A 288,358-nucleotide genomic window follows, 5' to 3' on the forward strand; every position below is an offset into this window, starting at 1 on the left:
GATATCATTTCTCTTACAAAGTCTGCCGGATCTCCCGCACAGTTCTCTAGTAAAATTCGACAGTCGGCCCGATTCGTACATAGACGGTAAGATTCCGTTGCGAAACGTCCTTGAAACAATAAACGAGGTCACATGCTGGTTAGGATTCGACGCTGAAGTGCCGCTTTCACTCCATGACGGGACTTTTGGCGAGAGGAGGGAGGAATGGGGGAAGAAGGTGGGGATGGAATGGCTTCGAACCAGCAGGTTACATTAACAGAAGCGTCTGCGTAACTCTTACAGTTTCAGTTTATTAATCTGACTTGGGGGGGGGGGGGACCTGTGTTTTCCATCGGCACAGTAAAAAACATGGTTGCGCCAATTTGTACAGACAGAGCTAAAAGTCGCCAAGATGAGAGAAAATGTAAGAATGCAGGACGCAAAATGTGAAGGCGTTCTCCCAGCACTATTGATTGTGTATTGTCTTGAGAAATGATACCTAAAAAGGGAAAGAAGTGAAGGAACACATTGCAAATTTAATGTTACAAACGTTAGGGCAATGGTAACAGGAACACGCCCATACAAACTTCAAATCTAATGACTGCTGTACATCACATGTCAGTAACTTACCGTGTTAATTACTACGACTGGAAAGAAAGATTCCAAGCTATTTATTCCGTGATACGAAAGACTCTGTTACTACAGAGAAGCGCAAAAATGAACTATGGAAAGCATTCTAAACGACGTCCTTAAACTTTTACTGTGTTGCTGAAATATTATAACTATGCGTTCGTTTGGCCAGTAATCAATAAATTTACCTTGTAGGTCAGTACTATGTTAAATGGAATTATCTGTTATTGATCGTTCCTATTCATATTTGATGTTGGCACTGTCTGGTTATTCTTTCAGAAGTTTGCCCGTCTCATGATTGATGGTTCTTGTGTGATTTAATTGGCGTTTTACCACTGGCTTATCTTCAAACAACGGCGTTCGCCTTGACCTCCTTCTCGCGCGGCCACCGCTCTACGGCTACGGCCACACGAAGAATATTTCCCGCGCTGCGGCTGGCCCATATTGCACGCAATACGCCCGACGCTGTCAGTGGTGGGGAGGGGAGAAATCGAAGCACAAGTGAGTCGGTGCAGGTGCAAGCTGTGGCAACATTTACTGTGCGTAGTTACTATCAACCAAAAACTCAAACGGAAACAACACTCAGCGGATTAGGGTGCGTTCACAGCGGTACCGACAACGGGCGCCAGACGAAGTCGGCAGAGGTCACATACGCAATAAAATGAAACACTTACAGTCGTCATTTTGATTTCTTTTAATTATGTTGCAACCAGTTGCTGTGACTCGTATCATCTTCTAACCTTAACTGACGCTGAGGGGGTGAACTCCAGTCGTATACATGATCCCATCAGTGACCAACATTTATGAAATGGCTTCCGCAGACTACTGTAAAAGCGATGTCGTGTCTGCAGTAGTAGGACTTCCAGGGTTGCAATTTAGGCATAGAATGAAGTCACTGGAAGACAATGGACGAACTGCATTGGCATACATGGACTATGTGAAAATTAAATGTAGTCACAAAAAAAAGAAGAAGAAAGAAAATGAGGGAGAGAGTGAGAAAGAAAGGAAGGAAGGGAAACCCTCACTGCCAAGCCGAGAACTTCCAGCTTGACATAAGTGAAGTCATGTCCCACTAACATGCATAGAACTTTTTAGTGGAGTAAATACTGATGTGTGTCTTGGCTTGAATGGCGGATTGGTAAATATATTCAGTTATTCCCGTTACCTCTTTTATTGTATTCTAGAAGTCCTTTGCCAGTACTATTCGCAGTGAACACACACAATGAACACTCAGTGAAAGAATGGAAGTAGAGTGTTCCGCTGTAATGTGTTCGAAACAGCGATAGCTGAACATCCTGGCAGACAAACTAAGGACAACTTCCGGACGACACACGTTGATAACAAGGTAACTAAATTACCACTGAAGATATTTCATAAATAAAAAGAAGCGAAACGCGTGTGACGCAAAACAACTTTTGATTTAGTCGTATAGATGCACCGCATCTCTAGTAACGAGAACCAACTAAGGAAGCACGGAAAGCACAAAAGATGAAACAGTTTCCCAGTTGCTGTTTGCCTTACCTACATTTACATCTGCATAGATACTATTCAAGCCACCATACGGTGCATGACGCGGGATAAATTGTACTACTGGCAGTCATTCTCTTTCCTGTTCCACTCACAAATGGAGCGAGGGAAAAACGACAGCCAGTATGCTTCCGCAGAACCACTGATTTCTCTTATCTTCACGGTCCTTACGCGAAATGTACATTGGTTGGAAATAGGACTGTTGTACAGTTGTCGCATATTCCGCTTTTCTAAACTTTCACAACGTTTCGCTTGAAGAATATCTTTTTCCCTCCAGGGATTCCCATGTGATTTCACGGATCGTTCCTGCAATACTCGCATGTTGATCGAACCTAACGCTAACAAATCCAGCAGCACGCCTCTGAATTGCGTGGATGTCTTTCTTTAATCCGACCTGGTTCGGGATTCCAAACACTCGAGCAGCACTGAAGAATGGACTGTACAAGTGTTCTGTATATCGTCTCCTTTATAGATGAGCTACACTTTCCTACAGCTATCCTCACGTACCGAAGTCAACCATTTGCATTCTCTACAGCCGACCCATTTTATGTAGCTTTGCAACATTACGCCTCGATATTTAACTGATATGACTGTGTCAAGTAGCACGCCACACGCTGTATTCGAACACTAAAGGATTGTTATCCCTACTCATATACATTAAGATACATTTTCTCACAACTACAACCAACTGCCATTCATCCCACTAAATAGAATTTCTCTTAAAGTCATCCCGTATCCATCTACAAACGTTCAAAGCCGACAGTTTCCCGCACGCCACAAAGCCTTTAGCAAAGAGTCGCAGGTTGATGCAGTGTCAGATATCACATATATCAAGAGTGCACCTGTCGCACTTTACTGAAACTCTCCTGACGATAGCTTTGCCTTCGATGAACACTTGCCGCCCGTAACAACGCGCTGTGTTCGATTACCTAAACAGGCTTCGGGGCTCTCACATATCTGAACCTCCACTGAGGTGACAAAAGGGATAATTCTTAACATCGTATTGGACCTCCTTTTGCCCGGAGTGGTGCGAAGTTCCCAGAAATCCTGAACCGTGTTGTCTCTATCTTTCGCTTACGCCTAAGTCCCGCAGCAACAGCAGGGTCGGCGTGGTTACAACGGATTTGGCAATATTAGTTTTAGGGGTGGCCGGATGCTCATCCTGCCGCCATCCCATACCTCCCGGCGAACGTGTTCCAAATGTCTGCGACTCGCGTAACCGAGGCGGGACGTGGGGACCAGCCCGTTATTCACCCAGGGGGATGTGGAAAACACCATGCTCCCTCTACAGCCGTCCATAATTGTGGAAGTGTTGCCGGTACAGGATTTTGTGCACGAACTGACCTCTCGATTATGTCTCATAAATGTTCGATGGGGTTCAGGTCGGGCGATCTGGGTGGTCAAACCATTTCCTCGAATTTTCCAGGATGTTCTTCTAATCAAACAATTGTGGCCTGGTGACATGGTGCATTGTCATCCATAAAAGGTCGATCATTGTTTGGAAACTCGAAGTAGCTGAACACAATCATTTCCAGTCAATGATCGGCTCAATTGGACCAGAGGATTAGACCAGTGGATCCAGTCCATTCCACTACACGGAATACAACATAGTGGAGCCACCATCAGCTTGCACAGTGTCTTGCTATAACTTGGGTCCCTGGCTTCTTGGGATCTGAACTTCACTCTTACCATACCATCAGCTCGTACCAACTCAAAATGGGACTCACCCGACCAGGCCACGTTTTCCCAGCCGTCAGGGGTCCAACCGATATCGCCACGAGCGCAGGAGAGGAGCTGCAGGCGATGTCGTGCTGTTAGCAAAGGCACTCACGTTGCTCGTCCGCTGACGTAACCCATTAACGCCAAATTTCGCCTCACCTTCGTAACGGATACGTTCGTCGTACGTCCCACTTCGATTTCTGCGGTTATTTCACGCAATGTCGCTTGTCTGTCAGCACTGACCGTTGCTCTCGATCGTCACTGCGTTGTTCCTGGTGAGAGGAAGGCCTGAAATTTGGTATTCTCGGCGCACTCCTGACACTGTGGATCGCAGTATTGAATTCCCTAACGATTTCCGAGATGGAGCGTCCCATGCTCTAGCACCAACTATCATTCTGCATTCGAAGTCTGTCAATTCCTGTCGTGCGGCCATAATCTCGTCGGAAACCTTTTCCACATGTATCACCTGAGTACAAGTGACAGCTCCACCAGTGCGCTGTCCTTTTATATCTTGTGTACTCGATTCTACCGCCATCTGTATATGTGCATATCGCTATCCCGCGACTTTCATCACTTCAATGTATTCCCTTTGCGCTCTGAACTTCGTTAGCAGCCTGCAGTGTGATAATGTGTCAAGTGCTTTCCGGAAATGGTTCAAGGGATATCGTGTGAGAACAGGGCAATGAGAGTTTCACACGAGCGGTGCTTTTTAAATCAGCGTTGATTTCTCGATTAAGGAATTTTATTATGTACGAACTTGGAATGTGTTAATGAATTCTGCAGCTAACCGACGTTAAGGGCATTGGTCTATAATTTTGGGGGTATTTTGCTTTATCGCTTTTATAGATGGGAATCAACTGCTCTTTTTTCCAGTCACTTGGAACTTTGCGTTGGACGAGAGATTCGCAATAAATACACGGCAAGAAATGACTAATGTAAAGGAGTTCAAATGGTTCAAATGGCTCTGAGCACTATGGGACTTAACTTCTAAGGTCATCAGTCCCCTAGAACTTAGATCTACTTAAACCTAACTAACCTAAGGACATCACACACATCCATATCCAAGGCAGGATTCGAACCTGCGACCGTAGCGGTCGCGTGGTTCCAGACTGCATCGCCTAGAACCGCTCGGCCACCTCGGCCGGCTGCAAAGGAGTACTTTCTTTGAAACCGAATTTGGGTTCCGTCCTGACCCGCTACTTACTTATTTTCAGCACTTTCAGTTGCTTCTCAAAGCCAGGATACCTGTTTCCATGCCCATACGGAGTCCGCGCAACGGTCAAACGATTTAACGCCTGTGCGATCATCCTGCGTGAATGAGTTTTTAAACGCGACATTTATAACTTCAGCTTTCTTTTGCTCTCTTCTGCTGCCACACCAGACTGGTCGACGACTGACTGACTAGAAATCTTCAACTTTATTAGCGGTTTTATATAGGATCAAAATTTTGTTCAGTTTTCAGCAAGGTCTTTCGCTTATGTACGACGGTGGAAGCTGTATGCTTCGCGCAAGTTCTTTCGTTAACATAATATGATTGGTGGAAGTTGTTGTATACTGTTTCCATCAATCTTTTTGTACACCCATCAACTGCTAATAACGTTTGCCTTTCGACATTTCTGTGTTCTTTTTTTATAAGCGAGAGTGCAAGAGTTTATGTTTCCTCAGCATTTTATGAATCTTGTTACTAAACAGTGACGAGTCTTCTCTGTCCTTCATCCACTTACTCGGCACAAACTTCTTCAGAGTTCCATTTACAATAAGGTCAAACTTTTGCCACAATTCCTCTGCGTCCATGATAATGAAGCTGAATGAGGTCCAGTCATTGTTGATGTAGGTTGCTAACAATCTGCACATCCCAGCATAAAAATTATCCTATCCTTCTTGATGCATTTATTAACTTGGGTAACCATCGTCGCTATGACGACGTTATGGTCACTAATCTCTACATTGCAGTGCCGATAAGGTCAGGGCTGTTTGCAGCTACAAGATCTGAAATATTTCCATTTCATGTGGGTTGCCGAACTAGCTGCTCAAGATAGATTTCGGAAAGTGTGTTCAGCACTGCCTCCTAAGACTGTCTGCCCGTACGACCTGCAGTGAATCCATAGACGTCTCAGTCCACACTCGGTAGGTTAAACTCGCATCGAACTAATACTGCATGATCAGCGTACTCCCGCGTTACTGGGTATAGAATTACACTGAATGACTGTACAGCTGTTACAGTGAAGTCCAGTGGCCAGTAAAAGCATACGTTGGTTAACTTCAGTTCACCTAGGTCGGTTAATTACGTCCAGATAACTTAGCAGTCAGTCTCGTTTGAACTTCAATAGAATACTGTTTTGGTCGCTTGCAGAGAACACTACGTCTCGTATGTCGCCTGTCTTCTCTACATATGTTCCACCCCTCGTTAAACATTTCGCAGATTTATGTTTCATGCGCCGCGCGGGATCAACCGAGCGGTCTTAAGCGCTGCAGTCATGGACTGTGCGGCTGATCCCGGCGGAGGTTCGAGTCCTCCCTCGGGGATGGGTGTGTGTGTTTGTCCTTAGGATAATTTAGGTTAAGTAGTGTGTAAGCTTAGGGACTGATGACCTTAGCAGCTAAGTCCCATAAGATTTCATACACATTTGAACATTTTTGTGTTTCACGCAGCTCTCGGTTCCGCTTATAATTTGACCAAAACAGTTTACATGTACTGGGTATGATGTTAAATTCAGTGACTTTGTTATGAATGCTTTGGCAATTTATCGTTAAAGTTTTGACCTCCGAAGTGTGTACTCCGTATGCGAACTGGTTTTGCTCTCTGCGTCTTGATTGGCAAGGGTTTTTCATTGTTCCACTTTGTACAAGTAAGCATTGTTCCAGCAGCAGTATCGTGTGATATTAGAGTCTCGAGTTGCGGTCCATTAACCGATTACATCAATGAAGCATCAAGGTTCTCTACATTTAGTGTCTGTTACATGTCTCTGAAACTGATTGATATCTTGTCTAGATGCATCTTACGTTGCTACGACTTTTATCGAATAACTCCTTCTCAAAGGTAAACGCGTCCATGAGACGTCAGAGGTTACAAGTAGCATTGCCCACAAAGTTGTTAACACGTACTAGCTCTGTTCACTTCCATTCAGTGCACCTGAAATGTCTAAATGGGTCTGAGCACTATGGGACTTAACATCTGTGGTCATCAGTCCCCTAGACTTAGAACTACTTAAACCTAACTAATCTAAGGACATCGCACACATCCATGCCCGAGGCAGGATTCGAACCTGCGACCGTAGCGGTCACGCGGTTCCAGACTGAAGCGCCTAGAACCGCACGGCCACACCGGCCGGCTCCTGAAATGTCTGTCGTTGGGTGTCCGTCTGGGATAACTTGCTGCATCTGATAAATTTACATAACTTTCGATATAGAAAGTAATGACTTGAAAGTTACGCATTTGGAAGATGAGACGTGATTCTTATATGATGGTTAAGAGTGTGAAGATCACGTGAAGCTCATGTTGAGTAACAGGTAGTGCTGACGGGTTGTGCTTGACATCCAATTCGCTGTGTTTTATGTCGCGCTTTTCCTCTCGACGGTATCCCGCTCTTTTTATTTCAGATACAACACGCGGCGACGCCTGGGCATGATTTATTGAGCCCGATGATAAATCAGAGGTCGCACCAGCTGCTGGTGTGTGCGGTCTGGTGTACTGGCCCGGTCTGGAGGGGGAGGGGCAGGGGAGGCATAACACTTGCTGCACACCATGCCTGCTCTTTACAGGGAGAAATTCTGCTGTTCAACAAACTCGTTCTTTGAGGTGACAGTGAACATGAGGAAATTATTGCAACAAATCACTGACGAAAACAGCTTCTTATCTCGACAACTAACAGCTTCACATTGTAGAAAAAGAAAAGAAAAACTGCATTCTACTGTGATATCTCAACAATAATAGCGGGATACATCTACCCAAGAATACATACGAAACTCTTCAGATGCAAAGTGTTTGTGGAGGCAGTGACCGTGATTAAGAAACTGTTAATATAACAAAACACCTCAAAACATGGCTAAATGTTATAAAATAACAAACATATAATAACGTAGAATTCACAGTAAGAATAGACTGCTTTAACAAGACTCACTGCATAATATAGTTTTAACTGATGCAGGGGAAAACAGTGTTGTAATTATAACAGAAGATCGATTGTCCTTCAGTTCATTGTTCTTGATATATTGTAACTTTAAAAGTTGCACGGAACACCTATTAACAGCTTTGAAATCAATCATTGTAAGCTGTAAATATATTAGTTCCGATGCAGAGCTCACCAAAATAATATGTAGGGCACATGGCAGAAAACGGTGTATTTATGCAACAGGTCTTAAAAAGCTGCCAATTTATGTTATGTTCGTATTGTTGTTGTATCTCACTTATCTGGAAGGGAATTAATTATTTTAGAACGTCTAAACGTTTCGTATTGATGGGTCTATCCTCAATCAATAGAATCCAATATTCCCAACGGTAGTTTTAATGAAGGTTTGAAAAGTACCGTGAAAATAATTAAAAGGTTTAACAAGTATTACTGGTTAATTCTGATTCTTCAGTAGCATTATTTTTCAATTTTTTATGTAAATGTGTACACAGTCAGGCACGAATATTGATGCTGTTATAGACTTCACTCCGAAGACTGGTTTACTGCAGCTCTCCCTGATAGTCTATCCTGTTCAAGCCGCTTCAACTCTGTGTAACTACTGCAACTTACATTCAACTGAACTTGCCTACTGTAGTCAAACCACTGTCTTAGCCTACAATTTTTCCCCTCCATACTCCACTCCGTTACCAAATTCATAATTTCTTGATTTATCAGGATGTGTCCTATCACAAGTTGTCTTCATTTAGTCGAGGTGTACCAGAAATTTCCGTTATCCTCGATTCAGTACAGAACTTATCTAATCGTCGGTGTTCTCCCATCCCACCATATATCAAAAGCTTCTATTTTTTATTACTTGTATTGCCTGAAGCGCCAAAGTAACTGGTATAGGTATGCGTATGCAAATACAGAGATACGTAAATAGGCAGATTATGGGACTACGGTCGGCAACGCCTATATAAGACGACAAGTGTCTAGCGCGGTTGTTAGATCGGTTACTGCTGCTACAATGACAAGTTATCAAGATTTGAACGTGGTATTATAGTCGGCGCACGAGCGATGGAGCACAGCATGTCGGAGGTAGCGATGAAGTGGTGATTTTACCGTGCTATAATTTCTCGAGTGTACCGTGAATATCAGGAATCCGGTAAAACATCAAATCTCCGACATCGCTGCGGCCGGAAAAACATCCTGCAAAAACGGGACCAACGACGACTGAATAGAATCGTTCAACGTGACAGAAGTGCAACCCTTCCACAAATTGCTGCAGATTTCAGTGCTGGGCCATCAGTGTCAGCGTGCGAAGCATTCAACGAAACATCATCGATATGGGCTTTCGAAGCCGAAGGCCCACTCGTGTATCCTTGATGACTGCACAACAAGAAACTTTACGTCTCGCCTGGGCCCGTCATCACCAACATTTGATTGTTGATGACTGGAAACATGTTACCTGGTCAGACGAGTCTCGTTTCAAACTGCATCGAGTGGATGGACGTGTACGGATATGAAGACAACCTCATGAATCCATGGATCTCGCATGTCAGCAGGGGACTGTTCAAGCTGGTGGAAGCTCTGTAATGGTGTTGGGCGTGTGGAGTTGAAGTGATATGGAACCCCTGATACGTCTAGATACGTCTCTTGACAGGTGACACGTACGTAAGCATCCTGTCTGATCACGTGCATCTATTCATGTCCATTGTGCATTACGACGGACTTGGGAAATTCCAGCAGAGCAATGCGAGACCCCACACGTCCAGAATTCCTACAGAGTGGCTCCATGAACACTCTTCTGAGTTTAAAAACTTACGCTGGCCACCAAACTCCCCAGACATGAACATTATTGAGCATATCTGAAATGCCTTGCAACTTGCTGTTCAGAAGAGATCTCCACCCCCTCGTAACCTTATGGATTTATGGACACCCCTGCAGGATTCATGGTGTCAGTTCCCTCCAGCACTACTTCAGACATTAGTCGAATCCATGCCACGTCGTGTTGCGGAACTTCTGCGTGCTCGTGGGGTCCCTACACGATATTAGGCAGGTCTACCAGTTTCTTTGGCTCTTCAGTGTATATTGGTCACGTTCAACTAGCAGATAAATACACTCTAAGACAAAAAAAAGATAAGCAGTTTTTCGGCTGGGCTTTGAGTGATATAGTTATAGGATGTCCTCCTGAAGGATAACGTACCAAATTATGTCCAATTGGTGAGTTAGTTCGTCAAAATCTCCAGCTGGTTGTAGGCCCCTGTCTTCATTCTCCAAACGTTCCCAACTGGAGAGAATTCTGGCAACCTTGCTGGTCAAGGTAGGGTATGACAATCACGGAAACGAACAGTAGGAAAAAAATGGCTCAAATGGCTCTGAGCACTATGGGACTCAACTGCAGTGGTCATCAGTCCCCTAGAACTTAGAACGACTTATACCTAACTAACCTAAGGACATCACACACATCCATGCCCGAGGCAGGATCGAACCTGCGACCGTAGCAGCAGCGCGGCTCCGGACTGGAGCGCCTACAACCGCACGGCCACCGCGGCCGGCAGACAAAGGAGCAGAGATGATTTATTACACGCCCTTCCTCATCTCAATCCCCCACAGGTACGCACACAGACAGTAGGTTTTGACTAGCACACACATCTGCAACTGGCACTATTACTCCAGGATGATTTATAATTACAGGATACAATATGGGGGTGTGGGGAACGAGATGTCTAGCGCACCAGTGGAATGTTCAGGACGATTTGTTGTTATCACAGGCTGTTTTTGAACAATGTCTCTGACATACAAAGGATGGCAGAACTACTGCACATGTACTAAGTTAAAAGTGACAGGAAATTCAAAAAAATTGAGGTGTCTTACTTTTTCTAATTTTTCTAATTTTAAGAAATTAAATAAAACTAGATAGTCCACAGGTTCTAAGTTTTAAAAACTATGGCAGCTACATTTTATCATTACAAACAGTTTTCACCATCCCCACCACCACTGCCAGCCACTAACACCTTAAAGCACAGTTGATTTGTATTTTCCCTCCCACCACCATTCCAAGCCTCAAGAGAGGGGATTGTTCTATGTAAGCCTATATATGAGTACTGGGGCAAGGGGAGCATGAACACAGTCTGTTAGGGCAGGTTGCCTACATTCAAGGGGCAAGCATACGTTTGGGGGCAAGCTTATTGTCCACTTTTGATTGACAGGTCCTTAACCTATTGTTCTAAGAGGATTATGATCCCCTGAGGGGATTCCATCTTTAAGCTGTCGTTCAGTTAAGTGGTTTTCCATATCATCCCCACCCAACCCCCCTCCCACTCCTCCTCCCAACCTCTGAGGAAACCTCCAACCCTCCCCCATCCCCCTTGCTGATACAGGTACAATTTCAGGTCTGAGTTATTTGAGTAGTCCTTCCCATTCTATCAATGTGATTAATTAATTAATTAAATTGACAAATTAATTAACTCCTCCCCCATGGTAAATCAACCAGCCCTCCTCTCCCCCACTCTCCTTCCTCCATATCCAACTGGAAATTGGTGACTCTGCTGGAGAATAGGGATCACACAATAGGAAATTCAAGTACATATCAGGGGCTATATTGCTCATTTATAAAAAATGCAATTTGCAGGATTTGCATATTTCTTGCTGTTATTGTCTGCTGTTTGGGAAGATGCAGGTCTTGTAAAATACATCAAGAGAAGTAATTAAATCGATTGCTCTCTTTATTGTATTTGTGCAAGGGATACCAGTATGAAATATGCAATTCAAGTAATTACACTGTTAAAAATCTTTGGCAACTCTTTGATATTTGATACCCGTGAAATTCCTGTCGAAACACTTGCTCTCTCTCTCTCTCTCTCTCTCTCTCTCTCTCTCTCTCCTCCCTCTCTCCACCCTCTATAGCGTTCCACTGCAGGTCGGATCGAACGAACTGCAAACAAACCAGCATTTATGTAGTAAATTTCCAGCTACTATTTAATTAAATCGATATCCTTTAGGTGGGACAATTTGTTCTTGATTCCTATTGGTGGATACTCAGATTGGAATTATTGGCGCGATTTGATCCTGCAACGACCTGGTTTCCAAACCCTACTGGATTTTCCCCCCATTCCCTCCTATTGGTGGATACTGGCACAGATAGGCTACTCAGTAGGAAGTCCGTCACGTTGGAGGTAGCCGAAAATTTCAGATTTCAGGTCAGTGGTATGGAATGTCCTTAAACGATTTGCAGGAGGGGCTTTACAGATGGGTGCTCGCAATACAACTATCAGAAACAATAAATTGATCGGTCGGGAATCCGACGTTGTGATTGGGTTTTTGAAGCACTATAGAATAGTACTCCGCTACATTTGGAGGTAGGATGAATAGTAACAAAAACAGCAAATACAAGACAGAGTCCTCTGCGATATAGTGAGAACCACTAGACATGATACAGTTAAAACATGATCCAGTCTGTAGCAGTCGTTGTCTTGGCTACATGTCAGAGATCGCTATCGGTCAGGAATTTGACGTTGCTGTTGGGTTTTTAAAGTGCTGTAGAATTCCCAAGTTGGTTTTCTCCGCTACAAATGGTTCAAATGGCTCTGAGCACTATGGGAAGTAACATCTGAGGTCATCAGCCCCCTAGAACTGAGGACTACTTAAACCTGACTAACCTAGGGACAGCACTTACATCCATGCCCGAGGCAGGATTCGAACCAGCGACCGTAGCGGTCGCGCGGTTCCAGACTGAAGCGCCTACAGCCGCTCGACCACAACGGCCGGCTCCACCAGTTTACCCAATCAGAGACCACGATGTTGTTTATACACGTCGAATTTCTCACGTGAAATGTAGAGTTGGGGGTGTTTGCGGGAGGAGACCAGAAAGTGTGGTCAACTTGTCATCAGATTAGGGAAGAATGGGGAAGTCTGTCGGCCGTGCCCTTCAAAGGAACCATCCCGGCATTTCCCTGGAGCCCTTTAGGGAATTCACGGAAATCCTGAATCAGGATGGCCGGACGCGGGATTGAAGCGTCGTCCTCCTGAATGCGAGTCCAGTGCCACTGCGCCACCTCGCTCGGTGAAATGTAGATTTCCTGCTTTTACACAAGTCATCTTTGAAGACAGATTTACAAGCTTTTTCACTTCCATGGATGGTGTGAGTAAGATTGGTGCAGAATGTAGCTCGCTCTTGTCCTTCAGGAGATGTGGAATGTAGCGGTCTACTTAAGGTCAGCTGCAAATTAAATTGCTGTCATTGTTGGAGGGGGGGGGGGGTTGGTCAAAGACAAATAAGGGAGGAGATATTTCAATCTCTAACTTTATCCTATGATTGCGAGAATGCTCTGTGAGTCCCATCCATATAGGGAAAGAGGGGCAGTCATAATCGTAGATTAAGCACTATGATCAAAGTGCTAGAGATATGTAGATCAGTAGAGGATGCTGTCTGGCATATGTGTTTGAAAATTAACAATGAATGGACGTACTGCACAGTCAACTATCTACATTCGCAACCTAGACTTTGGTACTCGCAGAGTAGTGGAAGGGTGGTAATGATGATACAGAAATTGGGAATCATGATGACACGTCATTGAGTGGTGTTGCAGCACAGAGAAACATAAAATTGCTAAAATTGATCGTACTATCAACTGTGGTGCTTGTTACAGTTAATCGATGGTGTTTCCTCCATCCCATCCGTCCACTGGTTCCCTGGTTCCACATAATGATTGACTGGCATAACTCGTTTGAGATGGAGTCTTAGAGGGAGCAACACCCTAAGAGGATGGCCTGCACTGAAACAGTGATCGTGTGAAAGGCTGCAATCTGACTGATCGACCGAAATGGAATACCTAATTATCTGCTACCACATCAGTGTAGAAGATGATTTTAAAAGTCGAGGTCATCAATGACCTTTGGACAGCTGTTTGGAAAAGTACCGCAATGCCACAAAACTCTTCCAGTTTCCATGTAGTGTAATATCTTCTGCATGTTTTTGTCAATGAAAAAATACCGCTTCGGTCTTTTATTTCAATCACCCTGTCTGTTATGGAAGCGGCAGCAGTGTAATTTACACTGTGCAGTGAAAAGGTTTTCTGTGAGAGCCATTGGATTGAGACATGTTAATGGCCGTTTAGAACCTGACACAGAACTCGAAGCAGTGGTGGAAAAAAGAAAATGTATGGTGGTATACGTAGCTGTTCTTATACTCTGCTTAGATGTGTTATAGCAGAAAAAAAACAGTGTATCAAACAAAAAAACATGGACCCTCTCTTGTGAATGACAGTGGGATATGGTTCTCCTACAGCACGAGTGACGAAACTTTGCACTGATCTGTGCAGGTGACTAAGATTATAAGCCACCTGCTCCAATGGATCAAAACCTGTTTGTTTAATAGGATCACCACATATACTCAATGCCAACATGCAGACTGTATTTGTTTTTGCTATGTCGGAAGACAGGGACGTGATCATATCTTATCGAGTTCTCTGTCAGATGACGTTAGCGGATTTTTTATAGTCTGTAGTTTTTTCCTCTGTTGGATAGTACAAAAAATGAGGAGGGAGAGAATGTTCGGGTGATAGCCATGAATGCACCCTGAGAGGTGGATCTCCTTTGGACTGCAGTATCTGTATGTAGTTTGGAGACGCATCACATGCAATAGCAAAATGCTCGTCCTTCTTGCAGTTCCCGTAACTGCTCGTATGTCTTTCCTACCAGCTCATGTTACAAGAAGGAGAAAGCTTCGTTTGGTGCTGACCTTACACGTTGTACACATTTGGCGGAGCTACGACAACATGCTCGCATTTTCACTGAGTCATCAAAACATGGTCACGTCGCATTAACTCAGTTCTCCCTGTTTCCCCAGAGGATGCAGAAGATCTTAGATACAGCGCTCTCTGACATCCATTCAGTTCCCACTTAAACTGGGACGGTCATATGGACAAAGCTGCAGAGACTGAGGAGCAGTTATAAGATGCATAGGACTGTTTAAAAAACCGCACTAGAGTTTTTGCTGTAACAGGTATGTTTGATAAAGGTGACTCATCTCGAGATATGAGAGTAGTGTGAACATTATTCACCAGTGGCTGTAATCATTAAAAGACATGTCCATAGGATCCAATGCAAGTATGTGGTAGAACTGATAGACTTGATTCCAAATAACAGACAGCATTTCTACCAGAAAGCATAAAGCTATTGACGACTCTTGTGTGTGCATATGGAACCGAGACCGCTTTTTATGCACGATGACGGTAACACAGTCGTTGTGGTCATGTTTTTAATAGCGCGGTCCTTACGCGAAATGTGTGTTGCTGGTGTTAGAATCCTTCTGTGGTCAGCTTCAAATGTGGGTTCTCAACAGTGTTACTCAAAAAGAACATCATTATCCCTCCAGGGATACCCATTTGAATTACCTGGTGTGTGTAATCTGACTACTGAGAAAGGAAGATCAATCGCCTTGGAAAGTGACTCTCATGATCAATTTAATTAATTATCCTATCAATTAGTTATGAGTGACATGCTGCCTGAAGGGTAGAAGCGATGGCTGGGGCACCACAGAAATTAATCTTGACATGGAACGGTAACTAGGCGTTTTTTCTTAGCAGCGACATCTTTTAATGATATTGTAATCTTCCATCTACACAGGAAGAGACAAACATCTTAATAAAGTCAGTTGTACTCCCGAACTTATAAAGTGATGAGTAGTATAAACCTTATATTTGCAATTTCTCCGTGCTCTTACCTTAAGAGACTTTGTAAGTTGTGAGATATTTGGTTACGTTAAGAGAGAGCTCGAAAGTAAGGAGGTGTTCTGTGACAGTGGTAGATCTTAGCACACCATCATGAGCCAATATTTTAGTCCTGTGATGCATGACATAACAGATAATAAAAGATTTTTTCCTGCCTAACAAGACAATACTTAGAGGAAAAGTAGCCTATGCCATAGTGTTGCAGGATTTTCACAACAAGTAACAACACTTTAGCGATGTGAAAAATCGTGTATGCGTAGATTTCTTCTGTCTTCAAAAATGACTTGTATAAAAAGCGGATATCTAAATTTCACATGAGAGATTCGGGATGTATGGTCAACAAACTCGCCATCTAGAATTGGGTAAAGTGGATTTTTTAAACGGGTGGGTCTATGATGGGGTGGAATCGCTTAGAACTATTGTATACATCGAAGCTGCAGGTGGTTGTTTCCCAGTGCACTCTGGCTGGCTGCAATGGGGGTCTCGAGGAGTCAGCAAGCGGAAGTAGCAGATTAGCTCAGTCTGTCGCGGGTATAAAGTGTACCGGTGTAACGACAAGCGCTGGCATGAAGATCAAGAACGAAACAGCAGAGAGGCCTGTGAGACGCCGTCAGCCAATAGCAAGCTGACTAGGATGTCACCGCGACAGAAGCAGCCGCTACACAAAAAGAATAAAAGCAACACGTCACCTAGACTCAGGCGCACTAGAAGAGCCGCACTGGAAATGTCGCACTGGAAGGCGAGCCACGACTTGTGAACAGTATCATTTACTTGCATGGAAACTGTATACATTGAAGGACAGATAATTTGCAAGTCGCCAATTGCTTGCGACCAATCTTTGTAAAGACGCCAAGTTAAGTATTGTCAGTCAACTTCATTTTAATAAAAACTATTAATGTGATTAGCTTGAATTGTTGTTTAGCTGTCTGAGAAAGCAGCATCCCAGGCACCCTATATTATACGATTGGGCAGGATACCACATTGGCGACGAGGATCTACAAACAAACCCCGCGCCTCGTGACCATGGAACATTTTTTTTGTTTTGCTGGTGCCTCAATTCTCTCTTTCCGTTTCTTTGCAGGGGCATTTGCTTGCTTTAACAGTCGTTTTTGCTAACCAGTGTTTTCAGACGGGCATTGCACAAATTTTCTTTGCTTTTGTACTTATTTTTCTTCCTTGTCTTGTCTGTTTCTTGCATTTGTCTGTTCCAAAATACCCACCCTACCTATCCCGCACCCTTCTCAGGCGCCACAGCCACCAATGTTACATGCAACATAGCTATGCGGATGTTTCAGTTCCAGACTCAGCAAATATCTGAACTGCTCAACAGGGTGCAGCAGCTACTGGCCAACGCTGTGCGCCCCACAGAACAGGCACCACCTACAGCAACACCTACAGCTGCCATACCACACCAGTTTGAGGAACAAGAAGACGAATGGCTCGAGGGGTTACAACAATTTGAAGCACACGGAATCGCTCACAATGTACCAGGTACTGTGAAACTTCCCTGTATAGTATCCATCGTAGGAAGCGCAGTGTTCCGATTAACTCAGAAACTATTTTCTAACGCTACTCCGAGTGAACTTTCGTATGAACAGGCAGTGGATTCGCTAACTATTATGACCAAAAAGTGAATGCGGTAGTAGCTAAGGTACCAATTCTTTAATTGCAGAAAACGGTCAGAACAAACTTATCATGAGTGGGTAAAAGATTTGCAGGGCATGGCGAGGAACTGCAAATTCAGATGTCCTGTGATGCTTTATATTCAGTTGCTATGTTGCGTGATGCGATCGTTTACAATGTATCTCCTGTCCAACTCCCAGAGAACAGATTTTGAAACAGGCTGATCCATCATTTCAGCAGGTGGTGCAAATACTAGATCAGTACGATTCAGATGCTCTGTCTGCCGATAAATCTGAGCAACCAGCAATTTGTCACGTTGAGTCCCTTGTTTGTGACTGGTCCATTCAGTGGCAGTTTGTGCTCTTCACGCCGAGTGAACACTCTCCATGTCGCATAAGCAGCTTGCTAAACAGGCAGCTACAGAGGCGAACAGAATTAAGTCTTGTTCTCAATGTTATTCACAGCACAAACGCCAAGACTGCCCCTCTCGACAAGCTCAGTGTTACGATTGTGGCAGCAAAGGACATGTACAATCCGTATGTTTGCAATGGAGCCAGAAATCGGCCCACTCACAAAAATCTAGTCACATGGAGCAGTAGATTCAAAGACTGTAACAAATATTAGCGAAACTAGCAAGCGAGCAGTTTCTTCAGTGATACGCCAGTCCAACAAACGTTTTGTTCATTTGCTTCTTTGTGGGAAACGTGAGAAATTTCAGTTGGACATGAGTGCCTGGGAAACGTGGAAAATTTCAGTTGGACATGAGTGCCTCTGTCACATTGTTAAATCGTCACACATATGAACTGTTAGGCTCCCCATACCTGTCTAAAACTAGCACGCAACTGACAGTTTATAATGGACAAGACATTCCTGTTCTCGGAAAATGTACTTTGCCTGCCATGTACCGCTCGCGTACATGAACAGTGACTTTTACGGTGCTACAATCACGTGATTGTGAGAACATATTTGGTGTTGAATCACTTGATTTGTTTGGCCTTAACATTCAGAACGATGCGTTGTCAGTGTCTGCATTCCATGCAAGAGATACTTGCTAAAAGAATTCCCGGAGCTCTTTTCTGAAGGTTTAGGCAAAGCTAACAATTTTGTTGCACATATTACTCTGAAAGACAATGCTCAGCCGAACTTTTGCCGGGGCAGAACTGTTCCCTTTGCATTACGGGACAAAGTCACTGCTGAACTTAAAGAACTGCAAGATAGCGGAGCTATTGTGCCCATACAAGCTAGTCAATGGGCAAGTCCACTGGTTTTGCTCCCCAAACCTTCAAGTCGGTTTCACCTCGGTGTTGTCTTTAAGTCTACAGACAAGCCACAAACTGTGATTGATACTTATCCATTGCCACACCTAGAGGATATCATGGACAGATTAGGCACTGGACGCTATTTTCCAAAAACTGATTTGCGCGACTCTTATCTTCAAATAACGCAAGATGAAGCATCTCAAAAAGTGTGTGTAGCGAATACTCATTTAGACTTCTTTAAATATTTGCATTTGCCTTTTGGCGGTGCTTCCACACCCGCCATTTTCCAATGGTATTTGGAACAGCTGACTGCACAAGTGCCAAACTGTTCAAACTATTTGGACGGTATTGTCGTAGCAGGTCGTACACCAGAAGAGCACGTTGCAAATTTGCGTGCTTTGTTTTGTGTGTTACCTGACGCAGGACTAAAGTATAGATTGGACAAGTGCGATTTTTTAAAACCTGAGCTGCAGTATCCTGGTCATGTCATAAACAGTCAAGGTGTACATCTTCTTCAGTCGCAGTTAGCCATACGAGATCTGCCAGTTCCTCGCAATGTCACAGAATTGCAGTCAGCCTTAGGGAAAATGAAATACTGTATTCGGTTCATACCAAATGCTGCACAAATCGCAGCTCCATTGCATCGCTTGCGTCGCAAGAATGTCCCCTTTGTTTGGACAAACGAGTGCCAAGAAGCTTTTAAAAAACTTAGAGATGCCCTTAAGTTCATTTTGATCCCGACAAACCAGTTGTATTCAAAGTTGACGCATCCTCCTACGGAATCGGTGCGGTGCTTTCGCACAGAATTAGTGATAAGGACAGGCCTATTGCTTTCGCATCAAGTGTTATCCAAAACTCAGTTTCAATAGTCCCAAATTGAAAAAGGAGCTTTGGCTATTGTGTATGGTGTCACCAAATTCAACCGCTATTTATATGGCAGAAAATTCTATTTAGTAACGGATCACAAGCCTTTTCTGTCCTTGTTTCATCTGACGAAACCGGTTCATTTACGAACTGTCAAAAATTGTAAAGGTGGTCTTTGTTATATTCTCAATACTAGTACGAGATTGTGTATCGTCCGACTGTTCAACACGGTAATGCGGACGCACTTTCACGTCTTCCGATTGGCCCTGATACAGACTTTGACGCTTCTGCTGCATCTTGTTGTCACATCGATGCTCAGGATTCTGAATAGCTTCAGTCTTTTCCGCTGAACTATAAGAAAATTGCACAGGCCACGGAAGCTGATCCAGATTTGAACATTTTGCTCCAGTCCATTCGCACATCTTGGCCTCGTTCCTTGCATAGCATAAAGAACTCGGTAGTGCGCCGATACTTTGCACGTAGGCGTAGCCTCACTATACGGAAAGAAGTGATTCTTGTTCAAAATGACAGTGGAAAGTCACGTGTGTTGAGCCCTGAAGCTTTGCAAACAGAAATGTTGCAGTTACTTCACCTAGGAGACTGAGGGATTGTTCATACGAAACAGTTTGCTCGTCGACACTGTATTTGGCAAGGTATGAACACCCAAATAGAACAGATGACGTCACAGTGTCACGCATGTGAGGAAAATCAGTCCGCTCCGTCACAAAACTTCTCTGCTTGGCCTAAGTTGCAATCACGATGGCAACGTCTTGACATAGAATTTGCAGGACCTTTTTGGAACATTCGTTGGGTGATTGTCGTTGGCTCGTATAACAAGTTTCTTGCTGTTACAATGAACTCGACAACGTCACGTAGCACAATTCAGGTGTTGTCCTCTATTTTTTGCCTCGAGGGTTTACCTGAAGCTATAGAGTCAGCCAACGGGTCTCAGTTCATGTCAAATGAATTCGAAACACTCTGTGAACGCAATGGGATACAGCATCTAAATGGTGCACCGTTCCATCCACAGTCAAACGGCGAAGAGGAACGTTTTGTCAGAACCTTCAAGCAGCAGATGGCCAAACTTCACTCCGGACACACCAGGGATAAAGCTTTGCAACTGTTTCTCGCCTCCTGTCGTTCGCTCCCACGAGATGGACCATCGCCGGCGGAATTGCTTGACGGCCACCGCCATCGGACACTGCTCCACCTGCTCCACACACCTCAGCATCTGGCGCCAAAGAAAGACCCCAAGTATCCCATTGCGCCGCATGATATTGTCTTTTGTAGGGTTTTTCGACTAGACTAGACTAGACTTGACTAGAAGAAGGGATCGGTTGGTAGGACATGTTCTGAGACATCGAGGGATCACCAATTTAGTATTGGAGGGCAGCGTGGAGGGTAAAAATCGTAGAGGGATACCAAGAGATGAATACACTAAGCAGATTCAGAAGGATGTAGGCTGCAGTAGGTATTGGGAGATGAAGAAGCTTGCACAGGATAGAGTAGCATGGAGAGCTGCATCGAACCAGTCTCAGGACTAAAGACCACAACAACAACAGGGTTTTTAGCGGCAGCAGACGGTGGGCGCTTGCATGTATCTTATTTCAGGTCCAGATGGCCTGCAGCGTCGACATGAAAAAAAAAACTTCGCCACTGCCATGTGCACTGTGACCCCTCTGTGTCCCTTCCCCGAGATTCACGGATCCAGAGGGCAGCGCGGCTACAGCAGCTGCCAGGAGGTATCATCACGACACCCCCTCGAGACGGAACCTTCGCCTCCTCCGCCTCCTCTCGTCCTACCGATGGAGCTGCACCCGCCGACACTGCAGCAGTCGCCACCTGCTTCATCTGGTTCATGGCATCAGGAGGTGGACGCATACCCTTCTGGGCGTTTTCCGAGGGACGTTTCCGCCACAGCGAAGTCCGGATGGCGGGGTACGACCGGAAGCTTGACGTCCCCTGCAGCCACAGATTCCCGTCCAGCGTTGCGCCCACACTCTTGCCTCCTTCACCATTGTAACGCTACATACACGACAACGTTCCGTCGCTTTGGGCGGAGGGAGGGGGGAGGAATATTCCGGCGTAACGACAAGCGCCGGCACGAAGATGAAGAACGTAAGAGCAGAGGGGGCCGTGAGACGACGTCAGCGAATAGCACGCTGCTAGGACGTGACCACGACAGGAGAGGCCCCTACATGAAGAGAATAAAAGCGAAGCGCCGCTAGCCTCGGACGCACTAGGAGAGCCGCACTGTACTTGTGAACAGTATCATTTACTTGCATGGAAATTGCATACATTGAAAGACACTGGTTATTTGCATGTCGCCAATTGCTTGCGACCAGTCTTTACAAAGACGCCAAGTACTGTCAATTTACTTTATTGTAATAGAAGCAATTAATGTGATTTGCTCGAATTGTTGTTTAGCTTCCCGAGAAAGCAGCATCCTATGCACCCAATACTACACGAATGGGCAGGATACCATACAACGAATGCGCCGACATCTCTGATATTGCCCACAGCAGCGAGATCCAACCTGCTGGTTGAGCACGAGAGAAGTGGACGTGTATCTGTTACGTGAGAGAGGATTCAAAATGATGTTCTTTTTTTTGCGCTGAAAGTATTGATAACATACGAATTCCTACTACTCCAATGATCTCTGGATGCTCTCCGTGGCTGGCGGTGGCGCACTCTGGGACACACGTGCATACATGATTGTGGCTTTGGCCACGACGGCAGTGTCCAATTACATCTGAACGTCGACACAGGTGCTGTACAAGCGGACGAGCGCACTGCATGTGGACATCTGAGACGTGAGTGCGTGGGATGTGGACTGTTTTCAGCGATCTCTGACATTTAGCAATGACAACTACTGCTACGGACTGGATGGTACGTGGAGTGTGTCATGTTTAGTGCTTCTCAGTACATCGCAGTGGACTCTGTATTGCAGTGGTGTTTTCTGTTGTCTCTATCATATCATGCAATAAATCCTTCCTCCTCCTCCTTCCATATATAACGGAGAGAAACAATTAGGGAATTCTACAGTGCTTTAAAAACACAATTGCAATGCCTAGCACATCTCGTAAATTGTTTAAGGACATTGCATGTAACTGAACCTAAATTTGAAATTTTCAGCTATTTTTGATGTGATGGGCTAACTGTGCCGGAATCCACTGATAGGAGCCAAGGGGAAAAATCCAGTAGGGTTTGGAAACCGGGTCGTTGCAGGATAGAATCCCACCAAATATTCCAATCCTAGTATCCACCACGAGGAAGCAAGGAAAAGTTGTCCCACATAAATAATATCAATTTACTTAATTAATCAATCAATGTGATACAGTGAGAGAATATTTTCAGTACATACACAGCTAGCTGCTTTGTTTGTGGTTCCTTCTGACCTGCAGTGGCACGCTACAGGGCGACAGAGAGAGAGAGAGAGAGAGAGAGAGAGAGAGAGAGAAGGTGTTTGCATCGGAATTTCTCAAGTATCAAATATTAAAGAGTTGCTGTCACCTGACGCTTTTGTTGGGGAGTTAGCGTGACATTCGGTCTGTCAGTCGTGGAGCCTAAGCGATCGCCTTTTGGGCACCTGCGCGTGACGCGACCGCTGCTGGACGCGGGAGAGGGCTATTCGTATAATTCATCCCTGAAATTGTACCTGTATCAGCGAGGGGAAGGGGGAGGGTTGGAGGTTTCCTGAGGGGTTGAGAGGAAGAGAGGGAGGGAGAGGGGTGGGGGTGGCATGGAAAAACACTTAACTGAACGACAGGTTAAAGATGGATTATCCCCAGAAGATTATAATCCTCTTAGCAGAAGAGTAAGTTAAGCACCTTTGAATCAAAAGAGATCAACAAGTTTGCCCCTGTCTGTATCCTTGCCCCTGAATGTAGGCAGCCTGTATTAAATTTACCTCATGCCCCCTTGTCCCCCTGCTTATAAGTATTATGAATTTTAACGACTTGTACTGCCTAGAAGGTATACATCAGGTTGTGGCTCCATAAACTTTGCCAGATAGCATATGAAGACATTCATGTCAGGTCTCCAGCCGGAAAGTAACGTCATCTTGACACAAGATTTCGACGGTCCACTTGGTCGCCATCTTTAGGTGAGTAAGCCGTCGCGCTAACTCGCCGAAACTGAAATCAAACATGCCGCGGCGGCGTGCGCGAACGTTTCTGCCCTCTAGCGTAAGGCACAACAGCGCACTGGTGGTGAAAACTCGCAGAAGCGATAAATCGATATCAAACACTATTGATAGCTTTTGATGATAACAAAGGCCGTTGTTTTTTGATGTCAAAGAAAACAGGGTTCAACTCTTACTTCAAGGATACCCCTTGTCTCTGTTTATAATATTGTCCGATAGCCGGATTTCAAGAGCTTCTTTCACTAACACCATCCAAATAACGTGACGCAGGGGAACCACTTGTGTCTCATCGTACAACATTTTGTGTCCTTCAGTTAGACATTGTTCCGCAACTGCGGATTTTTTCTTGCTGAAATAAACTCGTGTGGAGATGGTGCTCCACGCACCGCTCCTGGACCGTATGAATCGTTTGTCCAATATACGCTTTCCCGCAATGACAGGGGATTTTGTAGACACTAGGTTTCCTCAAATCCAAATCATCCTTCACTAAGCCCAGCAGAGCTCTAGTCTTAGCTGGCGGACAGAATATCAAATCTCTATCGGCACCGTGGTCCAGGGTTGGCATGGTAGTTCAGCGTGTTCGGTCAGAGGGTTCGCTGCCCTCTGTAACAAAAAACTGAGTGAACGGATCACCGTTAATCTTGGACAGGTGTCATGGGACGTCCACCCCGGACAAATGCTACGAACGTTAACGAACAAAATGAGATGAGAAAAAAAAGTGGCGTACCGTCTTTGATTCATTCTCAAAACGTCTTCGGTTCCGGGTCCGAATCCAGCAGCTGCTTAAATTTTCATTAATAATCAGCATTGGAAGACTTCCGGAATAAGAAGTCACCCCTCATACTGCCAATGGCCTTGTCAAAGAGGGCGGAGGAACGGACACAGGTGGGAAACTGCCCCTAAAGGCGGAAGAATCACCAATGAACATCGGCATGAGGATGCAGAAGGCAATGGAAACCACAGCATTACAGACACATAACGTGTATACACAGGACATGTGGTCTGTAATTGAATAAGTGTCATGATGATCTCTCCATTGGAAAAATATTTCGGAATAGTCCCGATTTCGGATCTCTGGGAGAGGACTGCCAAGGGGGAGGTTATCATGAGAAAAAAGATTGAATAATCAATGGAAGGATAACGTTCTGCTATTCTGGGCTTGGCATGTCAAAAGCTTGAACGTGGTAGGGAAACAAAAAAATCTGAAAAGGGAAATGCAAAGGCTAAATCTAGATATAGTAGGACTCAGTGAAGTGGAAAGAATACAAGGATTTCTGGTCAGATGAGTAAAGGGTAATATCAGCAACAGCAGAATATGGTACAACGGGAGAAGGATTCGTTATGAATAGGAAGGTAGGGCAGAGAGTGTTTTACTGTGACAGTTCGGTGATAGGGTTGTTCTTATCAGAATCGACAGCAAACCAACACCAACAACGATAGTTCAGGTATACATGCCGACGTTGCAAGCTGAAGATGAAGAGATAGAGAGAGTGTAGGAGGATATTAAAAGGGTAATGAGAATCTAATAGTCATGGGAGACTGAAATGCAGTTGTAGGGGAAGGAGTAGAAGAAAAGGTTACAGGAGAATATGGGCTTGGGACAAGGAGTGAGAGAGGAGATTGATTAATTGAGTTCTGTAATAAACTTCATCTAGTAATAGCGAATACTCTGTTCAGGAATAACAAGAGGAGAAGGTATAGTTGGAAAAGGTCGGGTGATACGAGAAGATTTCAGTTAGATTAGATCATGGTCTGACAGAGATTCCGAAATTAGATACTGGATTGTAAGGCGTATCCAGGAGCAGACATACTCAGATCACAATATAGTAGTAAAGAACAGTAGACTGAAGTTTAAGAAGTTAATCAGGAAGAATCAATACGCAAAGAAGTGGGATACGGAAGCACTAAGGAATGACGAGATACGCTTGAAGTTCTCTAAGGCTATAGATACAGCAATAAGGAATAGCTCAGTAGGCAGTACAGTTGAAGAGGAATGGACATTTCTAAAAAGGCCCATCACGGAAGTTGAGAAGGAAATCATAGATACAAAGAAGATAAATATGAAGAAATCATGGGTAACAGAAGAAATACATCAATTGATCGATGGAAGGAGAGTGTACAAAAATGTTCCGGGACACTCAGGAATAGAGAAATAATGAGGAATGAAATAAATAGGAAGTGCAGGGCAGCTAAGGCGAAATAACTCCAGGAAAAATGTGAAGACATTGAAAAAGAAATAGTCGAAAGGACGGACTCAGCATACAGGAAAGTCAAAACAACCTTCGGTGACATTAAAAACAAGGGTGATAACATTGAGTGTGCAACGGGAATTCCACTGTTAAATGCAGAGGAGAGAGCGGATAGGTGGAAAGAATACGTTGAAAGCCTCTATGTGGGGGAAGATTTGTCTGATGTCATAGAAGAAGAAACGGGAGTCGATTTAGAAGAGATAGGGGTTCCAGTTTTAGAATCAGAATTTATAAGAGCTTTGGAGGACTTAAGATCAAATAAGGCTGCGGGGATGGATAACATTCCATCATAATCTCTAAACTCGTTGGGGAAAGTGGTAACAGAATCACTGTTCACGTTGGTGTGTAGAATGCACGAATCTGGCGACATACTATCTGACTTTCGGAAAAGCATCATACACACAATTCCGAAGACGGCAAGAGCTTACAAGTGCGAGAATTACCGCACAATCAGCGTTAAACAGCTCATGCATCGAAGTTGCTAACAAGAATAATATACCGAAGAATGGAAAATAAAACAGAGGATACGCTAGATGACGATCAGTTTGGCTTTAGGAAAGGTAAATGCACGAGAGAGCCAACTCTGCCGTTGCGGTTAATAATGGAAGCAAGAGTAAAGAAAAATCAAGACACGTTCATAGGATTTGTCGACTTGAAAAAAGGGTTCGACAATGTAAAATGGTGCAAGATGTTCGAAATTCTGAGAAAAGTAGGGGGTAAGCTATAGGGAGAGACGAATCATATACAATATGTACAACAGCCAAGAGGGAATAATAAGAGTGGACGACCAAGATTGACGTGTGCGTATTAAAAATGATGTAAGACAAGAATGTAGCCTTTCGCCCCTACTGTCCAATCTGTACATCACGAAAGCAATGATGGAAATAAAAGAAAGGCTCAGGAGTGGAATTAAAATTCAAGGTGAAGTGATATCAGTGATACGATCCGCTGATGCCATTGCTATCCTGAGTGAAAGTGAAAAAGAATTACATGATCTGCTGAACGGAATGAACAGTCTAAAGAGTACAGAGTATGGATTGAGAGTAAATCGAAGAAAGACGAAGGTAATGAGAAGTAGTAGAAATGAGAACATCAGGATTGGTGGTCATGAAGTAGATGAAGTTAAGGAATTCTGCTACCTAGGCAGTAAAATAACCAATGACGGACGCAACAAGGTGGACATCAAAAGCAGACTAGCAATGGCAAAAAAGGCATTTCTGGCCAAGAAAAATCTACTAACATTAAATATCGGCCTTAATTTGAGGAAGAAATTTCTGAGAATGTACGTCTGGAGTACAGCATTGTATGGTAGTGAAACGTGGATTGTGGGAAAACCGGAACAGATGAGAATCGAAGCATTTGAGATGTGGTGCTATAGACGAATGTTGAAAATTAGGTGGACTGATAAGGTAAGGAATGAGGAGATTCTGCGCAGAATCGGAGAGGAAAGGAATATATGGAAAACACTGATAAGCAGAAAGGACAGGATGGTAGGACATTTGTTAAGAAATCGGGGAATGACTTCCATGGTACTAGAGGGAGTTGTAGAGGGCAAAAACTGTAGAGGAAGACAGAGAATGGAATAACTGAGGACGTACGTTGCAAGTGCTACTCTGAGATGAAGAGGCTGGCACAGGAGAGGAATTTGTGGCGGGCCGCATCAAACCAGTCGGAAGACTGATGACAAAAAAAAAATCTTGCAATTTGTGAAGTTATGCTTCCCACTAAATATTGCTACCGATGTGCTTGTATCTTCTGTTGGTTGCCGCAAAGGTCCAATCTGTAGAGCACAATGGAGCTAATTGTCTGTATAACCATTCAGTTTGAACACAGCGTTTAGGTGATCCAGTTCTTATGTCAAACTATCAGCATCTAAGATGACATAAAGTCTTTTATGTTCGTAAGACCCCATTGCGTTGGTACGATGGATGAAAACTTGATGCGTGAATATATCGGTCCGTATGCATCGGCTTACGATAAACCCTGTGTCGTAATGTCCCATCATCCCTCCCGTAAACCAAGACATCTAATAACTGAAGTTTTCCATCCTTTTCAACTTCCATCGTGAACTTAGTATTGGAATGCAGACAATTAAACTGATCTAGGAAACGATCCAGAGCATCCCTCTCATGTGGGCGTACCATAAAGGTATCGTTGACGTACCTCCAAAAGCAAGCTGGTTTTAAGAGTGCCATCTTCAGTTCCGAATCCTCAAAGTCTTCCATACACAAATTGGTGACTGTGGAGGGTAATGGACTCCCCATAGCCACTCCGTCAGTTTGTTCAAAGTATCTGTCATTAAATAAAAAATACGTCAACATCAGCACTTAGTTGTTTCTTCGTCCAATTTTTCACCAATTAACTGCAAAAAAATCTTCAAAAGGAACTCCTGTAAAAAGAGACAACATCAAAACAAACGAGAAAATCCGTGGGACTGTGACACAGACTTCAAACGCTGAATAAAAACCTTGAGACTCGGAAGCATGACGTTCTCATTTTCCAGAATGGGGACTGAGAATGGATGCTAAATATTTGACCAATTATATGAGCGCCCAACTTGCTAACAATAGGCCGAAGAGGAACCCCTTACTTGTGTGCCTTAGGCAAACCATATAATCTCGACGGGACTGCAGCATCATGTCGAACTTTTTTAAGAATATCGTCAGATAATGAACTATTATTCAAAAGTGAATGAGCCTTGAGTTTTATAGGTTCAGTTGGATCGTTCTGTAATCCTCGGTATGGTGAGCCTGCAAGTAAAAGATGAATTTTAATCAAGTAATCTTCTCGTGAAAGAAGAAAAGTTGCATTGCCTTTGTCCGCTGGTAGAATTACTAAATCCTGGTCTTCGCTGATAGATCGGATCGCGGCTCTTTCAAGGGAGGAGATGTTACTTCGCGGGGGTGGCACCCGACACAAATGTGTGAATATGATGTTATGTTGCGGCTGGAGACCCGACATGAATATCATACACCTCAGGCTCATAAGCGTGTGTTTGAATTAAGTAACTTTAGCTATTCCAAATATGAATATGAAACGTGCATTCATCCCCCCAGTGGGATTGTTGATGTGGATCGCTAGTTAACTATATAATTTCATGCCAACCCTACGAGCTGTCGAGTGGTGGTGTAGATCCAATAGCAAGATGTCGGTTTCCTCGCTCTGAGAACAACAAGATATATATAGAGACATTAATAATGAAATGAGTCATAGGTTCTCAGGTAATGCTATTTGAGAAAATAGACATTGATGGGAAGTGTCACTGCAGCCGCTGCCAGAATGTACACTGAGCTGACAAACGTCATGGGATACCTCCTAACAACGTGTCGATCCTCCTTTCGGCTGTCGTAGTGCAGCAACTCGACGCGGCATGGACTCAATAAGTCGTTGGAAGTCTCCTCCATAAATATTGAGCCACGCGGCCTTTGTAGCCGCCCATTACTGCGGAAGTGTTTCCGCTGCAGGATTTTGTGCACAGAGTGACCTCACGATTATGTCCCATAAATGTTCGATGGGATTCATTTTGGGCGATCTGGGTGGCCAAACTATTCGCTTGAAGTGTCCAACATGTCCTACAAACCAGTTACGAACAATTGTGGCCCCTGACATGGCTCACTGTTATTCCCAAAAATTCCATCGTTGTTTGGGAACATGACGTCCATGAATAGCTGCTAATGGTCTACAAGTAGCCGAACATAGCATTTTCAGTCACTGACTGGTTCCGTTAGAACAGAGGACACAGTCAATTCCCGAACGATTTCCACACCATTATCGGACCGCCAACAGCTTGCACAGTGCCTTGTTGACACTTTCGGTCCATGGCTTCGTGAGGTCTTCTTCACACTCGAAATCTACCATTAGGTCTTGCCAACTGAAATCGGGACTCATCTGACCAGGCTACGATTCTCTAAATTTCCATGTCCAACCAATGTGCTCACAAGCGAAAGAGAGGCGCTGCAGGTGATGTGCTGTTAGCGAAGACACTCGTGTCGGTCGTCTGCTGCCATCGCCCATTAACACCACATTTCTCTGCACTATCCTAACAGATACGTTCATCGAACGTCCCTCATTGATTTCTGCGGTTTTTTCACGCATTACATCTGCGAGCGTGTGGGTGCTACTCTGTCGTTTGCGCCACGGATTAATCTGAGATGTGCCCTTTACCCTGTGGCTCCTGCAAGATGCAATTTTCACCCCCACACTACTACAGAAGTCAGACAGACGCTCCGAACGTTCTAAAGAGAAATGCCTGAAAAACTTTCAGCAATAAATATCTTCTGGAGTCGTCCGCTGTAAGGAAATGACACAAAAATTCACCAAATTTCTTACGTAACTAGTGGGATACTTGGGTACTGGAGTAGTGCTAATTAGTGTAAGAAAAACATGAAACTAACGAAAATTTTTATTTATTTTGCAAAAATTCTTAGGAATCACAATGGCACTTTTAGTTATGAACTGAACAAGTTATTTCCGGGTTCTTTTCGGAATGTGAAGTCATCTGTTAAGGATAGGATTCGCTGATGAAATTTCTATGCAAAGTTTAAGATTGTTATTGAGTTGGCAGAATAGCCGAGAGCCGCGCCTACTCAACTTGAATAATTTTCCGTTAGAATCAAAATATCCACGGGTATGCTGCCGGTCTATAGTGTCCAACGGGCACAATATTTCGGCGATCAAAGATGTCGCCATCATCAGGTGAACTGACGGACTGAGCTCCTGTGAACGTGCCGGCACGGAGATCCGTACGCTATGGCTGCTCAGAGGGAACTGGGTTCGGTCGCGGCGGCGGCCGATTTAAATACCCTCCGCCCGCTGCGCGCTCCCTCCGCCGTCCACGCCGCGACCGAACCCAGTTCCCTCTGAGCAGCCATAGCGTACGGATCTCCGTGCCGGCACGTTCACAGGAGCTCAGTCTGTCAGTTCACCTGATGATGGCGACATGTTTGATCGCCGAAATATTGTGCCCGTTGGACACTACAGACCGGCAGCATACCCGTGGATATTTTTATTATCAAATACGCCTGGAGAAACTCAAGAATCACATCCGTTAGAATGTTGCTAGGTATGGTCGAGGCTGTCACGTGTGAAATGCAGTATAGTGTACTGTTGTGGAGGAAATATGGGGCTCGAAAGAGCTGTAGTGCAGAATACTGTAAGCTGCGACGACTGCTGCCTGCGCCGCTCGCTGCTGACAAATAAGATAACTCTCGTTCTATCTGGATTGACCTTCGTCAATCAAACTCTCCCTACGCCTTGATGAAGTCAAGGAATCCTATTCGCCCCTAGTCTAACTATTGGCGTGGTACACCGGTCAGATAACCACTCCACCGCGATGCCACTCAAGAATACGCTCACAGGTGTTTAACTATAACTCTGTCCGTTCACACTGCACAATAAGTGTGGTGGCCAACAATGCTTAATTGCAAGGACTCATTGTAGAGTCGCACTCCGATTCACTCTCGACAGAGGTGCTCTCCCAGTGAAGTACTGAGAAGAGACTTGTTCCTTGCTCTTTGAGTACATGTATGAGTGCACACACTCTCGTTACGTGTTCTTGATCCGAGAGCGGCAACAGATCGGCCCCTCTCCACGCCGGATGTGAAGGGGTCTCTTCCATTACTCCTTCAGCTCAAGGCATCAGGAATATCGTCTGCCAATCAGCATTGCTCTTCTAAAACGGTATAATGACATTTCGTTTAAGGCAACCAATCCGGAAATCTGTAGCATCGGCATTTGGCATTTGCTGTCTCCCTGTAAGTACCTCTGAAACTGCGTGCTATGTTTGTAAAGAATTTGTAGGCTGGGCACTCCCACGCAATGTAGCAGAATTTTCTTTTAAGCTGAACACGGGGTCGTTCTTCCTTTCACTTGGGCAAACGCTGTCTGCTCTACGGGCGGTCGCCGGCCGACGTACATAGGTTGACTCATCCTCTGAAGGGACTGGCACCCCAGCATGCGGTTTGCCTCTCCCAAACTAAAAGCCCCTGTGACTGTTGTGTCTTGAATGTGTGTGTGTACGCCAGCCTCGAGTATTTCAATCTCGGTGCACACTTGTGATTTACTAGTTATTTGCATATCGTTTACATGAATTCATACAACATTGACTTTATCTTATCGAGTTTGGGTTCGAATGAAGTGTCTTGATGTGCGGAATATGATTGTGAGGACGGAATATGCAAGCAATGAAGGTCAGGAGACCATGATGTCTTACACTGCTTGTATGTTAGCATTGACAATTCTATGCAGAAGTCGCTGTACTCAGTTGTTAAGAGAAGGCCGTCGGCCACTGTGTTGTCCATAATGAGAGGTAATGCCTGAAATGTTGTTTTCTCGGCACACTGTTGACACTGTATACCTCGAAATATTGAGTTCCCTAACGATTTCCGAATTGGAATGTCCCAAGTGTCTAGCTCCAACTCTCTGTCTGAGACACACACACACACACACACACACACACACACACACACACACACAGTAAACACTAGCGTGCCACTACACAACCAATGATACTGACTACAGAATTTACTCGTAGTAGATAGCAACAACCAGCAGGTTAGGTGGCATTAATTCTGTCCTTTTTTCCTTTTTTTCGATGAGGGAGGGATCAGGAAACTATGCATAATTTAAGTAAAAACTTCCATCTCTATTTGCAAGGCCACTTGCTAATTTTAGACCTTCCTTAATAACACTATACCAGTAGATGCCGTTTTGTTACACTCCGTAGAATGACTGGTGCCAAGGCAATGTTCTGCAACAGCAGATTTATTCCGCCATTGTAAGCGAATGTGACGCTCAGTACGCCAGTCCTGGAATACGATGTATACTCGTAATGCACTAATCAAGATCTTCTTTTATGAATCCTGAAGGGCCCTGATCTTAGATGGTTGTCTAAAAACGCATTTCACACTATATTTCAGCAAAATATGACCAGTCATAGTGGAACTGATTGAGTATAAAGTACCTCTTAATCCTGAGTCTCATGGTGACAGCTATCAGCCTACAGATATAAGACAGTGTGAGTTGGCTTCTTGCAAACGGCATGTTACAATACACCATCATCCTTCCACTTGACCAACACATAAAGGTAGGAAAGGCAGACATCCTTTTCTACCTGCACTGCAAAACGAATATTTGGGTGGATTGATTTTAGATGTTTTGAAAAGCCGTTTAATTTCCCACTTCCAAGAGGCCAAACAACAAAAGTATCGACGTGCATCTCCATATTTTCACGGCATAACGACTGCTCCATTAAATCACAGGCATGTAGAAGAAGTGGGATTTATATAGTTGTGCACTGGAAATTTAATGGAGCAACAAAAGTATCGTCTGCATATCTGGGAAAACACGCAGGTTACAATACTGCCGACTCCAAGGCCCATTCCTCAAAGATTTCCATAAACAAATTGGCAATTGTAGGTGACAACGGACTTCCCATTGCAACTGCATCTGACTGTTCATAGAACTGGTCACTGAATACATAGTAAGTGGAATGCAGTACTTGTCGAAATAGGTTCTTTAATCTAACACCAAACCTAATCTCAGTTCAAAAACATGATTCAAATGGCTCTGAGCACTATGGGACTTAACATCTATGGTCATCAGTCCCCTAGAACTTAGAACTACTTAAACCTAACAAACCTAAGGACATCACACAACACCCAGTCTAACCTCAGTTAACAGTGACAAATCAGACAAAGGAACACAAGTGAAGAGAGAGACCACACCAAAACTTACTGAATTATCAGAGCCATTCAAATACAGTCCCATTTATCGAAGTAAGAAATCTGCTGAGTTCTTAGAGTGATGTTCGCGCCGGTCTACTAGTGAGCTCAACAGAGTGCCGAAGTGTTTTGCTGCACGGTATATCTGAGCACCGATGTTACTGACAATAAGCCTAAGCGGAACACATTCCTTGAGGATGACTGCAAGGCCATATAATCTACGAGGGACAGCAGAATAAGAACTGAGGCTCTTGACAGTTTCCTGTGACAAGGAACTTCTCTTCCGGAGGTTGTTAGTTTTCCTCTCAACACTTTTTGTCAGGTCAGCACTGATCCTGCAATATTCTGAATTAGTAAATTATGAATCTTTTGAAAATAATACAGTTTTTCCAACACATTTATTGCTTTGCATTTATCCATGGGTAAAGTAACAACATCCAGTTCCACTCTGTGTGAAAGTAAAGGAACCCTCTGTTTCTGTAGTATTACTCTTGGGTGAAAGTGCGCCGTTCAGTACACTATGTGCTTCCGTCCTAACCTCCTCTGCAACTCCTTAGAAACAGCCTCTTGAATAGAACTTATAAAATCGACTACTGGTAACTGCTAGTACGTAGGTGCAGCATTCACACCTTCTCCTAGGACAGATAGAGCTGCTTTATCATAGGCTTTCAACTTGAGAATGATCACAGAACGCCAGGATATGGTATTAGAAACTGAGTCACAGAAAACTCCAAATTTTGCCGAATATGCAGGGAGTGAAAGTCCCAAATGGAATGTGAACAGGAAGCACCGTCCATCCATTCTCAAGAAAATGCTAAACTTTCTGAAGTGTTCATTAAATAATACTTTGGAAACGAACTCCAACTGTGGGCGGGTATAGTGGATCCTTTCACAAACAAGAACTTTGCTTGATGTGGTCAGCAGCAGGATAATTAATGTGGTGAACAAGATTGACAAACATTGGAGCAACAGTTTGATCTCGACGCTTTAATAAAAAAGACAATGGACATTGCATTCTCACTCTGGTACTGTGGAGTTGGATACACAAGCAGTGATACATTTCCTGCATGTAGAGGTAAACAATTTGAAACTTTAATTGCTCCTGGTCTATAAAATGTTAACAAACTTGCGTGAATGAGAGGGTGTGGCTGAGGTCCAGAGAAAGAATTGTTTGGTCCTGTATAGAGGGGGAACATACCTGCTCAATTCTGACTGCAGTATTGCAGCCAGCTCCCCCGCACAATGCTGCTGTGTTCAGATGGAAAACGTTTTTGCGCTGTTTATCTTGGTGGTTTCGTATTACTGGCTTTCATACAGAAACCTAGGTGATTGGGGTATCGATGTTGCGAATTCCTTTACTTAAGAAATCGTTATAAGTACTAAACAGGTAGTAAGTTTTTCGCGACGATGTCGCAGTTTATGGAAGTAAGTATTCTTTACATAGTCTTGTATTAAATAATTTTTGCGTCACTTTTTCAGTCTCTTAACGAAAACTGTCACAGAAGAGGAAGAAACATCACAATCTATTGACAGTATTGGGACAAGGGCGGTACGAGCACACTCTTCATTGTTGCCAGATGTATCCAGGCTTGCGGCGATGACGTCATCCAAGATGGCGGCGTGTACACTTGGAAACAGCGCATGATGTCATCCAAGATGGCGGATTTTGGCGGGAAATTTGAATTTTGGCAGGAAAATAGGTCACTTGGACTACCTCCACTAACCTAAGACATCTGACCGCCACCTCATCGTAACGATTTGTGGGAAGTTAAAATTCCATCAGGATAATGCAATCCATGACGGTTATCTCTACCAACCTAAGAAAAGGAGGGAAAATAGATCAACTGGGCTATCTCCACTAACCTAAGTCACCCGACAGCCATATCCTCCTGTGAAATGGCGGGAAGTTTGAATTTTGGCTGGAAGATAGGTCAATTTCCATATCTCTACTAACCTACGAAAATGGTGCAAAAGAAAGGGCACTTGCACTACCTACACTAACCCAAGTCACCTAACTGCCACCACATCCTAGGAAATGGCATGGGGGAGGACTCGACCTGTGCTGGACACCTGACCTAGTACACAGTACCACAGCCAGAGAGCACTCTCATCTGTGATGTAATTCAAGATGGCCACCGTAACGTCAGCTGATGATGCAAGTACTGTTATCCAAGATGGTGGCAAACAGTGTGTCCATCACGAGGTCCAGGTCTAGTACATAGTACCACCACCAGAGAGCACTGTCGTCTGTTCCATGACGTAATCCAAGATGAAGGTCAGGAGTGGGAAAACGCCTCAAAAATGACTGCACTGGGCTGCTGGAGAGAGTAAGGAAGGAGCGTACTTCATTTATTTTGGTACAGTTTATTTAGGGATGGATTTTGAAAGAGTATATTTATGACATTGACACATAACACACACTCTGACATGCTTGGTGTCACGCCACACAGCCCACAGACATGTAAACTACTCCTAAATAACGCTCTGCCAACATGCAAACAACTCCTAAATCACCAAAATAATTTCAGTACAGACATGCAAACTCCTCCTAAATAATACAGTACACTGATGTGTAGAGATGTTCAGTACTCGTAATTTGCCCAAATAATGCATAGCACAGCCTACACACCTGCTCACAAAACAATGCAACAGACACATGCAGGCACTGCCTGCTGCCCCCTGTCCATGGGGTCACACAGAAGGCTACCGTACATGCTCCCAGAAATCAAGATGCACCAGTGGCTGTCAAACTACGCACAGGTGCCCACGAGCATGAGGTGTTGACATCCTTTTCATACATGACACCTGAGAAATTCCTCTCGAAATACATGATCACCTAGGCACCGCTGTTGATGTGACCAGATAGGAGCAAAGACCTATTTGCAGAACGCGCCGACGCTACTGCAAGCCACTGCCGGATGACAGCCAGCGCAAGTCTTCACTCTCATACCGCTGCTGCCTGCAGCAAGCAGATGAAAATTGTTTCTATTTTTGGGTATGCAGTTAGACTTCTTCAAGTGCTATATGGACATCACAGAACTCAACGCGTGCTCACGCTTGTCCCATATGTGAGACACCTCTGAGCAGCATGTATATTTTGCCATTGCTGATGCGATACCTGAGGATACTGATATCACCGAATAGCACAGGGTACATTGTTCCTAGTGCGACATGTGAGATGTGCCTAACCATGGCACACTGCCCAGTGTGACTGACGTAACACTGTGAAGTGCGCACAGGTAGCTACAAACTATCGCAAGTGAATCTAACAAGGTCTCAGCTTGTATGTACAGAAATTCTTGGGCTAACAGAAACTGCTTACGAAAATAGTGCAGAACAACATTGAATTCAGTCTTCCTCACGGTCCCAACATGCTACCCTGTCCATCATGTGACTAATAGGTTGGAAACGCAAGCTATTTATCATTATAGTTCATTTTAAGTGCAGCAAGTTGTAGCCTTAGCAGAGTGTGTGTTTGTTCTCTCATACCAATACCTTCCAAGTCCTGATCCTAGACTCTAGAACAATACTTTAGAGTTGATAACTCGGTTGATTTACATAAAAATGCGTCAAACTCCATCCATCTGGGGCTCCATCGTGCATAAAAATCATCCGTTTCTTGTTCTTCTTAACCATCTGCTATTACATCATGACAGTCTCAAATCTGTTACTACACATTGATAAGGAGTGCTAACCTCCTCGACATGGGCGCATCTCGAGAAATCTTGTGCACTTTGATGGGTGAGGACTTGGTAAGCTCCATTCATTCACAAGATGTGGATTGTAGTGGCCTGCTTCCGGTCAGTTGCTGATTAAATCGGTAATGGTGCTGCATGATAGGTTGGTCAATAACAGTGTGAGGAGGGTGTTTCACTCTCTAATTTTACCCTAAGACTGCGAGAATGCTCTGTGACTCCCATACACAGAGAGATAGATTGTAAATTAAGAGCTATGCTCAAGGTGTTATAAATATGTAAAGCACTGTCTTATATACTTTTATGGTGTATGTGTTCGAGATTTAACAATGAATGGACGTACTGCACAGTCATCTATCCACATTTGCAATGATACTCGCAAAGTGGAGAAGGGGTGGATTAGCTATGATACTGAAATTGGGAAAGATGCTGTCGCATCATTGGTCAGTGTTGAAATTACTGTAAAATTGCTAAAATTGTTCACATTATCAACTGTGATGCTTATTATTAGGGTACATCTATGGTATCTTTTCCATCCCATCCATCCACTGGCATACTGTTGGTTACCACACAATGACTGACTGGCATCGCTTGTTTGAGTTGGAGAAAGAGTTTTATGGATGGACAACATCTGTGGTGGATAGCACCCAATCAGTGATCGCATACATGGCTTCAATATGATGAATCAGTCGAAATGGAACGTAGAATCATCAGCTGTTCCATGACTACGACAGATGAATTTAAATGTAGAGCTCATTAATCACTTTCAGGCTGTAGTTAGGAAACCATCACAGCGCCACAAAACTCCCCCAATTTGATTATGTTGTAACTCTCTTTTATTTAAAATCGTCCAGAGTTTGTGGCATGTTATGGTAGCCACAGTAACAATGTGATTTTCATTGTGCGACGTCTAGTTAAGTCTGCAAGAGGCTGTGGATCAGAATGTCTTAAAGTCAGTTTAGAACCTAACACAGACCTCGAAGTCGTGGCAGAAAAACCAAATGTATGGTGGTGTGCAAAGTGTGTTACAGCAGAAAAAAATGTTTCAAACAACGAGACAGGGCCACAGGGAGCATCTTTTGCGATGTACAGTATAGTCTGCGGGATACGATCATCCTCCTACAGTACAGGTGATGAATCTTTAAAGTGGCTTCTGCAGTGGATCAAAAGCTGTATATTTAATAGGATCGTACCCCACTGCAGCAGCAGCAGTTTGACAGGTAAATTCAGAGACGGATGGGGTGACCTGTTGCGACCGCAATTCTGGGAAGCATCATAACAACTCTCTCTCTGCGCCGCACCCACATCACAGCTATGTGTCACTGTGTCACCAATGGCGCCTAGGTCAGTTCTATATTGAATGAAGTTAGTGGAGCTTTTATAGTTCATAATCTTTCTCTGTTGGATGGTACAGAATAACGATGATAGCATGTTGGGGAGATGGAGGTGAATGGACATGGATCTGTAGTTATTGTATGTAGTTAGAGGGCACACCAAAATTCGTCCATTTCCACCGAATGGTCAAAACACGATTCTGTCACACTAACTCAGGTCGCTCTCTTTCTATACAGGTTGCAGAAAGTGGTGGATATGGCTTTCTTCGACTTCTGCTCAATTCTGACTCAAATTGGAACGATAACATGTACAATCTGTATAAATGGCAGCAGTTGCAAGATGCATAGAGGGTGACTAAAACCATGTTGGAATTTTACTGTAGCAGCTAGGCTTGGGAGAGGTGACTCGTTTCGAGATATCAGAGTGCCAGAAATATGATTTAGTAGTGGTTGTAATCATTAAAGGACTTGTCAGTAGGATCCAGTGCATGTATGTGCTTGAATGGAGGGACTTGATTCCAAATCACAGACATTTCTAGCAGATAGCATAACATTAGAGATCTGAAAAGCTAATGCACATTTCTTTCAACCTCAATCAGCACACTATCTACTACTGTTTGTGAACCTTCTCAGTCATTGCCTGTAACTCAGTGGACATATCACAGAACTTCTGACATGGTATCAAGACAGAATACGTTACACATACTGGAGAAATGTCTAGCGACAGTGGCATGAGGGGTTGTAAATACCAGTTTCATACCACACTCCATAGCCGAATCACTTTCAAAATTAGGTAATTTTATTACGAGGGTGAACCATCGGTGACGTGTAACCGCACTGCTGGTGAGATAATATATACTCCGGCAATCACCATCTCGGTATTTGTCTGAGAAAACCATTTCATTCAGAGGTAATGCCACACATGGACTTATAATGCCGATATAGCTTTTAACATGGATACGTGTGTGCACATGTAGAACCAAGACTGCTTGTGACAGTAACATACAGTAGTTGTTGGGGTGGAATTTTTTTAACATCTGGCGGTTTGTAAGACGATTAAACCTCTCTTTCTAAGACATGGTGGTAGCACTCGCAAGAAATACTTTTGAGATATGCCCACCCACTGCTGATTTTGTCTCAGTATTATTTTGTATCGTCTGGAATCATTTACTGGCCAAGTATTATACTTAGTAGTAGTAGGGGATGCATGATATGTTCACCTAGCATCAGGCTTATAAAGTATGGGTTTGTCTTCCGACATGTGCAAAGGAGATGATGGTGGAATACTGTGATAGCAGGGGGAAGAGTATGTCAAGTCGTAAGAATGGTAGAGATATTTCTATTTCCAGAGCCACGGCCATCATCTGGGTGTATTTCCGATACTTTGCTCATTGTCGAATGTCGTTCAATTGAGGCTGCAATCGTAATAGTTAATTGTAGGTACAATGATAAAACACACATGTGACCTAGGACGAGGTGGCGGTCGGGTGACTAGGGTTAGTGGAGGTAGTGCAAGTGCCCTTTCCTTCATGCCATTTTCTTATGTTAGTAGAGATACCCCAATTGACCTATCTTCTGACCAAAATTCAAACTTCCCACCACCTCATAGGAGGAGGTGGCGGTCGGGTGACTTAGGTAAGTGGAGGTAGTCCAAGTGACCTATCTTCCCGTCATTTTCTTAGATTAGTAGAGGTAACTGTGGTGTACTACATTATCCTGATGGAATTTGAACTTCCTGCCATTTTCAGGGGGAGGGTATTAGGTTAGTGGAGGTAGCCCAATTGACATATCTTCCCTCCAAAATTCAAACTTCCCACCAAAATCCGCCATCTTGGATGACGTCATGCAGAGGTGGCAAGTCTGCACGCCGCCATCTTGGATGACATCATCGCCACCATCTTGGATACATCTGGCAACAACACAGAGTGCACTCATACTGCCCTTGTCCAGTACTATTGTCATGCAAAAGAACATATCATGCTGTTAAAGAAATGTTGCATATACGGACTTCACCAGTCACTCGTCTGCTAATCAGGATTTTCTGTTCATTGCTCGTGTTTCGCATACAATAACACCCAAAGAAATATATTCACAAAAGGCATTTGGAGGTTGGTACTGGAAAATGTTCTGAGTGTCAGATCTGAGATTAGTCAGGAGAATGAGAAAACAGTGTATCTCTGTTTGTACATACCTGATCTGTATCCAAAATCTTGGGAAGGCATTCTGATATGGCAAAATTAAGCTGTTCGCTACGACGATACAAAAAATTATGAGAAAAATTAGAAAATAAACGCTTTGTTACTAATATTGTAAGTATGATACCAGGACATTAACTGCTTATAAGTGTGAATAAGAACTTTTTTACAAATTGATCACAACAAAGAAGGAAAAGCAACCAGCTATTGTTAATACTACTATGTATGCGCACCAATAGCGCCATTACCGGTTTCGAACCCACAAGTTAATCTTCAGACAGATTTTTTACGTTTATAGTGAATTCTGTTGTCGTTTACATTAGGTCTTGGCTGTTTTTCCGCCAACTAATGTAAACAACAATAAATCCATACATATTGTAAGTATATATGTATGTGTGTGTATATGTATATTCCACATCTTCTCATAAGCTACTGGAACAATTTCAGTCAAAATTAGTACACATATCCGTCACCGTCAGGCAACAATAGCTGTAGTATGAACCACCTACCTATCATAGTTTAGGCCGTCATGGCAGCATCGCTGGGGAGGGTGTTCTCAGGAGAGCGCATCTATGGAAATTTTCTTTGTGGTAAGTTCGTATTGGACCAAACTGCTGAGGTAATCGGTCTCTAGGCTTACGCACGACTTTAGCTGACTTAAACTAACTTACGCTAAGGACAACACACACACCCATGCCCGAGGGAGGACTTTAACCTCCTGCGGAGGAGCCGTGCAATACGAGGCAAGACACCTGAGACCGCTCGGCTACCCCGCGCGGCGCGCATCTACGCATCGCGCTGTTGAAGCATCTACGATTTGTATTCATTGCTACAAAAAATTAGGTTCCACTACCTATTTCACCTTCTTAGAGATCTTTGTGCTCTAATTTATTTTATTTTTATTTCTTTTCTTTCTAAACTAGCCTACGTTCTTTCTCAGAGTTAAAGCTATCTGCACACCAAATTTCATCTAAGTCGGTTCAGCAGTTTAATCATGAACATGTAACAAACGGAACTACTTCCTCATGTATAGTATTAGTGTGAAAGTGGATAAAACACGTTGAGGATTATACAAGCATTGTGTTTATCACGTTGAATCGTATAACGTATGACATATCAACCAATAAAAGCATTTCCACAAATAAGAAAAAGTTCAAAAATAAAAGCTTTTTCAGAGAGTAAATTTTTCTCCCAATACGTTTTACATTCTTCAATTCTTCAAACCAATAAATATCTTGTAGCATGCACTTTATAATGTAGTCTGTGTTGTTACTCAGTGTTTGAGCTATCTCCACGCTATATTTCCTCAAAATCACTTCAGCAATTTAGTCGTAAAAAGATAACACACACACTTTCACATTCACAATATTAGTATAAAACAGACGTGTATAAAAACCCACCAATAACCATCCTCACCTGACGATGGGAACTGCCAATCACTTCTATGCGTCTGATTATGAGAATTCAGTTGGGTTTGTAGCCATACAATACCAGAAGTAATTGGTCCTTGGTCAGTCCGAAGCTTAAAATCCATAATATATTACATTACTGTGAACACAAGAAATGAGAAATTAAGTGTAAGATGTCTGACTTTACGAGGAAAAGGCGTTTATTCAGCTGTTTTCATGTTATTGGGAACTGCAACATTAATAGCCAAAATGGATGAAGCTCTATAAAAAGAAATCCAGCTGCCTATGTGTAACAGGGGTCTGGGAAGAATAGCAGAAACTGATTACTGTTTTGTGTGAACGAGAGGAAGTCGTTTTCTTTGCTGTAGTTATAGATTGTGTTTTCAATGTATAATGCAGACTATGAATTATAACATTCTTTCTGTCACGGATTACCGTCTCGCAAAGTAACCTTCAAAATTACTACATGCAAAAGGAGGAAATAGTGTGTTTGCTGAGTGTATGATTTTTACCCAACAGCGCGCATTATGAACGTAGTGTACGTGTACATATAAATAATTCTCATTATAAACTATTATATCAGAATATAATACTGCGAAAGATACAAAAACAGAACAGTGAAGAGACAGATTTAGCAAGCTGACTGCTATCAGCGCACAGCGTATGCTGTGAGATTATGATAAAAACGTGATTTTTTTTTGGTATAAACTAATATATCACAAAGTAATTGAAATGTTAAAATTTTTAGACTGTGGATTAGCGTGTTTGCCACTTGCACTATTTTTGATACATCTCGTGGACTGTGAATTATAAATATACAGAAGTGCTTCACACCATAAAGTAGTATCTGAGAAGGTGATAAAAACTATAATGCGCAAACAGTGGTGGGAAATAGGTAACAAACGTATTGACGAAGTAAACGTGTTTTTTTTCCGTGGGTGAAGCTCGTGCGGCTTACATTAAAGGCAACAGACACTTCAAACGAAGATAAGTTGACTGTAAAAACTGCACTTTCTATTGCATATGTATATAACCGAACATTTTCAAGAGGAAAATCACAATGGCGCTTCTTAATAATAATTACAGTAATATGGTTTATAGGCTGCAAAGGTGGGTTGCTGAAACATCATTTCACACAGCTAACTATTTATTTACTGTGTTTGTGAGTACTATTCCTTTCTTTTTGCACGTTTATCAATGTGGTATATTGAGTCAAGTGTTGTTAAATTCAATGTGCTAGTAAAAATGAGCGCGTCGAGAATAATAAATCAAACATACAACATTCTGTGTAGATTACATGAACTAGGAGGGAATGCTAGAATCTGAAAAATATCAAGAGCTAAAACTAAAGCTACGTGTTTCTATACAAAGCACCTAGTTCGATCAAAAATTGTTACTGAACGTAGTGTATTGGAACTCGTTTCCAGTTTTCGTTATCAATTTGAATAACGATAATATGAGAGAAATCCGTCAGTCCCTCAGACATATCTTTCTGCCATTTTTAAGCTGTTTATTTGATTTCCCATTCGCTACCTGTTTGAAAAGGTAGCGAAGCTTCTCCGAAGGAAGTGAGCCATTATATTGTTTAGGTTTTCATGAACAATAAATAATAACACGATCCCGCACAACTTTCCCAAGCAGGCTAACATGGCAATTCTTAACATAGGAAGATGCTGGCGTGTCTCTTTGAGTGAGCATCCATTTTGCTGTGAGGAAAAGTCGTTTAAGATTAATTGTCGTCAGTTATTTCAACGTAAGCGTAAGCAGGTCTCACTTGCAGCAGAAGTAACTGCACTCAGCCTAATAGCTAGGTCCTTTTTCTACCGTTTATGTGTAAGTAGATGCTTCTCTAACATGGCAAAGAATAAGTACGTCAAATTTTATTAAAATAACAGTATTTTCCCTGTGGTGTAGTCTTAACATGATAGGGTTCTCTATTGAGTTCCGTGGTTCTTGGAACATCATCCTGTTTGTTCCTCAGACGCCTCTTCCACGTAACATACAGAGTGTTTATTCCAACATGAGACAACTAAATATCTCGAGAACAATGCATCGCACGGAAAGAAAGTTATATGTGGAAAGCCGCGCGGGTTAGCTGTGCGCGGTCTGGGGCTTGTTGCCACGGCTCGCGCCGCTTCCCCCGCTCCCTTGGAAGTTCGAGTCCTCTCTCGGGCATGGGTGTGTGTATTGTTCTTAGCGCAAGTTAGTTTAAGTTCGTTCGTTAAGTAGTGTGTAAGCCTAGGGACCGATGACCTCAGCAGTTTGGTCCCATAGGAAGTTACCACAAATTTCCAAGTTTTTCTATGTGGAAAGTTAGTATCAGCAAAGGGAACATCTGTCTGTGCAACACTGGCTACCTTCTAGCCATCCCTCTTGCGTGGGAGGAGTCAATTTTATATTTTCTAATGGGACCCTCCCACTCCCCATTTTTATTGCATATTCGGTGTCCCCTTGCCTCTCGCCTTTGGGGTGCTTGATTTCGGTGTGTATCCATGACAGCTGCTCCTGTCGCTATCACTTCATAGACATTTTACCTTATTACAACGGATTATTAAAATGACTGGGTTCGAGGGCGCCCTCAGAAATGATGCATTCCAATGGTTTAGGGCTCACCACAATCAGCGCCATAGGGAACAGAGAACTACGTTACCATACAAGTAGCTTATTTGCGAGAAATGTCAATACCTAGTCATTTTATCTGTGTTGCACACTCACACTCCAGCACTCAAGCAACGTTTGAACATCAGTATCAACCATTTTACATTTACACTGCAAATTAAATCAACAATTAAATGCGTCGGTTCTCAATAGCAAAACAGGCACACTTGATATTTGTCAATAACAGCGTCAGCTACCACGAATGAGAAACAATGGTTTCAGTAAACCGTAAGTATTTTTGGCGTGAAATCCGAATGTGGATAAAATAGGAGATTTCGCCCACGCACGCAACTGCGAATATGAAGCATCATCGGCTGTATTTTGGAAAGACAATGAAAATTTTGCTGCCCGAGGACTGGAACCAGGATTTCCCGCTTTGTGGGAGCGGTTGTCTTAACCACTTCAGCTATCTGTGCAAGAATCAAGACTCAAAATTCCATATGTTCGCGTCCATGTGTCACAATTTGCACTCGTAAGTTATGAATATTGCTGTCCAGAAAGGACGTATTTATTGAGAGTCGAGGGCCTGGTATTGGTGAATAAATACGAAACAGCAGTGCCTGTGTAGCCGGCCGGGGTGGCTGAGCGGTTCTAAACGCTTCAGTCCGGAACCGCGCTACCGCTACGGTCGCAGGTTCGAATCCTGCCTCGGGAATGGATGTGTGTGATGTCCTTAGGTTAGTTAGGTTTAAGTAGTTCTAAGTTCTAGGGGACTGATGACCTCAGATGTTAAGTCCCATAGTGCTCAGAGCCATTTGAACAATTTAGTGCCTGTGTTGTTACGAAGTACGATGCGTATCCATGTCCAAAGAAACATCGCAGAAGTGTTACATGTCAGATGCTAAGTGCAGGTATTTGCCCAGCAGCACTCGAGCAAGACATACCCACAATGTTACAATTCAGCCAGTACTCAAAAGTATCCGAACAATCTGAATTATTTATCAATCATGACCTATAGAGTTCCACATCTCTTAGGCAATTTGCTGTCCATCCTAGGTCTGTGCTCAATAGTGAAAGGAGTAGGGTGTGGGTGTTTGGTATAAGAAATTCGCTGTAAGTATGAGATCGAAACCATTGCTATGAGGAAACATCTTGCACCACTTTATGTGCGTATCCACATTAAATATGGGACTCAAGTCGAATTTCTGCAAGTCTCAGCCTGTCCCTACACACACACACACACACACACACACACACACACACATTCCTACTGGATTGGTGATCGCAAAAAATATTGACTAGCAACTTTTGCAAGCCGTAGCTTATGGGGGCTTTCATCTGCTGGTCAGATTGGATCTTAGATCTTAAGAAAAAGAGCTGGTCAAACGGAAACTGTTACGTATCTGTGTATAGTTTTCATTGTTAATGAGGAATTCGAGACACCGTTGTCCCATATCTTTCGGCATATGGTCGATCTATTATGAGTGATAAGCTTCGATTTACAATTGCAGTAATTACCCTACACATACGAGGTAGAAAATATTGTACGACTGCACTGCTAGTGCACCGAAAAAAAAATGATGTTAGCATATCAGATGCACACTTGTGAAATGTGACAGCTATAAAAAGTGATGGAATAGATCAAGATGCAGGTTTAAAAAAGGTTGGTTGACTTTGCTGTCTGGCTAAAGATAATACATCCCTTTTGAGTAATTACGTGGCTCCCATGAACACTATTAGCGCCACTGCCTCCAGTATAAAGAAAGAAAATTTTACTGACCAGCAAACAGTCAATGCATTGTTTGTAAGCAATCAAAGCATGACCATCACCAGCCTTTTATATCTTCGCATAATAAAGCAATACTTAAAGCGAAAAAGAACTTTCATATATCTGAAAAGTGATTCGCTTTGTCACACGATGCATCCACCAAACACATAAGAATTGTCTGCGAAAACTGCCAGCTGAGCTACCCACTGTAGATGGATCCCAGATGGGTAAGAAAAACATTTTTTTTCCTGTTCCCCCTTCTCTCACAATATTAGAATAACGAGCGAACTGCTCGACCTATGTGTCAGTATCACTTCTTGACGCACACCTACAGCTAACAAAGAGAGAGACACTGTATACCACCAGGGCGTGACGCATCTGGCCAGCTCTATACTGAGTGCATTTCGCGTCCCCCACCTGTCTCTTAGTTCGCCATCCGCGCTGCATGCACACAGAGATCTCACTAGCCTTGACAATCGGTGTCAGATACCACTTGTGGCTGGCATGTGACGCAGTGCATTTCCGTTCCAATTCAGCAATATGAGAATCACATAAACTGTAAGTATAAGGACATTTATATGAGAACTAAATCTATTGCTCGTATCGGAAAGCGTTGAATAAAGTTGGTTCAAATGGCTCTGAGCACTCTGGGACTTAACATCTATGGTCATCAGTCCCCGTTGGATAAGCACACGATGTGCAGAGAGCAGATTGTAGTATGCTTTTGTGGTGGCGCCGCCTCAGAATCCACTTTAACCACGAAGAATCTGCGACATGTGAGCAGAGTTTCATTCTGATTATTGTTCAGATATATGTGTATGTAAACACTGGGCTGGTTTACCATCGTCACAGTAAAATAAGTTTCCATCATATTTTCTCGTGACAGTTACACCTCACATCCATTAAACCAATCTAGTGAGTGCCCCAGGCTGACGAATAAATCCCGTATTTTACATATAACACACCGCAGAAATCAATCAGTTGTGCAGGTGACAAATAATTATAGATTCGATCGAATCTGACTTGTAATCACGCGTATTTTTTACAGATGCATATTAACATTAACGTAACCGGTGGAACTGTAGCGCATTTACTGCAGGTACTGCAGCTTAGAGTGACTCACTTGGATCGACTGAGGAATGGATATGTAAGAATGGAGATGGATGCCGTGGAAACAATCACAAACAGGATTAATGCCCGAGCACTGAAACGGTATGGACTTGTCCGACGGATGGAGGATCAACGTGGGCCGCAGTGTTTGCTGAACTGTTCTCTGCCAGAGGGAAGGGGCCGAGGTAGGACGCAGGCAACGTGTTGGGGAGGTGTAGCCAAAGTCACGGAAAGTGGAGTCCATAGAAAGGAGACTGGCAGGATAGGAGTCTGTGGCATCCGAGAACAGGCAGCTGTCGATAAGTGTAAACGACTGCTAAAGTAAAAAGTGAGTACCAATGTGAACAGCGAGTACCCTGAGTCAATGGAAGGAGTTTGTTTCCAAAGAAGACACGCAACCCATACCTTCCACATTTGCACTGTTGTGCACATATTTTCAATGCAGTATCGGTACAAGTGGTAAGATCAAACGGAATGTAATTATTCTATAATGAGATACCGCTAACCACGGTTCCTTTATACCATACTACTCAGAAAATGTCCCTGAACAGTCTCCGAAATTTTGTCGGTGGAGTTCTGGTTCAAAGATGTATATTGCCCTTCGGAAACAACCAAAGGAGAAACGAACTGCCCATTACCGGGAATAGAGAGATATTTTATTTTCTTTGCAATGTCACAATATTTTCTTACTATGCACCCCCAAAAGCATGATACTGTTTCATTAATTTATCTAATTTTTTCACTGATCTTGTAACCGATGCTATTACTGCCATATCTTCATTCTTCCTGTACTTACTCCAATTCTTCCAATCCAGTTAGCCACTTATAATTTTAGCAACCTTAAAAGTTGGTACATTTTGCTGTTCAATAAATGGGTTGGTCATGTCTAGTGCAATTTTAGTCCTTTCGATCAGATTCTTAATTACGCTACCCTGGAGTCTCCTCGACACTTTCCAATGCAGCCTCTTTTATATCAGTTTGCCGTATCATATACAAATAGGAGGGAATATCCATTAGCGTTCAATTACGCTAGTCGCAATAAATCTCCAGAAACGGTAATAAGCCGAGAACATCTAGGAGTAACCTTGTGGCGCTGTCTGAACTCGACTGGAGACATAAAACTAGTTCTGGGAAAAGGTAGATGCCAGGCTGAGATTCGTTACAGTTATCATAAATTTATGTAACTCATCCACGAAAAACGTAACTTGCAAAACGCTCGTTCGACCGATTCTTGGTTACTGATCGTGAGTCTGGCGCCTTTAGAAGATCGGCATATTTGGTCACGGGCTCGTTTAGTACGGCTGATAGCGTTGGGGAGTGGATGGAAATTCTAATGTAGTTGATAGACATGTTGTGTATCAGTTGGATGCGCACGGCTCATACGGGCGCTAAAGGACCGCCACTGTTACGATTCTCCATTTGCGAATGGAACAAGATGGTAAATTGGTGATGGTGCCAGGTATACTCTCCACCAAATACCTTAAAGCTGCCGTGGAATCTATGTGTAGATATAGATAATTTTTTTTGAAAAGGCTCCATCGATTTCATCCCTGTTCCTTGTCCTGTCAGAGATTTAGTTCATTTTGTAAAAACATAGTTGTTGAGTGAAGTTAAACTCTAATCCCTTTCCTCCCTCCATTATATTTAGGAAATATGCTCTCATATCTCGAATGTTCTTAAGTGTTAAACAGTAGTGTAGATATATACCTAAATGGACAGCATTCCTCAATTAGGTTTAACAGTTAGCTGGAAGCATTTCTTTCTCCCAGTCTTAACTGGACCAGCGAGCTGTATTACGTCAGAGCAACATTTCGTATCACGTTACGGCATTTACTTAACACTTTGGCGCAGGTGCTACTTGGCTATTTGCATAGCAGTAGAGACGGTAATGGCGGGTCATCATCAATATTTACAGGTTCTATGAAAGTAGCCCTCCATTACTGCGGGAGCATTGGCCAAACACGACTACGTCGCTCTCAGAGGTAATGGAAACTGCTGCATCAGCAATGGCGTGCTTCCTGCTTCTAAAATGCCTTGTGCGACCGTTCCCTGCAGATCAATGTCTTTCAAGCGACATGAATTGCTGAATAGTCTGTGTCGTGGAAAGCGCAGAGAATCTTCCTAATATTGAAATTTATCTGCCGTGGTAGATTTTCTTCCGAAACATGAATTTGAAAAACCCAACAAATGCAACAGGTCTTCGTAGGCTGGAGCATAGAACTATGCAGAAAGTCTGAACGTAATGAGAACATACTAAAATCCCGTTGGGTTTGTTCGTGCTTACTTAAGCATGATACCTGGTTTTGATGGCGTTTACAATAGCGTACTAAAGATTTGTGTTCACATAATAAGCCCTGTCTTACCTTAAATGTGTAATGCATCACTATCGCAAGGAATTTTACCAGAGAGACCGAAATTTGCTATTGTCAAACCCCTCCATAAGGAACGTGATAGGAGAGATGTCAATGACTATCGGCGTGTTTCACTGCTAACATTATTATCCAAAATTTCTGAGAAATTGATGTATTCTAGAATACTATTTCACCTGAGCAACAATAATATTCTAGGCAAATCACAGTTTTGATTTCAGAAGAGTTCTGCTACTGAGAATGCCGATACATGCTCACTCACCGAATTTTAGAATCATTAAATAATAAAATAGCGCCAGTTGGTATTTTTTGTGACCTGGCTAAGGTATTTGACTGTGTGAATCACAGAACGTTTTTAAATAAATTTTAGTTTTATGGGATTAATGGTATACCCAAGCAGTGGAATATGTCACATCTAATCAGAACAATGCATAACTTTGTACTTAGTACGATCAATGTTGTCCAGGGACATTATTCTGACTGGTGAGAAATCACGTTTGAGGTTCCCAAAGGCTCAAACTTAGATTCACTATTGTCCCTCATACATGTAATGATCTTCCGTCTAATATACAACAAGTAGAATTAGTTCTTTTGATGATGATAGTGCTATTGTAATTAGTTCAAGCATACACACAAAAACAGAAGAAATAGCAAATAGTATTGTTAAAAGTGGACAGATCAAAATCAGTATCAGTGAATACTACGATGAGAATCTGTAACACAGTGATAAGCCCAGCACTCGCGTACAGTTCAGAAACCCGGACATGACAAAACGCGAAAGTAAGAACTATTAATATTTTAAACAAGGCTAATGAGGAAGATCTTAGAGGAAGGAGTAGGAGGAGGAAAGAGGAAATCCACCTCTTAATGCAACAAACAACAATACTACAGATGCTGAAGAGCAAATGAACCCAGCGGGCAGGCCATGTAGCCCGTATGCCAGAAGACAGACAGGCGAAGAAAGCATTTGAGGGAAAACCAAACACGAGACGCCCCATAGGATGACCAAGGCGGCGCTGGATGGACGACCTATCGAAGGACCTCGCAGCCCTGGAGATTGAAGACGCCTGGATGAAACGAGCACAAAGCAGAAAGAAATGGAAGCAGTTTGTGTTAGCAGCGCATGGTCTGCAGGGCCTGTGACAACTGGATATGTATGTATGTATGCTCTTAAAAGCATTGTTGACTGGGTTTCTGGGAATGGTCTCACCCTCACTTTTAAAACGACACAGCATACTCAGCTCTGCATATCGAGGGGTACTACACCAATGATAAGTGTTACACATAGCGAGGAAATAATAAGTAGGGTGGAAACTTCAAAACATTGCAGAGAATTTCAAGTGGAAAAAGCAAGTTCTGGGACACCTAAAAAAATTTAGGTCAGCTATATTTGAACTTAGAATCATTACAAATGTTGGGGGAGGATAAATCAGTAAGCTGGCAAATTTTGTTTATTTTCATTCAATATTGTTATATGGAATAATGTTCTGGTGTTACTCATCTTTAAGAAAGAAAGTCTTCATTTCTCAAAACCGTATTGTAGGAATAATAGGTGGTGCACAACCGCAACCATCTTGCAGGCATCTGCTCAAAGAGTTGGGCATTCTGACTACTGCTTCACAGTATATTTGTTCCCCCATGAAGTTTGTTGGAAATAATCCACTCCAGTTCAAAAGGGAGAATGACGTACAAAATTACAACACCAGGAGAAAAAAATGACATTCAGTGCTTCACATTAAGGTTGTCTTTAGCACAAAAAGGAGTGTACAATGCTGCAACAAAAATATTTTATAAATGTTCAGCATGTAGCCGTATTCAAAACTGAAGTTGTGATGAGTATGTAAAATGACTCGTTCCACATCATCACGATTTATCGGGGTGCGTAGTAGACTATCCTCCACGTGATGCACCCCGGGCAACGCGATTATATCGCGGCTAAATAGTCTACAAACTCGGCTACCAGACTATCCTTTGGGATCTCCTGGTAATTCAAACATGCAACGAAGTGACCAAACGAACGATTCCTTTGGGAACCATCCGACTAGAAGATTGGGACCATCAGTCCGGATCTGCCAGCTAAATATTGAGGGAATTAGTCGATCCAAATCTGAATATCTTTCAAAGTTTCTATTGGACAATAGCATCGATGTGGTACTCCTTCAGGAAACACATACCGACTCGCAGGAAAACTTACAAAGAAGAGGACGTATTCAAGGCTTCCAACAAATAGCCGCAACATATCATCACGCCTATGGCACCGCCACGATATTGAACATGCACACCTGCTGTCCACAAGCACAGAAAACAACATCCATGTTGTTGATATAAAAGTAGACAACATAAGACTTATAAATGTCTACAAACCACCAAACCAAATCTGGCCAAGTATTGTACTACCCGTACATGAACACCCAACGATATATGCCGGTGATTTTAATAGCAATCATGAAATGTGGCGATACACCCAAAATAATGAACATGGAGAAGCGCTGGTGGAATGGGCCGACGAGAACAATCTACATCTTATATTCGATGCCAAGGAGAAGGGCACATTCCACTCGGCCGCCTGGCGCAGGAACTACAATCCGGACCTCTGCTTTGTAACTACCGATAACGAGGGAAAACCAGTGCCTATACATAGAAGGGTTGCCACAGATTTCCCACACAGCCAGCATAGGCCTGTTATTTTAGACATCGGTGTCACTATACCCTGATACGGTCCTTCCCTCGACCTAGATGGAATTTCCAAAAAGCTGACTGGGAGAAGTATTCAGCGGACCTTGATAAATGCATCCGGTTTATACCGTCACTACCTAAATACTACGATCGTTTCAGGAAAGCTATAATTATTACAGCTAAAAAACACATCCCTCGGGGGTTTCGAAAAGAATACATCCCAGGATGGGATGCAAAATGCCATCGGCTATATGAGGATTTTACTAGTAGTGGTGACCAAGAAATAGCTGATGACCTCCTCCACAATCTAGATTCCGCAAGAAGACAACGATGGACTGAAGCAACTGAAAGAATGAATTTCACTCACTCAAGTAGGAAGGCATGGAGTTTGTTACGTAAACTCGGAGGTACGACAAGACCAGCCCAGAAAAATCCAACCATAACACCAGAGAAAATTGCAAATAACATTGTCGAAATGTCAAGAGCTCCGAGAGACAAACCACATACCAGGATGATTAAGCGTGAACTCAGAACACTAAAAAAGAATACTCCAAATATATCAGAGCTTTCCAGACCATTCACTGAGGATGATGTCATTACTGCCCTCAAGGATATGAAACCGGGCAAAGCCCCAGGTTTTGACAACATACATCCAGAATTTCTAACCTACGCTGGAAAGAACGTAGTCAAATGGCTGGCAAATTTCTTTTCGAACATTTTGACTACAAACCATCTCCCTAGAGAATTCAAAAAGGCAAGAATAATAGCTTTGCTGAAACCAGGGAAACCAGTAGACCAACCGCTAAGCTACAGACCAATAGCACTTCTTAGCTGTACATACAAACTTCTCGAACGACTTGTCCATAATCGAATTAGCGGCATTATTATGGAGAACTTACCTATAGAACAGGCAGGCTTCAGACCTGGCCGTAGTTGCTGTGACCAAGTTCTGGCATTAACATCCTACATAGAGGCTGGCTTTCAACAGAAATTGAAAACAAGTGCTGTATTTCTAGACTTAACATCTGCATATGATACTGTTTGGAGAGATGGGATAGTTTACAAACTCTTAAGAGCGATTCCTTGCCAGATTCTAACATCCTTAATACATAATATGCTGAGTAACAGAACCTTCCAGGTCACCCTAAACGGAAAGACAAGCAAAACAAAACTTATTAACAACAGGCTTCCGCAAGGCTCTGTATTGGCCCCTCTTCTGTTTAACCTCTATATAGCAGATCTCCCAAACACAAAGTCAAGAAAATTTTCCTATGCGGATGACATAGCACTGGCTACCAGAGACAAGTATCTCTTGAATGCAGAGGAAGTCCTTAATAATGACGTTGAAATACTATACAATTATTTCAAGAAATGGAGACTCAAGCCAAACCCTAACAAAACTGAAGTATCTACATTCCATCTTAATAACAAAACGACAAATGAAATTATTAACACAAAACTCGGAAACACCATCCTCAAACATAATAAGTTTCCAAAGTACTTAGGTATAACATTGGATCGCACTCTTTCTTACCGAAAACATCTGGAGAACACCACTGCAAAAATTGGAACACGGAATAACATCATCCAAAAACTTAGCGGTACTACTTGGGGAGCTAACGCAAAAACATTACGCACCTCATCTATCGCCTTAGTGTTCTCTGTGGCTGAGTACTGCGCTCCAGTCTGGATTAATAGCTGTCACACCAAACGTATTGACAGGAAATTAAATAACACAATGAGGTTGATTTCTGGAACCGTTAAATCAACGACCACGTACTGGTTACCGGTGCTATGTAATATCCTGCCCCCGGACCTGCGTAGAAAAGCGGCCCTACTGCACGCATTCAGAAAGATTGAGACAAAACCAGAACTACCAATTAAAGAAGAATTCTCACAACTGCGACACACTCGATTGAAATCAAGAAAGCCACCCATACGCACAGCTGAGCAGCTTCAAAATAATAACTATGACCACATGAAACAATGGAGACTAGATTGGAACCAAAAGACAAATGACCAACTACAGACCTGGTTTGAGAGCTATAAATGCAACATCTCTGGAATGGAACTAACACGGAAAACATGGTCCGCATTAAATCGAATACGTACTGGACATGGCAGGTGTGCGGATTCACTACACAAATGGGGAAGAGCGATGTCACCAGAATGCGACTGCGGTGCCCCTAGACAGACGATCCAACACATCCATGGTGAATGCTCCTTGCGAGCATATGCAGGGAACTGGTCCGACTTCCTGGAGGCATCCCCATCGGGGCTAGAATGGATCTCAAACCTCGATATAACCTTTTAACTGACCAATATAAACGTAAATTATATTTATGATTGTTATAAGATTTTAACGTCTAACACTTGATGTATTAATGTTGCATGTATAGCCATACGCTAAATAAATCACGATTTATCGTGCAAACAATCCGTGGTACATGCAACTAACTAACTAACTAGCTAACTGTACTTTTCTTTATCCTATGGCCCTCGTGAAATCGTAATTGCTTCAGCTACAGTCGTATAGGGGTGTTGGAAATGTCCGTTTCCGCTTTATGAAGTAAGTGTCCAACAGACGTTAAGAATACTTTATCCTCTGACCCAAACGCACTTCCTGACTACATATATTTATGAATGACGATTTGTGAATTTGTTTAGCGCTTCGCAATAGTTTATTTAGCGCAAAAGGCGATATTAATAAATTAGTGACAAGATACAAGCTACTGAGTTCACCGCTGATGTAATGACTACTGTAATGCAAATTCCATCGCATTTGACGAATATGGAACACCGATAAGTGTACAAATTCTGCGTGTGAATGTCGAAGGACTATGTTATAAAAAGTGAATAACTTCATCTACTTCATCCACACTCAGTTCATTGTACATTCATATGAAATATGATTGCTGGACCAGTACCAGTCTCACGTAGTTTAATGGAAACACGAGTAAATCCTCCTGAATCAGGTATTCTGTGATTAGAAAAAAATCATCTACAGTGTTTTATACAAGCAGTGGTAGTGTTTCCAATACAGAACTTTGTGGAAATACCATATCGTCATACTCAGCGTTTTTAAATATGCTTGCCGTGCTTACGCGATATAGTCGAATTCTCGAGAAAATCACAATCACAACTTCACAACTTAAACTTCAAAACAAAAAGAACAAACGATAAATAAATCCATAACAACCGGAGTAAAAACACCTGAAATTAAAGTAATATCTTTGTAACCATATGTCCTTCTGTAATCAATAATAATTGGACACACGTTACACAGGATGTTTGCTCGAAATAGTCTACACTATGGTATCATCTAGAGAAAGTGGTGCCACATCAAAGTCAGCAACGGACAGATGTTATCGACGTCTCCCTGCAACCCGCAATGACGAATGGGAGCGTCTGAAACTAATATACCCTCTCTCTCCACAACTGCAGCACCCTCGTATGGACGTCAATATAGAGCCCAGCATGGAAGCTCTCAGCCCCAGTTCGTGACTTCAGCTGAAGTAGTCAACGTCATCGAGTAGTGAAAAAGAGCTGTTCAAGCCTCAGACTAAAATGGACTTTTGTAAATGTTGAAAATTCTACTGTAAGAGAAGAGTTTGTCAATTAGAGCAGCAAGTGATGCTTCAGTAGGCAACGACAGTTGTTAACTATCAAGCACGCCTGCGATAAAGGATTGTATCAAGTTAAGTAAATCTTCTTATAATTCATGCAATAAAGTGAACTAATACTTCATTTGTACAATAAGTACCTGCACCCGGGTCTCAGGCTGGATCCGCCATTTACGTTCGGTGCTGAGGTTCTGTTCCAGAACACGGATAGCCTCGGCAATTCTGTTCGTGTGTAAATGGGACTTTAAAGTAGAGTGAGGTGACAGTGAGAATTTTGATCGAGGAGAGGGTGGGGGGTGGGGGGGGGGGGGGGGCGTGTGCCGGGGTAATCCGTGCAGTCATGTGAACCGCTGTGCCAAGGTGCCTTAGTGGCTAACGCACTTGCCTAGTAAGTTGGAGACCAGGGATCGATTCCTGGCTATGGTACAAATTTTCACTCGCCGCTTCAGTCCACGTACAAAAAAAAATATCTATTGTAGTTCCAATGAGCTACATCTCAGAGCTGTCAACCCACAGTTATGGTCAGACGACTGTAGTTTCATCTGGTCAAAACACACACTACCATTTTCTAAAATATTTATGATACATAGTGAAAGCTCATAGGCTAAAGGAGATACGAATTCGTATAGCGCTTCCGTTATGGATTTCTGTGACTTCTGCGAAAGACATTACATTTGAGGCGATAGTTTCACTACACAAATATGTTGAGAAGAAGTGTGGGCAATGCTTACAGTAGAAAACCGAGAGGAATATTTGTAAGAGCTGCGAATGGTGCAACATCTCAGCGAAGGAACATTTGTGCATCTTCCTCGCAAAATAAGAGATCCAGGACATTGAGATAGACGCGGTGCCCTTTAGTAGGCCACATACCAAAGTTATCAGAGAGATGAGGGGCGCAGTCCAAGAGTTCACGTTGACATGATTCAGTCTTAAGTCACTAAAATTTTTTATTCTTTTTATGTTGGTAAACGTTTAATGACTAGTCGGGTCTGTGGATATCTTTACATACATTCACAATATTTCAATATTAAAGTAGCTGCGCAAAGTCTTTGGATGCTGCCGTTTCTTCTTACGAGGAAGGTTTTCTACTAATGGATTGGTACTGACTGGCAGCAAATTATGATTTTCCCAGTGTAAGGAAAAACTTTCTACTTTTTTAGATGATTATTGTTTCATCGATACCGTTTGCGACAGTTTCCTTTGAATGGTTGTAAATTTTTATAAAAATTTCTGCTACCACTCTCTATCGTTTAATTGTTTGTATATCGACGAAAGCGTAACGGAAGTCAATTTGTGCTACACAGGGTGCCCAAGGAGCAGTGGTCAATGTTTATGGATATGACAGGAACGATCACTGAGGGCAAAAAAGTTCAGTAAACATGAGCTTTGAAATGCGCACCGTAAGAGCCGTAAGCACCTCTTCATTGTTGCTACTGTGAAACACTTCTCTTCGACCGAACAAATCCTCACAGCTCTTCAGGTATGCACTTTAGAGTTCATGATTTACTTGAAAACTTTTTCTTGTTTTTGTCTGTACTATCTCCTCCCAAAGTATGGAAAGGAAGGAGTTTGGGTAAGAAGAGGTAGTTTTCACAGTATCGAAGATAAAGAAGTGCTCATAGCTCCTAAGGTATGCTTTTTGAAGTCCATGTTCACCAAACTTTTTTTGCTTCGAATGATCTTTCCTATCATATATCTGAATATTGAGTATTCCCCCTGGGCACATTGTATGATGACTGTGAGAAGAATTCCATGCGATTACAGAAAAAAAGTTTCTCCTCTCTCTCTCGAGATAATATTTGCGACACATTCCTTATGAAGAAGAAGTAATCATTCCTTACGGAACATCAGACTATCTTTGCAACTAGACTGATGATTTTCTGTCTAGTGAAAATTACTGGGTCGTTTCCAAATGAATGTATAATACTGCGATTGTGTGAACAAACAACGGTATAGCAGCGGAAAAATGATTCACTTGGAGAGAAAAACAAGACACTTATACGTTCCTCTTAGAAATACTATGACAGAAAAGTAGGGAACTAGCGCCCTTAACGCTCATTCTCCCTCACTCACCAAAATTTTGGCATGCGAACGTATTCACACTCTTTCAGCACAGAACATTCTGAATCTTTTTACGCAGTGTTCGTAGTTAAGCCTTCCTACTCGGCATCTCTCTCTCTCTCACTGCCACTGTTCACTTACGTCTCTCTCCCATTGTGCCCTTTGTTTCCTGTGGATTTAAATTATGTCCCACTGCCACTGTCACCTCTCTCTCTGACACTGTCTCCTTTTGTCTTTCTTCCCCACTGTCTCCGTCATAGCACGGCAGCTAAAAAATTCTGGGAATTCCAACTACTTTTCCCCTATACCCGTATTTCGGTCCAAAACGCGCCCTCCCCTGGACCTGCGTGTTAATGTTCGCTGGTCTGCGAGGTTCCAGACCCCCAAGCCTATGTGTGGTCTCCACCCATCTCTATTTTACAGTTCCACTGCCTCCTCTCTCTTTCTGCTACTGGTAGTCTCTCTTCTACCGTGATTGTTTGTCTGCAACTCTCTTTCAGCACAAAGAATCTCGTATGTGGTCGCATGCCATAATTTTCGGTGAGGAAGGCGGACTGACGATTGAGGGAGGTGGTTCCGTACTTTTCTGTCAGAATCTTTTAAAGACAAACATATCCGCCTTTTTTGTGCTCCGACAGCAGCATTTTTCCGCTGATTCTATTTGTTTTCTGCTACACCACGGTATGCTGTTTATATAAAACGAATTCTATGGGTCAGTAAGGTTTTGACAGTTTGTTTATACATTTTGACACATTTATATATTTTGACATGTGTAAATAGGAAATAAGTACGTAAAATACAAGGTCAAAAAAATCGTTTGCTTTACATTTTTATGGATACTTTACTCATCGATAGCAGTTCATCGAAAACGTCCGGCCTCTGATTTGTACCTTAAAAGATTAAACAAAAAAATGCCAAATTTAAACGAATACAAAATGCTCAAGATTGGAAAGTTACACGGATCAAATAAAGGTAATAGGATTAATCCACTAAATTACAGCCCATCTCATTAACGTCGATATACAGCAGGATTTTTGAACATACGCCGTATTCGAACATTATGCATTACCTCGAAGAGAACGCTCTATTGGCACACAGTCAACAAGGATTTAGGAAACGTCGCTCCTGTGAAACACGACTAGCTCTTTACTCACACGAAGTGTTGAATGCTATCGACAAGGAATTTCAAATCGATTCTGTATTTCTAGATTTCCAGAAGACTTTTGACACTGTACCTCACAAGCGGCTTGTAATCAAATTGCGTGCTTATGGAATATCGTCTCAGTTACGCGACTGAATTCGTGACTTCTTGTCAGAGGGGTCACAGTAAATGACGGAAAGTCATCGAGTAGAACAGAAAATATTTCTGGCACTCTGGAAGGTAGTGTTGTAGGCCCTCTGCTGTTCCTTATGTATGTAAACGATTTATGAGACAATATGAGCATCAGTCTTACGTTGTTTGCAGATGACGCTGTTATTTACTGCTTAGTAAGATAATCGGAAGATCAAACGATATTGCAAAAGATTTAGAAAAGATATCTGCATGGTGCGAAAATTGGCAATTAGCCCTAAATAATGAAAAGTGAGAGGTCATCCATATGAGTGCTAAAACGAATCCGTTAAACTTCGGTTACACGATAGATCAATCAAATCTAAAGGCCGTAAATTCAGCTAAATACCTAGGAATTACAATTACGAAAAAACTTAAGTTGGAAAGAACACATAAAAAGTGCTGTGGGGAAGGCGAACCAAAGACTGCATTTTATTGGCAGAACACTGAGATGTAACAGATGTACTAAAGAGACTGCATACACTACCCTTCTCCGTTCTGTTTTGGGGTAATGCTGCGTGGTCTGCGATCCTTACCACACACGGTTAACAGACTTCAGTGAGAAAGTGCAAAGAAGGGCAGCACGTTTTGTATTAGCGAAAAACAGGGGTGAGAGTATCAGGAACATGGTACAGGATTTTGGGCGGACATCATTAAAACAAAGGCCTTTTTCGTTGCGGCGGGATCTTCTCACGAAATTTCAGTCACCAACTTTTTCGTTCGAATATGAAAATATTTTGTTGATACCGACCTACATATGCAGACACTTGCATCATAATAGATTAAGGGAAGTCAAGCTCGCACAGAAAGATCTAGGTGTTCGCTTTTTCCGCTCGCTGTTCGAGTGTGGAATAAAAGAGAATTATTGTGAAGTTGGTTCGATGAACTCTCTGCCAGGCACTTAAGTGTGATTTACAGAGTATCCATGTAGATCTATGTGAAATATTAAGATTTTTTTTTTTAATTTTCAATATTTCAGTTTTACGTAACTTTTGGTAATCATTTTAATTTCTTTTCAAGCATAATACCCTTTTTAGCCTAATTTTTGTCGCAGAAGTAGCACTTTGGGCATATTCGTACAGGCGTGAAGCGCACATTATACAGAGACTACGCGTCATAAATGTTTATTTTTGAAAAAATGCTTACTAAAACGCAGTTTGGTGACCACAGAACCCTTGTGATGACCCTAAAACTCTTACCATGTATTCATTAGATCAGCTAAAACTGCATTTAAACCTTAGACCGGATACTACGCGCATATTTTATGTGCATAAGTACGGTACCCCCCCCCCCCCTCCCCCAATGAACCATGGACCTTGCCTTTAGTGGGGAGGCTTGCGTGCCTCAACGATACAGATAGCCGTACCGTAGGTGCAACCACAACGGAGGGGTATCGGTTGAGAGGCCAGACAAACGTATGGTTCCTGAAGAGGGGCAGCAGCCTTTTCAGTAGTTGTAGGGGCAACAGTCTGGATGATTGACTGATCTGGCCTTGTAACACCAACCAAAATGGCTTTGCTGTTCTGGTACTGCGAACGGCTGAAAGCAAGGGGAAACTACAGCCGTAATTTTTCCCGAGGGCATGCAGCTTTACTGTATGATTAAATGATGATGGCGCACTCTTGGGTAAAATATTCCGGAGGTAAAATAGTCCCATATTCGAAGCTCCGGGCGGGGCCTACTGAGGAGGACGTGGTTATCAGGAGAAAGAAAACTGGCGTTCTACGGATCGGAAAGCGGAATTTCAGATCCCTTAATCGGGCAGGTAGGTTAGAAAATTTAAAAAGGAAAATGGATAGGTTAAAGTTAGATATAGTGGGAATTAGTGAAGTTCGGTGGCAGGAGGAACAAGACTTTTGGTCAGGTGAATACAGGATTATAAATACAAAATCAAATAGGGGTAGTGCAGGAGTAGGTATGATAATGAATAAAAAAATAGGAGTACGGGTAAGCTACTACAAACAGCATAGTGAACGCATTATTGTGGCCAAGATAGACACGAAGCCCATGCCTACTACAGTAGTATAAGTTTATATGCCAACCAGCTCTGCAGATGACGAAGAAATTGATGAAATGTATGATGAGATAAAAGAAATTATTCAGGTAGTGAAGGGAGACGAAAATGTAATTGTCATGGGTGACTGGAATTCAAGAGTAGGAAAAGGAGAGAAGAAAACATAGTAGGTGAATATGGATTGGGGGAAAGAAATGGAAGAGGAAGCCGCCTGGTAGAATTTTGCACAGAGCATAAATTAATCATAGCTAACACTTGGTTCAAGAATCATGAAAGAAGGTTGTATACATTTAAGAACCATGGAGATACTAAAAGGTATCAGATAGATCATATAATGGTAAGATAGAGATTTAGGAACCAGGATTTAAATTGAAAGACATTTCCAGCGGCAGGTCCACAATCTATTGGTTATGAACTGTAGATCAAAAAGGTGGCAATTTAAGGAGGTGGGACCTGGATAAACTGACTAAAGCAGAGGTTGTACAGAGTTTCAGGGAGAGCATAAGGGAACAATTGACAGGAATGGGGAAAAGAAATACAGTAGAAGAAGAATGAGTAGCTTTGAGGGATGGAATAGTGAAGGCAGCAGAGGATCAAATAGGTAAAAAGACGAGGGCTAGTAGAAACCCTTGGGTAACAGAAGAAATATTGAATTTAATTGATGAAAGGAGAAAATATAAAAATGCAGTAAATGAAGCAGGCAAAAAGGAATGCAAACGTCTCAAAAATGGGATCGACAGGAAGTGCAAAATTGCTAATCAGGGACGGCTAGAGGACAAATGTAAGGATGTAGAGGCTATCTCACTAGGGGTAAGATAGATACTGCCTACAGGAAAATTAAAGAGACCTCTGGAGAAAAGAGAACCACTTGCATGAATATCAAGAGCTTTGAAGGAAACCCAGTCCTAAGCAAAGAAGTGAAAGCAGAAAGGTGGAAGGAGTATATAGAGGGTCTATAAAAGGGCGATGTACTTGAGGGTAATATTATGGAAATGGAAGAGGATGTAGATGAAGATGAAATGGGAGATATTACACTGCGTGAAGAGTTTGACAGAGCACTGAAAGACCTGAGTTGAAACAAAGCCCCCGGAGTACACAACATTCTATTAAAACTACTGACAGCCTTGGGAGAGTCAGTCCTGACAAAACTCTACCATCTGGTGAGCAAGATGTATGAGACAGGCGAGATACCATCAGACTTCAAGAAGAATGTAATAATTCAATCCCAAAGAAAGCAGGTGTTGACAGCTGTGTAAATTACCGAACTATCAGTTTAATAAGTCACAGCTTCAAAATACTAACGCGAATTCTTTACAGACGAATGGAAAACTGATAGAAGCCGACCTCGGGGAAGATCAGTTTGGATTCCGTAGGAATGTTGGAACACGTGAGGCAATACTGACCCTACGACTTATCTTAGAAGTAAGATTAAGGAAAGGCAAACCTACGTTTCTAGCATTTGTAGACTTATTGACAATGTTCACTGGAATACTCTCTTTCAAATTCTGAAGGTGGCAGGGGTAAAATACAGGGAGCGAAAGGCTATTTACAATCTGTACAGAAGCCAGATGGCAGTTATAAGAGTCGAGGGGTATGAAAGGGAAGCAGTGGTTGGAAGGGAGTGAGTCAGGATTACAGCCTATTCCCGATGTTATTCAATCTGTATATTGAGCAAGCAATAAAGGAACAAAAGAAAAGTTCGGAGTAGGTATTAAAATCCACGGAGAAGAACTGAAATGCTTGATGTTCGCCGATGACATTGTAATTCTGTCAGAGAGAGCAAAGGACTAGGAAGAGCAGTTGAACGGAATGGACCGTGTCTTGAAAGGAGAATATAAGAGGAACATCAACAAGAGCGAAACGAAGATAATGGTATGTAATCGAATTAAGTCGGGTGATGCTGAGGGAATTAGACTAGGAAATGAGACAATTAAAGTAGTAAATGAGTTCTGCTATTTGGGGAGCAAAATAAGTGATGATGGTAGAAGTAGAGAGGATATAAAATGTAGACTGTCAATGGCAAGGAAAGTGTTTCTGAAGAAGAGAATTTTGTTAACATCGAGTATAGATTTAAATGTCAGGAAGTCGTTTCTGAAAGTATTTGTAAGGAATGTAGCCATGTATGGAAGTGAAACGTGAACGATAAATAATTTAGACAAGAAGAGAATAGAAGCTTTCGAAATGTGGTGCTACAGAAAAATGCTGAAGATTAGATGGGTAGATCACATAACTAATGAGGAGGTATTGAATAGAATTGGGGAGGAGTTTGTGGCACAACGTGACTAGAAGAAGGGATCGGTTGGTAGGACATGTTCTGAGACATCGAGGGATCACAGCGTGGAGGGTAAAAATCGTAGAGGGAGACCAAGAGATGAATACACTAAACATATTCAGAAGGATGTAGGTTGCAGAAGGTACTGCGAGATGAAGAATCTTGCACAGGATAGAGTAGCATGGAGAGCTGCATCAAACCAGTCTCAGGACTGAAGAACACAACAAAAACAACAAGTACGATAACTTTAAAGTCCTGGTCTGAGGCGTCCTGTCACGGTTGCGCGGCTCCCCCCTCGGATATTCGAGTCCTCCCTCGGGCATGGGTGTGTGTGTCGTCCTTAGCGTAAGTTTAAGTTAGATTAAATAATGTGTAAGCTAGGGACCGATGACCTCAGCAATTTGGTCCCATAAGACATTACCACAAATTTCCATTTTAAACTGCTGGATCTTTGTAGTGAAAATGGTATCGAAAAAAGTTTCGATGGTACCCGAGATCATAATTGTGAGGACATATTAAAAAAATCTCGATGATCTGCCACGGATAGAAAATCTGCCATCCCCACAATCGGTAAGTTTCGTACCGAAAACTCATGGTGTTACGGAGTTTTCTCAGTAACCGTCTATAAACACAAGTTGCTTTTATAAGCCGCTCAAGGTCCACCGTGGACACGCCAAATGCAAAAGGGCTGGACGAAGTGTTTAATATTTAAATCTTGTCCTTGTTCTGCAGCATAGCAAGTTTTTTACCCGTTTCTCCGATAGGTCTACAAATGGTCCTTAGGTCAAGGGCTATCCAAAACACTTGCTCCCTTACCTCTTGACCAATAGAACCCGAGATACGACCTTCCGAAAAATCGCATTTTTGTGTGCTGCTTTTGGAACATAGTGGTACCGTGCACTGTCGCGTGCGGATTGATGACTTTCGCCGGAGATGGCTGTATTATTATAAAAATTAAAGCCACTAAAATAACTAAAAAGGGGAAGTAAACGGAAACAATCAATAAAGCCTGCATCATTAACAGTGCGTTCTAGGCAACAGCATTTCTGCGGGGAACCAACCGCGGATCGAAAGGGGAGTAGGTGTCATGGAGCTCATGACCTCCGCCCAACCTGCCCCCAAAATGTAAATAATAAAAACGTGTATATATTTACTTACATAAATTTCCAAATTTATCAGTTCGGAGAATAAAATAGCTTGAAAACTAACACAGTCAAAAAGGCAAGGAATTCTATATAATTACAAGATATTTATAACACAGAATACTGCTTATTTACTTGCCCATTTGGATGAACTTCCCTCTTGACCACCTGTCGAAAACATACCAGCCAGGAAGAAGCGCCCGATTCACAGGTTGGTCATACCCCCTTCAAGGTTCGAGAGTTCGGATTCAGGGTAAACAAGAGGAAGTTAAGTACAGCAAGAGAGAAACGAAAGCTTCTAGTTCTTGTGGGTGAAGATACTTTTTCTTCTTAGGTGTTAAAATGTCCGATTCTGCATTAAGAACATACTTCGTGTGTTGGTTCAAATTCGTATTACACTTAGAGGCCACAGTCAATCTTCTCAGTTTATCTGTTGAAAGAGTTTGCAAGTTAGGCACTCAGTCATTCCTGCTTTGCTACAGGTCTTGTCTCGTTTCTTACAGGGGATGCATTCTATTTTACTCTCATCTTGGGGACATTCCGCTTTTTTGTGTTCTTCCTCACCAAAGGTTCCACAAATAATTTGAGGGACTGTGGAACGCCGCACAGCATTGGAAAAATCGTATTTGTGCCATAAGCTGTGCAATTGTATATTGATATTCTACCGGTTTCGATTACTGCAGTCATCTTCTCAGGAGATAAACAGTGTATGTCTATTGATCAAACGTACATTTTCTTCAGCTGTGACGCAACGAAATGTAGAACATATATAATTGTTATAATAGCTTGTCTTGATAACACAGTCCATATAAACACGCTGCCCCATGGCACAGTTACAGTAGTGCACATTTGGTGACAACTCCACACTTAGTAATTGACACCCTATAACTAACTGTCAAAGGTACAAATACTACGTGCTCGCCAAGGTAAAGGGCGTTTATATGGATTGTGTTAAGACAGATTATTATTACGATTATAAATGTTCTACATTTTTTTCAACATAGGATTATACAGCCAACCCGTTGGCTGTATAACCCTATGTTGACACTAGTGTACGGTTGCTGAATATCAGGCATGTTTAAAACTGTGTTCCACATTTGGTTGGGTCTTCGCTGACGAAAATGTATGTTCGATCCGTTGATGTACACTGTTATTTTTTCCTGTGAAGGTGATCGTATAAACAAAACGGTAGAAAATAAACATGCAGTGGTACAGCTGATGGCACAAATAAGATATTTTCAAATTATATAACAGCTGTAGACAGTCACCTACGAAAAGCCTTTCACAGAGTGTTCCAGGTAGCAACACTTAAAACATTGTGGGACTGCATTGTAATCTTTATTTTAGAAACTGTAAACCTACAAATACTCAGATTTCGCACAATAAATGATTTCTCACTCTGGGATTTATCTTCACAATGTTGTTGGCAAAACCCTTATCTTCTCGCCTGGTTTTAAATATCAGTTTTACTTCATTTGTAAATTCCTCTCTATAAATGTGATCTGATAAGCTTAAATCATACAGTTCGTTCCGTAAGTATGTAATCCTTATGGGATACGGAATCACCTATCCCCGCAATGTTAATATATGCCTACTATAGGGAACATTTTCTCACAAACTACTGGAGACAGAGAGGTAAAAATTTTACTGTATGTGCATTCATATGTTACAACAATACTGAAACAACAGTTTATTGTCAAAGTATTTTCTTACAGAGATATTGTACATTTATTTTTAAGTAAAGTTTTTCCATCGCTTTTTACTAGACTATCACCCCTAAGTCTTTTGTAAATCAAGTAATTAAAAAATCGTTGTTTCAGTATGTAATAGGGACCTATGTCACTACGTCATAAAAATTTCAGACTTCTAGGTTGACCAGTACCTGAGATAATGTTCCTAGATGAAGTAAAAAGTAAACTTACGGGAAACGGAGAAAGAAGATTAAAACATTCCTGATCCGTAGCTAATACCCCCTTCACAGTCTTCATAATCATCTTCAAGTCTTCTTTTGGCACCCCTCTGCACCTGTCTTGCTTTTTTCACTAATGTCTTGATTATATTATCAGCATGCCTTAGTCTGTGCTGATCTAAAAAGAACATAGCACGTACCGTACGGGAACCAACACACATACCCAACTTTTGAAGGACCTGGCATTTAGTTATATTTCCAAGATTGAAGGTTGCCACAGCATCATACACACCAAAATGTAGTGTATTAATTCCGACAAACACTGTTTTTGGGAGACGATGCCATATCACACTATTCAAGCACTCGTTGGGGTTCTGCGTTTTTCCGTGAAGACATTTCATCTGAAGACTTCTGTCAGCCAGATCTCTGAAAATGGGCTTTCTTTCTGCCATGATGGCTGATGGTAGACTGTGGTGGTGAATGTATTTCTCTCCTGTTGTTAGTCCCCTATTGTATTTACACCAGCTGTTTTCACCTTTGGGGCACAAACCATGTTGTGGATGCTCATCCGTGGATGCGGTGTGGAAATATAAAGCCCATATAGCTCTCCTCATTTCTTCAAGATTGCCTGTATTTTGCCTGATTGCAAGGCCATAGCAGTTCTGATTGTGGTCTATTATGGAATCAGTCAATCTTCCTCTGCCATCCAAGGTTTTCCCATCATCTAGTTTTTTCCCTTTCATAACTGATTTTAACCTTCTCACCCTGGCACCCATTCTCTTCTGCACATGTCCTATACATTCAAGTTTGCTTATATTTACACTGTTCCCATATGGTTTGCTTTCCAAAACTTCTTTGAATGCTTTAGAGTCACCATCTCCCAGATATTTGACATAGCGAACATTATACCACTGTGAAGAGCGATGAAAAATTTTCTTCACCCCAGCAACCTCCATGCCACCACTACTACCATAATAATTAGCAATACAGTCATCACTGTGTTCATTTTTCAGCCTGCCTGTGCACCTACAGTATTTAGACATTATTGCAACATCAATAACCTTGCCAGTATCAACACTAGTTGCTGTTACAACACCATTGTTGGAGGTGTGGCCCCTTTTCTGCCACGTGCCATCAAACGCCACTGTGAGGTCACGACTGCCGTCATTTTCTTCCACTGCTTCTTCCACAGCAACCTGCATTGACTTCTGTGCTACATCTTCAACTGCAGATCCTAGTACATAATTGTAAGCTTCAAACTTTGAAGGTGCACTTGGAAGATTTAGAACACCACATAGCATATCACCAGCTGCTTTGCCCTTACCAATTGCTCGCAATCCATAAACTAACCTAATATTTACACTATAAAGTTCAGTTTTCTTGTATCCATTATTTACAGTTACTGAAACCGAACTTGGAAACTTACAGCTGTATTTACAAACACTGCATATTAAATTAAACTGGGCAGCCAGGCCAACATGGGATTCTACTTTCAGAGAAACGTTTCCATGACATTTTTTGCAGCACAAACTGTTTTCAAGAGCTTCACACAATATATTCGTATCAATGAGTTCAAAAACTTCATTCCCTCTATCAAGTAAATTATATTTCTCTTCCAAATCTCTTAGTTTTTTATGAGAAGCACTGTTTTCATTTGGTGTAAGTTCGTTCGGCAAATCAGTAATAAGTGGATTCACATTTTCCAACAGTGATGATGATGAACTGCTTTGCTTTGCTAATGAATCATTATTTCTTTTCTTTTGCCAGTTCACACGCTTTTTAAATACTTTTGCTTTAGCTCTAGGCATTTTCACTGCGAAAAATGAAGCACTAACTACGAAATAACTCAACAACAACTACTTTCTTATATCACACTGTTTACAAAACAGTCCCGCCACAAAGTCAAAGAGTAACTTGAGGAAACCAGAGAGAAACATTTTCGGGCAACTAGTGTATAAATAGTCGCTGGAAACCGGGATATTTGAACTCATGTCACTTTAAAGGTACTGCCAAAAAGTTCATGGTCAGCCACGAGAGACGTGTATAACTAAAGCGCAATACCCGATCTCACAAATATATAAAAATAAAATAGTTATAATTGTAGTAGAGCTATGTATGATACGTCATTTTAACGAGGAAACATGGCAGAATATAATACGCCAATAAAAAAAAATTCGATTTTTTAACCCAAAATCCGATTCCGTATCCCCTTAAGACAGATTATTATTACGATTATAAATGTTCTACATTTTTTTCAACATAGGATTATACAGCCAACCCGTTGGCTGTATAACCCTATGTTGACACTAGTGTACGGTTGCTGAATATCAGGCATGTTTAAAACTGTGTTCCATATTTGGTTGGGTCTTCGCTGACGAAAATGTATGTTCGATCCGTTGATGTACACTGTTATTTTTTCCTGTGAAGGTGATCGTATAAACAAAACGGTAGAAAATAAACATGCAGTGGTACAGCTGATGGCACAAATAAGATATTTTCAAATTATATAACAGCTGTAGACAGTCACCTACGAAAAGCCTTTCACAGAGTGTTCCAGGTAGCAACACTTAAAACATTGTGGGACTGCATTGTAATCTTTATTTTAGAAACTGTAAACCTACAAATACTCAGATTTCGCACAATAAATGATTTCTCACTCTGGGATTTATCTTCACAATGTTGTTGGCAAAACCCTTATCTTCTCGCCTGGTTTTAAATATCAGTTTTACTTCATTTGTAAATTCCTCTCTATAAATGTGATCTGATAAGCTTAAATCATACAGTTCGTTCCGTAAGTATGTAATCCTTATACGTAATTGGGACCTGATAGATTGCCACTAGTGGTTTTTTCTCCTTTTTGATCTCACACTTAATGCCTGAAATACTACGACTTTTGTCTATAAATCTTGTATAATGTTCCTGCGTCTGTGTTTCCACTATGACAGTGGACTGTATTTTCCTGATTTATCTCATCCTTAGCATCCCTTTTTTGGATTTATGCATGTTGTCAATCTGTTTAACATCTCATTTGTGTCTGTGTTTCCTGTCGATTTGACGAAATGTGTTGTATTGTTTTGGCTTGACCTCTTCTACTTTAGTTCAAAATGGTTAAAAGGGCTCTGAGCACTATGCGACTTAACTTCTCAGGTCATCAGTCGCCTAGAACTTAGAACTAATTAAACCTAACTAACCTAAGGACATCACACACATCCATGGCCGAGGCAGGATTCGAACCTGCGACTGTAGCGGTCGCTCGGTTCCAGACTGTAGCGCCTAGAACCGCACGGTCACTCCGGCCGGCCTTCTACTTTAGTGTTAAAGCTTGCCTCCCTGTTCGGACAGCCGCTACTGCAGCGTAGGTCAATGGTATTTGTTTATTGCTTATGTTCTTGAGATGCTCATTTTCAAATTACGACCTAATGATCTCTTTTTGCAGCTTCTCTATTTCCTTCCTTGCGTTGGGATGCTATTAACCTCTACAACTGTGATGTCCTTGAGTTTATTGTTTTCTCTCTCTCTCTCTTTTTTATGTATAAAGATGCAAGTTTGTCCCTCTAGATATGCTCGTCTTAGGAGTCAACCTCATGTTGTGCTCTGACCCCAATCTATACATCTCAACATGTCAACATGCATGCAGACTAGCGTTCTTATTGTTTAGTGCCTGCACCTTCCCTTCCAGTAATGACTGGACGAGAATGAGTATGATTAATCTGCATGTAAAGTTTTGCTCACATTCCAGTGACACTTTCTTATCTCTCAGTTCCTGGGAAAGCTCATTAACCATCTATGACAAATAATTTCATTAGTTTCACCTCTGGGATGGCAAAACTAGTACTCAGAAGCTGCTCCTCCTCATTTCGAGAGCCTTTCTGTGATACAGAAAGTGTATATATTGCTGATGTCTCAAGTGGTTGTGGTGATGGTGTTTCTGCCACAGAGAGGTGCTGTTTGATCTGCCCCTAGAAGATGTGGGAGAGGCAGCCGCTGCCGGCTGGATCTGCGTTTGTTGCTGCAGGTCTCACACGCAGGTGACAGAGTGGAGAACCACAGCTAAATGTCATGAACCCATGCAGATTTGAAGGCCTAATGGCAGCTCCCCTACCACCTAGGATTTTGTTGATTGAAGCTGCAAAAGTTCTTCTCTTGTATCTCACTTGAAACACCTCACTTCCTGTACATGTACCACTTCTTAGGTTATGGCATGATATAAGTTCGAAGTTCTACGTTTATACCACGATCGATCTATGATCTGTGTGCCACTTAACGTTATGCCATGACATTTGTGCATTCTCTGTACCATGACCAACGTTCGTTCTCTGTATCAATATCAAAGTTTGGTCTATGTATCGCTTTTTGTATCTGATCCCAGAACCACTATCAAACTTAACTCATTGCAACCTTGAGAGTTATCCCGGCCTGTTCTCACTCATGTCTGGTGAACTTGTATGGATGAAAGTCACCCAGCAAACTGGACTCCCTGCAACATTCTGTTTCACCTCACAACATTCATCGAAGACTAGCAGCAGCCACACTAGGAAATATCGTTCCATGCGTAGGCTGTTACTAAAACCACAACAAAAGTCAGATACGTGTGGAATGGTGTGGTGCTAAGATCGTAAAGCACGGCTGGCTGATGAATGGCGTCAAATTGTGTTCAGTGATGAATCGCGGTTCTGCTCTACCCTGAATGACCATCCTTGAAAATTATGGCGGTAACCTGGGGAATGGTCCCATTCTTCCAGTGTTCTGGAGAGGCACAGCGGTATTACTGCTGGCTTTGTGGTGTGGGTGCCATCGAGTGTGTGAGTATGACTCAGGTCACAGGTGGTAGTGATTAAGGTAACACTGTTAACACAATGATACGTCATGAACATCCTGCATCTTCGTGCGACATAACTGTTGCACCAATTTTCAACTGGAAGATGCTCTTCCTCACATGGAAGATCTCGCTACGGAACAGCCGGCCGGGGTGGCCGAGCGGTTCTAGGTGCTACAGTCTGGAACCGCGCGACCGCTACGGTCGCAGGTTCGAATCCTGCCTCGGGCATGGATGTGTGTGATGTCCTTAGGTTAGTTAGGTTTAAGTAGTTCTAAGTTCTAGGGGACTCATGACCTCAGAACATATATAGTGCTCAGAACCATTTGAACCATTTCTCTAGGGAACATATATGTGACGTTGATGACTACCACGGCCTACAAGACGGCCAGACCTGTCACTGACACAGCATGTGTGGACCAGTTCGGGAATCGACACCATCCCAGTGGCAGTATCCAGGATATCAGCAACCAGTTACAACAGTGATGAGCCAGTTTGCCTCAGTAGAAGATACCAACGCTTTGTAGCATACTCCCTAACCGAATCAGTGCATCCAGACTGGAGGCAACGTCATACAAATAAGTAAGCTTATATTGTCAAGTTCTTAGTTGTGGATTCATACTGCCAAGTTCATCGTAAATCTGATTCGATGCTGCAATTACTGAAATTACCCTCTCAACTCCTAATGTTTCATTTCGTTTCGTCTTCTCTGCTAGGTGCTTCACTTTGTTTTTGTGAGGCAGCTATATACTTTACTGTGATTATTATTATAATCCTAAGAATCTGGGGCACATTAACAGTCAGCTTGAAACCAAGTAAAATTTGTCGGGGAGAGTGGGGGAAGGCTGTATCTAATATTGTGTAAACGCGGCCCCATCCCCCCCCCTCCCCCCCCCCCCCCCCCCACGATCAACCATGGGTCTATGCCTGGAATAAATATCATTTACTCTCCCAGGAGAACGTCTTGTTCGATCCTCAATCAGACAGCGTGCAAGTGTTGCTGAAGATGACACGAGTGACAAAACTTAGAGCGACGATTCGTTGCGCAAGGGCGCAAAGTTCAAATGTGTGTGAGTTCCTAAGGGGCCAAACCGCATAGATCACACTACTTAAACTAACTTATGCTAAGAACAACCCGTGCCAAAGGAAGGACTCGAACCTCCGCCGGGAGTGGCCACGCAGCCCGTGACAGGACGCCTCAAACCGCACGGCCACTCCGCGCGGCAAGGGCACAAAGAGGGCACACGAGTTCCGCTCTGCGGAGACCACAGTGCAGGCAGACGAGTCGCTGCGTAGCCGCTTGTGGACGTTAATTGTACTTTGGACAGCGCCAAGCGTCACGGGCGGTGACGCTCATGCAGACGGATGGGGCAGCGGAAACAAACACAGATGTCTCTAAACAGGAATAGTCGCTCTCATATACAAAGACGCAAATGCTCCAACCCTCCATCCTCTCTCTCTCTCTCTCAACACACATACACACACACGGAGACATGTATACAGATGCTTACACACGTGCAGAACTGGCTTAGGCTGAAACGAGCGGAAGGCAATCTCGCCCGGGTAGAGAGGCGACTACTGCTGACTTATGTAAGCCGCGGCAATTACGCGAAGTAAACAGCTCCGGCCACAGCCGTGTGTGCCCGTAGCGAACCGCCTAATGCATGGCGACCCCTCTGAGCCGAGGTCGGGACCCGCCAAACCGGGGAGCGGCACGCGACCAGAGCGTGGCATGCCCGTGCTCGTCCACTGTTTCTACGCGATAACTGCGATACCAGCTGAATGCGGCAGAGTGCCCAATGTAAACAGCCTTTTGTGGCCAAAAAGTATTCGAAAAAGTGGAAAGACACCAGCGGAGATAGAGAAATAGATAGCCCTGAAAATATGACGCACAAGTTCATTATTGCAAGAGGCTTGAAATTTATCTGGAGATAGGCAAACTCTTTGAATGAAGTAGGTGATCAAACTCTCACGTATAACTGACAGTACAAACGTGTACACCTCCTTGATTTCGTAAACGGTTCCAGGTATCGAAGCGAAGTTTTTGGCAAATGATACTACGCTAAGGGGCGTGTACCTTGGTATGTGATAAACTGTCTTTTCAATTTATCGTGATACTGAAGCAAATATGAATTTTTAAATAGAACGATATAAACGGAAGACCCAAAGAAATTATCTAATATCATGTAGGCCCCCTGCGAGGACGCAGATGCGCCGCAGCACGACGTGGCATGGACTCGGCAAATGTCTGAAGTAGTGCTGGAGGGAATTGACATCATGAATCCTGCAAGGCTGTCCATAAATACGTAAGATTACGAGGGGGTGGTGATACTTCTAAACAACACGTTGCAAGGCATCCCACATATGCTCAATAACGTTCATGTCTAGAGAGTTTGGTGGCCAGCGGACGTGTTTAAACTAAGAAGAGTGCTCCTTGAGCCACTCTGTAGCAATTCCGGACGTGTGGGGCGTTGCATTTTCCTGCTGGAATTGCCTAAGTCCGTCGGAATGCACAATGGACACGAACGGATGCAGGTGATCAGAAAGGATGCTTACGTATGTGTCACCTGTCAGAGTCGTATCTAGACGTATCAAGGCTCCCGTATCATCCCAACTGCACACGCCCGACACTATTACAGAGGCTCCACCAGTTTGAAAAGTCCCCTGCTGACATGCAGGGTCCATGGATTGATGAGGTTGTCTTCATACCCGTACGCATCCATCCGTTCGATACAATTTGATACGAGACTCGTCCGACCAGGCAACAAGTTTCCAGTCATCAACAGTCCAGCGTCGGTGTTGCCGGGCCCAGGCGTAAAGCTTTGTGTCGTGCAGTCGTCAATGTCACACGAGTGGGCCTTCGGCTCCGAAAGCTCATATCGATGATGTTCCGTTCAATGATTCACACGCTGACTCTTGTTGATGGTCCAGCACTGAAATCTGCAGCAATGTGCGGAATGGTTGCACTTCTGCCACGTTGAATGGTTCTCCTTAGTCGTCTTTGGTCTCGTTCTTTCAGGATCTTTTTCCAGCCTAAGCGATGTCGGAGATTTTATGTTCTATCGGATTCCTGATATTCACGATACACTCGTGAAGTGCTCGTACGGGAAAATCCCGACTTCATCGCTACCTCGGAGATGCTGTGCCCCATCGCTCGTGCGCCGACTATATCACCATCTTCAAATCCACTTAAATCTTGATAACCTGCTATTCTAGCAGCAGTAACCGACCTAACAACTGCGCCAGATATTCGTTGTCTTATACAGGTGCTGCCGACCGCAACGCCGTATTCTGCCTGTTTACATATCTCGTATTTAAATACGCATGCCTATATCAGTTTCTTTGGCGATTCAGTGTACGATTTTTAAATTTGAAAGCTCTTGAAAAGAGCGAGGAGATAAGTGTTTAACGTCCTGTCGACAACAAGGTCATTAGAGGAGGAGCACAAACTCTGATTAGGGGAGGATGGGGAACGGAATTGGCCGTATCCTTTCAAAGGAATCATCCCAGCCTGAAGCGATTTAGGGAAATGACGGAAAAGCTAAATCAAGATGGCCGGACGCGGGTGCGCTTGAAAAGACGAGTACAATGATGTAGTACATGTTAATGTTAAGGTTGACTCTTCGCAAAAGAATTCGAGAAATATACCAAAACTGGAAAGCAAAGTGTCCAGAGTGAGCTAATACATTGTAAGCACCGTCAAGCACAGCTCTCATGCGAGACTTCAACGTTACATGCAGCTATACAGGCCTGCGCTACTAAGATAAAAACTCATTTCCTACGGGACGTAGATTCAGGGTCAGCTATGATTTTTGTATATCGAACTAAGGTGTATGTTAGTGTCTGGCGCATCAGAAGGGGCTTAGATAAACTATTTCAAATGTGTGCACATTTCCAGGTTTTTACAGCTACAGTTTCGTCAGGCAGTTTTCTATTTAACTCCTCCCCAACGCAGCTTACTTGTCGAAACCGAAATAGAAACGTCGATCATTCATGCTTCATACTGATAGACAACCCTATTCAGGGGAAAAAGGTCACTACTATATTAACTTTCTTACAATTGAAAGAAAAAAATAATACCTGACCTATCTTTACCCGAAGACGCCTGGATGCTTCTTAAAGCACTCGAAATTGTAATTGTACGGAGTACACATTAAACAGAGTAAATAGTTAAGTAACAATGACTGACGACAAAGGTGTCTACAAAAAGTACTCGGGATTGTAATTAGACAGAATACACTTTAAACAAAGTAAACAGTTTATTGAGTATGACTGACAATATGTCACACACACGAAATAAATAATTTTCTTAACGAAATGCATTTTACACTTTATTTAATTATCTGCCCAAATTGTTTACCATCGACTGCAAGGCACATTTGCATTTACTGTTCGAGAGCTAGATGAACAGATGAAAGTGCATTGGATGGTACGTCTTTGCATGATGTGGCGATGAGACGGCGCATATTGTATGGTGTAGATGGGGCTTTATGATGAAGTGCGTATTTCACTCCTGCCCACAGAAATAAATCAAGAGGAGTGAAATCAGGAGATCTGGCAAGCCGTACTGCAGCATACCGTCCTATCCTACGGCCAGGAACCTTTTCACTCAGTATGTGCTGTCGCGCAGCTGTCGAGTTGGAACAACGTCAACTGCTGGTTCAATCTATGACTTCTATGTATTCAGAAGCTGAAATGTTACCACATTTCTGCATGACACGTTTCCTGAAAGTTGAGCGTGGGAGAGGAAGGGGGTCGGGGGCTCTCTCATTCTCTGGCCCCCTCGGTCTCCCGATCTGACTCCGCTGGACTTCAGCGCATGGGGGCTTATCAAGGATGTCGTTTACAGAACTAGGGTTCGAAAACTGGTGGATTTGAGACAACGGATCTACGCCGTAGCTCCTGTCATGTTTATGAACATGTGGCGAGAAGTGGAGTACTGTTTCGATATCTGTCGAGCTACAAACGGTAACCATATTGAATTGCACCAAAACGCATAAAAATGTTTGAACTCCTGTGAGCAATGTTGGAAAATAAACTTATAAACCCAAATAGGTACAGAAATGCAAGAACCTACAATGTTTTATTTCCAACTTTATCGTTATAGCTCATCTAGGAAGGATTGTAATAGGCTCTTACGTGGCTGTTGCTTTGAGTCCGAAACCTAATTCGCTGCAGCTCTCCACGGTAGTATATTCTGTGCAAGTCTCTTCATCTCTACTTAGCTGCTGCTTACGTTAGACAAGAAGTGGTCTCACTCTACAATTTTAACATCCCCCCCCCTTCCACCCCACCACCATCTACACACACGTCCTACTATTGTCAGACTGACAATACCTTGGTTCTTCAAGGTATCTGCTATCAACCAGTCTCTTCTTACAGTTAAATTATGTCGTACAATTCTTTCTATCACAGGTTCGATTCAGTACCTCTTGATTAATTATCCGAACCACGCATCTAACATTCAGCATTGTCCTGTAGCACCATGTACCAAAAGCTTCTACTTTCCTATTCTCTGTTCTGTTTATCTTCCAAGTTTCACATCCGTACAAGACTACACTGCACATTCACATACCCTTAGGAAAGAGTTCCCAACACCTATAGTTGCATTAGGAGTTTCGAAATCCGATACTGGATTGTAAGGCGTACCCGGGAGCAGATATAGACTCACGCAATGTAGTAGTGATGAGGAGTAAGCTGAAGTTTAAGAGATTCGTCAGGAAGACTCAATGCGCAAAGAAGTGGGATGCGAAAGTACTAAGGAATGATGGGACACGCTTGAATTTCTCTAAGGCTATAGATACAGCAATAAGGAATAGCTTAGTAGGCAATACAATTGAAGAGGAATGGACATCTCAAAAAACAGCAATCACGGAAGTTGCAAAGAAAAATATAAGTACAAAGAAGGTAACTGCGAAGAAACCGTGGGTAACTGAAGAAATACTTCAGCGGTTTGATGAAAGAAGGAAGCACAAAAATGTTCACGGAAATTGAGGAATACAGAAATACAAGTCGCTGAGGAATGGAATAAATAATAAGTACAGAGAAGCAAAGACGAAATGGCTGCATGAAAAATGTGAAGAAATTGAAAAATAGATGATTGTCGGTAGAGCTGACTCAGCATGTATGAAAGTCAAAACAATCTTCGATGAAATTAAAAGCAAGGGTGGTAACATTAAGAGTGCGACGTGAATTTCACTGTTAAATGCGGGTAGGTGGAAAGAGTATATTGAAGGCCTCTTTGAGGGGGAAGATTTTTCTGATGTGACAGAAGAAGAAACAGGAGTCGATTTAGAAGAGATAGGGGATTAGGTACTAGAATCAGAATTTAAGTGAACTTTGGAGAACCTAAGATCAAATAAGGCAGAAGGGATAGACAATATTCCATCATAATTTCTAAAATCATTGAGAGAAGTGGCAACAAAACGACTATTTATATTGGTGTGTAGAACGTATGAGTCTGCCGATATACCGTCTGTTTGTCGGAAAAATATCTTCCACACAATTACGAAGGCTGCAAGAGCTGAGAAGAGCGAGAATTATCGCACAATCAGCTTAACACCTCAAGCATCCAAATTGCTGACAAGAATAATATTCAGAAGAATGGAAAAGAAGATTTAGAATCTGTTAGATGACGATCAGTTTGGCTTTAGGAAGTTAAAGACACAGGAGAGGCAAATCTGACGTTGCGATTGATAACGGAAGCTAGACTAAAGAAAAGTCAAGATTCGTTCATAGGATATGTCGACCTGGGAAAACCGTTCGACAATGTAAAATGGTGTAAGATGTTCGAAATCCTGGGAAAAATAAGGGTAAGCTTCAGGCAGAAACGGGACAATATGTACAAGAGCCAAGACGAAATAATAATATCAGGATTGATGATCACGAAGTAGATTAAGTTAAGGAATTCTGCTACCTAGACAGCAAAATAATCAATGGTGGAAGGAGCAAGGAGGACATTAAAAGCAGACTAGTACCGGCGAAAAGGGCATTCCTGGCCAAGAGAAGTCTACTAGGTATTAAACATAGGCATTAAGTTGAAGAAGAAATTTCTGAGCATGTACATTTGGAGCACAGCATTGTACGGTAGTGAAACATGGACTGTGGGAAAAGCGGAACAGAAGAGAAATGAAGAATTTGAGATGTGGTGCTACAGACTTGTGTTGAAAATTAGGTGGACTGATAAGGAATGAGAAGGTCCTGTGCAGAATCGGAAACTCTGACAAGGAGAAGGGACGGGAAGATAGGACATACGTAAGACATCAGAGAATGACTTCCATGGTACTAGAAGGAACTGTGGAGGGCAAAAACAGTAGAGGAGGACAGAGAATGGAATATATCCAGCAAACAATTTAGGACGTAGTGTGCAAGTGCTACTCTAAGATGAAGAGGCTGGCACGAGAGGAATTTGTGTCGGGCCGCATCAAACCAGGCAGAAGACGGATCACTAAAAAAAAGTGTTAATAAATATCTCAGGAGCGCTCTTTCTTACTACTGCGAGTCCTTATTGACATTTGCTGCCGAGACAGTGAAATTCGCCTCTTCTATGAGCGTCTCATTTCCTACTCTAATTCCACGGCATCCCTTGACTTAATTCGACTTCGGTTTACTTTTGTTGATGTTCTTACGAAGACACTATCCATTCTGCTTATCTACTCTTGCAAGGCCTTTGCAATCTCTGACAGAACTCCAAATCATCGGCAAGCATCAAAGTTTTTTCTTCTTCGCGAAGTACAATTCCTTTTTCAAATTTCTGTTTCTTTTTGCTCAACATACAGATCAAATAACGTTGAGGACAGGCTACAACCAAGCCTCATCCTGTCTCGATTAATGCTTGCTTACACGTCTTTCGGACTTTGTAACGGCTGTCTGGTTTATGTATATAAGTTGTAGATTTTTCTCTCCCTGTATTTTATCCCTGCTATCTTAAGCATTGTCAAAGCCTTTCTCTAAATCTATAAATGCAACATACGCACATTTGCCGTCCTTCGGTGTATCTTATACGATACGTCGTAGCGTCATTATTGTCCTGTGTGTTTCTACATTTCTGGGGGAAGTGATCTTCCGTATGGCTGCTTCTGATAAGGTAAAAGCAAAGATGTCACCAACGTGAACGTTGTTTCGGTCACCACAATATTTTACTTGGCATGATCCTATAGGAGATGGTTAGCAGTTACCCTCTGCCAAAACCTGAACTTTGGTTTAAGTAGCTACCTACAGTTTAACATGGACTTCACAAGACAGTGCAGTGCAGTATTTTTATTTTTTTGTGATATTCATGAGTTACTGAGGAAGATAAGACATTAAAACGTAGAATTTTTCTTTGGCCCTGTTGCATAACAAGGCAATTGGGGTGCTCGTTTATCGAAAAACTTATCTATCGAATGTGAATTAATATTAAAATACATTTCTTTGAAAGAAATAGAAAATTTAGCTGCACCACAAGGGGAATTCAGTTACTTGATTACAGTGAGTCTGAACCTAAAACTACACAGGATATCTGTGTCGGCGCAATGCCATGATAATCAGCGAGAGATCTTATCGTAGAAGAACATGTTCTTCAGCAACGACAGATTTGTCATTTATCTGATTAATTCCGATTATCACGCCTTTCTTTCCTTTGAAAGCTCTCATTAGAACTGGAAAATCAAATTTCGCATAGTATTACGAATGTATAGCTCAAATGTTACGACGATAGTGAGAGAAAAAAAAAGTAGATGGTTGCAAGGAACGCCTTTACTAACACTCAGGTTACGTACAACAAAATATCAGTAACGATATATAACAGTTTACATCACCATTTGCTGTATACCACGTAAACTTGTTTAAGTTGTAATGAACGTGATCACCCATTGTTTCAGCTCTATTGATTTTGTAGTTCAAACCAGTCAAGGAAAGCAAACAGCTGACATTCAACACAGTTATAGGTTATTATCAATAAAAATGAATTATTTGGCATTGCATGAAAGATTTATCTAACACGTTCGATCTTTGAAGATTTGTAGTACAGTACCGATAACGCTATACATTAGGAAGCCAATAACGAAATATTTATTAGAAACATGTTTCGATTTGTTTATATTTATTAATGCTCCATCACAAAGGGAACTAATATCGTCTGTATTTTCTTACATACAGTATTTTTTTTTAATCAAGTCGTACAGAATTCTTATAGATTTTTATAGGGATTTCTCAAAGAAATCATTATATTCTTATGAACTCACTCCATGCCTCTCCGACTTTGCCTAATTCCTTTTTCTAAGAAATAAATGGTATTTAATAATCACAAATTTCTCTACGAAACTACCCTGAAACAAATACCACACTATAAGAAACCTAATAATAATAAATAACGACAAAAAATACAAAAAAGAAAAGAAAAGTGATAAGAATCAGAAAGAGCTACCCCACTATCTCTCAGATATATGGAAGAAGCGATAATTATAGGGACAATTTTTAACTAATGTAATCGCAGTGGTTAGGACATCATACGTCCAGTTTTATTTTCACACCAGCTTCTGGAACGCCATAGATGTTAAAGCAAGCTGACTATGAATTTCCCAGTTCACCACGTGAGTGATACATTTTACACGGGAGATCAAAAGCTACTTCGGATCCAAAGTCAACTCGGATTTCCGAGCCGACGGTTTACCGGACCTATTTCCCTTAAATTTGTTTGATCCTATCCTGCTATCAGCTCTTCAGTTCCTTATACCCTACGTATGCGTTAGTTATTGAGTATGCTCTCTCGTGCCTGTCTATAAGAAAGTTGCACTTATCGTGTTCAAGAAACCAAATTTCGCATCACCCTGTAATACCTTTCTACAATCAAAGGCGTAAATGAGGCATGGCAGTAGGACGTGTGTCAGGTATACCAACGCTTTGAACTCGCAGCTGTTTTGCCCTATTGGTTCTACCAAAATTGTACTCAAGAACTGGTGCTTCCTATTTCAACATTCATGAACAGTGGAGCGGAATACATAATAAATAAAGATAAGTGTCGTATTCGAACATCAAGTAACAATGAAGCGGAATACAGAATAAATAAAGATAAACATTGTAGTGGCGTGGCAAGACAGCCAAGCCACTCGGAGGTAGCCGAAAGGCACGCGTTAAGCTCACGCAGATTGGCGTGAGGTCTGGAACAAGGTAAAGTAATTATCCTATAAAGAAAAGAACGTAGTTCTTGGAATACTTAACTTTAATCCACAATTGGAGAACATCGCTCTTGTTTAGACATTATTACACCTTGCTAGGTCGTAGCAAATGACGTAGCTGAAGCCTAAGCTAACTATCGTCTCGGCAAATGAGAGCGTATTGGTCAGTGTAGCTTCGCTAGCAAAGTCGGCTGTACAGCTGGGGCGAGTGCTAGTAAGTCTATCTAGACCTGCCGTGTGGCGGCGCTCGGTCTGCAATCACTGACAGTGGCGACACGCGGGTCTGACGTATACTAACGGACCGCGGCCGATTTAAAGGCTACCACCTAGCAAGTGTGGTGTCTGGCGGTGACACCACAAATGTCATTGACATTCCCAACTCTCAAGAAGGCAATGGTGCATATTTACTAGAAAGATGGTATTAGGAACGATTTTGTCTGAGGGTTGTACAATTTTAATCGAGACATAAAACAAGATTTGGATATCCAGGGCTCTCATTCAGTAGAGATTACAGTTTATTGGAAATTACACCAACCACTTCAGCTAGTACAACACTGACCTTCCGAAATGCATCTTCCATTATTCCCACAGCCTCTTGGAGAGGCATACTTGCAGTCTCCAGCTTCTTGTATTGTGTGGGAGGACAGTTGAAGTTAATCTGAACTGAGCCCTCTGGAACTGTTCAAAGCTGAAAAGATTCAATAGCAGATACTGCAGGAGCAGGAGAAAAGTTCTCCCTCACTGACTTCATAATGTTTACTGCAAAGAATCGCAGCTTCAATCCATGTTGCGCACCATGTTATTACTGGCTCCGGAGGCAGAGGTATATCACGTATCTGATGCCTGTGGCGTTGTACGAGGTAAGGACATTTCATTTCAAGCAAACCTTATTCGTTGCAAGTATCATTGTGTTTATTTCTGGAAAATGATGTTTAACTGTCTCTGTCACTTGTTGCAGTGCACGAGCCGTACATGTGACACGTACTAAGTTTGGATAAAATACATTAAGCTATTTCCCCGCTTTCAGCGTGTATGGAGTTGCATCTGTGCCCATCAGTATAGCCATGTCTTCTTCAACGCCATCCTTAGGTCTATCATTAATGAATCTAGCAATTGTTGAACTATTTGTTGCCTCCAAAGACTTGCTATAAATTAAATAGCGTTTAGATGCAGCCTCAGAGTCCAACTTGCTCACAACTGGATCAGTGGTGAAACGGCCTACAGCATGCGTCGTCTCATCAGCACGAATCCATATGGGTGATGTGCTAATGTCAGCCCTAATTTTTTCTAGTGTGTCAATATAGCAAAAATCCGTGTGATTCTTCCTTAGAGTGGGCTCGTCGGGAATGTTACGGTTGCGGTATTTCTGAAACGAATGCTTCAATTCAGGTACCAGAAGTTTGTTCCAGGGTATGTTGCCTGCAACCAATGGAAAACACAGCTCTTTATAAAATTCACGTATGATGTACACTGCCCTTCAAATATGTAAGCACAGGTTCTTTTTCTTTCTTTCTTTTTTATTTTATTTTATTTTTTTTTTTTAAAAAGTCCGTTGATTATTTGTAATATGTAGATTGTCCGTAAATGTTTTTCAGTTTGAGATTTCATCGTACATCCTATGCGTTTATCGCAAGTATGGGAGTGGACTATTTTACCATCAATGGTTAAAGCACTGTCAATAGAAACACATATTTTTCAGTTTTGATGAAGACAAGCTGCGTGGTTTGAGGCACTATGTTACGGATTGCGCGGCCCCTCCCCCCGGAGGTTTGAGTCCTCCATCGGGCATGGGTGTGTGCGTTGTTCTTAGCATAAGTTAGTATAAGTTAGTTTAAGTAGTGTGTAAGTCTAGGGTCCGATGACCTCAGCAGTTTGGTACCTTATGAACTCACACACATTTAAACAGTTTTTTGATGACAATAAAGAACGTACCCCATGCCATGTTCAATTTAAATGCTACTGGCTGTTCCACGTTATATAGAGTTTGAGAACAAGAAAGGAAAGAGTTCCTTTATTGCTGTTTAACAAAAGTGTATGGGACTCAGGAAAATGTTTAATGACTCCACAATAATGTTAAACTATGTAAAATTATGTAGTACAGTGTGAAATATGTATTATACTTAAAATATGTAAAAATATGTGTTTTAAAACTTTGAAAGAAAAAGGGACCTTTCAGTGTAATTCTTCGATATTTTAATTTTTCTTGTAATTACATATAAAGGAATATAGTATGTAATTATAGAAAATCCGGGTCTACTCATGAGTCCATAATTAGCTTTCTCATGGAAATGCGAAAAATGGAGCGCCATTTAATATACTTTACATGGGCTGCTTTTCTTCATCCTGTAGATGGATGCACTTCCTCTCAAGCGTAGATCAAGAAGCAGGACTCCAAACCTGTGAATATATGCATTTTCCCCAGTAACTGTACTTAGAAGACTTACAGTGAGCGTACCATAAACTGATTGTTTAACGCAGCCAAAGTTTCCGATGAATAACCTCGGTGGTGCTCGTGTAATAATATTACTGGCGAATGCTCTCTGAAGAATCGACTTGCGATGCTGGTTTGATGATGTTCCTGATCTGAGACGTGTCGCGATGCGAAGACTCAAAATTTCACCGCCTAGCGATCAGATATCTTTTGTTTGGAACCACCTCGTGCCTGCCTTTGAACGCGACAGCAGGCAGGGAATCCGTTAATTAAATTCCGAACTCGGTTGCCCTCATCCGCAGGAGCCAAATATTTTTCGGTAATTTGAATGCCTGTTTCTGGCAACAACATTTCCGACTGTCTCTTGCACTTCGCTCTCTTTCAGATTATTCGAACAATGTCGAAATTTGTATTTTTCGAATAATTGGCTATCCATCAAGGATGCGATCTACATACCGACAGCATGTTGTCAGATAGCAAGGAGTGCATGTCAGTTCTAGAGGCATGTAGTGACCTTACTTTTCAGTTTTGCCTCGGCCTTCTGCTGATATGTGTGTGGGAATTTTCTTCTCCGAGAGAAATTGCAAAACTAAATTCTGGTCTTGATTCTGCCCACCACCTTAACATTTTACGAAATTTGCGTCTTAGTATGGATTATAAGTTACTTTCGTACAGATTAATTCACTATACAGCATCTTGTCAGTGGATGCATTTTAGTGTTTACTGATGTTACCTCAAGAACACTCAATTGTAATTTAGAGATCGGCCAACATCTGAAACACAGCTTCGAGTAATTAAAAGTTTTAGTTTACATTTTTCCGCGTATTGTATTCAACTGCATTAGTGGTTTTGTCATTAAAGTCACACTTACGCCGAAAAATAGACACTCGAATTAGGAATAAATTTTTAAATAAAAATGTATTGATTGAGAATTATGTTGTTTCTCCTCACAGATGTCGTACGAAGACATTAAGTTATTGTAATATTTACTTGTTGCAGAATTCTGATGAACCTTGACAGATACACTACCTATGGCAGATAAGTACAGATGGGGAAGGTAGAAGACAACTCCTTGATTTCTTGTTTGTCTTCAGTTTAATGGCACCTTGACAAAGAAATGATTAGCGATACAGCATAAATAAGTTGAACAAGTGTGCAAGTGTGCCATGAGGATCCGAACGCAGCTTTGTTGAATGACTGACGAGACTCGGGACGTGCTGAAGTCAGAATTAAAATATTATTCCTTCAAAAATAAAAAAAAAATAAAAATAAATAAAAAATAAAAATAAAAAGGAGAGGGAGAGAGAAAGACAAAGAGAACATCCGTGTCTTCGTCACTGCCCACATTAGATGTGTGACGAGTACCACTATATATAGAAACAGCGATAATTTCCATTTTTTGTAAATGGCCGAGTTATTTCTTCATGCAAGAAACTTAGTGAACTTAAAATAATACCAGAAACTTCAAACTGCCCACTAACTTATCTTACAGTGAAAATATACCGTCCAGTATGTTCTGCTGGATATACATACTCAATTACCTAATTTAATTTAAATCTATTTTGCTACTTTAGTTAGTTTACTTTAGTTATTTACGCGTTCCATTGATCAATAGCACGGAAAACCGTTATGTGGTGGAACGTGTCAAATGAATAAGAAATGCGCACAGGAAACAAGTTCTTTTTTTGTTTACATTATAGTGTTATACCTAAATATTTCTATTATCTATCCCATTCCCTTAAATGGCACAAAAGGCATATATTGTGTCTACAGATTTATTTACTCACATTCAAGAATTCATCTATGGTATAGAAGGAGTTGTCAAGGAGGTATGATTTCAAGTTGTTTTTTAAATTATTACTGCTGTATGTCAGACATTTTATTTCATCCGGTAATTTATCAAAAAGTTTTACCCCTTTCTGTGCCAAAGATAGGTTAAGTAATGGATAGTGTTGGCCTTTCTTTTTTCTGGTATTGTAATCATGAATGTCGCTGTTGATTTTAAATTGGTCCATGTTGTTGAGAAAAAAATTTCATTACTAAGTAAATGCGCTGTAAAGCAGTTGTAAGAATTCCTAACCTTTTAAACAGATGCCTATAAGATGTGCCTCTATGCACCCCACACATTATTCTAACTACTTTCTTTTGAGCAGTGAATACCTTTTGCCTAAGTGTTGAGTTGCCTCAGAATATTATTCCATATGACATCAGAGAGTGGAAGTATGCAAAGTATGTTAGCCTAATAATTTCTACATCCTCAAAATTGGCAATTATGCTGATCGCAAAAGTTGCTGAACCTGGTCACTCTAGGAGATCCAAAATATGAATTTTCCAATTAAGATTCTCATCTATATGTACACCCAAAAACTTAGTATGCTCTACCCTGGCTACTGACTTCTTCTGATGTGTTATGTTTATAGAAGGAATTATACTTTTTGCAGCAGAAAATTGGATGTACTGTGTTTTTTCAAAGTTCAGAGCAAGCCCATTCGCAGAAAACCAATTAATAATGTTTCCAAAGACCTTATTTGTATCATTTTCTATCAGACTTTCTTTTACTGGATTAATAATTATGCTTGTATCATCAGCAAACAGTGTCAGTTCGGCATCTTGTTTCACATAAGAAGGAAGGTCATTCACATATATCAAGAACATGAGGGGACCCATGATTGAACCTTGTGGAACACCAAATGTAATTTCACCCCAGTTAGATGAAGTGGCAAACTCCTCTGAATCACTTGAAGCATATAAAGAGACTTTTTGCTTCCTGTTCTGTAGATACGACTTAAACCACTCATATGCTGTTCCATTTATACCATAGAATTGTAATTTCTCTAATGTAATGTCATGGTTCACACAATCAAATACTTTGGATAAGTCACAGAAATTCCTACTGGTGACATTTTACTATTTAAAGACTCTATTATGTGGACAGTGAAATTGTATATTGCTGTCTCAGTGGAAAAGCATTTCTGAAATCCGAACTGTGATTTACTAAGTATCCCATTACTGTTAAGATGGCTAACCACTCTTGAGTACATTACTTTCTCAAAGATTTTTGAAAATGCTGTAAGCAAGGATACTGGCTGGTAATTATTGACATCTGTGGTTTCCCCCTTTTTGTAGAGAGGCCTGCCAATGGCATATTTTAACCTGTCTAGAAAAATACCCTGAGTCAGTCATGCATTACATATGTGACTCAAAACATCAGCTGTAATTGCTCCACGTTGTTTTAATAACTTGTTAGAGATGTCATCTACTCCAACAGAACATTTATTTTTCAAAGATTTAATAATTTTCCTTATTTCACAAGAGGTTGTTAGATGAAACTTAATCTGACAAAAATTTTTCAAAACTGACTCTTCCATGTATTGCCTGGCTTTTTCTTTTGAACTATTCTCACCAATTTTTTCTCCTACATTTAACAAAGGTTTGATAAATACATTGGCTACCTGTGTACCGTTGGTTCAGATGGTCTCATTCTCTTTAACAGTAATACTACCTACCCCATTGGTTACTTCTCCTGTCTCCCTTCTAACAACATTCCATATTGATTTGATTTTATTGCTGGAGTTGTTAATTTCTTCTCTAACATACATATTTCTTTATTTACTTACAACTTTTCTCAGTATGTTACAATAATTTTTATAGTGTAAAACTACTTCTGGATCTTTACTCGTTCTTGTTGTCACATGCAGTTTTCTTTTTCTTTTTGAAGACACTTTAATACCTGTAGTAATCCAATGTTCCTTTGAAAAGTTTGTTGTGTTACATTTTTTGGAAAAAATGTTCAAAAAGGGATATAAATTTATCAAGAAATATGCTGCATTTATCATTAGCATTTGGCTCATTATACAAATCTTCCCAGTTTACATTTCCTAAACTTTCTATGAAGTGATCTATAGACACCGGGTTGAGCACCCTCACACTTTTACTTAATGGTTTCTAAAGTGTACACCCTGTTAGGTTTTGTAAGTTAATCAGTTGTGCATCATGGTCAGATAATCCATTTACCACAGGGAAATCATGTGCTTGGTCTACATCTTCTTGCTGTACAAGTACATTATCTATTAGAGTACTACTGTCCTGAGCTATATGTGTAGGGAAATTGATCACTGATTCTAAGTTGTATGTTGATAACAATTCTCGTTCACTTTTCCTATCAGAATTGCTTAGAAAGTTATCATTGAAATCACCACAGATTAATACCTTCTTCTTTTTGTCTGACAGACAGTGTAATAGGGAGTCAAACTCTTTTATGAATAGCTCCCAATCTCCTAGTGGAGACCTGTACACTGTTGCTAATATCAACACAACATTATCTAGCTAAAGTTCACATGCACAAACCTCAAAGTGCTGATCAACACAAAATTTGCTTACTTCAACAGTTCTGTATTTATACTCTTGTTTTATGAAAATGACAACTCCTCCTTTATCCATACTAGATGTGCAAGTGTAAGATGCTAAATTATGCCCATTTGTATTGACATTTTCCATCCCCACAGCTACATGGCGCTCAGACAGACAAAGTATATCAATCTCATTCTTATTTTTGAGATCATCTAAACGCATTATAAGCTCATCTACTTTATTTTTTATTCCCCTGATATTTTGGTGAAGGAAGTTGATACCACCCTTAGCTTTGTCCCTATTTGCTGTGCATGAAGTTTCTTTTCTTCTATTTTCCTTGGTTGTTGTCTGTCTGGAATTTGGTTTTAACCTAAAAAACCTGTCTGCCTGGTCCCAATAACCCCTTGTGTGACTGTGGCCCCCCTTACAGCATCTGCTAATAGAGAAGCTAACTTATCTTTCCCCTTCCTATTAAGGCGCAGGCCATGTGTAGTGTAACCCCACCTACCAATAGCATCAACTGGAACAACACTCATGTGAGACTTTCCCGGTGTCTAGAGCATCCCGTTCAGCTCAGTGTTAACACACGTTACAGCAGTGTTTACCCAAGGCTGATCATCGCGCTGAAAGACCTCCGTAAACCCCACATTCGTGTGCTCAGTTTCTGCTCCTATTTTATCCAGGTCACTCCTAATACTATATCTTTGATTCATAGCCAGGCTGATTCTGCTCCTCCAACTATAACTAGCTGATCTTGTTTCTCAAAGTCCTTGCATAGCTGACCTAAGTTTTCTGTCACCTGGCTAAGGCTAGCACTTGGTTTCACAAAACTTGTGACCTGGTACTCTGTCCCTAATTTCTCCTGAAGCTGTTGGCCCACACCCCTCCCATGACTGCTACCGATAAGCAGAATTTTTCTTTTCCTGTTCTGGTTTGATCCCGACCTGTCTTTTTTCTTTAAGCTGGTATTCTGCTTCAACCTACATTCAACTACATCTGAATGAGGCCCTTCCTCCACTACTTCAGATAGCAAGCCAAACTGATTTGCTAACTGAATTTCAGAAGTTTTATCAATTATTTACCTTTTTCGTCCTTTGCTTGCTACCTTTTCCCAGCGCCCAGAGCCCCTTTCCTCCCTTACCTTACATAATTCCAAATTCGCGATTTCTACTTGAGCCTTAAGGGCATAAATCTTTGCTCCCTGTTCCGCAATTTTTCTGTCCTTTCTACATAACCTACACTGCCACGGAAGAGCCTCATTATCTACCCTCATTTCCTCTCCACTGCACTCGTAACCACCACACTTGTCACACATTGTTTGATAGTAAAACGTAACACAAGAGCAGAAAATAACTTCAACAACACAACAGTTTCGTAACCTGTACTAATACGTAAGTAAACACTAATGTAAACAAACTTATAAACTTGCTTCAGAAACTTTTAATTAACCACACAAATTCTGGATGAGAGACACGAATTAATTTAAGTTTGAAGCGCTAAGACTAGTCAAAAACAAATATCTACGCTCGTACGAAATTTACGCCTAAGTAACTAAACAAACTCGTGACTAGCCGGCCGAAGTGGCCGAGCGGTTCTAGGCGCTACGCTCGCAGGTTCGAATCCTGCCTCGGGCATGGATGTGTGTGATGTCCTTAGGTTAGTTAGGTTTAAGTAGTTCTAAGTTCTAGGGGACTGATGACCTCAGAAGTTAAGTCCCATAGTGCTAAGAGCCATTTGAACCAAACTCGCGACTACCGGCCTTTACGAAATACTTCCTTTTCGATGTAATTACGCTTAGAAAAGTGAAACCTTCAATCGACAGATTAGATAAGAAGTAAATGCACTAGTCTAAAATGTAATATTAACTAAATTAACTCTTATTTCAATATTAATCGCTTAACTTAGTGAGAGCTTCGTACACGCGCGTCCACCTGGCTGCAGGGTTGCAGTGCACTTAGATTATGTGACATATGACGGAAAACTGGTACTGTAATTAAATATTCCGAAATACGAGTGCATCTGACCAACAGATTTTTCACATGAGAAGGGGAACGGGGTCTTAACTAAGGAAATGCAAGGCATGTACTGCTTTCAGGCATTGTTTGTACATGTAGCTACGTTCAGGCAAATCGTGAAGAAGATATATCGCACGAAGGTTGTGTAGAATCAGCGGGGAAATTTGGATATTTAATTGTATCTGGAACTTATCATTTAATGCAGAGCTGAGTAGCACGTACTGTTATGTGGCAACGATTTCAGTCAGTTTACTAATAAGGTTTTCATGCTTAGTGATTTTTTACATTCCTTTCAGATTTGCAGTCCGATGATGTTTATATGAATGCACAAAATTTCGCCTGAGAGCCTTACTGGGATCATCAGGTGTTAAGAAACAAACATAATATAGAGAATTTCCAATTTTTGTTATTTTTCTTAAAGAAGTCAGAATGGTTCTCCGAATTTCTCCACTATCTTACGTCGTTATAAATAGGAGAATTCTGTAAGTATTTCTGTCAAACATAGTGAATCATCAATATTTTATGATTTCCTGTTATGATGCTACATCATACTGTTTGTTACTCATTCGGATTACAAAAAAGTGTACTTATCCCGTAACATACACAGCACTTCTTTTAAAAAATGGAATAAAAGATAAGAGCTCTAGATCAGCAATATTTCACAAAGTTTCTCCAGTCAGCTCAACGCTGAATTTCGGAAAACTGTTCGCATCTGTCAGGACTCCATCCGTTCCTACGCCAAAAAGTATATTGTCGCAGAAGAAGCCGAGTAGCGCATTTACCGTAGTGATAGCCGGCACGGTAGCTCAGCGTGTTCGGTCAGAGAGCTGGTTGGCCTCTGTAATAAAAAACTGAGTGGAAGGATCAACAAACGAACTTAAACGGATGTCATGTGACGTCCGCAACGACTAAACACAACCATCAACAACGGAAGAAAAAATTGTAATGGATATGATACTAGATTGTTGCATGGAGGGTCGTGAGTTCAAAACTCACGTGAACGGAAAAACTCTAATTTCTATCTTCGTTTCGAGTACATTCTAGAAGTATCCACAAATGTCAAGAATCATTGTACTGGAATGTTCTGTACCTGTATATATACCGTATGTGTTCTGGCCGGAGGCAGTTCGCTCCGCGCTTTTGTATGTGCAAGTGGTAAATAAACCTTCGTTAAGTGAGGTTATTCGTCATTCATCTTCCTCTACGTGACATTATTCTGGTGGAGACGCGGGGTATTGGAACTTGTGATAGCGCACATTATCGACGACCCAGTGGCTCCCATCAGGCCACGACAGAGCCGCCGTTTGCGTGGCGAGAAACCCGAGTTCGAGCCATATTCAACACATCGAAATCTATCGGAGACAGAAGAAGAAGAGGACGCCACGATGACAGCAACTGTGTGCCACCACGTGAGACATCTGGGTTCTCTGGTGACGATGGCTAAGATACAAACAAGTGGCTGGAAGTATACGAGCGTATAGCCAAATTTAACAAATGGGATGACACCGTGTGTTTGGCTAACGTATTTTCTATTTGGAGGGCACTGCAAAGCACAACGAGGAGAAGTTCACAAGCTGGGAAGTATTCCAGACGGAACTGCGCAAGTATTTCAGCGACACACAACGACAGAAGTGCAAGGCTGAAGATAAATTAAAGTGCAGGGCACAGCGTCCAGGAGAAACGACAGCATCCTACATTCAAGACGTCTTGGAGCTGTGTAAAATAGTGGATCCTAGAATGAAAGAGGAAGATAAGGTTGCACATCTAATGAAGGGTGTTGCTTAGGACATGTATCAAGCCCTACTCCTGAAGGAGGTTTCGACAGCAGACGATTTCTTAAAATGGTGCCAGTATATCGAGACAATGCATCAAAAAAGAATCACACGCAAGAAGTTTGAACGGCTTGCAAACGTCGTATCGATGTCTGTGATAGAGAGAGAAACTGATTTCACAAGTGTTCTTCGTCAGATAGTGAGAGAGGAAGTTCAGAAGGTACTTGTATTGCATGCCGAGCACAAAACCGAGACGCTTCAAGAGGTCACAAGGGAGAAAGTGGAACAGACATTGAACCCAATCTCTCGTCCTTCATTTCCCTTTAAAATGGTGAAAAAAACCGAGACCCAGGCGAAGCTACGTTCCTGCAATGCCGCTTGAGGAACCTGTAAGACCCAGGATAACAAACCAGTATGTTTCCACTGCGGACGACCGGGACATGTGGTGCGCTATTGTCGAGAAAAGCGGCGGATATTTGATGACGCCCGCGCCAGAAGACAGCAGACCGATCTTAGCCGACGCCAACTCCGGGACGACGAAGATGAATAAGATGCGGGTGCAGGACGACGTAGGTCACCATCGCCGAAAGCTCGCCGTTGGAGAGGACGCTCGCCAACACGCCGATCAAGGTCTCCATCACAGTTTAGAAGCTCCAGCCGATCACCCAGACGCCGTAACCTGTAAAACTAAAGGGTCCGACCTTCCGTGGAGGTGAGGCCGCCGAAGATAAAAATCCTCCGCCGTCGATCACTACAAAATTGATAGGAAACTACGTCGATATCCTCATGGATGGCCAACCAGTCCAAGCTCTTGTGGACTCTGGAGTCATTTCGGAGAAGTACCGTCATCAGTTGCAGAAAACCATATTCGTCGACAGCAAAAAATCTCTGCTGAAGGTAGCTAATGGGATATATGTAAAACCTACAGGAAGATGTGTCATTCGTGTGGGTATAAGTGGCCATACATAGCCCTCAGACTTCATCGTCTTACAAGAGTGTAGCCATGACGTCACTCTCGGATGGGACTTTTTGAAAGCTTCTCAGGCAATTATAGATTGTGGTCGCTCGAAGATTATGCTAGACGAGATGAGATACTGTGGACAGGAAAATGCACATCCGAGTGTGTGGAGACTTTGTCTGCTGGATGAAGTGATCATTCCTGCAGTCAGTGCTAGACAGGTAATTGCCATGTGTCACGCCATGCATCAACCCATGGATCTTGTACTGGAATGTAAGAGGAACATACCACTGAAGAACAGCTTGGCCATCCCAGACTCTGTCATCTCGTTTAAGAACGGATCCGATGAATTGTGGATATTTAACTGTCACCGAGAACCGCAGATCGTCCCAAGACGCATGTGCGTAGCAAACGCTGAGCCGTTAACTGCAGAACGGCTGTCATAGAAACTTTACATGCCGAGTCTGTGGGCGAAATTAGCGCTACCACTACAAGATCTTCTAGCTCGACTATCACCAGATCTCACAAAGGAATAAGAGGAGAAGCTGCTTGCCATTCTTCAACAGTTCTCTGAATGCTTCAATCCACAGGTGAAGAGCAAATTACACAAATCGACAGTGAAGCACCGGATTAGCACTTGAGACCATCAAACAATAAGCCAGAGAGCATACCGTGTGTCAGCAACGGAATGTCGAATAATTCGCGACGAGGTAGAGAAAATGATGAAGAATGAAAGAATGACATCATTCAGCCTTCGCAGAGCCCATGGTCGTCACCAGTGGTTCTCGTCAGGAAGGCAGTTGGCGCTTTTGTGTGGATTACAGAAAGCTTAATAATATAACTAAAAACGACGTTTACCCTCTTCCAGGAATTGACTATACATTAGATTGTCTGAAGGGGACTAAATGTTTCTTAACCACGGACATGTACTCGGGATAGTGTCAAACCGAAGTAGATGAGGCTGATCGTGAGAAAACTGCATTCATCACCCTTGAGGGCCTGTTGGGGTTGGGATGTTTGGGGAAGGAGACCAGACAGCGAGGTCATCGGTTATTACAGACTATAATTCACTTTGTTGGTTGATACGTCTTAAGGATTCAACAGGACGACTCGCCAGGTGGGCACTACATCTTCAAGAGTATGACATTACCGTAGTGTACAGAAGTGGAAGAAAACACCAAGATGCCGACTGTCTCTCAATAAACCCTGTGCAAGACCATCAAGACTTTGATGAAGATAGTGACTGTCTCGCTGCACTCCAGGATCTCACTGCTGAGCAGAAGAAGGACGCCAAGATATTTCAAATTATGCTTGCCTTAAATCGTCAGAGGATGTGAACGGACAATTTAAGGTAGTTAATGGATTACTTTGCGAGAAAAACTTTGATCCTTTTGTGATTCCTAAACACATGCGCTTAAATGTTCTACAGAAATTCCATGACACACCTGAAGTGTCTGTCACTATGTGTCGCACTGTCGAGAGTGCCAGAGGAGAAAGGCAGTTCCTCAGAAGCCACCTGGCCGACTCATATCAATTCCACCAGCCGAAACGCCTTTCCAATGTGTTGGGATTGACCTCCTCGGACAATTTCCAACGTCTGCTAGTGGCAATAGATGTATTATTGTTTGCACTGATTATCTGACACGCTATGCCATTACAAAATCCGAAGCATTCGAGGTAGCCACATTCATCGTAGAAGACATTGTATTGAAACACGGTGCCCCAAGGTCGTTAATTACGGATCGAGGGAAAGTTTTTCAATCGAATATTGTGACAGAGATAAACCGTCGGTGCAACATTACTGGCTCTGAGCACTATGGGACTTAACAGCTGTGGTCATCAGTCCCCTAGAACTTAGAACTACTTAAACCTAACTAACCTAAGGACATCACACACATCCATGCCCGAGGCAGGATCCGAACCTGCGACCGTAGCAGTCGCGCGGTTCCGGACTGCGCGCCTAGAACCACGAGACCACCGCGGCCGGCGCAACATTACTCATCACATGACGACAGTCTAACATCCACAAAGTAAGGGGCTAACTAAACTCCCTAATAAGACCTTGGCCGCCACGCTATCAATGTTCGTCAATGTTGAGCAGAGCAACTGGGATGAGATGCTACTTTTCGTGAAGTTTGCCTACAACACTGCCAAACAAGACACCACAGGATGTACGCCATTTTTCCTGGTGCTTGGGCGTAAGGCGACGACGACGATGGACACTGTGTTTCCGTTACATCCTGATGAGGTGAACGACGACTACACCGGCCAGGTGTTAACCAGAGCTGAGGTAGTTCGACAGTTAGCTCGACTCCGCACGCTGCAGGCTCAAGAAAGCGGTCGCCGAAGGTATGTCGCGAGCCACCGCCCTGTTGTCTACCAGCCTGGTGACCTCGTCTGGATCTTCACTCCTGTTCGGAAGGTTGGTCTCTCTGACAAGCTCCTCAGGCGCTACTTTGGACCGTATAAGGTTGTAAGACAGTTGTCTGATGTTACTTATGAAGGTGAAGATTTCGTCCCCGACACAAGACGACGAAAGATAAGAGATACGGTCCACGTCCTTTGAATGAACCCCTACAAGGATCCTGCAACCCAGGGTAAACTCGAAGCTCCATCGACAGGGATCAAGCGGAAATGTGACGAAGAACGTAGCGGCAAGGGAAGTTCTAAGAAGATCACCGCCAGGGTGAACATCAGTCGTTGCCGGATAAGGACAACACCGAAACGCTGTTCTCTTAAGGAGGGAGCAAAGTCGGAGAAAAAACCGAGTAGCACACTCGCCGTGGTGTAGTGGTTGTGATTCTAGATTACTGCATGGAAGGTCGTGAGTTCAAAACTCACCTTAAGATGAAACCTTTTAATTTCTGTCTTTGGTTCGAGTACATTCTAGAAGCACCCACAAATGGTAAGAATCAGTGTACTGGAATGTACCTGTATATTTCCCGTATGTGTTCTGGCCGGAGGAAGTTCGCTCCGCACTCTTGTATGTGCAAGGGCTGAATAAACCTTCGTTAAGTGAAGTTAGTGTTCGTCATTCATCTACTTGCACCTTCCTCTACTGTATGTCTGTCCGCAGCCACGTCACCCTGCAGGACCAATAATGCCGTCATCCTCCTTTTGTTTACATGTTCCGATAACAAAAATTACATGTTTTGAAAATTAAATTATTAATCTACAAAATAAACAACTCAATCAATAGCTTTCAACGTTGAGAACATCGCCATTGAACGTAATATCCAAAAGTATTATACTGATTAAAACTGACACTTAATTAAATAACTGTACGACTTGTATTGCAAACAAACGTCTATGACATGTCTAAGAAACCAGTACATAAAGCGAGTTAAATTATATGAAAAAGCAGCAGTTCTTGAAGTTAATACGAAACACAATAGCCTCTACTCGCTCAATTAGAAATGACGCATACAATAATGAATACTCGTGAGCAATATGTTATTATTTAATTAGAATGTTAAACAGTGCTATGCATGTTTGAAATTGTGACATTCTTTATGGCTCAGTATCGAGGCTTATGAAAGGAAACACGTTATGCTAGACCTCAAGCGGAAATTCCAAATTAGAGGTAAGCTGAACTGAGGTTCTTCGCAGAAAGGATTTGTTGCTGAGTATATTGGTGGACGAGCATCTTTTTATAACCAGATTTTAACAGACGAAGAGATAATCAGAAGCGCACAGGAAAGTTATTATAAAAGTGATGAAGAAGAGGTCATAAGAGGAGAGAACATGACGATTCCTCGCATTGAAAGGTATGGGACGTGTTATACAGGGTGAGTCACCTAACATTACCGCTGGATATATTTCGTAAACCACATCAAATACTGACGAAACGATTCCACAGACCGAACGTGAGGAGAGAGGCTAGTGTAATTGGTTAATACAAACCATACAAAAATGCACGGAAGTATGTTTTTTAACACAAACCTACGTGTTTTTAAATGGAACCCCGTTAGTTTTGTTAGCACATCTGAACATATAAACAAATATGTAATTAGTGCCGTTTGTTGCATTGTAAAATGTTAATTACATCCCGAGATATTGTAACCTAAAGTTGACGCTTGAGTACCACTCCTCCGCTGTTCGATCGTGTGTATCGGAGAGCACCGAATTATGTAGGGATCCAAAGAGAACGGTGATGGACCTTAGGTACAGAAGAGACTGGAACAGCGCATTACGTCCACATGCTAACACCTTTTTATTGGTCTTTTTCACTGACGCACATGTACATTACCATGAGGGGTGAGGTACACGTACACACGTGGCTTCCGTTTTCAATTACGGAGTGGAAAAGTGTGTGTCCCGACATGTCCGGCCAATAGATGTTCAATGTGGTGGCCATCATTTGCTGCACACAATTGCAATCTCTGGCGTGATGAATGTCGTACACGCCGTAGTACATCTGGTGTAATGTCGCCGCAGGCTACCACAATACGTTATTTAATATCCTCTGGGATTGTAGGCACATCACGGTACACATTCTCCTTTGACGTACCCCACAGAAAGAAGTCCAGAGGTGTAAGATCAGGAGAACGGGCTGGCCAATTTATGCGTCCTCCACGCCCTATGAAACGACCGTCGAACATCCTATCAAGGGTCAGCCTAGTGTTAATTGCAGAATGTGCAGCTGCACCATTATGCTGATACCACATACGTCGACGCGTTTCCAGTGGGACATTTTCGACCAATGTTGGCAGATCATTCTGTAGAAACGCGATGTATGTTGCAGCTGTTTGGGCCCCTGCAATGAAGTGAGGACCAATGAGGTGGTCGCCAATGATTCAGCACCATACATTTACAGTCCACGGTCGCTGTCGCTCTACCTGTCTGAACCAGCGAGGATTGTCCACGGACCAGTAACGCATGTTCCGTAGATTCACTGCCCCGTGGTTTGTGAAACCCGCTTCATCGGTAAACAGGTAGAACTGCAACGCATTCTCTGTTAATGCCCATTGACAGAATTGCACTCGATGATTAAAGTCATCACCATGTAATTGCTGATGTAGCGACACATGAATCAGGTGAAAGCGGTGACGATGCAGTATGCGCATGACACTACTTTGACTCAGTCCACCGGCTCTCGCAATGTCCCGTGTACTCATGTGTGGGTTCATGGCAGCAGCAACTAACACACCAACTGCACCCGCTTCTCCTGTGACGGGCCTGTTACGGACCCGTTTGCGTGCTACGACCATACCTGTTGCATACAGTTGGCGGTAGATGTTTTGCAATGTGCGGCACGTTGGATGCTCTCTGTCCGGGTACCGTTCTGCATACACCCTGCAGGCTTCAGCTGCATTTCGTCGACACTCGCCATGGATGAGTATCACCTCCGCCTTTTCAGAGTTCGAATACACCATGGTCACAGTTCCTACAACACTACACTATCACAGACGTCTGGTAACACGGTGTACTACAGTTGGTCTGCGCGCGGAGACGAATGCAGAATAACAATAGCAGCAAGCGCTACATGCGGACACTGCGACAGCTAGACCAAACCACAACAGTGCACTGCAGCAACACTCGTAAACACGGTCGTCATCGTAAACATGTCCCTGCAGATGCTGCTCGCCGACCGTGGCCCGTGTTTGTTACAACATGCAAATGAACGTCGGAGGTTTCAAGCGTCAACTTTAGGTTACAATATCTCCGGATGTAATTAACATTTTACAATGCAACAAACGGCACTGATTACGTATTTGCTTATATGTTCAGATGTGCTAACAAAACTAACGTGGTTCCATTTTTAAAAAAACGTAGGTTTGTGTTAAAAACATACTTTCGTGCATTTTTGTATGGTTTGTATTAAACAATTACACTAGCCCCTCTCCTCACGTTCGGTCTGTGGAATCGTTTCGTCAGTATTTGATGTGGTTTACGAAATATATCCAGCGGTAACGTTAGGTGACTCACCCTGTATAGTGAGCGATACTACTGTATACGTACATACTCAAGAACTAAATTTTGTATGAAACTGAATGTATCTTTGGACTTAACAAAGTATACTAGCTATGTGCTTAAATTTAAGTCTCAATAATCCGGCGCCTTCGCTAATCCAGCACTCATACATGCAAGGAATGGCCGGATTAGCAAGGGCCTAGAGTAGCAATAATTTCTACTTCTCATGTCAATATACACTTTTTTTTGTGTCATCAGTCTACTGACTGATTTGATGCGGCCCGCCACGAATTCCTTTCCTGTGCTAACCTCTTCATCTCAGAGTAGCACTTGCAACCTACGTCCTCAATTATTTGCTTGACGTATTCCACTCTCTGTCTTCCTCTACAGTTTTTGCCCTCTACAGCTCCGTCTAGTACCATGGAAGTCATTCCCTCATGTCTTAGCAGATGTCCTATCATCCTGTCCCTTCTCCTTATCAGTGTTTTCCACATATTCCTTTCCTCTCCGATTCTGCGTAGAACCTCCTCATTCCTTACCTTATCAGTCCACCTGATTTTCAACATTCGTCTATAGCACCACATCTCAAATGCTTCGATTCTCTTCTGGCCATTAAAATTGCTACACCAAGAAGAAATGCAGATGATAAACGGGTATTTATTGGACAAATGTATCACACTGTAACTGACATGTGATTACATTTTCACGCAATTTGGGTGCATAGATCATGAGAAATCAGTACCCAGAACAACCACCTCTGGATATAATAACGGCCTTGATACGCCGGGGCATTGAGTCAAACAGAGCTTGGATGGGGCGTACAGGTAGATCTGCCCATGCAGCTTCTACACGATACCACAGTTGATAAAGAGTAGTGACTGGCGTATTGTGGCGAGCCAGTTGCTCGGCCACCATTGACCAGACGTTTTCAATTGGTGAGAGATCTGGACAATGTGCTGGCCAGATCAGCAGTCGAACGATTCGGTATCCAGAAAGGCCAGTACAGGTCCTGAAACATGCAGTCGTGCATTATACTGCTGAAATTTAGGGTTTCGCAGTGATCAATGAAGGGTAGAGCCTCGGGTCGTAACACATCTGAAATGTAACGTCCACTGTTCAAAGTGCTGTCAATGCGGACAAGAGGTGACCGAGACGTGTAACCAGTGGCACCCCATACCATCACGCCGGATGATACGCCAGTATGGCGATGACGAAAACACGCTTCCAAAGTGCGTTCACCGCGATGTCGCCAAACACGGATGCGACCACCATGATGCTGTAAACAGAACCTGGATTCATCCGAAAAAATGACGTTTTGCCATTCGCGCACGCAGGTTCGTCGTTGAGTACACCATCGCAGGCGCTCCTGTCTGTGATGCAGCGTCAAGGGTAACCGCAGCCATGGTCTCCGAGCTGATAGTCCATGCTGCTGCAAACGTCGTCGAACTGTTCGTGCAGATGGTTGTTGTCTTGCAAACGTCGCCATCTGTGACTCAGGGATCGAGACGTGGCTGCACGATCTGTTACAGACATGCGGATAAGATGCCTGTAATCTCGACTCCTAGTGATACGAGGCCGTTGGGATCCATCACGGCGTTCCGTATTACCCTCCTGAACCCACCGATTCCGTATTCTGCTAACAGTCATTGGCTCTCGACCAACGCGAGTAGCAATGTTGCAATACGATAAGCCGCAATCGCGATAGGCTACAATCCGACCTTATCGAAGTCGGAAACGTGATGGTACGCATTTCTCCTCCTTAGACGAGGCATCACAACAACGTTTCACCATGCAACGCCGGTCACTGCTGTTTGTGTATGAGAAATCGGTTGGAAACTTTTCTTATGTCAGCACGTTGTAGGTGTCGCCACCGGCCCCAACCTTGTTTGAATGCTCTGAAAAGCTAATCATTTGCACATCACAGCATCTTCTTCATGTCGGTTAAATTTCGCGTCTGTAGCACGTCATCTTCGTGGTGTTGCAATTTTAATGGCCAGTGGTGTATATTGCTGGACTATACCGGGTGCATACCCATCATCATCAGCATCGGCAATACGTTTCATCTAGAATACAGTGTTACTTAATGTGACGATGTGAATGGCACTCTGGAGCCGCGGAACCGCTGCGGTCGCAGGTTCGAATCCTGCCTCGGGCATGGATGTGTGTTATGTCCTTAGGTTAGTTAGGTTTAAGTAGTTCTAAGTTCTAGGGGACTGATGACCTCATATGTTAAGTCCCATAGTGCTCAGAGCCATTTGAACCATTTTTTTTGAATGGCACCACGGGAGCGCTTACTGCCTAGGACTGCCGCTCAGTTGAGAAGCCGGTGGAACGGGCTCCTCGTGGGGCGGCCTTGACGTTGCTAAGATAGAGTGTGAGGGGTGGGGGGGAGGGGGGGCGATAGTGAAAGCTTAAGATTGTAGAGGTAACAGCTTACAAGCGCAGTCATCAGACTTTTTAGCACGGAGGTATGTGAGAAGAATGCCTGCTGCAGATGCGAGCTAATGGTCGCAGAAGTTCTCACGCTAGAAGCCGAGGCGATTTCCCGCCACAGTACAGTGAACCGAATCTGTTTGGATGAGTGTAGAGCCGGAAGAGACGTTACAATTTGTTCTAGAAGTTTCTGCCGAACTGGGTATGAGTTAAAGGCGGTTGGCTGACAGCTTCATGACTCGTAAAGTGGGAGGTGTTCCGTTTGTAATAGGTGCGGTGATTGGCAGCATAGAGAGTGCGCGCTAACGGTATGAGGCTTGCTCCGAACTGGGCACTGCGCAGCGACGGACTCTCTCTGGCAGCTGTGGAGAGAACACACGTCGCTGGATAGTGTTGCAAGACATTCCCTTATGTGCGATTTACTCAGCATGTGCTGTATGATACCAACCGAACTGGCATGGCTTTTGGATTCAAAAGTGATCTGCACTGACCGAACCGACAGAGAAACATGCCCCCCCCCCCATGAAATCAGATATGTAAATGAGGCTGTTGTGCAATGGATTGACCGATATAGTGACCTTTGTAAATGAATTTCGGGTGTTGGAACTTCCGTTTAATAACTACAAGGGGATTCGATCTAACATCTGAATTAAAAAGATTGGCTGAATTTAACCCCAATTTATTACAACCATTGCTCATAAGCAAACAAGCAATCAAGAAGCCTATAATTACACATTAACTTGAGCAGTAAGTTGCAAAGTGGTAGGTACCACCAATTTTGAAGATTGCAACGCACTTAAATCAGATGTAGATTGGGTTGGCAAAGTCTACAAGGAAGAAGTTGGTCGAAACTAACCATCGTCTCTACAGGTCATTCTCGAAAATACATAACTGCGGACGAGTGTGCAGCGCTTAGCCCGACCATGCCAAAAGTCATACGAAATCTGAATGCCAAAGACAGAGGCTGCTCGGTCTTGGATGGGCCCTGGAATCTCTGATCACTCGTTAAATCACGAAACCTGGTCAAGTTTAGATGCAACGGCTCCATGAAACGCCCAACTGCTTTCCTCTCCTGTTAGCTTACACTGCCAGATAATATCACCAGAGTTGATGAGTCGAAGCACTGAGGTTGTATGCGGCGACTCCTGCCAGCCGACAATCATTCGGTCGACGTGTGATCGTCTGAACCTCAGAAATACAAGTGAGGCCTCTGCCGCGCCTCAGGAGTCAGAACGCCCGCTTTTTCACGTCTCCGAGCCCAGAGTGTCTGCTTCCGTATCTTCATCCAGAGTATCCACTTTCCTTTTCTCCTCCAGAGGACCTAAAAAGTTACTACCATTCCTCCATGCTCCCACACAAAATAACTCTCCACCAGTCAGAACGTTTCATTGAACATTGGGCACTGAGATATTTCTTTAAAACAGTGATCCAATGCCACAACTGACAAGTGTTTTACAAGCGGTCCATCGGGCTTCCGTCTGGCTAATACATTCCTGAGAAAGCCGAGCTCCAAACTTGCACTTCTCAGATATTTTCTTACGTTGCCTGATGAGCTGCTTTCCCATGACCGGACTTTCTAGGAAACCGCATCCCGAACACCCACTTGCAGATATTTTTTAGAACAACCACTGGGCTTCATTCCGGTCGCGTGAGTCGTTTTATTACAGCACCGCTTTTTAGATAGACTTCAGGACCCCACAGCGCGTGGCTGTGTCCGGTTAATACAGGGTTCGGCATGACAATCAATGTCCGGCTCACTACGCCTGCTCCCAGCGGCCCGGTTCTGGAAAGCCACTCTGTCTGCTCTCCCTACGGATCTCAGGAGTCTGACGAGCAGTGGCTCCTGTCCACAGAGCATTTAATTAAATAGAGTGGTCTTTGGGCGCGCGAGGTGTGCTAAGCTTCCCCCTCCGTCTGGGTAACCACAACCACAGTGGTGCTGGTCGATCCACGCAGCTCGAATCGTACGATGCACGGGGAGTACACTTCAGGACATCCGATTCGTGTAAAAGAATTGTTTTATGTAAGAGGATAATCCCAAAAGTAAGGTCTCCTATTTTTTATAAGTACATAGACCCGTTCATTTCTACAATGGTTTACATCAGTTTACAGCTTGAACATTTAGCTATTTTGTGACATAATCACCACTTCTGTCGATGCATTTTTGTAGACGCTGTGGCAGTTTTTGTACGCGCATGTCATACCAGCTCGCCGTCATGCTGTTCAGAAAGTTATGAACCTCTTCTTTCACCTCGTCGTCGGAGCTGAATTGCTGGGACCACAATTAACGCTGACAGGTACTGTGAGACTCTGAAAACGGGCAATTCAGAACCGGAGAAGAGGAATGTTGAGCAAGGGCGTTCACATACTCCACGACAACGCTCGCCCACACATCGCTCGGCAAGCCGTTGCTCTCCTGCAACAGTTTCAGTGGAACATAATCATCTACCCACCCTATAGTCCTGACTTGGCGCCCAGTGACTATCACCTGTTCCCTAGGTTAAAAACACATTTGGCCGGAGAGCGATTCAGCTCCGACAACGAGGTGAAAGAAGTGGTTCATAACTTTCTGAACAGCACGGCGGCAATCTGGTGTGACATGGGCATACAAAAACTGCCACAGCGTCTACAAAAATAAATTGACAGAAATGGTGATTATGTCTAAAAATAGCTAAATGTTCAAGCTGTAAGCTGATGTAGAAATAAACAGGTCTATGTACTTATAAAAAATAGTAGACCTTACTTTTGGGATTACCCTCGTAGATGAAGCAAAGAAAACATCCGTTTCTGTACTTAATTTTCGCATAAGAAAATAAGAAGTGGTGTTTTGGAATTCGCGCATGTTCTCCGCTACGCACTCCTTCTACGTCGATTTTGAGGAAACTACTCGTTAAAAAAAAAGGAAAAAACAGAAAAAAGAAAATACGCGTCTTATAGCCATCGATCACAAGAAAATCCGCGTCTTATAGCCACACATCACAGTCTGATAACGAACTTTTCTTTTCGTTATTACTCTTAGTTACTGTGATACTTCAATGTAAACTATAACACGAGCATATTTTCGAAAGTTTGCACAGGAAATATTGTCGCTGGCCAGTTTATGTTTGGTGCGTTTTATACCACACATTACGGCATACGAAATATACTAAGATATCTAAATTTCTTAAACTCTGGAAGGAGGCTCATAGCTCTTTCCGTATTCGTGAGACATATTGGAGATGGTCCGAGACGAGGCTGGCAGCCACGGACCGCACGTGCTGCTATTGCCGCGTGCAATGCGTAGTACGGAGTTGCCTTCGTGTACGCTGCCCACACAAAGCGAAGCTGGAAACCAAAACTCAGTTAAATCAAAAGACGCTGGGAGTCATCATCTCATGACGTTGAGTGTATGTTTTTAGGGTTCCGTATCTAAATCGGTAAGAAACGGTATCCTTAAAGGATCACTTACTGTCGGACCGGTTGTTTGTCTGTCCAGCTGTTTTTTTAAGACCCCTTTTTCCCAGGAAAGGGTACATATATCAACTTAAAATTTAAGTCACATACTAAAATCCACCTTCCCTTAGTAATATACAAAATGTAAACGTCTACATCAATGGAATAAAAAGATGCAGCCATTTATGTCATATATTGATACTCGCAAACTCACTCATCAAAACCTATAGGGTACTTCCCGTTGACCTTGAAACATATCTGACAGGAATCAAGGGTCCTCAGTACAAGAAAAGGAAAAAAGTCCGAAATTTGTTAATTTGTAATTATATAACAAGAAATAATTCTTTTGTCATTTGTATTCGATTATGTCTTTCCGTCTGTTAATAATTTTCTTTCCCAGAAACGGGTAGACGCATCAAGTTGAAAGTTATGTCACATACTGATGTCTACAACCCCTTGACAGGGTACGAAATGTAATCTTCTACATCAATGCAGTCAAAATATACGGCCATTTCTGTCACATATTTTGATTTCGATATCGATAGCAGGCAAAAATCGCCGAAATTCTCGATTTTTAGGAAGGATGAATTGTCTTTACTTATAATCATGTTTGAACTGAACTGTCAGTGCGCGAATCCTACTCGCACTTTTCCGGCTTTTTTTCCCGTCTGTGTTTCCTGATCTCAGGAAACAATGTTATTTACATTGTTTTGTTCGCAACGTTGTCTGTATTACTGAATTAATTCGCTCATTTACGTAATGAACTTGAACACTAACAAATCTAAAGCAAATCCGGTAGAAAGGCGATATGATTCAGTGAGCAAACAAGCAGACACAGAGAAAACAATAGCGAGACTGGTGCTGCACTCAGCGATGTTGGTACCCAAGGGGTGATGAGTCGGAGCCAGAGCACACATCCTCCCGTCCTTCGGCACGGGAGAGGACCCTTTACCTACTTCTACGCTCTGTTTCTCCGTCCCCACCGCCCATGACGACCCCTCCCAGACTCCGTCAAGCTTATGCAGCGCAAGAAGTACATGAATTGCGATTAATTACAGAGATGAAGGGAATTTGAGAGATGTGTTAGTTGCTCGACCTTCGCAATCAATATGACCCGTGTTATGAGCACCAGATATTTATTCATCGGCCGGTAGAAACGTTACACGGATTTCGATAAAATGGATCAAAAGCAAGGATATATGAGGAGAATCAATCCACCACGTGAGTCACTGTTTTTCTAATGTTATGACGTAGCGGTATTGTACTCCATAGTTATCGCCGGCCTGAGCATGCCTTATCTCTGCAGAGAACATTGTCTTGCTGTATTACAACAATACCTCTGGGATACTGGTCACGTGACTCCTTGGTGCGTGCAGTAGAGCAGAGCTACCAAACTGAGGTATTCTGCCAATATTGTGGGACATTTTGACAAATGTTTTTCCGAGAGGAACAAAGGGATTTTTTTTTGTTTTTGCAAAAAGTGAGATGATTTTGGCACATTTAATTGCTGCCTCTAACATATTGTTGTAACAGTTATGGTACATATAACAGCAAAGATAAACATTTCACGGCAGTTAAGTGTACGAGACCCGCAAACTGTCATTTGTACAACTAGCAGTCTACAGTCTTACTATTAGCACAATAGGCTTGCTTACACAACAGTAACACACATGCACTGTTATAGGACGGATTGTCAGATACCGCGAAAATAACGTGAAACAACTCAGAAAGTAATTATACGACACCCGTTGACTGTCGTTTGTTCAATCAGCAGCCACCACTTCCATCGTAGTAGCTATTGTTCGTCCAAATCTCCTTTCGTATGTTGTTGTTGTTGTGGTCTTCAGTCCTGAGACTGGTTTGATGCAGCTCTCCATGCTACTCTATCCTGTGCAAGCTCCTTCATCTCCCAGTACCTACTGCAGCCTACATCCTTCTGAATCTGCTTAACGTATTCATCTCTTGGTCTCCCTCTACGATTTTTAGCCCTCCACGCTGCCCTCCAGTACCAAATTGCTGATCCCTTGATGCCTCGGAACATGTCCTACCAACCGATCCCTTCTTCTAGTCAAGTTGTGCCACAAACTCCTCTTCTCCCCGATTCTATTCAATACCTTCTCATTAGTTATGTAATCTACCCATCTAATCTTCAGCATTCTTCAGTAGCACCACATTTCGAAAGCTTCTATTCTCTTCTTGTCTAAACTATTTATCGTCCATGTTTCACTTCCGTACATGGCTATACTCCATACAAATGCTTTCAGAAACGACTTCCTGGCACATAAATCTATACTCGATGTTAACAAATTTCTCTTCATCAGAAACGCTTTCCTTGCCATTGCCAGTCTACATTTTATATCCTCCCTACTTCGACCATCATTAGTTATTTGGCTCCCCAAATAGCAGAACTCCGTTACTACTTTAAGTGTCTCATTTCGTAATCTAATTCCCTCAGCATCACCCGACTTAATTCGACTACATTCCATTCTCCTCGTTTTGCTTTTGTTGATGTTCATCTTATAACCTCCTTTCAAGACACTGTTCATTCCGTTCAACTGCTCTTCCAAGTCCTTTGCTGTCCCTGACAGAATTACAATGTCATCGGCAAACATCAAAGTTTTTATTTCTTCTCCATGGATTTTAATACCTACTCCGAACTTTTCTTTTGTTTCCTTTACTCCTTGCTCAATATACAGATTGAATAGCATCGGGAAGAGGCTACAACCCTGTCTCACTCCCTTCCCAACCACTGCTTCCCTTTCATGTCCCTTGACTCTTGTAACTGCTATCTGGTTTCTGTACAAATTGTAAATAGCCTTTCACTCCCTGTATTTTACCCCTGCCACCTTCAGAATTTGAAAGAGAGTATTCCAGTCAACATTGTCAAAAGCTTTCTCTAAGTTTACAAATGCTAGAAACGTAGGTTTGCCTTTCCTTAATCTTTCTTCTAAGATAAGTCATAGGGTCAGTATTGCCTCACGTGTTCCAACATTTCTACGGAATACAAACTGATCTTCCCCGAGGTCCGCTTCTACCAGTTTTTCCATTCGTCTGTAAAGAATTCGCGTTAGTATTTTGCAGCTGTGATTTATTCAAATGGTTCAAATGGCTCTGAGCACTATGGGACTAGGTCATCAGTCCCCTAGAACTTAGAACTACTTAAACCTAACTAACCTAAGTACATCACACACATCCATACCCGAGGCAGGATTCGAAACTGCGGCCGTAGAAGTCGCACGGTTCCGGACTGAAGCGCCTAGAACCTCACGGCCCCCGCGGCCGGCTGTGATTTATTAAACTGATAGTTCGGTAATTTTCATATCTGTCAACACCTGCTTTCTTTGGGATTGGAACTACTATATTCTTCTTGAAGTCTGAGGGAATTTCCCCTGTCTCACCAGATGGTAGAGTTTTGTTAGGCCTGGCTCTCCCAAGGCTGTCAGTAGTTCTAATGGAATGTTGTCTACTCCTGGGGCCTTGTTTCGACTTAGGTCTTTCAGTGCTCTGTCAAACTCTTCACGCAGTATTATATCTCCCATTTCATCTTCATCTACACCCTCTTCCATTTCCAAAATATTGGCCTCAACAACATCGCCACTGTATAGACCCTCTATATACTCCTTCCACCTTTCTGCTTTCCCTTGTTTGCTTAGAACTGGGTTTCCATCTGAGCTCTTGATATTCATACATGTGGTTCTCTTTTCCCCAAAGGTCTCTTTAATTTTCCTGTAGGCAGTATCAATCTTACCCCTCGTGAGATAAGTCTCTACATCCTTACATTTGTCCTCTAGCCATTTTGCACTTCCTGTCGATCTCATTTTTGAGACGTTTGTATTCCTTTTTGCCTGCTTCACTCACTGCATTTTTGTATTTCTCCTTTCATCAGTTAAATTCAGTATCTCTTCCGTTACCCACGGATTTCTACTAGCCCTCGTCCTTTTACCTACTCGATCCTCTGCTACCTTTACTATTTCATTCCTCAAAGGTACCCATTCTTCTTCTACTGTATTTCTTTCCCCCATTCCTGTCAATTGTTCCCTTATGCTCTCCTTGAAAATCTGTACAACCTCTGGTTCTTTCAGTTTATCCAGGTCCCATCTCCTTAAATTCCCACCTTTTTACAGTTTCTTCAGTTTTAATCTACAGTTCATAACCAATAGATTGTGGTCAGAGTCCACATCTGCCCCTGGAAATGTCTTACAATTTAAAGTCTGGTTCTAAAATCTCTGTCTTATCACTATATAATCTATCTGAAACCTGTCAGTCTCTCCATCGTTCTTCCATGTATACAACCTTCTTTCAAGATTCTTGAACCAAGTGTTAGCTATGATTAAGTTATGCTCTGTGCAAAATTCTACCAGGCGGCTTCCTCTTTCATTTCTTAGCCCCAATCCATATTCACCTACTACGTTTCCTTCTCTTCCTTTTCCTACTGTCGAATTCCAGTCACCCATGACTATTAAATTTTCGTCTCCCTTCACTACCTGAATAATTTCTTTTATCTCATCGTACATTTCATCAATTTCTTCATCATCTGTAGAGCTAGTTGTTATATAAACTTGTACTACTGTAGTAGGCGTGGGCTTCGTATCTATCTTGGCCACAATAATGCGTTCACTATGCTGTTTGTCGTAGCTTCCCTACACTCCTATTTTTTTATTCATTATTAAACCTACTCCTGCATTACCCCTATTTGATTTTGTATTTATAACCCCGTATTCACCTGACCAAAAGTCTTGTTCCTCCTGCCACCAAACTTCATTAATTCCCACTATATCTAACTTTAACCTATCCATTTCCCTTTTTAAATTCTCTGACCTACCTGCCCGATTAAGGTTTGTGACATTATACGCTCCGATCTGTAGAACGTCAATTTTCTTTCTCTTGATAACGACGTCCTCTTGAGTAGTCCCCGCTCGGAAATCCGAATGGGGGACTATTTTACCTCCGGAATATTTTACCCAAGAGGACGCCATCATCATTTAATCGTACAGTAAAGCTGCATGCCCTCTCGAAAAATTACGGCTGTAGTTTCCCCTTGCTTTCAGCCGATCGCAATACCACAACAGCAAGGCCGTTTTAATTAGTGTTACAGGCCAGATCAGTCAATCATCCAGGCTGTTGCCCCTGCATCTACTGAAAAGGCTGCTGCCCCTCTTCAGGAACCACACGTTTGTCTGGCCTCTCAACAGATACCCTTCCGTTGTGGTTGCACCTACGGTAAGGCTATCTGTATCGTTGAGGCACGCAAGCCTCCACACCAACGGCAAGGTCCATGGTTAATGGGGGTGGGGGTGGGGGGCTTGGGGCCTTTCGTATACAAGACTTAAATACCGGAATGGCTCTGAGCACTATGGGACTCAACTGCTGAGGTCATTAGTCCCCTAGAACTTAGAGCTAGTTAAACCTAACTAACCTAAGGACATCACAAACATCCATGCCCGAGGCAGGATTCGAACCTGCGACCGTAGCGGTCTTGCGGTTCCAGACTGGAGCGCCTTGAACCGCACGGCCACTTCGGCCGGCTGTACAAGAATGAGATTTTCACTCTGCAACGGAGTGTGCGCTGATATGAAACTTCCTGGCAGATTAAAACTGTGTGCCAGGCCGAGAATCGAACTCGGGACCTTTGCCTTGTGCAGGCAAGTGCTCTACCACCTGAGCTGCCCGAGCACGACTCACGCCCCGTCCTCACAGCTTTGGAAGGTAGGAGACGAGGTACTGTCAGAAGTAAAGCTGTGAGGACGTGGCGTGAGTCGTGCTTGGGTAGCTCAGTTGGTAGAGCACTTGCCTGCGGAAGGAAAAGGTCCCGAGTTCGATTCTCGGCCCGGCACACAGTTTTATTCTGCCAGGAAGTTTCAAGACTTAAATACATCATTATTTATGAATGAATAACAAGTGCGAAACATTGTTGAACTTCCGAATAAACAATGCATCTTAGAATGCAAGCTAGATGGAGGCCAAGTCAAGCGCCATGTTAAGCGGTAACGTAGCATGTTGTTATACGGTATTGTGTAATGTACTCTGTTAACTCAAGTGTCACTCAAAGCTATTACCCCTTCGTTACCGCTTGGAATTTGAGTCTTGTGTGCGAATCTCGATCTTATTAAATAATAATTGTTTCTGTGTCGTTTATTTTGTACACATTTAAGAATGTCAGACTGTGATCCTTGGAATGCAAATAAACCGAAATCCGGTGCAGCGAATTAGATCTGGAAAAAACATACTAAAACTTTCCAAGGCTCTGGGCTTCAAATTGACAGATTTAAAGGTTGTTTGCAGGCCGTTGAAGGTGACAACAGAAAGACACAGTGTAAGGCATGTAACGTGATTGTTACTTGTGGTAAAAGCGAACTCGCAAACATGCTCATCGAGTTAAACACATTAAAAAATATTAAAACTGTGCAAAGTAACTGAACTGTTGATGACATGTGTTAAAAGATGTTTTCTCTGACTCTTTAATTGCTTCAAAGGTGACCTTAGATTATACAACGGGTACCAGTATAATGAAATATGTTATTGCTCAGGCGGAAAGTGATAAAACGGTTAGGTTGATAAAGAACATTAAATTTTCTATTCTGGTGGACAAGAGTACGAACAAATCAGGTAACAAACATACGTCCGTTTTAGTGAAATATATGTCGCCAATTGACGGACGTGTGAAGACACAACTTCAGGAATTGATCTCTTTGGATTCCAAAGACTGCTCGGCAGAAACCTTATTTATAGCTCTGGAGAGTATGTTGAAAGAGAAGGATATTTCAATTAAAAATGTTACTGGCATGGCTTGTGGCAATGCGTCTGTAATGATGGGAAGCCGCAATTCGGTCGTAACAAGACTCAGAAATGTTGTATCAAATCTGATTGTTCTCAACTGTACAAGCCATTCATCTGTTTTAGTTGCAAGCAAGGCATGTGAGAAGATTCCTAGATCCTCTGAAGAGTTAATAACGTCCATGGCAAGCTACATATCTTGCAGTGCAAAGCGCTGCGCTACATTACAAGAATTTTTTGAAGTCAAACGTAAAAAGGTGCTTAAATTATCAGTTACGCTATGGCTTGTTTTACATGCATATGTCGTTCGAATGCTGGAAAACTGGGATGTATTTTAGCACTACTTTCACTTAGAAACTGTCGGGGATAAATTAAAGTTTGCAAATAATTCTTCGTGAATTAGAAAATTCGTATACTCAAGCTTACATGTTTGATTTACTTCAAAAGTTTTAACGCCCTTTTCCAATTGAGGAAAATATTAATTCACAAGCTTTCAGGAGGTTCCTTGCGTCTGTTTCAAAACGTGGGTCAACTTTCTAAACCCTCGTGTCCTCACTGATATGCACAACCATGCCATTGTCTCCCATTAAAATCAGTGTATCTTGGCAGGGAATTTGAACAGTTACTGCAAACTCTCCCTAGAGAATGTGAAAGGGAAATTCATCAACTAAAACGTAAATGTCTTGATTTCTGTATTGCAGGAACCGAAGAAATGAAGAAACGTCTGATTTTACAGGATTAATTTTTGGAAACTTAAAATTCATAGAGAAATTTATTATATTAACAGCTGACGGAAGGTTCCAGATAAGGGATGTATCGTGTGTTGCAACAAAGTTTGGTGGATTTGATCTAAATACCTTAGCAGTTGAATGTAGAAGTCGTCCGCTTGTGCCTGAGGATAGGAAATGGACTTAGACTGTATGTGGAGTGAAATCTCAAAACTGAAACACTTCCAGCTGTGTTTCAAAATATCAACAAACTTGCTAAGCTAGTTCTTTCAATGCCACATTCCAATGCTGAAGCCGAAAGACAATTTTCTATTGTAAGTGATATAAAAACAAGAAAACGAAACAGAATTGGAGGTGGGACTTTGAATTACATATGTGTTGTGAGATCTTCATTTCAAGCAAACGGAATAGACTGCACAACTTCTGAAGCGAAAAAAAAAACCTCTCAGTCTTCACAATAAGAAAAATTTGTATGAAGCGAAAGTTTCAGTGTGCAATGGGGTCTAAAGGGGGGAGGAGTATGTATTTGGGGAGTAATATTTCTAGAAAAGGAAAGCTGTATCTACTGAAAGGAGACGCAAGCACTTTGAAAATGTAAGTCCTGATTTTACATTATATTATGTAATATTGCAGAGGGCTAGTAAATACTGTAGTTGTGCATCCTAAACTCTACTACTAGTTTGTCGTGCTGCATGTGGAATCATAGTCAATTACTTCTTTTCTTATACCTACTGTCTCTGTCTCTCTCTATCTCTCTTTCTCTCTCTCCCTCTCTCTCATTTTTCCCCCCCTACACATCACATGTTTTTCTTTACCGTGGGTCACTTTATACAGAAAAGGGCCATTTTGAGTACCCGTATGGGACTTTGAGCTTCAGAGGCCGGCATCACTGCAGCAGGGGCGTTGTTGACTTGTTGGGCTTCAGCACGGAGCGGTCGCGCGTAGCCGCGTCACTGATAAATAGTATGAAGAATCTACTAGAAAGACTAATTAGGAGTTGCGTTACTTCGGTTCCTAGAAGAAAAGTGTTGAGTTACTTCGCAAAATGTGTGCGGGATTAGCCGGCCGAAGTGGCCGAGCGGTTCTAGGCGCTTCAGTCTGGAACCGCGCGACCGCTACGATCGCAGGTTCGAATCCTACCAGGGGCATGGATGTGTGTGATGTCCTTAGTTTAGTTAGGTTTAAGTAGTTCTAAGTCTAGGGGACTGATGACCTCAGATGTTAAGTCCCATAGTGCTCAGAGCCATTTGAACCTTTTTTTTGTGCGGGATTAGATTTTTGATTTGTGGTTGAAAGAGTATCATGTTTGTGAATCAGCAACTTTCGTGGAGGAGCATATTGATACTAGAATGTATTAAACGGCGTCAGTTATCAGGGATTGCCTGTTTAATTAATGTGTAAACGCAGCGTAACAATCGTTGATTCGGTATGAATGTGAAAGGATCTTAACTGGTAACACAAGACTGACAGAGTTCACATAGTGTTCAGGAAGTGTGATTCATGCTAAAGGGATAAAAAAAAGTAATTTGGATTGTAATATTATCATTTCAGAGTAACTTTTCCGTTTTTTAACTGAACGAGTTTAATGTTTGAAAAGTATAAGAGACACGTATTTGTATTAAGCACATGGTCACGTTTATTTCGTAACGAAGCGTGTTCTGTCAGCAAAGCCACCAATCTCGAGTTGAAATCGCAAAAAAAAATTACATTTGTCACCTTGACAGGATATGGTTTATATTTTTTCCTCGTAACAATACAGCTACATTACCTATTTGATTGGCAAAGATGTTTACCAGTAGTAGCCATACAGTTTTAAAATTCATTTAAAAGCAGTCCTGAGTGCAATGAAATGTTTATTGGTAATGGCCGATTGCCAACACATATTTTATTGCGGTCATTCTCCATAAAAATGGTCTTAAAAATTTAGAATCATACAATTATCTATTTAAACGACAATTTTAATCAGCATATTAATTTAGGATATTATGTACTTGTCAATTTGATAATGAGGGGTTTTCACTTTTCTGTAGGCCTAGTATGTATGCATTCCCTCGAACTTCAACTTCTTTGTTCCGCCTGAAATCATACTTCCCATTCTCTGTTTATTGATTTTCGTTTTAAGTCTAGTTTGCTTGTCACTTAATCTAATTGTGTTGTAGGGGTGTCGTTGCATCCAGTTCAATGCTCCCTCACATTAATTAATGGCTTGGCTGTGTACTACTGTTTGTGCTGTAACGAATGTCATGGCTACACCCCTCAAGCTCAGACATGGACTGGCTGTGATCAGTTATGGACTGCCCCTGAAATTATTTAACTGCAACACAAAATATATATAGCTAACGGGGCCGGCCGAAGTGGCCGTGCGGTTAAAGGCGCTGCAGTCTGGAACCGCAAGACCGCTCCGGTCGCAGGTTCGAATCCTGCCTCGGGCATGGATGTTTGTGATGTCCTTAGGTTAGTTAGGTTTAACTAGTTCTAAGTTCTAGGGGACTAATGACCTCAGCAGTTGAGTCCCATAGTGCTCAGAGCCATTTGAACCATTTGAACCATAGCTAACGGGTTAAACATTTTGCTTGAAAATGTCTACACAGCCGAAAAGTCTTGGTGCACAAAATAAAAAAAAATAAAATGGAAATGAGTAACAATCAGTGTAGGAAACTTACTTATTTCAAATAGTTTGTGTTCGATTTTCATGACTTTGTCTATTTTGTCCTCATTTTGTAATTTGAAATTCCGTCAAATCCTTCCTTCATTTTAGCGATGTATAATTTATGTGTCACCCTCCTGATGATTCGTGTGATGTGTCGTGAATAGACGTCCGAAGAATGAACCGCGTTTTCTTCTCGATCACGTTCAGTACCTTTTCCATTTTCTTGTAGACAGTTTCATTAGAAGCTAGTCTCCAGCGTCCTTGTGTATCTCGAGTTGTCCATTTCTGCTGTGCTCGTCGTTTCGAAAATGGTTTCACTTGCAAGTGTTATTTCTAGTTGTTTAACTGTATTGCAGTGTTTTAAATTTATAACTACATACTGAAATATATTTTTGGTATATGTATTCTTTGCGATGTATCGTGCTTTCATCAGTTCGTTTATTCTGTTTCTCGTTGATATTTTATGAAGAGTGGGAATGGTAATATTTGTAAGCGCCTTTTTTTCACAAAAAGCGTTTTCAATGCTATGGTGCTCTGTCCCTTTAAACATGATCAAGCTGCCAAATCATGGAGAAAGTTTCAAATATTCGTCAGTAGATGGTACATGGTGTTAGTGCCACGTAGTGCTACCCACTTGATTTTTAAAATTTAAAATATGTAAGAAACATCTTTTGTCGAATACAGTTTCACTAGTTAAAAACTTACTACTGTATTCCTGTAATTATCCAAGGTGTCCCACATAAAACTGGTATGCCTCACATATCGGTTAATCATCTCTAGTCTAACTGCTTGTGAAGTGGCAACACTGTCTCGAAAGTTGGTTACACTGCATTTTGAGTGCAGCTGTGTGCTCGTGCGTCAATTTTTGTGGGAAGCTCTTATGTTGAGTTTTTATATAAACGGAGCAGTTTGCAGTAGCACAGCGAATTGACACTGTGGAGTGTTACATAGAGACAGGCTCCATCAAGGAACGTAAAGAAATGTTTCAAGCGAAGTATCGTGATAGGTAACTCCCCAGAACCAGCTCTACTAAATAAATAGAGGACTGTAGGTTCCGTTCAGAATGTGCAGAGGATTAGGCGACCGACAGTGAGGATCCCTTAACCTATAGACAGAATTGGCATATACGAGTACGAAAAGTCCCCACAGGTCGGTAAGAAGGTTAACGTCGGAGATTTGTGTATCTCATACACGGAGTCATTGTGTACTAAAAGATATGAAATGATGATGCTAACTGTTGCTTGGACACGTTGCTTTATTTTGTTGTGGACTGACAAGACAGCCAGTCCACAGTGACGGGTAACCGAAAGGCACGCGCTTAAACTCACGCAGGCTGGCGTGAGGTCTGAAACAGGATACGTAATGAATATTATAAAGAAAAGTACGTAGCTGCTGGAATACTTAACTTTAATCCACAATTGATGAAAATTGGTCTTGTTGATACAGTGTATGCGTCATTAGATACATAGCAAAGGATAAATGGCGCCTTGCTAGGTCGTAGCAATTGACTTAGCTGAAGGCTATGTTAACTATCGTCTCGGCAATTGAGAGCGTAATTCTCAGTGAACCATGGCTAGCAACGTCGGCTGTACAACTGGGACGAGTGCTAGTAAGTCTCTCTAGACCTGCCGTGTGGCGGCGCTCGGTCTGCAATTACTGACAGTGGCGACACGCGGGTCCGTCGTATACTAGCGGACCGCGGCCGATTTAAAAGGCTACCACCTAGCAAGTGTGGTGTCTGGCGGTGACACCACATATTTCATGTCAGATGAGCCCTGGTTTCACTTGTCAGGTTATGTAAGTTCCCAGAATTTCAGATGCCGCTCGCAGGGCAACCCACATATTCTGCATTAAGAACCTTCCCACTCATAGAAGATAGATGTTTGGTGTGCGTTGTCCAACATTTGCAACATTGGCCCCATATTTTTCAATCACACCTTAAATAGTGCCAGATATCTAGAGATTTTTGACACTTTCTATGCAATGTTAACAGATACAGAGAAGCTGTAAGCAGTATTCCAACAAGATGGAGCAACCTCTCACATAACCAACCAAAGTACGGCCCACATCACCTTTGCGTTCCCTGAAGACAGATTTGTCAGTTCAGGCCTCTAGCCCCCAGAGTCCCCACACTAAAAAGCAAAGTGTGTGTTGGCAGTTCTCTCACAATAGAGAGAAATTAACAACTTCACAGTGGCAGAATTACAGCATGTTGCTGATAACGTCATCATACGAAGTCAGCAATGTCTGGATGCCCATGGCCACCACTTCCTGTATCTCTTATAAACAGGTTACTACATTTTTAACGTTACTGTTATCTGTTCTTTTTTAGTTGGTTCATTGTCACTTGAATCTCGGGCGTGAGGAGTACCGGTTTTATGTAGGACACCCTGTATTACCACAAATAAAACGTACGTGTCAATAATAATGCGACTTGAAACAAAAACTTTCTTATCGGCAAATAAATGTCGTCGGTCTCCTCGTGTGGTACTTAGAACATACTTAATGAAGTGTTATTTTCTAATTTGTTTCGTTATTTCTTGTGGTGATGAGGTGAGTGGTATAAATCTGTTGTATAAAAATATTTTCTCAGTTTTTTAGGTACAAATCAGTTATGTTCAAACAGAGATAATTTTTTTTCCATTTCCCTCACAGATGTGAGATTTGGCACTTTGAAGACTTCCATGTCCAATCTTCATATGTTATGAGATCTTCTAAATATTAAAATGTGTCTACGGTTTTGATTCCTCGTTCTTCTATTCTGATTTTGTTTACCAGTGGTGGGTCAGTTATACAATTTCGGCTTTTTGAACGATGTCCCAAAGCCGATCTTCTTAGTTGTTTTCTCAAATGATTGAACTTATTGTCTCTTTTCCTGAATCTTATTAGACAGCGAATCCAGACAGTTTTAATTTCTGTTGCAACAATTCCCAACAAGCAGTATCCCTACCTTAAAACTCTTTTTGTGGCATATGAGTCAGAAAATTTCCCTCTGATCTTGACTTCAGATTTTGTGATGGTTAAGGAAAGTTCTATCAATTTGCGTAATTTTGGGTGAAGTAAGAAATTTTGTAAGATTTTTAATATTGAAAGCCCATGGATGCAGTCGTACGCCTTGTTAAACTTTTGTTTCCCCTATTGTCATGTCTATTGTAAAATGGTGATTTGTTCTGCGCAGCTTCTCCAGTGACTTAAACCTCCCAGGTGTTCATCTAATTCTAACTATTGCGTCTGTTATAATAAGAATGTTTATCTGAAGCGACAGTTATATATGAGAACTCGACGTTTAGGAATATCGGAGTTCTTTATTTTCTTGCAGCCTTTAAGGCTTTCGGTTTGCGTACATTCAAATTAACGATTGACAAATTCTGAGTTACAGAGTTACGTAGCACATTCTATATTTGATATATGTCTAAGTATTCAGACGTAGATATCTAAAGCATTCTTTAATACAACAGAAATAATTTTGCTCTTGTGGCGTTGAGTGCGAAAACTGATCTATGCTCTGCAACCGTCTTCATTTTTGTATACCTGCTGCATCCTACTTCCACTTGACGTGCTTAATAAATATGTTGTCTGATAAAAAGTGAAGCACCCAGAAGACATGGTCAGATTTCTGTGTAAGTAGTATATGTACACACTACGAGCAGGTACGTAAACGATGAGAGCTGCAATTCTCTGTGGCAAATAGAATGGTCAACACAGTGTATTAGTCTTGTTCGTGTTGCGTTGTTACCATGCCTGGTAGGGTATACAATGGCTGTGGACAACGGCAGATGTTGAGTGTTCTGCATGATGAACACGAAGATACCATGCATTCGTGTGAGACAGCAGCTGACAGAGCTTGAAAGGGACCTCACTTCGGGACTCCCTTTGGATGGCAAGTCGAATAGTGCATTGTCGAGATTCGTGGGGTATCTGGATGTTATAGTGGTCCGATGTTGGATTACATCGGAAAGTGAGGGCCCAGTACACTCAAAAAATACGGTCGATCATGTCTAACGACACAATGGAGGAACATTGTAGTGTACACCAATCGTAACGCAACCCCTTTACATCTGCGCCTCTCATCTTAGAACATGTAGTGAACGCCCTGCTACATTCTGTGTTATCCGACACCACTGATCGGAAAATGGCAAGCTGGACTAGGGAATTAACGTCCTTTGTGTAGGCTGCTGCTGGCACTACAACACAAACGGCTGCGTTTGGACTAGTGTCGTGACGAGGAAGCATGGGCTGCTGACGAATGGTGGCGAATCATCATGTATGACGTCGGCGGCGAGTACTGCAGTGATCTGTGGAGAGGTTCCATGTACCAGTGTTTTGGAGAGACACAGCAGCGTTACTCTTTGCGTCATGGTGTGGGGAGCCATTGGGTGTGGCACAGGTCATAGCTGGTGGTAACTGATGGTACTGTGACGGCGCAACGGTACGTCACTGACATCTTGCAGCCTCACGTGTTACGTCTCATGCAACAATGCTTTGGTACCTTTCTTTAACAGGACAATGTTCATCTACACATAGGAATTTTCTGCGTAATACTGAGGTATTCCCAAGGACAGAAACATCACCAGACTGTCCCCATTATAACATGTGCGGGACCAGTTGGGACGTCAAATATATGCCAGTGTCAGCATCCAGGATGTTATTGATCTGTTTCAACAGTTGTTTGCGAGTTTCTCTGGCGAGAGGATAGAATTTCTTTATCACATCCTTCACAACCGCATCAGCGCATGCATTCTGGCAAGAGAGGTTGGAACGTCATGCTGATAAGTGGGCACATACTGCCGAGTTCTTTGTAAATTGGACACGATGTTGTAACCACTGAAATAACATCATGTACACTCTCAACCCTTGAAGTTCTATTTCTTTATCACCGCCGTTTCCGGGTGCTTCACATTTTTTGTCAGGGACTGTAGTTAAGATGTCTGAGGGACGGTGTAGGAATCAGTCCCTTATTTTAATCTACATCTACATCTACATTTATATTCCGCAAGCCACCTAACGGTGTGTGGCGGAGGGCACTTTACATGCCACTGTCATTACCTCCCTTTTCTGTTCCAGTCACGTATGGTTCGCGGGAAGAACGACTGTCGGAAAGCCTCCGTGCGCTCTCGAATCTCTCTAATTTTACATGCGTGATTTCCTCGGGAGGTATAAGTAGGGGGAAGCAATATATTCGATACCTCATCCAGAAACGCACCCTCTCGAAACCTGGCGAGCAAGCTACACCGCGATGCAGAGCGCCTCTCTTGCAGAGTCTGCCACTTGAGTTTGCTAAACATCTCCGTAACGCTATCACGGTTACCAAATAACCCTGTGACGAAACGCGCCGCTCTTCTTTGGATCTTCTCTATCTTCTTCGTCAACACGATCTGGTGCGCAATACTGAATACTGAATACTGATGAGCAATACTGAAGTATAGGTCGAACGAGTGTTTTGTAAGCCATCTTGTTTGTTGATGGACTACATTTTCTAGGGACTCTCCCAATGAATCTCAACCTGGTACCCGCCTTACCAACAACTAATTTTATATGATCATTCCTCTTCAAATCGTTCCGTACGCATACTCCCAGATATTTTACAGAAGTAACTGCTACCAGTGTTTGTTCCGCTATCATCTATCTACTAGGTCATTTATATATATTGTGAAAAGCAATGATCCCATAACACTCCCCTGTGGAACGCCAGAGGTTACTTTAACGTCTGTAGACGTCTCTCCATTGATAACAACATGCTGTATTCTGTTTGCTAAAAACTCTTCAATCCAGCCACACAGCTGGTCTGATATTCCGTAGGCTCTTAGGCTCTTACTTTGTTTATCAGGCGACAGTGCGGAACTGTATCGAACGCCTTCCGGAAGTCAAGGAAAATAGCATCTACCTGGGAGCCTGTATCTAATATTTTCTGGGTCTCATGAACAAATAAAGCGAGTTGGGTCTCACACGATCGCAGTTTCCGGCATCCATGTTGATTCCTACAGAGTAGATTCTGGGTTTCCAAAAACGACATGATACGAGAGCAAAAAACATGTTATAAATTCTACAACAGATCGACGTCAGAGATATAGGTCTATAGTTTTGCGCAATTTGCTCGACGACCCTTCTTGAAGACTGGGACTACCTGTGCTCTTTTCCAATCATTTGGAACCTTCCGTTCCTCTAGAGACTTGGGGTACACGGCTGTTAGAAGGGGGGCAAGTTCTTTCGCGTACTCTGTGTAGAATCGAATTGGTATCCCGTCAGGTCCAGTGGACTTTCCTCTGTTGAGTGATTCCAGCTGCTTTTTTTTTCCTTGGACACTTATTACGATGTCAGCCATTTTTTCGTTTGTGTGAGGATTTAGAGAAGGAACTGCAGTGCGGTCTTCCTCTGTGAAGCAGCTTTGGAAAAAGGTGTTTAGTATTTCAGCTTTACGCGTGTCATCCTCTGTTTCAATGCCATCATCATCCCGGAGTGACTGGATATGTTGTATCGAGCCACTTACTGATTCAATGTAAGACCAGAACTTCCTAGGATTTTCTGTCAAGTCGGTACATAGAATTTTACTTTCGAATTCTCTTCACGCATAGCCCTCCTTACGCTAACTTTGACATCGTTTAGCTTCTGTTTGTCTGAGAGGTTTTGGCTGCGTTTAAACTTGGAGTGAAGCTCTCTTTGCTTTTGCAGTAGTTTCCTGACTGTTGTTGAACGACGGTGGGTTTTTCCCGTCCCTCACAGTTTTACTCGGCACGTACCTGTCTAAAACGAATTTTACGATTGCCTTGAACTTTTTCCATAAACACTCAACATTGTCAGAGTCGGAACAGAAATTTTCGTTTTGATCTGTTAGGTAGTCTGAAATCTGCCCTCTATCACTCTTGCTAAACAGATAAACCTTCCTCCCTTTTTTTATATTCCTATTAACTTCCATATTCAGGGATGCTGCAACGGCCTTATGATCACTGATTCCCTGTTCTGCACTTACTGAGTCGAAAAGTTCGAGTCTGTTCGTTATCGGTAGGTCTAAGATGTTATCTACACGAGTCGGTTCTCTGTTTAATTGTTCGAGATAATTTTCGGATAGTGCACTCAGTATAATGTCACTCGATGATCTGTCCCTACCACCCGTCCTAAACATCTGAGTGTCTCAGTCTATATCTGGTAAATTGAAATCTCCACCTAACATGCTGAGAAAATTTATGTGAAGTGTATTCCAAATTTTCTCTGAGTTGTTCTGCCACTAATGCTGCTGAGACGGGAGGTCGGTAAACGGAGCCAATTATTAACCTAGATCGGTTGTTGAGTGTAACCTCCACCCATAATAATTCACAGGAACTATCCACTTCTACTTCACTACAGGATAAACTACTACTAACAGCGACGAACACTCCACCACCAGTTGCATGCAATCTATCCTTTCTAAACACCGTCTGTGCCTTTGTAAAAATTTCGGCAGAATTTATCTCTGGCTTCAGCCAGCTTTCTGTACCTATAACGATTTCAGCTTCGGTGCTTTCTATCAGTGCTTGAAGTTCCGGTACTTTACCAACGCAGCTTCGACAGTTTACAATTATAATACCGATTGCTGCTTGGTCCCTGCATGTCCTGACTTTACCCCGCACCCTTTGAGGCTGTTGCCCTTTCTGTACTTGCCCGAGGTCAGCTAACCTAAAAAACCACCCAGTCCACGCCACACAACCCATGCTACCCGTGTAGCCGCTTGCTGCATGTAGTGGACTCCTGACCTATCCAGCGGAACCCGAAACCCCATCACCCTATGGCGCAAGTCGAGGAATCTGCAGCCCACACGGTCGCAGAACCGTCCCAGCCTCTGATTCAGACCCTCCACTCGGCTCTGTACCAAAGGTCCGCAGTCAGTCCTGTCGACGATGCTGCAGATGGTGAGCTCTGCTTTCATCCCGCTAGCGAGACTGGCAGTCTTCACCAAATCAGATAGCCGCCGGAAGCCAGAGAGGATTTCCTCCGATCCATAGCGAGTGGTGCTATAAATTTCTTTCCTTCCCAGTTGGATACAGCACCTATTCATTACTTATACGATCTACCCATCTTATCGTCAGCATTCTTCTGTAAGACTAAATTTAAAACGCCATATTCTCTTCCTATTTCTGCTGTATATAACCTACATCTTTCTTCCTCAGTTACTTTGACTCTCAAAAAGCAAATCTCATCGGCAAGTGTCTTATTTCTCAATTCCCTCAGCATCTCCTGGTTTAAATCGATTAACATTGTTTCATTTTTGTTGACCTTATAGCGCCCTTTCAATACGCTACCTATGCCGTTCACATGATCTTTCAACTCCATTTCCGTGTCTGACGGAAATAGGATCATAGCAGAAAACCACAATTTTTTTCTAGTCACTATACCTTAGCTTCCTTTTCAAGTTTCTCCTTGGATTCCTTAACCGTCGCAAGGTGCAGATTGAATAATCAGGGAGTGGATACATCTCTCTCTTAATCTCATCTCTTTCACGCTTTCCGACTCGTATTAATGCATTATGGTTTCTGTGCGAATTGCAGATAACGTTTCGCTCTCAGTATTTTATCGTTACTGCCTTCAGACGTCAAACAATATATTCCAAACATCCCGTCTCTAAAGCTACAAATACTACAAACGCAGGTTTGCCTTTCTTCAGTCTGTCTTCTAACAAGGCACCCCCTGAGTGCGAGATCGGAAAAGGAAAATGATGTTTACGGCATTCGACGCCCCACACACTACCTACCACGCAGCCACAATACTGGCTGTTAATGCCAACAGGGGGCACAGGTGAGCACAGCAAAAGGCTATGGGGCGTAGTTGAACTGTTTAGTCGACGAGTAACTCGAAAAGCGCTACAGTGCAAGTGGTGTTGATACGAAGTAGAGGTACAGCAACGGTAAACAGAGCAAACATTGTATTATATATACAACAAAGTTGCCGAAGATGGCATTTCGTCAGAAAGCAATTTCGCAGAGTAAGAAAGAAGTGGCAGATGAAATATTAGCGTTTCTGCAAGATGAGTCAGTGGAATGTGTGGTGTCATATACGCTCGACTATGCGGACAATGTACAAGGAGAGTGGAATGATTATGATATGTGCTTAACAAGTGGAAGTGATACTGAACCCGCTACGATCGCAGGTTCGAATCCTGCCTCGCGGATGGATGTGTGTGATGTCCTTAGGTTAGTTAGGTTTAAGTAGTTCTAAGTTCTAGGGGACTGATGACCTCAGAAGTTAAGTCCCATAGTGCTCAGAGCCATTCGATACTCAACCAGGTGACGAGCCTTGTAGGTTCAAATGGCTCTGAGCACTATGGGACTTAACAGCTGTGGTCATCAGTCCCCTAGAACTTAGAACTACTTAAACCTAACTAACCTAAGGACATCACACACATCCATGCCCGAGGCAGGATTCGAACCTGCGACCGTAGCAGTCGCACGGTTCCGGACTGCGCGCCTAGAACCGCGAGACCACCGCGGCCGGCGAGCCTTGTAGGTCATCATCCTTGTCGCACAGAGAGCCACAATCCTGTCTCCAGTGAAACATAGTAAAGCACAATCGTTATCCACGGGGCGGGTACTGAACGTAATTATGTACATGGAAGACCATCGACAGCATAGTAAAACAACAGTAACGAACAGATTTTGAAAACCTCCTTAGAGATATGACCGTCTAGGTCTAGTGCATAAGAAAAACCATGGATATTCAACGGAGGACAAGGCGCACTTGTTAGAAAGGTGGTGTTTGGGCGTTTCAGTGATGCTCGATACTATTTACAGGTCGTGCATTATAGTGATCTACTACGTTATGAACATCAAACTGCAAGCGACCTAGATTACACTGATTTCATGTGAAGCAACTGACGGCTGCATAACTTCAGGCAGTGCTACAGAATTGGAAGAGGTTAAGATAACGAAATTTCACACAAAAAAATGGTTCAAATGGCTGTGAGCACTATGGGACTTAACATCTGAGGTCATCAGTCTCCTAGATTTACAACTACTTAGACCTAACTAGCCTAAGGACATCACACACATCCGTGCCCGAGGCAGGATTCCTGCGACAGTAGCAGCAGCGCGGTTCCAGACTGAAGCGCCTAGATATTTCAAACAACGCGTCAACTTGACGCAGCACAGCAAAGTGCGGAATCGCCTAGAAAATTTATAGGTGAGATAAATAAATTCATCCCATCGTTCTGTAAAGGTCTGTTTTCAACTTCGACCAATCGGAATTTGAAGAGGAAGTGCATATGAAAGGAACCACGGAAATTGGAGGTACCAAGAGTGTTGTATCAGGATCAACTAACATCAATGCCTTTAACGCATTCATATACAATTATGCCAACTGTTAATGTGGATGACAAATTGTCTGGAAAGTTATTTATTGTGCTGCGAGAAGTTGGAGGTGCTCTTTCCCCTACGATTCATGCAAGGGCAGTAGGGAATATTTACGTCACAGTAGTCAAGACTGGGAAACGGGCATAAAAGAATTACAACTATGGTATAAGCACTGCTTCTGACCAACAGCTGGTCAAAATAACTTGCTTTTGCTTCATTCTTGATCTGCGTACAAAAATCATACTTCTTTAGACCAGGCGATCGCTCCTGAAAAGAATGTAACATTGCAAATCATACCACCTGGAACCACTCCTTAATGGATCGCCAGTTTCACGATAAGCGCCACGACAGACTGTTTCGCATCCGGTTGCATGCCACCACATTCCATCAGTTCTCATCACCACATTATCCCAATATGACTCTATATGCATTCTTTAAGTGTGAACACCTAGCTGGACGTCCTGTACTGTTTATAACTCCCAAGGAGTTCGCGTTCAATCTTGATGATGTAAAGCTTTGTGATCACTGTGGCAAACAATTTTTCATTCGGTGTTCGTGCCCGCAGCTCGTGGTAGTGTGGTAGCATTCTCGCTTCCCACGCCCGGGTTCCCGGGTTCGATTCCCGGCGGGGTCAGGGATTTTCTCTGCCTCGTGATGGCTGGGTGTTGTGTGATGTCCTTAGGTTAGTTAGGTTTAAGTAGTTCTAAGTTCTAGGGGACTGATGACCATAGATGTTAAGTCCCATAGTGCTCAGAGCCATTCGGTGTTCGTGGTGAAAGTTAATGGTTTGTCTTGAATATTTATTGAACTTCGACGATATTTGTTTTATGAAGTGAATACATACATCCCATAGAAGATCGATCTCTGCACCTCCTGGACACTCATTTTCTGATACCCATGGCGAGTCACCAGCAGCTAATATTTTTTCTGTCATAATTGTTATCACAACACTTTCGAAGATCGAACCTGAGACCTCGCACTCAGCGGATTTCTTGTAATATAAGTGGTAGTGTCAACGTTGCCTCATAGTTACTACATTTATCTGGGGGCCAGACTGATGTCTCCTTGGTCTGTTCACTCTTCATTAAATAATTGGTCATACACGATCCACACTTTAGAGTCTTGGTTTTTAGTGTACACAAAGGCTCTGCTGCATCCATCTAACTACATCTACATCTACGTGATTACTCTGCTATTCACAGTAAACTGCCTGGCAGAGGGTTCAATGAACCACATTCAATCTGTCTCTCTACTGTTCCACTCTCTAACGGCGCGCGGGGAAACGATCACTTACATTTTTCTGTGCGAGCCCTGATTTTTCTTATTTTAGCTTGATGATCATTTCTTCCTATGTAGGTGGGTGCCAACAGAATGTTTTCGCAATCGGAATAAAAAACTGGTGATTGGAATTTCAAGAGAAGATCCTGTCGTAACGAAAAACGCCTTTGTCTTAATGACTGCCACTCCAATTCACGTATCATGTCTGTGATACTATCTCCCCTATTTCGCGATAATACAGAACGAGCCGCCCTTCTTTCAACTTTTTCAATATTAGCCGTCAGTCCCACCTGATGCGGATCCCACAGCGCACAGCAATACTGCAGAACAGGGCGGACAAATGTAGTGCAAGAAGTCTCTTCTAAGTGTTCTGCCAATGAATCGCTGTCTTCGGTTTGCTCTAGCCACAACATTATCTATGTGATCGTTCCAGTTTAGGTTATTTGTAATTGTAATCCCTAAGTATTTAGTTGAATGTACAGCCTTCAGATTTGCGTGACTTATCGCGTAATCGAAATTTAGTGGGTTTCTTTTAGTACTCGTGTGAATAACTTCATACTTTCCTTTATTCAGGGTCAATTGTCACTTTTCGCACCATACAGATAACTTATCTAAAGCATTTTGCAATTCGTTTTGGTCATCTGATGACTTTACAAGACGGTAAATGACAGCATCATTTTAACTGTTTTTGTGATAATATTTACTATATAAGTGACTTATTAGTGGTTTCTTCATTCACCTCTGCATTTCGTGTGTTGTGGCCTGATATTTGTGAGTGTTTCGTATCGAGCAACTTAACCTCTTACCCGTGTTTACATTCCGCGCTGACCAGTTGCAGCTGTAGCGGCGCATCGAAAGCTAAGTACTAATTAATTGTTTGTGTATAGTATTTTATTTAGGAACTTTAGTGGTCTTCAACCGGTGTTCTTGGTGTTTTCCGGTGAAATAACTTCAGAAGAAATTTTTGCGAACTGCTTTCAGTTTCGTTACTGTCATTAGACGTTTGATTTTCTTTCTGTGTTAGTATTTTGTTATATTCTCATTTGTTGTTGATTAATACTTTCAATAATAGTAGTTACTTCCCTTGTAGAGCAAGTTTGTGATAATTGTAGTCAGTTTTTAACATCTTCTTATTGTAGTAGCGGAACTTAGATAAAGTTGTTTTCTTGTTTCAATAATTGTAAAATTTTACCATGAGTGAGAAGTGTGGGCTTTGCCGTAGGTTCGTGAGTAGTGGATTGCGGTGTGAGACTTGTTCGAAGTATTTTCACTGGGGGGAATGCAGTGGGGAAGCCAGTGGGCATTCTGGTGAGATCCTCTCCTGGAACTGCAGGTTATGTAGCAAGAGTAAGTTGATAGAGGAGCAGGAGCGTAAGATCTGTGCCCTTCAGGTGCAGTTGAAAAACGCACAGGAGGAGCTAGATAGGATGAGGAGGGAGAAGGGGGTTGGGGAATGGGAGCTGGCTGTTGGCAAGAGATCTGCTAGGAGAAGGAGATTTTCAGATAGCTTTACTATTGGTGTTTGTAATAGATATGACCAACTGTCAGAGTCTAGTGGAGAGGAATCTCTAGTAGCTGTAGATGTAGGAAGTATGCAGCAGACCTCAGCAGTTACGGTGGCTAGGACAGTTGCAAAGTCTAAGAGAAAGAAGAAGGTTCTGCTGTTAGGTAGTTCTCATGGTAGAGGTGTAGGCCAGCAGTTGCAGGAAGTTTTGGGGAGTGAGTACCAGGTCACCAGCATTGTGAAGCCTAATGCAGGATTGGCTCAGGTGACTTTTAACATAGGGGGGTTATGTAGGGATTTTACTAAAGAGGATCAGGTAGTGATTGTGGGTGGGGCTGGTAATAGTATTGATAGGGATGGGAAGTATGACATAGATGGTGACCTGGAAAAGATAGCCACTCAGACTGGCAACACGAATGTGCATTTCGTGGAACTGTTTCAGCGTCACGATCGGCCTCATCTTAATATAGCCGTCAGGCGTAATAACATGAGACTTGGGGGTGCGCTGATGACAGAAGGTATGAGTCACATTTCAGTGGTGTCGGTGGAGTCTATCAGTAGGACGGGTTTCACTAGACATGGCCTGCACCTCAACAGGTATGGGAAGGGGAGGTTGGCAAAACTTATAGGTGACAGCATAGGTGGGGGTGGTGGGATCACTCATGGGAAAATTCCGGTAGTTGTGGGTGTTAGAGCTGTACCTTTTTTAGATTGAAGTCAGCTGATAGGTATTCCTGCTTAAGGGAAGTCTCTCTAACAAAGAAACCACTTTCTACAAAGCTTGGGTATCCGATTAATGAGGGAATTAGTATATTTCATCAAAATATACAAGGTATTCGAGATAAAGTTAGTGAACTGCTTATAGATGTTGACTCTGAAATTATTGGTATATCTGAACACTTCTTAAATAAGGAGATAATTCAGAGGCTTCCTTTACCAGGATACAGGTTGGCTGGCAGCTTTTCTAGGAGCTCTTTGCGGTGTGGGGGAGTAGCCATGTATGTGAAAAACGGTATCCCATTTGAGTCAATTGATGTTTCAAAGTACTGCACTGAAAAGGTGTTTGAATGTTGTGCAGGTGTGGTTAAATTTAGTGGAGCTAAACTTCTTACTGTTGTTATTTATAGATCCCCAGACTCCGATTTCACAACATTTTTGCTAAAGCTAGAGAAGGTTCTTGGTTCACTTTATAGGAAATACAAAAAGTTAGTTATATGTGGTGACTTCAATATTAATTGTATAAGTGATTGTGCAAGGAAAAGGATGCTGGTAGACCTCCTTAATTCATATAATCTTATGCAAACCGTATTCTTTCCAACGAGAGTGCAAGGGAACAGTAGAACAACCATAGACAATATTTTTGTTCATTCGTCATTATTAGAAGGGCATTCTGTTAGAAAAAAGGTGAATGGCCTTTCAGATCATGATGCACAAATTTTAAGTCTAAAAGATTTTTGTGCTTCAACACATGTTAAATATAGTTACCAACTTTTTAGGAAAGCTGATCCAGTTGCTGTACAGACTTTTGTAAACCTTATCAAGGAACAAGATTGGCAAGATGTTTATAGTGCTGATACAGTAGACGATAAATATAATGCTTTCCTCAAGACTTTTCTCGTGCTCTTTGAAAGTTGCTTTCCGTTAGAACGTTTAAAACAGGGTACTAGCACAAACAGGCAGCCTGGGTGGCTGACTAAAGGGATAAGAATATCTTGTAGAACAAAGTGGCAATTATATCAAAACGTTAGAAACAGTCAAAATCTAAATGCAGCAGCCCATTACAAACAGTATTGTAAGGTGCTTAAAAAAGTTATTAGGAAGGCAAAACGTATGTGGTATGCAGATAGAATAGCTAAGTCTCAGGATAAAATTAAAACCATATGGTCAGTCGTAAAGGAAGTGGCTGGTCTGCAGAGACAGGTCGAGGATATAGAATCAGTGCGTAGTGGGGATGTCCGTGTTGCTGATAAGTCGCATATATGTACAGTACTTAATAATCACTTTCTGAATATAGCAGGTGAACTAAATAGAAACCTAGTCCCAACAGGAAATCATATAGCGCTCTTAGAAAAAAGTGTTCCGAGACTGTTACCTGAAATGCTCCTCCATGATACTGACAAGAGGGAGATTGAGTTAATAATTAAATCACTAAAGACCAAGAACTCTCATGGATATGACGGGGTATCTAGCAGAATACTGAAGTATTGTTCCACGTATATTAGCTCAGTACTTAGCCATATCTGTAACTTTTCCTTTAGCAGTGGTCGGTTTCCTGACCGATTAAAGTACTCGGTAGTGAAGCCACTTTATAAAAAGGGAGACAGGGATAATGTTGACAATTATAGACCTATTTCTATGCCATCGGTGTTTGCTAAAGTTATCGAGAGGCTTGTATATACAAGGTTACTGCAGCATTTAAATTCACATAATTTGCTGTCAAATGTACAGTTTGGTTTTAGAAATGGCTTAACAACTGAAAATGCTATATTCTCTTTTCTCTGTGAGGTTTTGGACGGATTAAATAAAAGGTTGAGAACGTTAGGTGTTTTCTTTGATTTAACGAAGGCTTTTGACTGTGTTGACCACAAAATATTACTGCAGAAGTTGGAACATTATGGAGTAAGGGGAGTAGCTTACAATTGGTTCGCCTCCTACTTTAAGAACAGAAAGCAGAAGGTAATCCTCCGCAATATTGAGAGTGGTAATGATGTTCAGTCCCAATGGGGCACTGTTAAATGGGGCGTTCCCCAAGGGTCGGTGCTGGGGCCACTGCTGTTCCTTATTTATGTAAATGATATGCCTTCTAGTATTACAGGTGATTCAAAAATATTTCTGTTTGCTGATGACACCACCTTGGTAGTGAAGGATCTTGTGTGTAATATTGAAACATTATCAAATAATGTAGTTCATGAAGTAAGTTCGTGGCTTGTGGAAAATAATTTGATGCTAAATCACAGTAAGACTCAGTTTTTACAGTTTCTAACCCACAATTCAACAAGAACTGACATTTTAATCAGACAGAATGGGCATGTTATAAGCGAGACGGAACAGTTCAAGTTCCTAGGCGTACGGATAGATAGTAAGCTGTTGTGGAAAGCCCATGTTCAGGATCTTGTTCAGAAACTAAATGCCGCTTTATTTACCATTAGAACAGTATCTGAAATAAGTGACATTTCAACACGAAAAGTAGTATACTTCGCATATTTTCATACGCTTATGTCATATGGTATTATTTTTTGGGGTAATTCTTCTGATTCAAAAAGGGTATTTTTGGCTCAAAAACGGGCTGTTCGAGCTATGTATGGTGTAAGTTCGAAAACCTCTTGTCGACCCCTATTCAATAGTCTGGGAATTTTGACATTGCCCTCACAGTATGTATTTTCTTTAATGTCGTTTGTTGTTAGCAATATTAGCTTATTCCCAAGAGTTAGCAGCTTTCACTCAGTTAATACTAGGCAGAAATCAAATCTGCATGTGGAATGCACTTCCTTGACTCTTGTGCAGAAAGGAGTGCAGTATTCTGCTGCATCCATTTTCAATAAGCTACCACAAGAACTCAAAAATCTTAGCAGTAGCCCAAACACTTTTAAGTCTAAACTGAAGAGTTTCCTCATGGCTCACTCCTTCTATTCTGTCGAGGAGCTCCTGGAAGAGATAAAAAATTAAGCAAATTCCAGTGTTACATTCTTGATTTTCTTTATTTAAACTAACGACTTGTTTGATTTTATGTGTTTCTACAATCGTGTTATAATTTCATGTATTGACTCGTTCCATGACCATGGAGACTTCTCCTAAATGTGGTCCCACGGAACAATAAATAAATAAATAAAAAAATAAAATAAATAATATAGATCAGGAACAATAGAGGGCCTATAACTCTTCCTTGGGGAGCGCCGGATATTACTTCTGTTTTACTCGATGACTTTCCGTCTGCCACTACGGAATGTGACCTGTCTGACAGGAAATCACGAATCCAGTCGCACAACTGAGGCGATATTCCATAGGCACGCAGTTTGGTTAGAAGACGCTTGTAAGGAACGGTGTATAAAGCCTTCTGGAAATCTAAAAATATGGATCATTTTGACATCCCCTGTCGATAGAACTCATTACTTCGTGAGTATAATGAGCTAGTTGTGTTTCAGAAGAACGATATTTTCTGAATCCGTGCTATGTGTCAATAAATGGTTTTCTTCGAGTTAATTCACAATGTTCGAACACAGTATATGTTCCAAATCCTTACTGCAAATTGATGTTAGTGATATGGGCCTGTAATTTAGCGGATTACTCCTATTTCCCTTTTTGCGTATTGATGTGACTTGCGCGATTTTCCAGTCCTTAGGTGCGGATCTTTCTGTGAGCGAGCGGTTGTATATACTTGCTAAATATGGAGCTATTCTATCAGAATACTCTGAGAGGAACCTGACTGACATACAATCTGGACCGGAGGTCTTCGTTTCATTAAATGATTGAAGCTGCTTTGTTACACCGAGGCTATCTAATTCTGTGTTTCTCATCTTGGCAGTTGTTCTTGATCGGAATTCAGGAACATTTTCTTCGTCTTCTTTGGTGACGGAGTTTCGGAAAACCGTTTTTAATAACTCTGCTTTAGTGGCACTGTCATCAGTGACTTCACCGTTGTTACCGCAACTCCTATACGTACACATGTTTATCGCTCGTCTGTGAAACTGTCGGATATTTCGCCGTTGGTCTGCCGTGAAGCTGCTGTGTTCAGTTTATATTGACACACCAGCATTATTGAGAAATTATACGATCAGTTTAAAGATTTTTAACTTTTTCGGGTTGAATGTGGGTCCTGTCGGTGGCACTGTTCATGATGCTGGCACAAGTGTTCCTGGGATTATTGTCCATACCTTCCTCAGCTGGACAACCAGAAACTAAGTAAGCAAATACACTCAGATGATAAAGTGCCACATAGCTGTATATTGTTTGATATGCCTTGTGCTGAATGTTTTCATAGTAATGGCGTAAACTGAGGCAATGCCAGCTGTTACACGCATGACATCACAAGCGGCTTTACACTGTGAAGGCTCGCTACTTTATCTCTCGATTACACCCATTTTAGAACTTACGTAGAACAGTCAGATATGTTTGGGAACGCAAAATGCTCTCATTTCAGTTATCAGGCAGCGAGGTTTGTCTCCTGAGGTTTCCTTAGATCGTATCTCAGTTAGGGGTAATTCTGGACATCTGCTCTTATTTGATAAGCTAAAAATAGCGGTGGTTGCACCGTTCATGAAGGAAAATCGCACCAGCCGAGGTAGGTAAAGCGGAAATGTAGGTCTGATGTTGCAGAGAAACAAACTTCAAAAACTACCCCATCGAACTTGCTCTAGGTTTCCCTTATTTCCTTAACCAACTTAGAAATTTCATATGGTAGGGACGACACCTCCGACTGTATAGGTTTTGTTTTATTTGCAGGTGATTCCAGCGTTACACTAAATAATCTTCAGGCCTCTCTATGATGCCGGGTGATCATCATTAATCTCAAAAAGGGTACAGAAGGTGCCCCCTATGTAGAACCTTCTTTCTTGCGTATGGTGTGAACGTAGGTAGCACATCAACATACTTCTAATAATGGTACATGGTTACGTAGTAAGAGATTAGCATCAAGGTCCATGAACCTTACGTGCGAAATATTTTCTTTTACTACTTGAGTATCTATTTGATTTCATATTCTAGATGGTTCGTTGAAATATAGCTAATTACCACATTTCGCCTTGCATTCCAAGTAAATGCTTTTTTATGTTTCAGAAAACCTTAAACATACAGGACGCTACCTTACAGTACTATCGAATCGACAATTTTGTCGCAATATTATCAAGGTAGCGATTAAACCTGTGTACAGAACAGGAATTCGAACCTCAGCACACATTCCACTGTTGAAAGCAAATTCATTCCCGAAGCATTTCCAGAGGTTGTGGCTAATGCATGTAACCTTTCTTCCGGGAGTGCTGGTCTTGCAAAGCATGCAGAAGAACTTCTGCGAAGTTTGATAGGTAGGAGATGAGATACCGGCGGAAGTAGCCTCTAGCTGTCAAAACGCTCGGGAGACCTACTTGGATAACTCAGTTGGTGGAGCAGTTTCCTGAGACAGGCAGGGGTCCCAGGCTCGACACGCTGTCCGGTACGGAATTTTAATCTGCTAGGGAGTTTCAGTTCGTAGGGTGCCTCGAACCTTTGTTGGAATCATTCTCCCATGACGAAATTTAGCAGTGTTTAACACTTTGCAACTGTTGTCGACGGCGGGGTCAGGGATTTTCTCTGCCTCGTGATGGCTGGGTGTTGTGTGCTGTCCTTAGGTTAGTTAGGTTTAAGTAGTTCTAAGTTCTAGGGGACTTATGACCACAGCAGTTGAGTCCCATAGTGCTCAGAGCCATTTGAACCATTTGAACTGTTGTCGAAGATGGAGTATTACTCGTAACCCGAACTTGTCGTAAAATGCGTTTTAGACAGGTACGTGCCGAGTAAAACTGTGAGGGACGGGAAAAACCCACCGTGGTACAACAACAAAGTTAGGAAACTACTGCCAAAGAGAGCTCCACTCCAAGTTTAAACGCAGCCAAAACCTCTCAGACAAACAGAAGCTAAACGATGTCAAAGTTAGCGTAAGGAGGGCTATGCGTGAAGCGTTCAGTGAATTCGAAAGTAAAATTCTATGTACCGACTTGACAGAAAATCCTAGGAAGTTCTGGTCTTACGTTAAATCAGTAAGTGGCTCGAAACAGCATATCCAGACACTACGGGATGATGATGGCATTGAAACAGAGGATGACACGCGTAAAGCTGAAATACTAAACACCTTTTTCCAAAGCTGTTTCACAGAGGAAGACCGCACTGCAGTTCCTTCTCTAAATCCCCGCACAAACGAAAAAATGGCTGACATCGAAATAAGTGTCCAAGGAATAGAAAAGCAACTGGAATCACTCAATAGAGGACAGTCCACTGGACCTGACGGGATACCAATTCGATTCTACACAGAGTACGCGAAAGAACTTGCCCCCCTTCTAACAGCCGTGTACTGCAAGTCTCTAGAGGAACGGAGGGTTCCAAATGATTGGAAAAGAGCACAGATAGTTCCAGTCTTCAAGAAGGGTCGTCGAGCAGATGCGCAAAACTATAGACCTACATCTCTGACGTCGATCTGTTGTAGAATTTTAGAACATGTTTTTTGCTCTCGTATCATGTCGTTTTTGGAAACCCAGAATCTATTATGTAGGAATCAACATGGATTCCGGAAACTGCGATCGTGTGAGACCCAACTCGCTTTATTTGTTCATGAGACCCAGAAAATATTAGATACAGGCTCCCAGGTAGATGCTATTTTCCTTGACTTCCGGAAGGCGTTCGATACAGTTCCGCACTGTCGCCTGATAAACAAAGTAAGAGCCTACGGAATATCAGACCAGCTGTGTGGCTGGATTGAAGAGTTTTTAGCAAACAGAACACAGCATGTTGTTATCAATGGAGAGACGTCTACAGACGTTAAAGTAACCTCTGGCGTGCCACAGGGGAGTGTTATGGGACCATTGCTTTTCACAATATATATAAATGACCTAGTAGATAGTGTCGGAAGTTCCATGCGGCTTTTCGCGGATGATGCTGTAGTATACAGAGAAGTTGCAGCAGTAGAAAATTGTAGCGAAATGCAGGAAGATCTGCAGCGGATAGGCACTTGGTGCAGGGAGTGGCAACTGACCCTTAACATAGACAAATGTAATGTATTGCGAATACATAGAAAGAAGGATCCTTTATTGTATGATTATATGATAGCGGAACAAACACTGGTAGCAGTTACTTCTGTAAAATATCTGGGAGTATGCGTGCGGAACGATTTGAAGTGGAATGATCATATAAAATTAATTGTTGGTAAGGCGGGTACCAGGTTGAGATTCATTGGGAGAATGCTTAGAAAATGTAGTCCATCAACAAAGGAGGTGGCTTACAAAACACTCGTTCGACCTATACTTCAGTATTGCTCATCAGTGTGGGATCCGTACCAGATCGGTTTGACGGAGGAGATAGAGAAGATCCAAAGAAGAGCGGCGCGTTTCGTCACAGGGTTATTTGGTAACCGTGATAGCGTTACGGAGATGTTTAATAAACTCAAGTGGCAGACTCTGCAAGAGAGGCGGTCTGCATCGCGGTGTAGCTTGCTCGCCAGGTTTCGAGAGGGTGCGTTTCTGGATGTGGTATCGAATATATTGCTTCCCCCTACTTATACCTCCCGAGGAGATCACGAATGTAAAATTAGAGAGATTAGAGCGCGCACGGAGGCTTTCAGACAGTCGTTCTTCCCGCGAACCATACGCGACTGGAACAGGAAAGGGAGGTAATGACAGTGGCACGTAAAGTGCCCTCCGCCACACACCGTTCGGTGGCTTGCGGAGTATAAATGTAGATGTAGATGTAGATAGACAAACGCTTAATATATGGTGCTATAGGACGAATATACAGAGAAAAATCTCGCACGAGATGCCAGTTTCATTGTAGAAGGAGGGAATCTGTGGCCACGTTTACAAACAGGATTGTTCGCGTTACAGGGGACAGAGAATAGCTCGCACTGTAATATCCTTTTCTGTAGGCGTACAGGAAGTACTTGGTTCCTGAAACTCCGGTAGTGGCAAATGATGGCTGATGGGATGGGATTTTATTACAGTGTCTCATTGTTCAACAGGTAACGGAAAATACAGAAAAATTATATAAGCCGTTGTCTGGCACTCGTAGTTTCAACAGTTGATACCAGCTCGAATTGTTATTACAAGGAGTAACTTTTTTGGCCATAAAAACGTAAATATACATTTCCGACCATTATTTACTTATCTCACGGGAATAATTTGTAAGTTTAGAATCCTTTACAGCCCGCATAATTTTGCTCGAATGGCATGGGATACCTTTCCCATCCCAGCCTCCACTTCCCCTCCGCCTGTACAGTGTGTATCAGAATTAATAGTGGAAACTGATACTATGACACGGCGGAAAGTATACGCTAATAGGAGCAAAAACATTCAGTGAACACGGGCTCACAAAGTAGCCGCTTTTCAAGGTAGTTGCGAATTTGTGTCTAACTGCCACAACTGACTTCAGTACGAAGTATTTCCCTAGGTAGTACAGGCGTATTTGAAACGTTAACTATTCGATTAAGTTCTCTTATCTAATTGTATTCAAATGTCACCTGTGACCCGGGGCTGGGGAATGTGGTATATGCAAAGTGGGGCACTTGTTGTCAACGTTGAGGCATCTAAAGTGCCATTATGGTCCTAGATGGATAGGTCGAACAGAGGTTGTACCTGCTCCCCAAGACGAACTGACCTCAGGCTTATAAATTTTTCTGTTTGGTGACACCTCAAAAGCGAAGAGTGCAGCACCATCATTGATAATATTGAAGATCTGGAGCAGCGAATTGTACATTTTTTTCAAAATGTGTGAGGTAATCCTGGGGTGTTGGAAAGTATTCGTAAGTTAATGAGACGAGCACAGCACTGTTTCGAAACGGGAAGGCGACACGTGCAACATCCCATTAACAGGTACGAGTGTGCAGTAAATTGTTTGATGTAATGGGCTGAAATAGTATTGTAATTATTATTAACGTAGGGCATGGGTAAATTCCTAGCTTACTTAAACAGGGAGTTAACCAGATACATTTGCACTAAGTAGGACAGTTGTCGATAAAATAATTAGTCAACAGAGCAAATATCAACTGCACACCGATTGAAATTTCTTAGGAGAGCCAAATTTTTTTCACCTTAAACTATATAAGTAATTTCATACTTATTGACTTAACTACAGTACTGCTAAGCTATTATTTGCTAGAAATCCATCTGATAGAGGAACGTTCCGCACGGTCGACCCCTTTCAACCGTACTATCCACACTTGCATCTATACTTGTTTTGTCCATCTGCTTTCGTAAATCATCTCTTCTGTGTCAAACTATCTCAACACACCTTTCTCTCTATTACACAACGCTTCCAAAATTAACCTTACAAACTTGAAGTAAATTTTCAGGGCTTGAATTATAGGTATGTTAAATAAAAAGTGATATCACACTTAACATAGTATTCTTTATTCATAAAATATGGTTCAAATGGCTCTGAGCACTATGGGACTTAACATCTGAGGTCATCAGTCCCCTAGACTTAGAACTACTTAAACCTAACTAACCTAAGGACATCACACACATCCATGCCCGAGGCAGGATTCGAACCTGCGACCGTAGCAGTCACACGCTTCCGGACTGAAGCGTCTAGAACCGCTCGGCCACGACGGCCGGCTCATAAAATATAAATTGTAAATTATCTATAACGTTAAATCATGACAATGTCTGATAAACTCTAATGTGCACGACGGCCTTGAACCTCCTTGGAAGTATAGGGGAAGTCAAGTTTGTGTATTACTGTTTTTAATGTCATACACGATTACACCTGTTCTCATCAGTAAAACCACTTCTCAATTTACGAGTACTTCCAAAATTCATGCCTGATAATGATTGTCTGCCTGAATATGTAGACCTGAATAAAAAATAACAACGAGCACTAACTTTTTCTTCTGATTATATGAGTCCAGAATTGTATGCCAGGTGTTAAAGATCAGCATGTCTTCCTTCTCCATGTCTTTCAGAGTAGGCAATTTGTTCTGTGAACTACGTTCACATTTGCTTTTCTCTAATATTTCTATCAGCACAAAGACATCCAAACTGGGCTTCACAATTCTTTATTTTTTAAATAATCCAGAAATTGCTCTTAAAAGTTGCCATTAATATTAAAGAGGGAGAAATTTAATTCTGTTACAGTGCTTTTAAGAGGTTTCTTTTAAGCAAATCTAATGTCGGTTTGCTGTTTCTGAATTTGTGAAACCCTCTGAAAAAAAAAGCAAAGCACTCCGTCTTCAGGCCGCAAGTGGCCCACCGGGACCATCCGCCCGCTGTCATCCCCAGTTGAGGATGCGGATGGGAGGGGTCTGTGGTCAGCACACCGCTCTCCCGGTCTTTGTGATGGTTTTCTTTGACCGGAGCCGCCACTATTCGGTCGATTAGCTCCTCAGTTGGCATCACGAAGCTGAGTACACCCCGAAAAATGGGAACAGCGCATGTAAGCGCGGATGGTCACACATCCAAGTGCCGGCCACGTCCAACTTCGGTGGTCTGACGGGAACCAGTGTATCCACTGCGGCAAGCTGTTGCCTGCTGAAAAAAGCTTCCGTCCTATTTAAAAAGTGTTGTTTGGAAAGCGCAGATATGAATACCAAAATTATTTTCTGGATGATGTTTCAGTAGACATGAAAAGTGAACCGAGCAAGGGGCATAGACGTTGGCACACCTGACTTGCATTCGGGAGAACGACTGTTCAAATTTCCGTCATGCCATCCAGATTTAGGTTTGCGTTATTGCTCTAAATCGCACCAGGAAAATGATCGTTGGTTCCTTAGCAAAGGGCACGACCGACTTCCTTCCCTATCCGGAGGTAATCCGAGCTTGTACTCAGTCTCTAAGGACCGTGCTGCTGACGAGACTCTAATCTCTAATATTTTGTCTTTCCTTGGAAAGCAAATGAAAGTTTCTCTTTCAAAATCTTCAGGAAAAAAGAGAGACAAACTCTTTTAGAATAAAATAATTGCTTCTAACATCGAAAATATTGTGTTTCCTTTCCCCTGTAGATCACAATGAAGTTGATTTAGATCCACTGATCGTTCGTTAGTTGTGGACAGTGAACACCCTTCTCAAAGAGAAATGTTTTAATTTCTGTTAATAAGGAAGGGAAATGCTTAAACACGTTACCTCTTGATACGCAACATACCTTGTTAAGCAGCAAAAGATCTGTTTGTGGATGTTAACTACAGTTTCGATCTTTCACGCAGTAGCCATGATGTGCTACTGCACTTGGCATTTTGCAGAAGAGCAGCACTCGAGGGAGCAAGAAGGTTCGAGTCCTCCCTCGGGCATGGGTTTGTGTGTGTGTCCTCAGGATAATTTAGGTTAAGTAGTGTGTAAGGTTGGGGACTGATGACCGTAGCAGTTAAGTCCCATAATATTTCACACACATTTGAACATTTGGAGCAAGAAGCCACATGTGCCTTGTGAGCCTGTGTTTACCGACATCTGAACCAGGCCCATGTTTCGCACTTATGTTAGTGGCAGCTTGCAATCACACATTCGTAATTATCTCGCAAGCGGCTGGTTTTGGGGATTCGTGTACTGGAAACCTTTTCTTGTACCATTGTATACTGCCACCCGTACCAGATTTCCCTAGTAATTTTGATACAACCTGTGTAAGTCCTGCATCATATTGACGTATGACTGTAGTTGATTCCCACACAAAAGTTACAGTCTCTCTCTCTGCAAGTTGATCTCATTTACCAGCAGAAACAACGCAAAACTACACTGTCTTGCGATATGATGTGGAAGATTACAGGCGACTGTAAGTTCACACTCTGACGCTGGATTTTATTGCTAGCCTGCAATGGAGATTATCACTTCATCAGTTAATCGAGATGACAAATAAATCATGAACTGTTGGCTACACAAATAGAAACCACTAATAATTAGCTCTCCACTGGTGGCTATTGGTTGGCAAAGACCAAGGTTTAACCATTTAATCTGTTTACTCTGCCTCAAAACAGGAATAACACAAGGTGAAGTTATCTAATTCTGAATAGACTTTGATGGATTTCTTCTACACAGGAGTTATACTACGTCGGTGCATCTGGGGAGAAGTGGTGAGATTGTGATTCTATTTGCCCTAACAAGACAGAGCAGCAGTGCTATACACCTTTCTCGATGCGTAGCACTGTCTCAAGTGACAGTCAAGGCGTAAGCATCTGCAGAGAAACGATGTGCGGCGCCTGTAATTCGTCGCCGTGGATACGAAGCCCGCAAAGTCACGGGCTCACTTATATAGCAGTGCACACTAGGAGATCAAATGTCAAGGCGGCAGACCTGATACGAATAAGAATGTTCTCAGCACAGCGTGTTGTCCAAAATGACTGAGATGTAAATTGTCAGTACAGCTAAGACTTTACCACTGGATCCCCATCCAAGACCAATGCCAGTGCAGAGCCACACTTAAGACAAGTGCCCCAAGAGCAACCGACTCACAACAATAGTCAAGACCTGAATTTCCTCTCAAGAGCACAGTCTGAACCAGGAGGTCACGTTTCTCCACTACGCCCTTTCCATCAAACCTTGGTAAACTCGAAATAAAACACTCACACAACCACCCCCATAAGAGTGTTGTGTCAGACACAAGACTCCACAAGATCCAAGCATCCCTTCTAACTCGTCTGCTGTACCTTTTGGCCAATCTTAACCAAAGTTCATAATATTCTTTTCCCTGCTGGAGAAACAGCCAACCGCTGACTTGTAAATTCGCGCGCAGCGAGAAGATGCTACGCTCCCGATTTTTTTTTTTTTCATAGTCACTTTAGGCAGCGTGTTTTGAGTTTCCATTTGGACCTAAAGTGAACAACATATTTATCACAGAGATCATTATCTGGATGGGCTGAGCGCTACTGCATGTCAAAACCAGGGCCCTTAACTAAGCTAAGAAAAGTGCTTTTGTGTCCCAACATAGACCATTTCAGAGCCACCACAAATGTTGCATTCCATTGTAAAATTCTTCCAAAGGCCTGAGGCTTCCCAAAAACTTGGCAGCAGAGGGATGACACCATCCGACGGCTCCATCAATAGCGTCCAGTCCAAGGTGGACATGGAAACTTGCGAATATTTATGGAGGTCATCCCTTTACACAATGGGCCTTCACAACTCTGTCGAAACGCCTTGGCTGGGCGACCTACTTCTCTTTTACATCCCTGTCTCTACCGTGGCCAGAGGCACCCAACGGGTAGATCTAAGTGGGCAGTTTTTTCACCTCTTTGGCCTACAGCATTGTCTGCATACTGGTGTGGGAAATTCTTGGGATTAGAGTTTTATCCCCAGTAAGTGCTTCGAGATGTTCCTGTCCCTAATAGCTTCATGTGACTTCCAAGCCCCAAATGTCCACTGCAAGGTTTACTGTTGAATAACCAAATGTGTGCTATTTGAAGGTGTGCCACCGTAGCGATCCCGCATACATTAACAATGTATATGCTCCCATCAAGGCCTGCTCGTGTTGATGACGTCCTGTCATCTCACAAAAATGATGTCTAGAGTTTAATAACAACATTAAAGAGTAGCCTTAAAGAGTAGTAGTAATTGATTTTTTGTAGCCAAATAATGAAGCTACTAATCTGCCTCAGTGAAACAGCTCTCCTGAAACCAGGAGCTGATTGGACAAAATCCCCAGATCTAAAGGTAGCTTCAAGACTACCTCAAGGAACTGTGAGCCAGTCTTTGGAGTTCACAGCTTGCATAAACGATCAGGTAGGTAACGCCATACACTCCACGACTCTACTCACAGAGGATGCAGTTCTCTATAAGAAAGTAACAACACCAGAAGACTGTAGAGAACTGCAGAGGATCGATGATTGGTGCTGGGTATGGCAGATGAGACGGAACGTAAATATTATAAGATATACTGCATAAATAGGCGAAGAAATCGACCAGTTTTCGACTACACAAGCGACGACAAATCACACAGCAATTGCTATAAAATAGCTGTGAGTAATAATTTGGAGCGACCTGAGGTGAAATTGCCACGTGAAACAAATTTTGGAAAAGCAGATGACAGGCTGGGATTCAATGGAAAAACCTTCAGGCAATTAACGCTTTGATGAAAGAATTGGCTTAAAAACGCTTGTTCCACCGACTCTTGAGTACTGCTCATCAGTTTGGGGCCTTTACCAGCTGGGACTAATGGAAGAGTTAGAGAAGAGGCAACAAAGAGCGGCACGTTTCCTCACGGCATGGTTTAGTACATAGAAGAGCGTTAAGGCAGATTTATACTAGACGTGATCTCGACACATTACACTTACTTCAGTACCAAACGGTGAAAGTGAGATACCATCTGTGATACAAAAATGGGAAAAGTAGTATCAGGACTACGCAACATAAAAATAGTAAAGTTAATTAATGGCCAAAGCAAACTTCATAATGAATTTTCCTGACAAAGTTCGTGTGGTAAATTGCTGAAATCTGAAACAACTGGAAACACTTCAAAAATATTTATTTTCTAGAGAAAACGTTTAATTACAAACATATCAAACTTTAATTAACTAGTAGAACAGAAGAAAGAGCCTCTTCATCTTCTCCAGCGGTTCTTTTTCTTTATAAGTACCAAGTAATACAAAAAAACTACTGTTCTCCTTCAATAGGGCTGACGTTCTCGCTGTTAAAAGTATGTTAATTAATGAAAAACCTTTCATATATTTATGTTATTATTTATACGATCAAATCACATTAACTTTACCACCGCCATGTTCCACATCAATGTGCAGGTACCACTCACAGGCTGCGGGTGGCATCACTAGCTGTAGAGGGTATATAAAGTGTCTCGGGGAACAGTACAGTCATTGTCAAAATGTGGAAACAGAGGGATTTATCTTAGTCCAAAGTGACATAATCGTTGGCTTTCGGGCCAAGGCTGGAAGCATTTCCCAAACGGTTAAGTTTGTAAATTGTTTAAACTATACTGTGCAAGGCAAATGTCCCTCTCCAAACCCGACAGCGAGGCACCCGTCGTGCTCCACCAGGTATAAAATGACATGGATGAACGACACCTGCGAAGATGTGTACTGGCGAATAAACATGCAACTATTGAGCAAATGACCATGCAGATGACACAAGGGGCTACCAGCAGTGTCTCCTCAACGACCGTTCAGCGAATATTGCAGCGTGTGGATGTCCATGGCAGATACCTGGTTCATACACCTATGCTGAATGCTGTTCATCGACGACAAAGGATGAAATTTGTACGCCAATACCACAACTGGACGTCCACTGAGTAGTGACAGCTGGCCTCTTCGTATGACAGATCGCCGTTGGCGTGTTCAGCTGCACCATGCAGCAATCGTCGGAAGGGTCCGGGCTGAAGCATGGAGCGCAATGGCCTGGGGATTGTTCTCTTGGCATTCCCTGGGTCCCTCCGTCATTATGGAACGCATGATGAATCGACACAATTGTGCATCTATCTTTGGAAACCAAATACACCCAAACATTCAGTCTATTTTCCCCCAGCAGGATGGGATCTACGAACAGGAGAGTGTAACGTCTCACACAGCTCTCAGTGTACGTGCGTGGTTTGAAGAGCACCTGCTACTGACCTGGTCACCAAACTCACCTCGATTGGGCTGTTCGCTCTATGGATCATCCTCAACCGAGAAACCTAGTGCATCTGGCCGTAGCACTGGAGTCGCCATGGTTCCACATTCCTGTCCGTATCTTCCAAAACCTCACTGACTCACTTCCTGCTCGTTTCCCAGCTGTCCGCATTGCAGAAGGCTTTGACAGGTGATCACAAAATGTCGCAGGACAGTGTATATTTTGAAAAACCTTCAAACATTATTTATAAGACACTTCATAGGGCATGTTAAGCTTATTCATTGCTTCTTTTTCCTTATACGTACCAAATAAAATAGAAAACTACAGTTCTCCTTAAAAAGGGCTGTCGTTCTCACTCTTCAAAAGAGGTTAACTAATGAAAGTTGTTTCATATATTTATGTTCTTACCTATGTACAGGGTAGGGTTTTTCTACGTCGAAGTATTGTAAAATCTAAATCATTTTTCGTTTTGAGATAGCTGTCCTCTTTTTTTTTGGAAGAACACTCGTACAAAAATTTCAAAGTAGTCATGGAACGTTTAGCCGTCATGGAGCATATGGAAAGGTCCGCTAAAACGATACTAATAATAAAGTAAAAACTAAGAACACACAAACCCCACGACATTTACAACTACAATGTCAATGAGGGCAGCTAGAATAGGCTAACTTACGATGTTACCAGACGACTGCCACTGTATAGCCTCCCACCATTGTCAACGTCAAAACTTTCCTCCTGAGAAACGATGATGTTGGCAACCTTTTCCTTCGTGCCGAGCCACGTTCCGTTGTAGAAGTACTTTGTGCAATGTTCTGGCGTTCCATTTCGTCTCGTTCCGTGCTAGCAACTGTGAACTGACTTTTACTGATGCCCATCAATCTCGAGTGGCAGAAGCTACAAGAGAGACATCGTTCATCGTAGATGGTTTACTATTGAAATTCCGAAGAGTACGTTCGGGGAAGCAACATATTAATTTCTTAAATGTACATCCCAAAATGACTGTGACGAGAAAATCGGAGAAATTAGGGTCCCTGCGGTGGATGACCGACAACCATTCTTCCATGCATCATTCGCGAATGGAACAGTGGAGGGTGGGAAAAGTCTGTGGTAACTGACGTGTTTGCTGTCACACACCACAAGGTTGCTTGCGGAATGCACACGTAGATGTAAGTGTTGTTACTGCTGTGACTCTAAAGTAACTGAGCCGCCAAACCACGGTTAGTAATCGTACACATTGTTGTTATTCCTTTTCTGAGTAGTGGTAGATCATATACAGGGTGCCCGGGCTAAAGGTATACACAAACAAACGCATATAGCGAAAAAACTGACGTTCTATATTGATGAGTAAAAAGGCAATCGATAGAAATATTCTCCAAGATGTAATCCTTACCAGTATATGAACAACGCTGTCGCATGGCGCATGCGCGCTAGTGACAGAGCGCATCTATCTCGACATGCTGGCAAGCTATGCAGTTACACAAATGGCTCGCGACATAGTTTTCGAGCTGGATGAAGCCCCACCCCACTATCGTGGAGATGTTGTCACATTCCTCCATGAGACGTTTCCTGAGCGTCAGATCAGAAGGGGGGAGAGGGACGTCCCATTGCCTACCCCCTTCCGCCTCCCGATCTGATTCCACTGGAATTCAGTGAGTGGATGGAAGTTTATCAAGGACACTGTTTACAGAACAAGGGCTCGATATTTGGTAGATCTGAGATAAGAGATCTACGCCATAGCAGAGGCCGTAACACTTGCCATGCTTACTAACATGAGGCGAGAAGTGAAGTACCGTTTCGATATCTGTCGAGCTACAAACGGCTCCCACAGTCAACTGTACCAACATGCATAGCAATGTCTGAGCTCCTGTGTACAATGTCGGACAAATAAAGTTATACGCCTTAACAGGTACTGCAATATTAACAGATGTTTTTGTGTACCTCTAGCTTGGACGGCCTGTATGTTACTAAACGGCTAACCCGGTTCATCCTGCACAGTCCCGATTGTACGTAGCTTATGCAACGGCTCTTCGAGGCAATAATAATTTCATTTTCAGTATTTTGTATAATTACTGACGGAATTTAAAAATTTAAAATGCTTTCATAATCTTCTGATTTAGAGCTACAGTGTTACGTTAAATGTGTAGCACAGTAACATGCACTTAGAAACTGTGTATACGGCTTGAGCCACCGTAACTCAACTGCTTGCAAAAAACTTTGCACATAACTTGATAAAGTTTTTCTCGCTGACACCCCTCACAAACTGACGAAGAGAGAAAAAGCTTATCACTTACCGCTTCCGCTGTCAATGCAGCATTCACATTTACCACTGAATGTACCTGCATAATTATATCTTCATACAAAAGGTAGTTACAATTAAGGTGCAGCTGTCTACGGAGACCTAGTATCGCCTGTAATTATCGTATGGCGGAGAAACTTGTTAAATATGTTACTGCATTAATGTGGAATCGATTTCAACTGTAAAAAAATTAGTTCCAGTTTTGGCCACGAGGTGCAAATCTCGCTCTGTACAGCATCTCGTCGACGTCTCCGGTGCTCATATTAAACCAATTGTCTAAGTGGCGGTTAATAAATTAACACTATATCTTTCTAACTTGTTTGACCTTTTCTGCCCACATTCCTAATCCGTTACGTATAGAAACATTTCTGTTCGTCTTTTTTGCATTCATAGCGTCAGATTTGCAGCTGGTTGCCAAAATTGGAACTAATTGTTTTTCCAGGGTAAATCGGCGATTGATTACCGTCCTAGAATATCTACAAAGTGTCGCTATTATGCGACAATTACAGCCCACAGTGGACCTCTGTGAGTAGCTCTACATTAATTATAGCCACGCAGTAGTTCAGGAGATGTGACGTCACGCGTGAAAAATCAGCTTTCTCTTAAAAGGTAGCGCTAATTACGCTGACTATAGTCGCCAAGTGTTTGATACTGAGAGCCCTCAGCGACTTCAAACAACCTTTGAACGTAATTTCATAATCATTCGAGACGTTTCTCTCTTACATGCTTAACGTCAAATATATAACATACTAACCCATTTGTGAAGCAACCTGACGTCTGAAGCAGTTTTATACATGGGAGTTAGATTCCTTAAACAATCGCGAGTGGACAGTTTACTGGTGCTTTCCTAATTATAGCGATACACGCGTAACGACTCCGCTATGCGTGATGGCAAACCTGCGGTGTGTGGGTAGCGGCATGTTTGAGTAACACTGCACTGACTGCCGGTGCAGCGGCAGGCGCCTAAGTTAGGTTTTGTCGGCGTCTCGTAGCGGGACAGAAATAGCCGCGCTTACGTGGCGGCTGAGTCAGTACGTGCGGCGCCTGTGTTGAAGGGGGGGGGGGGGGCAGTAGGAGAGGCTGATGGGCGGTGGAGGGGGAGAGGAGAGGGGGACAGGCCGGCGGGGTTATCTGGAGCTGTGCGGCAGCGCGTGCCGTAGCGGACCCCGGTCAAGGCGGCTGCGCCAGCCGCCGGCGGCCGATGACCCGACAGTGCGGCAACGTACACACACCCAGCTGCTGGCCCGCTACTCTGTACCCGGAGCAGGTCATGGCTAACTTGCGGAATAAAACAACAGGTTTCCCTGTCGGGTAGCTTTAAACTTTACGATGGATATACTGAATTGCTTGTACGGCGCACAGTTTCGTTTCGTAGATCAGTACAATCGACTACCTTTCGAAGGCACGCTATGACTGCTGCAGAAACTCTTCTCCAATCGGTGAATGTTTACGCCAGGAAATAAGGCGTGCTCTCACTATAGGTATTAATAAGCATATCGAACAATGAATTAGTCTCTCCGAGGACACATCATGCTAGTACCGTGAACAGTCTCTAGCCTTGGTAGTAACTTTAATTTGGCGAGTCGGAATGTGCAACAAGATTCCTCAAGTATCCCACATTCAGCAGAAGCCACTCATTATGATTAGACCCCGTAGAATTATGCGGTGATGTTGATTAGTATGTTTCACTCACTGATCCAAAATTTTACAGACACTTTATATATACACATTAAAAAAAAGTTTTTCATCACCCCAGAACTCCTGAAAATAGTGCAAGAAGGGTTACTACAGTGACTGCATCAGTAATTGACCATGTTTTTGTTGTGGTCTTCAGTACAACGACTGGTTTGATGCAGCTCTCCATGCTACTCTATCCTGTGCAAGCCTCTTCATCTCCCAGTACCTACTGCAATCCACATCCTTCTGAATCCGCTAAATGTATTCATCTCTTGGTCTCCCTCTACGATTTCTACCCCCACGCTGCCCTCCAGCACTAAATTGATGATCCCTTGATGCCTCAAAATATGTCCTACCAAGCGATCCCTTTTTCTAGTAAAGTTGCGCCACAACATTCTCTTCTCCCCAGTTCTATTCAATAACTCCTCATTAGTTATGTGATCTACCCATCTAATCTTCAGCATTCTTCTGTAGCACCACATTTCGAAAGCTTCTTCTCTCTTCTAGTCTAAACTATTTATCGCCCACGTTTCACATCCATGCATGGCTACACTCCACACAAATACTTTCAGAAACGACTTCCTGACACTTAAATCTATACTCGATGTAACAAATTTGTCTTCTTCAGAAACGCTTTCCTTGCCATTGCCAGTCTACATTTTATATCCTCTCTACTTCGACCATCATCAGTTATTTGGCTCTCCAAACAGCAAAACTCCTTTACTACTTTAAGTGTCTCATTTCCTAATCTAATACCCTCAGCATCACCCTGTTTAAGCTGACTACATTCCATTATCCTCGTTTTGCTTTTGTTGATGTTCATCTTATATCTTCCTTTCAAGACACTGTCCATTCCGTTCAGCTGCTCTTCCAAGTCCTTTGCTGTCTCTGACAGAATTACAATGTCATCGGCGAACCTCAATGTTTTTATTTCTTCTCCATGGATTTTGATTCCTACTCCGAATTTTTCTTTTATTTCCTTTACTGTTTGCTCAATATACAGGTTGAATAGCATCGGGGAGAGGCTACAACCCTGTCTCACTCCCTTCCCAACTACTGCTTCCCTTTCATGCCCCTCGACTCTTATAACTGCCATCTGGCTTCTGTACAAATGGTAAATAGTCTTCCGCTCCCTGTATTTTACCCGTTACACCTTTAGAATTTGATTGAGAGTATTCCAGTCAACATTGTCAAAAGCTTTCTCAAAGTCTACAAATGCTAGAAACGTAGGTTTGCCTTTCCTTTATCTATGTTCTAAGATAAGTCGTAGGGTCAGTATTGCCTCACGTGTACCACCATTTCTACGGAATCCTAACTGATCTTCCCCGAGTTCGGCTTCTACCAGTTTTTCCATTCGTCTGTAAAGAATTCGGGTTAGTATTTTGCAGCCGTGGCTTATTAAACTGATACTTCGGTAATTTTGACATCTGTCAACACCTGTTTTCTTTGGGATTGGAATTATTATATTCTTCTTGAAGTCTGAGGGTATTTCGCCTGTCTCATACATCTTGCTCACCAGATGGTAGAGTTTTGTCAGGGCTGGCTCTCCCAAGGCTATCAGTGGTTCTAATGGAATGTTGTCTACTCCCGGGGCCTTGTTTCGACTTAGGTCTTTCAGTGCTCTGTCAATTGACCATGTGGGCACAAATATGGACAGGGAAAAATGTGATGTAGCTGTAAAAGATCTCTGACTATCAGACCATCTCTGTCAAATAACAACAGTACAATCAGGTTTCGAAACATACCCTAAAATACAAGCCTACAAACGACGTCTATCAGAAATTAAAATAAAAGATTTTTCAAATGAACTAGCAAAACAAAGCTGAGATGAAGTTTATAAGGAAACCAATGTGAATATGAAATTCTCTAAATTCTCTACATTATTTAAATTGAACTTTGAAAAGGCATTTCCAAAAGTATGCATGTCTGTATCTACATCTCACAAAAACAGATGGATAACAGCAAGTATTAAGAAGTCCTCCCAAACACTTCAAAAACCTCAGTTACATGAAAAAGAGTTGCAATGATCCCAGAATTCTTAAATTTCTATCATAGATACAAAAAGATCTATAGGAAGTTGCTGCCTGCTGCAAAAAAGTCATTTAATGACAAAATTATATATAATTAAGAAAATAAAAGCAAAGCAGTCTGGGATGTTTTAAAAAAGGAAACACCGAGGGACAAAAAAACCCAGAATAACACACTGCTAAGGGAGGAGGATAAGGTAATAAATGATTCACAACACTTAGCAATCTATGTAATGAGCATTTTTCAATTTACAACAAAAATAACAAGTATAACACCTGTAAATAATGTTGCACCAAATACAATGACGTTACTTCAAACTACAGAAAATGAAATCAATAAAACTGTTCAAAAACTAAAATATAAAAAGTCAGTAGGCTTAGATGAAGTACCGATGTGTGTACTGAAACGATGTGTAGAGATTATACAAGGCCCCTTGTAAGGTTTCAGGCAAATCCAACACCTTCCATGAAAAACCCTGACATGATAAGCAAATCCGGCAGTATGTCACATAGCTCCGAATAAATCCTGACATTAAATTAACCAAAGTAATACGATCAACGAGTGAGCAAATGGAATACCACAGACTAACACAAGAACGCCTAAATGCATGTCATACCTTCCCACTGTGAAACAGACGCAGTTCCGAGGGAAGAAACGAGAACAGAAGCTGAGAGCAGAACCGTGTTAAGCTAGAAGGCCCTACGATAAGGGACGGACACCCACGTTGCCGGCCAACCACCAGGACCACCCCCCCAGCCCGTGTTAAAAGATAGAGCCCTCCAGAAGAACAGTATAGATCTTACGATAACACTAAAAGGGCCACACCAGCTGCAAGTTTTAGCGTGAGACTTTTTCGCGTCTCTGTTACGTTGCAAACGTTAAAAACATTGCCCCACCACGAAAAGCATAACGTTTCTCATTGGATAGACAGAATTTTTGTAGGCGTAGCTTAAGGTTAACATTGAGACCATGATCGGTCAGATGAAAACACAGCCAGATAGTTTTTTTTAAACCAACTTCGGTAAATTGTAGTAAGGAGAAGTTAGGAGGGATTTGCTTCCGAGACGGCGAGGTGCGTGGAGCTGTGCCGTCTGCCGCCCCCTGACGAACACCGACAAGGTAATGAACGCACGCGATGCCGCATTTTTGAGCGCATAAGGCTTCACTCAGAACTGCAGAAGTCTCATCTGTTACATTCCCTTTTTTCGTAATACTAGTGTCGATCGTCAATTGAAGCTCATGGTATTCACATTTGCTACATAAGTTAAAATCTGAAACGCGATGACTTTACTGTTATATAATTATTGAGAAGCCACATCAGCCACTGTAATTTACGACAAGTTGTATAAGTAATTAAAGATAATTGAGGGTCACTGTAGACCATTTTGATAGTTTTCTCTTTTGTGAAACTTAATTTAAACCTAGATTATAGATGTGATATGGCATAGGTCATCCTTCGATCCATTGTAGAACTTGGAAACCCACTCAGGGAATATTCGTTCACATTTTTGTTGAACGCAGTTGGTTTTTATCATCCTGTATTAAAATATTTCCTTTTATCAATAGTGCAATTTATAAACAATGTTTTGTGAGTAGAATAAAATTTCAAATGGTAAACTTAACTGCTTCTTCGACGTTATTTTACCAGCTAACTAAAAATAGGAAAGCCTTGAACCCCTTCCACTAAATTTAGTTAGTATTAAGATTCTTTTACAGGGAGTGCAGTGGAGATGACGCTGAAATCATTAAGTATTTTGTTATATCATCGCTAGTCTCACTGAACTCTTCTGAACTCTACATGTCATGTGTGGTCTGGTGTCTCCTTACCAGCAACAGGTTCCAGGTTCAAACTAGTCAATTCCCTAAAAAACACGCTCAGAGCGTCGTTGCGCGAAAGTGGTAGGGAGACATGACTTAGAACAAGCAGACACCACGCAGAATATTAGAGAATGGCGACCCTGCCAGGATGGTAAAATACCATGGTTGAAGGTCGACCACATGCCTAACAAGGTCAGAAAAATATCTTGTTGAAAAATTTTTGTAACAAAAATTTTGTTTTTAAAGTTATAAATAGTGGAAAACAGTACCTGCTGAGATAGATAGTAAGAAAGTATTCAATAGAACTTGAGACATTTTAGCAGAGACAATAGCATAATTAAATTATGAATTTTAATATTGTTAGAATTAAGTTTTCTCTCCAATGCAAGCGCACAGGTGGCGGATACATCGTTCACAAGTTGGTTCTGACCCTACAAGTTAGTGAATGGATTGTTAGTCTTGGGTATAATAAGTGTCAAGTCTTGTGAGCAAAAAGTTTATGAAATGCGTGAGATCGAATGAGCGCATGTTGACGCGAAGTAGGCGCATGAATTGCTTTTAAAAGGGATTCGGAAAGATTAGCAATGGCAGATCGAGACATTGACCGAATTGACGTCCCAGCTTGAAGATGGACAGAGAATAGAGGACAGTACAACAGACGATGCAGCATCGCGAGAAATAGGACAGAGAACGCACCATAACGAGGATAATGTACGCCAAGGCATAGAAAACCTAGGTCAGCATACGACAGAGGAGCAGGAAAGTAGAGAAACTGCCGATGAGGATTCTAACTTGCGTCTTGAATACGTAGAACCCATAGTACAAGTAATCAGTGCTCCCTCACCACAGAGTACAAGGAATTCGAGCAGAAACGTGTCAACGCACAGTTCAATGCAATCGGTTGCAAACCAACACTTGGGCGAAAACACAGAGCGTAGGACGTCGGAAGAAAACGCAATAGGACCCACCAATCCGGCAGAATTATTACAATTAATTACGGAAACCATGACAAGGCAAAATAAAGAAATAGCGAACCAAATTCAAATTCAGAATGCAGAAATCACGTGACAAATGCGTGAGATTAAAGGACAAAACAAAAAAATTCAGTTACACCTAAGTCATATTGAAGACGAGGCAAAAGAATCTCGAGAAGTGATAGGAAACTTAGTAACAGGTCACAATCAATTGAGAACAGACATTGACAAGGTACAAGCGGACACAAACATTGCGTAATGACACTCAGGGCGAGATCAAAACATTAAGTAACAACACCCAGGGAGAAGTCAAGAAACTAGAGAAACAGATAAACGTAATTACTAGACAAGCAGCAGGTACAGCGCGTGAAATTGTTGAAAACAGTGTGTTACGCAAACGAATCACAAAAGCAGCGCTGAAAAGATATGATAACCGCATAGTCAATATAGAAGTGCAAACGAAGCGACAATGCAGAAATTGCGAACAGAGTTGTTGCGAACTATTGAAGAGCGTAGTGAACAGGATCGAACAAGCACTGAGTCTGCAACCACATCCGTATCTGTAACAGCACCGGAAAAACAAGCCATTAACGAAGATATTACGCATTTGCGATTCCAGTCACAGGCGGAAAGTAACATATGTGAAATCAGACAGTCCGCACAGCAACAAACACGTTTCGAAATTTTTGATGAACAAACGGCACCACAAACACATGCAGAACCACAAATGTATGTTTCAAGACAGTTTGGATCGTGCAATGAAGCGGCAAGGTTAGCCAGACAAGATACCGACCCAATACGTGACAATGGAAAGTCAGGTCGCGTAGAGTACAGTGCAATGCATTCAGCTACACGTTCACAACCGATGGAAGAAAATTATTGCGAACCACTCCAACTATACTACGCAAGGGTAGGCGAAAGTTACAGTGGACAATATCCAATGGATCTACCACAACCGGAAAGAACGACGGGAGAAATGATCAGAAACAAAAATGGCGAAGAATCGCGAATTTCATATGGAACTATGACGAAGTACGACAACGATCATTTCCTCACAGTCAGACAATTTCAACACTTTCGAGATGGAAACTCATTACATCCATGAACTTTTATTGATCAATTCCGAGTATTTTTTTTTTTTTTTTTTTTGGTTTTAGGGCGCACAACTTCAATGGTCATTAGCGCCCTGACTACTCTAAGAATGCACCGCGAGGCACAAGTTGACCACAACAACTAAAAGGGAAAACACGATAAAAGACAGACTGACAGGCATAGGATTAAAAAACAGCATCATCAAATGTCCTTAGCGAGGTGTGTCAAATTGATAAAACGAAGAACACGAGCAGCTGCTCGTGGGTCATCCGCTAAAATGGCATCGAAAGTATTTGGCAGGTTAAGATCGAGGCGCAGTGTGTTAAGATCTGGACAGGACATTAAAATGTGTCTAACCGTCAGCAAGTGCCCACATGGGCAGAACGGCGCCGGCGCAGCCGTCAGCAGATGGCGATGGCTGAACCGGCAGTGTCCAATTCTTAACCGGGCTAAAACGACCTCCTCCCGCCGAGAAGGGCGTGAGGAGGACGTCCAAGCCACGGGAAGAGGTTTTAAGGCCCGAAGCTTGTTGTCGGTAAGTGCAGCCCAATCGGCATGCCACAGAGATAAGATGCGCCGACAAATCACCCTGCTAAAATCGGACGAAGGGACGCAACAAGAAGCTGTTCGAGGCTGGAGGACCGCAGCCTTGGCCGCGGCATCTGCAGCTTCGTTCCCAGGGATACCGACATGGCCCGGAACCCACATAAAGCTAACTGGAGAACCGACGTCCACCAGCTGCTGAAGAGAGCGTTGGATCCGGTGTACGAAAGGGTGAACCGGGTACGGATCACTGAGGCTCTGGATGGCGCTCAGGGAATCTGAGCAGATGACATAAGCAGAATGTCGGTGGCGGCAGATGTAAAGAACAGCCTGGTAGAGGGCAAAGAGCTCAGCTGTGAAGACCGAACAATGGCCATGGAGCCGGTATTTGAAACTTTTTGCCTCGACAATAAAGGAACACCCGACCCCGTCATTGGTCTTAGAGCCATCTGTATAAATGAAAGTCATGTCGATGAACTTCGAACGAAGTTCCAAAAAACGGGAGTGGTAGACCGAACCGGGGGTGACCTCTTTTGGGAGCGAGCTGAGGTCAAGGTGAACGCGGACCTGAGCCTGGAGCCAAGGTGGCGTGCGGCTCTCGCCCACTCGAAAGGTTGCAGGGAGGGAAAAAGTAAGGTGTTGAAGGAGGCGACGAAAGCGAACGCCAGGGGGTAGCAGGGCAGAGACATACAACCCGTATTGACGGTCAAGAGAGTCGTCAAAAAAGGAACGATAAGACGGATGGTCGGGCATTGACAGTAGCCGACAGGCATACCGACAAAGCAGTATATCGCGCCGGTAGGTGAGTGGCAATTCGCCAGCGTCAGCATGAAGACTCTCTACGGGACTGGTATAAAATGCTCCGATCGCAAGTCGTAAACCCCGATGTTGTATGGAGTTGAGGCGGCGTAAGATGGATGGCCGTGCAGAGGAGTATACGAAGCTCCCATAATCCAGCTTGGAGCGGACGATCGACCGATATAGACGAAGTAGGACGGTTCGATCCGCTCCCCACGACAGACCACTGAGAACACGGAGGACATTTAAAGAACGGGTACAACGGGCGGCCAAATATGACACATGTGGAGACCAGCTAAGTTTCCTGTCAAATGTAAGGCCTAAAAATTTGGTTGTCTCCACGATTGGGAGAGCAACGGGACCGAGTCTTAAGGACGGTGGGAGAAACTCTTTGTATCGCCAGAAGTTAATACAGACCGTCTTCTCGGCAGAAAAACGGAAGCCATTGGCGACACTCCAGGAGTAAAGACGGTCAAGAGAACGCTGAAGACAGCGCTCCAGGACACGTGTACACTGCGCGCTGCAATAGATGGTAAAATCGTCCACGAAAAGGGAGCCTGATACATCAGCTGGGAGGCAATCCATTATTGGATAGATCGCGATGGCGAAGAGAGCGACGCTCAAAACTGAGCCCTGTGGCACCCCATTCTCCTGGCGAAAGGTGTCGGACAGGACAGAACCCACACGTACCCTGAACTGTCGATCCATTAAAAAGGAACGAATAAAAAGAGGGAGGCGACCGCGAAGGCCCCATGTATGCATGGTGCGGAGGATGCCCGCCTTCCAACAGGTGTCGTAAGCCTTCTCCAAATCAAAGAACACAGCCGCGGTCGGGCGTTTCCGCAAGAAGTTATTCATAATGAAGGTCGACAAGGTAACCAGATGGTCAACAGCAGAGCGGCGCCTACGAAATCCACATTGTACATTGGTAAGTAGGCGTCGAGACTCGAGCAGCCAAACCAATCGAGAGTTAACCATTCGCTCCATCACTTTACAGACACAGCTGGTAAGCGAGATAGGTCGATAACTGGAAGGCAAGTGCTTGTCCTTCCCCGGCTTAGGAATCGGGACAACAATAGACTCGCGCCAGCATGCGGGAACATGTCCCTCAATCCAGATGCGATTGTATGTACGAAGAAGAAAACCTTTACCCGCAGGAGAAAGGTTCTTCAGCATCTGAATATGAATAGAATCTGGCCCTGGAGCAGAGGACCGTGATCGGCCAAGTGCGTTTTCGAGTTCCCGCATGGTGAATGGGGCATTATAACTTTCACAATTCGAGGAGCGGAAGTTAGGTGGCCTAGCCTCCTCTGCCTGTTTGCGGGGGAGGAAGGCAGGGTGGTAATGAGCGGAGCTCGAAACCTCTGCGAAAAAGCGGCCGAAGGCATTGGAGACAGCCTCAGGGGCCACAAGGACGTCATTCGCGACCTTCAAGCCAGAAACTGGTGAGTGGACCTTAGTGCCAGATAGCCGGCGCAGGCTACCCCAGACAACAGAAGAAGGAGTAAAACTGTTGAAGGTGCTTGTGAAAGCAGCCCAGCTGGCTTTCTTGCTTTCTTTGATAATACGACGACACTGAGCACGTAATCGTTTATAATTGATACAATTCGCCACTGTAGGGTGGCGTTTAAAAGTGCGTAAAGCACGTCGACGAGCACGTAAAGCGTCTCTACATGCTGCGGTCCACCAGGGGACCGGTACGCGACGTGGAGAAGAAGGAGGGTGAGGGATGGAATATTCAGCAGCAGCGAGAATGACTTCCGTGAGGTGTGCGACCTGACGATCGCAGCTTGGAAAGGTTTGATCCTGAAAGGTCGCCCTGGAAGAGAAGAGCCCCCAGTCTGCCTTGGAGATGGTCCAATTAGAGAAGCACGGAGAGGGGGTATGCTGCAGGAGATGGATAACACACGGGAAGTGGTCGCTCGAGTATGTATCAGAAAGTGCATACCACTCAAACCGGCGTGCAAGTTGGGGAGTACATATAGAGAGGTCTAAATGGGAATAGGTGTGAGATGTGTCCGAAAGAAAAGTAGGGGAGTATTGAGGCAGACAAGATCGAGCTGGTTGAAAAGGTCTGCTAACAAGGAGCCCCTCGGGCAGGATGCTGGAGAGCCCCAAAGGGGATGGTGGGCATTGAAGTCTCCAGTTAACAAAAATGGTGCAGGTAGCTGAGCAATAAGTTGCATCACGTCTGCCCTGGTAACGGCAGATGACGATGGAGTGTAAACGGTACAAAAGGAAAACGTAAAAGTGGGGAGAGTAATGCGGATGGCAACTGCCTGCAGGCCGGTGTGCAACGTGATGGGATCGTAGTAAATATCATCCCGGACCAGCAACATAACCCCTCCATGAGCTGGGATACCTACCACAGGGGGTAGGTCAAAACGCACAGAGGTGTAGTGTGCCAAGGCAATTTGATCGCATGGGCGTAGCTTCGTTTCCTGGAGGGCTACGACAAGCGGACGGTGCAAGCAGAGCAGCAACTTCAAGTCCTCTCGGTTGGAGCGAATGCTGCGAATATTCCAGTGAATAAGTGCCATCGTAAGAAAAGAAAGATGAGAGAAGTGGTCACCTCGAAGGCCGCTTAGGGCCTGGCTTCGAGCGAGCACTGCCGCCGCTATCAGTAGGCGGACAGTCATCGTCCATTGGGTCTATAGGGTCATCGGCCATCTCGGGAGGATGGCCGGGAGGGGGAGCTTCCTCCGCCAGTGAACGGCCAGATGTACGGCTACCAGCGGTGCGGCCAGGCGAAACGGATGACGGCCTGGGGCGGCAGCCGCTGGGTGGCGCAAGAGAAGAAATGCGCCGTGGCGGGGAAGGAGAACTGTGCTTCCTATGCGCCTTTTTGGAAGGACGTGTAGTGGAAGTACCGGTCGAAGGCTGGGAGGTCGAGGTACGGAGGAAGTCTGCACGGGATGGTTCCTTCTTGAAGGCCCGTGCATCTGACTTCGGTGTCTTCGTCTTAGCAGAAGCTGAGGAAGGTGCTCGTGTCTGTGGGGTGATGGGAGGAAGAGGAGACGTCGACCGCGCGATCTTAGCACTGGCCGAACGGACGACCGTGGTGCTGAAGGTCAGATCGCATGTCTGGGTTGCTACCTCCCGGGTAGTCCGAGGAGAGGCGAGGACAGTACTGTATTTCCCCGCTGGGAGCAGCGTGGGCTTCCTACTAGCCAATAGCTTGCGAGCAGCCGAGGTGGACACTTTCTCTTTGACCCGAATTTCCTGGATACAGCGTTCTTCCTTATAGACAGGACAGTCGCGGGAGGATGCGGCATGGTCACCCTGACAGTTCACACAACGAGGAGACGGAGGTGGACAGTCACCCTCATGGGCATCCCTGCCACAGGTGACACATTTAGCCGCATTGGAACAAGACTGTCGAGTGTGATTGAAACGCTGACACTGGTAGCAGCGCGTAGGTGTCGGGATATAGGGGCGAACAGAAATAACCTCGTAGCCCGCCTTGATGCGCGATGGCAGCTTAACACTATCGAAGGTCAAGAAAATTGTCCGGGTCGGTACAAGGTCATTGTTGACCTTTTTCATGACCCTATGGACAGCCGTCACGCCCTGCTCAGCGAGGAATGATTGAAGCTCCTCGTCAGTCAATCCGTCGAGGGAGCCAGTATAGACCACACCACGAGACGAATTCAAAGTTCGGTGGGCCTCCACCCGGACAGGGAACGTGTACAGGAGGGTGGCCCGAAGCAGTTTTTGTGCCTGAAAGGCACTCTCAGTTTCTAGTAATAAGGTGCCGTTACGCAACCTGGTACAGGATTTGACAGATCCGGCTATGGCATCTACGCCCTTCTGAATAACGAAAGGGTTGACAGAGGAAAAATCCTTTCCGTCCTCAGTTCGAGAAACTACGAGGAACTGTGGGGCAGGCGGTAGTACTTTTGTCACTGTTGGCTGGTCACGTTTCCGTTTTTGGGTCGAAGTCGAAAGAGATGGAGTAGAATCCATTGCGGAGGAATCCCCCATGATTGCCAGCGTCTCCGATGGCGCGCTCCTTCCTTGTGGGGACCCTCTCAGAGGGCGCTCCCGCCTTAGGTGAATGTTTACACCTCAGGTCACACCTCCCGAGAAACAGACGGAGGGACCAATCGGCATGGTCAGAAGGTATCAGCTCAGGCAATCACCCCTCCCCGGGCCTGGCCTTTACCAGGGGGTACGCGCGTGCCTTACATGTCTACCCAGGGCGGGGAATTACGCGTTACCCCGTCACCGGCTACGCGTGAGAACGCGTGGGTCGGCCTTCAGGCACGCACAGGGAGGAAGGAAGAAGAGGAAAAAGAAGAGAGAGAGGGAGAAAGAGGACAGGCTGTCTCAAACGCCGAGGCGGAGACCAGAGAAGGCAAGGAGAAGAAGGCAATGAGAAAGCAAGGGGAAGAAGGCAATGAGAAAGCAAGGGGAAGAAGGCAATGAGAAGGCAAGGAGAAGAAGGCAATGAGAAGGCAAGGAGAAAAAGGCAATGAGAAGGCAAGGAGAAAAAGGCAATGAGAAGGCAAGGAGAAGGCAAGGGAAAGAGTAAGGAAGACAGTGAGGTGGAGAAGAGCAAAGAAAGGAACCAACAAAAGGAAGGAAGAAACGAGAAGTGAAAAAACCAAAAGGACCACGATGATAGGTTGTGGAACCGTCCGTCTCCGGACGCAGGCGCGAACTACCCCCGTGAGGGGGATGGACTCCTTTTAGTCGCCTCTTACGACAGGCAGGAATACCGCGGGCCTATTCTAATCCCCGTACCCGCAGGGGGGAATTCCGAGTAGGATTACCAGAACACTGGACGCTAGCACACAAATTAGACTTTATATGTGCACACATGTCAGGAACAGCCGCAGAAACCATGCAGAATGTTGCAGCGACATGCCGATCGTACGAAGATTTCAGAGAGAAGTTTCTCTCATGATATTGGTCCAGCGAAGCACAGCACAGAGTGAAGTACGAATTATTACAGAACCCATGTTTTAAAAATTCAGGAGAGAAGAGTCCCGTGAAATTTTTCGAATTAATGGCAAAGAAAAGTCAAGCTTAGATGTACCATACAGTGACGGAGAGTTGATTAAATTATGCGCGATGAAGTTACCATTGAAATACCAGCAATCATTAGTAGGTCGCGGAGGCAATGACGTCGAAGCATTTAAAGGTATTCTAAGGGAACTAGAGTTCATATTTTCGGAAGATGACGCAAAAAAAGACGAAGCGCACGTGAAAACGAAAGCAAAAAGCAGTGGAATCCACAAGACACAGTATGAAGAAACAATAATTACGAACCACGTGATAACTTCGCACCAAGAAACGACAATAGATTTCAACAAAGAACCGGTTATGGATTTAGAAGCGAATATGGCAATAACTATAATTCACCCAGGAACGGCAACAACTATTACAGAGGGAATAACGACAACCGGAACGTGTATTGGAGCGCCAATAGACCGACAAATTATCAACAAAGAAACCAATATCAACAAGCTGAACAAGAAAAGAGAATACAGATAGAAAAGGTGAAGGTAAGACCACCAAGCCCCGAAAAACGTTCGAATTGACAGCTATGCGCCCATGCCAAAGGGAATGACGCACCGACCCAGGATAATTGCAGCACCTTGAACAGAGAAGTAAATACCTTATCACGAGAAGAGAAGAAGGAAGAAACAAATCCGCAGGGACCAGATGAAAACGAAGACAGGAAAATAACAATATCGTGTTGGGACGAAATTAATTGGGAGAATACTGACGAGGAAGATGAATTACCAGAGGCATGCACAACGAATGTAGGAGGAAAGAACGAAGTAATGAGTATTGCAGAGCTATTTGAGATGGAAACCAAGGAAACCGAATTCAATGAGGATAATGCGCAGTCGACAGAAGTTGAAAATAAGTTACTAGTGGGCACACAACCCAACGTATATAAGGAAGGAAGTTATGAAGCGATAATTAAAGCATTTAGATGCGATTATGTGGAAGTAACGACGAAGAAGGAGAAGATAGACGAGGATGAGGAAAAAGTAGAGGATGTTGAACAAAGCGTAAATGAAGGAAGAAATAGAGAAGAGGAAATAAAAGAGAGAGAAGTAGCAGTCGAAGCTTATCCTACAGAAAGTTCTAATTCACAAGGGAAATTCCTAAAAAGATCATGTATGATTCAGTGGAGGATTCGTTGATGCAAGAAGAAGAAGAACTGAACCAACCCTTTCAAATTCAACCAATTGTGAAGGCCATGGTAAAGCATATCCCAGTCAATATTGTAACTGATAGCGGAAGTGAACTGCCTGCGATCTCAGAAAATTTATTCATGCAGTGTAACGCCAATGAGGAATTGCCAGTTCAGAAAACACGTAAGATTAAAGGAAGAGGTCCTATTAGAAACAATGCTGTGGAAGTTACGAGACAAACAAGGTTAACTCTTTCGTGTCAAGGTCAAAAGATCGAAGACAACTTCGTGATCATACCTAAACTAACTGTAGATTTGATTATAGGTGCAGATTTTTTAAATGAGGGACGAGCAATAACAGATATGGGGAAAAGTAGCGTAACATTCGGGAATGTCACATTTCTCTTTGAGCAAAAGCTAAAATTAGAAGAAATACCAGTTATAAACAAACAATTAAGAATGACGCGAGATAAAGAGGATAAAGAATTAGAATGGTATGCACAAAAGGGGGAGTCGCCTCAACTCATGTTACAAGTCCATAAAGAAACCGACGAAAAATTGCAAGAAGTTCAAGGTATTTTGGAATACAGTAAAAGAGAATTAGGGTATTTTACGAGATAAAGCCGAGGTATTTTTACTTAAGACTGGCAATATTAAACACTTTCAGTACAAGTTTGAAGTAAAACAGCACAAACCATTTAGAGTGCCCCCCTATACAATCCCATTAAGCTACAGGAATAAAGTATTCCAGGAGATATATAAAATGTTAGATGATGATATTATTGAACCAGCTACCTCCACATATAACAGCCCGCTCCATATCGTCCAAAAACGAGATGGGAGCATCAGGTTAGTGCTTGATTCCAGACAGATCAACACAATCATAATCACTGAGACAGATCGCCCAGAAAAATTAGAGGAATTGATACAAAACTTCCATGGTGCTAAGATATTTTCATCAATTGATTTACAGAGTAGTTTCTGGCAAATAGAATTGGCCCCATAATGTAGAAAATTTACAGCATTTATCGTATTCGGTAGATGTTACCAATTTAAACGATTGCCATTTGGTTTAAACATATCATCAGCAGCGTTTATTAAGGGATTTAATACTATACTCAGTCCTGAAATTTTACAAAAAATTACTTGTTATGTTGATGGTGTGATTATAGCAGAACCCTCTTGGGAACATCAGAACGACACATTAAATCAGTTTTTACAGATAATGAAAGAGCATGGGGTCACAGTAAATATAACAAAATCCAAATTTGGAAGGCGAGAGGCCAAATTTCTAGGACACATAATTTCAGAGAAAGGTGTAATGCCCGACCCAGATAAACTAACGGCAATCAAAGAATTCTGTACACCATACAATAAGAAAACTCTCAGAGGATTTCTAGGTCTCACCGGATTCTATAAAAAATTTATTTGGATCGACTCTCTCGCAACGCCACACCTACGTGCATTGACTGGAAAAAACACGCCATGGGTATGGGATCAACAAGCCAATGAAGAATTTTTAAAAGTGAAAAACGCACTAACAACAGCACCGATTCCAGCACATCCTGATCTAACACAAAATTTTTGTATGGCCACTGATAGTGCGAAAACAGGTTTTGGAGTTGTTTTATTCCAAGAATATGAACAGGCAGGGCTAAGATCATATAGAACAATTGCATTTGCCAGTCGTTTACTCACAAAAAGCGAGAAAAATAATTCAGTCACGGAGCTGGAAGCATTGGCCATTGTATGGGGCTTCCAACGTTTTCAATACTTCCTATTCGCAGGAAAAACAAAAGTATACACTGACCACAAAGCATTAGAATTTCTGTTATCCGCCAAACTAACTCATGGGAGGTTTGCCAGATGGATGTTAATACTACAAGGATTTGACTTCACTATTACACACATACCAGGACCAGCGAATGTATTAGCAGATTCTTTACCACGATGTCCACAGGGTGCATCCAATAACATAGGTTTGGAAGCAGCAGAAGACCAGTTTACAATGTACTATATGAAACAAGTACCTTTCGAAAACTACATTACGACAGCATTGAAAAACATAGGCAAAGAACAGGACAAGGATCCCAAAATACTAGGAATCAAACACAAGTGGAGAAGTAAGGATTTCCCAGACATTCGACAGCACTATCTCGTAAAAAACAATGTTTTATTTTTTAGACGAAATGTTGCAACGACTGAATGGTTAATTTATATCCCGGATGAACTACTTAATAAGTACATATGGTATACACATTTAAGTAATGGCCACTTTGGACCAAAGAAATGCTTTTTAAAAATAAAACAAACAAGCCATTTTCCTAATATGGAAAGACGAATTAGAACAGTATTAGTCAAACGCAAAAAATGTATGAGGGCTAAACACGTCACTTTCCAAACCAAATCGCCTATGTTTCCAATAATTCCTAAAAAATTAAACCAAATAGCTGCAACAGATTTGATGGGGCCCCTCCCACGCAAAAAATGGATATATTTTCATATTTGTCGTTTTGGAACTTACTTCTAAATATGTTACCTTGACACCATTAAAATGGGCAACAGGTCTTACTATAAGTAAAGAATTTAGACAAGATTTTCTCAGACAAGTAGGTCGAGTGGAACGAATAATTTCGGATAATGGCCCACAATACAAATCAGTGCAATGGCAGAACACATTAAAACAACATAAAATAAAACCCATCTACATATCTAAGTACAAACCTAGCGTAAATCCAGCAGAACGATCTATGAAGGACATAGGCACTTTATGCAGGCAAAAGACACAACACTTGGGATACATACCTTAAATATTTTCGAGAAGTAATAAATGAAATGCCACATAGCGCTACACTACTACCTCCAGTTACTGTACTTAAAAATATTGAACCCCCAAACATAACCAGAGAAAATGTTAAATTTCCTATTGAACCACGTAGCCAGCACAAACAAGTCATAGCAACAACACTCTCCAACATCAGAAAGGCAGCCATTAAGAGAAAAGAAAGAGGAGATAGAACAGCAATTAAAAGAACATTCTCAGAAGGCCAGAAAGTATTTGTAAAAACACACCATCTCTCCAGCAAACAGAAACATAAAATACATAAGTTTTACGCTGCATACAAAGGACCTGTCATAATTAGCCAAACTGCTCATGATAATGCTGTGGAACTAATGAACACAAAAACAGGCAAAACCTTACGACTTCACCATGTGAGCCATATCAAAAAGTTTGAAGATTAATTTTATTACTGGTAAATATTTCACATTTATGTTACAGGTAAGATCGTCAGGAGAAAGAAGAATGAAGAGAGAGGAAGGTGGAAAAAAGAAAGTTTCAATAAAAACAAAAACAAAAATAACGCCAATAGTAGCATAGATTAAGGTAAAGGGATAAAGCATAGATAGTCTAACAGCATGAAATACTAAAATGCTATACACCATGACACTACACAAAAATAAAAAACGAATTTGAGGATTCTTGTAGAAGTTAAGACTCAAAATATCTTAGAATTGTAACATGGAAAGGGCGCCGAAATTTGTAAAGCTTTTTAAAAAAATGTAAAACAATGTAGGTACTAGACATATGTTAGATGAATATAAGTAAAACTTTTTGTAAGAACCATTGTAAAAACTCCAGCAAGGTCCAGATGCAACGTGAGAAGTATCAAGAAAGAAAAGCACGTAATTAGCAAGACACGATTCCTACAAGGCAGAAGCATTGAGAGAAGGGAAAGGACAGCGACCGGTGCAGGGACAGACAAGCAAACACTGGGCTTTCACTGCTCATAAACCCCGGGACGCCCCCACTCAGCAGAGTAAGCAAAAAACGGCCTGACGAGAAGACCGCTTGGGCAAGCCACCACTGGCAAAAAAATATGTGTTAAAGTCACACTACTGCTATTAAACAGCACGCTTATGCACGAAACTGGAGAAAACTTCCACAAAGTAAAAATGACACACCCAAACAATTTATCAAACTGTTACTAAGAGGAGAACTTCAAAGCGACTAGTTATCAATAAATATTTCCGTATCTTGCCCAGAGAAGAACCAAGAATCAAGTAAGAAGCAGAGAAAAAGCAGGAAGCACATAAGTTGAAGATTCGCAAGATTGAGACCAAGAAAGAAGATGGGTGAAGAATAGACGACATACATTCCCAAATCCCTATCCTGTTGTAAACTTGTCATCTGCAAAGTATTACAACGAAAATCGACCACTTTCAGCGACACATAACGATGACTTTCACGCATACAAAGCCAGTAAATCACAAGATTCTGCACTCACAGCTCCATTCCATTATGGGACCTCCACAACAGCAACACACACTTGCAATGTCAACAAGGAACGACGAATGAAGCTGTACATCATATACTTGCCCACATCCATCTCACTCAAGTCCATCACCTTCGTGCAAAAACATTCGCCAACCTCATGCTTAAACATTCATAGGATTGTGTGAATGTGTGAAATCAAATTATGTGATGTAGGAATTGTGCAAAAGAAATGTGTGAAAAACTAAATAAGTTAAGCACACCAGACAGCTAATAAACTACAAAATAACAGTCATTGACTATGGACTTAAGTAAAAAATAGACTGTCGATAAAAATTAGTCATTAGTTCTGAAATGGACAGTATATAAAGAACAAAAATAAGGCATAATAAATACTAAAACTATATGCCACTTATTTTCTCCTCATAAAAATAAAAGAATAACTATATTTTGCTTATTTTCTCCTTATAAAAACAAAGAATAAAAATTATCTTGTTGGAAATTTTTTGCCCTTTTTTAAATATTTGTACCATTTGTTAGGATAATAACTCAATTCTTGTGTATGTATATTTCTTTGTCAAAGCAATTTTTGGAAATAATTCTTATTTGTTAGTGTAACAATGTTGAAATGAGTGTCTAGAAACAAAAACAGTTTACTTGTACATGATATTTAGAAAATGTGTTAGGAATAGATTTTACTTAATTACTACATTTATAAAAAAAAAACAATATTTCAAAGAAAATCGATGTGAAAGACTCCTCACTTTCGATAACAAACATATTAAAAAACAAACTTCACACTTAAATAAAGAAAGAAAACAATTAAAAAATTATAATTATAATAGCATAAAAATATACTTCTCTTGTCAATATAAACATATTTTTGAGAATAATGTGGAAGAATATAAAAATATAAATTAGTAATACAAACTAGCATAGAACCAGGATAACATGGCTGAACAGTAGGCAACAAAATTTAGATAAAGGAATAATTTTTGACTGACTTAGACAACGATTCAATCATTGCCTAACTTCAGTGCAAAAATTAAGTTTGAAGGGTGGTGATAGGTAAGGTGTCAGGGAAATCCAGCACTTTCCATGAAAACCCTGACATGATAAGCAAATCCGGCAGTATGTCACATAGCTCCAAATAAATCCTGACATTAAATGAACCAAAGTAATACGATCAACGCGTGAGCAAATGGAATACCACAGACTAACACAAGAACGCCTAAATGCATGTCATACCTTCCCACTGTGAAACAGACGCAGTTCCGAGGGAAGAAACGAGAACAGAAGCTGAGAGCAGAACCGTGTTAAGCTAGAAGGCCCTACGATAAGGGACGGACACCCACGTCGCCAGCCAACCACCAGAACCACCCCGCAGCCCATGTTAAAAGATAGAGCCCTCCAGAAGAACAGTATAGATCTTACGATAACACTAAAAGGGCCACACCAGCTGCAAGTTTTAGCGTGAGACTTTTTCGCGTCTATGTTACGTTGCAAACGTTAAAAACATTGTCCAACTCGAAATGTAACCGCCAGGACCACCCTCCTGCCCGTGTTAAAAGATAGAGCCCTCCAGAAGAACAGTATAGATCTTACGATCACACTAAAAGGACCACACCAGCTGCAAGTTTTAGCGTGAGACTTTTTCGCGTCTCTGTTACATTGCAAACGTTAAAAACTTTGCCCCACCACGGAAAGTATAACGTTTCTCATAGGATGGACAGAATTTTTGTAGGCGGAGCTTAAGGTTAACATTGAGACCATGATCGGTCAGATGGAAACACAGCCAGATAGTATTTTTTAAACCAACTTCGGTAAATTGTAGTAAGGAGAAGTTAGGAGGGATTTGCTTCCGAGACGGCGAGGTGCGTGGAGCTGTGCCGTCTGCCGCCCCCTAACGAACACCGACAAGGTAATGAACGCACGCGACGCCACATTTTTGAGCGCAAAAGGCTTCACTCAGAACTGCAGAAGTCTCATCTGTTACATTCCCTTTTTACGTAATACTAGTGTCGATCGTCAATTGAAGCTCATGGTATTCACATTTGCTACATGAGATAAAATCTGAAACGCGATGAATTTTCTGATATATAATTATTGAGAAGCCCCATCAGCCACTGTAATTTACGACAAGTTGTATAAGTAATTAAAGATAATTGAGGGTCACTGTAGACCATTTTGATAGTTTTCTCTTTTGTGAAACTTAATTTAAACCTAGATTATAGATGTGATATGGCATAGGTCATCCTTCGATCCATTGTAGAACTTGGAAACCCACTCAGGGAATATTCGTTCACATTTTTGTTGAACGCAGTTGGTTTTTATCATCCTGTATTAAAATATTTCCTTTTATCAATAGTGCAATTTATAAACAATGTTTTGTGAGTAGAATAAAATTTCAAATGGTAAACTTAACTGCTTCTTCGACGTTATTTTACCAGCTAACTAAAAATAGGAAAGCCTTGAACCCCTTCCACTAAATTTAGTTAGTATTAAGATTCTTTTACAGGGAGTGCAGTGGAGATGACGCTGAAATCATTAAGTATTTTGTTATATCATCGCTAGTCTCACTGAACTCTTCTGAACTCTACATGTCATGTGTGGTCTGGTGTCTCCTTACCAGCAACAGGTCCCAGGTTCAAACTAGTCAATTCCCTAAAAAACACGCTTAGAGCGTCGTTGCGCGAAAGTGGTAGGGAGACACGACTTAGAACAAACAGGCACCACGCAGAATGTTAGACCCTTAACAAATATAATAAATGAATCCTTCACATCAGGAACTTTCCAGAGCAGTCAAAACAGACAACAGTTGTACTTTTGCTTAAGAAACGTAACGCAGAAGACATAAAAATTACCGGCCCATCTCCCTGCTGTCACCATTCTCAAAAACAATAGAAGCACTTATGAAAGACAGATTAATGAATTACCTGAATAAATAGAATCTTTTAAGCGAATCACAGTTTGGTCCCTGAAGTGGCAAAAATACGGCATCAGCCATAGTAGAATTCACAAACGTTGTACTTGATGCTTTTGACAAAGATGTGTCACAGGCATATTTTTTGATCTTTCTAAGGCCTTTGATACAGTTGACCACAAGATTCTATTAAATAAATTAGAAGCATTAGGAATAAGAGGGGTAGCTAATGACTGTACAAAGAGTAAAGATAAACATACTTCAAATAGATCTAAACATTTAGTAAAACACTTGTCAGAACCAAAACACATTAATATAGCGGTTCTGCAAGGTAGCATATTAGGACCAATATGATATACATCAATTACTTTCCCAGTAGTGTTATTCATCGTCAAAAAAAATCTCTTCGCTGATGACAGCGGTATTATAGTCACTGAGAAAACAAGAGAACTCCTTGCAGAGAAAGCAAATGAAGCTCTCAGGGAAGTTTACGATTGGTTAATAAGCAATAAAGTGACATTGAACATAAAGAAAACTATTGCCATGAATTTCAGTTTGAAGAGGGAAAATGACAATGTTAAATTAAATGTAGATGGCAACTCTATAGACTGTGTAACAAATGCAAAATTTCTACGAATGAATATTGATTCTCAGTTGAAGTGGTGTGAACACACAAAGGTACTTGCGAACAGAATGTCATCAGCATGCTATGTCCTTAGAATCCTATCATCAGTGTGTAACATGCAGTGTCTTTTAGTTACATACTGTTCATATGTACACTCAGTTCTTAGCTATGGCATTCTTTTTTGGGGAACAAATGCACAAAATATTAACACAATTTTCAAACTCCAGGAAAGAGCCATAAGAATCATAACCAAAAACGGTAGTCGAGTTCATTGTAAAGATCTGTTCAAAACACTCGAGATTTTAACTACTCCATGGAATACATTTACCAGTCAGTTGTACACATCAAAAATAACATTGGTAATTACTGCACAAACAGTTATGTCCATACAACAAGAGCTAGGCTCAACTTACATTTTCCAAGAAAAAATAAACGTAAAATGCAAACCAGCATTTTCTACCAAGGAATGAAACTGTACAATAAATTACCAAAAGAGATAAAAGAAATTGCAAAAATTCACTTATTTTAAAATGCAGCTAAAAAGTACCTGTTAAGCAATACATTTTATACATTGAAGGATTACTTAGTTAACACAGAGTAGGGGTTTGGCAAGTTATACAAATAAATAATAATAATGATTATAAAACATCCAACATTACACATAACACCTTCACACTACTTTTATTGTTCTTTTTTTCTCTTCTAGAAAAACTTACCCACAGTCTATGCATTGCCCAATACTAACACCTCTTCCTCTTTCTGACTTCAGTTTCTCAGGATGGTAAATGGGAAGTTGTGGTACAGAAAATGGCCCAGAAATCATCATTATGTGTGTGTGTGTGTATGTGTGTGTGTGTGTGTGTGTGTGTGTGTGTGTGTGTGTGTGTAGTGAGTGAGGTGTTATGAAACAATGTGTGTATAGTGTGTGCAGTGACTGATAGTGAGATATGAGTGAACAGTGTGGCATTACATTATTTAATAAATTATTTGTAAAAAAAGTATTGTATACCAGGAGTAAATTTAATGATTGTCTCTAACTAGAAGTCTGTAAATGTATGTGTTTACGAATTAGCTTATTTTAAATTGGTCTAAACTTGTAAATACTTTGGCATGTCCTACATCTTTGTAAAAAGAGATCTATGGATGAATAAAGCTACTACTATTACTACTACATTGTCTCAGAAGTATTGCAAGTATGATGGGTCCGCAAGGTACTGTGAAACACAGTGTAAAAGAGGCTCTATTTCCAGAGATCGCAACAGAATAGGCTTTAACTGATGTGGCGGAAATAACTGCATTGTCCATGGTACTAGCGAGAGGGTAGACGTGCACCAGAATTAACACGTGCATCAGGGGAGTTAACGAGCAAATCAGTAGTAACTTTAGATCCACTGTAAGAAACGTAAGAAACGTTGCGTCGCTACACGCGAAAGAATTAAAATGTAAAGCTACAAATCAGGACTACGGGTGTGAAACGACTCTACGTTGGCAGCAAGGCTCCTAAACTTCACACGATGACGATCTCAACTAAATCCTAACACCGCAGCGTGAATACTCAAAGTACTGGCTGCCGTCTCGGATCCCAAACAAAACCAACTGCTCTCCACCGATATCTGAGACCAAATGTTCTCTCCCCCGCTTTCCGGAACAGAATGTTTCTGCGACGCTCTCCAAAACCTAATATTCACTATACTTTTTTGTTACTCCAACTCTGTCGTCTGAAGACAAATAATTCCGCGAAAAACTGGCGTCAGCCAACACAGACTTGTCCTTATTTGTTTTATCTACCGAAATAGATAAAAATTTCTGCACGACTCCACTCCTCTCGTCTTATGAGTCTCAGAACGGTCCACGCCACATATTAGCTGCCAATGAGGGCCCTAGTCATGGCGTTAGCCTATGAGACATGAGCAAAATGCTTTTTGCTTCCCTACTATCTTGAATATTTTTCGAAAGCGTCTTATCTCTTCCCACAGTCTGGGTAATCATCTTTGGCGTCGGTGTGTCTGCCGGAGGTGTAACTTCCTACTCGGCGAGCAAGCTGTTGTCTTTCCACTGGCCCAGTATGTCGCCCGGGAGCGTACACGGTCATCATTTTCTGTTCTGTCTGCCATCGCATCTGCAAGAGGCGTGTCTCCCCTGTTAATCAGTGAAGTGTCCTCCCCGGTGCATTCCGCTGAGAACGGACCGTGACGAAACCCTATCAGCAGTGTAAAGCGACCGGCCTGGGCAGCGCCTCCTCTGAATGCGTCACGCGAAGGTCATGCGTTGTCTGAGGGACACAACAAGGGCCGCCTTCGTGGAAAGGGTACATGACTCACGTGTGAAACTCGCCCAGCGTAACATTGCCTCACACGAACAAACACTATTATTTCAATAAAATATGACGTGCGTGTTCCCTGTGTTGTTCAGAGGAGTATCAATTATCTATAGACATTCTATTAAAAGGAGCTAATTACGAGGATTACTGCAATTGTTTGTGTTCCGTGCTCTCTGAAATTGCTGGTGGAAACCAATCATAAGCGACATCTAATTGCAGCAGGCAGATAGCTCGGTCAAAATGCAAGTAGTGGGACACACGCCAGCATCTTCTCGTGTTCCTTTAATTAATCTACCTCTTTCGTTTGTTGTCAGATTCGATTTTCATGTTAGTTGGATTAGGAAGGAAATGAGGAGCGCAGACCCTGATTGTCGTTTATACAACATAGAAAGCAAATTGGAAGAAAGCAACTGAAATCACTCAACAGACGAAAGTCCACTGGACCTGACGGGATACCAATTCGATTCTACACAGAGTAGGCGAAAGAACTTGCCCCCCTTCTAACAGCCGTGTACCGCAAGTCTCTAGAGGAACGGAAGGTTCCAAATGATTGGAAAAGAGCACAGGTAGTCCCAGTCTTCAAGAAGGGTCGTCGAGCAGATGCGCAAAACTATAGACCTATATCTCTGACGTCGATCTGTTGTAGAATTTTAGAACATGTTTTTTTGCTCGCGTATCACGTCGTTTTTGGAAATCCAGAATCTACTATGTAGGAATCAACATGGATTCCGGAAACAGCGATCGTATGAGACCCAACTCGCTTTATTTGTTCATGAGACCCAGAAAATATTAGATACAGGCTCCCAGGTAGATGCTATTTTCCTTGACTTCCGGAAGGCGTTCGATACAGTTCCGCACTGTCGCCTGATAAACAAAGTAAGAGCCTACGGAATATCAGACCAGCTGTGTGGCTGGATTGAAGAGTTTTTAGCAGATAGAACACAGCATGTTGTTATGAATGGAGAGACGTCTACAGACGTTAAAGTAACCTCTGGCGTGCCACAGGGGAGTGTTATGGGACCATTGCTTTTCACAATATATATAAATGACCTAGGAGATAGTGTCGGAAGTTCCATGCGGCTTTTCGCGGGTGATGCTGTAGTATACAGAGAAGTCGCAGCATAAGAAAATTGCAGCGAAATGCAGGAAGATCTGCAGCGGATAGGCACTTGGTGCAGGGAGTGGCAACTGACCCTTAACATAGACAAATGTTATGTATTGCGAATACACAGAAAGAACGATCCTTTATTGTATGATTATATGATAGTGGAACAAACACTGGTAGCAGTTGCTTCTGTAAAATATCTGGGAGTATGCGTACGGAATGATTTCAAGTGGAATGATCATATAAAATTAATTGTTGGTAAGGCGGGTGTCAGGTTGAGATTCATTGGGAGAGTCCTTAGAAAATGTAGTCCATCAACAAAGGAGGTGGCTTACAAAACACTCGTTCGACCTATACTTGAGTATTGCTCATCAGTGTGGGATCCGTACCAGATCGGGTTGACAGAGGAGATAGAGAAGACCCAAAGAAGAGCGGCGCGTTTCGTCACAGGGTTATTTGGTAAGCATGATAGCGTTATGGAGATGTTTAGCGAACTCAAGTGGCAGACTCTGCAAGAGAGGCGCTCTGCATCGCAGTGTAGCTTGCTGTCCAGGTTTCGAGAGGGTGCGTTTCTGGATGAGGTATCGAATATATTGCTTCCCCCTGCTTATACCTCCAGAGGAGATCATGAATGTAAAATTAGAGAGATTCGAGCGCCCACGGAGGCTTTCCGGCAGTCGTTCTTCCCGCGAACCATACGCGACTGGAACAGGAAAGGGAGGTAATTAGAGTGCCACGTAAAGTGCCCTCCGCCACACACCGTTTTATGGCTTGCAGAGTATAAATGTAGATGTAGAAGTAAGACAGCGGCACATATATTTCCGAGAGGTTCGTTATTTTCGCAAATATTTAGCAAGTGGCAAGACCATTGGACAATTTAGAAAAGCAAAAATATATGACATGGATCTGACAGTTTTCTCTCAACCCGACTCCAGATGTCTATTACACACAGTTCTCTTTTGAATGTTCACGCGGAAAGTGGTTGAGATGGACCAGCATTCACTGAAAACAACAATTCTGATCGGGTTAGAAACCAACTGACAGGAGTGACAATGAACTCTGGTTTCCATCAGGATCTTTTTACGACCACTGTTCTTCCGCTGTGTTACATGGCTACGAATATCACACCATTCCGCAATGACAAAGCATCAAATCGGACAACTCTATTCAAAGTGTGGTCATAAGTTTATCCAAAGATGATGACTTTCCCTTCAATTATATCACGTCTCCACGTCCAACCTACTGTGTGAATTCAGCGCAACTGACTGTCACATAAACGCCAATTCACTGCCATGTCGAACTTAAAAAATGCTGAAGGGTCACGGTCTACATCACCTTCAGTGTTACAAAGCGATCACAATGTTCTTTGAAGGGGATGACTAACATTTTATCCGGTGAATTTTGGGCAAGCGAACATTTAAAAGAAACGGTTTTTACGGAGAAAAGAATCAGGTTCAAATGCGACTGGCACCTAGGATTTCATTGTGCTGGCCACGCAAACAACAATCTTCCATTTGTGAATACCGATTTTGGTGATCCAACTAACTAACCAAAATGTCCTTTGGAGCCATCTTCCTCTTAATCAAACTGTGCACAATATATTCAAATGTCCAAACACAGGTCAACACAAAGCTTAACCGTCTAACTACAAATAATATTCATTGAGGTTTCGGGATTACTGCTGGGTAACATCGATGTCTTGTCAATAAATTTCGATTCTTCAGATTACTGAGGATAACAACTTATTATGAAAGTCATAGTTTGGATTTCTAAAGGATTGCGATGTTGAGAAGGCTGTTAACACATGCAGCGAGAATGCACTTAATTCGTCAGAAAATTAATTATAGGCGACTGGTACAGTCTGTGAACAGTCAAAAGCGTAGGACTGAGTAAATCACGATGTCCTTTTAACAAACTTAGAATACACGGTATAACAGGAAATGGTACACTGTGGTTCAAATCGTATCTCTCTAACAGGAAACAAAGGATGCAAAAGCGACGTGTCCCATATTAAACTGCCATTCAACATCCAATTACGAACTAATTACACGTGTCCCATAAGGTTCCAGAGTGGGCACTTACTTCTTCTAATGCACATTAATGATCTTTCAAAGGTAACATTACCAGCTGCCAACTGCACTGTTAGTTTTGATTGATTGCAGATGATACAAACTTTTCAATAAATAGTAAATCAAATTTAGCTTTTATTACTAGCCCCTAGTTCTCACTAAAATTTAAAAACACAGTACATACTGTTCAGAATATTCAAGGAGTTGCGTCCCACTATACGTATAAAATACGACGACAAGCACATACAATGGGCTGCAGTGTTAAATTCTTGAGATTTCAACTTGATAATAAATTGGGAGTAGCGTATCACAGAACTGCTGAAGCGCCTAAACAAACGTTTATTTGCAGTACGGGTGTTGTAGGACATAGGTGATGTACGTGAAAAGACCTATCTTACCTCGAATGTAATCATTTCGTAATGTCATACGGGATAACTATTTGGAATACCTCAACAAACCAAATTGAAGTTCCTCGAGGTCAAAAGGGTGTAAGACAAATTATTTGTCGTGTGAACTCAAGATCGTCCTGCATTGGCCTGTTCAAGGAACTGACGAAATTAACTGTTGTTTCGGCATATATATCTATATCTTAATGAAAGTGGGCATAAAAATACACTCCTGGAAATGGAAAAAAGAACACATTGACACCGGTGTGTCAGACCCACCATACTTGCTCCGGACACTGCGAGAGCGCTGTACAAGCATTGATCACACGCACGGCACAGCGGACACACCAGGAACCGCGGTGTTGGCCGTCGAATGGCGCTAGCTGCGCAGCATTTGTGCACCGCCGCCGTCAGTGTCAGCCAGTTTGCCGTGGCATACGGAGCTCCATCGCAGTCTTTAACACTGGTAGCATGCCCCGACAGCGTGGACGTGAACCGTATGTGCAGTTGACGGACTTTGAGCGAGGGCGTATAGTGGGCATGCGGGAGGCCGGGTGGACGTACCGCCGAATTGCTCAACACGTGGGGCGTGAGGTCTCCACAGTACATCGATGTTGTCGCCAGTGGTCGGCGGAAGGTGCACGTGCCCGTCGACCTGGGACCGGACCGCAGCGACGCACGGATGCACGCCAAGACCGTAGGATCCTACGCAGTGCCGTAGGGGACCGCACCGCCACTTCCCAGCAAATTAGGGACACTGTTGCTCCTGGGGTATCGGCGAGGACCATTCGCAACCGTCGCCATGAAGCTGGGCTACGGTCCCGCACACCGTTAGGCCGTCTTCCGCTCACGCCCCAACATCGTGCAGCCCGCCTCCAGTGGTGTCGCGACAGGCGTGGATGGAGGGACGAATGGAGACGTGTCGTCTTCAGCGATGAGAGTCGCTTCTGCCTTGGTGCCAATGATGGTCGTATGCGTGTTTGGCGCCGTGCAGGTGAGCGCCACAATCAGGACTGCATACGACCGAGGCACACAGGGCCAACACCCGGCATCATGGTGTGGGGAGCGATCTCCTACACTGGCCGTACACCACTGGTGATCGTCGAGGGGACACTGAATAGTGCATGGTACATCCAAACCGTCATCGAACCCATCGTTCTACCATTCCTAGACCGGCAAGGGAACTTGCTGTTCCAACAGGACAATGCACGTCCGCATGTATCCCGTGCCACCCAACGTGCTCTAGAAGGTGTAAGTCAACTACCCTGGCCAGCAAGATCTCTGGATCTGTCCCCCATTGAGCATGTTTGGGACTGGATGAAGCGTCGTCTCACGCGGTCTGCACGTCCAGCACGAACGCTGGTCCAACTGAGGCGCCAGGTGGAAATGGCATGGCAAGCCGTTCCACAGGACTACATCCAGCATCTCTACGATCCTCTCCATGGGAGAATAGCAGCCTGCATTGCTGCGAAAGGTGGATATACACTGTACTAGTGCCGACATTGTGCATGCTCTGTTGCCTGTGTCTATGTGCCTGTGGTTCTGTCAGTGTGATCATGTGATGTATCTGACCCCAGGAATGTGTCAATAAAGTTTCCCCTTCCTGGGACAATGAATTCACGGTGTTCTTATTTCAATTTCCAGGAGTGTATATCTCTTTTTCATATCAACAACTCGGATCATATCCCGGCACTAGAAATAAAGTGTCTACATAAATGTTGAAAGTAACTGAGCTTGGTCCACAGTGGTGCCCATTATTCAGGAACAAACACTGTCAATAACTTGGCAACAGGCATAAAAATTGTAGAAACTAATTAAGTTCAGCTTAAGAGGTGCCTTAAGGATTAGTTGGTAGACAACCCCTTACGCTCCACTGACCAACTTATTAGTAGAACAAACTACTGTAATTAAAGAGCAACATCACGAAACTTCCGAAAGCTGCTGTGATGTGTACTTATGTATCGACAGTCAGTTTACGTCAAGAGGTCATCATCATCATCATCATCATCGTCATGTCACCTACATACTAACAAAAATGTATAAAAAATAATGTCAAAATAACGAAGGTGAACTATGGTGTGAAGAAGATACCCACAGATACCATTTCATCAGGTTAAAGGAGGGTTCCTTGTCGTCCACTACATAATTGTCATCAGCTGCAGTATCTAAATGAAACTGCTAAAAATACAATATGTATGAAGACATTTATATATACAGGGTGTTTCACTAAACGTTTTTGCCTCTGTAAGTTACAAAGTAATTGGCGATGGAAATATTTATTGTTACACTGTCTGCGGAGCTATGAACATAGTTTATTGTGTTATTATCCTAAGAGTTACAGCAAAAAGATACAATTTTTAAATGGAACAATAGTTGTTTCAATCATGCACTGGAATAAGTAACACCGTAACACCAGCTGTGTATAAATCAATTTAAATTACATTCCTATCACTTTTAGTTTGGGAGCTACAACCCTTCAAAGTTCCAGGAGCAGATGCCACATGCGGTACGTAATACATGGCTGCGATGGACGTTCTCACGACCCGTCCTCACAGTTTTCTTTATTGTTAGAATTTAAAACAAATTCAAGATAGTTTGTATTTACACCGCAAAGGAAAGCCTATTCCCGCACAGTAAACACAAACTGCCGCTTATGGAAATGATTACACTCAAGTACTAATGTCTACCAACATGGTCAGTTGACCAGATTACAAATGAGGCGCTGAGATCCATCAGGAAATAAAGCACAACGCCGTCGATCCTACATTTAAGTGAATATATATCAGAGAAAGCAGTGATTCAGCTTTTCGTGAATTTTTATGTGTGCAATGTGGGCCTACAGCACAGATAAACCTGACTCGCCATAAAGTCAACAGATTTCAGGAGCATGAATAAATGCTACAATCTCACAATCGGCAGTGATGCTCCATAGGCCCTCTTGATTCTCACAAAGGAAACTGGAAACTCTCCCCATCGCACCCCCCCCCCCCCCCCCCCAGATTTAGTGGTAAGATGGCCCAATGGATAACCCGTCAGAAACCGAACACAGACCAAGCATGAAAACAGGAAGAAGGTATACTGAATTTTGGAAAAAAAAAGGTGAACGGTACAAGAACAAGAAGTGCAACAAAGTGCAGCGTGAAACAGCAACGGCGTCGTGGGCAAGTGGTCATGGTGTGAGACAACCAAATGGGCAAGCCGTCTTCGAAACTTTTTTTCCATTTTTTTCCACAACATTATGAACTGTCCGTCCGTTTGTAGCACCTATATTTGATCTATTTTGTATCCGTATCGATATTTCTATGTCAATTTGTACTTTTGCTTATGTGTAATGTTGTACCTGTCATGGAAATTCTTTGACTCTGTGTACATATTTCAGTTATGTGAACTTTTGAGCCATGTTGTTTAAATTAGGCTTGTGAATTTAAATAACTACTGCAATGATTATTATGTAATGTACTGGAAATGACTTGATCCATAGTTAGGGAACATAGGGTTGAATGTAAAAGATGTCGGGAAGTCCCACAGCTACGGAAGTAGCCTGGCGAAGTGCAAAAGGTTTGGTTAGTGCGCAAGAGACTCGTCCTTTGTGACGAACAAGGAGTCTGGGCTGAGCAGTGCTGTGGTCAACTCCTCGTTAGTAGTAGCGGATCATTGTGGCTAATATTCCCGGGGTTTTGAGGCCAGAAGAGCTTAAGGACAGTATTTATGGGCCTCGGATATTGCATTTGACGACACCATTAGCATGGCATGGTTTTTGACCCTATTAATATAATTCTGACGCAAAAAAAAAATGTATGTAACAGGGCGAGACCAACAATACTGCTATGACTGCATCGCCGCCAGGTTAACAGCCATAGAAAATTACGCCACCAGTACTACCAGCCTTGCACTAAATTGTTTATATTTCGCACTCAGCAGGTACTTCCGAAAATTGGTTGAATTTAATAATATTCGTGGTGTTGCTAAAAACTCTATCTTACACCCGTGGTTATCTCAAATCACAAACCTGGACAGGAATTTCATCCTATTGAATTGAATTCCGAGTGTCCAAATTTATTATGGGAAAGTGGTTGAACTTGAATTTAATGTTGTGTTGTCATTTGCGCAGCCAATTATATTTTTGAGCATATCAAAAGACTGCTATGAAAGCACATTTGTTATTTAAAGAGTTATAGTTTGTTGTGCTTTACTTAATTAATAATTAATGACAAGAATACTTGCCATGTCTCATACATGCTGGTGTAGCTTTGTTAATGAGCATGGTTCTTCAAACCATGAAAGTTTAACGGTCGTCATGTACTAGGATAGTTAGTCAATGAAGCAATGCAAAGGCTCCTTCAGATCCAGTGTAATTAGATTTTCTTTCTGTTTAGTTGCTTCAATCCGAGTTTAAGAAAGAACTACTTACTGTGTTATCTATTCTAATGCAAGTTGGTTAATGCACAGGCGTAGAGACCATGTACTAAGCAGTGAAGTAACAGAGTATGATCATTAGCAGACCTCCCGATTTAAATTCAGAATCATTTCAAGCTTTTCCCTGCTCAATATTGCTACTAGTTTCATGTGTGTCGGTAATTGGTTTTATAAACTGTTGAACCTAGTCCATTTAAGGTGCCTGTTGTTGAAAGGCAAATGTTGCTGTTTACCGTCTCATTGGCCATTTCTTTATCTGACTCACTAGTTAGTAGCTCATTTATCTGTAAGATTAGGTTACTGTGTTGTTGTGCGAACAGATATAAGGAAAGAGTTTAGTGTGTGTGTGTCAAGGAAGGTTAGGTTAGCCTTAGTACTGCCTTCTGGTTTATCATTTTGCTTGACACAAGTATGCCTAATTACGTTGGCGACCTGCTTTAAAAAGTAATGTTACAATCTGCTTTTGTGCTGGGAGAACGTCGGTTCCTCACCCACAGTTTACTATTGGTTATACTCTGCTGGAGTGTTTCGGAAACGATTCCCAGTTTGATTGATCTGCTTCCATTATGTTATCTCACGGTCACAGCTTTCAAAACTTCTTCGTAGAGGTATAACGTTAGCATCGATTGCGGTTTGAAGGCGACCGGTATTATCGTTACACGGTCGTTGAAATGTTTGTTCTATGTCTGTAGTCATAGCAGTTGTAATACAACACATTCGTTGTAGCATATGATCATGTGGTGAGAGTACATTACCGTTCCAAGTAAATGTGATGACTAGTGAGAGTAGGCGAGATACCACATAGACGTTTCACAGAAATGAAAACAACAAATAAACGGGCGTGAACTATGTTATAGCAAAGGAATTCAAGAGTCAAGATTTACAAATCGGAATGCAACTTGAAAAACGTAAAAACATATGTTTTGACAGAACACAGAGAAACTGTGTGACTGTGAAACTGTTGTGTTCATTTGTTGCAGCATCTGTGACAAACTATTATGTTGTCATCACTTCCTTAGGAGTGATCATATTCACATTAATACGAACATCTATGTAGGGCAAGGAGGCATATCTCACTCACTTACCAGTCGTACAAACTAGGTCCATCGACAAGAGATTTCTATCGTATGACATACGTACTGTCACTAATGCTGTGTATGACATACCAGAGATGTTTTCCGGTTGACTTGTCGCCTTGTCATCAAACGTTTGCTGTTCCCATTCGAAAGCCACTTCCTTTCAGCTGCTAATAGAGTAGTTGTGCAGAATCAACGGTCGTTATAAGTCCCTACCTTACACCTCACTGTTGCAAACGGAGGTTACACCACGTCACAGAAACAAATCTGAATAAAGCGAACAGCAAAAAGGAAAAATGGGCACGAGGGAGGTTTGAACACGGCTCCCCTGAGTCCAACCCCTAATAAAAACGGCTGCTCTATACTGCACTTCTTCTTCTTGGACCGTTCACTGTTTCTGTTTTGCTTTTTACAGTCCAGTACATCGTCTTCCCGTTTTCATGCTTGATCTGTGCTCAGTTTTTGACGGGCAGTCCACTGGGTCCCCTTACCACCAAATCTGAGGTGGGTGAGACGGGGAGTTTCCCTCGTCAGTGCCTCCAATGGATTACAGTATGATAAAATTCATAACTTAATATACCATAACTCATTCAGAAATCCACAAAATACCTCTATTGTCAGTACAAAATTAACATTGACTGACGTCCGATCTAATTTTATATCTAGTGAATGCATTAGCACGTCTTAGGAGTGTACTATTGTCTAGCAGGGTTTACGCCAAGCGAATGGGGGTAAGAGTCTACCGCAGTGTGCTACCACTGGTGACACTAATGTAAACTTGTAGTTGAGTGGCAAGGGCCAGCTGTGCACGTCGTGATCCGTGCTCACTGTTTATGAAATCTGTATGTACACTATGTACATAGGGACACTTGGCTGAAAATGACTTACAAGTTCGTTGCGCCCTCCATCGGTAATGCTGGAATTCAGTATGGTGTTGGCCTACCCTCAGCTTTGGTGGCAGCTTCCACTCTCGCAGGCATACGTTCAATTAGGAGCTGGAAGATTTCTTGGAGAATGGCAGCCCATTGATCACGGAGTACTGCACTGAGGAGAGGAATCGATGTCGGTCGGTGAGGCCTGGCACGAAGTCGGCGTTCCAAAACATCCCAAAAGTGTCCTATAGGATTCAGGTCAGGGCTCTGTGCAGGTCAATCCATTACAGGGATGTTATTGTCGTGTAACCACTCCGCCATCCCCGAATTCCTCTTCAGCAATGGGAAGCAAGAAGTTGCTTAAAACAACAATGTAGGCCTGTGCTGTGATAGTGCCACGCAAAACAACAAGGGTTGTAAGCCCCCTCCATGCAAAACGACCACACCACAACACCACCGCCTCCGAATTTTACCGTCGGCACTATACACGCTAGCAGACGACGTTCACCAGGCATTCGCCATACCCACACCCTGCCATCGGATCGCCACATTGCGTACCGTGATTTGTCACTCCACACAACGTTTTTCCACTCTTAAATCGTCCGATGTTTACGCTCCTTGCACCAAGCTACACGTCGTGTGGAATTTACCGGCGAGATGTGTGGCATATGAGCAGCCGCTCGACTATGAAATCCAGGTTTTCTCACCGCCCGCCTAACTGTCATAGTACTTGCAGTGGATCCTGATGCAGTTTGGAATTCTGTGTGGTGGTCTTATTACACATTACGACTCTCTGCAACTGTCTTTATTCTCTGCCAGTCAACAGACAAGGTCGGCCTGTACGCTTTAGTGCTGTACGTGCCCCTTCAAGTTTCCACTTCACTATCACATTGAAAACAGTGGACCTAGGCGTGTTTAGGAGTATGGAAATATCGCGTACCGACGTATGAAACAAGTGATATCCAATCGCCTGACCACGTTCGAAGTCCATGAGTTCCGTGGAATGCCCCATTCTGCTCTCTCACGATGTCTAAAGACTTTTGAGGTCGCTGACATGGAATACTTTGCAGTAGGTGGCAGCACAATGCACCTAATACGAAAAACGTATGCTTTTGAGGGGTGTCCGGATACTTTTGATCACATAGTGTATTTCGCCCGTAAGGCAGTTGTGTCAAGCGAGTTGCGCATGTGCAAAAGCTCGTTAAACCGCGCACAACTTACGGTGTGCTTGCAACCCCGATGCCAAGTTTCACCGAGTCTAGAGGAGCAGTAGCGCGGTAGATTTAAGTGCCGTGTCTTTAAGACCGCAGTATCTATGTTTTAACAGCGCCCAAACAAAAATAACAATAAATTCATAACGTGTCGAAAGTTAGGGTATTCACGCGCTCTTGTGCTCTTACACAGCAGCCATCACTGCTTAGGAGTGCATGTGCTCATGTTCTAAGATCATTTCTGTCTTACCAATACCTTCTTGGTACTGATACCACACACTAGAACAATACTTTAGAATTGACAGCGTAGTTGATTTACGTAAAATGCTTCAAGCTGCATCCATCTGGAGCTCTGTCATGCATGAAACTACACGTTTCTTCTCAACTGTAAGTTATATCATCACAGTGCTCTCATACCTACTATACAATGATAAGGGGTGCTAACTTCCTCGACATGTGTGCATCTGGAGAGATCTTGTGCTCTTGGATGGATGCCGTGAGTAAACTGGCGTGGAACAGTCTTCGCTGAACAGCAGTTACACACTCCGTTCGCTCTGTTTCTTCACGAGATATGGAATGTGGCGAGTATATATAAAACTCTCTGAGCACTATGAGAATTAACATCTGAGGTCATCAGTATCACACCCGGAGGCAGGATTCGAACCTGCGACCGGAACAGTCGCGCGGTTCCGAACTGAAGCGCCTAGAACCGCTCTGTCACCGCGGCCGGCGCGAGTGTTGCAGCCTCCTACTGTTGGTCAGCTGAAAATTAAATCTATGACAGTGTTGCAGGAATGTTTGATCGAAGACAATGTGGGGAGTTCTTTCAATCTTAAACTTTATTCTAGGAATGCGAGAATGCTCTATGATTTCCATCCGCATAGAGAAACATGGGCAATCGTAGTTGTAAAATACACTCTGTGATCGAAGTGCTAGAAATATGTAGATCGGTGTAGGACACTATCTGATACATATTGGTATATATGTTCGAGAATTAACAAAGAAGGGATGTACTGCCCAGTCATCTATTTACATTCACAATGTACTCACAGAGTAGTGGAGGGGTGGTTTAACAATGATATAGAAATTGAGAAGCATGCTGTCGGGTCATTGTGCAGCGCTGAAAGAACAGAAAAACTGGTAAAATTGCTAAAACTGATCGCACTGTTATCTGAGGTGCTTATTGCAATACATTATCCCTTATCAAGGTGAATTTTATCCATAGTGGATGCTGTTGAACTCTATGACTGATCCTTTATGGCACGTAGAAAATTTTCCGCTACCAGTCACAATAAAAGACTATTTATTCGTCACAGGCTGTTTCGGGTTGGATGTGTGTGATGTCCTAGGTTAGTTAGGTTTAAATAGTTACAAGTTCTAGGGGACTGATGACCTCAGCAGTTAAGTCCCATAGTGCTCAGAGTCATTTGAACCACTTGAATCCTTCTTGAACCAGAAGAGTTACCCACAAAAATAAATCTATACGTCTTAAGTGATTGAAAATAAACAGAGTACCTTCCATGTTGAATTTCCACTTATTTCAGATACTATTCTAATGGGAAATAAAGCAGGATGTATTTTTTGAACAAGATACCGACCATGGGCTTTCCACTGTCTATTTGAACTGTTCAATTTGACTGATCATGTACCCATTATGTGTAACCAGAATGTCACTTATTGTTGTGTTGTGTGTTAGGAACTGTAAAAACTGATTTATCATCAATTTATTTTCTAAGAGCCATGAATTTACATCTTGAAATGATTTATTTGATACTGTGTCATTATTGCACACATCCTTCACTATCAAGTACAATCACAGAAAAAATGTAAGACTTATTTCTAAACTGAAGCCTTGTTTTGCCAGCCAGTAACAGGGAATTACAAACTCGTTAAATTAATTCTATCACTGACATTCAGGAGATGATTGTCTTTATAAATAAAACGTCCTATTATTATTATTTTCATATAAAAGCCAGCACAGTAGAGTTATTTACAAATTCAAAATACAAAACAATATCTACAATACATACATAAGACTTCGTAAGTGTCATATTGACTTTTAAGGCCTAACATTCGGCAGTCTTGAGTAGTAGGCCAACCTATGCGTCAGGGCACTCTGTGTTGTTGCCAAATTTATTCAAGATAGCGGCGATGACGTCATCCAAGATGGCGGCATGTGGACTTGGCAACAGCGGATGACGTCATCCAAGATGGCGGATTTTGGCGGGAAAATAGCCCAATTGTGCTATGTCCACTAACCTAAGCCTCCAGAAGAAAAAATGGCGGTAAGTTTGAATTCCAACAGGATAATGCATGCAAAAACCGTACTTATCTTTACTATTATTGATTATCATTTATTAACATTCATTATCATTTACTATTATTTATTATCATTTCTTATTATTTATTATCATTTATTATTATTTATCATTTATTATTATTTATTATCATTTATTATTATTTATTATTATTATTGACCTGCCTCCACTAGAAAATTCCCTCCAAATTCAAATTCCAACACAATAATGGCTTCAAAACCTTACTTTTGTTTATTATTATTCATTATTATATATTATCATTTATTAACATTCATTATCATTCATTGTCATTTATTATCATTCATTATCATTTATTATCATTCATTATCATTTGTTATTATTTGTTATTACAGGCCTACCCCCACTAGAAAATTGCGCCAAATTCAAATTCCAACACGATAATGTCTCGAAAGCTGTATTTCTATTTATTATTATCATTTATTATTTATTCAAGGTGTCCGATTTTTTCGGCGAGATAGCCATTTTCCTTACATCCATAACAAAAATCTATCACAAGTTCAAATCCCAACACCATAATCGATCACACATACGAACTTTCGCCGTCACATATATTTTTTCACTGTTAGTCTATCATAATCGTGACAAATAATAAACTGCACTTATAGTAACATAAGTCACGTCCTTTGATTTTGCAGGGGGGAAAGGGACTGAAGACTTTATTTCAAGCAGCACGGTCATCACTTGTTTCCAACACGGTCAGCACACACATCTTTGATATCGCAGTGCAGTCGCCATGACGTCCGCACTCCAACTGAATTAGTTCAAATCCTCGTCACACCCTGGCCAGTGCGCGGAGGCACTGCCGACATCTGTCACATGAGGCGGCCGGCCGCTCACACTGGACTGCCGGCACGCTGGGGGCGAGCCCAGTGATCACTCCCACGTCGTGAACATGTTTCCGCTGGACACGCTGCAACTTGCCGAGTTTGACGTCACAGTGGTCCCTTGTCTGCTCACCACTCGTATTCGTCGCCTCCTATGAATGTTCGCAATGATACTTGCAAAGTAGAGGATGTATGGTTTAGGTATGATACTAAAATTAAGAAAACAAGCTGTCACATGATTGGCCAGTGTTAGACTTACTGTAAAATTTTTCGCGATATCAGCTGTGATGGATATTATTACAGTAGATCGGTGGTGTCTTATCCAACGCATCTGTGCATTGGGTACGACATAATGATTGACTGACAATGCTTGCTTGAGTTTGGGGACAAATTTTGGTTGATGGACCACAACTTCCGGGGTTGCTAGCACCGAAAACGGTGATCCGTAGTTGAGTGCAAAAATGACCAATCACTTGAAATGGAACGCAGAGTTATAAACTATACGGTCACTGCGACATATGAGTTTAAATGTAGAGGTGGTCAATCACTTTCGAGGGATGTCGCTACAACGCCACCAGGCTCTTCTAGTTTCCTTGTGTTGTGACTGTCCTTTATTTAAAATCATTCAATGTTATGCTATGTACTGTAAGAATACGATTTACAAGGTGCAAGGTATAGTTTCCTGTGAGAGGCCATGCATCAATCCGTGTTAATGTCTGTTTAGAATCAGACACTGACTTCGAAGTCGCGGCAGAAAGACGAAATGCTCGGCAGTGGGCAAAAGCGTGTTAGAAAAAACTGTTTGAACAAGGGCCAGAGTCAGCTTCTCATTTGCTTAGAGTATGGGTGATCAAACTTTGAAGGGGTCTCTGCAGCGTGTGTATATTTGATATGATCTTGTTCATATAGGCATCTGTAGTTTGAGGTGTCGGACTTGGCGAGCTGTTAGGAATTCTTGGATGGTCTCACTCTGAGATATTTGGGGGGGGGGGGGGGGGGGGGTATTGTGAATTCCGTTTTTCTGCGCTAGAGGTGGATCCCATTGGTGCCTTCGTGACTTTTTCACTGTTTGATGGTAGAGGATAAAGATGATAGGGTGTTGAGGATCTGTTGTACTTGTACCTAGTTTGAGGCATACAACATTGCGTACATTTCCGGCGAATGGTCAAAACAAGGTCCTGTTGTAGTAACTGAGATCGTTCTGTCTATAGACAGGTTGCAGAAGGTAATACATATGTCTTTCTCTGACTTAAATTGCAGAGATCAGATGGGTGAAGATAAATTCATACTCATCTATGCTTGGAAAGGGAGAATGCTTTTTTATTATTAAGTGAGTTTTGGCAGGAGTGAATATGGTTTTATATATGCGAGTGTTTAAGATTCTTGAGTGGAAATTGTCAGCGAAGGGTGAATGCCGTCGGGTTCGCTGGCTGGGGGAGACACTGTTTACATGTCCTGTTGGAGATGCAAGGGGGAGATAGAGACCTCCGCTATTCAGGGATACATTTGTGCATAGTATGTCGTTAGACAATAGCTGGAGAGCAGGGATAGGGAGAGCCCACTTCAGCATTCCGGTCCTGGGGCTGAGTGGATGGCTGTTTAGACGGACAGCTATGTGGCTTTGACATGCCGCCGGCGGCGCTCGGAGACTCGCTTTGTAATGCATTATGCAATTAGTTTGAGCATTTAGTACTTGTTTCGGTGGTTATTGGATTAAGAACTGTAACACTGAAGGTCATGTCCTCAACGGGACCACTGTGTAATTGAGTAAGAGTGTTTACATATTTGAAGATATGTTTTGCGAATGGTGATGTTAAGCTGATGGCGCAATTTAACTACCACTGTAAAAAAAAATAGCTGTCAGCTGCTGAAAGAAAGAAAGAAAGAAAGGGGTGACCTTGCCCCCAGACATGATGGATGAGCTATTAGATAAGAGCAAGTGATAGTTGAATGATGCTATGTGTTCAGATATAGGAGTCTCCAAACGGCGGGGCGAGATTTATTTTATGTGGAAGTTTATGCAATCTATAGTGATATTCGACCACTAGTGACTACAGTTAAGAGCGGAAAAATAGGTACAAATCGAGAGCTGGCAGAATGTTGCGGCAATGATAATAATATTTAATTCAAGGTGGAGGTGATAAATATGGACCAGGCTTTGAATATTGGTGTGAGTGTCGTATGTGCTTGATGATCTGTATGAAAGTTTGACTCTTTAATTGCGTTTGGTATTTCAAGGTGTGTGTAAAATTAATTTTACTGTTGAAAGTGCAAGAAAGATGAGTTGATTGGTGTTTAGATGAGGTTAAATTAGTAATTCGAAAAGAGGGGATGAGAATGGTAAACTGATTAATGGACATGGTTTGTGGGGTGATATATGAGTGTCAAGAAAGGGTTGAGGACATTTGCGTATGTTGATGGTGGGACGGGTGTGAGGTTAGGTGCGGTGGGAGGTGTAAATTAGATCTTTTATTTTTTTAATGTTGTAAAGTAAGAATAATATTGAGAAGATTTTAGATGGCTGGTCACGTGACGAGGTGAGAGCAGGGATGTGTAGTTATGTTTAGTTAAAGGGCCGTGTAATGTCGTGTCAGGAGCAATGCGCAGTGTGCTAAAGTGTCATAGGAGGTAAAGACATGTGCTGCTATGATGTGTCTAGTGTATGGACGCTGCGCTTTGGAATTATGCTACGTTGATATAAAGTTGACTTTCACCCGCATTCGGAGGTCGCGGCTCGAGATTGTGACGGATCGCGGTCCTGGACGGACGTATGTGTGTGCTTTGACTGCTGACGAGCGCGTTGACCGCGCCAACTCACACTTGTGGAAGCCGAGCAGGGGCTGTGCGAGGTCTGAAATCAGACGGATGAGTGACTTCACGATCCTGTGGGCAGGGTGCGGAGTGGGGGCTACCTGCGCACGTCTGCTGAGTTATTTTGCCGGTCGTGGTAGCCGAGCGGTTCTAGGGGCTACAGTCTGGAACCGCGCGACCACTACGGTCGCAGGTTCGGATCCTGCCTCGGGCATGGATGTGTGTGATGTCCTTAGGTTAGTTAGGTTTCAGTAGTTCTAAGTTCTAGGGGACTGATGACCTCAGAAGTTAAGTCCCATAGTGCTCAGAGCCATTTGAACCATTTTTTTGAGTTATTTTGCGAGCGGATCTGCAGGCTCTGCTATGGGTTATTAGGATAGTTTATGAGTACTGAGTGTATCTACACATCTGTGTGAGGAATTATTTAGTAGCAGTTTACTAATGTGTGTACTGAAATTATGATTTAGTACGTGTCTGTGGGCTGTGCAACATGGCCCAGGGCACATCTGGGAGGGTGTTTTGTGATGGCATGATAGATATACTGTATGGTTAAATAAGTTGCTCGAAAAAATAAATAGAGTGTTCTCAACGATTACATGCGCCTGCAGCGCAGATCAGAGTGATTGGTTTTCCGTCACCATCTCGGTTGCATGTGAGCAGTAGATGTTATCCCAGCCACGTTAATTGTGTGTGTCAACGAGCTATGAGCTATTCTGACAATAGACGTGTAGGCAGGTCCAGACCTGAGACGACGGCGGTATACATGAGAAGAACAATGCAGCTTTCGCATGTGTCAGAGGAGAGTGCCCTTTCTGGTCGGCTGTCCTGAGCGCTCGGAAGCTGAACTTGGCTGGAGACTCTGGAACCCCCTTCCCTGCCGACTGCATGCGCGCGCAGCCTGCCTTGGAGCGTAATCTAAGGAGCATAGGCGATATCAATTTCTCCGGTGTTAGGTGTGAATGCGAGTAAGGTTATGTTTGAGGGAGGCCGAGCAGAGACTTTTGGTCGGTTTGGCAGCTGGGGGTGTTTGAGCGTGTCTGTTGCACTATTTTGCAAGCATGTCTGTGCACTGTGCGGTGCTTTATTTGGAAAGTTTAAGAGTACAGAGCTCGTCTGCTGATATTGTGTACTGCATTACTTAAGAGCCGTTTGGTATTGTGTGGTGAAATTAGGAGTTGTTTACACGTTTATGGCCTATGTCAGATGACTACAGTCTGATCTGTGCCGGTGTTTTGTGACAAATATACCCCACTACTAAATAAAAGGGCTCCAAATAAATAGGGTGCAGTCCTTCCTTCCTCCCCCGAGCAGCACAGTCTGAGTGGTTATTGCGCAAAAACTGCAATCTGGTCAGACTGTGAGTGAGTCAGCAAATAACTGAACAAATTTATCTGTAGAGGAGTTAGAGGTCTGGATTGGAATGAATATCTTGGTGGGTGTGGTTGTGTTGCCACGTGTAGTGCACTACTGGAGTTCAGAAACTGCCTTTGTCAGCCTTACATATCGAAACCTATGAGATGCAAAAGTTTCAAAAGATATATCCCAAATAAATAAAGTACACTCTTTCCACCTTCCGTCAGCCTATGGACTGAAATTATTTCCGAAAATTAGGAGTTGTTTGGCTATCTGGATGAAAATGTTTTGCATTATTTACGAGCTGTTCGCATGTCTGTACGCTGTGCTATGAGTCATTTTTAACTGTTTACAATTAGCAAGCGTGTGTCTAGAGCATTATAAATGAGTTATGTAGGAGTGTTTAGCAGGTCTGCATGGTGTGGCGCATGTCGGTGTGATGCATACGCTCCATTCCTAAATAAAGTAAATTGGTTCCTCCATCCATGGTCCTAGTGCCGGGTGAGTCCTTTTACCCGAAACGTGTAGGAAGAGGTTGAGTGCTGGTGGCTTAGTTTAGTGGTGATGAGCTTCGTTTACAACAATTTTCTTAGGTTGGTGGCGGGAGCGCAAGTGAGCTTTGTTTACTGGCTGATTTCAAACTTGGCACTGGTTCCTAGGAGGAAGTGGCGGTCGGGTGACTGAGGTTAGTAGAAGTGAACTTTATTTCCAACAATTTTGTTAGGTTGGTAGGGAAAGCGAAAGTGTCCTTTCTTTACTGCCAGAATTCAAACTAGGCGCTGGTTCCTAGGGAGAGGTGGCTGTCTGGTCCAGTTGAAATTAGGAAGTTGAACACCTTTGCATACGTATATGAAATTGTAAATTGAATTATTTAATATGATTAAAAACGAAATGGAATTAAGTACTTAGGCATTTAGAGGAGACTACGTCCGTCGCATGTATGGAGGGTGTGTAACGTAAGTAGGGCGGCGGCACAGGGATTGTACAGTTGTAGCGCGCGCACGAGAGAGAGTCAATTAGCGACCAATTAGCGGTCCAAATGTGCTGGTATATAGTCATGGCGGATTCCACTGTCGAGCAAACTTTGCCGCCAAAAGTGTAGCACTGCGTTCTCGCTCGCACAAGGACACATGGTGGACAGTGAGCGGTCGGCATCGACAGGTTTTAACGTGCCCAGGAATACAACGTTGGCGCCAAAAGTGTGGCAGGGAAATGCTGACCGTTGTGTGATTCAGCTCCGAGGCAACATGTGGAGGCGACGAATACACGTGGTGAGCAGACAAGGGATCGCTGCGACGTCAAACTCGGCAAGTTCCAACGTGTCCAGTGAAAACATGTTTACGAAGTGGGAGCGATCGCTGGGCTCGCCCCCAGCGTACCGGCAACCCAGCGTGAGCGGCCGGCCGCCTCACGTGACAGGTGTCAGCAGTGCCTCCGCGCGCTGACCAGGGTGTGACGAGGATTTGAACTAATTCAGTTGGAGTGCGGACGTCATGGCGACTGCACTGCGATATCAAAGATGTGTGTGCTGACTGTGTTGGAAACAAGTGATGATCGTACTGCTTGAAATAAAGTCTTCAGTCCCTTTCCCCCCCTGCAAAATCATAGGACGTGACTTACGTTACTATAAGCGCAGTTTATTATTTGTCACGATTATGATAGGCTACCAGTGAAAAAAGATATGTGAGGCGAAAGTTCGTACGTGTGATCGATTATGGTGTTGGGATTTGAACTTGTGATAGATTTTTGTTATGGATGTAAGGAAAATGGCTTTCTCGCTGAAAAAATCGGGCACCTTGAATAAATAATAAATGATAATAATAAACAGAAGTACAGCTTTCGAGACATTATCGTGTTGGAATTTTAATTTGGAGGGAATTTTCTAGTGGAGACAGATCAATAATAAATAGGAATAAATGATAATAAATAATAATAAATGATAAATAATAATAAATGATAATAAATAATAATAAATGTTAATAAATAATAATAAATGATAATAAATAATAATAAATGATAATAAATAATAAAATAAGAAATAACACAAGAAATTTTTACAGAACTTTCAAAGAAAATATTAAGGGCTATCAACCCCCTAGCCTCTGCTTCCGAAGAACAGATGGATCCCTGGAAACAAACACAAAAGAAAACTGTGAAATTCTCAAACATTACTTTGATAAACTTCTTAATTGCAAAAAACCTACAGGAAAATTAACATTCCAAAAGACCACATCTAATGCCGATTCTGATCCACCCACAATAGAAGAGATAGAGGAAATCATAAAACAAATGAAAAATAACAGAGCTGCCGGAGAAGATGGTATTATCGCCGAGATCTGGAAACTCCAAGATGAAAACATCACCAAAAAAATCCATAAGATTATCTCCGAAATTTGGATCACAGAGAAAGTGCCAGAGGAATGGAAATGTGCATTGATCCATCCGTTACATAAAAAGGGTGATAAGTCAGATCCAAACAATTACAGGGGCATTTCGCTAGTACCAGTTACATACAAAATTTTCTCTAAGGTGCTATTAAACAGACTAGAACCACAAGCAGATCTGCAAATTGGGGAATACCAGGCAGGCTTCAGAAAAGGGAGATCATGCATCGAACAGATCTGGAACTTGAGAACACTTTTGAAAGTCAGACAGGCAAGAAACACTGTAGTTACCTTTGTGGACTTTAAAAAAGCATATGATTCCATAGACAGACAGACACTCTTTGACGTACTGGAAGAATATGGTATCGACAGAAAAACCAGGGCACTTATACAACAGACGCTTACAGACACTACCTCCAAGATTAAGTTAATGGGAGAAATTTCGGAACCCTTCCACATACAAACAGGTGTCCGACAAGGAGACGGGCTCTCACCAATCCTGTTCAACATGGTGTTAGACAAAATTATCAAGCAGTGGGAGGAACAAGTTAAAGGAATACAGCTGGGAAGAACACGTGAAACCAAAACAATCATAAAATGTCTGGCATTTGCAGATGATATAGCCATACTCAGCAATAATACACAGGAGGCAAAGGAAGCACTGGAATGCTTGCATGAAATAGCTGCCAAAACAGGTCTGCAGGTATCTTACGAGAAGACACAATATATGGAACGACAGACCAACAATGTACACACCATGCATACGGTATATGGATCCGTAGAAAGAGTCGAAAAATTTAAGTATTTAGGGGAGTACAAACAAATGGGAGGATCAAACAAGGCGGCTAACATGGAACGAACGAAGAAACTCCAGAAGGCATACAAACTCACATGGTCACGTTATAATAAGAAAAGCATATCGAGGCAGGCCAAACTTAGGCACTACAAAACAGTTGTATTACCAGAAGCATTGTACGCGTCAGAAACAACCACAATTGGAGCATCAGGCATCATAGACACAGAAAAAATAGAACGCAAAATTCTCAGAAAAATATTTGGACCAATTCACAGAGATGGCGTATGGATGAAGCGACCTACCAAACAGCTGTACCAGCACACTGACAGACTAACAGACGTGATCAGAAAACGCAGATTAACTTTCTATGGGCACATACAGAGAATGGACAACAACCGACTTACAAAGAAAATTTTTGATGTAGTAAACAGCTCAAGCAAGAAAACAAATTGGTATCATGAAATAGACGAAGACTTAAGGCAGATAGGGATCAACAGGCAAATGATAGGAGACAGGAAATACTTCAGAAACAAAGTTAGGAGTGCAAAATTTATTGTAAAGGAGAGAAAGAAGAAAGGAACATTATGGACAGAGCAAAGGAAACAGGAGCACAGCCAAAGGATGAAGAGATTTTGGGAAGAGAAGAGGAAGAAAGGAAAGAAGTGAAAATTGTGTCATCATGTGATTTTCGAGTTCAAACACTGTCCATAAGGGCAACAATGAAATGAATGAATGAATGAAATGATAATGAATGTTAATAAATGATAATCAATAATAATAAAGATAAGTACGGTTTTTGCATGCATTATCCTGTTGGAATTCAAACTTACAGCCATTTTTTCTTCTGGAGGCTTAGGTTAGTGGACATAGCACAATTAGGCTATTTTCCCGCCAAAATTCAAAATTCCCGCCATTTTTTCTGGATGTTAGGTTAGTGGACATAGCACAATTGGCCTATTTCCCCGCCAAAATCCGCCATCTTGTATGACGTCATCCGCTGTTGCCAAGTCTACATGCTGCCATCTTGGATGGCGTCATCGCCGCTATCTTGGATAAATTTGGCAACAACCCATACTGCCCGGACGCATAGGTTGCCCTACTACTGTTCTGATTGCCGGAACATCAGCTGAAACCAGGTCCTCCATATTGCAAGCTTTATTCAATTTCGGGCAGACGAAGAGGTATTTACCATCTTGAAGTTCTCCACATCCGGAGGCTGCATCTCCAATAATGTGGCCCCACTGCTTCACATTTCGTGTGCACTGCGTCACTCGAATCTGCAGTCTGTTCAAAGTCTTCCCCGTCTGGTAGGGCAGTTGGAAACCAGCAGCGGGTTCTTCCTTCCGATTTTGTTCGTTACTTCCAGTTCCCTTGTTTCGGCACAGTTCTATTCAGCGAGTGGAAGGTGACTTGTAATGGACTGATTTGTTCGAAGAAAGCCCTTTCTCGAGTTCAGCCTACGACATGATGCTCCGCTTCCAAACATGTGATACTTGGAATCATTTTCCTGTTTTTTCTTCTCAACCTCTGCCGCTGTTCCTCATCACCTGTCCGGTGATGCTATGCTCCTAAGATGGTAGATTTTATTAACTAGACTTGGTCATAGGCAACAGTTATAAAGCGGCATGTCGCGTTAAGAGTGGTGTCAACGTGCCTGGCGAGTGCAGACATTTGTCACACTGGTGCAGCGTATTCTGCGGCAGAGAAACACGAGCTAGAGCAGAAGCACGTAGAACATTTTGTTGAGCCCCTCCACGTGCTGTTAGTCATCTTGCGTGAAACATTATTTCTGCTGAAGACTTTGAGCTTCGTGTTCTCGTAATGGTCTTTGAAACTAACTGTGCGCCCGAGCTTTACACCGAGGCATGTAGGGGTGTCCCAGTGATTTATTAGTTGTTTTCCCCTCCATGTTACTTACAATTTTGTCCTTGCATGTCTGTTTCTCAAGTGAAACGCACAGACGAATTTTGGATGAGTTAGGCTTTAGGTGTTTATTGACGTAGAATTCTGGCAGATCTTCGAGGGCTGAAATCAATTTCGGCCGGGCAGGGTAGCCGCGCGGTCTGCGGCTTCTTGTCGCGGTTTGCACGGCTCCCCCTGTCGGAGGTTCGAGTCCTCCCTCGGGCATGGGTGTGTGTGTTGTCCTTAGCGTAAGTTAGTTTAAGTTAGATTAAGTACTGTGTAGACCTAGGGACCGATGACCTCAGCAGTTTGCTCACATAGGAACTTACCACAAGTTTCCAGTTTCATTTCTACTTCCTCGAACGATCCTATTTTGCAGTAGTGTCTGAATGAACTGCATTTATCGGTAGTCCTTGCGAATTTGTTATGGTTTGGTGTGTCATATGCCGCTGTTGGGTCCACGAAGGCCACACTTGTAATCTGCCATCCCTTGCATCCGTTCTCAGTATGCTGAGTTAGAGCATCTGGCCACAATATGGATTTCCCGGGTGGAATCCTGCCTGTCGTTTTTTTTTTTTTTTTTTTTTTTTTTTTTTTTGGCTCTGAGCACTATGGGACTGAACATCTATGGTCATCAGTCCCCTAGAACTTAGAACTACATAAACCTAACTAACCTAAGGACAGCACACAACACCCAGCCATCACGAGGCAGAGAAAATCCCTGACCCCGCCGGGAATCGAACCCGGGAACCCGGGCGTGGGAAGCGAGAACGCTACCGCACGACCACGAGATGCGGGCGCCTGTTGTTTAATGAGAGTCTTGCTTACGTATCCATTCAGGCGGTTCGGAATTATCCTTTCCAACAGTTTGTATAGATGACAGAAGTGAGACTGGTTGAAAATTTTGGGGTTGCCGGATCTTTCCCAGGTTTCAATATGGCTACCATTATAGCGTTATGCCAGATTTTGGTATTTGCAACATGGAGACGCAGTTGTTAATTAGATTTAAAACCCGCTCTTTAGTATCCGGTCCGGATCTCTGTTCAGCTCGTAGGTCATCTAGGCCTGGAGCCTGAAAAACGTCCTAAACATTTTATATGTATTTACTACTGCAAATTAACTTTATCAGTAGCTTGCAAGAGAAGGCAATTTATAATTACTCTTGATTAGCGTAGATCAGTCATGCGTTCCGGATGTAATTGGTTGCGGTTATTTGTTAATAACTGCGATTATTTGTTAATGACTGGCCAGCTTTAATAAAGGACCGTTCAGTAGGTGCGCTAGATACATCTTGCACTGCAACCGGCCCTGGTAGATCCTACTCAGGTCTGCTCCACCACTTTATCACTATCGTCGGAGTGCATTATGGAGTACATATCTACTTAATTTGCTGCTTGGGATTTGCTAATCTCTCTGCTCTTGAAATGATATTTCTTTCTGGGTGATGATGACATTACACTTGAAGCCTCAATGTTAATAACAAAAAGAAAGAATATAGCGCTGATACGGAAAGCATGAAAGAGTACCCGAAAAAAAACGTGTTTTGGGTGAGAAAATATTTTAAAAGTTATAATACTTCCGTATATGATAAGAAGCTGCGCACTAACTGCACAAAAATGGTTACGCTAAAAGACTGCATGTCGTGCCTGCACAACTGAAGTACATTTGTCCTATACAGCTAAGAATTTCCTGCTTTTCATTTATGACAAGCATATACAGATCACAGAAATACGGCTAGACGTTAGAAATTTTATGGTTGGAAGTAATAACGTGGTTCGCTGGAAAAGTTCTCGGAACGGAATAGAAAAAAAAGTACTTACATCACTGAATTTTTTTTAATTTTTCAATGTAGTCTCCTTGTAGGTTAATGCACTTGGTCCAACGATATTCCAGTGCCTTGATCTCATATCGAAAATGAGTTTCCTCCAGGCCTGCAGAATAGTTGTCAACTCCGGTTATCAATTCTTCGTTTGAAGTGAATCTTCGTCCACCCAGAAAAATATTCAGTTTTGGGAATAAATGGAAGTCTGACGGAGTCATATCAGCTGAATAAGGCGGGTGTGGCGTAATTTCATACCATATTTCGTGTAATTTTTCCATGGCGACGGCACATGTGTTTTGATCCAGCGTCAAGAGTCGCGGCACCCATCTTGCAGATAATTTTTTCATTTCTAATTGTTCAGTTAAAATGTGATATACCCTTTCATATGACATCCGGAAAGCGTGAGCAATTTCAAGCACTTTTAATCGGCGACCCTCTATGACTATTTTGTGCACTTTTGCAATGATTTCTGGAGTAGTGACACATCTTGGCCGACCACTGCATGGGGCGTCATCCCGACCAAATTTAAATTCATTTGCCCACTTGACAAAAGTTAAATATGAAGGGGCAGAGTCTCCCAGTGCATTCTGCAAATCGGCATGAATGTCCTTTGCTTTCATACCTTTCTCTACAAAGTTCTTAATCACTGCTCGAATCTCGATTTTTCAGTCTTCGCAAATCACTACGTAGGAAGAACAGAGTCACGTAACCAGCACATCTCCCTCCCAAGAACACTGACGTAGCAAGTGTTTACAGGCAACATTCCAATGAATTCACGTGAACAACTCGTTGCGCTAGCGCTGACCTCTCATGGTGATTCTGAGAACTTTTCAAATCACCCTCGTACAACCTTGTCACGTAGAAAAGGCAAAGTAAGATTTTTAATTCTGTTCAGCTCTTGTTAGAAATTCCTATTGTTAGTATACATTAATTATGCTAATTAACTACAAATCTATACTTTCCTCGTATCACAATGAAACAGTACTTTTAACCGCAATAATGAAATGCACGTCACACTCGTTGCCATTGACACTGCAGATTATTGAAGTTTGTGAAATGAAATAAAAGCTAACTGGATTGTAGGTTATTTTCGTACTTTTAATTTATTTGGGGCCTCTTTACTGGCTTCAGGAAAACCAAAATCTTCCTGCAAGCTCATTATCGTATCTCTGTAATACGTAATCAAAACTCTTTTCCTTCACTAAAGCAACATCTTCGTTATACTGAGTATGTAAGGGCTCTAGCATAGTGTACAAGCTGTTCCAGAGCGTGCTGACCGCTTATTTCAATGACTATTTGAAAGATAAGCAGAAACCACTTCTCTTCATGTACAGTACAATGCATTTCGTAATATTTATTGTTTCTATGACGTCCGGGACGTGAATTAACAAGAAGAAATCTTCACCTAAAATGTAGCTAAGTGCTCTATTTATACACTGATCAGCACAAGGAAGTCTTTGGTGGTTTTCCAAAGCTTTTGTGATATTGGCGCCCTGCTCGCAGACAAAATAAAAATTGTGTAACATTCCCGCGAAGTGCTCCAGTTAGCCATCATCTCTTGCATTTCATTCATAACATTTACAAATGCCTTCTTAACTTACGGGAATTTAATTGTAAATAAAACATTATTCACAGGAGGCCAATCCCTGTTCATGTAACGTGCTGTAAGAGTCAGAAGACGCGGCCGATTATGGGAATCAGTCCACGTACAACTGTCGCAGCAGCTATTTTATTAATAAATTCAGTAATCTGAGAAGTTTCAAGATGTTATTTGGTGACTTAAGTTTCGAGGAGCCAAATGTTATGCCCTCATTGCTAATGATAAATGGGTGGAAGGTGGCTCAGGATATCCGTCGCTGAAGGAATCTGGACAGTCACGCGAAAGATTAAATGATACAAGTGCACTTTGAATAAAAATGTTGTACTCAACTTGTGCGAAAGAACTGCTGCACTGTTGACAACTTGTGGTAGTCGCTGCTAGCTACACTACTGGCCATTAAAACTGCTACACCAAAAAGAAATGCAGATGATAAACGGGTATTCATTGGACAAATATATTATACTAGAACTGACATGTCATTACATTTTCACGCAATTTGGGTGCATAGATCCAGAGAAATCAGTATCCAGAACAACCGCCTCTAGCCGTAATAACAGCCTTGATACGCCTGGGCATTGAGTCAAGCAGAGCTTGGATGGCGTGTACAGGTACAGCTGCCCATGCAGCTTCAACACGATACCACAGTTCAAGAGTAGTGACTGGCGTATTGTGACGAGCCAGTTGCTCGGCCACCATTGACCAGACGTTTTCAATTGGTGAGAGATCTGGAGAATGTGCTGGCCAGGGCAGCAGGCGAACATTTTCTGTATCCAGAAAGGCCCGTACAGGATCTGCAACATGCATTCGTGCATTATCCTGCTGAAATGTAGGGTTTCGCAGGGATCGAATGAAGGGTAGAGCCACGGGTAGTAACACATCTGAAATGTAACGTCCATTGTTCAAAGAGCCATCAATGCGAACAAGAGGTGACCGAGACGTGTAACCAACCGCACCCCATACCATCACGCCGGGTGATACGCTAGTATGGTGATGACGAATACACGCTTCCAATGTGCGTTCACCGCGATGTCGCCAAACACGGATGCGACCATAATGATGCTGTACACACAACCTGGATTCATCCAAAAAAAATGACGTTTTGCCATTCGTGCACCCAGGTTCGTCGTTGAGTACACCATCGCAGGCGCTCCTGTCTGTGATACAGCGTCAAGGGTAACCGCAGCCATGGTTTACAAGCTGATTGTCCTTGCTGCTGCAAACGTCGTCGAACTGTTCGTGCAGATGGCTGCTGTTGACTGAGGGATCGAGACGTGGCTGCACGATCCGTTACAGCCGTGCGGATAAGATGTCTGTCATCTTGACTGCTAGTGATACGAGGCCGTTGGGATCCAGCACGGCGTTCCGTATTACCCTCCTGAACCCACCGATTCCATATTCTGCTAACAGTCATTGGATCTCGACCAACGCGAGCAGCAATGTCGCGATACGATAAACCGCAATCGCGATAGTCTACAATCCGTCCTTTCTCAAAGTCGGAAATATGATGGTACGCATTTCTCCTCCTTACACGAGGCATCACAACAACGTTTCACCAGGGAACGCCGGTCAACTGCTGTTTGTGTATGAGAAATCGGTTGGAAACTTTCCTCATGTCAGCACATTGTAGGTGTCGCCACCGGCGCCAACCTTGTGTGAATGCTCTGAAAAGCTAATTATTTGCATATCACAGCATCTTCTTCCTGTCGGTTAAATTTCGCGTCCGTAGCACGTGATCTTCGTGGTGTAGCAATTTTAATGGCTAGTAGTGTATAAACAGAAGAGGCACGACACGGACGTGCGTCTAAGTATACTGAATGTTTGCCGTTAGAGCTAATTACCAACAACTCGGTGTAACATTAGGCAATAACTAGCGACACGAAAGTACTTTCTGCTAGCCCAGGTGCCCGCCATTTGTAACAGGGTCCTGGCGGTCTTCATTCGTCTGCGGCCTTGGAGGTTCTTCATTGGTCGGGATGATGAAAGCGCCGCTCGTGGCGCCCGCAGGAACATTTCCAGGCGCCGCTCCTCCGGAAGTATCAACCAGTACGATACTACACCTGGGTTCGATTCCCGGCAGGGGACTGGGTGTTGTGTATCCATCATCATTTTCATCGCCATTGACTCGCAAGTCGCCGATGTGGCGTCACCTAAAACGGGCTTGCAATACGGCGGCCGAACTCCCCCGAATGGGGTCTCCTGGCCAACAGTGCTATACGTTCATTTCCATTTTTTACGACACTACACCAGTTGCGTCACTCTTTTCTTTGACGAGTCTGTGACCTTCGCCGTAATTATGCACCTAGATCTATTAGCCTAATTCTTTGAAAACTTCGCCAAGAGAAGCATTAAAAAGTCTAATATCTTTAGCATACATTGCAGTACACCTTGCTTTTGTACTATTTTTTATTACTGCCAGTATCCCTGGAGGAGTTGTGTCTGTGTTCGTTTGAATAATTCGTTCCCGACTGGAAACAGATTAATGTACTGCAGTTTATGCACGATAAGTACCCAGTAGACATACTATTTTCGTCTACAATCGACGGAAGTTTATTCCATATTTCGCTTTTTAGATCCTCCCGTTGGTTTCAATCTTACTTCTTATGGCACTGGCTTCCTCACGCTCTATGGTTACAGACAGCCCGTGCTTGATGTAGTTGTGCTCTGATAAAGACACGTTTAGCAACTTTTGAGTCAAACATCGCCTATGATTCGGTCGTCACTTCTATGCTTGATCTCTCTGACTGGTGTGGACAGCCTGCCCAGTTATGCTGAGATCACCACATCTCGCAATTTGGTTCTCTTCCTCAGCCGTGGAGGTTATATTTTTCGTGAAAGATTGGTTTGATAAAACCAATCAGCACTCGCCACACGTGAACGAAATCGAAAGAGTAAAAGCTGCATTTCCTCTGAGACCCTTTTACGAGGGTATCACGGCAATGAAATTTCTTCCATTTCCACGTGACGTACTTCCTTACTTGGGTGTGAAGTCACCAACTTTGACGTAAGATTCCGATGACTTTATAACAAGTATATACTGTAACGGATTTTTGAATCTTTATCTGAATACTGTCCGCCTCCGTAGCTAAGTGTGAAAGTTATATGCACAGAGCAAATTAATTCAAGATTTGTGAAGATATATTACATTGAACCAGAGATGGTCAAATGTAGTATTGATTGTATAGTAGCGTCACTGCTCAACATCGATCGTTGATTCAGGGTGTTATGGGTAATATGTTAGAGTAACTTTAGATCGAGTAGAGTATGGAGGACTCTCAAGTGTAAAGACGTGTTGTATCTGATGTGTGCTGGATATATATTTACTCGCTACGGATAGTAATGATTTTTTAATTTGCTGACTATAAAAGGAATCGCAACAGAAGTTGGAAATAATTAAGGTAAAGAAAGTTGTTTTGTTGCTAATGCACTGCGGGTATTCATAAGTGATGACTGAGACAATGTATAGCACTCACATCCAATGATTTTGTGAAGCTAACTGGTAATGTATAATCAGTTTATTGAATGTGTTAATTGTGAGCATTATCAGTTTTCAAAGTACAAGTTTTAATGTTAGTGCTATATTGTTACTATCCAAAGCCAATACTAGTTCCCAGATCCATGTCATTTTGATTATTTTTCTCAAGAAATTATTGTCTCTGTCATATTCGATTTAATTAAAATGTATGCTAAGCAACGGCCTTGCACAATAGCTTTTGCTAACTAAACAATTAAAATTACTGACAGAGAACAGTGCGAAAAACGTTACCATTGCGCAGACAAAGGTAAGAAATTTTATTATTTCAGGGATAGCATTCAGTAAGTACAGGGACCATTATTTTCAAAGTGATCAAGTTTTGGTTTATTACCAGGGCCAATTTCAAATCAATAGTGTTGCATCAGATTCAGGTTTTGTGTCACGTAAATTCATGCAGTTTTGGTTTGGTTTAAAGTTATTGGCAGTTTACATTCTCGCAGATAAATTAAATTTACATTCTCGCAGTCAGGAAAGTTCAGTACAGGGCCAAGCGCATAAGCGAAGAGATAAAACACACACACACGTTCACATGCCTACTCCCAGTCTAACAGTTGTGTTTAGACTACAGTCAGTTACGTAATTTGAATCATATTACAGCCGGTCTGTGTGGCCGTGCGGTTCTAAGCGCTTCAGTTTGGAACCGCGTGACCGCTACGGTCGCAGGTTCGAATCCTGCCTCGGGCATGGATGTGTGTGATGTCCTTAAGTTAGTTAGGTTTAAGTAGTTCTAAGTTCTAGGGGACTGATGACCTCAGTAGTTAAGTCCCATAGTGCTCAGAGCCATTTGAACCATTTTTGAATCATATTACAAACCCACATGTTTATTTCAAACGAACATGTTTCTTTTATTTCAAACGAACCTTTTTCGAGTGGTCAGCGCGTCTGACAGCTGTGCGAAGGACCCGTCTTCAATTCCCAGTGCCGCCAGGGAATTTTCAGTGGTGACAGAACTGGACCAGGGTGCGCTCAGCCTGGTAATGCCAATTGAGGAGCTACTTGAGTGAGAAGTAGCAGCTCCACAGTTTGGAGAAATGACGACAGCCGAGAGAGCTGTGAGCTGACCCCATTCCCGTCCATACCGCACCGAATGGCGCTTTTGGCAGGGAATGACATGGCACCTAATCAATACCGAATGGCGCTTCGAGCTGGAACGCGGAGCTCTTAATCTGGATGTTGCACTGTGAAGTTTATTTCAAATTACAAGTTACAAACACAAGCGATAGTTTCGTGTAAACATGTTCGGACTTAAGTTAGACTACGAAACTGGCCCATGAAGTGAGTATGCAGGAATCCAGAAGTATGGACGTGATGGACATCTTGCATTTGTCCGAAGCAACGTAACTCAATTTGTTTGTCTGCTGCTAGTGGAGTAGCCAACGTGAGGTTTTTAAGGGGATTTAATACTATTAAGAGGTGTTCGCTCGTGTGCACATCAAAAGACGACAACTTCACTCACCACAAGCCATCTGACTGGTGGAGTTACACACGCCTGAAGTGGTAGAGGCCAGATGTAGACTTATTAACTGCCTGGTCCCACTCACAGAAATTACAAATTATAATTTCGAAATGCATTTGATGGTAAAATATAACACTCCCTTTAATGCCTTCTGAACCATTACCGAGTCAATAATTGTTGCTACTAAGCCAACAGTATCAATTATAGTCATATATATTCTGGTTACAGCGCGTAGCTTAAATTGAACCCTTCGTTGTGAAGCTATCGTGCAACTGTCTCAAATCGGTTGCGCTATTTTAAGCTATCAGTTGTCGAGTGCATGACTTTTTACTACAACTTGTTTCGGGACTACATCATCCCATTATCAGGCGCTATAAACGGGATGGGGGAAGCGGGAATTCATGAAATGAAGTGTCAGGATTGTGAAATGAAATACGTGCGGTAAACGGGAATAAACTTTAAAGTGAGGTTTTAAAGAGTATAATAATAATAATAAAGAGAGACTCATCGGCGGTGGCGAAGCACCTCAAGGGTGAGCAGCGTTGCATTGTAGCATGACAGCCAGAATGGAGGTACTGCACTTTGAGAATAAAGGGTGGTTGTTTTCAAATTTCAGAAATAGTTCTGCATCGTACCACAGGAACATTCAACAAGCCACCACTATGGGAAAATGAATCAGCTTTACTAACGCTAAAAAACACAGGAGCCATCCACGGCAGTGAAGGATCCAGTTCCTTTCAACTTGACTTTATTTTTCGTAACCAAGGCCTCCTCGTAATATTTACATTATCAATGACTTTATGTATTGTAGCTCGTGAGCACCGGCGCCGCCTGAAACGACGTATCTGTGAGAAAGGAATGATCAGCGTTTTAAATGATGAGTCGGAAGTGTCCAAGGGATATTTCTGGGTCCAGTTGAGCGTTGTCCTCCTTAGGAAGCAGCAACAAACTCACTTGAATTAGCGGCGTTAGGTATAAGGTTTTCTGTGGGTCATTAAATACTGATGCACACATTGCAACATAGATATGGTATTGGTTCTTAGAATTTACCAGGACTCGACACATAATGTTTATAGATCACATGAAAGGCAGTAGCATCATTCGGGGCTGCGACAGATACCTTGCAAGAAAGCACTGTTTTTGGTAGATGAAAGCTTTTGCCTTTAATTAATAACTGTGCCTTGAGAGCACAACACGCCAACACGAGATGTTTTAGGAAGACTTTTATATTTACAGTGCTGGATCTGTTCATTTGACTGTGGTTATGGCTTAGGAGCTTTAACACGTGTTATGCTGCAGGGCGATAAACATATTTGACGTGGTTGTCAGTACGAGTAGTATGGCTATTTATTGATTGATTGCTTTGTTTTATAGCACTTAATAGTGGGTGACGTAGTCCCAAAACGTGTTCTAAAAGTAACACAGAGTCAATAACCGGTGGCGTAGCATTTTTAGTACCGTCTTACGTTATTGATGAAGAGAAATATTACACTCCACTGCATGCTTTGCAGTGTGTGAATTTTATGTGGCTAAGAGTGTATGTTTGTATTAATATGTTTCCGTTTCTCATCTGTTCTTACGGATCATAGCTGATGCAGCGTTGTCTAGGAAATCATACTGATTATGATTACGCGTAATGTCTAATTTCTTCATTGGTACAGAATATCGTATTTACATTTGGTTTGGTTGTTTCCAACATTGTTTCAGTAAGTTTTGGAGTCGTCATTGCAGTACTCATGTAAAGGCCCCACCCGTGTTAGTTAATTATTAAGATGTTCCGTACATCATATGCACGAGTCTTATTGTAATGATAGAGAACAAGTAAGTTGTCAAGATTTATTTGTGAGTGTGGTTCATTGCTAATTACTAAATAACGTACAGGATAAAATTTAACAAGAGTGGAAACGTTATTTAAAATACAGCATTGACTGTAATAATTAACCTACTTATTCGAGTAAGAAGACATAGTCAAATTGTCATTTGTGTCTAACACAGTGAAACAACCTGGCCATTTCGAAAACGTAACAGGGCTCTATTAAACTATAATTTATTAACCAATTCGTCTTTGAAGTTAGGTTCTGCATCATGTTATTTGCGTACCACAACTGAATTCGGTATTCTCTGTAGTCGAACGGTCTCCACAAGCCTGTAATATTGCAACATCCATAAGATGTTTTTGGTGGTACTGAGCCACAGTCATACATTATTTTTTTGAAGAATACACCTGCATTTGACTGCACATTTCTGTATGTTTCCTGTACATACAGTCAAATGGCGGAGTATTCCTTCAAAAATAAATAATACCTAAGACGCTTATACACGGCAGTAGTGCAACTTTAAGGCATGTCTTAGTTATGATTACGAAACTCTAGTATTAACTGCAGGTTCTTCATGTAGACCACAATGCACGAGAACATCACGGGGAGCACTATCTGTTTTGCTTCTGCGGCCTCGTCCTAGTTTTGTGTGCGACGACGCAAAATCGACTCTAGCGGCGCATGGAAAGCGCGTTGCCGGTGTGTGAATGGGGGCACGGGACACGTGACTCGCGAAAGAGCTAGAGCTGCCCCTCCCCCCTCCTCCCTCCTCCATTGTGAACTGCTTCCGACCCACATCCTGGCGACAGCAGCAGATACCACTATCCAGGGCGTGCGTTTTTGCGGACACTGTCACCCTCCACTAGCCACACTGCAGCTAGCAACAGCAGCCGTATGATACTCCTTTCGGCGCTAGTCGCTGTCATTGAAAGATACTTTTTTTGGCGAAATATAGGTTAGTAAGTGCAACGGCATACCGAAGAGCCAGTACTTTATTGGAAAACAGAACATGTTTTGTGACCACATGTAGTGTCATTCAAGTTTGACGTAGGGAGGAAGATTAAGGTTTAACGTCCAACCGACTACAAGCTCAATAAAAAGAGAACACAGACTCGAATTTGGGTTGGTTAGGGAAGGATATAGGCTGTGCCCTTTCGAAAGAGCCACCACGGCATTTGTCATAACTACTTTATAGAAAGAGAATCTATTTCAGGGTGGCTGGACGGTGTGGCGATTTGAAACTGTCTTCCCGAATACGAGCCAGAAGTCATACAGCACCGCGCCACCTCACTCGACAAGTTAGTCCATTATCAAGTTCGACCACACGTCTGTCGACACGTAGGCCTATACAGGAGAGCTTCTGTGAAGTTTGGAAGGTAGGAGAGAAGTGCTGTGCGGAGGTAAGGCTGCGAGGAGAGGTAGTAAATCGTGCCCTGATTACTAGGTCAGGTCTGCCAGTGAAAGGGTTCGAGTCCCATTGCGACACTCAGTTTTAATCTGTCAGGAAGTTTCACAAGAGCGCACACTCCGGTGACGAGTGTAGATTCGTTATGGAAAGCTGTCAAGGAATTTCGGATAATGTTAGCTGATGGCATATTAGTCTGTATACTCTTTAACCGGAAAACGTATTCTTTTAATGATCTCAGCGCAGAGTGAGATTTAAAGGGTGTAAGACTGCACTATAGTTCCTTCTCTAGATTGTCACACAGATGACAAAATGGTAGATATGAAAATAGATGACAGAGGGATATAAAAACAATTAAAATCGCTCAAAAGAGGAAAGGCTGCTGAACCTGATGGGATACCAGTTCGATTTTACACAGAGTACGCGAAGGAACGTGCCCCCCTTCTTGCAGCGGTGTACCGTAGTTCTCTAGAAGAGCATAGAGTTCCACAAGATTGGAAAAGGGCACAGGTCATCCCCGTTTTCATGAAGGGACGTCGAACAGACATGCAGAACTATAGACCTACATCTCTTAACGTCGATCAGTTATAGAATTTTGGAACACGTATTATGTTAGAGTACAATCACTTATCTGGAGACTAGAAATATACTCTGTAGGAATCAGCATGTGTTTCGAAAAAGACGATCGTGTGAAACCCAGCTCGCGCTATTCGTCCACGAGACTCAGAGGGCCACAGACACGGGTTCCCAGGTAGGTGCCGTGTTTCTTGACTTCCGCAAGGCGTTCGATACAGTTCCCCACAGTCGTTTAATGAACAAAGTAAGAGCATATGGACTATCAGACCAATTGTGTGATTGGATTGAAGAGTTCCTAGATAACAGAATGCAGCATGTCATTCTCAATGGAGAGAAGTCTTCCGAAGTAAGAGTGATATCAGCTGTGCCGCAGGGGAGTGTCGTAGGACCGTTGCTATTCACAGTATATATATAAATGACCTTGTGGATAACATCGGAAGTTCACTGAGGCTTTTTGTGGATGATGCTGTAGCATATCGAGCGGTTGTAACAATGGAAAATTGTACTGAAATGCAGGAGGATCTGCAACGAATTGACGCATGTTGCAGGGAATGGCAATTGAATCTCTATGTAGACAAATGTAATGTGCTGCGAATACATAGTCCGAAAACGAAGGAAGTAGGTTACAGTACACTTGTTCGCCCACGGCTTGAATGCTGCCCACCAGTGTGGGATCCGTACTAGATAGGGTTGATAGAAGAGATAGAGAAGATGCAGTGGAGAGCAGCGCTCTTCGTTATAGGACCATTTAGTAATCGCGAAAGCGTTACGAAGATGATAGATAAACTCCAGTGGAAGACTCTGCAAGGGAGACGCTCAGTAGCTCGATACGGGCTTTTGTTGAAGTTTCGAGAACATACATTCACCGAGGAGTCAAGCAGTATATTGCTCCCTGCTACGTATATCTCGCGAAGAGACCATGAGTATAAAATTAGAGAGATTAGACCCACACAGAGGCATACCGACAATCTTTCTTTCCACGAACAATACAAGACTGTAATAGAAGGGACCCTCCGTCACCCACCGTCAGGTGGCTTGCGCAGTATGGATATAGATGTACAGCCACACCTTCATTTCTAAATTTCGTACCATGAGGCCCAGGGAGGGCAATCAAATATGGAACAGATATTACGAAACAATAATTTGACACCAGTGTACTGTTTGCTTTTTAATTTTCTCTTGAAGAGTCGCGTGAAAATATTTGAGAATACGGCATTCAATTATTTATATCATTAACATAATTAGTTTTGATTAATATCTGTTAGATCCTCTTCATTTAGATGATTACCACAGCGTCGGCTAACGACCATTCACGTATGCTTCTCTCTAATGGCAGAAGAGATCTTTCACTACACGCCTTCTCTACAGACTGCAAATTAATACCGTACTCATCGTGTTGTACCGCGGAAAGGAAGACATAAGAAACTGGACAGATACGTACATTGTGCCTTGTCTATGACTTAACGTTGTCTCGGATAGAGGTTTCTCACTTAACTACCACTTCGACACTTTATTAAAAAACTTACGAATGTTATTGCTACCCAGGATGGAATAGGGAAAGCGTACGACGTATTAAACGAAGTACGGAATTTAGTACAGCTGTGTCACCAAAACACAGAAACAATGAATCAAATTGTAGTGTGATATATTGATTAAGAACTAAATGATTAATTCATGGATGCTTAAATTTACACTTCTATTTCCTACGTCTTCCTGAGAGGACACACAGAGAGAGAAACAGAAATGAAAATTAAATGATGTAATTCGTTTGATGTGGAAGTATTTAGGGATGCTTTTTGATACTGCTGTATTATTTTTTACCCAGAACGCTGTGATCGTTAAACGGTTTCCATTGCACAGAGGAGACCTCTTCTAGTAGATAGTTGGCTCTTAAGACCTTCGCCGGCCGAAGTGGCCGCGCGGTTCTGGCGCTGCAGTCTGGAACCGCGAGACCGCTACGGTCGCAGGTTCGAATCCTGCCTCGGGCATGGGTGTGTGTGATGTCCGTAGGTTAGTTAAGTTTAACTAGTTCTAAGTTCTAGGGGACTAATGACCTCAGCAGTTGAGTCCCATAGTGCTCAGAGCCATTTGAACCATTTTCTTAAGACCTTCCGGGCAATAGCAACCTAACAGATCTTCAGAGAGAGATATGTGTTTCACGGAAAGGTTTAGGGCTGCTTATCGATGTACCTCCTCAGACGCTATCCAACACCACCTTATCAAATTCTGCTGTTTGGACAATTTACGTACCAACCATCCGTGGCTTCAGCGGCCCAGATACTTGTAGATTTATATTCACGCCGGCCTGTTGTCTCTACACGTTTTTCCGACTTTCCGAGCACTATATCCTTCTGCGTAAATGGACGTCTGCAAGCAGCAAGTAATACTCCATCTTCGACAGTCACAAACTAAAAGCAGTGGTAAACTTAATCGTAGACGTGGCACATAGAACAGTGTATTTCTTCTTGATAGCAACAACTACGTCGACGCAGCAGCCATTTGTTTGTTACGAAAAAATAAACAGAGAATATGTGCCTCATTCGAACTACCCATTAAAGAATTCGCACAACCTGAAATATTAATCACAGTAGCCGAAATATTTGTCGCGAGAGAGTTCAGCAACTGTATTGAATTTTTAAAGAGAATGATACATATTTTTCCGCCACGTTCTTTTGAGCAACAGTGACGCAAAATTTTGGAAAACGAAGTATCAATTTCCGGCCATTGATCCCTTACCTAAAAACGATTTAGGATCTTTTACCGTCCGCACAGTTGCGATTCTGAGAGTTTGGGACACACTTTGTGTGCAGCAATATTGGTCATACAGTCATCACAAAGTCACGCCCATTTTGATGTATTCTGCACGTATTGAAGATTTATTTAACTTGCAACATTTGTGATGATTATACAGGCATGTATAAAAATACGAAACAGGAAATGTGAATTAGTTCCGTGATACGTTTACATGAGCGTGGCCCTTGCAAGGGCATGTACCGCGCTGAAGTAAGGACGACTGGAGCTGAGCCTCCTCTCTTCTGGAGTTGTTTTCCTACGACAAGTTGTCTGACATTAAGTAGCTACCCAGGTCAGATTTCGAGGACACGTTTCACTTCCTGAAGGAAATTACCAGACTCCTCACGTAACGTCGTGACAACTGACGAGTGTTTTTTTTTTCCATCAAGCCGGCACGTAGAGCGGGGGAGACGCCACGCGACCCATGCACCCCCTGCGCCCTCTCCCCCGAAGGAGGCATTGGGCTTATACTAGATACAATGGAAATTTTCTATTAGCAGAATACCTTTCTAATATTATTCATTCCTGCTTATGTCTGAAAGTCAAGTGAAAGGAGTTTCAAGTGCTCAGAAGTTGATGAAAAGTAGCAGAGGAAATTCATGAAACTGTGTGAGGCCTCAACTCAAGTAAAGCAGAGAAGATGGTGAACAGATTCATGACATTACTAAATCTCTATCTGAATAAAGGTTTTCATGTACCTGAAAACTCCCTTTGTCATCAGTCCGGTGCAGCATGGTTGTGTCTGGGCTCAAGGTTAGTATCTTTGTTCGAAAACTTGTGTTAAGCGAATGAATTTGACTTTACTTTGTTTCCTCTGTTATTTCCTTTGAATTTTTCGAGGTATTTGGTTTACTACTGCGTACTATATGAGACTGACACTTCAGTGACACTGATGTAAATTAAATAAACATTTATCTAATTTTTTTGCGTAAATTCGAGCTATTAACACGTTTGGGAACATCTAAAGCGAGCGAAAACAGCAAATCAGTTTTTGTCCGCCTGTCTGGTCAATTAAAAGGTTTGATCGATTCTGTAGTTATTTTATAACATAAAAAGTCCCACTAGGTACAAATAGCTATTCGATTTGCCTCGCCCCCCCCCCCCTCACTCCCACAAAAATAATCCTGCGTGCCAGGCTGCATCCCATATTTGATTACCTCATTGAGAAGTTCTCATGATTTACGACACTAGACAAGTCTGTTGTATTTGACCTTTCCAGGTTTGACCTTTCGATCCTATGTAATAGGTATTATGGTTCTTTTAAAACGTACAATCCACAGAATATTGACACAGACATGCCAACTGAGGTGAGAGTGACTGGTTATTGTGGAGTTTTGCCACAGATGAGCATTTAACAACACCAACGCCTGTTCTGCCTCTGCCTCCACCCCCATCCCACCGTGGCAATGTATTTGTGGTATGGTATAAAAATATGCGGCCGTCAGTGGAGGACAATTTCATGTGAGGGGGTCAGCAAAAGGTCTGTTCTGTTAACACTTCATTGATGTGCAAAACTTAAGGACGAAAGTAACTTTGGCATGATGTGTCACAAGGAAAGTAGCTCGATAAAACTAGGACCATACACAGAAAGAACTAGTATAGTTGTGCTATGACACGAACAGAAATGACACTTTCATACAAAGACGGTAAGTATATTGAAATCACCGCGATTCATATGGTCCGCTGGACATTACAAATGGCAGGACACGGTTCTTCAGAGGGGTATGATCACCACCTACAGCAATGCTTGCTCTGCAACGTGCTCCAGTGCCAGCCACAAGGTTGAGGCCGGCCGAAGTGGCCGTGCGGTTAAAGGCGCTGCAGTCTGGAACCGCAAGACCGCTACGGTCGCAGGTTCGAATCCTGCCTCGGGCATGGATGTTTGTGATGTCCTTAGGTTAGTTAGGTTTAACTAGTTCTAAGTTCTAGGGGACTAATGACCTCAGCAGTTGAGTCCCATAGTGCTCAGAGCCATTTGAGCCAACAAGGTTGAGTTCTTGTGATAGGGCGGTTCCATTCTTCCACCACTTTGGTTGACAGCTGCTGGAAGGCCGTTGGTGCGTGTGGATGTGCTGCAACATGTCTTCCCAATGAATCCCAGACTTACTAGATGGGGCAATGGGCAGGCCAGTCCATTCGGTGAATGTTCTCTCGTTCCAGGAACTCCTCCACTTAATCTGTTCGATGTGATTGCACATTGTGATCCACCTCTGAAAAGATAAACATGGGATGGACTGAAGGTCACAGTTACGTTGACTAGTTAACTGGAGAACAGCATGCTCATGCAGCATTATAGTTCTCTAGACCATAACACATGGACCACCAAAACGATCATGTTCGACATTGTTCCTGGGTTAATTACGTGTTCTTACGTCTCGCCATATGAGGGTGCGTCCATAATCGTCGAACATAATCGTTTTGGTGTTTCGAGTGTTACTAAGTGTGGGGTAGGCATAACTTTGCATCGTGTTCTGACCATCAGATCTCTAAACACGGCACAGTCATCGGTCAGCGTTATTGTAAACACTGTACTACTTCCCCATATGCATCCTTTCAGATGGCATTCGGCCCTGACTTCATTTTTATGGATAACTGAGCGACCGCATCAAATGGCGCAGGTGGAGAATCTCTTGGAACGAGAGTATATTCGGCGAACGGACGTGTTTGCCCGTTCCGCCCACGTAAATCCCAAGGAGCATGCGTGGCATGCGTTGGAGAGATATGTACCAATCACAATCCAGCAGATGTTATCCGCACTGGTGGAAGAACGGAACGCCCTACCACAAGAACTCGTAACCAACCTCTTGGCCGGCATGGAAGCACATTGCAGAGCATGTATTGCCGTCCGCAGTGATCACTCACCCTATTAAGAACCGTGTTCCGCCTTTTGTAATGTCCTGGGGACCACACAGAATCGTAGGGACTTTAGCACAATTTTGGTCTTTGAATGGAAGTGCCTTCTCTGTTCGTCGCGTTGGGTATTTCTTTTAATTCCTGTGCTGGAACAGTTCGTTCTATGTATAGTCAATGTTTTATCGAACTATGTTGCTTGGCAGTGACACATCATATGAATGTTACTTTCGTTCTTAAGTTTGGCACATCGGTGTATTTCTTGTTAAGGTAGACCATGAGTTAAATTTGGTTGCAATTAGATGGACTTAATAGCAACGTCTACATATTAAATAACTGTGCGCTATCCAGGATAGCACAGAAGTCTGTGCCGCCTAGTAACCAGAAACGATCAGTCATCGCAAATGGCTCGTTTGGCGAGCGGTGTTTCGTAGTACGTGTTTGTTTCTATTGTCGTACACTTTCAGCCGTGACGATTTCCACTGTTTGCTACGATATACCTTCTAGAAGCAATGCATTATCTTCAGACAAATTTTGCACCATTCCCTATGTGGTAGAGGACTTGCTTCAGTCAAAAGAAGGAAATATACTACCGGTTGCAGTTTCTAAATCGGGCAAGAGATGGTCTACGACGTTTGCAGGTACTGGGGGAAGTGCCCACTCATGCCTGAACAGATCTGCAAACACTATTATGGCAGTGCCATGATGGAAGACTACATACTTGTTAGAAAATATAGAGTGTAGTGATCACTGCAAATACGTACATAATCTCGCACAAGGAATGCAAAGCTGCCGACGGAAGACTACAAAAAGTACACCACACAGTCGAAAACATCTCCACTATTAATGCGTACACGCTTCCTAGGGTGTTCGCAGCACATAAACTCAACATGATCGATGGAAACAACCTGCGCTGTTCACAGGACCACACCAAAATCTCACCATTATTTTGAATGTAGCACTATACAGGGCTTTGTACTGTGGTGTGAGTGGCAAAGTGAGAGATGGATGTATATTTGCTCTCTCTCTGGTCCGTACGGTAAAAGTGACCGAGTCGTTGTCCTTTCACACATCGACTGTGCCTTTAAACTTCCGGAGTTCTTCAACAGGCCGAAGTCCTTGGGAAAGCCAAGAAGCCACAAGCGAAGGACGCAGGCAACGGAGTCGTATTTACTAGCGACCCGCGTTCAAACAGTGCTTCTCAGCTCATTCGTCACGGTGACAGCCACATTCACGTTCTGTGATACGTAAAGACGGATTTCTCTTCAACTGAAACGTCCCCTTTTGAAAAATTATACATGACTGTGCTTACACTGACACACAATATTCTTTAGCGCAACGCAGTCTAACTTTCAATAATCCCTACAAAAGAATGGCCCTGACTAACATTAACCTATACCTTTCACACATCACTTACCTCACAAAAATCTTCGTTACTCGAACTACTGCAATACAGCGAGCGCCACTACTGCCAGCTAAATAAAAGATTCAAACCACGGAAGGCACTAACTACTGATAGGCATAGTTAGCAAATGAAAGATTTTAATAAAGAACAAACAATGTATTTACCTCAATAGTGTTGAAAAATCATAATATACATAGCAGTTCATGACATCCAGTCTTACAAATTTCAAAACTCCGCCATCTCTCTCCCCACATCCACCACTGCTGGTGGCTCACCTCCAACTGCCCAACGCTATGCGCTGTTAACATCCAGCTGCCCAACACAATGGCAGACAACAATGCAAACTAGCCACAGACTGCACACAGCACAGCCAGTCATTTTTCATACAGAGCGCTACGTGGCGTTACCAATAAGAAAACCTAAACAGCCTGCTTCCACAACGTACGTGCAGCCATATATTATATTTTATTTCATTGTAAAGATGAGGGATTTGTCGTAGAGATTTGTGACCGGCACATGTAGCCGATTAGATGTGGCACAATTTCCAAGTTACTGCGACTTGCAAAATCGACGCCAGAATTCCGACAAATACTCTTTTCTGGCACATGTGCCTGATTCCGTTCGCTCGTCGAAACCAGGGTGCAAATCCCAGATGCATATTCTACTAAGCATGCGCAGTTCACAGTAGACTCGTAGTGTTACATCTTCGGTACACGTGATAGGCGGATAAAGCTCGTTTCAGAACAACGTCATTTTGATGTCACGTGTAATATCGGCAACCGCGTGATCGACTATCAAGTTTGTGACAAGAAAAAATATGAATGTTATCGCTCATCGATTCACTCGCAGCAGTTTAAACTGTCCTCTTACGTTTCTGAATAACCACACACTCAGAAATAGCGACATATTCGTAAGTAAACAGTGAAATATATGTGACAAGGAAAAATATGAACATTACTGCTTCTCGCTGCACTTGCAGTTAGGTTCCTGCATAACCACACACTCGGAAATCGCGAAATATTTATTTAATCCTTCGTTCTTATACCAGACGGAATGTAAATAATACTGAATATTTCAGAACATACTTGCTTTACATTCATAAGAAAGCCCCAGAACGTCTTAACAACGCTAACATGAAAAAAAAATTGCATGTGATGGGATGCGAACGTGCACTAGCACTTAAACGATGTTTCTCTCCTGTCTCTGTCATCACATTCTCTCTTGAAGGCCTATATCGTTGACGCATTATTAAGTGACGTTTAATGAAAATGGTGGCATGTTTGTGATAAATTCTCAGTTCTCCATTACCTTCAAACGGCATACTGCAAATTATAAAATAAGTCTTTCATGCCGGCCGTTGTGGACGAGCGATTCTAGGCGCTTCAGTCCGGAACCGCGCTGTTGCTACTGTCGCAGGTTCGAATCCTGCCTAGGGCATGGATGTGTGTGATGACCTCAGAAGTTAAGTCCCATAGTGCTCAGAGTCATTTGAACCATTTGTCTTTCATGCTTAATTTGTATATTATTGGCGATAACAACTCACTCCTAAGAGAGCACTCTTATATGGAGGCATTAACTGTCGATAAATCATTGTCTGACATTTTATTATAACAATAATTATCATAAATCATTGCAAGACTAACGTGATTTTTGTAAATTTCGGTACGCGTCCTTGTGAGAGGCAAACAAAAGTCGATACCCAATCATGTGGTTTTCGATATTGCACGCGATGTCAAAGTGGCGTCACGTTTGCGGGAACTGTTATGGAACGAGCATTACCCGTGATCAGCTGTTTACTAGGAGATTATTGCTGTGTATGTTCCGTAGTAATCAATATAAACTTGTTTTCCGTTTATTTTGCGAAGATGGAGTGGGAAAAAAATAATACAGTAAAACGTAATAAGAAATTTCGCGAAAGGCGCTCGTTGTGGGATGCAACCTCCCCAGATTTAAGAACTGCTACGCCAAAAGTGATGAAATTCACCAATTAGCGTCTTTATTCGGCGTGTCTGATAATGAGATGGACGGCAAACTTCATAACCGCTGGTCACAGTTCCTCCGAGATTACAATAAATCTTCATCTTCGAAAACATCAGGGTCGGACAGAGAAGAGGTGTACATATCCAAGTGGAGTGTAGACGATTCGCTGCACTTTCTGAACGATGTAAACAAACCAAGAACTAGTTTATCCACGATTGAGGTACGTTAGAGTGTATTTATTGTACATGACTTTTAGCACAGATATTTATTTGTACAACAACGAACATTGTAAATGTGTTGTTTATTTTGGAAATTGGTGGTAAGGACTATGGGACCAAACTACTGAGGTCATCGGCCCCCAGGCTTACACAATACTTAATCTAACTTAAACTAACTTACGCTAAGGACAACACTCACACCCATGCCCGAGGGAGGATTCGAACCTCCGACGGGAGGAGCCAAGCGAACCGTGACAAGACCCCCAAGACCGCACGCCTACCCCGCTCGGCTGTGTCTTGTTTATGGTAGTGCATGAAAAGGGAAGAATTTCGATGAACCTGATAATTGTCACTGAACAAACGTAAACTGTAAACAAATATTGCCGCTTCCCTTGTCCTTCGGCGGTGACAAAAAAAATATGTTGATTACTCATTTCTCACTTGCATAGCGAGGCGCCATGTCACGAATCGTGCGGCCGCTCCCGCCGGAGGCTCGAGTCCTCCCTCTGGCTTGGATGTGTGTGTTGTCCTTAGCGTAAGTTAGATTAAGTTAGTTTAAGTAGTGTGCAAGTCTAGGTACCGATGACCTCAGCAGTTTGGTCCCTTAGGAATTCACACACATTTGAACTTGCATAGCGTCTTCGGCAACTTTTCTCCCGATACTTAATAGCGATGTAAGTGGAGGGTGGTTTCTCCGTCTCCCAGGTTCTAAGGTCCCTCTTTCTAGCATTTCAGAATCGAAACTGCCTGGTGGTAAATAAATTAGGCGAGTTTCTCCATTGCTTCGTAGGCAGTTACGCAGACAAACGCAGCACGAAGTCACAACAGCTGCTTTATGGGGAATGTATATTTTAGTAGAACACGAAAGACAGAGGATATTATTCCAAAGGCATTTTCGAGGACTCTTCGAGCTCTACCGAGCTTGTTGTTAAATATTCTTTCTTTGCTGCCTTTGTTATGATTACTTGTAATGGATTTGATGACATGTTCTTTTAGTGCAGAGGTGCTGGTATGTGGAGTTCACTTGCTTCAAAGGCTTTGTTACATGTTGTACAGTTAAATAAAGTTCCGTCTGAAATTACAAATGGTTCAAATGGCTCTGAGCACTGTGGGACTTAACATCTGAGATCATAAGTCCCCTAGAACTTTTTTTTTTTTTGGTCATCAGTCTACTGACTGGTTTGATGCGGCCCGCCACGAATTTCTTTCCTGTGCTAACCTCTTCATCTCAGAGTAGCACTTGCAACCTACGTCCTCAATTATTTGCTTGACGTATTCCAATCTCTGTCTTCCTCTACAGTTTTTGCCCTCTACAGCTCCCTCTTTTACCATGGAAGTCATTCCCCGATTTCTTAACAAATGTCCTACCATCCTGTCCTTTCTGCTTATCAGTGTTTTCTATATATTCCTTTCCTCTCCGATTCTGCGCAGAATCTCCTCGTTCCTTACCTTATCAGTCCACCTAATTTTCAACATTCGTATAGCACCACATCTCAAATGCTTCGATTCTCTTCTGTTCCGGTTTTCCCACAGTCCATGTTTCACTACCATACAATGCTGTATTCCAGATGTACATCCTCAGAAATTTCTTCCTCAAATTAAGGCCGGTATTTGATATTAGTAGACTTCTCTTGGCCAGAAATGCCTTTTTTGCCATAGTGAGTCTGCTTTTGATGTCCTCCTTGCTCCGTCCGTCATTGATTATTTTACTGCCTAGGTAGCAGAATTCCTTAACTTCATTGACTTCGTGACCATCAATCCCCATGTTAAGTTTCTCGCTGTTCTCATTTCTACTACTTCTCATTACCTTCGTCTTTCTCCTATTTACTCTCAAACCATACTGTGTACTCATTAGACTGTTCATTCCGCTCAGCAGATCATTTAATTCTTCTTCACTTTCACTCAGGATAGCAATGTCATCAGCGAATCGTATCATTGATATCCTTTCACCTTGTATTTTAATTCTACTCCTGAACATTTCTTTTATTTCCATCATTGCTTCCTCGATGTACAGATTGAAGAGTAGGGGCGAAAGGCTACAGCCTTGTCTTACACCCTTCTTAATACGAGCACTTCGTTCTTGATCGTCCATTCTTATTATTCCCTCTTGGTTGTTGTACATATTGTATATGACCCGTCTCTCCCTATAGCTTACCCCTACTTTTTTCAGAATCTCGAACAGCTTGCACCATTTTATATTGTCGAACGCTTTTTCCAGGTCGACAAATCCTATGAAAGGTGTCTTGATTTATCTTTAGCCTTGTTTCCATTATTAGCCGTAACGTCAGAATTGCCTCTCTCGTCCCTTTACTTTTCCTAAAGCCAAACTGATCGTCACCTAGCGCATTCTCAATTTTCTTTTCCATTCTTCTGTGTATTATTCTTGTAAGCAGCTTCGATGCATGAGCTGTTAAGCTGATTGTGCGATAATTCTCGCACTTGTCAGCTCTTGCCGTCTTCGGAATTGTGTGGATGATGCTTTTCCGAAAGTCAGATGGTATATCGCCAGACTCATATATTCTACACACCAACGTGAATAGTCGTTTTGCCACTTTCCCCAATGATTTTAGAAATTCTGGTGGAATGTTATCTATCCCTTCTGCCTTATTTGACCGTAAGTCCTCCAAAGCTCTTTTAAATTCCGATTCTAATACTGGATCCCCTATCTCTTCTAAATCGGCTCCTGTTTCTTCTTCTATCACATCAGACAAATCTTCACCCTCATAGAGGCTTTCAATGTATTCTTTCCACCTATCTGCTCTCTCCTCTGCATTTAACAGTGGAATTCCCGTTCCACTCTTAATGTTACCACCGTTGCTTTTAATGTCACCAAAGGCTGTTTTGACTTTCCTGTATGCTGAGTCTGTCCTTCCGACAATCATATCTTTTTCGATGTCTTCACATTTTTCCTGCAGCCATTTCGTCTTAGCATCCCTGCGCTTCCTATTTATTTCATTCCTCAGCGACTTGTATTTCTGTATTCCTGATTTTCCCGGAACATGTTTGTACTTCCTCCTTTCATCAATCAACTGAAGTATTTCTTCTGTTACCCACGGTTTCTTCGCAGCTACCTTCTTTGTACCTACGTTTTCCTTCCCAACTTCTGTGATGGCCCTTTTTAGAGATGTCCATTCCTCTTAAACTGTACTGCCTACTCCGCTATTCCTTATTGCTGTATCTATAGCGTTAGAGAACTTCAAACGTATCTCGTCATTCCTTAGTACTTCCGTATCCCACTTCTTTGCGTATTGATTCTTCCTGACTAATGTCTTGAACTTCAGCCTACTCTTCATCACTACTATATTGTGATCTGAGTCCATATCTGCTCCTGGGTACGCCTTACAATCCAGTATCTGATTTCGGAATCTCTGTCTGACCATGATGTAATCTAATTGAAATCTTCCCGTATCTCCCGGCCTTTTCCAAGTATACCTCCTCCTCTTGTGATTCTTGAACAGAGTATTCGCTATTACTAGCTGAAACTTGTTACAGATCTCAATTAGTCTTTCTCCTCTTTCATTCCTTGTCCCAAGCCCATATTCTCCTGTAACCTTTTCTTCTACTCCTTCCCCTACAACTGCATTCCAGTCGCCCATGACTATTAGATTTTCGTCCCCCTTTACATACTGCATTACCCTTTCAATATCCTTATACACTTTCTCTATCTGTTCATCTTCAGCTTGCGACGTCGGCATGTATACCTAAACTATCGTTGTCGGTGTTGGTCTGCTGTCGATTCTGATTAGAACAACCCGGTCACTGAACTGTTCACAGTAACACACCCTCTGCCTTACCTTCCTATTCATAACGAATTCTACACCTGTTATACCATTTTCTGCTGCTGTTGATATTACCCGATACTCATCTGACCAGAAATCCTTGTCTTCCTTCCACTTCACTTCACTGACCCCTACTATATCTAGATTGCGCCTTTGCATTTCCCTTTTCATATTTTCTAGTTTCCCTACCACGTTCAAGCTTCTGACATTCCACGCCCCGACTCGTAGAACATTATCCTTTCGTTGATTATTCAATCTTTTTCTCATGGTAACCTCCCCCTTGTGTGGATGATGCTTTTCCGAAAGTCAGATGGTATATCGCCAGACTCATATATTCTACACACCCCGGAGATCCGAATGGGGGACTATTCCGGAATCTTTTGCCAATGAAGAGATCATCATGACACTTCTTCAAATACAGGCCACATGTCCTGTGGATACACGTTACGTGTCTTTAATGCAGTGGTTTCCATTGCCTTCTGCATCCTCATGTCGTTGATCATTGCTGATTCTTCCGCCCTTAGGGGCAATTTCCCACCCCTAGGACAAGAGAGTGCCCTGAACCTCTATCCGCTCCTCCGCCCTCTTTGACAAGGCCGTTGGCAGAATGAGGCTGACTTCTTATGCCGGAAGTCTTCGGCCTCCAATGCTGATTATTTATCAAAATTTAGGCAGTGGCGGGGATCGAACCCGGGACCGAAGACGTTTTGGTTAAGAATCAAAGACGCTACCCCTAGACCACGGGTACTTACAACTACTATGAAATTACATTCTTGCACTCCCACATCAGCACAAAGAAACTGATAATAGGCAGCCACTAATGCCATAAACACAACGCTGAAAGTGTCTTTATAATTGTAATAAGTGCTTCCAGCATGAGCAGGATTAACAATTTGCACGTGTTTCCCATCTAAAGCCCTTATGCAGTGACGGAAATCCCGGCGAATCTCAAAATCTCGTGCAGTTCCCTTCTATTGTGCTTCAGTATTCGGTACCTGAAAAAAGTCTGAAGAATGTGTTTTTCCTGTTTCTTTAAGGGTACGTCGGAGGAGATAAGTGGGGAAGAGGAAACGCTATTGGAAGAGCAACAAAGTACCTACCGGTAATTCGAGTACTCATTCGGAGCCACCTTAGAATTCACCGCGCATGAAGGCCAAACTTACGCAACATAATTCAACAGATGATGCGTTGGAAGATCCGATAAGGGCAAGTGAACACATCCTAACGAAAATGTAGGACAAGTATACGTCGTTCGGAAAATATGTGGAATGTGAACTTCGAGAATTTCGGAACAAAAGACGTCTTACGATCTTGCAGAAGGGAACACAGGACTTAATTATTCAGGCAAAACTCTAACAACTAGACGAATTTCAGAATGAGTCAAGTGCAGCAACGGAAATAAACTTTGCGCCAGTTGACTTGAATGTAAAATTGGAAATTTGTGGTAAGATCTTATGGGACCAAACTGCTGAGGTCATCGGTCCCTAAGATTACACACTACTTAATCTAACTTAAACTAACTTACGCTAAGGACAACACACACACGCATGCCCGAGGGAGGACCGACCGGAGAAGCCACGCTAACCGTGACACGACGCCCCAGACCGCGTGGTTACCCCGCGCAGCTCACTTGAATGAGCGGCAGCCAGAAACGTTTATATATTAACTGAGGACAATACCAAGATCTGGCGCAGTTATTGTCAAATGTAACGCAAATGTTTCTCAACTGAACTCCACTGCAAACGGTTTATTCTAATCTAGCAAAAAGCGTACTGTACCCAAGATAACGGTCATCATTGATGAAATCTTCTCGGATTTTCAGTAAAATCATGACGTCACGTTGTCGCAACGTTTCCACGAGTTCGCTACTCGTCATAAACAGGCAAAATGACTTCGCCTGAAGATGTGAAACAGGGAACTCGTCGAAACGCTGTGACAAGATACTAGGACTCGTGTGATAACTCGAAAAGATTTCATGAATGAAACTGGCCGAGAAAGTTTACATTCTGTATAACTTATCTTTACAGAAATGACATTTTCCATCTCGGCTATTGTTGAATATATTTACTCACAATCGGTATTTCTGCTAGTGTTCAATTCTCAAGTGACAGCTCACGAAGAACTGAATCAATGCGTAATCGGTCTTTTTTAAAGGACATTCCCCTCGCGTCAATTAGGTGTACATATTTCATATGCACAAATAAGACAGGATTCTTAGTCGTCTACATAAAAGAACGTAGCATTCCAGGTAATAACTCCTATCAATTTCTTTAGTAAAATTTTAATTCCACTGCGTGTGCACCAGGTATATTTGACAACTAACGTCCTGTGAAAGAGCTTGTCTGTACACGAGGCGTGTTTTTTTTTTTTTAAGTAAGTACCATTCAAATGGCTCTGAGCACTATGGGACTTAACTGCTGAGGTCATCAGTCCCCTAGAACTTAGAACTACTTAAATCTAACTAACCTAAGGACATCACGCACAGCCATGCCCGAGGCAGGATTCGACTCTGCGACCGTAGCGGTCGCGCGGTTCCAGACTGTAGCGCCCAGAACCGCTCGGCCACTACGGCCGGCAGTAAGTACCGTTTTGAAATAAAAAAAAGACGTGCTAAGATATCTCAATAATTTTATTTTGACATGAAAGCCTGTACCTTAATCTACGCACTGACGCCATTACAGTCTGATTCTTCCTTGTTTACGCTGTGTACTGAGTGTTCAAGATGCCTCCGATAATCGTGAATCCCGCCGACTGTGAAGTACGGGCTGTTTATTTCTTAGTGCTAAAGGCCTAAAAGCGATCGATATTCATCGTGAGATCTGCGCAGTTTACGGAGAAAACATTATGAGTGATGGAATGGTAAGAAAGTAGGTGAGAGCATTTAAAAATGGCCGCACAAATGTGCATGATGAACAACGGAGTGGGCTCCTTCGGTCGTTAATGAAAGTTTGGCGCAGGAAGTGGACAATAAGGTGAGAGAAAACAGACGCTTTTGCGATTTCCTCCTTGTGGGATGACTTTCCTAATGTTTCTCGTAGTGTTTTGTATAACATTGTGACTGAGCACTTGAATTACCGAAAATTGTGCGCACGTTGGGTACCGAAAATGTTGACGGATGTGCACAAGACCAAACGTTTAGACAGTGCATTGACTTTGCTTGAGCGTTACCACAACGACGGTGATAATTTCTTAAGCCAAATTGTTACGGGCGATGAAACATGTGTGACCTACGTCACACCAGAATCAAAGCAACAGTGCATGGAAGTTGAGCAAAGGCATCGTTTTGCCGCAAGACAATGCCCGTCCGCATGTGACGAATCAGACCAAAGATCTCAACACATCTTTTCGATGGGAAACTCTAGATCATCCTCCGTACAGCCCAGATATTGCGCCCAGTGACTACCATCTGTTCCTGCACTTGAAGAAACACCTGGGCGGTCAGCGCCTTCAAGACGATGACGAAGTCAAAACAGTGGTGATGCAGTGGTTAACAAGTCGGGCGGCAGATTTCTGTGAGGAGGGTATTCAAAAACTGGTACAACGTTATGACAAGTGCCTCAGAATTGTCGGAAATTATGTAGAAAAGTAGATTAAGGTACAGGCTTTCATGTAAAAATAAAATTATTGAGATATCTTAGCACGTCTTTTTTAAATTTCAGATCGGTACTTACTTAAAAAACACACCTCGTAATCAACTGTGCTTTACATCTGCAGTGGTGTGTGGATCGCGGTTAGACCTGTCCTCAGTCTCCAGCAAAATTAAAGTCATCATTCAATACCTGTATGTTCAGAACACATAAACTATGCCAAGATGTACTGGAAATAAATGAAACAGAGCTAAGACGCGATGTAAGGCGTTTGGAGATCAGAAGTGTACGCAAAATCTGTCACTCTGATTCACAGGCAAGATTATGTAGTAAAATGAAGCGTACCGTAGGATTTGGAAGGAGTGGGGTTCGGTCTGAGAGCTGTGCATGCGTGGGCTCACCTTTACAAATAATTTATTAAACATCGAGAAATGATTACAACACAGAACTTAATTCATAGTCCAGTACAGTCCTTGAAGGCAGGCCCCAGCAAGAAGGTAACAGTCTAGAAAACCTTTAGCACATTGTAAACAAACTTCAAAAGACCTCGCCCCAGCAGATAGAATCGAGCCAGTACCAATAATAGCTTATATTATCTGAATCTTGACCATAGGCACAAAAATGACAATAAAATTAGCTTCTTCACTTAACCGTAGGACAAGTCTCTCAATTAAGGCTACTTACACTAGCACTCAATTAAACATAGCTCTACTACCACTTGGGCAACACCAACCACTCACTAAAGCAAAGCTGCTATCCACCATTTACAGAACTATCTACGCCAGCTTCTCAATACAATTTGATGCACAATATGACATACAAACTGAATCACACTCATATGGTGAAATAACAGGATAATTTTTGTGTGAAATAGTACAAAATCATTCGCACTTTCAGAGTAATAGTAACAAATCTATACGGTTCTTGCTTTCAAGGAAAACATCCGCATACGCTACGCTACCACACAGCAACCATAACATGCCACTCTGTACCTATTGATACAGTGTGACTGAGATATTACTGATTCATCCGATACACTCAAAACACAGATTTTACGCTAAAATAAGGTTACAAAAGTCATGGGATACCTCCCAATATCGCGTCGGACCTCCTTTTGCCCCGCGTAGTGCAGCAAACTCGACGTAGCATGGACTCAACATGTTGTTGCAAGTCCCCTGCACAAATTTTGAGCCATGTTGCCTCTATAGTCGTCCATAATAGCCGAAAGTGTCGCCAGTGCAAGATTTTGTGCACGAACTGACTTCCCGATTATATCCTACAAATGTCCGATGGGATTCATGTTGCGCAATCTGGGTGACCAAGTCATCCGCTCGAACTGTCCAGAATGTTCTTCAAACCAATCGCGAATAACTGTGGCCCAGTGAATTGCGCATTGTCATCCATAAAATTTCAATTGTTGTTTGGGAGCATGAAGTCCATGAAAGGCTGAAAATGGTCTCCAGGTAGCTGAACATAACCTTTCCCAGTCGGGATCACTTGAGTTCGACAAAGGACCCAGTCCATTCCATGCAAACACAGCCCACACCATTTTGAAGCACGACCAGCTTGCACAGTGCCTTATTAACAACTTGAGTCTATGGCTTTACGTGGTCTTCACCTTATTCACACCCTATCATCAGCTCTTACAATCTGAAATCGGGACTCATCTGACCAGGCTACTGTTTGCCGTTCGTCGAGGGTTCAAGTGATATGATTACAAGCCCAGGAGAGGCGCTGCAGGCGATTTCGTGCTGTTATCAACGGAACTTCCATAGGTCGACTGGTGCCATACCCCATTAACGGCGAATTTCACCGCACTCTCCAAACGGATACGCTCGTCGCACGTCCCAGTTTGATTTCTGTGGTAATTTCATGCATAGTTGTTTTTCTGTTAGCACTGACAACTCCATGCAAACGCCGCTGCTCTCGGTCGTTAAGTGAAGGCCGTCTGTCACTGCACTGTACATGGTGAGAGGTAATGCCCGAAATATGGTTTCTCGGCTACTCTTTTTACTTTGGATCTGGGAATATTGAATACCCAAACGATTTTCGAAATGGATTGTCGCACAAGTAGTGCGACAAACTTTGTGTCACCCCACCCTCCATTGTTGCCAGATGTATTCAAGTTGGCGGATCCAAGGTGGCAGAAAAAGATATGGCAATGTCGCGGGAAAATAGGTCATTTGGGCAACCTCCACTAACCTAAGTCATCTGACCGCCACCTGTGCCTGGGAATTGTCGGGGAAAGTACTCAGCCTGTGCTGGATAGGATGGACATAAGTCTATTTTCAGCCTTTATTGAAACAATTTGCGGTAGTAGCTCCAGCCAGTGTGTTCACCATGACATCTGCAGGCCAACTGACCTAGTACACAGTACTACCACCAGAGAACACCATTGTCCCTTCTGTGACATAATCCAAGATGGCGGTCTGGAGGGGGAAAATGGCGGGAAAAGGACTCAGCCTGTGCTGGACTGCTGAATAGGAGGGACTGTATTTACTTTATTTTGGGACAATTTATTTAGGAAAGGATTTGACATAGTATAATTATTACAATGATACAGAACACTCACCCTGATGTGCTTGAGATAACAATGCACAGCACACAGACATGCAAACAACTCTTAAATTACCGAAATAATGCAGTACACTCAAGTGCAGACACGGAAACAACTTGTAAACTGTCAAGAAATAATGCATGTAAAAGGCTCTGCAAACACGCTCACAACGCTTAAACAGCCGAAAATAATACACTGCACAAACACTCATTGCATGTAAAAAATGCTTTCCAACTATCCTCAACCATAGCTATCAGAGGCTCCAACACATGCACGCACAGACACTGCCGCAAGCCACCACGGGATGCAAGCCAGCGCTAGAGCGCGACCCAGCGCTCTCACGCCGCTTCCGCCTACAGCAAGAAGGTGAAAGTGACGTCTATCTTGGGGTATACAGTTAGAGTTATTCGAGTAATATACTGATGTCGCATCCTCTTCACTTAAAACTTCCGGGCTGATAGGCCGTGTCGAAGTATAAAACTCTCTCCTGACGTTTCGTCTCCGACTGCGGGAGACATCCTCGGAGGTAAAGCGGCGAACTGCGAAGAGAACTCAAGGAAGCGTTGATTATATAGGCAGTACGGAGGGCGCCACTGTCGATCAACCGAGCGAGGTGCCGCAGTGGCTAGCACACTGGACTCGCACTCGGGAGGACGACGGTTCAATCCCGCGCCCGGCCATCCTGAGTTAGGTTTTCTGTGATTTCCCTAAATCCCTCCAGGCAAATGCCGGGATGGTTCCCGTGAAAGGGCACGGCCGACTTCCTTCCCCATCCTTCCCTAATCCGATGAGACCGATGACCTCGCTGTCTGGTCTCCTTCCCCACACAACCAACCAACCAACCAACTGTCGATCACGTGGCGTCGGCTATGAGATTGTCTCTGGTAATGCCAACATTCTCGATTGAAAGTAATCGATCGTCACGCTTGCGGTGCAACACTGACATCCAAATTTTATCCAGTTTAACACCTTCGTCTTTCCTGTTAAAATTATTACGTTGTTTATCAATCTCGATAGCCTCTCTATACAAGCGTGCATAATAATGCGAGGTTTTTGGTATGACGCTCGTCTCGCTGAATTTCATTTCATGATCACCTTCCTGGTAAACATGTTCCGCTACGGCCGATTTATCGGTATGACGCAGGCGGCAATTCCTCTTATGTTCAAGAAGACGGGTGTCCACACTTCTCTTTTTGGTACCGATGTAAACCTGTCCACAACTAAAAGGAATTTTATATACCCCCGGTGTAGCCAAAGGGTGTCGTGCATCTTTTGCCGACCTGAAAAATTCTTTTATTTTCCTGGTGGGTCTGAAAATAGCTTCCACCTCATACTTGCCTAAAACTTTCCTAATGCGGTCTGTGACCTTACTAATGAACGGAAGAAAAAGTTTGCCCTTGGGCGACTGTTGTTCGTCGTTACTCCTGATTCTCTGCCTAGAGCAAAGTGCTCGATCTATATCCTTGCTAGAGTAGCCATTCTTCACGAAAGTTGACCGTAGATGTTCAATCTCATATTTTAAATAAACATGTTCACAATGTTTGTACGCCCTGTCTACCAAAGTTTTCATTACACCTTTTTTTGTCTAGGGTGGTGGTTTGAATCTTTGTGTAGATAACGATCAGTATGTGTGGGCTTTCTATACACCCTACGGCCCAATGTTCCGTCCCGTCGTTTAATCACAGACACATCCAGGAAATTCAATTGCCCATTCCTTTCCGTCTCCATATTTTCGGATTAATGCTGTTTAAATGTGTCAGGAGGGCATCCAAATCCTCTGCTCCGTGTGTCCATACTACGAACGTGTCATCGACATAGCGATACCATCTGGCTGGTCTCTTACTGGCAGTCTGCAACGCGCGTTGTTCAAAAGACTCCATAAATAAGATAGCCACAGCAGGACTGAGAGGACTCTCCATACTTCGACCACGGCCTATCAGCACAGAAGTTTTAAGTGAAGACAATACCGGCCGTGAAAGCTTACATTGTATGATCACTGATGTCGCATGTTTGCCATTGCTGGTGCAAAACCTCTCTACCTATGGATACTGACATCACAGGTCACGCTATAGAAATCTGTGCCAATGCTTCCCAGAATAACACCGACTGCTTTCTGCCACGTGATCCTAATGGGACAGCCCGTCCATTACTTCCCAGTCCCTTCTTGAAATTTGTAAATTGCTGCAGAAATAGTTGACTATCACTTTGGTAAGACAAACAATCCTGCTGGACGAACATCTACAACCGAGGTTTACACTAGAGGTTGAAAATACCATTTCAGTTGTAAATTCGTTTTATTATCACGACCGGTTTCGGGCTCTCATAAGCCCATCCTCAGGTGTCACAACCATGCTCTGGCCCCCAAGCGCCGTGTCCACAGCGGCGCTCGGGGGAGACAGCACAGTTGCGACACTTGAGGATGGGCTTATGAGAGCCCGAAACCGGTCGTGATGATAAAACAAATTTACAACTGAAGCAGTATTTTAAACCACTAGATTTTGTAAGAGCTTTCGTGATGTCTCAGCTTGTCTGAATGGAAATTCTTGTCCTAACAGGACCTGTTCACGAAAATAGCCCAGAATAACACCGATTTCATTCTTCCTGATGATCCTAACGAGGCACACCGTCCATCACGTGTCACCCTTCCAGGATACCGTTAAGTCTTGCTTCCAACAAACATTTCTGAAACACAAATGTTGTCACCGCAATGTAGAGGCTCCTATGCCCCAGCAAAAAGGATGTCTTGTGAATGTATGGAGCACTCTGATTGGCTCTTACTGAATTTACCCGCCAAATTACTGATGCTCCCAGTGTGGAAGCACTGTCCGCTTTTTTCCCCTGCAGACAAGACTTTCAGCAGCAAAAAACTAGTTTGTACAGATCGCCATATTGCACTGACAGTTAAACCCTGCAAAAATGATATACAGATCGGCAAATACATCCCACGTATTCACCATGCCGCTGTGCAGCGCCGACAGAGGAAACTATCACCATAAACACGGCCCATGACTGCAGCCATGGAAGTGCATGTCAGCCAGAGAGAGGCTAGCTGGCCGTGGACGATCCCACATCCCAGGAGAATGCTATGAATACTCCCAGCGCAAACATTCATTGTATTGAATCTTCTCAAACTGCCGCAGAGTATACAGGCGACACAAACAGTCCTGAAAGCAGCTCTATGCAAACTGGGTATTAGTTCATTATTTTCCTGCACAGGGGGGGGGGGGGCATGAACCAAATCGTCATGAGCCATAAGCTCTCTCGGACTCTTTGAACAGATGTACAAAGGATGGGCAAGCCATATCTCGGAACAAAGGGATTACTGTTTCCAGCCCCGACCTGCTTGCTTGTTGCTACGCTTTCTACGGCCATCTCCAGACTCACAAGAATATTGGGAACAACACAAATCTTTATCAGTGTAATGACAATTAAATATTAGGATTGCTGCCGTAGTCTGACACCGAGATATGTGCTGGATATGTCTCCTCTTTCCGACCGTGTTTCTGGAAAGAATCTCAGTATCTATAGTGCACATAATTTTCCACGACAAAAGATCTTTCATTCCCCTTACGGCTAATGATGTGCTGAATATATACCTCCCTCACAACAGGACACACAGTAGCAACCACCATAGGCCACAACCAGGGCGCCACGGACTCCTAGACAGAATCGTCCTAGGAAATTGGTCACATATACACTCCTGGAAATGGAAAAAAGAACACATTGACACCGGTGTGTCAGACCCACCATACTTGCTCCGGACACTGCGAGAGGGCTGTACAAGCAATGATCACACGCACGGCACAGCGGACACACCAGGAACCGCGGTGTTGGCCGTCGAATGGCGCTAGCTGCGCAGCATTTGTGCACCGCCGCCGTCAGTGTCAGCCAGTTTACCGTGGCATACGGAGCTCCATCGCAGTCTTTAACACTGGTAGCATGCCGCGACAGCGTGGACGTGAACCGTATGTGCAGTTGACGGACTTTGAGCGAGGGCGTATAGTGGGCATGCGGGAGGCCGGGTGGACGTACCGCCGAATTGCTCAACACGTGGGGCGTGAGGTCTCCACAGTACGTCGATGTTGTCGCCAGTGGTCGGCGGAAGGTGCACGTGCCCGTCGACCTGGGACCGGACCGCAGCGACGCACGGATGCACGCCAAGACCGTAGGATCCTACGCAGTGCCGTAGGGGACCGCACCGCCACTTCCCAGCAAATTAGGGACACTGTTGCTCCTGGGGTATCGGCGAGGACCATTCGCAACCGTCTCCATGAAGCTGGGCTACGGTCCCGCACACCGTTAGGCCGTCTTCGGCTCACGCCCCAACATCGTGCAGCCCGCCTCCAGTGGTGTCGCGACAGGCGTGAATGGAGGGACGAATGGAGACGTGTCGTCTTCAGCGATGAGAGTCGCTTCTGCCTTGGTGCCAATGATGGTCGTATGCGTGTTTGGCGCCGTGCAGGTGAGCGCCACAATCAGGACTGCATACGACCGAGGCACACAGGGCCAACACCCGGCATCATGGTGTGGGGAGCGATCTCCTACACTGGCCGTACACCACTGGTGATCGTCGAGGGGACACTGAATAGTGCACGGTACATCCAAACCGTCATCGAACCCATCGTTCTACCATTCCTAGACCGGCAAGGGAACTTGCTGTTCCAACAGGACAATGCACGTCCGCATGTATCCCGTGCCACCCAACGTGCTCTAGAAGGTGTAAGTCAACTACCCTGGCCAGCAAGATCTCCGGATCTGTCCCCCATTGAGCATGTTTGGGACTGGATGAAGCGTCGTCTCACGCGGTCTGCACGTCCAGCACGAACGCTGGTCCAACTGAGGCGCCAGGTGGAAATGGCATGGCAAGCCGTTCCACAGGACTACATCCAGCATCTCTACGATCGTCTCCATGGGAGAATAGCAGCCTGCATTGCTGCGAAAGGTGGATATACACTGTACTAGTGCCGGCCGAAGTAGCCGTGCGGTTAAAGGCGCTGCAATCTGGAACCGCAAGACCGCTACGGTCGCAGGTTCGAATCCTGCCTCGGGCATGGATGTTTGTGATGTCTTTAGGTTAGTTAGGTTTAACTAGTTCTAAGTTCTAGGGGACTAATGACCTCAGCAGTTGAGTCCCATAGTGCTCAGAGCCATTTGAACCACTGTACTAGTGCCGACATTGTGCATGCTCTGTTGCCTGTGTCTATGTGCCTGTGGTTTTGTCAGTGTGATCATGTGATGTATCTGACCCCAGGAATGTGTCAATAAAGTTTCCCCTTCCTGGGACAATGAATTCACGGTGTTCTTATTTCAATTTCCAGGAGTGTATATTTGATCGCTGTACTTACAATTACGAGGTGTGGCTAGAAAAAAACCGGACTAGTACTGGTGAAACAATAAAACGAATGAAATAAGGCTGAAAGTCACGTGGCCTGTCACGTGACTCTCGCTCCGCCTACTGCTCGAGTTTCATCTGCCTCCTGCACTCAGTCTGCCCGTGGCGTGTGTTTTAAGTAGTTGACGTTTTGTCTGTGCGTCGGAAAATGTTGAGTGTACAAAAAGAACAGCGTGTTAACATCAAATTTTGTTTCAAACCAGGAAAATCTGCAAGATCGCCGTTTAACAATCAGAGCAGTGTCTGAGTTAACAGGAGTTGACAAGGAAACTTGTCGAACAAGTTTACCGATTTTTTCAATGTTTGCATCAGTTTTTGCTGACAATGGTCTGCCAGTGCGAGTGTCATCACTGGTGTCTTCGCGGCCATCTTTAAATCGTTTAAACCACTCAAACACTTGTGCTCGCGATAAACAATCATCGCCGTACACTTGTTGTAACATTACAAACGTTTCACTTGCAGATTTTCCTAGTTTGAAACAAAATTTGATGTTAACACGTTGTTCTTTCTGTACACTCAACATTTTCCGACGCACAGACAAAACGTCAACTACTTAAAACAGACGCCACAGGCAGACTGAGTGCAGGAGGCAGATGAAACTCGAGCAGTAGGCGGAGCGAGAGTCACGTGACAGGCCACGCGACTTTCAGCCTTATTGCATTCGTTTTATTGTTTCACCAGTACTAGTCCGGTTTTTTTCTAGCCACACCTCGTAAAGGTTATGATTCCAGTCACAGTTGAATAACATTTGACAATGAGAGAAGTTTCGGAAATAAACCCTGCTGATGGCTGTGGCTCTGAAAATAAAATATCTGTACCATTCTTATGACTTGACATACTATTCTTCCCTTTGCTATCACAGTGTTCCACATCAAATTCATACCTTCCCTACGACTGGACATAGTCATTTCCTTTGCACATGTCAGAACACAAACACATATCTGATAAGCCTGATGCTCAAGGTGAATCTATCATTCATCCCCTACTACTAAGTATAATACTTGGACAATAACTGATTGCCAGCGATATGGAATAATACTGACTGAGAATCAGTGCTGGGTGAACATGTCTCATCAGTTTTTCTTGTGAGTGGTACCACTGTGTCTTAGGAAGTTAATAGTATCAGACCAACTGAATGATTATACGTCGCCGATGGTGCAACCTCGCAATAAAATTACCGGATTTAGAAAGTGATTCGGTTAAGGAACATGGTATGAAAGCAGTATTTGCAACTCCCTCAAGCCGATGCCACTAGACATGTCTCCAGTATTTGTAACGCATTGTGTCTTGATGCTATGTCAGAGGTTCGGTGATATATCGACTCGGTTGTAGGCGATAGTTGATTGAGAAGGATCACTAACAGTAGATGGTGTGCTGATTGAAATGATAAGAAATGTACACGGACTTTTCAGATCTCTAGTGTTACACAATATGCTAGAAATGCTGCCTGGGATTTGGAATCAAGTCTCTCCATTCAACCACATACCTGCTCTGGATGATATGGAGAAGACCTTTAATGATTACAGCCACTAGTGAATCATATTTCGGGCACTCTCATATCTCGAAATGAGTCATCTGTCTCGAAACTATCTGCTACAGTAAAATTCCAACGTCGTTTTCGGTAGTCCCTAAGCTTCTTGCAACTGCTGCCATTTCTGCACCTTTACGCATGTGATCGTTCCAATTTAAGTTGGAACTGAGTAGAAGTCGGAGAAAGCTACATCTACCACGTTCTGCAAACTATGTAGAAACAGGCTAAGCTGAGTTAGTGCAATAGGACTGTGTTTTGACAATTTGATGGAAATGAGGACACATCGTCATAGCTCCGCCAACTATGCACGATGTGTAAAGTCAGGGCCAAACGAAGCCTGCTCCTGCAACCTGAGGTAGTATAAAAGACAGTATGGCAACTGGGAGAAGTTTTGCTACTGCATTGTGATGCATACCCAAATTACATACAAGTACTGCTGTCTGAAGCAGATCCGCAACCCTCAGGGCCCATTCATGTCTATCACCCCAACATGCTACCTTTGTTATTCTGTAGCATCCAACAGAGAAAAATTACGAACTATATAAGCTCCACCAACTTCATCTGATAGAGAACTCACTAAGGTTTTTACCACATCTCTCTCCTCTCATATATCGAAAACAATTACCGTGTGCATGCCGGCATCGAACACATGTGACGATCCTATTAAATATACAGCTATTAATCCATCGCACGGACCGGATGAAGTTGCATCGTCTGTATTGTAGGAGGATGACCGTGTTCCACAGACTATACTGTAAGTCGAGAGAGATGCTTCCTATGACCTTGTGTCGTTGTTTGAAAACATTGTTTTTTTCTACTGTTAAATGCTTTATACACTGCCATACATTTTGTTTTTTCCGCCACAACTTTGAGGTCTCTGTCAGCTTATAAACTAAAATTAACACATTCTGATCCAGAACTAAGAAAACAAAACTAGACGTTGCACAGTGTATGTCATGTTGTTACTGCTGCTACCATAATGCACCACACACACTAGATGATTTTAAACTAAAGACAGTTACAACATAAGGAAACTGGAAGAGTTTGGCAGCGTTGTGGAGAATTTCCAAACTGCTGACCGAAGGTGATTCATGACCTCTACATTAAACTCATCTGTAACAATCACAGAATAGCTGATGGCTTTGCATTCCTTTTCGACTTATTCCTCATACTGCAGTTCTGTATGCGATCACTGTTTCGGTGCTAGCCCTCTCCAGAAGGTGCTGCCCTTCAACAAAACTCTTTCTCCAACTCAAACAAGCCATGTCAGTCAATCATTATTTGGCAACCAACAGCGAACCAGTGGACGGATGGGATGGGAAAGACACCGTCAATGTACTGAAATAATAAGCATGACATTTGATAGTGCAACCAATTTTAGCAATTTTACAGTAATTTCAACACTGACTAATGATGCCACAGCATCTTTTCCAATTTCAGTATCATAGCTAAGCCGCCTCTTCTCTACATTGTGAGTATCATAGCGAATGTAGATAGATGACTGCGCAGTACATCCATTAAATTCACGAACATAAACATCATCAAAGTACACCAGACAGCGCCCGCATCTCGTGGTCGTGCGGTAGCGTTCTCGCTTCCCACGCCCGGGTTCCCGGGTTCGATTCCCGGCGGGGTCAGGGATTTTCTCTGCCTCGTGATGGCTGGGTGTTGTGTGATGTCCTTAGGTTAGTTAGGTTTAAGTAGTTCTAAGTTCTAGGGGACTGATGACCATAGATGTTAAGTCCCATAGTGCTCAGAGCCATTTGAACCATACACCAGACAGCACTCTACATGTTTACAGCAATTCGAGCATAGTGCTTAATTTACGATCTATCTCTATGCGGATGGGAGTCACAGAGCATTCTTGCAGTCTTAGGATAAAATAGGAGATTGAAAGACCCACTCACACGGTCTTTGACTAACACGCCCTGCTGGACCATTACCGATTTAATCTGCAGTCGACCAGTAGTAGACCTCTACATTCCGTGTCTTGTGAATGAATGGAGCTTGCCAAGTTCTCACACATCCATGTGCACAAGATTTCTGCCGATGCGCCCATGTTGAGGAGGTTAGCACTCTTTATTGATGTGTAGTAACAGATTTGAAAGTGTTGTGATTTAATAGCAGATGGTTAAGAAGAAGAAGAAGAAGAAGAAATGGGTGATCTATATGCATGATGGAGCTCTAGATGGATGGAGTTCGAATCATTTTACGTAAATCAACTACGGTATCAATTTTAAAGTACGAGGTGCATTCAAGTTCTAAGGCCTCCGATTTTTTTTAAATTAACTACTCACCCGAAATCGATGAAACTGGCTTTACTTCTCGACGTAATCGCCCTGCAGACGTACAAATTTTTCACAACGCTGACGCCATGATTCCATGGCAGCGGCGAAGGCTTCTTTAGGAGTCTGTTTTGACCACTGGAAAATCGCTGAGGCAATAGCAGCACGGCTGGTGAATGTGCGGCCACGGAGAGTGTCTTTGATTGTTGGAAAAAGCCAAAAGTCACTAGGAGCCAGGTCAGGTGAGTAGGGAGCATAAGCAATCACTTCAAAGTTGTTATCACGAAGAAACTGTTGCGTAACGTTAGCTCGATGTGCGGGTGCGTTGTGCAGGTGAAACAGCACACACGCCGCCCTTCCCGGACGTTTTTGTTGCAGTGCAGGAAGGAATTTGTTCTTCAAAATATTTTCGTAGGATGCACCTGTTGCCGTAGTGCCCTTTGGAACGCAATGGGTAAGGATTACGCCCTCGCTGTCCCAGAACATCGACACCATCATTTTTTCAGCACTGGCGGTTACCCGAATTTTTTTTGGTGGTGGTGAATCTGTGTGCTCCCAATGAGCTGACTGGCGCTTTGTTTCTGGATTGAAAAACGGCATCCACGTCTCATCCATTGTCACAACTGACGAAAAGAAAGTCCCATTCATGCTGTCGTTGCATGTCAACATTGCTTGGTAACATGCCACACGGGCAGCCATGTGGTCGTCCGACAGCATTCGTGGAACCCACCTGGATGACACTTTTCGCATTTTCAGGTCGTCATGCAGGATTGTGTGCACAGAACCCACAGAAATGTCAATTCTGGAGGCAATCTGTTCAACAGTCATTCGGTGATCCCCCAAAACAATTCTCTCCACTTCCTTGATCATGTCGTCAGACAGGCTTGTGTGAGCCCGAGTGTTTCGGTTTGTTGTCACACGATGTTCTGCCTTCATTAAACTGTTGCACCCACGAACGCACTTTCGACACATCCATAACTCCATCACCACATGTCTCCTTCAACTGTCGATGAATTTCAATTGGTTTCACACCACGCAAATTCAGAAAACGAATGATTGCACGCTGTTCAAGTAAGGAAAACGTCTCCATTTTAAGTATTTAAAACAGTTCTCATTCTCGCCGCTGGCGGTAAAATTCCATCTGCCGTACGGTGCTGCCATCTCTAGGACGTATTGACAATGAACGCGACCTCATTTTATAACAATGCGCATGTTTTAATCTCTTTCCAGTCCGGAGAAAAAAAATCGGAGGCCTTAGAACTTGAATGCACCTCGTAGCGTTCTCGTGTCTGGGATAAGTATTGAGGAGGGTATTGGTAAGCGAGAACATTCTTTTATACTACCTCTTGTTTCAGCAGCAGGCTTTGTTTGGAGCTGACCTTACACATCTTACACTCTTGGCAGAGCAATGATACCATGTTCCCATTTCTGTGGAACGGTCAAAACACGGTCCTGTCACACTAACTCGGATCGCTCTGTTTCTACACAGGTTGCAGAAGGTGGTAGATACAGCTCTCTCTGACTTCTGCTAACATCCAACTTAAACTGGAACGATCACATGCAAAAAGCTGCAGAAAAGGCAGCAGTTGCTAGAGGCGTAGGGACTATCTGATATTTTACAGTAGGAGATAGGTTCCGAAAAGGTGACTCGTTTCGAGATATGAGAATGCCCGAAATATGATTCACTAGTGGCGGTGCTCATTAAAGGACTTCTCCATAGGATCCAACGCAGGTATGTGGTTGAATGGAAAGACTTGATTCCAAATCCCAGACAGCATTTCTAGCAGATAGTGTAACACTAGAGGTCTGAAAAGCACTTGTACCTTTCTTATGGCCTCAATCAGCACACCATCTACTGTTTGTGATTCTTCTCAATCAACCTTCGCCTATAACCCAGTGGATATATCACCAAACCTCTGACGTGACGTCGAGACAGAATACATTACAAATACTGGAGAAATATCTAGCAGAGACACGAGGGAGTTGCAGATACCAGTTTCATACCACATTCCTAAGCCGATTCGCTTTCTAAACCCGGTAATTTTATTGCGAGGTTGTACCACTGACGACGTGTAACCGCACTGTTGGTCTGATAAAAACATAGTTCAAATGGCTCTGAGCACTATGGGACTTAACATCTGAAGCCATCAGTCCCCTAGAACTTAGAACTACTCAAACCTAACTAACCTAAGGACATCACACATATCCATGCTCGAGACAGGATTCGAACCTGCGACCGTAGCGGTCACGCGGTTCCAGACTGAAGCGCCTAGAACCGCACGGCCACACCGGCCGGCGTTGGTCTGATAATATACACTCCAGTGATCATTGTCTATATTCAGTGTCACCGTATTTGTCTGGAAAATCCTCGATTTATGAAGCCGCTATACCTTTTAACATGGTTACTTGTGTGTACCTGTAGAACAAAGAGCGCTTGTGATAGTAATACGGTCTTTGCGATCGTGTTATTGTATCTGGCGGTTTGTAAGATGATTATGCCTCTCTTTCTAAGACACAGTGGTACCACTCACAAGAAAAACTGATGAGAGATGTTCACCAAGCACTGATTCTCGGTCAGTATCATTTCATATCGCTGGCAATCAGTTATTGTCCAAGTATTATACTTAGTAGTAGGGGATGCGTGATAGGTTTACCTTGAGCATCAGTCTTATAAAGTGTGTGTGTGTTCCGACATGTGCAAAGGAAATGACTATGTCCAGTCATAAGGAAGGTATTGATTTGACGTGGAATACAGTGACAGCAAAGGGAAGAGTATGTCAAGTGGTGGTGGTGGTTGTTGGGAGAGTATGTCAAGTCATAAGAATGGTACACATATTTCTATTTCTAGAGCCACAGCCGTCAGCAGGGCGTATTGCCGATACTTTGCTTATTGTTGAATGACGTCCAATTGCCGGCCACTGTGGCCGAGCGGTTATAGGCGCTTCGGTCCGGAACCGCGCTGCTGCTATGGTCGCAGGTTCGAATCCTACGTCGGGCATGGATGTGTGTGATATCCTTAGGTTGGTTAGGTTTAAGTAGTTCTAAGTCTAAGGGACTGATGACCTCAGATGTTAAGTTCCATAGTGCTTAGAGCCATTTGAACCATTTTTCATCCAATTGAGACCGCGATTGTAATATTTAATTGTAAGTACAGTGATAAAATGTATATGCGGCCAGTTTTCTAGGATGATTCTGTCTATGCGTGCTTGGCATGCAGCGCTGGTGACCTGTGGCGGGAATGATTCATGTTTCCGGCTAATGGTAGGAACTGTCTGAATGGAGAGGCCTATTGGAGGGCAGGAACGTAGCTGACTTAACTGTGTCGTCCTCTAGACAGCCGAATAGTGAACTAATAATTAGTATGTGTTGGACAGCTTTCGTGATTGCGTATAAATTTGAGAAGATTCAATATGGACATGTGTTTGCGCTGGACCATTATTCCCTCCCATGTAAATTGTCTGGCTGACTGCTTCTGCACATTTCGCACCTTTATTTAGTTGAGAGAACATTGATTATGGAGTGTTCATCTAGCAGGTGAAAGACAGGTGGAAGACACGTTGCTGGTTCTCTAAACATGAGAAACACCTTAGTTGACTTTGTAAATTATAGGGATGATTTGGAATGTGTTACATAACCGACATCGGTATTTGTGAGTGGAAATATCAGTTTTCTCTTTTTTTTCGAGTTTTCACGTAAAAGTCTTTGCAGATGGGATTAGTTTCTACTCAGTCAGTGGTTTACAGCACGCTCCACCTCACTAAAGTTTGAGGTTTCTAGAGGAATAATTATCAGTCTGTATCTTTGGAATTATGTTGCTTGAGCGGTATACTGCTATGCAAGCGATATTGCTATGTGCTTGATATCGAGAATTATCACGTAAATGGTGTAATATTCTGGCAACCCATGTGAAAATACATGTGTTCTTGCAATCCCAGAATCTGGAGATGGGTGTGAAAAGCAAGCAAGCAAGCCGGTCGGCGCCAGTAACAGTAACGCCTTTGTGCCGAGAGGAGCCGACCTCGAATTATTAAAACAGTTCTGAGAGTGACTTCAGTCCGTTGAGGGTGCTCTGGTCACGTGTCATGAGTTGATGACCGTCCGAACTCGCAGGAAATATCTAGTGGAGCAAGGAGTATACCTACAGTGCATGTGCTTATGCTGTCTTTCTTAGTGGTATATTTACGAGAGTCTGACGGTCGATAGCTACATGCGTGATACAAAAGGGGCGATTTTGTATGGCACAGGATATGAACTGTATATTTACTACATCGATATGGTGTGCTCTAATATTCAAGCTTCTGTCCTCCGTGGCAGTGCAGTGTAATTGAGCAAGAGTCATTCCGTATTTGACGATCTGTAGGCCACTTTGCAGGGTTTGTCAGTACAATATGGCGATCTGTGCAAAAACGTTTTGCCGCTGAAAGTTCCTCTGTAGAAAGAAAAAAAGGCGGACAGTGCTTCCACACTGGCGGCATCAGTAATTTGGCGGGTAAATTCAGTAAGAGCCAATCATAATGCTCCATTCATTCACGAGACATCGTTTGTGCTGGGAGGTAGGAGCCTCTGCATTGTGGTGAGAACGTTTGCATTTCAGAGATGTTTGTTGAAAGCAGGATTTAACGACTTCCAGTAAGGTAACACATGATGGACAATGTGCTACGTTAGCACAATCAGAAGGAATGCATTCGGCGTTATTCTGGGCTATTTTCGTAAACAGGTTCTGTTAGGACATGAATTTCTATCACGAAAGCTCCTACAAAAGCGACTGTCAACTATTTCTTGGCCATTGTACAATTTTCGAGAGGTCGACTTGGCTCTTATTTACATAGCCATGTGACGTCAGTATAACACTGAGAAACCTGCTTGCAATGGTATGTAGCTATGCAAGCATTTCGTGGCGGTGCGGCAGCCACACTTGGTTGGTAAATGTGTGCCTGGCTAGATGTCCTGCTAGGAACAATGCAGCCTGTGCTACTCTGGGAAGCATTGAAACAGTTTTCTCTAGTGCGACCTGTGACGTCAGTATCCACAGGTAGAGAGGTATCGTGCCAGCAATGGTAAACACGCGCATGTGGCCCAGAGCATCTCGCATATGCGACCGGCGTGAGCGTGCCGCCTGGCGTTCTGTAGGAGGGAGGAGGGTTTATGTTAGTGGAGGTAGCCCAACTGATCTATCTTCCCACTAAAATTTGAACTTCCCGCCATGACATTGTAGATGCTGCCATGTCTATTGCCGCCACCTTGTATCCGCCATCTTGAATAAATCTGGCAACAATTCAAACTGGGGTGACACGAACTTTGTCCCACTACTCCTGTACATCTAGCTTCAACTACCATTCCGCACTCAGCCATTTAATTCTAGTTGTGCAGCCATAGTCACGACGAAAACCTTTTCATGTGACCCACCTGAGTACAAATGATAGCTCTGGCAATGCACTGTCCATTTATACCGTATGTACGCCACACTACCACCTGCTGTAGATGTGCTTATAACTATCCCATGACTTTTGTCATCGCAGTGGATGTTACATCACTCGACTGACCAAAATACTAACGTCGGCCGCTGAAGTACCCAGTTAGTGTTCCTCTTGTAATCTGGAAGCCCCTGTCTGCGTCTCCACTGTAATCGTCTTCTCTTGCCCAAGAAAAGACACAAACTGCCCCCCTTGACTGTCTGTGTTCGCACAACTGCCACGCCCCACTCGGACCGTTCGTGAGCTCATGTAGACAGCTCCTCTGCGCAGCAGCTTTCAGAAAGCTTTTCGTTCTTGGCTTTCTACCAAATGAGAGTGCTCTTCCACAGTTCCTTCCTCCTCGACTCCAGCGGCGCGTGCGTCAGTCAAGTGGGATCGCTGCTCGCCATTTCGCGGCACGTGGGCGACAAGCAGCCAAGCATAGCTCTGGTTGTGGGCGAAACTAACGTGCCACTCCACATGGCACAGACGTAGCGGCTTAGACGTATTTCTGATGAGCAAATGGTTGTGAATTCGAATTCCTTCAAGCGCATTTTATTTTATCTTTCAGGTTGAGTCAAGCAACATGTTACTTCCCTTCTACATATTGGGTGTTAGGGGTAGAAGTGTACTTCTTTCTATTTATGACTAAGGACAACGTACTGAATAACATTACATCCATATTTACTTTATTTGCAGACTAATAATTATAGCTGTCAGGAGCAGTATGTTTTACGTTGGTTAGAATCTCCACGAATGAGCGGCGCAGGCAAGCTATTAATGTTTATTTTCTCCTTGGTAACAGGTCTGGTATTGAAATGTGGATGTGTGCACGTGAAACATGTAGTCTACACTGATAGAAGCAGTCCATTTCGCGGCATTGTTACGACCGTGCAGAAATCATCAGCTAATAAATTATGTGATGTTTGCTAGAAGATGGTTGGATTTAAAGAAAAAGCAATTAACATTAAGGTATCAATGATCACAACATCTGAACCTCTACGCCCAACACCCTCTACATCTCACCAGACAGTGGCAGTAAAAATATACAAACTGAAGCTCGTAGGGACTTTTTAAGATTTGTTCACATACAGATATTTTTCCTGTATGACGTTCGCGAATGGAACCGTAATGAGGCGCAATGATAGTGCTTTTCGAATTGCCCTTCACGTCACAGCGGAATGTAGCTGGCAGCAAACGTATGTGGAAGAATGGAAGGACTGAGGATGAAAACATAAACTGCAATACGTCAGGCTAGCGTCAGCCATTCGCGTCATTTATTATTATTATTATTATTATTATTACTCCCTCCTTTATCATGGATGAATTAGAATAATTGTAACTAACCTGTTTCTAAGGGTTATTACGTTATTATTGGGAATGAAAATGCTTATTGATTGTGAAATTAACGTGAGAAGATTAGTGTCGCCACCGATTCTAACCATACAACTATTCAAAGGTTTGGCCGAGTCGGAAAATAAATTAATTTGATCACAGACCAAAAACTCATAAAAATGCATACGTTGTGATGTCTCTCATAGGGGATGCGATGTAATTAATAGTATTGCTCGTGCAGTGTTCACGAGAATCAAACATTTAAATTAAAATAGTAAATGCATGACCACTGTGCATAGATCAGCTCCCAGCAACACACTTGAAAATAAGACTTAATCTAACGCATTTGCTTTAAAATAAAAGGGGAAACTAATCACTGGACATGTGCGTAAGGAAACGTGTTGGATGCGCTAACGGGAAAGCTACGGGGTGAGTGGCTTAATGCAAAAACGTAACCTCGGAACACAAGAGAAAATTGTGGATAAAATCATTTATTTCTAAGACATGATTGTGAGGCATGTACACAATTCCTGATAACATTAATTCCTAAAACATTAAAGAAAAGCATCGATACGTTCACCGTTATGATCTACACCTAAAATCATTGGTGTGAATCATTCATACAGCTGCTGTTTCCTGATAACTGATCGCAATAACTCATGAAACGGTGCACGTTTCGCAGTACACCCGCGTGCTCACGTGGATTGTGGAGACGCAATTTCTACGTATCGTGACCAAGTTGCAACAATATCACATCACACAATCATGAACGGTTAACATTCTTTAAAACAAACATGAGATCGGTCGGTTAGTGATGACGATAGCCCAACAAACTCTAATGTTCAACCACGTGGTCGGCTCCCCGCGGACGAAAGATACATAAAGCTAGGAAAATTTACGAGAAAGCAAAGTTACTAATATTTAGAAAAGTGAAAGCTTACACAGGGACAGCTGAAGGCAACAGACATTCATACAGAAGCGAGTGCCTACTTCTTATCGGCACCTTTGTGTGTCGCTCTTCCAGTGTATCCAAGTCTGCTATAGAAATTTACTAAAAGAAAAATCTGCCAAAGTTTTGCATTCCTTGCTGCGACAAGGCAAAGCAATCTTTCAGAGTTGAAAAGTGAGACCAAAAGCTAGCAACTCTCCCCTCGCCAAGTAACAACGCGCCACGCGGTCAGTCTAACTCACCCTTCTTCGACTGGAGCACAGCTGTGGACGCTTCCCGTACCGGCGGCAGACTGCTTCCCTTCCTCATCTCCTGCCTCCTCCACGCTCCGCGTGGCCTAGAAAACCCCAAGATGCCATTTCTGTACCAACCTAAAGCAGGTGGATTTCTCACAAGTAGCGCAAATCTCTTTGCCTACTTGACCACTACGAGAGTTGGCTATTCTGTACAACTGCTGCTGAATCTGTATGACTATCGTAGACTTTCTGCAGCAGACTATGCCACCGTCTAGCAACGTGACACGCAACCACATTCAATCAGTCACACCACTATGAGAGTTATGAGAAAAGAGAAACAAGGAAAAGAAACAGAAATGCTAGTGAACATGGGCTACCGGACTAATGAAAGGTGGCTACAGGACCCTTTCATAGTTTCCTTTTCTTGATTAATTGATGCAATACCTTACATTTCGATTGAGACACATATCATTGCAGGGTCATAGCATCACTTTAATAATGTCATTCGGATTAGTTTGGTATTGGGCTTGTGTGCAAGTCGACCGGGTCTCAGCGAGCTTCGACAGCGTCGAGGTGTCCTGTCGACCAGATGGAATATCTCCCCTGCACATCGACTTTCACGACTTCTAAAGAGCTTGCCCCCGCCGAGAAACAGCGGCCAGGCAGTTCGATCTACAAGACTTGTGAGCTAGCGATGCAAGGAGATGCTTTCGAGAGAATCTAGGTTGTCGTTTGGCGGATGGGCTGCACAAACAGCCATGGTAGTATGGAATGAAAGATTCGCTGGGGACCTGTGCGTTTCCTTGCGGCCTGTGCTACGCATCCAGATTGTCCTCTGTAGAACCTGCTGCCCAGGGGGTGGACACTAGTAGTAGAGTGGAGATAGCCGAGTCAACAGAAAGCATCGTCAGCCCCGTAGCAGCTTGAAATTTGCAAGGTAGTTGGCCTTTTTGAAAGACTGCCACCACATTTCTACGGCGCCAGCAGGATGCCGACGTTACTGTTTACAGAGCACGAGACACTTGGAATGCTCGGGGCCCAGGTAACAGGTAGAGTGGAAACCAGGGTGTGCTTTTCCCAAGAAATCGAAGCCTGTATTTACTCGCATCGGTTGGAGCTGCAATATTCCTTGAGAGTGGAAGTCTGTAGCAAACTGATAACACTTTGTTTAAATTTGTCAGATTCAGACATAATGGCTGGCGGATTAACAATCTTTTGGGAACAGAGGCGACAAAGCTGTTACGTTGTATGCCATTGCGTGGCCATAGGACAATCCTGCGGACTGCCTGATAGTTTTCGCCGGCTTCTCCGCCTAGAACTATGAGGAACATGACATTTGGTGATTCGACTCTGGTCTCTGCTAAGTACCACTCCTCGTCCTTTTGTTGTAGGAATTTTCTATGTCGTACGACTTCTGAGGCCCTTGGCTGCAGTTGTGACATCAACTTCACCCTGTATAACTTTGTAAGCTGCAATCCATCTTTTCGTTCCGAAGCACGATAGTAAGATCACTCTGCAAACACGATCGTGGGTTGCTACAATCGAATCAGCGTTAAGCACGTTTGTTTTTAATTTGAAGGGATGTTGTCACGAATCATGTTATTAAGCGATTAATTTTTACTCCTTCCAAATCAGTACGTAAACAGAAGAAGACAAAGTTTAGGAATATTTGGAAGTTAAATACACAGGAAGTTTCAATAAAAACGCCTTAAGTCACAACTTTTTCATGTTTCATCAAGTTACAAGATGGTGGTCCATCTTCAGGTGCAAGTTGTGTAACTGGTCTGGATTGAGGTGAAATGCACGTTCCTGTTAAGAGAAAGTCTGAGATTCAGCCACTCTCAAAAATAAATTATTGCATAACATATGTAAGAAACCAAACAAATTACCAAGATAGAACACAGTTTGGTAGTATTACACAATTAAACCAATGATAAGACCCCAAATCTGCTAGAACAAATGGAAATATACCTCCATAAAAGCAAAAAGCCTGAATCTGTGTTGCAAGGACAGATTTCGCTAGCCATAATTATTTGAAGATTTATTCCTTGCATATGTAAGCTTCCTGGTTCTCAGGTCTCCGACGCTACGTGATTTACTTCATCTTTGATCATATCATATTGAACTACACCTATGAAGTGCTTTTAAAACATATACACAAATGCGAAAATTGAGTGACGTGATGTGCGATATCAGAATGAATAAACCAACTTATACTGGCCTCAGAAGGTTAGAAATGTTTTTCTGTGTTTGTTCTGTAAGTTTCTCACTGTTTTTCCAATGTTTCTTACAAATTTCCCGCACTTTATTCACGAAATGCAAAACCAAACATCTAACTTTCTCATAACAGGAATATGTTTTTCACCTCATTTGAGGGCAAATTTTCACCTGAAGTTGGTCCCACAGGGTCCGAAATGCATCGTGTAATTGAATAAAACACGAAAAAATTGTGGTTGAGCGGGTTTTTATTCACACCTCTCTGTGTACTTAATGCAGTTAAGTTCACAGCTTCCAACTACATATAGAATTAAATTAAAAATTAAATGTTACTTGACATGTTATTTTAGTGAATAAAAATATTAGCTCATCTTTATTGTAACCATTCCATGCAAAGCAAAGCAGGTGGATCTTTTGAAGTATATTTTGGAGTTGCTATGGCTATTTTATAGGTAGTTGTTAAAAGATAGGATGGTCAATGATGGGTGATCAGTTTTGTGCAGATGAGACACAAAGACAGCTGACATTTTGGAACCCAACACCTAGACATCTGATGAATGGAGCGTCCGAGGCTTCGCGACAGGGAGCCTCCCACGCTGGTCTTGCAGATTTTTCAAGCGCAAAGGCGTCCATTCACATCCTGAATAGTCCACTGATCAACCAGCTGACCCATCCACTGAAGCATCCAGCTATGCGCGGATACTGGTGACTATTTGCGGATTCTATGTGCCTGCAATGACCGACAGCGGGCTTGCAGGTCCAGGTCCATCGCTCGAACCGACGGTCCTGGACCGTGGCCCCGACTGCAGACCCGGCACATATACACAGGTGAACGGAATTGCATAGACCTGGTGAGCGGATGGGTTGGCCGACTCGTCCGCCTGTGTATGGGGACCTTAAGCAACAACCATGACGCATTTTGTCAGGCGTTGTTGGTGGATCACGATAGCAAATATCCTTCAACTTTCCCCACAGAAAGAAATCCGGGGACGTCAGATCCGGTGAACGTGCAGGCCATGGTATGGTGCTTCGACGACCAATCCACCTGTCATGAAATATGCTTTCACTACCGCTTCAACCGCACGTGGGCTATGTGCCGGACATCCATCATTTGGAAGTACATCGCCATTCTGTCATGAAGTGAAACATCTTGTAGTAACAATGGTAGAACATTACGTAGGAAATCAGCATACATTTCACCATTTAGATTGCCATCGACAAAATGGGGGCCAATTATCCTTCCTCCCATAATGCCGCACCATACATTAACCCGCCAAGGTCGCTGATGTTCCACTTGTCGCAGCCATCGTGGATTTTTCGTTGCCCAATAGTGCATATTATGCCGATTTACGTTACCGTTGTTGGTGAATGACGCTTCGTCGCTAAATAGAACGCGTGCAAAAAATCTGTCATTGTCCCGTAATTTCTCTTGTGCCCAGTGGCAGAACTATACACGACGTTCAAAGTCGTCACCATGCAATTCCTGGTGTATAGAAATATGGTACGGGTGCAATCGATGTTGATGTAGCATTCTCAACACCGACGTTTTTGAGACTACCGATTGTCGCGCAGTTTATCTGCTACTGATGTGCGGATTAGCCCCGACAGCAGCTAAAACACCTACTTGGGAATCATTATTTGTTGTAGGCCGTGGTTGACGTTTCACATGTGGCTGAACGCTTCCTGTTCCCTTAAATAACGTAACTATCCGGCGAACGGTCCGGACACTTGGATGATGTCGTCCAGTCGAAAAGCATACATAGCACACGCCTGTTGGGTTCAAATGGCACTGAGCACTATGGGACTTAACTTCTGAGGTCATCAGTGCCCTAGAACTTAGAACTACTTAAACCTAACTCATCTAAGGATTCGAACCTGCGACCGTAGCGGTCGTGCGGTTCCAGACTGTATCGCCTAGAACCGCTCGGCCGCCCGGCCGGCCGCCCGTTGGGCATTTTAATCACAATAGCCATACATCAACACAAAACAACCTTTTCCGCAATAGGTAAACGGTCCATTTTAACAAGGGTAATGTATCACGAAGTAAATACCGTCCGCACTGGCGGAATGTTACGTGATACCACGTACTTATACGTTTGTGACTATTACAGCGCCATCTATCACAAAGCGAAAAAAGTGGTCCCACTAGAAATTCATATTTCTTTACGTACTACACGAACATGTAATAAATAATGGGGGTTCCTATTTAAAAAAACGCAGTTGATATCCGTTTGTCCTATGGCAGCACCATCTAGCGGGCCAACGATAACGCCATCTGATTTCCCCCTTCAAGCTAGACGAGTTTCGTTCTTTGTACCTTTTTGTTTGATGCTTATTTCGTGAGATATTTGGCAAGGTCACTGTCAATGGACAACCCTGTATAGAGAATGAGATTCAATTTTGACAACATGTATCCTATTTTTAGTTATGTTTCTTGTTCAGTGTATATATATTGTCTTACAATATCATGACTTTTGTATGTTATTTTGACAAATTAACAACTTTCATTAGTACATAACGTTGCTGTGGCAGACATGTTCATGTTAGGAGTATTCCCCCCATGATTTTATTTGACTGGAATTGTAGGAATTGTGTTTGATTCATCCATTCAGCCTTTATCTGTGTAACTTTGTTCATTTCTACGCAGTTTAACAAGTAACATTCACTTGTGTATTCGTTGATAGGCACGTTTGACATCCTGAAAATGTTTGCATTTTGTTGAAGTTTAAGTCTGTCGTTGGCATGATGTCTCATGGGTTTGTGTGAATCTTTTTCCTTTTGTGATTATTAGTGAATATCAATCTTGTTGAATATGAGTAACATGAATGCGGAATATGGACTGAAAGAAAATCTAAGAAAGACGATAGTAATGAAACGTAGCAGAATATCAGAGATTGGTTGACGGAAATGAGAACACTGAGAAACTTATCATTATTGGTGATCACGGAGCAGATAAAAGTAAGGAATTACGCTGCCTAGGCAACATAACCCATGACGGACGGAGCAAGGAAGACATAAAAAGCAGACTAGCACTGGCAAAAAGGCCATTCCTAGCCAAGAGAAGTCTACTAGCATCATACATGCGTCTTAATTTGAGGAAGGCAATTCTGAGAATGTTTGTTTGGTGCAAAGCATTGTATGGAAGTGAGACACGGACTGTGGCAAAAGTGGAACAGAAGAGAATAGAAGCACACGAGATGACATACGTCGGAAAAATTTTGAAAAGGTAATAAATGAGGAGACACTCCTCAGAATCAGCGAGGAAAGAAATATATAGGAAACACTGACAAGCAGAAGGGACAGGATGATACGACATCTGTTAAGACATCACGGAATAGTTCCATGGTACTAGAGGTCGCTGTAGGGGGCAAAAGCTGTAGAGAAGGACAGAGATTGGGATTCATCCAACAAATAATTGAAGACGTAGGTTGCAAGTGCTACTCTGAAATGAAGAGGTCGACGCAGGAGTGGAATTCGTGGCGGGCCGCATCAAACCAGTCAGAAGACTGATGACCCAAAATACACTCCTGGAAATTGAAATAAGAACACCGTGAATTCATTGTCCCAGGAAGGGGAAACTTTATTGACACATTCCTGGGGTCAGATACATCACATGATCACACTGACAGAACCACAGGCACATAGACACAGGCAACAGAGCATGCACAATGTCGGCACTAGAACAGTGTATATCCACCTTTCGCAGCAATGCAGGCTGCTATTCTCCCATGGAGACGATCGTAGAGATGCTGGATGTAGTCCTGTGGAACGGCTTGCCATGCCATTTCCACCTGGCGCCTCAGTTGGACCAGCGTTCGTGCTGGACGTGCAGACCGCGTGAGACGACGCTTCATCCAGTCCCAAACATGCTCAATGGGGGACAGATCCAGAGATCTTACTGGCCAGGGTAGTTGACTTACACCTTCTAGAGCACGTTGGGTGGCACGGGATACATGCGGACGTGCATTGTCCTGTTGGAGCAGCAAGTTCCCTCGCCGGTCTAGGAATGGTAGAACGATGGGTTCGATGACGGTTTGGATGTACCGTGCACTATTCAGTGTCCCCTCGACGATCACCAGTGGCGTACGGCCAGTGTAGGAGATCGCTCCCCACACCATGATGCCGGGTGTTGGCCCTGTGTGCCTCGGTCGTATGCAGTCCTGATTGTGGCGCTCACCTGCACGGCGCCAAACACGCATACGACCATCATTGGCACCAAGGCAGAAGCGACTCTCATCGCTGAAGACGACACGTCTCCATTCGTCCCTCCATTCACGCCTGTCGCGACACCACTGGAGGCGGGCTGCACGATGTTGGGGCGTGAGCGGAAGACGGCCTAACGGTGTGCGGGACCGTAGCCCAGCTTCATGGAGACGGTTGCGAATGGTCCTCGCCGATACCCCAGGAGCAACAGTGTCCCTAATTTGCTGGGAAGTGGCGGTGCGGTCCCCTACGGCACTGCGTAGGATCCTACGGTCTTGGCGTGCATCCGTGCGTCGCTGCGGTCCGGTCCCAGGTCGACGGGCACGTGCACCTTCCGCCGACCACTGGCGACAACATCGACGTACTGTGGAGACCTCACGCCCCACGTGTTGAGCAATTCGGCGGTACGTCCACCCGGCCTCCCGCATGCCCACTATACGCCCTCGCTCAAAGTCCGTCAACTGCACATACGGTTCACGTCCACGCTGTCGCGGCATGCTACCAGTGTTAAAGACTGCGATGGAGCTCCGTATGCCACGGCAAACTGGCTGACACTGACGGCGGCGGTGCACAAATGCTGCGCAGCTAGCGCCATTCGACGGCCAACACCGCGGTTCCTGGTGTGTCCGCTGTGCCGTGCGTGTGATCATTGCTTGTACAGCCCTCTCGCAGTGTCCAGAGCAAGTATGGTGGGTCTGACACACCGGTGTCAATGTGTTCTTTTTTCCATTTCCAGGAGTGTATGTACTATTCGGTCTGACTCTGCGTGACGGTATGATATTTGCAATGTATGTTTGCACAACAGGACGATGGTAAGATCATGCTGCAAATATGATCATGGGTTGATAGTGTTGGGTCCATTTTATGCATATTTGTTCTAAATTTGAGGGAATCTTGTAGCGAATTACATTATGCTCAGTGGTTCGCTCACGTGTCAAGCGATCGGAGTCCCGGCATGTTTTTTTTTTTTCGCTGTGATCGATGCAGTCGTCATGTCCTTCCGAATCGTGTGGTTAATTCTGTCCGTTGAACCAGATGCTATCCTTACCTTTCCCGCGGACTTCGTCGTTCCGTATTGTGTCGTTTTAAATGAATATTGTATGGTCTTTTATCCAATATGTCTCATCTGCATATCGAAAGGGTTCATTCGATTTAGATCACAAGCATGGCTCCCTTTTAGCCATAGCCCAGTTCTGTCTTGAAGTCTAAGCTAGACTCGACATGGAGTCTTGCGACACTGCGGAAACACCCATCCCACAAATTAAAACTCTGTGTTGGCTTCGAGCGCCAGCACTACATCGGTGTACATTTGCAAAACGTATTTATGTTATCTACTACAGCGACATTAAGGTGTAAATGCAAAGCAGTAAAATTATGCACATTTATCTGTGTGAAATAAACAAGAGTCTGATAAACAGAGGCACTGTTCCAGGAGACGTTAACTATTGGTGTAAGTTTGAACTTCGAGACCTTTAGAAATGACGCACGTTAGGAACTCTCATGAAAGGTATATGACAGTTAGGTCATGACATCGAAAATTGTGTTAGGTGCTATAAAATGCTCTAGTGGTAGAGTGGCAATAGCCCCTGAGAACCCTACTAATACTGTCAAGGAATCCATACCACACAGTTGCGGAGCTACAGTATGACGCTCGTTTGCGGTCAGCAGCTGGTGGAGACAACAGTGGTTGACATCTCATACACAGTTCGATACAGTCGTTTACAGGGAACGTTGGCGAGCATCTGAGAACACCAGAGCACATGTGAGGGTGGAGGTCTAAGCTGGGGCGTTATTTGTGACAGTCTGCTGGCCAGTACTTCTCTAACAGGTGCACCCTCATCACGGACGAGGCAAAAGGCCGTAGCAGTTGTGTGCCACCACTGGGAGGTGATGGTTTCATTCGTTTTGGTTTTCTTGTTTATCTAGCCGGAGCTGTAGTACTGCCCAACTTCCGAGGTGCTGGCTAGCTTCTTTCGGTTCGTCAGCTTTCTAAATTAGTGCTCTTGTGTTTTGAAGACACCTTATTGTGAAAAAATGTCGTGTCTCTGGCTGACGCTCACTTCCCTCTGTACCGTTTTGTTGGGAGTCACAACAACGATGGAGTCGTCCTGCAACAATGGCACTTCGTATTCCTTTCATTTGTCGGTCAAAATTCTTACGCTTGTATTTGTTTTAAAGAGCTTGTAAATTTCGCTCATGAAGTTAACGGTTGCAAATGTGTGTACAAGCGTTTCAAAGATTAGATTTGCCAGTTTAATTTTAAAACAAAATTTTGGGATTGCTTTTTCTAGAATTTCCCTGCCAACGGAATGAAGACAGACTTTATTTATTTTTCAAATGAAGCTATATGTTTCCCGGTACTTTTTGAAGCCTCGGACATTTATGACGTATATTGAAGAGCCAAAGAAACTGGTACAACTGCCTAATATCGTGTAGGGCCCCTTAGTACGCAGAAGTCCCGCAGCATGATGTGGCATGGATTCAACTAATGTCTTTGAAGTAGTGCTGGAGAGAATTGACACCATGAATCCTGCAGGGCTGTCCATAAGTCCCTAAGAGTACGAGGGAGAGGCGATCTCTTCTGAACAGCACGCTGCACGGCATCCCCAGACGTGCTCAATGATGCTCATGTCTGGGGAGTTTGATGGCCAGCGGAAGTGTTTAAACTCAGAAGAGTGTTACTGGAGTCACTTTGCAGCAATTCTGGACGTGTGGGGTGTCACATTGTCCTGTTGGAATTATCCAAGTCCGTTGGAAAGCACAAAGGACATGGACGGATGCAGGTGATCAGACAGGATGCTTACGTACGCGTCACCTGTCAGATTGGTATCTAGACGTTTCAGGGGTCCCATATCACTCCAACTGCACACGCCCCACAGCATTACAGAGCTTCCACCAGCTTGAACAGTCCCCTGCTGATATGCAGGGTCCATGGATTCATGAGGTAGTCTCCATAGCCGTACAGATCCATCTGCTCGATACAGTTTGAAACGAGACTCATCCGACCAGGCAACATGTTTCCAGTCATCAGCAGTCCAACGTCGGTGTTGACGGCCCAGGCGAGGCGTAAAACGTTGTGTCGTGCAGTCATCAAGGGTTCACGAATGGGCCTTCGGCTCCGAAAGCCCATATCGATGATGTTCGTTTAATGGTTCGCACGCTCACACTTGTTGATGGCCCAGCACTGAAATCTACAGCAATATGTGGGAGGCTTGCACTTCTGTCCAGTTGAACAATTCCCTTCAGTCATCGTTGGTCCCGTTCTTGCAAGACCTTTTTCCGGCCGCTGCGATGTCGGAGATCACGGTACACATTTGAAATGGTCGTACAAGAAAATCCCCACTCATCGCTACCTTGGAGATGCTTATGCGCCGAGCCTAATACCACGTTCAAACTCACTTAAATCTTGATAACCTCCCATTGTAGCAGCAGTAACCGTTCTAACAATTTTGCCAGACGTTTTTTTTCTCTTATACGGGGTGAGTCACCTAACGTTACCGCTGGATATATTTCGTAAACCACATCAAATACTGACGAACCGATTCTACAGGTCGAACGTAAGGAGAGGGGCTAGTGTAACTGTTGAACATATAAACAAATACGTAATCAGTGCCGTTTGTTGCATTGTAAAATGTTAATTACATCCGGAGATATTGTAACCTAAAGTTGACGCTTGAAGCCTCCGACGTTCAGTTGCGTGTTGTAACAAACACGGGCCACGGTCGGCGAGCAGCATCTGCAGGGACATGTTTACGATGACGACCGTGTTTACGAGTGTTGCTGTAGTGCACTGTTGTGGTTTGGTCTAGCTGTCGCAGTGTCCGCATGTAGCGCTTGCTGCTATTGTTATTCTGCATTCGTCTCCACGCGCAGACCAACTGTAGTACACCGTGTTACCAGACGTCTGTGATAGTGTAGTGTTGTAGGAACTGTGACCATGGTGTATTCGAACTCTGAAATGGCGGAGGTGATACTCATCCATGGCGAGTGTCGACGAAATGCAGCTGAAGCCTGCAGGGTGTATGCAGAACGGCACCCGGACAGAGAGCATCCAACGTGCCGCACATTGCAAAACATCTACCGCCAACTGTATGCAACAGGTATGGTCGTAGCACGCAAACGGGTCCGTAACAGGCCCGTCACAGGAGAAGCGGGTGCAGTTGGTGTGTTAGCTGCTGTTGCCATGAACCCACACATGAGTACACGGGACATTGCGAGAGCCGGTGGACTGAGTCAAAGTAGTGTCATGCGCATACTGCATCGTCACCGCTTTCACCCGTTACGGAATATGCATTACTGGTCCGTGGACAATCCTCGCTGGCTCAGACAGGTAGAGCGACAGCGGCCGTGGACTGTAAATGTAGGGTGCGGAATCATTGGAGACCACCTCATTGGTCCTCACTTCATTGCAGGGGCCCAAACAGCTGCAACATACATCGCGTTTCTACAGAATGATCTGCCAACGTTGCTCGAAAATGTCCCACTGGAAACGCGTCGACGTATGTGGTATCAGCATGATGGTGCATCTGCACATTCCGCAATTAACACTAGGCTGACCCTTGATAGGATGTTCGACGGGCGTTTCATAGGACGTGGAGGACGCATACATTGGCCAGCCCGTTCTCTTGATCTTATACCTCTGGACTTCTTTCTGTGGGGTACGTTAAAGGAGAATGTGTACCGTGATGTGCCTACAACCCCAGAGGATATGAAACAACGTATTGTGGCAGCCTGCGGCGACATTACACCAGATGTACTGCGGCGTGTACGACATTCATTACGCCAGAGATTGCAATTGTGTGGAGCAAATGATGGCCACCACATTGAACATCTATTGGCCTGACATGTCGGGACACACTCTATTCCACTCCATAATTGAAAACGGAAACCACCTGTGTACGTGTACCTCACCCCTCATGGTAATGTACATGTGCGTCAGTGAAAAAGACCAATAAAAAGGTGTTAGCATGTGGACGTAATGTGCTGTTCCAGTCTCTTCTGTACCTAAGGTCCATCACCGTTCCCTTTGGATCCCTACGTAATTCGGTGCTCTCCGATACACACGATCGAACAGCGGAGGAGTGGTACTCAAGCGTCAACTTCAGGTTACAATATCTCCGGATGTAATTAACATTTTACAATGCAACAAACGGCACTGATTACGTATTTGTTTATATGTTCAGATGTGCTAACAAAACTAACGGGGTTCCATTTAAAAAAACGTAAGTTTGTGTTAAAAAACATACTTCCGTGCATTTTTTTATGGTTTGTATTAACCAATTACACTAGCCCCTCTCCTCACGTTCGGTCTGTGGAATCGATTCGTCAGTATTTGATGTGGTTTACGAAATATATCCAGCGCTAATGTTAGGTGACTCACCCTGGCCGGCCGAAGTGGCCGTGCGGTTAAAGGCGCTGCACTCTGGAACCGCAAGACCGGTACGGTCGCAGGTTCGAATCCTGCCTCGGGCATGGATGTTTGTGATGTCCTTAAAAATAGTTAGGTTTAACTAGTTCTAAGTTCTAGGGGACTAATGACCTCAGCAGTTGAGTCCCATAGTGCTCAGAGCCATTTGAGCCAACTCACCCTGTATAGGCGTTGCCGAACGCAGCGCCGTATTCTTCTTGTTTACATATCTCTGTATTTTTATACGCATGCGTATACCAGTTTCTTTGGCGCTTCAGTGTATATAGGCGGACTGAAGCGATGAATGAAAATTTCCACCAAGCTTGGGATTTGAACCCAAAAAATGGTTCAGATGGCTCTGAGCACTATGGCACTTAACATCTATGGTCATCAGTCCCCTAGAACTTAGAACTACTTAAACCTAACTAACCTAAGGACATCACACACATCCATGCCCGAGGCAGGATTCGAACCTGCGACCGTAGCAGTCGCGCGGCTCCGGACTGAGCGCCTAGAACCGCTAGACCACCGCGGCCGGCATTTGAACCCAGGCCCCTTACTCACTAGACAGGTATGCTAACCACTATGTCATCCTGGCATATTGGCTTTGCACAACTGCACGGACTACCATTGTATACCTCCCTTCTCTGGTGATCCACGTTACAAGCGTGGCCTTCGTACAAATTTTCATTCATCGCTTCAGGCTGTATATAAATATCATAGATGTTTGAGACTTGAAAACGTCTCTGGAACCATATCGTTTCATTTGATTAAAGGAACTATGCCCGAGGTTTCGGCACTATTTCCTATTTTGTTCCATGCTGAATTGCTATTCCGGGACAGTTGGAGAGCCTCTGCAATGCTGTTCAAGTTTGGGGGAAATATCAAGTGGGCTGAGGCGTGAATGGAAAATTGGACTGAGGAGGGAGGCGTCGCGTAGTGGTTAGCGCATCTGCCAAGGGAGCAGGAGGTCCGGGATCGAATTCCGGCCACGGCAAAAATTTCCGTTCGTCGCTTCAGTCTATACATATTTTTCAGCAGTTTATATTCTACCTTCAATGGGTTTTGTTTATTATCCTGTCGCAATATGGTTCTCTTTCCGTATTTGATTTGTTGCGTTGCCAGTTGGATAGAGAATGCGCATTGGAAGCTTGTGCTCTAACATATCACTAGTAGAGTAGCGTCTACGCCTACCTCGCCGACGACTGATGGTCGTGTTGTTTGAAACCATACAATTGTTTATTGGGTAAAGTTGGGAAGCTATTTGCGTGCTTTTATTATCCGTTATACATGAAACGCGATAGTGATGGCCGCCGCACGTCTTCAGGGTGGGACGGCGATCGCAGTATGGTTGACGAGGGGTGGATTGTTTGGGGAAGGAGACCAGACAGCGAGATCATCGGTCTCATCGGATTAGGGAAGGACGGGGAAGGAAGTCGGCCGTGTCCTTTCAAAGGAGCCGCCCCGGCATTTGCTTGGAGCCATGTAGGGAAATCATGGAAAACCTAAATCAGGATGGCCGGACGCGGGATTGAACCGTCGTCCTCCCGAATGCGAGTCCAGTGTGCTAATCGCAGTATGGTAACTTATTACAATACGTGCGAGGGTTTTGTGTTTGTTCCGCGATTCGTTGTCATGGTTTGGATTAGCGCGTTACCTCATCGAGTAAAAAGAAGAACACGTGGACAAGGTTAGTAGGGCGTACCCCGCATTACTTAACGAGTGATCAGGAAGAGCGAGCGTATGTAGGCTGTAGAGTGTAAAAGCATAAATATTAACGAAAGATCCTAAATACAGGAGCAAGTATGCAAATTATATCTCAGCACAGGAACTAATGAAAATGAGACGCCGGCCGGTGTGGCCAAGCGTTTCTAGGCGCTACGGTTTGGAACTGCGCGACAGCTACGGTGGTAGGTTCGAATCCTGCCTCGGACATGGATGTGTGTGATGTCCTTAGGTTAGTTAGGTTTAAGTAGATCTAAGTTCTAGGGGACTGTGGCATCAAGCAGTCAGGCCTGCAAGATGAGTGGTCTGCCAAGCGAGTGGACCCATTCTTATTTATCGAGTAACATGAACTCTAGTACTCACAATTAAGTTACAAGTTATTCTCCTGTTTGAATATTACGCAACGGGTACAGAAACGCACATCTGACTAATAGTAATTTACACAACTCTGACTGTTCACTACGCACAGGCCATACCACATTTTCTTTCTTATTTAACGGCTTTGGTCAATACGTGGCCATCGCACTGAATATGAATTGCACACACATTATAAATTCTGGGTATCATGACAACATACTATTCGAAGGAAAAGGCCACCAATCTTTTTCTTTTCAGTATCTTATTTATTCCGATAAATTCTATAACCTAAACACACAAATTCTATAACCTACAACAATAACACATGAGAAATTCCGCCCAGTGGGCATGGCTTTACATTGGTGATTCTCTATCTTATGGTCTCGTAATTATTTAACGCTACAGTGCACTTTCTGGATAGGATGGTAGATCTTTTTCTATATCTCACACTTCGACTCTCACAACCATCATCACGAAACTTTCCTCCAGACCGAGCGGTACAAAAGGAACATTCATAACCCACTACCTCTGAAACTACCTTGCTACTCTCCCATGCAAACCTCACGTACTTAAATTACATGACATACACCACACTGCAACATGGAATACAACACAAGGAATAGTCACAACGTTATAATCACATCACTTTCAGCTTTCCCACTTCAATTAGTATTTATCCCAGTTTCACACGACACTGCCCCACTTCGTAATATTTCTTTCCTACTATGAGCTCTGGAGGATATATGCACGTCTTCCTGTGCAATGCAAGCCAAGTGGCGTTGCTGGATAGACGGCTGACTCACCTTGCTTCTCTCTCAGAGTGTTATAGTTTGAATCGAGTGTCACACGGAAACATAACGCGCAAAGTAATATTAAGAACATATTCATCACACACGCGAGTCCTCAACTGATACCATGGACGAGTACTTCTCTTTATCCTTTGTCTCATACACAGATTGAGACTCACACAGTACTCACCACGTGGAAGTACTCGTCTCTAATTTCAAGTCCTGCACACGCCATTTCTTAAATATTTCCAACTTATAGTACACACGCTCGTAATTCAGCTTAACTTAAGCACTCGGAAGTATTTCAACTTATTGCTACACGTGGTTTCATTGTGACCGTTGGTCACTTCCGAAGATTACTACGATCTCCTTAATATTACCTGCCTGACATTTAATTCTCTCCACAAAAGTTCCTGAAATAGAGAAATTATTATTCCAAACTACTCTTAAGTATTTCACATGCATACCATGTCTCCACTCTTTTGTCTTTGCGGAGCACACCTAAGACAGGTCTTACCAACACTAGATCCAGCGGCAGAGTGCTGAAACATGGCCATTCTTCGGGTCCTCTCGCACCTCTGCCGAAGTGGGGAAGCACCTTGCTACCGTATTGGTCAGCCACGTTTCAGGCGCTCAAAGCTCCGGTAAATTTCATCTCTTTGGTTCCACCAAAGGTGACCAAGGGATCGTCTCAAAGATGATCATATATTCACATTCACTACCTGCGGTTAGCAGACGACCATACATTCATTCATTTCACAGATCTCACCAAACTAGATGTAGGGATTTGTTTTGTGGGAGTGCACATGTGATCAATTAAATAAATAAATTGTCATTCTATCCCACACTGGTATCCGGCTTCGCTGTATTAATTGAAATTGAGTTATTATTAGAAAAAATATGTTGTACTGACAAGAATAACGAAGAATGTTGTACCTATTTCCAATGTCGGGCGGTGCTGTACCCTTTCAATGTTAAGTCCCATAGTGCTGAGAACCACCATTCTGAAAATGAGGCGAAAAAAGGAAAAATTACGGATTGACGCCAGGATGTGGCCATTGAAGGATCTTGTTTGGTTGGTGGCTGAAATAGGGAAGACGGCAAGAGACCATGTTCCTCCACTACATACTCCTCCGAGGAAAACAGCCAAGGAAAATCTGATGTCACAAGCTTTGTATGGAAGTGAAACAGTGAAGATGATGACAGCGAAGGTGCTGCAAGTTAAGAAGAAGTAGATAATAAAGGGAGAAATGATCATCACGATAAAATAAGAGAAATCAGGGTTCGCACGGAAAAATTTAAGTGCTCGTTTTTCTCGCGTGCCTTTCGACAGTGGAACGGTAGAGAGACAGCATGATGGTAGTTCATTGAACCCTCTGCCACGCACTTTATTGTGAACAGCAGAGTAATCACGTAGATGTAGATGTAGATGAAGATCAAACTGCAATCGGACACCAAGAAAACTATTGAAATAAATTTGGCGAAATAATGGTGTGTGTGTGTGTGTGTGTGTGTGTGTGTGTGTGTGTGTGTGTGTTTGTGTGTTTTTGCTTATGTGGAGGGGGGGGGGGCGAAGTGATAAGATGTGACTTCCAACACAAAATTTTCATTGTTATGTACAAAATTAAGGTAAAACTCCACTACACAAATTGACTAACGCATTAATAAAATTTATAGAAAGTAAAAGAGCATCCCATGAGAAATGAAACTTGACTTCACGGAAGGACGGAAGAGGTTGTCTGAAATGTCAGACATATCATTCATTCAAATGACAGATCTCAGTATGTTAATACAAGATTTGTTTATTGTTATTTATCGGTGTAACATAAGAAGTCGTTGTTCATTGGGATATAATATACGGAGTTATTAAGTAAAGAAGTTCTCTGCATTCATTTGTAAAATGTTTAAATTCGGTGAAATTTCTCAGATTTTGGCACAAGCATAATTGCAGCAGTAACGAAGTTCATGAAACTGCACCGGCACGATCTGACGAAGTTTAAGTGCAGATGAAGCATTAAGGAACTTTAAGGAAACAACAGAGATTAATCTGAACACGCATGTATTACCACAACATTTAAAGGGGAACTCCGCAAGCTACAGAAGACAGAAGTCTTTTGTTTGAAAGTAATTTTTTGTGGAAATTACAGAAAAAGACAAAGTTTTGGAAACAAGTTGCCGCTACTTGTACCTTTAAGATTAGCAGTATGGTGGAATATCGCAGTGCATAACCGGTGGCAATCGTGCAGTTCTTCTGCCCTCTGTTTTGCCCGGACGTTGACATAACCTCGTTTGGCGTCTCTTGTAGCGATATATTTTGGTTTGGAAGAATATCATCCAGTAACCAGTGGACCATTAATGTAGATTGAAAACAAGGTTTATAGACCGAACGGCGAGTTTTACATGCAACGGAACAGGCAGATGGAGTGACATAAAACCGTGCAGAATACGCTGAGAGAACACGGGAAGCGCTTGCCAGAAGTAATCTAAGATGATGTGCAGACGAGGCATTAAGCGCCGAAGCCGTATCTGGCAGCGACAGACATAGGTTGTAGCTCAGACCTCTCCGCCATAAACGGCATCTAAATTTGCTCGCCCCGTGGTAATGGCAGAGAAGCGTCGAATACAGAAATTATAGAGATGAGCGTTATGCACGTTCCTTAACGTCTTTCTCTTCTTGCTTGAGGAATATCGGGGACGCATAAAACGAAGTAATCACAACGAAGTCTAAAAGGACAATCGTTATTCTGTATAGTTGAGACATGTTTCTGACCTTCCTTCGCTGCCATAATTATTCTATCAATTTATGTAACATGTATATAAAATTTGTAGGTTGTACACGTGGTCCCTTCTTCATTTCAGATGCTGGAGACGATCCCTGTCTATCACAGAAAATCATGCTTAGTCGCCTGCAATGTCTGAGAACGTCAGTAAAAAGTCAAGGCTCTCATATTAATTATGGTATGTTGAAGACTTATGAGGGAATACTTCACTGGAATCCTAGGCAACGTTTTAATGCAAAGTCATCAGTCATTGCCATCAGGTGACCTGGGGCAGCTGTGTACTCGTATATGTGTAATAAGAGAAACTACAATAGGTTAGAAAACGGTTCAAATGGCTCTGAGCACTATGGGACTTAACTGCTGTGGTCATCAGTCCCCTAGAACTCAGAACTACTTAAACCTAACGAACCTAAAGACATCACACACATCCATGCCCGAGGCAGGATTCGAACCTGCGACCGTAGCGGTCGCGCGGTTCCAGACTGTAGCGTCTAGAACCGATCGGCCACTCCGGCCGGCAAATAGGTTAGAAAACTGCATTGTTATATTTTACTTAATCTCAGTAAATGTACCGAGCGACGGAATGCGGTAATTAAGACAGTGGGCTTGTTTTCAGAATGAGCAAATATAAATTGCCATCTAAATATGCTGACTTCAGATTTTCTGTTGCTTCTTGAAATGACCACGACCACATCTTTCCTCCGTGCATTAATGGCCCAGGAATGGCAAGACGATGATAACACAAACATTCCTCCACACTACACACACTACCTGACGGATTATAAGTATAAAAATTGGCTTCGTCGGAATTTTCGAAGACCTAGAGACTAGATGTACTAACTGTGACAAATGGCGACACGAGCATACGCTTACACAATTGACAAAGACAGAAGATGTGTGTCCTTGATTCACCAACATCATAATAAACTATTTAGCTCTTTGTTAGCATTTCCTGTCTAAGCGATACACTTCCAACCTAAATCCCAACGCATTACATGATAAATATTTTGTAGATCGAACGTGTAATATATACATGACAGAGTGTATTTTCGATCTAACTATTTGTAAGCCGACCATTCCACATCTGTATCTACGCTTAAATGGTTACTCTGAGAATCACACTTAAGTGCATGGCAGAGGGTTCACCGAACCACCTTCGTAATGATTCTATATTACTACACTCTCGAACAAATGGTTCAAATGGCTCTGAGCACTATGGGACTCAACTGCTGAGGTTATTAGTCCCCTAGAACTTAGAACTAGTTAAACCTAACTAACCTAAGGACATCACAAACATCCATGCCCGAGGCAGGATTCGCACCTGCGACCGTAGCGGTCTTGCGGTTCCAGACTGCAGCGCCTTTAACCGCACGGCCACTTCGGCCGGCCACTCTCGAACAATGCGCAGTAAAAACGAACATCTATATCTTTCCATGCGAGTTCCGATTTCCCTTATTTTGTTAAGTTGATCGTTTCCCCTATGCAGGTCGACATCAAAAAAATACTTTCGCATTCGGCGAAGAAAGTTGGTGATTGAAATTTCGTGAGAAGATTCCGCCGCAACGAGGAACGCCTTTGTTTTACTAACATCCACCCAAAATCCTGTACCAAGTCCGTGACACTCTCTTCCCTATTTCTCGATAATACAAAACGTTCTGCCCTTCCTTGAACTTACTCGATGAACTCCATTAACCGTATCTGGTAAGGATCCCACACCGCGCAGAAGTACTCCAAAAGAGGACGAACAAGCGTTGTGTACGCAGTCTCCTTAATAGAGCTGTTGTATCTGATATGTTTTCTGCCAATAAAACGCAGTCTTTGGTTCGTCTTCCCCACAATATTTTCTATGCGTTCTTTCCACTTTAAGTTGTTCGTAATTGTAATTCCTAGATATTTGGTTGACTTTGCGGCCTTTAGATTTGGTTTATTTACCGTGTAACCGAAATTTAATGCGTTCCTTTTAGCACCCATGTGGATGACCTCACACTTTTCAATATTTAGGGTTCATTGATGACTTTAGCAGACAAACGACAGCATCATCTGCAAAAAATCTAACGGCTGCTCAGTTAGTCTCTTAAATCGTTTATGTACATAGGGAATAGCAGAGGGCCTATAACTCTACCTTGGGGAACGCCATAAATCACTTGATGACTTTCCGTCAATTACTACGAACTGTGACCTCTGACGGGTAATCACGAATCCAGTCGTGTAACAGACGATAAGCCGCTTGTGAGGTATGGAGTCAAAAGCGTTCTGAAAATCTAGAAATACGGAGTCCATTTGAAATCCCTTGTCGATAGAACTCAACACTTCGTGTGAGTAAAAGAACTAGTTGTGCTTCAAAAGAACGATGTTTTCTAAATCTGTGTACACTGTGTGTTCAAAATGGTTCAAATGGCTCTGAGCACTATGGGACTTAACATCTGTGGTCATCAGTCCCCTAGAACTTAGAACTACTTAAACCTAACTAACCTAAGGACATCACACACATGCATGCCCGAGGCAGGATTCGAACCTGCGACCGTAGCGGTCACGCTCCAGACTGATGTGTTGGGACGCGAATAGGCCCGTATTTTCTTGACATCGTCTTTCTAAATTAAAAACTGAACAATTTTTGACATTCATTGTTGTGAGAAATGCTGGATCGGTTCTTATCTCACTTACTGTTGTCATTGTCTAGCGCTTTCTGTCAGCACTGAAGAGAGACGACGTTTGCTTGGTCTAGTGTTGACAGTTGATGTGGTATGCTGTTATTTGCGTGAATTAAGCTCTTTGTCTAAACGCAAATGCATCTGTGGTAATTCTTTTTCTTTAGTTGCATGGCGAATGAATGCTGACTCTATGTACGTTGAAGAAAAATTTTATTACAGATCTGTGGAACACTTACTCAAAGTATAAACGTTTGAGCGTTTTGGTGGGAGCTCGAATGATTTCAATAGCTGTATGTTGCGGGCTTCAAAAAAAAAAAAAAATGAAATGATGTGATGTTGGCCCTTAACTACGTACCCTCCGACTCAGCGTTGCAATATTAAAGTTTTGGCTGGTTTTGTTGTCTAGGGGCTGGGATATGTAGTTGCCGCATTACAGGCCAAATACTGCTGAGTCTACAGTATACAATGTGAATATACACATGAATCGAATGGGCGAAGGTTCCTATCACTCGGCAATTGCGAATTTAGAACGCGACAAAGATGTTTATAAATGAAAGATTGCAATTAAATAAAATCTGCAGGTACTTTCTTAACGACTTTAAATGATGAATACGACAGTAGAAGTACTTTTGAGAATGCGGTATATTTCTGCAAAACACTTATTGGTGGCGATGGTCCAGCAATTAAATAAAATATAAGTTGAACAACAGGGAAATAATAGATTCCTACTTCGCGTAATTAGTTATGAACAACAACATAGCTCGCGAGATATTCACTTCTGAATGCATACTGCGACTTCACTGCAGAAGCCACAGAAATCACACAAGAGCACAGGTCGGCAGTGCTAAACAGTTCTATCCTCCGCGACCACGTGCAAACTGCTCCACTGTCCAAGTCTTTCCGCCGACTGTCCGTCCGTCGCGCCGTCGCGTCCAGCACTTCCCGTGTCCCGTACCGTACTCCCTGAAATGCCTTGTGTCCTCTTCGGAAACTATGCCCCTCGCCACCCTCCATACGTCTCTCTTAGTAATGAGCGCTCCCTCCGTGTTTCCAAGCCAACGTACACTCACAAACATATTAAAACACATACAAAATACTGGATTTACATTTAAATAACTTGAAATTAAATATTCCTACGGCTGGACCATAAACACGCTCTAACACACATTATTAAATACATAAATAAATTAAATAAACATATCTCAAAGGAATAGCAACAAAAGGTAGGCCAGTAGCCTAATGTCTCTGTGCTTTCTAAACCTCAGTAAATATTTAACCAATTTCTTCATGAGTTGTTAGCCGGCCGTTGTGGCCTTGCGGTTCTAGGCGCTACAGTCTGGAACCGCCCGACCGCTGCGGTAGCAGGTTCGAATCCTGCCTCGGGCATGGATGTGTGTGATGTACTTAGGTTAGTTAGGTTTAAGTAGTTCTAAGTTCTAGGGGACTGATGACCATATAAGTTAAGTCCCATAGTGCTCAGAGTCATTTGAAAAAAGTTCATGAGTAGTATATATCAGATATAAACAAAGACATAGATGAATAAATATATTTATAAGCATGCTGCTACCGTTTTTTCCTGTAACTGTTGAGTGCTTATGGCCTGATGCAATCAATAGTAATCGGCAACTGTGGCCTCCAATAACTCATGTACTATTCAAGTTACAAGCCTGTAATTCATACCAATTTAGGTTTACACTAGTAACTTTCTAAAGACACGGCGATCGACAACGTCGGATGAAGCGTTTATATTTTGGAAAGTCGTTGCTGGGTGTTACTTGTATAATTTACCATCAGATACTAAACTTTAAACTAATAAAGATATTGAAACTCTGATTACACCATCAGAATCGTCGTGCAAAAAATAATAATAATGATGTACATGTTTCTTTTTGTATAATGATTCATCTGGCTACTATTAATTTCTATACGAACTGTGAAATATCTGCCATTAAGGTTTCACAAAGACCGCCATCTTTGGCACTCCCAGCATAGAAATCTCCTTCATCGATACAAAGCACCGTCCTCGTCACAATGGAATTCCCAGCCATGCGGCTGGACCATGCGCTGGGGCTACCCCTCTCACCACGTGTTTGCTGCCGAGTCCCGGCTGCCGAGCGGCCTGCGCAGTCACTCCAACTCCGAACTTAGAATATTTTCAGGCCGCCACAACTCGCCCGTTACCTCACAATGTGAGTTTTGAGGCGTCGTGTTGCGTCGGCGGAAGAGCGACGAAAATGAGGACAGTGGCATCCCGAACCTTGGTGGAGAGCTCGTCTGCGTTGATATCTGTGACGTCGACGGAAAACACTGTATCGACAGGGAGTGAAGTAGTTGAGAGGGGATGTCACACTGGGAGATGAGGCTGTCGTCCATTCCATGCATTGTGTCTCATGGAGGGGCGTCGTCCATTGCAGACAGCGAAGGCTGTGACAACAGAGCTGTAGATCATCTGTTAACGACCAGGCTGGCTTTACCCTACTCACCGCAACTGTTTGGCGTTTGCCGTTTAATAGAATGTCTAATGTGTTCTGCCCCCAGTCGAGGACCTCGAGAGGGCCCGAGTATAGGGGCTGGAGAGATGCATATATAGAGTCGTCACGAAGCATAACATAATCGCAGGATGTGAGTTCTTTGTGAATGAAGAATTCTGGTAGGGAATGCCGCTTCAGCGGAGAAGTACAGATGTGTGAAGCATGTTCACGTACTAGATCAACTAGAGCGGGAAGTTCATCCTCGTTTGGGAGGTGCTAGTGTTTGACGAAATCTGCAGGAAAGATGAGCAGCTCGCCATAGAGGATGTCGACATGTGATGCACGTATCTTCTGTTTGTCAGCAGTGCATATTCCCATTTCATGGTATTGCTTCTGTCCAGGAGCTGCCGAGACACGTGAGTGCCGCCTTAAGGGTGCTGTGCCAATGCTTCGCAAGACTGTTGCTCTGCTGTCGTAGGTGGTTGGAACTTATCAACAAGGCACAGCTCGCAAAGTCTGATCAATAGTGGGGATTCAAATTAGTGGCTCTGTTCGATAGTAATAGATGAAGGGCAACTGAAACAAGAAATCCAGGAGTCGACGATGGCCCGGCGACGAAATCAACCATAATATGGAATAGAGAAATGGCTTCAGCCCACTTCCTCCACCCAGTTGATGGTTGAGTGTATACAGGCTGTTTCAGAAGTGACAGTCAATAATTCACACATGGAAAGTACAGGCCAAATGTAGTTAAAAAGCTTGATTGTGACTACTTCTAACATTTTGATATAATTCCCACTTTGTTCTACATGATATCCTTACCCCCCCTAGTCAGCCACACGGGCTGCCTATTACTGCTAGTATCCTGTTTAGAACGTTCTACTGGAAAGTAACTCTCAAAGAGCATGAGAAATGTGTTAAGGAAAGCATTACATTTATCGTCTATGTTATCGGCACTATAAACGTCCTGCCACACTTGTTCCTTGACGAGGTTTAAAAAACTCTCTATTGCTGCTGGATTAACTTTCCTACATAGTTTGTAATTACATGTGACATTTGTTTGAATACAAAAGTCTTTTAGTGTTAAAATTTGTGCATCATGGTCTGAAAGGCCACTCATCCTTTTACTAACAGAATGCCCATCTAGAAATGAACAACGAATAAAAATACTCTCTATAGCTGTGCTACTGTTCCCCTGCACCTTAGTTGGAAAAAACACAATCTGCATCAGATCATATGAATTTAGGAGATCTACCAACATCCTTTTTCTTGCACCGCCATATACAAAATTTATATTGAAGTCACCACATAAAATTAATTTCTGGTACTTCCGGCAAAGTGAATCAAGAACCCACTCTAGCTTGAGCAGAAATGCTCTGAAGTCAGAGTTAGGGGACCTATAGACAACAACAATTAAAAGCTCGGTTTCACTAAATTCAACTACCCCTGCACAACATTCACATAACTCATTCAAATAACTGTTCAGTGCAGTGCCATGAAATGTCTATGTACTCAAACGGAATAAGTTTTTTTACATAATTAGCCACTCCCCTACCCATCAGGAACTCCTTGAAAAACAGCCAGTTAATCTGTATCCTGGTAAACGAAACCTCTGAACTGTCAAATTATTTAAGTGGTGCTCTGACACACCAAAAATTTTAGAGTCAACATCTATAAGCAATTCACTAACTTTATCTCTAATACCTCTTATATTTTGATGAAATATGCTAATTCCTTCTATACTTGCAAACATAATATCTTCTGAAGGTGAGCCTTAGTTAAAGAGACTCTCTTTTAAGTAGGTATACCTATCAGCTGACTTCAATCTAAAAAAGGTGCACCTCTAACACCAACCATTACAGTTATTTTTCCATGAGTGATCCCACCACCACCCACTACACTGTCGCCTGTGAGCTTTGTCAGCCTCCCCTTCCCATACCTACTGAGGCGCAGGCCATGTCTAGTGAAACCCGATCTACTTATAGACCCAACTGGCACCACTGAAATGTGACCCATGACCCCTGCCATCAGTGCCCTCTCCAGCCCCATGTTAATGCACTTAACAGCTGTACTAAGATGATGCCGATCATGACACTGAAACAGGTGCACAAAATGCACATTAGTGCCATCTGTTTGAATAGCTATCTTTACCAGGTCACCACCTACATCATATTCCCCATCCTTATGAAGACTGTTCCCTGCTCCACCCACTATCACTACCTGATCCTCCTCCTCAAAATTCTTACGTAACTCCCCTATGTTGTCAGTCGCCTGAGCTAACCTTGTACTAGGCTTCACAATGCTGGTAACCTGGTACTCTCTCCCCAACACTTCCTGCATCTGCTGGCCCACTCCTCTACAATGCGAACTACCTAGCAGCAGAAACTTCTCCTTTCTGTTAGACTTTGCAACTGATCTAGGCCTCCTAAATGCTAGGACTGCTGCATGTTCCCTACATCTACAGTTACAAGAGGCTCCTCTCCACTCAGCCCTGACAGTTGGTCAAATCTATTGCATATACGCTGTCTGAATACCTCCTCCTCAAAGCTGCCTGCTTACCAACTGCCAGTTCCCGACCACCCTTCACCTTCCTCAACCTATCTAGTTCCTCCTTTGCACATTGTAACTGCACTTGAAGGGCACAGATCTTACGCTCCTGCTCCCTTATCAACTTCTTTCTATTACAGATTCTGCTTTCCCAGGAGAGTAACTCGCTAGAATGCCCATTGGCTTCCCCACTGCATTCCCCCCAATGAAAATACTTTGAACAAATCCCACACTGTAATCCACTACTCACAAACCTACGACAGAGCCCACACTTCCCACTCAAGGTAAAATTTTACAGTTACTGAAAAAAAAAACTATACGTTGTATTACCTAAGTTCAGTTACACCAGTAGAACTATTTATAGAACTAACAATAGTCGTCTTGAAATTCTCTTTCTATTAAGAAAGTAACTACTTCTATTAATACTACTACACCACAGCTAACACGAACACCAACAAAACTTCACAAAATTCCTAGCTAAAACCAAAAATCAAGCGGCTCCTGGAACATTCAACGAAGTTAAAACACTGAACGAAAATTTTACTGAAATATTTCACTAGAAACAATAAGAAGTGTTAGCTGAAAACTAAAGCACGAAATCGACTCAACTACTTCAACGCACAGAAACCTCTAAAAGGCACAGCGAGCGAACGTTTCCAAAAGTTTATTAAATCGTTATTTCGCCGCAAACAGCACAAAACATCTCTGAAAACTATTAAATTTAAAAACTGTGTAACAGTGCACAAATAACTTTGTCAGTACTTAGCTTTATAACCGCTACACCTGCAACTGCACGCCGCAAAATGTAAACATACTACTGAGGCGTGAGGTTTGGACGAACGAAGTAAGCACACTCACGAATAACAGACCACTCGATTCAATAACACATGAAGAAAGACTGAGGTTAATGAAAATCCTCTAGTAAGTTACGTATACAGCAAATATTAACACAAATAAACTGTAAAATAAGTAACTGAAGACTAAAACTTTATAAAATATTGACGAGCAATTTCAACAGCAGTCCAGCACACGTGACGTCACACCAAAGAAAAAATGGGTCACCTGAAGCCCCGGAAGGCAGGAATTTGTGGCTATGAAAGGCGATAGCGAAAAATGCGTAGTATATGGGAATCGATAAGGTACAATACCTTAACCGACGTGTTGACTGTAATAATTACCAGTCACCGCGCGGGATTAGCCGATCGGTCAGAGTCGCTGCAGTCGTGGACTGTGGGGCTGGTCCCGGCGGAGGTTCGAGTCCTCCCTGGGGCATGGGTGTGTGTGTTTGTCCTTAGGATAATTTAGGTTAAGTTGTGTAAGCTTAAAGAATGATGACCTTAGCAGTTAAGCCCCGTAAGATTTCACACACATTTGAAGATTTGAATTACCAGTCTGGTGGCCACTGTGCACCGACAGTGATATATGCAGTACATTATTCCCAGAATGGGTGATGATATCCGGTCCGAAACACACATGTTCAACAGTCTGTGGGACATGTGCCAAGATCGACATGCCCTTCTAGAAACACCGAAGACAACGCGCTTGGTTGGCGCCATTGTGAACTTGGACAGGTTAGAAGGTCACTAGACCACAGACGAAACTTAATGAGAGAACATGGGGTCCTTTGCATTGTACGGCAGCTGTCTCATTGTTCATAGCTCGTACATGACAAACGGTTACTGAAATAATGGGCGAAAAAGTGGAAACGAGACCGGAGTCACCAGTGTGGCAATTCTCTTCCTTTAGCTGTATGGCGAAGGAATAACAATCACCAACTTGATGTACGTTAAAGAACAATTTATCACAGAACTGTGAAACATATACACAAAGCCCAAACATCTGAAAGAAGAGCTATGTAAGGTCAGAGATGTCTTAAGACCATCTCTCGAAAAGCCTGCACGTCAAACTCGAAGGTTTTTCTTTTTGTGGTCGATAGTAGTCACACAGCTTTTCGTCCAACTTAATGGAGAAATAGCCTTTCCTCAAAGAGACAAAGCTTAATTCTCAAGTTCATTGTAAAATTTGGAAATCCATATTCTGAATTGCACATGGTGGGAACTCGGATGTCATTCAGCATGATAAATGAAGCAAATATCAGCTGGTTTTTTTTTGCTGCTGTTGGAACAACTTCAAAAATCAATGACTTCCTCATGAAAAAGATAAAGTATAAGTTTGTTTCACACGTCCTAAGAAATTCAGCTTGCGTTGTCTCTATGAAACATGCATTTAAAAACGTATAACGTGGCCAGCAAAAGATGCTTTGTTGTAGAACTCTCTTGAAATCAAACCCTTGATAATCAGGACCCAAAGCTTTTACAACAATTATAATGATGAAACATATAATATTATCACTGAGACTTGGTCTTATACTTCATCTTGATTGCTATAAGACATTTCATTAAAGTCGGCTCTCTACAGTGAGGAACACATGTTGTAGTTATGAGCTTTAATTTTTATCCAGTGGGTAAATAGTGAAAAGGTATTTCTGAAATTCCAGGAAATAAGGAGGCTACATTTGTTGCAACTCAGTGAAGGTTTGGATAGCATACATGTTTCATGTTCATAGTTACAATTCCATGGATTGTACTACAATTGTTATTAAAAAGTCTATGATGTCAAGTTAACCTGTCAAGTAACTAAAGATGAAACCATTGTTAGTAAAATGTTAAGTCCTTGTTGCAAATAACTTCATAAAGAAGATATCGGCCATGTAAATTTCGTAAGTTTATCCACTGATAGCAGTGATTACAAATCAGCAATTTTTCTTCTAATATTAACTGAATATTTCATTTCAGAAAGTGGAATGCATCAAAAATCATTGGAATTCATTTGTACTGACAATGAAACTTCTATCCTAATATCTAAAAGTATGATGTCTGTTATGTGTGATCACTGACCAGAATCAAAGTTTGGGTGTTTATCTGCTTACAATAGCAACTGTATGTTTGGTGGAGTTAAGAAAAGTAGCAGAGAAAATTTTTTTGATAAATTACAAGAAAGCCTTGGTGGGAATTATCTTACAGCTGTTGGTTGCATGGCACATATCATTGACAACAGTGTATTTATAGACACACTGTAGCTCTTGGTGAATACAGAAAATATCATTCGTGAATTTTTCCAAGTATTTTCATATTTGTACGGAAAAGGTGGAAATACTCAGAGTTACTGTCAAGTGCTTGGTTACAGCAATACAAGATGGTTGGCACTGCTTCTTGCTCTTGGAAGAGTTTTGTGACGATACAAACCTCCGTTACTAGATGAATATTTCTAGTATGCAAGGATTGCTTTGTGGAGAGTGAGCGCACTACATGGTGCGCGATTCGCGGAAGCACATGGCCCGCCCGCGCGAGATTTGCAACGGTCGGTGGGAAGTCTCCGCCGCCGCGCGGCCACGTGGCCCGCAGCTTGGGGCATTGTTTAGTTTTTCGCGCGTTACGCGAAAACCATGTAACTTAAGGTGAAGAGCGATGCGGCAATGGATTGTGGTCAGAAATATGTATCTTCTGAAAGATCGATCTTTATTTCAAGTCACGAGACGCAAAAGTACCCTCACAATTAGTTAATATCACGAATAATGAAAGATTAATAAAAATAGTAAATAACAACTTACAGGGATGAGCGAGCACTCATTAAAAACGTTTCGTCGCAGCGGACAGAGTGACGTAGTCATATGTTAAGATTCATGAATAATTAAGCCCGTAAGGACAATAAACAAAGTTTGAGGGAAAGTTATTTATTAAATTCAATAGAAAATTCATGACGTAAAGAACGGCACTATATAGTATTTTTGGTGGCATCACACGTATTTTAAACTAGTTAAGTTATACTATACATTTAACTTGCAATAGTTTTCATTGTTTGCAAATTATTATTAACATTTATCGCCCATAATTAAATAATTAATTATTATAGATATGGAGATTTTGAGCAGCGCAATGTGTAGATCGCTATAGATTTCGTCTAAAAACGGTGCTATATGCAGTTCTATGTTAAAACTTTGCAGCACAGATGTCAACAAACAAATTTGCGCTAAGTGGCGAATTTTTGCAAAAACTGAAACTTGATTTATGTGATAGAATAATTCTAGAAATTAATGTAAAATAGTAGATAAGATGTACTTTTTAGCGCGGTTCCGATGGTGTACTTATTTCTGTTGAGGGGTGTATGTACTAAAATTTGTAATCTTAACTGGTAAGATCGGTACTTAAATTACCAGGGGGTTGGACATCCAAGCCTATATAAGCGAGCAGCCATCTTGGCCAGGGGTCAGTCGTTTTGGAGGGTGGGTGGCGAACGAGCCCCACTTGAGGGTGGCCTATGTGGTCGTTTGAGAATTTTTTCTCTCGCCGATTTATTTCGACAAAGAGTATTGTTTAATAGTGCAAGTGTGCAAGCATATATTTGGTGAACAGGAAGTGCTACGATTATTTGTGTGAGTGCGAATTACGACGTATACATCGGCGTAAGTGAACATGTGTCCATCTGTGATTTCGCGCCAAAACTGCTAGAACAAAGAGGACAGTGGGACTTGTGGTTCTGTTCGAACTTATTGAGTAATTTTCGTTTATAGCAGCCTACATTACTGCTATTGGGGGCTCGGAGTCAAATTATTATCAAACTGTGAACCGTCTCACCAGTGCTAATTTCATTGTGTGAAAGAAAAGGACAACGCCAATAAATAGTGATTGAAGTGTGTCCTGAAAAATTTATTTTACTATAATCATCGCCTAATTTTTGTTCCCTAGCATAAACTGTACTCATGAATATTAATTCAAAAACTACACTCCTGGAAATGGAAAAAAGAACACATTGACACCGGTGTGTCAGACCCACCATACTTGCTCCGGACACTGCGAGAGGGCTGTACAAGCAATGATCACACGCACGGCACAGCGGACACACCAGGAACCGCGGTGTTGGCCGTCGAATGGCGCTAGCTGCGCAGCATTTGTGCACCGCCGCCGTCAGTGTCAGCCAGTTTGCCGTGGCATACGGAGCTCCATCGCAGTCTTTAACACTGGTAGCATGCCGCGACAGCGTGGACGTGAACCGTATGTGCAGTTGACGGACTTTGAGCGAGGGCGTATAGTGGGCATGCGGGAGGCCGGGTGGACGTACCGCCGAATTGCTCAACACGTGGGGCGTGAGGTCTCCACAGTACATCGATGTTGTCGCCAGTGGTCGGCGGAAGGTGCACGTGCCCGTCGACCTGGGATCGGACCGCAGCGACGCACGGATGCACGCCAAGACCGTAGGATCCTACGCAGTGCCGTAGGGGACCGCACCGCCACTTCCCAGCAAATTAGGGACACTGTTGCTCCTGGGGTATCGGCGAGGACCATTCGCAACCGTCTCCATGAAGCTGGGCTACGGTCCCGCACACCGTTAGGCCGTCTTCCGCTCACGCCCCAACATTATGCAGCCCGCCTCCAGTGGTGTCGCGACAGGCGTGAATGGAGGGACGAATGGAGACGTGTCGTCTTCAGCGATGAGAGTCGCTTCTGCCTTGGTGCCAATGATGGTCGTATGCGTGTTTGGCGCCGTGCAGGTGAGCGCCACAATCAGGACTGCATACGACCGAGGCACACAGGGCCAACACCCGGCATCATGGTGTGGGGAGCGATCTCCTACACTGGCCGTACACCACTGGTGATCGTCGAGGGGACACTGAATAGTGCACGGTACATCCAAACCGTCATCGAACCCATCGTTCTACCATTCCTAGACCGGCAAGGGAACTTGCTGTTCCAACAGGACAATGCACGTCCGCATGTATCCCGTGCCACCCAACGTGCTCTAGAAGGTGTAAGTCAACTACCCTGGCCAGCAAGATCTCCGGATCTGTCCCCCATTGAGCATGTTTGGGACTGGATGAAGCGTCGTCACACGCGGTCTGCACGTCCAGCATGAACGCTGGTCCAACTGAGGCGCCAGGTGGAAATGGCATGGCAAGCCGTTCCACAGGACTACATCCAGCATCTCTACGATCGTCTCCATGGGAGAATAGCAGCCTGCATTGCTGCGAAAGGTGGATATACACTGTACTAGTGCCGACATTGTGCATGCTCTGTTGCCTGTGTCTATGTGCCTGTGGTTCTGTCAGTGTGATCATGTGATGTATCTGACCCCAGGAATGTGTCAATAAAGTTTCCCCTTTCTGGGACAATGAATTCACGGTGTTCTTATTTCAATTTCCAGGAGTGTAGAATCATTACGAAGGTGGTTCGATGAACCTTCTGCCATGCACTTAAGTGTGATTCTCAGAGTAACCATTTAAGCGTAGATATAGATGTGGAATGGTCGGCTTACAAATATCAGTCCGCCAGCGATGAAATTTTGTTTATTAAAGAGCATAAAAACGGGTTTTAAATACGTGCAATTGAAGTTACGCGACTCAGATGAGACTACTTTTAACCGTGCCACTAAAAGTTAACCAAGACCCTTTTGTTATAATAAATAAACAAACACCGTCTGGATCATATCTTTTTGTTGATCGACAAACGATTTCAATTCGCGCTGCAACTTCAGATCTGGCTCCTCAAAGTGCAGTTTGTTAACGGTGAGTTTCACACAACGATGACAAACTGTACTTTGCGGAGCCAGATGTGAAGATGATCTGCAATACAGATCGAAACCGGCTGACAGTAAATAAAAAGTTGTGATGCAGACGGTGTTTTTCATTTGTAATGAGGGGGATTATTCCACAGTCAAGTTCTTGCTACTGAGAAGACTATGAGTATATGGCTGAGGAACGGAGTGGGACAGAAAGAATTTGCTCTGATGGGAACTGGCGTATCTGCCATATTGTTCAACAAGAGCGTTATGGTCGAGGGGAAATGTGAGGGATAGCGTACCTTGATAATACACTAGAAAATGCGGTTGGTATGGAAATTTCTGCGCTTGTCTGCACGCAGCTACGATTGCTGTGCGTACGCGTATGATTGTGAAATGTGATCAGAGAGTCGAACGTCGCAGATATATCGAGCACAGGCGTTCATAACCAGCTCCAGACGCCGTGAAGTTTCCAGAGAAAGACCTTGCAGGAGGAGGGTAACGTGATAGTCAATAGTTGAAAGCACACTCAATAACTTAAAATAAAATAGAAAGTAAAATAAAATAATTTTAAAAAAGCCCACCCCAAAGGAGTACAATTTCAGAAAGATTGGATGATTAATTCAAGCGAAAGGGTTTTGCAAACTGAACAAGCCAATAACGTGTTGGTCCACTTTTGGTCCTTACACAAGCAGTTATTCGGCTTAATATTGACTGAGATGTCTGATGTCCTCCTCAGGTATAACGTGCCAAATTCTGCCCAGTCGCCACGTTACACCATCAAAATCTTCAGCAGGTTGAGGGCCCTGTCCATAATGCTCCAAACGTTCTCAATTTCGGTTTACAGTCTCAATGACTGTAGTAAAACTGTCTTCAGTGATGACTCTCGCTTCGAACTAACCCCGATAACCGGCGAAGACGCTTCTGGGGATGCGCCTGCCATGCGGCGGGACTACCAGGTGTGATGGTCTCGGGTGCCATTTCTTTTTATAGCTGGATCCCTTTGGTTGTTGTCGGTGGCACCCTTACCGCATAGCAGTACGTCGACAGTATTCGGCGCCAAGTTTTTTTTGTTCTTCATGACAATCCAGCCTAGGCTTACATTTCAGCAAGATAATGCCCGCCCTACACGGCGAGAGTTTCTACTGCTCGTCTTCGTGCTTGCCAAACGCTATCTTGACCAGTAAGGTCACCGACTCCCTCCTCAATTGAGAACTGACTGTCTTGTAGCGCCCTGGTAGGCATGACGTGTTATGTCATGGGAACGATGTTTTATGGAACTGTAATAGACATCGTAATTTTAATTTTGAATTACCAACGCATCGCTCTTTTCATGTTTCACGTACCTGAAAATTCAATGGAAAGATTTTGTGTGTAGCTGGAACAAGATGTCTGTAATAACCTCTATGATAATCTGAGGATGGTAACTTAGCTTTACCGAAACCGGTCATCTAGAATAAAGCTTTTTGTAGCGATCTCGGCTAAGAAGTTCTTGTTCTCCTAAATAATCACTAGGGAAATGCTCGCCTCACCTACTTTGCTCATCTTTAGCACGGTTGTAGTGGACACTTACAGGCTATTTCCCTAATCATCCTCCAAACGCTTGTATTGCTACCACAAATCGCATTTCTTTGGAACGTAGAAACAGCAATAATAGTAATGATGATAATCATTCTGGTACATTAGTGGCTAGATACACATGCTAAATGGTTCAAATGGCTCTGAGCACTGGACTTAACTTCTGAGGTCATCAGTCCCCTAGACTTAGAACTACTTAAACCTAAGTAACCTAAGGACATCACACACATCCATGCCCGAGGCAGGATTCGAACCTGCGACCGTAACAGCCGAACGGGTCCGGACTGAAGCGCCTAGAACCGCTCGACCACCGTGGCCGGCTTACACAGGCTAACAGAAAGCTAGAAGCGCCCAGAAGACATGGTCGGATGTCATTGTAAATTCATGCATGGAGACAGTATAGGCGGGTTTGATTGGAGTTACAATCTTTTGCGACAGGTAGAACAGCCGCCAGACCGGAGTAGTGTTGTTCGTGTTCATGTTGTAACCAGATCTGGTAGGACACATAAGGGCGTGAACAGCATCAAATGTCGTGTGACCACTGAGGAGGACTCGAAGATACCGTGGTGTCTGAGACAACGTTATCAGCACCTGACAGAGTTTGCAGGGTGCCCATTGTGGGTCTCCATTTGGATGGCTCGTCGAGGCATGGAATATCCAAATTTTTGGAGCATTCGGATGTGACTGTCGCCCGTTTGGGAATATGAGGACGGACATAATCGCCTTCAGGGTTCCGGTCGACCACATCTGACCACCACTAGGGAGAATCGCCGTATTGTCCATCAAGTACATCGTAACGCCATCCGAGAACGTATAAGGGACTCCCTGCAGCATTCTGTCTCATCCTGTGTCACTGGTCGGAGACCAGCAGCAGCCAGCCTGGGGAATTACCATCTCAAGCATAGGCTAGCGTGGACTGCTGATGAATCACACTGTGTTTAGCGATGAATCGCAGTTCTGCACTACATCCGATGACCTTCATCGGCGAGTATAGCAGCGATCTGGGAAGAGATTTCATTTTTATAATGTTTTGGAGAGACACAGTGGTGTCACTCCAAGCGTCACAGTGTGGGAGTCCATTGGGTATGATTTCAGGTGACAGGTGGTAGTGATTGATGGAACTCTGATGGTCCAACGGTACGTCACGGACGTCCTGCGTCCTCATGTGTTATCTGCTTATGCGACACTGTCGAGGTGCCGTAACGATGCTCGTCCACACATGACACTTGTCTCTATGAACTGTCTGCGTGATGTTGATGTACTTGTGTGGCCAACAACATGCACAAATCTGATTCCTACAGAAAGTGTGTGGGCCGAACTTGGATGGCAACTCGATTCTAGTGCCAATAACGAGGACATCAATGTAAGTTACAACAGGGGTAGACCACCTTGCTTCAGGAGAGGATACAACAACATTATGATGTCCTTCCAAGCCGAATTAGTGCATACAGGCCAGAGAGTATACAATGTCATATTGCCACGTGGGCTGATATTGCCAAGATCTTTGTGACTACTGAAATAACATCACGTGCGCTCTCAACTCATGAAGTTTCTTGTGCCCTTCTGGGCTCTTCATCTTTTTTATAAGGGCGCGCATGGCCTGGGTATAGTAAAGAATCGCGATGAATTGAACATTTGCTTAAGGATACATTCACTTGCGTATCCACATACAGTGTACGTTATTCAAAGTAGCTAATAGCTTGGCATGTCTTCACAGCAATAAGAACATAGCGATAGGTAAAAGGTCATTTTATCACAGGTTCTGATTCTATGCAGATAATACACGAATGTAGCACTTTTCTTCTTCTTCTTCTGCTATTATGGCTTCATAGGACAACTTCAGCCAACCATTTCCTAGTCATCTTCTTCAACAGGTTTTCTTTCCAAACTGCCCAGTATCTTTTCACTTGTTCTGATCTTTTTTGTCATCCCTCATCAGTAAATACCCTTTCTATTGTTAGTCGTCGGTCTGTTTGTGGTTTAAATCTTATTTTTATGTATTTCAGTGTCTTTAGTTCTTTTTAATCTGAGGACCACGTTCCAATTCCAATTTCTCATTCCTTGTTCTTTTCTTTTTTCCAGCGTGCTTTCATCTGATCACTATGGTTTCCTTTCCGTCTTCAGACCATTTTGAACCAGTCTGTTTAGCTACCGTGCATTGGAATCCTTCCATTTTCAGTACTTTATCCCGAAAGGCTTCTCTGTTGTTTGTATCTTGTTTCTTTGTAAATCCTTTATTACTTCATTCACCCAACTTGTTGTGGACTTCTGACCTCACAAATATTTGAAAACCGTATTAGTTAATCTACTGTCTTGCTTTAGAAATAAATTTGAAAACCGTATTCGTTAATCTACTGTCTTGCTTTCGAAATAAAAGTTCAAAAAACATGAACCTTTTTCTCATTACGTTTGAAATATTTTCTATATTTCAGCATTACTTGATAATTTCTGACTTTCTGCTGTGTTTTTGGTCCTAATATTTTCCTTTTAATTTCCCTTTCTTTTACTTATAACTTATCTAAATTATAGTCTAACGCCAGGCATTCGCTTGCATATAAGCATTTTGACTCCATTACTTTCTTGTAATACCTTATTTGTGCGCTTTTTGGTGGGGACTGTTTATTGTAGAGGTCTTTGGTAATACAATTGCTATCCTCATTTTATGCAACCTTTCCTCTACTGTAGATTTTTTCAGAGTTTTTTCTTAGATTATCTTCCCTAGCTATTTGAATTAGTTCACGCTCTTCACCCAATGTCTCTTTTCAGAAATTCTAGAGCATTGTTAACGTCTGTTAAAAATTTTGTTTTTTTTCTGCGGAAATTCTTAAGCTAATTATGCTGGCTATTTTTCCAGGAGAGTTACGCCGCATTTTCGGAAAGTATAGCAAAATCATCTCCAAATGAAAGACAGGTTATTTCGTTCTTTTGGCTTCCTCTTCCAAACCTTATCGGTGAAAAATTGAGTTCAATAATTTTTTCGTTCCAAATTCTCACTGTTTTCTCTAACACACTATTAAAAAGAATTGGGGATAGGCAGTCACCTTGTCGTACACATGTTTTTATTTTGAAAGGCTGTGAAATGTCTCTCATAAACTTGACTTCACAGACTGTATCTATGAGTGTTTCACGGATTAGATTAGTCAGTTTAGATTTTACGCCGAATTCTCTAATTATTTTGTCTACAGTTTCTCTGTCAACAGAATCAAAAGCCGTTTTGAAATCCACAAACAATATACAATGTCCTTTGAATTAAGTAATCTGTGGCAAATTACTGACTTGAGATTAAATATTTGTTTTGGGCATGACCTTCCCTTCCTGAAACCACCTTGATAATCACCTAAATTACTGGCTAGTGTTGTTCCTATTGTGCTTAATAAAATGTTGGAAAATATTTTACACGTTACTGGCAGCAAAGACACTCCTCCGTAGTTGTTTACATCTTGTTTATTACCTTTTCTGTGGAGTGGATTATCAAGATAACTTTCCATTCCTCTGGGATTTTTTCTGTTTTCTGGATTTCTTTAAATAATAAATTTAGTTCATATTCTATATTTGGAAAGGACTAAATCAAAAGTTCAGCTACAATAAAATCTTCTCCATTAGCTTTGTTGTTTTTGAAGGTTTTAATTACTTCTTCAATTTGGTTCGATTCTCGGGAGGGGGTGGTGGTGGGGGGGGGGGGGGGTGGAGATTTTCTCCGCTCGCGGACTGGGTGTTGTGTTGTCCTTATCATCATTTCATCGTCACCACCGGCGCGCAAGTCGCCCAGTGTGGCGTCGAATAAAGTAAGACTTGCACCTGGCAGCCGAACTTCCCCGAATAGGGGCCTACCGGCCATTTTGTTCTATAGTTGGTGGTAAATCATCTTCCATATTTTTATTAATGTCTGAGAAATCCAATTTATGACTTGGTTCAGGACAACTCAGAAGCTAATGAAAATATCTTGCTAGTATTTCACTATTTTCAGTATTGCTTAACCCAATTCCCACTTTTTTATTTTTGAAACAGATGTTTGGAGTTTAGTGCCCATTTAATTTGTTCTTAAAAGTTTGATGAAAGTCACAGGTAATATTTTTTCAAAGTTTTTGTCTATTTCTATAAGTATCTCTTTTTCAAAGGCTCGTTTGGTATTCCTGATTAACTTAACTCTGTCCTTTCTTTGTTGTTTAAATTGATCATAGTTTGGTATATCTGATTAACCCGGCTCTTTTCTTTCTTTGTTGTTTAAATTGATCATAATCTTCAATTTTCTTTGAGCTTTTCCATATTCCCATTTTTTAGCCCTCTCCGCTATGGCTTCTTCACATATTTCATTCCGCAGTGTTTTCCTTTCATTTTTTATTGACCCAGATGTTTTCTGTGCGACATTATTAATCACTCTGGAATTTCTCTACCAGTTGCCACGTTAAGTCACTTTAATTTCGTCTTGATAGTTTTTAATTGATTTTTTTGTTACAGTTATTCTGTTTGTTTAATATTTTATTAACCTTTGGTACTATCTTTGTCCTTTATTAGGTAGAGTTTGACTTTAATTTTAGAGAGGTAATGACCAGAAACAGATTCACCATTCCTTACTACTTTTACATTCATAATATCCATTGTAATTTTTTGTGAAATGCTCACTTGATCTAACTGAAATTCTCCTAACATTGGGTTGGGAGATATCCACCGTTTAGCTGTTCTGTTTCCTGAAGAAGTTTGACTTTAGTTTCAGGTGAGAGCGTTGACACAAACTGATCGGCCTCATATCATTTGTGTTAGTTCTTCTAAGAGCTAGGTACTCTCCTACCACATTTCTTAATTTATTTTCTCTCCCTATTTGTGCACTGAAGTCGCCTAATGTAATACGGTGTTCATCTTTGGAATTTTGAATATTTCAATTTCTAAATTATCCCAGAATCCCTCTGTATTTTGTGAGTTTTTTCTGTTGTTTTCATTTATTGGTGCATGGCAATTAGAAAGTGCGTATATCTTATTTTTGCATTTAACTGATAGGAAAGGAATTATCTTTGAGGTGGATTTAAACTCTAATACATTTCCTATTACAATTTTATGAACTTGGAAAGTTGTACCCAATAACGGCATCTGATTCGTAATTTTGATTGCAGCTTTGCATTTGAAGAGTCTGTAGTTACAATTATCTACTACATTTTCATTTAGAAACCTTGTTTCTTGAACTGATAATATTTGAAATTTGTTTTTCTCTAAAAGTATGTCTAGTTCCTTTTGTCTGCCAGTCTTGAGTAGAGAATTTACAGTGAAAGTACCTAGAAAGAATATCTTTTTGAATTTTATTTTAGAAGGAAGGCTACTAATATTCAGTCTTATGATTGCAGTTGTTGGGACTCCACAGAACCCTTGGTCCCAATGAATTTCGTTACGCAATGGTGGATTTCTCTCTAGAGTTATGACTTGGGATTGAGCATTAATTTTACGTTCTTTCTATACTGCAACTGAAACTGTATTACATACAAAATTAGGAATTGGGTTCGAAGATGAGATCGGATTGTGAGCCCGAAATTTGATTTTTTATTCGTGGTTCACTCCACTATGGTTTTTCGTTCTCTCCACCGTTGGGAATTAAATCAGACTTCCGTCTCCGAGACCGTTGGCTGGGTTTCTCCTCTAACCCTTGGGAGGGGTCCTCACGGTACACTACCATCCAGAGCCAGATGGAGCCAGGTTTTGTAACAAGGTTGTTACTCCTTCCTCTCCTTACTCCCCATCACCTGCTAGTTGGGGCCCCGGGCTTGGCACGGGTGACAGCTGAGTTGTCTTTTACTATTATTATTGTTGTTGTTGTTCCTATGTGAATAACATGATTCAGTTCTGCGGTAAAAATCCGGTGTTTGAACGCCACTCCTCGACAGCTGGTGCTCTCGTATCGTATGCAACATTTCTCGAAAACTCTTTAGTGAGTATCGTACTACAGCACCAGTGTTACATCTATGTGTGTGTACTGAAATCGTACGAAACGTGAGCAGAATCAGTGACCCGTTGGGTGTAACCTTCCTTTTGACAGTGACGTAACATTTCAAGGAAACTGTGGCGGTCACGGTCACGCCCACAGTGAAGTAACGATTACAGGCCTACTGCGCTGTCTCTCGTTACTCACCATTTTACGACAAATTCGGCGCCGTAATCCCCGTAGCAACGGGCGGCGTCCACGGACAACCCGCTGGAGGTCGGAGGTTGATGACGCAGTTCCGCGGGGGGTCCGCCTCTGACGTTGGAGGCCGGACTGCGGGGGGCGGTACGGCGTCCAGGAACATTTGTCCGGAGGCTGGCGTCCGCCGCTCTGTACCTCGACCCGTTGATCGCTTCCGAACACGAGGCGAGAGGGCGAAGTCCGCTGACGTCACGTGGAGAGTCTCGTGAGCTTAGCAGAATCATTTCCGATGGGTCTGTGTGTTTTAACGTTGCAAACATCTGTAGACCTTACACTGTGGCTCCGGTACTGGCTTAATTTTTGAATGAGTAAAGACAATTAAAGCTTGAAGTCAGGAATAATTCGTATTTCAAACACACTGACATTCGTGCTCATATCACGGCAAAGAACAGCAACGAACACATTACTCTAAACTTAACAGTCCCTTTCTGTCGATGCTAACATTCAGTTGTTTACAGCCATTAAGTGTATGTTTGAGCATTGTTTGAAATACGTGTCACGAAAACTGACAAAGGCCGGGACACTGGTGTGCTCACGCCACACCCCTTCACACAACATCTACTGATGTCATTGGCAGATAATGACGCAGTGGTCGGTCGGTACCGGCAGGGCCTGTGGATGGAGTTTACGTTTACGTATTGATTGAAATAAACTATACACTATCATAGTTATCAAGAATGACGTATTCTACTATATTCTGGCTTGTTGGGAAATGGAGGGGAAAGATAATATCCCGTTACGATGGCGGTCCAACCTAAGTTTTCAGTGGTTTCACTAAATAATTTATTGAGACTTTTATGACTGTCCCTTCAGTCACTAGAAACAGTTTCGTCTCTCACTACTGTCGGACTTCGGCAACGCTTTATTTGTAATAACGTGGCCATTTGTAGGCCCCTAAACTCTGTCCTTTGCTGGTGTACAAGCGATGTTGATACTGATGCGTTGATATCTTAGCTGTCTGAAATTCTCACATCTTCCGTTGATTTAATTTCTTCGTTTCTGTAGTCTTCAGTCCGAATGCTGATTTGTGCAGCTCCAACGCTAGCCCGTCCTGTGCATGTCCCGTCATAGCCACTACAACCTGTACCCATTTGAACTCGCTGAGGGGTATTCATTTCTTGGTCTCCAGCTACAGTTTTTACACCCCTCCCCCACATTTTCCTCGATTGTCAAATTAAAGATTTCTTGATGTTCCAGGATGTGTCCTATCAGCCGAACACTTCTTTTAGAGAAGTTAAGTCAAATTTCCTTTCTCCCCTACTCCATTTCTTAACCTCTTCATCTCTTATCGATCTACTCATCTAATCTACAGCATTCTTATGTAGCACTACGTGTCGCTTCCGAAAAGACAACAATTCAGCAAAAATCTTCAGAAAAGGCTTCCTAACATTTAAATTTATATTCGACGTTAACAGATTTTTCTGATTCAGAGAATATCTTTCTATTACCTTTCAACATTTTATATCTTCTCTACTTTGGCTATCGTGAATTATTTTGCTGTAAAAATCTCAACGCTCGTCTTATACTTTTAGTGCCTAATTCTCTAATTACCTCTCCTTCAATTGCTTTAAGCGGACTCTGTTCCACTACCATAGTACTACTTTGGTTATTGTTCAACTTATTACCTATTTTCAAAACACTGTCCGTTCCTTTCACTTGATCTCACAAGTCCTTTGTTCTCTTTGGTAAATCTCGAAAAATAAGAGAGAAGAATTTTCAATATTACATGAGAAACGTCTCCTTACCAGTTCCAGAAAATAATTCATTGCTTTTGTTGGACTCTTGACCTGGATACAACGCCAGCTCTGTCTTTAGGAGGAGGACGAAAAGACTGTTACTGTACTTTAGATTCCCCTTGGAACTAATAGTGTGATTGAAGCCCTCAATAAAGAAATTTTTCGACAGTGTAAAGCATTTCTCAGACAATGTTAGAACATTGTAATTACCGATAGCTGTTTTTCATGTCACGTTTATCAGCGTAACAGTATCATTAAACGCCGGTCATCTGCGCATTGTAAGACTGCACATCAAGTTTTACGAATTTGATCAAGTATGCCACGCACGCAGTACAATAAGCTGACAACGACCATGACCATTTCTTACTCCATTCAGTTCCTGTCTACATAAAACTAGCAGTTACTATGAGTTGCCTGAATGCATTAATTTTTCCTTTATCCTTTGACGTGCGTGTAAGGAAAACGTTCATTTTCGTTATCCAATATAAACTTCGCATTTTTGTGACGACTTCAAGGAAAATCAAGGAACTGTTTCATTGTTAGTGAAGTATACATTATTCAAAAATTACCATAAGAACTGACAGGAATTTTTATAAAACATTTCATGTCAACCATTAAGCTCCTATTGACGGAAGTCGTCTGTAAAGTAACATAATACATTGCCTCGACTTTGTTTCCTCTGCCAGTCACTTGTGTAACAGTTACATCTGTCATTCAGCTGCGAATATGAACTGCAAGTTATTCAAAAGATTAACGATTTCTGAGATATCTGATATGGTTTAACTGCTTTAGCAGCAAACTTTTGACAGCGCATTTCTTTCGATGTATTCTTCCTGAGTGAAAAATTTCAGGGTAGGTTTCCACATGTCAGACTGGACCACTACCTTGTTAGTTCGCGTGGAACGTGAATCCACTGGTGCTCCAAATGGTCCAAAACTGTGGTGGGTGACCACGCTTGTCGCCTAACAGTCCGGATAGTGAAAGAAATCGCTTCAAGGGTTTCATTCAAATGATGTAGCAAGGCACGTTCCCTAGACCTAAACGTAGTCTGTGAGTCGCAAGGAGCATGCACTCCAGATACTAAAGTACACCCTCGATTCTTATCTGGAGATACTTGTTTATGAAAAGCATAAAAAATGTGTCTAATAATCATTTAGATAGTCTCACTGTGTTGTCGTGAAGATTGGCAATGATCAACTTAGTAGCTTTGCATCTTTCTGTTCTTACGCTTTAAGTAATAACTATCCATTAAATACCAAGTACATGCAGCAATAGTTACTAGTGGAAGTGAAATGACACAATTTCAGAGACTTTACTGGTCTCATACAGATGTGATTTTATGTATATAGACTGAATCGGCGAGTGAAAATTTGTACCAAGGACGGGAATCGAACCCGGCTCTCTCGCTTACTGGGCAGTTACGTGAACCGCTGTGGAAGGTGGCTCAGTGGCTAAGGCACCAAAGTAGTTAGCAGGAATCCCGGGTTCGATTCCCAGCCTTGGTATGAATTTTCATTCGCCGCTTCCATCTTTATACATAAAAAGTTACTAGTGTGTTATCGAGTGTCTTAAGGTGTATCCTGTTTTGAAAGACTTTTTTTTCAAAATGGGAAAGCTGAACGATACTAAAGATATTTTAAAATTCATTTTCACCTAATGAGTGGTAAATGTCATTGTTGTTTTGACGTGCGTATTATGCAATCCGATGAACTACACTGAGATTGGAACGGAAATCATGTGAGAACCTTAAAAAGGAAGGCAAAGAGAGTAGCCGACTGCACAAGTGGTCAGTGCAATTGCAATTTTAAAACCAGAAGGGCCACACAGTAATATCATATGTGCCACGAAACTGCACGTAAGATTTCATCCTCTTCTCTTTCGGTTGGAGTACACAAGGGGAAGAGAATGGGTTGATGGGTACACATCTACATCGATCTTTTCCATTCACACTTCGATTCCCGGCGGGGTCAGGGATTTTCTCTGCCTCGTGATGACTGGGTGTTGTGTGCTGTCCTTAGGTTAGTTAGGTTTAAGTAGTGCTAAGTTCTACGGGACTGATGACCATAGATGTTAAGTCCCATAGTGCTCAGAGCCATTCACACTCGAAGGTAGCAAACGATATCATGTAGGAGCTGTGGTTTTTTTACTCGTTTTCGAAGTTTAACACGGGAGCGAGAATATGCGCACGAATGCAGTTTCTACCAAGTAATAGTTGCGTTTATATAAACGGTATCGAAAATGATTTAACAATAGACTTGTTTCTCGCACTATTCAGGAATGTTGGTATCTGGCCGCTACGTTTGTGAGACGATGTGGTCCACAGTCTATTTCACTCTCGTGACCACATCGCAAACAGCTGTACTCCAGAAATAGTACACTAATGAGTTGAGAGGCTGTCACCTTGTGGACGCCCACATAACTGCTTTTGCAACCTGCAGTTTACATGCATCTGCATCTGCTCTCTGCGTCTAATGTATCTAAGGTTTCTCGCAGTTAAGTTCACGAATGTAGACCGGTGATAACGAGAATGTGTGCAAGATAGGACAGTTGAGATGGGGACTGCAGTTAATTCGCAGTTGAAAATACTTGCTTGAATTTCCTAGGATGATTCTCACTGAATCACCTATAGTAGCCTCAACAACTCCTTCTGATTTCATTTTTCTGTCCTCATACTGACGAATTCGAGAGGATTTGTGATGCGGTCGGCGTAGCGCACTTGTCGAACATCAGACGTTGTTTGTTGTATAGGATCACGAGAGTGTT

The sequence above is a fragment of the Schistocerca americana genome, chromosome 3, assembly GCF_021461395.2.
Source record: "Schistocerca americana isolate TAMUIC-IGC-003095 chromosome 3, iqSchAmer2.1, whole genome shotgun sequence".
Lineage (NCBI taxonomy): Eukaryota > Metazoa > Arthropoda > Insecta > Orthoptera > Acrididae > Schistocerca > Schistocerca americana.